The sequence below is a fragment of the Saccoglossus kowalevskii genome, chromosome 2, assembly GCF_978046115.1.
Source record: "Saccoglossus kowalevskii chromosome 2, keSacKowa6.1, whole genome shotgun sequence".
Lineage (NCBI taxonomy): Eukaryota > Metazoa > Hemichordata > Enteropneusta > Harrimaniidae > Saccoglossus > Saccoglossus kowalevskii.
Window position 1 is genome coordinate 33,085,360 of NC_140642.1, and position 261,898 is coordinate 33,347,257.

Below are 261,898 nucleotides of genomic sequence, written 5' to 3' on the forward strand. Positions count from 1 at the left end.
CTGCCTCTGTCATTTTAGCCATTTCTGGAGGCGCGGACTTGGGTTTCTGAGGAATACAACATGTTTGTGAAACAAAGAAAGTTGGGTTTGTGGTAATATGACAAAAACATAGAATTAAAGGAAGCTGACAACATATCACAACCAATATCTCACAGATCAATGTCGCAGTTTGTAAAAAGGGTTTCTTCCCCCCACTATTCAACAGTTGATGATACTGTAAGCATGATTAACCAATTTGGATATTATTCTTGTCAAAGTTGATATACAACATTTATTCCCTCTGTGTTCCGTTCAACATTAAGATTTGCACCCTATAGCATATAGAAGAAGTGGATACTACTTCTTTGATTATATCAGCATCCTTTTTTCTTTTCAATCAATTGCTGAGGCAAGTAACTGGATTGTATGAAGTCGCTCTAGCTATCATAGCATGATAGCTCTTGTATACGAATAGACCTAGCTCGAGCCATTCCATTAGAGCGCGCTCGTTCCATTACAGAGCGTTCCATTAGAGAGCGGTCTTAGCGATCACGTGACAATGTCGTGTGATCAATTCAGCGAGACGTGTGATCACCTGATACACGCTATAACGGCAAATAAGCTATAAAATATACAAAATACAATGCCTTGCTATCGTTTGAACATTTCAAATATTTAATTGGCCTAGCGTTTTGTTTTCATTCCATTGGAGACGAGTCGCTCTTCATTCCATTACAGGACGGTATGACCCAAACCGCTCTCTAACGTCGCTCTATTTACCTGAATTGATATTGGAGCTATTAAATATATTTAATAAAATATATTCAAACAGTTTTGAACATTTCAATTATTTAATTGGCCAAGCGATATTATCATTCCATTACAGACGAGTCGCTCTTTATTCCATTATAGGACGGTATGACCCAAACCACTCTCTAACGTCACTCTATTTACTTGAATTGATATGGGAGCTATTAAATATATTTAATAAAATATATTCAAACAGTTTTGAACATTTCAATTATTTAATTGGCCAAGCGATATTATCATTCCATTACAGACGAGTCGCTCTTCATTCCATTACAGGACGGTATGACCAAAACCACTCTCTAACGTCGCTCTATTTACTTGAATTGATATGGAAACTATTAAATATATTTAATAAAATATATTCAAACAGTTTTGAATATTTCAATTATATAATTGGCCAAGCGATATTGTCATTCCATTACAGACGAGTCGCTCTTCATTCCATTACAGGACGGTATGACCAAAACTATCCTCTAACGTCGCTCTATTTACTTGAATTGATATGGGAGCTATTAAATATATTTAATACAATATATTCAAACAGTTTTGAATGTTTCAATTATTTAATTGGCCAAGCAATATTGTCATTCCATTACAGACGAATCGCTCTTCATTCCATTACAGGACGGTATGACCAAAACCACGCTCTAACGTCGCTCTATTTACTTGAATTGATATGGGAGCTATTAAATATAATTAATACAATATATTCAAACCGTTTTGAATATTTCAATTATTTAATTGGCCAAGCAATATTGTCATTCCATTACAGACAAGTCGCTCTTCATTCCATTACAGGACGGTATGACCCAAACCACCCTCTAACCTCGCTCTATTTACTCGATTTGACATGGGAGCTATTAAATATAATTAATACAATATATTCAAACAGTTTTGAATGTTTCATTTATTTAATTGGCCAAGCTATCTTGTCATTCCATTAGAGAAAGGTCGCTCTTCATTCCATTACAGAACGGTATGACCCAAACCACCCATAACGCCATCCTATTTACTTGATTTGACATGGGAGCTATAAAATATATTTAATACAATGTATTCAACCAGTTTCCAACATTTCAATAATTTAATTAGCCATATTCACGTATTATGTGCTCATCCCGTTACCTATAGTTATTCCACAAACTATCGATTTAAATTGACAAGTATAAACAGAATATGGTAAACACATTGTTAATGCTTGAAGTAAACATGCCTGTTTATCAGGTAAAAAACATGTTATTTAATGAAGTCATGAAACACACAATGTCATAGTAATATTTCCTTTAATTCAATGTTAGTTAAAGCGGCGGATCGTCACCTGCGCACTTGCGGGAATTGAGTCCCAAGCGAGGATCATAACACACGCTAAAAACGCTAGATAACTGATTTCCGGAGGGTGTAAAAAGTATAGGGTCACCGAACTTTTCTAATAAAGGGCATCAAATATTGATGAAAAATGCATGTTAGAATATTTGTTTTTTGTTAGAGTTAGAATTGTTTACAATGTTGGAATGTTATAAGATGGCGGCTCTTTAGATACATTTAGTAGATAACTATGTAGCATGTTATTATATAGTGGTTAGGTAGCGAGAAATTTACTTCAAATGTGACTTTATGCAGCACTCTTACATTACTCTTAGTTGGCTTTATTTACTTAGAGGGCCAGTTATATAGTAGATATGATTTGTGTATGATATGTACTTTGAAGTCAATCCAAACAATATAATGCTCCCTAAAGAAAGACCTCTTCAACTGTAGCAAGCAAGTTACAGTTTTTTATATCACTTTTCATTCTCTATATATTCAACTTTTCATCACTATTATGTAGTCCGCCATACTGATTCTCCAGCAATAACCTATTCACATTGATAAATTGTATACAATATAAGGACATTTGAGCATTTGGTAGAAAAACACACAAATGAATACTAGTATTTACATTTCCGTCCTGACAACTATTTTTATATGCTTGTTTGGCGCCGGTACATGCATGCTACCACGTTCTACACTTTCAGCCAATTTGAAGTTCGAAGTTATAGATGAAATCATTTGTCAATTTCTGACAACAGAAAATATGATGTCATACTTTACCTATAATACTTTGCTGAAGAATCAAAATGGTGGACTACATAAATTATTAAAAAGTTAAATACATGTATTTAGAGAATGAAAAGTGTTATGAAAAAACTGTAAATTGTATGTTCTTATGTTGTCAGACTTTTCTTTTAATATATAACTTTCGAATTATTTGTGTATTTAGCTTGCTATTGGGTTTGACGTGTGAATGCATCTTTAACTACATCTTCCTAAAGGAACTTATTCAAGCAAAATATACTTCCCCATGTTTGACCGCATACATTGGTGTTGATGTGGTAGAATGAATTATATATCGTTGTTTCCTAAATTATTAAAAGTTAATGGTAATAAAGCTATATACTCATATAAACTAAATACATGTAAATATAAATCATGACAGCAACTTCAACTGCCATAAACGAAAACCACTCTGTGTATAACTCCCAGATAAAATATAATTACACGTTCATCTTTTCACTACGCGTAACTTCTACCAAAGATACGATACAACAGAGTAAGGGAAATTGTTGTACCATACATATATAGCAACTACTAATTGCTTATTAATATACGTAATTAAATTACTGACATACATTACTAATTAGTTAGTTTCGCATGGCATTTATTGACCAAAATTTCTTTGACAACCACCTAATAAACTTCGAATTAACTGTTAACTGAACTTCCAGTTATGGAAAACATAACACATTAAACAAAATAAAAAATCTATGTCACCCGTAACTCGAAGTTACAATGCCTGTGTGGCACCAGTAGTTACTAAATTATAATAATGGTTAGCATTATATCAGATATTGAATACTCTTCCTAATAATGCATGTAATACAAATAAATTGATGAAACCTATATATTGTTTTACTATTATACCTGTTCATGTTACTGATACATCTCTAATAATCAGTAGATACACGCACTGTAATTTACATATCAAGTATAGTTCTCTGCATCATATATCTCATATTGCTGTCATCTCATTTTTACAGGCGACTTGTGTGGCATCCAAATAATAACACACGGTAGTTTTGTATTTTCATGACTCGTTCATACAGGATCGCATTGAATACTTGGAGCAAGGGTAACACTATCGAGTATAGTATTTGCAACAGAGAAATAGTAATTGCATTACATAATCTAGTGTTGGTGTTTCATGTTTCCATACACGATCTTGCAATTCTGTTTTCAGGTAATATTTCTGTTTATAAGCTTTTGTAGCCTAGTATGTTGCTATGATAGGTTGGAATACATGGACATTGCTATGTTATGACATTGAATAGCATTCTTAAATGTGTTTTATGAAGAACTTTCTTTAATTATAAAATAACCACAGCCAAATATGTCAAAGAGCATACATGGACAACACTTAGGTATTGTGCTATGTTGTGTATTTCCGGTGTAAATTACCGTTTATACATTAAGATGTGGCTCTCAATAGTAAAGTAAGAGATGGATATATACAAGTACAGTTGATAAGTATCAACTACCGATACATTATACATAGACATCTATTTAGCTTTACATTCATCACTGCTTGTTGCGTAAAGATTTAATATTTCTTTACATGAGAAGTTGAGATATGCTGATGTTAGATCACTTCTCCTTCATTACTTATCTCTTCATGGGTGTACCTCCATCCAATAATAAACATTTTGTGGTTATGTGTCTAATATTGGAAGAATTTTCGATGAATCTACTGCGGAATATGTATAAATTACCTATCTTTAATTCACAAAAACTGATGCCCATATATGCTCCTTTAGGTTAGGTTAAGTTAAAGTTCGCAAACATAGCATGTCAACACAAAACGCTACTACCACCACAACTGAAAAAGAGAACGTTTTCACTTGCAAGCTTTGGTGATGAAACATGTATTTAAGTATGGTACACCGGCACTAGATACTATACTTCACTGTTGAATGTGTGATGAAATTACTAAGTCTTACTAATACTTGATGAGCGGTGCGTGTTCCAATATAGTATTTCATTTCATATAGCTATTCATGTGAGAGTATCCTGCACCGAAAATGCATGATTGTATAAAGTAAAATGACTATCATGTATTATATGTGAATGTCACATAGAAGATTGTTACAATAAGATCAGCTAGCTGTGCACTAGCATCTATTTAGTTTTTATTATTGGAACAAGTATATTTTGTTGTAGAATATGTTATTGATTGTTTATTATATATTTATGCTAATAGTCATGATTTCCACAAAGAAAATGAATGTGACTGTGAACTGCCAAACCACACATTTATCGCATTGTATTTGTGTTCCACTGAAATAGACAATTATTGATTTTTTGGTTGAAAATGATTATTCGTATCCGAGTAAATTTGAGATATTTCTCGTGTTGTAGCCACGCCCACTGATCCTGAAACAGTCGACCGTTTTCGGCTTTCCGACTCTAGCCGAATTAAAAGTGCTCCACCAAACGCCAAAATATGAGAGGAAGCCATGCTCTCGTACTATACTTTTACAATACTGCGTCATTTAACAATTATATTAACGATATATATTTTTCGGTCGTCGTTTTTTTAAACGTTATATATTTGGCGTAATGGTGTGAGAATTTACGCATTTTCAAACGATCCGAAGTGGTAACATCAGTATACGAAAGCCCTAAAATCAATGAGAAAAAGTTGGGATGGACATTCTCTTTATACCGTCATACCATAGACCCCCACGCGAAACAATTGCCCTCATTTATAAAAGAACAACTTGGGATTCTGGATAACATTTTGAAAAGACCATATAGTCTGGAAGCTAAGGCCAAGAATTTGGAGTTTAACTGCACCACAGGTCAAACATTGTGGAAACAGACTTTTCTTATGCAAGATATCCTGACTTTTTCCAAAATGCTTGTTTCCAGAACGGAAATGTCCTGAAAAGGCTGAAAATTGCTATGGCTACATGAAAATATCATGAAATCGTTAAAAGATCTATATTTTCAAATCATATGAAAATACGGATGTAAAGTTGGTACCAAAATGTTGATCGTGGATTGGCCCAATCATTTATGACATCATATATGCTAATTAGCTAATTTGCACATTCAGAAATTACCAACAAACCCATTTTTTCAAAGAAAATGGTATATATTGCGAGTTTTGTATTTTTCAGGAACATATAGTCTTCACAACACTATTTTTGCCCAATATTATTCTGAAGGTTATCATTTTATTTTCATGTTTCTTGGTTTCACATGAAAACAGTAATGACAACTCTGAAGAAAGTGTGCATCTGCACAGCAGCAAATTGTGCAAATACTTCAAATTTATGTTCTGTTACTTTACAAAACTAGTTTTGGGAAATCATACAAAACCTTCTTAGATTAATACGTGTCCAATGTTTTCAAGATTCAATTGTGTTTTTAAAGTGTTTTAAATCATCATTAGTCATAATCACTGTCAGCATCTGATTCAGGCTCAATGTATCAGCCAGTATATTCAGAGTTCGCGCAGTCGCTGAACATCCACATGCATCTGTGTAAGGAAATCCTGAATTCTTTAATGAGCAGCGCCGTGTGTCACAATTCTTGCAGATTTTGCAGCTAAGCAATGCTTTTGGTGCTGGATCCTGAGTCATCCACAAGATCTTTATTGTGTTTCCTTCTACCACCCAGCCATGTCAATTGGGGCTCACAGCTTGAAATGAGGAACTCGGTGAATTTTCCATATGTAACACTGATAGTTTGCTATGCGAGTCAGGGCATCTTGTGTTGGTGGTATATTTCATGAGCATCTGCCCCCTTTGACAACTTTCTGTACCTCACCTCATTCAGACTGGTTGCATTTGGCTCGTTATAAATGCAACACAGGCTCTTTTCACATTTGGTCAGTAGGTCTGCTGTAATGTTAAGCCTGTCACCCAGATCTGTCATGGCAGACATGAAATCTGCATCTTTCTTCATTAACTTGAAGAATGTCTTCTTACTTTGCTACAGAAACTGCTTGTTGTATCGCGTGTTGAGAATGCGTGCATACCAGGAAGTGCCTTGCAGACATCTTCTCAATGTTCCCTGCATATAGCTTGAATGTCAATGTATTTCTATCGTTTCTGAGTAGCCTGTCTGTTGATAATCAGTGGAATGCCAATTTCTGTTTGAAAATACACAGCAAGGACAATCACATCAGTGTCAGATGTTTTCAGGACAAATGCTCTGAAATCTCCAGTTTTCGCAATTTGCTCGCAGTGCAACAATGGTCTTGTGTCAGCCTCTCCAGCAAAGTATGTCAGAGAAGGGACAGCATCTTTGAGTATTGAGTGGCATTCTTTACCATGACAAACAAACAAAGATGTTTCTTCAATGATATCAGAATAACCTGCATCACCATCCTTCGACCATTCATCCACCAGGGATTCAGGAAGATTCTCTTTGTTCTCACTGTTTGACATAAAATTGCCCCAGTCATTGGGTGCCTTCTGAGATCCACAGGTGAATGTTGAAGGTTGATGGCTTCGTTTTGTTTGGTGTAGGTTTGAGCTTTTGGATAGTGGCAAAAGTGTCAATCACCAGGGCCACGTTGTCTGGGCATCTAATGACTGGGATACCTATCTCGAGATCCTCCAGCAGTTTAGACTTTTGTGATCTGTAGCGTGTGCCATGAGATTTTGCTATTTCCCATGGAATTTGACCTAACTTGTGAGAAAATAGGTAAAGCTCTCGTGACCTTGCAAAAAACACCAATTTGCAGAAAAATTAATGTTCTGCCTTGATGATTAAATTTTGTCCCGTAACTTTAAGTTTACGTTTGAAGCTTCTGTTTCAATAGTGTTTCAAAAATTGACGCTTCAGCAGACTCTGATGATTCAGCTTTGACCAGTCGACATTTCACAAACTCTTTACAAAGTTGATCACCATTCTGTTGAGGAGTAAAAACTTCTCTGTTTTATCTTCTGCTGCTACCCCTGTTGAAATTGAAGTTAACTTCTCTGATTTAGAAAATGGATTCAACATGCTGGCAAGGACCTTGACTACCTGTCTCACATCTTCCCTTTTTTTTATCCGGGAGGGTCCTGCCTCTTTGTAGAGCCACTTGCATTCATCTGATATACCAGCATATCTTCTGATGTTTTCAGTTATCTGTGAGCGGTCAGCTGTTCCTCCAATTCCTCCTGGTATTTTGCTCCTCTTGTTTATTGTTTCCTCAATAGATCCTCTGGAATCTTCGCAAATGGATTTTACTTTGATAGTTGAAAACCAAACTGACCATTTAGTTAGTATGCCCCACACCTCGCATAATGGTCTACAATAACTTTCAGCTTAGACTGTAATCATATGAATGGCACCTGGATCCCTGGTAACAAACATGATTTGATTTTATTATTTACCAGGGATGTAAATGTCATAATCGTGATCACACTCTAAGCTGAAAGTGACAATAGAATGTTTCTGAACCATTTTACGTAAGGAACAACTGTTTATGATATATTTAGTATCAATGAGACCAAGGGTAGATAATTAAGGGTTAGTATGTTGTAAGTCATGAAGCCAAGATCCCATGAAAACCGTGTCTCGTATTTTGACATGTAAAAGAACCGAATGATTTGGCGATTATCAATCCTGTTGGACATTAAATATCAAAATCTATGGTTTAAATATTTCACTGAAATATATACCTTGTTTGGTCAAAGAAACAACTTGTTGTTAAAGCGTCCCGGGTTCTTTCGCGTACTCATTGAAATACATTCCAAATAACGCAGTGTACGAGACGAGATTTCCATGGGATCTTAGCTTCATGACTACACAAAATCCTATGGATTTCGATAACCCCTAGTTATCTATTTCCGATAAGATAAATGCTTGTACATGGTTAACTTAATTCCAATGCTATTTAAGTAATATGCAAATTAGCTAATATGCAAATTAGCATATATGATGTCATAAATAATTGGGCAAATAGTGTTGTGAAGACTGTATCTTCCTAAAAAAATCTTCCTGTTGTTGCAAATTAGCTAATTAGCATATATGATGTCATAAATAATTGGGCCAATCCACGATCTACATTTTGGTACCAACTTTACTCCTATATCTTCATATGTATTGAAAATATAGATCTTTTAATGATTTCATAATACTTTCAGGTTGCCATAACAACATGTCAATTTTCACCACTTTTAGGGCATTTTCCGCCTTGGAAACAGGCATTTTTTAAAATGTCAGCTAATTTTGCGTAAGAAAAGTCTGTTTCCACAATGTTTGACGTGGAGTGCAGCTAAAACCGTTTATAGAAGGCTTTTGAAAAGTAGCTTCCAGACTAATATAGTTCGTGTTATGTAAGAGGTAGCAATGACGTGACGCGAAAACCGGTGCGTCAACAGGGAATCACGCAGCATTCACACGCAATTGTTTTTAATTATGCTGTCTAAAATTTTCTGAATTGTTTTGTGATTGGTGTTGATTTCACACTTCTGTGGTCTTGTCTTGCAATTTGATCTGCGTAATAAGTGGACTGTCAATAGTTTGCGTCCACGTATTCTTTAATGTGATATTGTAATTATGACAATCGCGATAACTCGAGTCGACATAGACATGGCGATCGTTGAGAGTTCTACGGCAATAGTAGTCAGCACTTCAATCGACTTCATCGACCACAATACAATTGATTGTAATTGTACAGTACACGGTTGATCGCGACAACCATGCGCGGCAGAAAGGATATATTTTGTATCTAACTCAACCCTGTACGATAAACTTATAACGATAATATGCGGTCTATATGGTCCACTCATCCTCGAGAAACAAATACCTGAGTAGCAATTTAGTCAAAGATGAGAAAATTGAATAAGAAATGCGTCTTACATACATTAACGGCAATGTACGCTGGTCAGCAAGTTCCCTTTCATACGTCACAAAAGGTATTTGAGTACTAGTATGCAAATGAGGAGTTAATGAAGAGCCTCGATTTAAAATACATTAAAATAACATTTGAAACTTACATTTGAAACCCAATTTTCACTTTGAAAATTTATTTTATACTTAATAACGTAACAAATACTGATAATGGTGCACCAATAAATGATTTTGACTAAAAAATAGCAGGCATTTCACAGGCACTTTAATGTTATTATATGCGTATATTATAGCCATTCAAATATATAAAAATCACGCAGGAATTAAACATACCAATGATACAGATTCTTTCCGTATCTGACAAATACTAGACTAATTTTTTAACTAAACAAAATTCTAATGGAGAAATCAATAGTATAATACTAAGGCGGTTATCTTGGAGTTATGCAAATAAGGAATGTTAAAATGATCACATGATTCGCTCAAGAAACATTCTAGTACCTTTTAACAAGAATGTCGCTTTTTAAATCATAAACAAATATTAATTGGAGGTGTTGATATGCCGTGTTATGGTATCGTGATGACCATTTCGAATTTATGCAAAATTAGAAAAAAATACCCAAGGATGACGTCATGTAACCATACCGTTTCATCAAGTCTATCGTCCCAGGAAACAAAATGCATCAAAATATTTTGTATTGACTCCAAATACAGGTCCAGCTCAAAAACCCATTTGTCTGCCGGGCGATATATGTCATTGAATAAATTAGACGACCACCGAAGGTGACGTATTTCAACGCCTAATGAGATGGATATAACGTCGCTATAATCAGGAAATAGTTTTATGTATATGATGTTCAGACATCATTCATTCAGTTAGCAACTGAATAGCAACTGACTCAGCAATAGCCTTTGTGCGTACTTCAAACAATACAAATCGTTTGGCGAATTAATAATTGAAATTTACTACATATATTCTTCATCTCCTATGTAAAATAAAATAAATACAGTGACGCAGAGAGTGGTTTCTGCCATAGTGGCCTCTAAATAATGAGGAGAGACTTGTCTATAATGGAATGACAAGATCACTCGGCCAATTAAATAATTAAAATGTTCAAAACTGTTTGAATATATTGTATTAAATATATTTAATAGCAACCATGTCAAATCAAGTAAATAGAGCAAGGTTAGAAGGTGGTTTGGGTCATACTGTCCTGTAATGGAATGAAGAGCGACTCGTCTGTAATGGAATGACACGATCGCTTGGCCAATTAAATAATTGAAATGTTCAAAACTGTTTGAATATATTGTATTAAATATATTTAATGGCTCCCATATCAATTCAAGTAAATAGAGCGACGTCAGAAGGTGGTTTGGGTCATACCGTCCTGTAATTGAATGAAGAGCGACTCGTCTGTAATGGAATGACAATATCGCTTGGCCAATTAAATAATTGAAATGTTCAAAACTGTTTGAATATATGTTATTAATTATATTTAATAGCTCCCATGTCAAATCAAGTAAATAGAGCGAGGTTAGAGGGTGGTTTGGGTCATACCATCCTGTAATGGAATGAAGAGCGACTCGTCTGTAATGGAATGACAATATCGCTTGGCCAATTAAATAATTGAAATGTTCAAAACTATTTGAATATATTGTATTAAATATATTTAATAGCTCCCATGACAATTCAAGTAAATAGAGTGACGTTAGAGAGTGGTTTTGGTCATACCGTCCTGTAATTGAATGAAGAGCGACTCGTCTGTAATGGAATGACAATATCGCTTGGCCAATTAAATAATTGAAATGTTCAAAACTGTTTGAATATATTATATTAAATATATTTAATAGCTCCCATATCCATTCAAGTAAATAGAGCGACGTTAGAGGGTGGTTTGGGTCATACCGTCCTGTAATGGAATAAAGAGCGACTCGTCTGTAATGGAATGACACGATCGCTTGGCCAAATAAATAATTGAAATGTTCAAAACTGTTTGAATATATTGTATTAAATATATTTAATAGCTCCCATATCAATTCAAGTAAATAGAGCGACGTCAGAGGGTGGTTTGGGTCATACCGTCCTGTAATGGAATGAAGAGCGACTCGTCTGTAATGGAATGACAATATCGCTTGGCCAATTAAATAATTGAAATGTTCAAAACTGTTTGAATATATTTTATTAATTATATTTAATAGCTCCCATGACAATTCAAGTAAATAGAGCGACGTTAGAGAGTGGTTTTGGTCATACCGTCCTGTAATGGAATGAAGAGCGACTCGTCTGTAATGGAATGACACGATCGCTTGGCCAATAAAATAATTGAAATGTTCAAAACTGTTTGAATATATTGTATTAATTATATTTAATAGCTCCCATGTCAAATCAAGTGAATAGAGCGAGGTTAGAGGGTGGTTTGGGTCATACCGTCCTGTAATGGAATGAAGAGCGACTCGTCTGTAATGGAATGACAATATCGTTTGGCCAATTAAATAATTGAAATGTTCAAAACTGTTTGAATATATTTTATTAATTATATTTAATAGCTCCCATATCAATTCAAGTAAATAGAGGGACGTTAGAGGGTGGTTTGGGTCATACCGTACTGTAATGCAATGAAGAGCGACTCGTCTCCAATGGAATGAAAAAAAAACACGCTAGGCCAATTAAATATTTAAAATGTTCAAACGATAGCAAGGCATTGTATTTTATATATTTTATAGATTTCATGAAATACATAGACGTCAGTAATCGGTTAATAGCATGGCATGGGCGCGTTTCACTCCGCCGCTAACAGTGTGAGTGCGTATGGTGCCAGGTAAGATTGTGTAAATGAACAGTGTATCGATCAAGGCTGTCGCTTTTACAAAAACGGCCTTCGAACGAGCAAACTCTTTCGTAACGGTTCGTAAATTCGCTAAACCTAACGGTATTTGCCGTTATAGCGTGTATAGTATAAGCTATTTTCTCCAAAGCTGCCGCATCACATTCCCTCATCATGGCTCATCATCAGTCGAATAACTTATAACATTGTAGACACTTTGTCTTTGCCCATGATTACAGGTATAGAAATTGTCATCAGATACATTAACGTTCACATTAAAGTGGTACATGAATGCCTTTCACATTCTGCACTTTCCACCAGAGAGAAATGAAGCCCTGCTTTGCAATTTACAAACGATGGTTATCTAACTCTTTAGAAACTCACACACGAGTTACGAATTCATCTTCACCACCAGTCATAGCTTCCGAATTGGAGTGCCACCATTGCCGCTAGGCTGGAATTTCAGACTGGCTAATCGAATCAGGGCAGGGCAATAGAGCAGTGATGTCTACCATGTGCATATTAAGACACAAACCATGACCCTTAACAAAATAACCGAAATTATGGTCCAACAACACTAGTACTTCTTTTATATTGAACAGATCATTGTGAACAGATCATTCACTACTTGCCTAAAACACATCATTTTGTTTATATATGAACAATTTGAGCACATTTTTACGTAATTTCAAAATAGTATCAATCGTTATTGTCCTATATTTATTTTAAACTTGCGGAGATATTGCTCATTGTTAGAGCTTTCGACTGCAGCTCGCGAGGTATCTGGTTCGAACCCGAGTGTCTCCTTCCATTTTAATGTTATACATTTGACCACATAAAACCCTGGTATCCATATCATTCACTCTATGCCTGACAACACTTCATTGTTTTTATCTATGAATAATTTAAGCACATTTTTTACGTAATTTCAAAATAGTATCAGTCGTTATTTTCCTATATTTATTTTAAACTTGTGGGGATATAGCTCAGTGGTAAAGCATTCCACTGCAGATCGAGAGGTCCTCGGTTTAAACCCGGGTGTCCCGTTCTATATTAATGTTATATATTAGCACACATGAAACCCCTTGTATTCATATCATTCACTCTATGCCTAAACACTTCATTTTGTTTATGTATGAACATTTTAAGCACATTATGACGTAATTTTGAAATTGTATCATTAGTTATTTTTCTATATTTATTTTAAACTTGTGGGGATATAGCTCAGTGGTAGAGCTCGACTGCAGATCGAGAGGTCCTCGGTTTAAACCTGGGTGTCCCCTTCTATTTTAATGTTATACATTAGCCAACATAAACCTCTTGTGTCCAGATCATTCACTCTATGCCTAAACACTTCATTTTGTTTATATATGAACAATTTAAGCACATTATGACGTAATTTTGAAATTGTATCATTAGTTATTTTTCTATATTTATTTTAAACTTGTGGGGATATAGCTCAGTGGTAGAGCTCGACTGCAGATCGAGAGGTCCTTGCTTCAAACTCGGGTGTCCCCTTCTATTTTAAGGTTATACATTAGCCAACATAAAACACTTGTATCCGTATCATTTACTCTATGCCTAAACACTACATTTTGTTTATATATGAACAATTTAAGCACATTTTTACGTAATTTCAAAATAGTATCAGTCGTTATTTTCCTATATTACCTTTCAACATGTGGGGATATAGCTCAGTGGTAGAGCATTCGACTACAGATCGAGATGTCCCTGGTTCGAACCCGGGTGTCCCCTTGTATTTTAATGTTATGCATTAGCCAACATAAAACACTTGTGTCCAGATCATTCACTCTATGCCTAAACACTTCATTTTGTTTATGTATTAAAAATTTAAGCACAATTTGACGTAATTTTAAAATTGTATCATTATTTATTTTTCTATATTTATTTTAAACTTGTGGGGATATTGCTCAGTGGTAGAGCATTCGACTGCAGATCGAGAGGTCCTCGGTTTAAACCAGGGTGTCCCCTTCTATTTTAATGTTATATATTAGCCAACATAAAACACTTGTGACCAGATCATTCACTCTATGCCTAAACGCTTCATTTTGTTTATGTATGAACAATTTTAGCACATTATGACGTAATTTTAAAATTGTATCAGTAGTTATTTTCCTATATTTATTTTAAAGATGTGGGGATATAGCTCAGTGGTAGAGCTCGACTGCAGATCGAGAGGTCCTCGGTTTAAACCCGGGTGTCCCCTTCTATTTTAATGTTATACATTAGCCAACATAAAACACTTGTATCCATATCATTCACTCTAAGCCTACCAACACTTCATTTTGTTCATGTATGAACAATTTAAGCACATTTTTACGTAATTTCAAAATAGTATTAGTCGTTGTTTACCTATATTTAGTTTAAACATGTGGGGATATAGCTCAGTGGTAGAGCATTCGACTGCAGATCGTGAGGTCCCAGATTTGAACCCGGGTGTCCCCTTTGATTTTAATGTTGTATATTAGCACAAATAAACCTCTTGTATTCATATCATTCACTCTATGCGTAACAACACTTCATTTTGTTTATGTATGAACAATTTAAGCACGTTTTTTACGTAGTTTCAAAATAGTATCAGTCGTTATTTTCCTATATTTATTTTAAACATGTGGGGATATAGCTCAAATAAACCCCTTGTATTCATATCATTCACTCTATGCCTAAACACTTCATTTTGTTTATGTATGAACAATTTAAGCACATTTTTACGTAATTTCAAAATAGTATCAGTCGTTATTTTCCTATATTTATTTTTAAACATGAGGGGATATAGCTCAGTGGTAGAGCATTCAACTGCAGATCGTGAGGTCCCTGGTTTGAACACGGGTGTCCCCTTTAATTTTAATGTTGTATATTAGCACAAATAAACCTCTTGTATTCATATCATTCACTCTATGCCGAACAACACTTCATTTTGTTTATGTATGCACAATTTAAGCACGTTTTTTACGTAGTTTCAAAATAGTATCAGTCGTTATTTTCCTCTATTTATTTTAAACATGTGGGGGATATAGCTCAGTGGTAGAGCATTCGACTGCAGATCGAGAGGTCTCTGGTTCGAACCCGGGTGTTCCCTTCTATTTTAATGTTATATATTAGCCAACGTAAAACACTTGTGTCCAGATCATTCACTCTATGCCTAAACGCTTCATTTTGTTTATGTATGAACAATTTAAGCAATTATGACGTAATTTTAAAATAGTATCAGTAGTTTTTTTTCTATATCTAATTTAAACATGTGGGGATTTAGCTCTGTGGTAGAGGATTCGACTGCAGATCGAGAGGTCCCTGGTTCGAACCCGGGTGTCCCCTTCTATTTTAATGTTATACATTAGCCAACATAAACCTCTTGTGTCCAGATCATTCTCTCTATGCCCATCAAAACTTCATTTTGTTTATGTATGAACAATTTAAGCACATTTTTACGTAATTTCAAAATAGTATCAGTCGTTATTTTCCTATATGTAGTTTAAACATGTGGGGGATATAGCTCAGTGGTAGAGCATTCGACTGCAGATCGAGAGGTCCCGGGTTTCCCCTTTAATTTTAATGTTGTATATTAGCACAAATAAACCCCTTGTATTCATATCATTCACTCTATGCCGAACAACACTTCATTTTGTTTATGTATGAACAATTTAAGCACATTTTTTACGTACTTTCAAAGTAGTATCAGTCGTTATTTTCCTATATTTATTTTAAACATGTGGGGATATAGCTCAAATAAACCCCTTGTATTCATATCATTCACTCTATGCCGAACAACACTTCATTTTGTTTATGTATGAACAATTTAAGCACATTTTTTACGTAATTTCAAAATAGTATCAGTCGTTATTTTCCGATATTTTTTTTAAACATGTGGGGATATAGCTCAGTAATAGAGCATTCGACTGCAGATCGAGAGGTCCCTGGTTTGATCCCGGGTGTCCCCTTCTATTTTAATGTTATATATTAGCCAACATAAAACACTTGTGTCCAGATCATTCACTCTATGCCTAAACGCTTCATTTTGTTTATGTATGAACAATTTTAGCACATTATGACGTAATTTTAAAATTGTATCAGTAGTTATTTTCCTATATTTATTTTAAAGATGTGGGGATATAGCTCAGTGGTAGAGCTCGACTGCAGATCGAGAGGTCCTCGGTTTAAACCCGGGTGTCCCCTTCTATTTTAATGTTATACATTAGCCAACATAAAACACTTGTATCCATATCATTCACTCTAAGCCTACCAACACTTCATTTTGTTCATGTATGAACAATTTAAGCACATTTTTACGTAATTTCAAAATAGTATTAGTCGTTGTTTACCTATATTTAGTTTAAACATGTGGGGATATAGCTCAGTGGTAGAGCATTCGACTGCAGATCGTGAGGTCCCAGATTTGAACCCGGGTGTCCCCTTTGATTTTAATGTTGTATATTAGCACAAATAAACCTCTTGTATTCATATCATTCACTCTATGCGTAACAACACTTCATTTTGTTTATGTATGAACAATTTAAGCACGTTTTTTACGTAGTTTCAAAATAGTATCAGTCGTTATTTTCCTATATTTATTTTAAACATGTGGGGATATAGCTCAAATAAACCCCTTGTATTCATATCATTCACTCTATGCCTAAACACTTCATTTTGTTTATGTATGAACAATTTAAGCACATTTTTACGTAATTTCAAAATAGTATCAGTCGTTATTTTCCTATATTTATTTTTAAACATGAGGGGATATAGCTCAGTGGTAGAGCATTCAACTGCAGATCGTGAGGTCCCTGGTTTGAACACGGGTGTCCCCTTTAATTTTAATGTTGTATATTAGCACAAATAAACCTCTTGTATTCATATCATTCACTCTATGCCGAACAACACTTCATTTTGTTTATGTATGCACAATTTAAGCACGTTTTTTACGTAGTTTCAAAATAGTATCAGTCGTTATTTTCCTCTATTTATTTTAAACATGTGGGGGATATAGCTCAGTGGTAGAGCATTCGACTGCAGATCGAGAGGTCTCTGGTTCGAACCCGGGTGTTCCCTTCTATTTTAATGTTATATATTAGCCAACGTAAAACACTTGTGTCCAGATCATTCACTCTATGCCTAAACGCTTCATTTTGTTTATGTATGAACAATTTAAGCAATTATGACGTAATTTTAAAATAGTATCAGTAGTATTTTTTCTATATCTAATTTAAACATGTGGGGATTTAGCTCTGTGGTAGAGCATTCGACTGCAGATCGAGAGGTCCCTGGTTCGAACCCGGGTGTCCCCTTCTATTTTAATGTTATACATTAGCCAACATAAACCTCTTGTGTCCAGATCATTCTCTCTATGCCCATCAAAACTTCATTTTGTTTATGTATGAACAATTTAAGCACATTTTTACGTAATTTCAAAATAGTATCAGTCGTTATTTTCTTATATGTAGTTTAAACATGTGGGGGATATAGCTCAGTGGTAGAGCATTCGACTGCAGATCGAGAGGTCCCGGGTTTCCCCTTTAATTTTAATGTTGTATATTAGCACAAATAAACCCCTTGTATTCATATCATTCACTCTATGCCGAACAACACTTCATTTTGTTTATGTATGAACAATTTAAGCACATTTTTTACGTACTTTCAAAGTAGTATCAGTCGTTATTTTCCTATATTTATTTTAAACATGTGGGGATATAGCTCAAATAAACCCCTTGTATTCATATCATTCACTCTATGCCGAACAACACTTCATTTTGTTTATGTATGAACAATTTAAGCACATTTTTTACGTAATTTCAAAATAGTATCAGTCGTTATTTTCCGATATTTTTTTTAAACATGTGGGGATATAGCTCAGTAATAGAGCATTCGACTGCAGATCGAGAGGTCCCTGGTTTGATCCCGGGTGTCCCCTTCTATTTTAATGTTATATATTAGCCAACATAAAACACTTGTGTCCAGATCATTCACTCTATGCCTAAACGCTTCATTTTGTTTATGTATGAACAATTTTAGCACATTATGACGTAATTTTAAAATTGTATCAGTAGTTATTTTCCTATATTTATTTTAAAGATGTGGGGATATAGCTCAGTGGTAGAGCTCGACTGCAGATCGAGAGGTCCTCGGTTTAAACCCGGGTGTCCCCTTCTATTTTAATGTTATACATTAGCCAACATAAAACACTTGTATCCATATCATTCACTCTAAGCCTACCAACACTTCATTTTGTTCATGTATGAACAATTTAAGCACATTTCTACGTAATTTCAAAATAGTATTAGTCGTTGTTTACCTGTATTTAGGTTAAACATGTGGGGATATAGCTCAGTGGTAGAGCATTCGACTGCAGATCGTAAGGTCCCAGATTTGAACCCGGGTGTCCCCTTTAATTTTAATGTTGTATATTAGCACAAATAAACCTCTTGTATTCATATCATTCACTCTATGCCGATCAACACTTCATTTTGTTTATGTATGAACAATTTAAGCACGTTTTTTACGTAGTTTCAAAATAGTATCAGTCGTTATTTTCCTATATTTATTTTAAACATGTGGGGATATAGCTCAAATAAACCCCTTGTATTCATATCATTCACTCTATGCCTAAACACTTCATTTTGTTTATGTATGAACAATTTAAGCACATTATGACGTAATTTTAAAATTGTATCAGTAGTTATTTTCTTATATTTATTTTAAAGATGTGGGGATATAGCTCAGTGGTAGAGCATTCGACTGCAGATCGAGAGGTCCCTGGTTCGAACCCGGGTGTTCCCTTCTATTTTAATGTTATATATTAGCCAACGTAAAACACTTGTGTCCAGATCATTCACTCTATGCCTAAACGCTTCATTTTGTTTATGTATGAACAATTTAAGCAATTATGACGTAATTTTAAAATTGTATCAGTAGTTTTTTTTCTATATTTAATTTAAACATGTGGGGATATAGCTCTGTGGTAGAGCATTCAACTGCAGATCGAGAGGTCCCTGGTTCGAACCCGGGTGTCCCCTTCTATTTTAATGTTATACATTAGCCAACATAAACCTCTTGTGTCCAGATCATTCTCTCTATGCCCATCAAAACTTCATTTTGTTTATGTATGAACAATTTAAGCACATTTTTACGTAATTTCAAAATAGTATCAGTCGTTATTTTCCTATATGTAGTTTAAACATGTGGGGGATATAGCTCAGTGGTAGAGCATTCGACTGCAGATCGAGAGGTCCCGGGTGTCCTCTTTAATTTTAATGTTGTATATTAGCACAAATAAACCCCTTGTATTCATATCATTCACTCTATGCCGAACAACACTTCATTTTGTTTATGTATGAACAATTTAAGCACATTTTTTACGTACTTTCAAAGTAGTATCAGTCGTTATTTTCCTATATTTATTTTAAACATGTGGGGATATAGCTCAAATAAACCCCTTGTATTCATATCATTCACTCTATGCCGAACAACACTACATTTTGTTTATGTATGAACAATTTAAGCACATTTTTTACGTAATTTCAAAATAGTATCAGTCGTTATTTTTCTACATTTATTTTAATCATGTGGGGATATAGCTCAGTGGTAGAGCATTCGACTGCAGATCGAGAGGTCCCTGGTTGGAACCCGGGTGTCCCCTTCTATTTTAATGTTGTATATTAGCCAACATAAAACACTTGTGTCCAGATCATTCACTCTATGCCTAAACGCTTCATTTTGTTTATGTATGAACAATTTAAGCACATTATGACGTAATTTTAAAATTGTATCAGTAGTTATTTTCCTATATTTATTTTAAAGATGTGGGGATATAGCTCAGTGGTAGAGCTCGACTGCAGATCGAGAGGTCCTCGGTTTAAACCCGGGTGTCCCCTTCTATTTTAATGTTTTACATTAGCCAACATAAAACACTTGTATTCATATCATTCACTCTAAGCCTACCAACACTTCATTTTGTTCATGTATGAACAATTTAAGCACATTTCTACGTAATTTCAAAATAGTATTAGTCGTTGTTTACCTGTATTTAGGTTAAACATGTGGGGATATAGCTCAGTGGTAGAGCATTCAACTGCAGATCGTGAGGTCCCTGGTTTGAACACGGGTGTCCCCTTTAATTTTAATGTTGTATATTAGCACAAATAAACCTCTTGTATTCATATCATTCACTCTATGCCGAACAACACTTCATTTTGTTTATGTATGAACAATTTAAGCACGTTTTTTACGTAGTTTCAAAATAGTATCAGTCGTTATTTTCCTCTATTTATTTTAAACATGTGGGGGATATAGCTCAGTTGTAGAGCATTCGACTGCAGATCGAGAGGTCTCTGGTTCGAACCCGGGTGTCCCCTTCTATTTTAATGTTATATATTAGCCAACGTAAAACACTTGTGTCCAGATCATTCACTCTATGCCTAAACGCTTCATTTTGTTTATGTATGAACAATTTAAGCAATTATGACGTAATTTTAAAATTGTATCAGTAGTTTTTTTCTCTATTTAATTTAAACATGTGGGGATATAGCTCAGTGGTAGAGCATTCGACTGCAGATCGCGAGGTCTCTGGTTCGAACCCGGGTGTCCCCTTCTATTTTAATGTTATACATTAGCCAACATAAACCTCTTGTGTCCAGATCATTCTCTCTATGCCCATCAAAACTTCATTTTGTTTATGTATGAACAATTTAAGCACATTTTTACGTAATTTCATAATAGTATCAGTCGTTATTTTCCTATATATAGTTTAAACATGTGGGGGATATAGCTCAGTGGTAGAGCATTCGACTGCAGATCGAGAGGTCCCGGGTGTCCCCTTTAATTTAAATGTTGTATATTAGCACAAATAAACCCCTTGTATTCATATCATTCACTCTATGCCGAACAACACTTCATTTTGTTTATGTATGAACAATTTAAGCACATTTTTTACGTAATTTCAAAATAGTATCAGTCGTTATTTTCCGATATTTTTTTTAAACATGTGGGGATATAGCTCAGTGGTAGAGCATTCGACTGCAGATCGAGAGGTCCCTGGTTCGAACCCGGGTGTCCCCTTCTATTTTAATGTTATATATTAGCCAACGTAAAACACTTGTGTCCAGATCATTCACTCTATGCCTAAACGCTTCATTTTGTTTATGTATGAACAATTTAAGCACATTATGACGTAATTTCAAAATAGTATCAGTCGTTATTTTTCTATATTTATTTTAAACATGTGGGGATATAGCTCAGTGGTAGAGCTCGACTGCAGATCGAGAGGTCCCTGGTTTGAACCCGGGTGTCCCCTTTAATTTTAATGTTGTATATTAGCACAAATAAACCTCTTGTATTCATATCATTCACTCTATGCCGAACAACACTTCATTTTGTTTATGTATGAACAATTTAAGCACATTTTTACGTAATTTCAAAATAGTATCAGTCGTTATTTTCCTATATATAGTTTAAACATGTGGGGGATATAGCTCAGTGGTAGAGCATTCGACTGCAGATCGAGAGGTCACGGGTGTCCCCTTTAATTTTAATGTTGTATATTAGCACAAATAAACCCCTTGTATTCATATCATTCACTCTATGCCGAACAACACTTCATTTTGTTTATGTATGAACAATTTAAGCACATTTTTTACGTACTTTCAAAATAGTATCAGTCGTTATTTTCCTATATTTATTTTAAACATGTGGGGATATATCTCAAATAAACCCCTTGTATTCATATCATTCACTCTATGCCGAACAACACTTCATTTTTTATGTATTAACAATTTAAGCACATTTTTTACGTAATTTCAAAATAGTATCAGTCGTTATTTTCCGATATTTATTTTAAACAAGTGGGGATATAGCTCAGTGGTAGAGCATTCGACTGCAGATCGAGAGGTCCCTGGTTCGAACCCGGGTGTACCCTTCTATTTTAATGTTATGCATTTGCCAACATAAAACACTTGTGTCCAGATCATTCACTCTATTCTAAACACTTCATTTTGTTTATGTATGAACAATTTAAGCACATTATGACGTAATTTCAAAATAGTATCAGTCGTTATTTTTCTACATTTTTTTTAATCATGTGGGGATATAGCTCAGTGGTAGAGCATTCGACTGCAGATCGAGAGGTCCCTGGTTCGAACCCGGGTGTCCCCTTCTATTTTAATGTTTTATATTAGCCAACATAAAACACTTGTGTCCAGATCATTCACTCTATGCCTAAACGCTTCATTTTGTTTATGTATGAAAAATTTAAGCACATTATGACGTAATTTTAAAATTGTATCAGTACTTATTTTCCTATATTTAGTGCCTGTGAAATGGCTGCTATTTTCACGTCTAAAATTATCAATTGATACATAAATATTATTAATTTTTATGTTTCTAAGCATAAATTATTTTTTTTAAGTGAAAAAATGTGTTTTAAACTTAGTCTACAGCAACTTTATTTTTTGTATTTGAAAACGAGGCTCCTCATTAGCTATTCATTGCCATACAGAAATTCTCCTTGTGACGTCAGAAAGGGAAGTTGCTGGGCAGCTCGCATTGCCGATACGTGTAAATAAGGCAAATTTCTTGTGCAGTTTTCTCGTCTTTGACTAAATTGTCACTTATGTACTTTTTCGTCGAGGAAGAACGGGCCATAATGAACACTTGGATATCAAATTTGTTGCATGGGGTTGAGTTAGATGCGAGATATGTCCGTTCTGGTGTGGCTGGTCGCAGTGATGTCACCGTCCCCGGCGCACGTTTGTAAACTATCGCTGAACCTCGGCACTGGACAACTTTCGAGTCGGTAAGAACATGGATGTACTTACATCCATGGTAAGAAGTTCTAGTTTTTTTTGTTCTAGTTGAGCTTACTACTCTTTATAAAATATCTTATCGATAATTTCAAAGAGGTATGTGTGAACTCTTTATTATGCTCGATAAACTTAGATCGCGAATTTCCTCAGAAATATTGCCTGCTTCGTTCAAACGTGCATTGGCATCCATATATTGGATTTTCGTTCATGGTCGAAGGCGTGAGTGTCTCGTGTGGCCCGAATGTCATCGGCGTTTTACTTTTTTTTTTTGCACAAATGAAACTCTTATTTTTTTCCACCATCAACAATTTCTGATATGGTTGTTGGGATCGGCCGACGTCTCTGTGGGCTGCTCTACACACGTAAAATGCCCAATGTTTTGACCTGGCTTCCCTTCACACGAAGCGCGGGTGTGCATTACATCCGCAAGTTTCAAAATTTTAAACGTAAATTTGAAAAATGTTTGGTGAAATAAAATTGACATATTATTATGAAAAGAAAATGAAGAAAAAAAATTTAATTATTTTTTGAATAATCGTTTGAGAGGATTGGGTGGCAATTGCTTATACTTATGTACTAATTGTAAATGTGTTCAATATTTTTTTCATCCATAATTCAAACACATATATAACATAATAATAGTTGCCTTTATTATAGTAAAAAAAGATGCATCATAAAACGAATGAATTACGTATAAACAAATGCCAAATAAAGATTGTGACCTTATTTATTTTCTAAACCTCCACAGGTTAACGAGGGGATACTTGAAGTTCCTTGAAAAAGACTACAGTACTACCAGAGTGAGCAGTAACAGATTTATCAATATTTATGTCAGAGAATTATTTAGGACTTAAATTACCAAATCTTGGTTTTTCATAGATTCCAAAATCTGAAGATGTGTTTCCTTTTTTTCATTGTCACACAGTGTCACTCAATTAAAACCATATACTATAGTAATAGTAATCCATGTACAAATTATATTTTATTCACATTATTTTCCTCACATACATGTACAGACAATCCAATGTTTACATTGTCATATTTCTTTGTTCATCACAAGTCTAAATAAAATTTGTGAACTGTGTAACGTAGCCCGTTTTTTATTAGCATAATTGTTGCAGCATCTGGAAATGTATTTACACTGTTATGTGAATCTTGTAGTGTGGCAATGAACTGCCGAGACTATGTCAGGGTGGGTATACTGGCTGTTGAGTGGCAGGGGTGCATCATCAAGTGTATGTAATACACAATCTCCTCCAACATACAAGTCTAGTGTATTGAAGAGCTCTTCTACGTAATCTGTAAATTATAATGAGAGCATTTTGATTCAACAATAGTAGATAGAAAACCATAAAGAATCATATCATACATGCTCTATTGAAGTACATTTCCAGTAGAAGCATCAAAATTAAAATAAAAAGAAAACATATTTTGACATTCTAGACATTAAACTATAGTGATCAATAAAATAGGGAAATAACTAAAAAAACGACAAATCACAGTTACTAAATAAATGACCGCCGCGTGGAAATAGATTCAGTTGAAATGGGTGAACGCGTCGGGTCACGACGAGGACAAGTGCCTGACTGGTGGCGTTTAATTGGATAACAAAAATAATTGAGAGTAACACACATACAGACAAATTCAGAGTGGACTCGAGTTAGCGTGATTGTCATACTTATTTACTTGGTGATAACGCATTGACAGCCAAAGCCCGGATTCTTATTTCATAAATGATTTCTAGACATCTCGACCCAAGACATTTCGACCCAAATTGAACATCTCGACCCACCGCATCGACGCGACCCTGTCTCAATGTGGCGACGCGAACCTCTATCTAGTTCAACGTTGATCGACATCTTTTGATTCGAAACATCGTGTACTATCTACTAGTATTTCCAACGCGTGTGGTCGGCGCCTTTGATTGCGTTAATTTTGTTTTTTATTCGCGAAATCTATCACTGGCAGCGTTTGTTTTGTCATGTCTCATAACTGAAAGTCCAAGCTGACTTTGTTTTGGCTGTAGGTATGAAAAACGGGTCGGGATTTTTTGGAGTTGAGATGTCCAGTACCCCCATAAATTATTTCGCAGATCAAGCTAGAAGGAAAGTAACAGAGGTGTGAATTCGACATTCAACACCAATCACCGAACAATTCAGAAACTTTTAGCCTGCGAAAATGAAAACAATTAGCAGTGTGTAAGGACTGCGTAATTTCCTGTTTGTCCGACGCGTCGTTTTCGTGTTACTATCAAAAATTATTGATACCTTTACATAAGGCAAACTTAATTGTCTCTATAAAGCGATAATCAGGATGGCAAAACAAGTCAAATGATTTGAAACACTTACCCGACGTCTCTCTCTCTTCTGAAATCCGCCTCGGTGATCATGGGCTGGTTCGGAATCTATTTCTTTCAAAATTGTTGGTATTGCGCCAGGTTAAAGTTGTCGGCGCTTCTCTTTAAAACCTAGTTGTTTCTTCACGGCCGAAGACAGTTTTTCGAAAAAAGAATCTGAGGTGAAGTGGACACTACATATGACGATGTAAGGAGAAGGTCCACCCCAACCTTTTCTCGTTGTTTTCACGGCTTTCGTTTACTGACGTCGCACCTTCGGATCGTTTGGAAAAGTGTGAATACTTACACTATGACTATACGTATTACTGCAACCGCCCACAACACAACGTTTAACCATCACAAACGTTTGTTCTGAAAACAACTTCTAAAAACTCTCTATCTCAAAAAAAAACAAAAAAAAAATGACAAAAAAAAGAAATGCCGACCGAAAAATGTATATCGTTTAAAAGTATGTTGAATCACGCAGTGTTATATAAGTACAGCTCAGGAGTATGGCTTCCTCTCATATTTTGGCATTTGGTGGCGCACTTTCGGCGAGAGTCGGAAATCCGGAAACAGTCGACCGTTTCAGGATAGGTGGGCGTGGCTACAGCATGAGATATATCTTAAATTTACTTGGATAGGAGTAACCATTTTGACAAAAAAAAATCAATAACTGCCCACTTCAGTAGGACACGGATCTAAAATAGTTAACGTGAGAGTGGGCATTGCACAGGCACTTTAAAGATGTGGGGATATAGCTCAGTGGTAGAGCTCGACTGCAGATTGAGAGGTCCTCGGTTTAAACCCGGGTGTCCCCTTCTATTTTAATGTTATACATTAGCCAACATAAAACACTTGTATCCATATCATTCACTCTATGCCTACCAACACTTCATTTTGTTCATGTATGAACAATTTAAGCACATTTTTACGTAATTTCAAAATAGTATTAGTCGTTATTTACCTATATTTAGTTTAAACATGTGGGGATATAGCTCAGTGATAGAGCATTCGACTGCAGATCGAGAGGTCCCTGGTTTGAACCCGGGTGTCCCCTTTAATTTTAATGTTATATATTAGCACAAATAAACCCCTTGTATCCACATCATTCACTGTATGCGTAACAACACTTCATTTTATTTATGTATGAACAATTTAAGCACATTATGACGTAATTTCAAAATAGTATCAGTCGTTATTTTTCTATATTTATTTTAAACATGTGGGGATATAGCTCAGTGGTAGAGCATTCTACTGCAGATCGAGAGGTCCCTGGTTCGAACCCGGGTGCCCTCTTCTATTTTAATGTTATATATTAGCCAACATAAAACACTTGTGTCCAGATCATTCACTCTATGCCTAAACGCTTCATTTTGTTTATGTATGAACAATTTAAGCACATTATGACGTAATTTTAAAATTGTATCAGTAGTTATTTTCTTATATTTATTTTAAAGATGTGGGGATATAGCTTAGTGGTAGAGCATTCGACTGCAGATCGAGAGGTCCCGGGTGTCCCCTTTAATTTTAATGTTGTATATTAGCACAAATAAACCCCTTGTATTCATATCATTCACTCTATGCCGAACAACACTTCATTTTGTTTATGTATGAACAATTTAAGCACATTTTTTACGTACTTTCAAAATAGTATCAGTGGTTATTTCCCTATATTTATTTTAAACATGTGGGGATATAGCTCAAATAAACCCCTTGTATTCATATCATTCACTCTATGCCGAACAACACTTCATTTTGTTTATGTATGAACAATTTAAGCACATTTTTTACGTAATTTCAAAACAGTATCAGTCGTTATTTTCCGATATTTATTTTAAACATGTGGGGATATAGCTCAGTGGTAGAGCATTCGACTGCAGATCGAGAGGTCCCTGGTTCGAACCCGGGTGTCCCCTTCTATTTTAATGTTATGCATTTGCCAACATAAAACACTTGTGTCCAGATCATTCACTCTATCCTAAACACTTTATTTTGTTAATGCATGAACAATTCAAGCACATTATGACGTAATTTCAAAATAGTATCAGTCGTTATTTTTCTACATTTATTTTAATCATGTGGGGATATAGCTCAGTAGTAGAGCATTCGACTGCAGATCGAGAGGTACCTGGTTCGAACCCGGGTGTCCCCTTCTATTTTAATGTTATATATTAGCCAACATAAAACACTTGTGTCCAGATCATTCACTCTATGCCTAAACGCTTCATTTTGTTTATGTATGAACAATTTAAGCACATTATGACGTAATTTTAAAATTGTATCAGTAGTTATTTTCCTATATTTATTTTAAAGATGTGGTGATATAGCTCAGTTGTAGAGCTCGACTGCAGATCGAGAGGTCCTCGGTTTAAACCCGGGTGTTCCCTTCTATTTTAATGTTATACATTAGCCAACATAAAACACTTGTATCCATATCATTCACTCTATGCCTACCAACACTTCAGTTTGTTCATGTATGAACAATTTAAGCACATTTTTACGTAATTTCAAAATAGTATTAGTCGCTATTTACCTATATTTAGTTTAAACATGTGGGGATATAGCTCAGTGATAGAGCATTCGACTGCAGATCGAGAGGTACCTGGTTTGAACCCGGGTGTCCCCTTTAATTTTAATGTTATATATTAGCACAAATAAACCCCTTGTATCCATATCATTCACTGTATGCGTAACAACACTTCATTTTATTTATGCATGAACAATTTAAGCACATTATGACGTAATTTCAAAATAATATCAGTCGTTATTTTTCTATAATTATTTTAAACATGTGGGGATATAGCTCAGTGGTAGAGTATTCGACTGCAGATCGAGAGGTCCCTGGTTCGAACCCGGGTGTCCCCTTCTATTTAAATGTTATATATTAGCCAACATAAAACACTTGTGTCCAGATCTTTCACTCTATGCCTAAACACTTCACTTTGTTTATGTATGAACAATTTAAGCACATTATGACGTAATTTCAAAATCGTATCAGTCGTTATTTTTCTATATTTATTTTAAACTTGTGGGGATATAGCTCAGTGGTAGAGCTCGACTGCAGATCGAGAGGTCCTCGGTTTAAACCCGGGTGTCCCCTTCAATTTTTATGTTATACATTAACCAACATAAAACACTTGTGTCCAGATCATTCACTCTATGCGTAACAACACTTCAGTATGTTTATGTATGAACAATTTAAGCACATTTTTACGTAATTTCAAAATAGTATCAGTCGTTATTTTCCTATATTTATTTTTAAACATGAGGGGATATAGCTCAGTGGTAGAGCATTCGACTGCAGATCGAGAGGTCCCTGGATTGAACCCGGGTGTCCCCTTTAATTTTAATGTAATATATTAGCACAGATAAAACCCTTGTATCTATATCATTCACTGTATGCGTAACAACACTTCATTTTATTTATGTATGAACAATTTAAGCACATTATGACGTAATTTTAAAATAGTATCAGTCGTTATTTTTCTATATTTATTTTAAACATGTGGGAATATACCTTAGTGGTAGAGCATTCGACTGCAGATCGAGAGGTCCCTGGTTCGAACCCGGGTGTCCTATTCTATTTTAATGTTATGCATTAGCGAACATAAAACACTTGTGTCCAGATCATTCACTCTATGTCAAAACACTTCATTTTGTTTATGTATTAAAAATGTAAGCACAATTTGACGTAATTTTAAAATTGTATCATTAGTTATTTTTCTATATTTATTTTAAACATGTGGGGATATAGCTCAGTGGTAGAGCTCGACTGCAGATCGAGAGGTCCGTGGTTCGAACCCGGGTGTCCCCTTCTATTTTAATGATATATATTAGCCAACATAAAACACTTGTGTCCAGATCATTCACTCTATGCCTAAACGCTTCATTTTGTTTATGTATGAACAATTTAAGCACATTATGACGTAATTTTAAAATTGTATCAGTAGTTATTTTCCTATATTTATTTTAAAGATGTGAGGATATAGCTCAGTGGTAGAGCATTCGACTGCAGATCGAGAGGTCCTCGGTTTAAACCCGGGTGTCCCCTTCTATTTTAATGTTATACATTAGCCAACATAAAACACTTGTATCCATATCATTCACTCTATGCCTACCAACACTTCAGTTTGTTCATGTATGAACAATTTAAGCACATTTTTACGTAATTTCAAAATAGTATTAGTCGTTATTTACCTATATTTAGTTTAAACATGTGGGGATATAGCTCAGTGATAGAGCATTCGACTGCAGATCGGGAGGTCCCTGGTTTGAACCCGGGTGTCCCCTTTAATTTTAATGTTATATATTAGCACAAATAAACCCCTTGTATCCATATCATTCACTGTATGCGTAACAACACTTCATTTTATTTATGCATGAACAATTTAAGCACATTATGACGTAATTTCAAAATAATATCAGTCGTTATTTTTCTATAATTATTTTAAACATGTGGGGATATAGCTCAGTGGTAGAGCATTCGACTGCAGATCGAGAGGTCCCTGGTTCGAACCCGGGTGTCCCCTTCTATTTTAATGTTATATATTAGCCAACATAAAACACTTGTGTCCAGATCTTTCACTCTATGCCTAAACACTTCATTTTGTTTATGTATGAATAATTTAAGCACATTATGACGTAATTTCAAAATTGTATCAGTAGTTATTTTCCTATATTTATTTTAAAGATGTGGGGATATAGCTCAGTGGTAGAGCTCGACTGCAGATCGAGAGGTCCTCGGTTTAAACCCGGGTGTCCCCTTCTATTTTAATGTTATACATTAGCCAACATAAAACACTTGTATCCATATCATTCACTCTATGCCTACCAACACTTCAGTTTGTTCATGTATGAACAATTTAAGCACATTATGACGTAATTTCAAAATCGTATCAGTCGTTATTTTTCTATATTTATTTTAAACTTGTGGGGATATAGCTCAGTGGTAGAGCTCGACTGCAGATCGAGAGGTCCTCGGTTTAAACCCGGGTGTCCCCTTCAATTTTTATGTTATACATTAGCCAACATAAAACACTTGTGTCCAGATCATTCACTCTATGCGTAACAACACTTCAGTATGTTTATGTATGAACAATTTAAGCACATTTTTACGTAATTTCAAAATAGTATCAGTCGTTATTTTCCTATATTTATTTTTAAACATGAGGGGATATAGCTCAGTGGTAGAGCATTCGACTGCAGATCGAGAGGTCCCTGGTTTAAACCCGGGTGTCCCCTTTAATTTTAATGTAATATATTAGCACAGATAAACCCCTTGTATCTATATCATTCACTGTATGCGTAACAACACTTCATTTTATTTATGTATGAACAATTTAAGCACATTATGACGTAATTTTAAAATACTATCAGTCGTTATTTTTCTATATTTATTTTAAACATGTGGGAATACACCTTAGTGGTAGAGCATTCGACTGCAGATCGAGAGGTCCCTGGTTCGAACCCGGGTGTCCTCTTCTATTTTAATGTTATGCATTAGCGAACATAAAACACTTGTGTCCAGATCATTCACTCTATGTCAAAACACTTCATTTTGTTTATGTATTAAAAATGTAAGCACAATTTGACGTAATTTTAAAATTGTATCATTAGTTATTTTTCTATATTTATTTTAAACTTGTGGGGATATAGCTCAGTGGTAGAGCTCGACTGCAAATCGAGAGGTCCTTGGTTCGAACCCGGGTGTCCCCTTCTATTTTAATGTTATATATTAGCCAACATAAAACACTTGTGTCCAGATCATTCACTCTATGCCTAAACGCTTCATTTTGTTTATGTATGAACAATTTAAGCACATTATGACGTAATATTAAAATTGTATCAGTAGTTATTTTCCTATATTTATTTTAAAGATGTGGGGATATAGCTCAGTGGTAGAGCATTCGACTGCAGATCGAGAGGTCCTCGGTTTAAACCCGGGTGTCCCCTTCTATTTTAATGTTATACATTAGCCAACATAAAACACTTGTATCCATATCATTCACTCTATGCCTACCAACACTTCAGTTTGTTCATGTATGAACAATTTAAGCACATTTTTACGTAATTTCAAAATAGTATTAGTCGTTATTTACCTATATTTAGTTTAAACATGTGGGGATATAGCTCAGTGATAGAGCATTCGACTGCAGATCGAGAGGTCCCTGGTTTGAACCCGGGTGTCCCCTTTAATTTTAATGTTATATATTAGCACAAATAAACCCCTTGTATCCATATCATTCACTGTATGCGTAACAACACTTCATTTTATTTATGCATGAACAATTTAAGCACATTATGACGTAATTTCAAAATCGTATCAGTCGTTATTTACCTATATTTAGTTTAAACATGTGGGGATATAGCTCAGTGGTAGAGCATTCGACTGCAGATCGAGAGGTACCTGGTTCGAACCCGGGTGTCCCCTTCTATTTTAATGTTATATATTAGCCAACATAAAACACTTGTGTCCATATCTTTCACTCTATGCCTAAACACTTCATTTTGTTTATGTATGAATAATTTAAGCACATTATGACGTAATTTCAAAATTGTATCAGTAGTTATTTTCCTATATTTATTTTAAAGATGTGGGGATATAGCTCAGTGGTAGAGCTCGACTTCAGATCGAGAGGTCCTCGGTTTAAACCCGGGTGTCCCCTTCTATTTTAATGTTATACATTAGCCAACATAAAACACTTGTATCCATATCATTCACTCTATGCCTACCAACACTTCAGTTTGTTCATGTATGAACAATTTAAGCACATTTTTACGTAATTTCAAAATAGTATTAGTCGTTATTTACCTATATTTAGTTTAAACATGTGGGGATATAGCTCAGTGATAGAGCATTCGACTGCAGATCGAGAGGTCCCTGGTTTGAACCCGGGTGTCCCCTTTAATTTTAATGTTATATATTAGCACAAATAAACCCCTTGTATCCATATCATTCACTGTATGCGTAACAACACTTCATTTTGTTTATGCATGAACAATTTAAGCACATTATGACGTAATTTCAAAATAATATCAGTCGTTATTTTTCTATAATTATTTTAAACATGTGGGGATATAGCTCAGTGGTAGAGCATTCGACTGCAGATCGAGAGGTCCCTGGTTCGAACCCGGGTGTCCCCTTCTATTTTAATGTTATATATTAGCCAACATAAAACACTTGTGTCCAGATCTTTCACTCTATGCGTAACAACACTTCAGTATGTTTATGTAGGAACAATTTAAGCACATTATGACGTAATTTCAAAATCGTATCAGTCGTTATATTTCTATATTTATTTTAAATTTGTGGGGATATAGCTCAGTGGTAGAGCATTCGACTGCAGATCGAGAGGTCCCTGGTTTGAACCCGGGTGTCCCCTTTAATTTTAATGTTATATATTAGCACAAATAAACCCCTTGTATCCATATCATTCACTGTATGCGTAACAACACTTCATTTTGTTTATGCATGAACAATTTAAGCACATTATGACGTAATTTCAAAATAATATCAGTCGTTATTTTTCTATAATTAATTTAAACATGTGGGGATATAGCTCAGTGGTAGAGCATTCTACTGCAGATTGAGAGGTCCCTGGTTCGAACCCGGGAGTACCCTTTTATTTTAATGTTATATATTAGCCAACAAAAAACACTTGTGTCCAGATCTTTCACTCTATGCGTAACAACACTTCAGTATGTTTATGTAGGAACAATTTAAGCACATTATGACGTAATTTCAAAATCGTATCAGTCGTTATATTGCTATATTTATTTTAAACTTGTGGGGATATAGCTCAGTGGTAGAGCTCGACTGCAGATCGAGAGGTCCTCGGTTTAAACCTGGGTGTCCCCTTCAATTTTTATGTTATACATTAGCCAACATAAAACACTTTTGTCCAGATCATTCACTCTATGCGTAACAACACTTCAGTATGTTTATGTATGAACAATTTAAGCACATTTTTACGTAATTTCAAAATAGTATCAGTCGTTATTTTCCTATATTTATTTTTAAACATGAGGGGATATAGCTCAGTGGTAGAGCATTCGACTGCAGATCGAGAGGTCCCTGGTTTGAACCCGGGTGTCCCCTTTAATTTTATTGTTATATATTAGCACAAAAAAACCCCTTGTATCCATATCATTCACTGTATGCGTAACAACACTTCAGTATGTTTATGTATGAACAATTTAAGCACATTTTACGTAATTTCAAAATAGTATCAGTCGTTATTTTCCTATATTAATTTTAGACATGTCGGGATATAGCTCAGTGGTAGAGCATTCGACTGCAGATCGAGAGGTCCCTGGTTCGAACCCGGGTGTCCCCTTCTATTTTAATGTTATGCATTAGCGAACATAAAACACTTGTGTCCAGATCATTCACTCTATGTCAAAACACTTCATTTTGTTTATGTATTAAAAATGTAAGCACAATTTGACGTAATTTTAAAATTGTATCATTAGTTATTTTTCTATATTTATTTTAAACTTGTGGGGATATAGCTCAGTGGTAGAGCTCGACTGCAGATCGAGAGGTCCTCGGTTTAAACCCGGGTGTCCCCTTCTATTTTTATGTTATACATTAGCCAACATAAACACTTGTGTCCGTATCATTCACTCTATGCCTAAACACTTCATTTTGTTTATGTATGAACAATTTAAGCACATTATGACGTAATTTTAAAATTGTATCAGTAGTTATTTTCTTATATTTATTTTAAAGATGTGGGGATATAGCTTAGTGGTAGAGCATTCGACTGCAGATCGAGAGGTCCCGGGTGTCCCCTTTAATTTTAATGTTGTATATTAGCACAAATAAACCCCTTGTATTCATATCATTCACTCTATGCCGAACAGCACTTCATTTTGTTTATGTATGAACAATTTAAGCACATTTTTTACGAAATTTCAAAATAGTATCAGTCGTTATTTTCCTATATTTATTTTAAACATGTGGGGATATAGCTCAGTGGTAGAGCATTCGACTGCAGATCGAGAGGTCCCTGGTTTGAACCCGGGTGTCCCCTGTTATTTTAATGTTATACATTAGCCAACATAAAACACTTGTGTCCAGATCATTCCCTCTATGCCCATCAAAACTTCATTTTGTTTATGTATGAACAATTTAAGCACATCTTTAGGTAATTTCAAAATAGTATCAGTCGTTATTTTCCTGTATATAGTTTAAATATCTGGGGGATATAGCTCAGTGGTAGAGCATTCGACTGCAGATCGAGAGGTCCCGGGTGTCCCCTTTAATTTTAATGTTGTATATTAGCACAAATAAACCCCTTGTATTCATATCATTCACTCTATGCCGAACAACACTTCATTTTGTTTATGTATGAACAATTTAAGCACATTTTTTACGTAATTTCAAAATCGTATCAGTCGTTATTTACCTATATTTAGTTTAAACATGTGGTGATATAGCTCAGTGGTAGAGCATTCGACTGCAGATCGAGAGGTACCTGGTTCGAACCCGGGTGTCCCCTTCTATTTTAATGTTATATATTAGCCAACATAAAACACTTGTGTCCAGATCTTTCACTCTATGCCTAAACACTTCATTTTGTTTATGTATGAATAATTTAAGCACATTATGACGTAATTTCAAAATTGTATCAGTAGTTATTTTCCTATATTTATTTTAAAGATGTGGGGATATAGCTCAGTGGTAGAGCTCGACTGCAGATCGAGAGGTCCTCGGTTTAAACCCGGGTGTCCCCTTCTATTTTAATGTTATACATTAGCCAACATAAAACACTTGTATCCATATCATTCACTCTATGCCTACCAACACTTCAGTTTGTTCATGTATGAACAATTTAAGCAAATTTTTACGTAATTTCAAAATAGTATTAGTCGTTATTTACCTATATTTAGTTTAAACATGTGGGGATATAGCTCAGTGATAGAGCATTCGACTGCAGATCGAGAGGTCCCTGGTTTGAACCCGGGTGTCCCCTTTAATTTTAATGTTATATATTAGCACAAATAAACCCCTTGTATCCATATCATTCACTGTATGCGTAACAACACTTCATTTTATTTATGCATGAACAATTTAAGCACATTATGACGTAATTTCAAAATCGTATCAGTCGTTATTTACCTATATTTAGTTTAAACATGTGGGGATATAGCTCAGTGGTAGAGCATTCGACTGCAGATCGAGAGGTCCCTGGTTCGAACCCGGGTGTCCCCTTCTATTTTAATGTTATGCATTTGCCAACATAAAACACTTGTGTCCAGATCATTCACTCTATCCTAAACACTTTATTTTGTTAATGCATGAACAATTCAAGCACATTATGACGTAATTTCAAAATAGTATCAGTCGTTATTTTTCTACATTTATTTTAATTATGTGGGGATATAGCTCAGTGGTAGAGCATTCGACTGCAGATCGAGAGGTCCCTGGTTCGAACCCGGGTGTCCCTTTCTATTTTAATGTTATATATTAGCCAACATAAAACACTTGTGTCCAGATCATTCACTCTATGCTTAAACGCTTCATTTTGTTTATGATGAACAATTTAAGCACATTATGACGTAATTTTAAAATTGTATCAGTAGTTATTTTTCTATATTTATTTTAAACATGTGGGGATATAGCTCAGTGGTAGAGCATTGGACTGCAGATCGAGAGGTCCCTGGTTTGAACCCGGGTGTCCCCTTTAATTTTAATGTTATATATTAGCAGAAATAAACCCCTTTTATCCATATCATTCACTGTATACGTAACAACACTTCGTTTTATTTATGTATGAACAATTTAAGCACATTATGACGTAATTTCAAAATAGTATTAGTCGTTATTTTTCTATATTTATTTTAAACATGTGGGGATATAGCTCAGTGGTAGAGCATTCGACTGCAGATCGAGAGGTCCCTGGTCCGAACCCGGGTGTCCCCTTCTATTATAATGTTATATATTAGCCAACATAAAACACTTGTATCCATATCATTCCCTCTATGCCCATCAAAACTTCATTTTGTTTATGTATGAACAATTTAAGCACATTTTTACGTAATTTCAAAATATTATCAGTCGTTATTTTCCTGTATATAGTTTAAATATCTGGGGGATATAGCTCAGTGGTAGAGCTTTCGACTGCTGATCGAGAGGTCCCGGGTGTCCCCTTTAATTTTAATGTTGTATATTAGCACAAATAAACCCCTTGTATTTATATCATTCACTCTATGCCGAACAACACTTCATTTTGTTTATGTATGAACTATTAAAGCACATTTTTTACGTACTTTCAAAATAGTATCAGTCGTTATTTTCCTATATTTATTTTAAACATGTGGGGATATAGCTCAAATAAACCCCTTGTATTCATATCATTTACTCTATGCCGAACAACACTTCATTTTGTTTATGTATGAACAATTTAAGCACATTTTTTATGTAATTTCAAAATAGTATCAGTCGTTATTTCCCGATATTTATTTTAAACATGTGGGGATATAGCTCAGTGGTAGAGCATTTGACTGCAGATCGAGAGGTCCCTGGTCCGAACCCGGGTGTCCCCTTCTATTATAATGTTATATATTAGCCAACATAAAACACTTGTATCCATATCATTCCCTCTATGCCCATCAAAACTTCATTTTGTTTATGTATGAACAATTTAAGCACATTTTTACGTAATTTCAAAATATTATCAGTCGTTATTTTCCTGTATATAGTTTAAATATCTGGGGGATATAGCTCAGTGGTAGAGCTTTCGACTGCTGATCGAGAGGTCCCGGGTGTCCCCTTTAATTTTAATGTTGTATATTAGCACAAATAAACCCCTTGTATTCATATCATTCACTCTATGCCGAACAACACTTCATTTTGTTTATGTATGAACAATTTAAGCACATTTTTTACGTACTTTCAAAATAGTATCAGTGGTTATTTCCCTATATTTATTTTAAACATGTGGGGATATAGCTCAAATAAACCCCTTGTATTCATATCATTCACTCTATGCCGAACAACACTTCATTTTGTTTATGTATGAACAATTTAAGCACATTTTTTACGTAATTTCAAAACAGTATCAGTCGTTATTTTCCGATATTTATTTTAAACATGTGGGGATATAGCTCAGTGGTAGAGCATTCGACTGCAGATCGAGAGGTACCTGGTTCAAACCCGGGTGTCCTCTTTAATTTTAATGTTGTATATTAGTACAAATAAACCCCATGGATTCATATCATTCACTCTATGCCGAACAACACTTCATTTTGTTTATGTATGAACAATTTAAGCACAGTTTATACGTAATTTCAATATAGTGTCAGTCGTTATTTTCCTATATTTATTTCAAACATGTGGGGTTATAGCTCAGTGGTAGAGCATTCGACTGCAGATCAAGAGGTCCATGGTTCGAACCCGGGTGTCCCCTTCTATTTTAATGTTATATATTAGCCAACATAAAACACTTGTGTCCAGATCTTTCACTCTATGCCTAAACACTTCATTTTGTTTATGCATGAACAATTCAAGCACATTATGACGTAATTTCAAAATAGTATCAGTCGTTATTTTTCTACATTTATTTTAATCATGTGGGGATATAGCTCAGTGGTAGAGCATTCGACTGCAGATCGAGAGGTCCCTGGTTCGAACCCGGGTGTCCCTTTCTATTTTAATGTTATATATTAGCCAACATAAAACACTTGTGTCCAGATCATTCACTCTATGCCTAAACGCTTCATTTTGTTTATGATGAACAATTTAAGCACATTTTTACGTAATTTTAAAATTGTATCAGTAGTTATTTTTCTATATTTATTTTAAACATGTGGGGATATAGCTCAGTGGTAGAGCATTCGACTGCAGATCGAGAGGTCCCTGGTTTGAACCCGGGTGTCCCCTTTAATTTTAATGTTATATATTAGCAGAAATAAACCCCTTGTATCCATATCATTCACTGTATGCGTAACAACACTTCATTTTATTTATGTATGAACAATTTAAGCACATTATGACGTAATTTCAAAATAGTATTAGTCGTTATTTTTCTATATTTATTTTAAACATGTGGTGTTATAGCTCAGTGGTAGAGCATTCGACTGCAGATCGAGAGGTCCCTGGTTCGAACCCGGCTGTCCCCTTCTATTTTAATGTTATGCATTTGCCAACATAAAACACTTGTGTCCAGATCATTCACTCTATCCTAAACGCTTCATTTTGTTTATGTATGAACAATTTAAGCACATTATGACGTAATTTCAAAATAGTATCAGTCGTTATTGTTCTATATTTATTTTATACATGTGGGGATATAGCTCAGTGGTAGAGCATTCGACTGCAGATCGAGAGGTCCCTGGTTCGAACCCGGGTGTCCCCTTCTATTTTAATGTTATATATTAGCCAACATAAAACACTTGTATCCATATCATTCACTCTATGCCTCCCAACACTTCATTTTGTTCATGTATGAGCAATTTAAGAACATTTTTACGTAATTTCAAAATAGTATTAGTCGTTATTTACCTATATTTAGTTTAAACATGTGGGGATATAGCTCAGTGGTAGAGCATTCGACTGCAGATCGACAGGTCCCTGTTTCAAACCCGGGTGTCCTCTTTAATTTTAATGTTGTATATTAGTACAAATAAACCCCATGTATTCATATCATTCACTCTATGCCGAACAACACTTCATTTTGTTTATGTATGAACAATTTAAGCACAGTTTATACGTAATTTCAATATAGTGTCAGTCGTTATTTTCCTATATTTATTTTAAACATGTGGGGATATAGCTCAGTGGTAGAGCATTCGACTGCAGATCGAGAGGTCCCTGGTTCGAACCCGGGTGTCCCCTTCTATTTAAATGTTATTCATTTGCCAACATAAAACACTTGTGTCCAGATCATTCACTCTATCCTAAACACTTTATTTTGTTAATGCATGAACAATTCAAGCACATTATGACGTAATTTCAAAATAGTATCAGTCGTTATTTTTCTACATTTATTTTAATCATGTGGGGATATAGCTCAGTGGTCGAGCATTCGACGGCAGATCGAGAGGTCCCTGGTTCGAACCCGGGTGTCCCTTTCTATTTTAATGTTATATATTAGCCAATATAAAACACTTGTGTCCAGATCATTCACTCTATGCCTAAACGCTTCATTTTGTTTATGATGAACAATTTAAGCACATTATGACGTAATTTTAAAATTGTATCAGTAGTTATTTTTCTATATTTATTTTAAACATGTGGAGATATAGCTCAGTAGTAGAGCTCGACTGCAGATCGAGAGGTCCTCGGTTTAAACCCGGGTGTCCCCTTCTATTTTAATGTTATACATTAGCCAACATAAAACACTTGTATCCATATCATTCACTCTATGCCTACCAACACTTCAGTTTGTTCATGTATGAACAATTTAAGCACATTTTTACGTAATTTCAAAATAGTATTAGTCGTTATTTACCTATATTTAGTTTAAACATGTGGGGATATAGCTCAGTGATAGAGCATTCGACTGCAGATTGAGAGGTCCCTGGTTTGAACCCGGGTGTCCCCTTTAATTTTAATGTTATATATTAGCACAAATAAACCCCTTGTATCCATATCATTCACTGTATGCGTTACAACACTTCATTTTATTTATGCATGAACAATTTAAGCACATTATGACGTAATTTCAAAATTATATCAGTCGTTATTTTTCTATAATTATTTTAAACATGTGGGGATATAGCTCAGTGGTAGAGCATTCGACTGCAGATCAAGAGGTCCCTGGTTCGAACCCGGGTGTCCCCTTCTATTTTAATGTTATATATTAGCCAACATAAAACACTTGTATCCATATCATTCACTCTATGCCTACCAACACTTCATTTTGTTCATGTATGAGCAATTTAAGAACATTTTTACGTAATTTCAAAATAGTATTAGTCGTTATTTACCTATATTTAGTTTAAACATGTGGGGTTATAGCTCAGTGGTAGAGCATTCGACTGCAGATCGACAGGTCCCTGGTTCAAACCCGGGTGTCCACTTTAATTTTAATGTTGTATATTAGTACAAATAAACCCCATGTATTCATATCATTCACTCTATGCCGAACAACACTTCATTTTGTTTATGTATGAACAATTTAAGCACAGTTTATACGTAATTTCAATATAGTGTCAGTCGTTATTTTCCTATATTTATTTTAAACATGTGGGGATATAGCTCAGTGGTAGAGCATTCGACTGCAGGTCGAGAGGTCCCTGGTTGGAACCCGGGTGTCCCCTTCTATTTTAATGTTATGCATTTGCCAACATAAAACACTTGTGTCCAGATAATTCACTCTATCCTAAACACTTTATTTTGTTAATGCATGAACAATTCAAGCACATTATGACGTAATTTCAAAATAGTATCAGTCGTTATTTTTCTACATTTATTTTAATCATGTGGGGATATTGCTCAGTGGTAGAGCATTCGACTGCAGATCGAGAGGTCCCTGGTTCGAACCCGGGTGTCCCTTTCTATTTTAATGTTATATATTAGCCAACATAAAACACTTGTGTCCAGATCATTCACTCTATGCCTAAACCCTTCATTTTGTTTATGATGAACAATTTAAGCACATTATGACGTAATTTTAAAATTGTATCAGTAGTTATTTTTCTATATTTATTTTAAACATGTGGGGATATAGCTCAGTGGTAGAGCATTGGACTGCAGATCGAGATGTCCCTGGTTCGAACGCCGGTGTCCCCTTCTATTTTAATGTTATGCATTTGCCAACATAAAACACTTGTGTCCAGATCATTCACTCTATCATAAACGCTTCATTTTGTTTATGTATGAACAATTTAAGCACATTATGACGTAATTTCATAATAGTATCAGTCGTTATTTTTCTACATTTTTTTAAATCATGTTGGGATATAGCTCAGTGGTAGAGCATTCGACTGCAGATCGAGAGGTCCCTGGTTCGAACCCGGGTGTCCCCTTCTACTTTAATGTTATATATTAGCCAACATAAAACACTTGTGTCCAGATCTTACACTCTATGCCTAAACACTTCATTTTGTTTATGTATGAACAATTAAGCACATTATGACGTAATTTCAAAATCGTATCAGTCGTTATTTATCTATATTTATTTTAAACTTGTGGGGATATAGCTCAGTGGTAGAGCTCGACTGCAGATCGAGAGGTCCTCGGTTTAAACCCGGGTGTCCCCTTCAATTTTTATGTTATACATTAGCCAACATTAAACACTTGTGTCCAGATCATTCACTCTATGCGTAACAACACTTCAGTATGTTTATGTATGAACAATTTAAGCACATTTTTACGTAATTTCAAAATAGTATCAGTCGTTATTTTCCTATATTTATTTTTAAACATGAGGGGATATAGCTCAGTGGTAGAGCATTCGACTGCAGATCGAGAGGTCCCTGGTTTGAACCCGGGCGTCCCCTTTAATTTTAATGTAATATATTAGCACAGATAAACCCCTTGTATCTATATCATTCACTGTATGCGTAACAACACTTCATTTTGTTTGTGTATGAATAATTTAAGCACATTATGACGTAATTTCAAAATCGTATCAGTCGTTATTTTTCTATATTTATTTTAAACTTGTGGGGATATAGCTCAGTGGTAGAGCATTCGACTGCAGATCGAGAGGTCCCTGGTTCGAACCCGGGTGTCCCCTTCTACTTTAATGTTATATATTAGCCAACATAAAACACTTGTGTCCAGATCTTTCACTCTATGCCTAAACACTTCATTTTGTTTATGTATGAACAATTTAAGCACATTATGACGTAATTTCAAAATCGTATCAGTCGTTATTTATCTATATTTATTTTAAACTTGTGGGGATATAGCTCAGTGGTAGAGCTCGACTGCAGATCGAGAGGTCCTCGGTTTAAACCCGGGTGTCCCCTTCAATTTTTATGTTATACATTAGCCAACATAAAACACTTGTGTCCAGATCATTCACTCTATGCGTAACAACACCTCAGTATGTTTATGTATGAACAATTTAAGCACATTTTTACGTAATTTCAAAATAGTATCAGTCGTTATTTTCCTATATTTATTTTTAAACATGAGGGGATGTAGCTCAGTGGCAGAGCATTCGACTGCAGATCGAGAGGTCCCTGGTTTGAACCCGGGCGTCCCCTTTAATTTTAATGTAATATATTAGCACAGATAAACCCCTTGTATCTATATCATTCACTGTATGCGTAACAACACTTCATTTTGTTTGTGTATGAATAATTTAAGCACATTATGACGTAATTTCAAAATCGTATCAGTCGTTATTTTTCTATATTTATTTTAAACTTGTGGGGATATAGCTCAGTGGTAGAGCTCGACTGCAGATCGAGAGGTCCTCGGTTTAAACCCGGGTGTCCCCTTCAATTTTTATGTTATACATTAGCCAACATAAAACACTTGTGTCCAGATCATTCACTCTATGCGTAACAACACTTCAGTATGTTTATGTATGAACAATTTAAGCACATTTTTACGTAATTTCAAAATAGTATCAGTCGTTATTTTCCTATATTTATTTTAAACATGAGGGGATATAGCTCAGTGGTAGAGCATTCGACTGCAGATCGAGAGGTCCCTGGTTTGAACCCGGGTGTCCCCTTTAATTTTAATGTTATATATTAGCTCAAATAAACGCCTTGTATCCATATCATTCACTGTATGCGTAACAACACTTCAGTATGTTTATGTATGAACAATTTAAGCACATTTTTACGTCATTTCAAAATAGTATCAGTCGTTATTTTCCTATGTTAATTTTCGACATGGGGGGATATAGCTCAGTGGTAGAGCATTCGACTGCAGATCGAGAGGTCCCTGGTTCGAACCCGGGTGTCCCCTTCTACTTTAATGTTATGCATTAGCGAACATAAAACACTTGTGTCCAGATCATTCACTCTATGTCAAAACACTTCATTTTGTTTATGTATTAAAAATGTAAGCACAATTTGACGTAATTTTAAAATTGTATCATTAGTTATTTTTCTATATTTATTTTAAACTTGTGGGGATATAGCTCAGTGGTAGAGCTCGACTTGAGATCGAGAGGTCCTCGCTTTAACCCGGGTGTCCCCTTCTATTTTAATGTTATACATTAGCTAACATAAAACACTTGTGTCCAGATCATTCACTCTATGCCTAAACGCTTCATTTTGTTTATGTATGAACAATTTAAGCACATTATGACGTAATTTTAAAATTGTATCAGTAGTTATTTTCTTATATTTATTTTAAAGATGTGGGGATATAGCTTAGTGGTAGAGCATTCGACTGCAGATCGAGAGGTCCCGGGTGTCCCCTTTAATTTTAATGTTGTATATTAGCACAAATAAACCCCTTGTATTCATATCATTCACTCTATGCCGAACAACACTTCATTTTGTTTATGTATGAACAATTTAAGCACATTTTTTACGTAATTTCAAAATAGTATCAGTCGTTATTTTCCGATATTTTTTTGAAACATGTGGGGATATAGCTCAGTGGCAGAGCATTCGACTGCAGATCGAGAGGTCCCTGGTTTGAACCCGGGTGTCCCCTTTAATTTTAATGTTATATATTAGCACAAATAAACCCCTTGTATCCATATCATTCACTGTATGCGTAAGAACACTTCATTTTATTTATGCATGAACAATTTAAGCACATTATGACGTAATTTCAAAATAATATCAGTCGTTATTTTTCTATAATTATTTTAAACATGTGGGGGATATAGCTCAGTGGTAGAGCATTCGACTGCAGATCGAGAGGTCCCTGGTTCGAACCCGGATGTTCTCTTCTATTTTAATGTTATATATTAGCCAACATAAAACACTTGTGTCCAGATCTTTCACTCTATGCCTAAACACTTCATTTTGTTTATGTATGAACAATTTAAGCACATTATGACGTAATTTCAAAATCGTATCAGTAGTTATTTTCTTATATTTATTTTAAAGATGTGGGGATATAGCTTAGTGGTAGAGCATTCGCCTGCAGATCGAGAGGTCCCGGGTGTCCCCTTTAATTTTAATGTTGTATATTAGCACAAATAAACCCCTTGTATTCATATCATTCACTCTATGCGTAACAACACTTCAGTATGTTTATGTATGAACAATTTAAGCACATTTTTACGTAATTTCAAAATAGTATCAGTCGTTATTTTCCTATATTTATTTTTAAACATGAGGTGATATAGCTCAGTGGTAGAGCATTCGACTGCAGATCGAGAGGTCCCTGGTTTGAACCCGGGCGTCCCCTTTAATTTTAATGTAATATATTAGCACAGATAAACCCCTTGTATCTATATCATTCACTGTATGCGTAACAACACTTCATTTTGTTTGTGTATGAATAATTTAAGCACATTATGACGTAATTTCAAAATCGTATCAGTCGTTATTTTTCTATATTTATTTTAAACTTGTGGGGATATAGCTCAGTGGTAGAGCATTCGACTGCAGATCGAGAGGTCCCTGGTTCGAACCCGGGTGTCCCCTTCTACTTTAATGTTATATATTAGCCAACATAAAACACTTGTGTCCAGATCTTTCACTCTATGCCTAAACACTTCATTTTGTTTATGTATGAACAATTTAAGCACATTAGGACGTAATTTCAAAATCGTATCAGTCGTTATTTATCTATATTTATTTTAAACTTGTGGGGATATAGCTCAGTGGTAGAGCTCGACTGCAGATCGAGAGGTCCTCGGTTTAAACCCGGGTGTCCCCTTCAATTTTTATGTTATACATTAGCCAACATAAAACAGTTGTGTCCAGATCATTCACTCTATGCGTAACAACACCTCAGTATGTTTATGTATGAACAATTTAAGCACATTTTTACGTAATTTCAAAATAGTATCAGTCGTTATTTTCCTATATTTATTTTTAAACATGAGGGGATATAGCTCAGTGGTAGAGCATTCGACTGCAGATCGAGAGGTCCCTGGTTTGAACCCGGGCGTCCCCTTTAATTTTAATGTAATATATTAGCACAGATAAACCCCTTGTATCTATATCATTCACTGTATGCGTAACAACACTTCATTTTGTTTGTGTATGAATAATTTAAGCACATTATGACGTAATTTCAAAATCGTATCAGTCGTTATTTTTCTATATTTATTTTAAACTTGTGGGGATATAGCTCAGTGGTAGAGCTCGACTGCAGATCGAGAGGTCCTCGGTTTAAACCCGGGTGTCCCCTTCAATTTTTATGTTATACATTAGCCAACATAAAACACTTGTGTCCAGATCATTCACTCTATGCGTAACAACACCTCAGTATGTTTATGTATGAACAATTTAAGCACATTTTTACGTAATTTCAAAATAGTATCAGTCGTTATTTTCCTATATTTATTTTTAAACATGAGGGGATATAGCTCAGTGGTAGAGCATTCGACTGCAGATCGAGAGGTCCCTGGTTTGAACCCGGGCGTCCCCTTTAATTTTAATGTAATATATTAGCACAGATAAACCCCTTGTATCTATATCATTCACTGTATGCGTAACAACACTTCATTTTGTTTGTGTATGAATAATTTAAGCACATTATGACGTAATTTCAAAATCGTATCAGTCGTTATTTTTCTATATTTATTTTAAACTTGTGGGGATATAGCTCAGTGGTAGAGCTCGACTGCAGATCGAGAGGTCCTCGGTTTAAACCCGGGTGTCCCCTTCAATTTTTATGTTATACATTAGCCAACATAAAACACTTGTGTCCAGATCATTCACTCTATGCGTAACAACACTTCAGTATGTTTATGTATGAACAATTTAAGCACATTTTTACGTAATTTCAAAATAGTATCAGTCGTTATTTTCCTATATTTATTTTAAACATGAGGGGATATAGCTCAGTGGTAGAGCATTCGACTGCAGATCGAGAGGTCCCTGGTTTGAACCCGGGTGTCCCCTTTAATTTTAATGTTATATATTAGCTCAAATAAACGCCTTGTATCCATATCATTCACTGTATGCGTAACAACACTTCATTTTATTTATGCATGAACAATTTAAGCACATTATGACGTAATTTCAAAATAATATCAGTCGTTATTTTTCTATAATTATTTTAAACATGTGGGGATATAGCTCAGTGGTAGAGCATTCGACTGCAGATCGAGAGGTCCCTGGTTCGAACCCGGGTGTCCTCTTCTATTTTAATGTTATATATTAGCCAACATAAAACACTTGTGTCCAGATCTTTCACTCTATGCCTAAACACTTCATTTTGTTTATGTATGAACAATTTAAGCACATTATGACGTAATTTCAAAATCGTATCAGTCGTTATTTATCTATATTTATTTTAAACTTGTGGGGATATAGCTCAGTGGTAGAGCTCGACTGCAGATCGAGAGGTCCTCGGTTTAAACCCGGGTGTCCCCTTCAATTTTTATGTTATACATTAGCCAACATAAAACACTTGTGTCCAGATCATTCACTCTATGCGTAACAACACTTCAGTATGTTTATGTATGAACAATTTAAGCACATTTTTACGTAATTTCAAAATAGTATCAGTCGTTATTTTCCTATATTTATTTTTAAACATGAGGGGATATAGCTCAGTGGTAGAGCATTCGACTGCAGATCGAGAGGTCCCTGGTTTGAACCCGGGCGTCCCCTTTAATTTTAATGTAATATATTAGCACAGATAAACCCCTTATATCTATATCATTCACTGTATGCGTAACAACACTTCATTTTGTTTGTGTATGAATAATTTAAGCACATTATGACGTAATTTCAAAATCGTATCAGTCGTTATTTTTCTATATTTATTTTAAACTTGTGGGGATATAGCTCAGTGGTAGAGCTCGACTGCAGATCGAGAGGTCCTCGGTTTAAACCCGGGTGTCCCCTTCAATTTTTATATTATACATTAGCCAACATAAAACACTTGTGTCCAGATCATTCACTCTATGCGTAACAACACTTCAGTATGTTTATGTATGAACACTTTAAGCACATTTTTACGTAATTTCAAAATTGTATCAGTAGTTATTTTCCTATATTTATTTTAAACATGTGGAGATATAGCTCAGTAGTGGAGCTCGACTGCAGATCGAGAGGTCCTCGGTTTAAACCCGGGTGTCCCCTTCTATTTTAATGTTATACATTAGCCAACATAAAACACTTGTATCCATATCATTCACTCTATGCCTACCAACACTTCAGTTTGTTCATGTATGAACAATTTAAGCACATTTTTACGTAATTTCAAAATAGTATCAGTCGTTATTTTCCTATATTAATTTTCGACATGGGGGGATATAGCTCAGTGGTAGAGCATTCGACTGCAGATCGAGAGGTCCCTGGTTCTAACCCGGGTGTCCCCTTCTATTTTAATGTTATGCATTAGCGAACATAAAACACTTGTGTCCAGATCATTCACTCTATGTCAAAACACTTCATTTTGTTTATGTATTAAAAATGTAAGCACAATTTGACGTAATTTTAAAATTGTATCATTAGTTATTTTTCTATATTTATTTTAAACTTGTGGGGATATAGCTCAGTGGTAGAGCTCGACTTGAGATCGAGAGATCCTCGCTTTAACCCGGGTGTCCCCTTCTACTTTAATGTTATACATTAGCCAACATAAAACACTTGTGTCCAGATCATTCACTCTATGCCTAAACGCTTCATTTTGTTTATGTATGAACAATTTAAGCACATTATGACGTAATTTTAAAATTGTATCAGTAGTTATTTTCTTATATTTATTTTAAAGATGTGGGGATATAGCTTAGTGGTAGAGCATTCGACTGCAGATCGAGAGGTCCCGGGTGTCCCCTTTAATTTTAATGTTGTATATTAGCACAAATAAACCCCTTGTATTCATATCATTCACTCTATGCCGAACAACACTTCATTTTGTTTATGTATGAACAATTTAAGCACATTTTTTACGTACTTTCAAAATAGTATCAGTTGTTATTTCCATATATTTATTTTAAACATGTGGGGATACAGCTCAAATAAACCCCTTCTATTCATATCATTCACTCTATGCCTAACAACACTTCATTTTGTTTATGTATGAACAATTTAAGCACATTTTTTACGTAATTTCAAAACAGTATCAGTCGTTATTTTCCGATATTTATTTTAAACATGTGGGGATATAGCTCAGTGGTAGAGCATTCGACTGCAGATCGAGAGGTCCCTGGTTTGAACCCGGGTGTCCCATTTAATTTTAATGTTATATATTAGCAGAAATAAACCCCTTGTATCCATGTCATTCACTGTATGCGCAACAACACTTCATTTTATTTATGTATGAACAATTTAAGCACATTATGACGTAATTTCAAAATAGTGTTAGTCGTTATTTTTCTATATTTATTTTAAACATGTGGGGATATAGCTCAGTGGTAGAGCATTCGACTGCAGATCGAGAGGTCCCTGGTTCGAACCCGGGTGTCCCCTTCTATATTAATGTTATATATTAGCCAACATAAAACACTTGTGTCCAGATCTTTCACTCTATGCCTAAACACTTCATTTTGTTTATGTATGAACAATTTAAGCACATTATGACGTAATTTCAAAATCGTATCAGTCGTTATTTTTCTATATGTATTTTAAACTTGTGGGGATATAGCTCAGTGGTAGAGCTCGACTGCAGATCGAGAGGTCCTCGGTTTAAACCCGGGTGTCCCCTTCAATTTTTATGTTATACATTAGCCAACATAAAACACTTGTGTCCAGATCATTCACTCTATGCGTAACAACACTTCAGTATGTTTATGTATGAACAATTTAAGCACATTTTTACGTAATTTCAAAATAGTATCAGTCGTTATTTTCCTATATTTATTTTTAAACATGAGGGGATATAGCTCAGTGGTAGAGCATTCGACTGCAGATCGAGAGGTCCCTGGTTCGAACCCGGGTGTCCCCTTCTGTTTTAATGTTATGCATTAGCGAACATAAAACACTTGTGTTCAGATCATTCACTCTATGTCAAAACACTTCATTTTGTTTATGTATTTAAAATGTAAGCACAATTTGACGTAATTTTAAAATTGTATCATTAGTTATTTTTCTATATTTATTTTAAACTTGTGGGGATATAGCTCAGTGGTAGAGCTCGACTGCAGATCGAGAGGTCCCTGGTTCGAACCCGGGTGTCCCCTTCTATTTTAATGTTATATATTAGCCAACATAAAACACTTGTGTCCAGATCATTCACTCTATGCCTAAACGCTTCATTTTGTTTATGTATGAACAATTTAAGCACATTATGACGTAATTTTAAAATTGTATCAGTAGTTATTTTCCTATATTTATTTTAAACATGTGGGGATATAGCTCAGTGATAGAGCTCGACTGAAGATCGAGAAGTCCTCGGTTTAAACCCGGGTGTCCCCTTCTATTTTAATGTTATACATTAGCCAACATAAAACGCTTGTATCCATATCATTCACTCTATGCCTACCAACACTTCAGTTTGTTCATGTATGAACAATTTAAGCACATTTTTACGTAATTTCAAAATAGTATTAGTCGTTATTTACCTATATTTAGTTTAAACATGTGGGGATATATCTCAGTGATAGAGCATTCGACTGCAGATCGAGAGGTCCCTGGTTTGAACCCGGGTGTCCCCTTTAATTTTAATGTTATATATTAGCACAAATAAACCCCTTGTATCCATATCATTCACTGTATGCGTAACAACACTTCATTTTATTTATGCATGAACAATTTAAGCACATTATGACGTAATTTCAAAATAATATCAGTCGTTATTTTTCTATAATTATTTTAAACATGTGGGGATATAGCTCAGTGGTAGAGCATTCGACTGCAGATCGAGAGGTCCCTGGTTCGAACACGGGTGTCCCCTTCTATTTTAATGTTATATATTAGCCAACATAAAACACTTGTGTCCAGATCTTTCACTCTATGCCTAAACACTTCATTTCGTTTATGTATGAATAATTTAAGCACATTATGACGTAATTTCAAAATTGTATCAGTAGTTATTTTCCTATATTTATTTTAAAGATGTGGGGATATAGCTCAGTGGTAGAGATCGACTGCAGATCGAGAGGTCCTCGGTTTAAACCCGGGTGTCCCCTTCTATTTTAATGTTATACATTAGCCAACATAAAACACTTGTATCCATATCATTCACTCTATGCCTACCAACACTTCAGTTTGTTCATGTATGAACAATTTAAGCACATTTTTACGTAATTTCAAAATAGTATTAGTCGTTATTTACCTATATATAGTTTAAACATGTGGGGATATAGCTCAGTGATAGAGCATTCGACTGCAGATCGAGAGGTCCCTGGTTTGAACCCGGGTGTCCCCTTTAATTTTAATGTTATATATTAGCACAAATAAACCCCTTGTATCCATATCATTCACTGTATGCGTAACAACACTTCATTTTGTTTGTGTATGAATAATTTAAGCACATTATGACGTAATTTCAAAATCGTATCAGTCGTTATTTTTCTATATTTATTTTAAACTTGTGGGGATATAGCTCAGTGGTAGAGCTCGACTGCAGATCGAGAGGTCCCTGGTTCGAACCCGGGTGTCCCCTTCTATTTTAATGTTATATATTAGCCAACATAAAACACTTGTGTCCAGATCATTCACTCTATGCCTAAACGCTTCATTTTGTTTATGTATGAACAATTTAAGCACATTATGACGTAATTTTAAAATTGTATCAGTAGTTATTTTCCTATATTTATTTTAAACATGTGGGGATATAGCTCAGTGATAGAGCTCGACTGAAGATCGAGAAGTCCTCGGTTTAAACCCGGGTGTCCCCTTCTATTTTAATGTTATACATTAGCCAACATAAAACGCTTGTATCCATATCATTCACTCTATGCCTACCAACACTTCAGTTTGTTCATGTATGAACAATTTAAGCACATTTTTACGTAATTTCAAAATAGTATTAGTCGTTATTTACCTATATTTAGTTTAAACATGTGGGGATATATCTCAGTGATAGAGCATTCGACTGCAGATCGAGAGGTCCCTGGTTTGAACCCGGGTGTCCCCTTTAATTTTAATGTTATATATTAGCACAAATAAACCCCTTGTATCCATATCATTCACTGTATGCGTAACAACACTTCATTTTATTTATGCATGAACAATTTAAGCACATTATGACGTAATTTCAAAATAATATCAGTCGTTATTTTTCTATAATTATTTTAAACATGTGGGGATATAGCTCAGTGGTAGAGCATTCGACTGCAGATCGAGAGGTCCCTGGTTCGAACACGGGTGTCCCCTTCTATTTTAATGTTATATATTAGCCAACATAAAACACTTGTGTCCAGATCTTTCACTCTATGCCTAAACACTTCATTTCGTTTATGTATGAATAATTTAAGCACATTATGACGTAATTTCAAAATTGTATCAGTAGTTATTTTCCTATATTTATTTTAAAGATGTGGGGATATAGCTCAGTGGTAGAGATCGACTGCAGATCGAGAGGTCCTCGGTTTAAACCCGGGTGTCCCCTTCTATTTTAATGTTATACATTAGCCAACATAAAACACTTGTATCCATATCATTCACTCTATGCCTACCAACACTTCAGTTTGTTCATGTATGAACAATTTAAGCACATTTTTACGTAATTTCAAAATAGTATTAGTCGTTATTTACCTATATATAGTTTAAACATGTGGGGATATAGCTCAGTAATAGAGCATTCGACTGCAGATCGAGAGGTCCCTGGTTTGAACCCGGGTGTCCCCTTTAATTTTAATGTTATATATTAGCACAAATAAAACCCTTGTATCCATATCATTCACTGTATGCGTAACAACACTTCATTTTATTTATGCATGAACAATTTAAGCACATTATGACGTAATTTCAAAATAATATCAGTCGTTATTTTTCTATAATTATTTTAAACATGTGGGGATATAGCTCAGTGGTAGAGCATTCGACTGCAGATCGCGAGGTCCCTGGTTCGAACCCGGGTGTCCCCTTCTATTTTAATGTTATATATTAGCCAACATAAAACACTTGTGTCCAGATCTTTCACTCTATGCCTAAACACTTCATTTTGTTTATGTATGAACAATTTAAGCACATTATGACGTAATTTCAAAATCGTATCAGTCGTTATTTTTCTATATGTATTTTAAACTTGTGGGGATATAGCTCAGTGGTAGAGCTCGACTGCAGATCGAGAGGTCCTCGGTTTAAACCCGGGTGTCCCCTTCAATTTTTATGTTATACATTAGCCAACATAAAACACTTGTGTCCAGATCATTCACTCTATGCGTAACAACACTTCAGTATGTTTATGTATGAACAATTTAAGCACATTTTTACGTAATTTCAAAATAGTATCAGTCGTTATTTTCCTATATTTATTTTTAAACATGAGGGGATATAGCTTAGTGGTAGAGCATTCGACTGCAGATCGAGAGGTCCCTGGTTTGAACCCGGGTGTCCTCTTTAATTTTAATGTAAAATATTAGCACAGATAAACCCCTTGTATCTATATCATTCACTGTATGCGTAACAACACTTCATTTTATTTATGCATGAACAATTTAAGCACATTATGACGTAATTTTAAAATAGTATCAGTCGTTATTTTTCTATATGTATTTATTTTAAATATGTGGGGATATACCTTAGTGGTAGAGCATACGACTGCAGATCGAGAGGTCCCTGGTTCGAACCCGGGTGTTCCCTTCTGTTTTAATGTTATGCATTAGCGAACAAAAAACACTTGTGTCCAGATCATTCACTCTATGCCTAAACGCTTCATTTTGTTTATGTATGAACAATTTAAGCACATTATGACGTAATATTAAAATTGTATCAGTAGTTATTTTCCTATATTTATTTTAAACATGTGGGGATATAGCTCAGTGATAGAGCTCGACTGCAGATCGAGAAGTCCTCGGTTTAAACCCGGGTGTCCCCTTCTATTTTAATGTTATACATTAGCCAACATAAAACACTTGTATCCATATCATTCACTCTATGCCTACCAACACTTCAGTTTGTTCATGTATGAACAATTTAAGCACATTTTTACGTAATTTCAAAATAGTATTAGTCGTTATTTACCTATATTTAGTTTAAACATGTGGGGATATAGCTCAGTGATAGAGCATTCGACTGCAGATCGAGAGGTCCCTGGTTTGAACCCGGGTGTCCCCTTTAATTTTAATGTTATATATTAGCACAAATAAACCCCTTGTATCCATATCATTCACTGTATGCGTAACAACACTTCATTTTATTTATGCATGAACAATTTAAGCACATTATGACGTAATTTCAAAATAATATCAGTCGTTATTTTTCTATAATTATTTTAAACATGTGGGGATATAGCTCAGTGGTAGAGCATTCGACTGCAGATCGAGAGGTCCCTGGTTCGAACCCGGGTGTCCCCTTCTATTTTAATGTTATATATTTGCCAACATAAAACACTTGTGTCCAGATCTTTCACTCTATACCTAAACACTTCATTTCGTTTATGTATGAATAATTTAAGCACATTATGACCTAATTTCAAAATTGTATCAGTAGTTATTTTCCTATATTTATTTTAAAGATGTGGGGATATAGCTCAGTGGTAGAGCTCGACTGCAGATCGAGAGGTCCTCGGTTTAAACCCGGGTGTCCCCTTCTATTTTAATGTTATACATTAGCCAACATAAAACACTTGTATCCATATCATTCACTCTATGCCTACCAACACTTCAGTTTGTTCATGTATGAACAATTTAAGCACATTTTTACGTAATTTCAAAATAGTATTAGTCGTTATTTACCTATATTTAGTTTAAACATGTGGGGATATAGCTCAGTGATAGAGCATTCGACTGCAGATCGAGAGGTCCCTGGTTTGAACCCGGGTGTCCCCTTTAATTTTAATGTTATATATTAGCACAAATAAACCCCTTGTATCCATATCATTCACTGTATGCGTAACAACACTTCATTTTATTTATGCATGAACAATTTAAGCACATTATGACGTAATTTCAAAATAATATCAGTCGTTATTTTTCTATAATTATTTTAAACATGTGGGGATATAGCTCAGTGGTAGAGCATTCGACTGCAGATCGAGAGGTCCCTGGTTCGAACCCGGGTATCCTCTTCTATTTTAATGTTATATATTAGCCAACATAAAACACTTGTGTCCAGATCTTTCACTCTATGCTTAAACACTTCATTTTGTTTATGTATGAACAATTTAAGCACATTATGACGTAATTTCAAAATCGTATCAGTCGTTATTTTTCTATATTTATTTTAAACTTGTGGGGATGTAGCTCAGTGGTAGAGCTCGACTGCAGATCGAGAGGTCCTCGGTTTAAACCCGGGTGTCCCCTTCAATTTTTATGTTATACATTAGCCAACATAAAACACTTGTGTCCAGATAATTCACTCTATGCGTAACAACACTTCAGTATGTTTATGTATGAACAATTTAAGCACATTTTTACGTAATTTCAAAATAGTATCAGTCGTTATTTACCTATATTTAGTTTAAACATGTGGGGATATAGCTCAGTGATAGAGCATTCGACTGCAGATCGAGAGGTCCCTGGTTTGAACCCGGGTGTCCCCTTTAATTTTAATGTTATATATTAGCACAAATAAACCCCTTGTATCCATATCATTCACTGTATGCGTAGCAACACTTCATTTTATTTATGCATGAACAATTTAAGCACATTATGACGTAATTTCAAAATAATATCAGTCGTTATTTTTCTGTAATTATTTTAAACATGTGGGGATATAGCTCAGTGGTAGAGCATTCGACTGCATTCGAGAGGTCCCTGGATCGAACCCGGGTGTCCCCTTCTATTTTAATGTTATATATTAGCCAACATAAAACACTTGTGTCCAGATCTTTCACTCTATGCTTAAACACTTCATTTTGTTTATGTATGAACAATTTAAGCACATTATGACGTAATTTCAAAATCGTATCAGTCGTTATTTTTCTATATTTATTTTAAACTTGTGGGGATGTAGCTCAGTGGTAGAGCTCGACTGCAGATCGAGAGGTCCTCGGTTTAAACCCGGGTGTCCCCTTCAATTTTTATGTTATACATTAGCCAACATAAAACACTTGTGTCCAGATCATTCACTCTATGCGTAACAACACTTCAGTATGTTTATGTATGAACAATTTAAGCACATTTTTACGTAATTTCAAAATAGTATCAGTCGTTATTTACCTATATTTAGTTTAAACATGTGGGGATATAGCTCAGTGATAGAGCATTCGACTGCAGATCGAGAGGTCCCTGGTTTGAACCCGGGTGTCCCCTTTAATTTTAATGTTATATATTAGCACAAATAAACCCCTTGTATCCATATCATTCACTGTATGCGTAACAACACTTCAGTATGTTTATGTATGAACAATTTAAGCACATTTTACGTAATTTCAAAATAGTATCAGTCGTTATTTTCCTATATTAAATTTAGACATGTGGGGATATAGCTCAGTGGTAGAGCATTCGACTGCAGATCGAGAGGTCCCTGGTTCGAACCCGGGTGTCCCCTTCTATTTTAATGTTATGCATTAGCGAACATAAAACACTTGTGTCCAGATCATTCACTCTATGTCAAAACACTTCATTTTGTTTATGTATTAAAAATGTAAGCACAATTTGACGTAATTTTAAAATTGTATCATTAGTTATTTTTCTATATTTATTTTAAACTTGTGGGGATATAGCTCAGTGGTAGAGCTCGACTGCAGATCGAGAGGTCCCTGGTTCGAACCCGGGTGTCCCTTTCTATTTTAATGTTATGCATTTGCCAACATAAAACACTTGTGTCCAGATCATTCACTCTATCCTAAACACTTTATTTTGTTAATGCATGAACAATTCAAGCACATTATGACGTAATTTCAAAATAGTATCAGTCGTTATTTTTCTACATTTATTTTAATCATGTGGGGATATAGCTCAGTGGTAGAGCATTCGACTGCAGATCGAGAGGTCCCTGGTTCGAACCCGGGTGTCCCCTTCTATTTTAATGTTATATATTAGCCAACATAAAACACTTGTGTCCAGATCATTCACTCTATGCCTAAACGCTTCATTTTGTTTATGTATGAACAATTTAAGCACATAATGACGTAATTTTAAAATTGTATCAGTAGTTATTTTCCTATATTTATTTTAAAGATATGGGGATATAGCTCAGTTGTAGAGCTCGACTGCAGATCGAGAGGTCCTCGGTTTAAACCCGGGTGTCCCCTTCTATTTTAATGTTATATATTAGCCAACATAAAACACTTGTGTCCAGATCTTTCACTCTATGCCTAAACACTTCATTTCGTTTATGTATGAATAATTTAAGCACATTATGACGTAATTTCAAAATTGTATCAGTAGTTATTTTCCTATATTTATTTTAAAGATGTGGGGATATAGCTCAGTGGTAGAGATCGACTGCAGATCGAGAGGTCCTCGGTTTAAACCCGGGTGTCCCCTTCTATTTTAATGTTATACATTAGCCAACATAAAACACTTGTATCCATATCATTCACTCTATGCCTACCAACACTTCAGTTTGTTCATGTATGAACAATTTAAGCACATTTTTACGTAATTTCAAAATAGTATTAGTCGTTATTTACCTATATATAGTTTAAACATGTGGGGATATAGCTCAGTAATAGAGCATTCGACTGCAGATCGAGAGGTCCCTGGTTTGAACCCGGGTGTCCCCTTTAATTTTAATGTTATATATTAGCACAAATAAAACCCTTGTATCCATATCATTCACTGTATGCGTAACAACACTTCATTTTATTTATGCATGAACAATTTAAGCACATTATGACGTAATTTCAAAATAATATCAGTCGTTATTTTTCTATAATTATTTTAAACATGTGGGGATATAGCTCAGTGGTAGAGCATTCGACTGCAGATCGCGAGGTCCCTGGTTCGAACCCGGGTGTCCCCTTCTATTTTAATGTTATATATTAGCCAACATAAAACACTTGTGTCCAGATCTTTCACTCTATGCCTAAACACTTCATTTTGTTTATGTATGAACAATTTAAGCACATTATGACGTAATTTCAAAATCGTATCAGTCGTTATTTTTCTATATGTATTTTAAACTTGTGGGGATATAGCTCAGTGGTAGAGCTCGACTGCAGATCGAGAGGTCCTCGGTTTAAACCCGGGTGTCCCCTTCAATTTTTATGTTATACATTAGCCAACATAAAACACTTGTGTCCAGATCATTCACTCTATGCGTAACAACACTTCAGTATGTTTATGTATGAACAATTTAAGCACATTTTTACGTAATTTCAAAATAGTATCAGTCGTTATTTTCCTATATTTATTTTTAAACATGAGGGGATATAGCTTAGTGGTAGAGCATTCGACTGCAGATCGAGAGGTCCCTGGTTTGAACCCGGGTGTCCTCTTTAATTTTAATGTAAAATATTAGCACAGATAAACCCCTTGTATCTATATCATTCACTGTATGCGTAACAACACTTCATTTTATTTATGCATGAACAATTTAAGCACATTATGACGTAATTTTAAAATAGTATCAGTCGTTATTTTTCTATATGTATTTATTTTAAATATGTGGGGATATACCTTAGTGGTAGAGCATACGACTGCAGATCGAGAGGTCCCTGGTTCGAACCCGGGTGTTCCCTTCTGTTTTAATGTTATGCATTAGCGAACAAAAAACACTTGTGTCCAGATCATTCACTCTATGCCTAAACGCTTCATTTTGTTTATGTATGAACAATTTAAGCACATTATGACGTAATATTAAAATTGTATCAGTAGTTATTTTCCTATATTTATTTTAAACATGTGGGGATATAGCTCAGTGATAGAGCTCGACTGCAGATCGAGAAGTCCTCGGTTTAAACCCGGGTGTCCCCTTCTATTTTAATGTTATACATTAGCCAACATAAAACACTTGTATCCATATCATTCACTCTATGCCTACCAACACTTCAGTTTGTTCATGTATGAACAATTTAAGCACATTTTTACGTAATTTCAAAATAGTATTAGTCGTTATTTACCTATATTTAGTTTAAACATGTGGGGATATAGCTCAGTGATAGAGCATTCGACTGCAGATCGAGAGGTCCCTGGTTTGAACCCGGGTGTCCCCTTTAATTTTAATGTTATATATTAGCACAAATAAACCCCTTGTATCCATATCATTCACTGTATGCGTAACAACACTTCATTTTATTTATGCATGAACAATTTAAGCACATTATGACGTAATTTCAAAATAATATCAGTCGTTATTTTTCTATAATTATTTTAAACATGTGGGGATATAGCTCAGTGGTAGAGCATTCGACTGCAGATCGAGAGGTCCCTGGTTCGAACCCGGGTGTCCCCTTCTATTTTAATGTTATATATTTGCCAACATAAAACACTTGTGTCCAGATCTTTCACTCTATACCTAAACACTTCATTTCGTTTATGTATGAATAATTTAAGCACATTATGACCTAATTTCAAAATTGTATCAGTAGTTATTTTCCTATATTTATTTTAAAGATGTGGGGATATAGCTCAGTGGTAGAGCTCGACTGCAGATCGAGAGGTCCTCGGTTTAAACCCGGGTGTCCCCTTCTATTTTAATGTTATACATTAGCCAACATAAAACACTTGTATCCATATCATTCACTCTATGCCTACCAACACTTCAGTTTGTTCATGTATGAACAATTTAAGCACATTTTTACGTAATTTCAAAATAGTATTAGTCGTTATTTACCTATATTTAGTTTAAACATGTGGGGATATAGCTCAGTGATAGAGCATTCGACTGCAGATCGAGAGGTCCCTGGTTTGAACCCGGGTGTCCCCTTTAATTTTAATGTTATATATTAGCACAAATAAACCCCTTGTATCCATATCATTCACTGTATGCGTAACAACACTTCATTTTATTTATGCATGAACAATTTAAGCACATTATGACGTAATTTCAAAATAATATCAGTCGTTATTTTTCTATAATTATTTTAAACATGTGGGGATATAGCTCAGTGGTAGAGCATTCGACTGCAGATCGAGAGGTCCCTGGTTCGAACCCGGGTATCCTCTTCTATTTTAATGTTATATATTAGCCAACATAAAACACTTGTGTCCAGATCTTTCACTCTATGCTTAAACACTTCATTTTGTTTATGTATGAACAATTTAAGCACATTATGACGTAATTTCAAAATCGTATCAGTCGTTATTTTTCTATATTTATTTTAAACTTGTGGGGATGTAGCTCAGTGGTAGAGCTCGACTGCAGATCGAGAGGTCCTCGGTTTAAACCCGGGTGTCCCCTTCAATTTTTATGTTATACATTAGCCAACATAAAACACTTGTGTCCAGATAATTCACTCTATGCGTAACAACACTTCAGTATGTTTATGTATGAACAATTTAAGCACATTTTTACGTAATTTCAAAATAGTATCAGTCGTTATTTACCTATATTTAGTTTAAACATGTGGGGATATAGCTCAGTGATAGAGCATTCGACTGCAGATCGAGAGGTCCCTGGTTTGAACCCGGGTGTCCCCTTTAATTTTAATGTTATATATTAGCACAAATAAACCCCTTGTATCCATATCATTCACTGTATGCGTAGCAACACTTCATTTTATTTATGCATGAACAATTTAAGCACATTATGACGTAATTTCAAAATAATATCAGTCGTTATTTTTCTGTAATTATTTTAAACATGTGGGGATATAGCTCAGTGGTAGAGCATTCGACTGCATTCGAGAGGTCCCTGGATCGAACCCGGGTGTCCCCTTCTATTTTAATGTTATATATTAGCCAACATAAAACACTTGTGTCCAGATCTTTCACTCTATGCTTAAACACTTCATTTTGTTTATGTATGAACAATTTAAGCACATTATGACGTAATTTCAAAATCGTATCAGTCGTTATTTTTCTATATTTATTTTAAACTTGTGGGGATGTAGCTCAGTGGTAGAGCTCGACTGCAGATCGAGAGGTCCTCGGTTTAAACCCGGGTGTCCCCTTCAATTTTTATGTTATACATTAGCCAACATAAAACACTTGTGTCCAGATCATTCACTCTATGCGTAACAACACTTCAGTATGTTTATGTATGAACAATTTAAGCACATTTTTACGTAATTTCAAAATAGTATCAGTCGTTATTTACCTATATTTAGTTTAAACATGTGGGGATATAGCTCAGTGATAGAGCATTCGACTGCAGATCGAGAGGTCCCTGGTTTGAACCCGGGTGTCCCCTTTAATTTTAATGTTATATATTAGCACAAATAAACCCCTTGTATCCATATCATTCACTGTATGCGTAACAACACTTCAGTATGTTTATGTATGAACAATTTAAGCACATTTTACGTAATTTCAAAATAGTATCAGTCGTTATTTTCCTATATTAAATTTAGACATGTGGGGATATAGCTCAGTGGTAGAGCATTCGACTGCAGATCGAGAGGTCCCTGGTTCGAACCCGGGTGTCCCCTTCTATTTTAATGTTATGCATTAGCGAACATAAAACACTTGTGTCCAGATCATTCACTCTATGTCAAAACACTTCATTTTGTTTATGTATTAAAAATGTAAGCACAATTTGACGTAATTTTAAAATTGTATCATTAGTTATTTTTCTATATTTATTTTAAACTTGTGGGGATATAGCTCAGTGGTAGAGCTCGACTGCAGATCGAGAGGTCCCTGGTTCGAACCCGGGTGTCCCTTTCTATTTTAATGTTATGCATTTGCCAACATAAAACACTTGTGTCCAGATCATTCACTCTATCCTAAACACTTTATTTTGTTAATGCATGAACAATTCAAGCACATTATGACGTAATTTCAAAATAGTATCAGTCGTTATTTTTCTACATTTATTTTAATCATGTGGGGATATAGCTCAGTGGTAGAGCATTCGACTGCAGATCGAGAGGTCCCTGGTTCGAACCCGGGTGTCCCCTTCTATTTTAATGTTATATATTAGCCAACATAAAACACTTGTGTCCAGATCATTCACTCTATGCCTAAACGCTTCATTTTGTTTATGTATGAACAATTTAAGCACATAATGACGTAATTTTAAAATTGTATCAGTAGTTATTTTCCTATATTTATTTTAAAGATATGGGGATATAGCTCAGTTGTAGAGCTCGACTGCAGATCGAGAGGTCCTCGGTTTAAACCCGGGTGTCCCCTTCTATTTTAATGTTATACATTAGCCAACATAAAACACTTGTATCCATATCATTCACTCTATGCCTACCAACACTTCAGTTTGTTCATGTATGAACAATTTAAGCACATTTTTACGTAATTTCAAAATAGTATTAGTCGTTATTTACCTATATTTAGTTTAAACATGTGGGGATATAGCTCAGTGATAGAGCATTCGACTGCAGATCGAGAGGTCCCTGGTTTGAACCCGGGTGTCCCCTTTAATTTTAATGTTATATATTAGCACAAATAAACCCCTTGTATCCATATCATTCACTGTATGCGTAACAACACTTCATTTTATTTATGCATGAACAATTTAAGCACATTATGACGTAATTTCAAAATAATATCAGTCGTTATTTTTCCATAATTATTTTAAACATGTGGGGATATAGCTCAGTGGTAGAGCATTCAACTGCAGATCGAGAGGTCCCTGGTTCGAACCCGGGTGTCCCCTTCTATTTTAATGTTATATATTAGCCAATATAAAACACTTGTGTCCAGATCTTTCACTCTATGCCTAAACACTTCATTTTGTTTATGTATGAATAATTTAAGCACATTATGACGTAATTTCAAAATCGTATCAGTCGTTATTTTTCTATATTTATTTTAAACTTGTGGGGATATAGCTCAGTGGTAGAGCTCGACTGCAGATCGAGAGGTCCTCGGTTTAAACCCGGGTGTCCCCTTCTATTTTAATGTTATACATTAGCCAACATAAAACACTTGTATCCATATCATTCACTCTATGCCTACCAACACTTCAGTTTGTTCATGTATGAACAATTTAAGCACATTTTTACGAAATTTCAAAATAGTATCAGTCGTTATTTTCCTATATTTATTTTAAACATTAGGGGATATAGCTCAGTGGTAGAGCATTCGACTGCAGATCGAGATGTCCCTGGTTTGAACCCGGGTGTCCCCTTTAATTTTAATGTTATATATTAGTTCAAATAAACCCCTTGTATCCATATCATTCACTGTATGCGTAACAACACTTCAGTATGTTTATGTATGAACAATTTAAGCACATTTTACGTAATTTCAAAATAGTATCAGTCGTTATTTTCCTATATTAATTTTAGACATGTGGGGATATAGCTCAGTGGTAGAGCATTTGACTGCAGATCGAGAGGTCCCTGGTTCGAACCCGGGTGTCCCCTTCTATTTTAATGTTATGCATTAGCGAACATAAAACACTTGTGTCCAGATCATTCACTCTATGTCAAAACACTTCATTTTGTTTATGTATTAAAAATGTAAGCACGATTTGATGTAATTTTAAAATTGTATCATTAGTTATTTTTCTATATTTATTTTAAACTTGTGGGGATATAGCTCAGTGGTAGAGCTCGACTTGAGATCGAGAGGTCCTCGCTTTAAACCCGGGTGTCCCCTTCTATTTTAATGTTATACATTAGCCAACATAAAACACTTGTGTCCAGATCATTCACTCTATGCCTAAACGCTTCATTTTGTTTATGTATGAACAATTTAAGCACATTATGACGTAATTTTAAAATTGTATCAGTAGTTATTTCCTTATATTTATTTTAAAGATGTGGGGATATAGCTTAGTGGTAGAGCATTCGACTGCAGATCGAGAGGTCCCGGGTGTACCCTTTAATTTTAATGTTGTATATTAGCACAAATAAACCTCTTGTATTCATATCATTCACTCTATGCCGAACAACACTTCATTTTGTTTATGTATGAACAATTTAAGCACATTTTTTACGTACTTTCAAAATAGTATCAGTGGTTATTTCCCTATATTTATTTTAAACATGTGGGGATATAGCTCAAATAAACCCCTTGTATTCATATCATTCACTCTATGCCGAACAACACTTCATTTTGTTTATGTATGAACAATTTAAGCACATTTTTTACGTAATTTCAAAACAGTGTCAGTCGTTATTTTCCGATATTTATTTTAAACATGTGGGGATATAGCTCAGTGGTAGAGCATTCGACTGCAGATCGAGAGGTCCCTGGTTCGAACCCGGGTGTCCCCTTCTATTTTAATGTTATATATTAGCCAACATAAAACACTTGTGTCCAGATCATTCACTCTATGCCTAAACGCTTCATTTTGTTTATGTATGAACAATTTTAGCACATTATGACGTAATTTTAAAATAGTATCAGTAGTTATTTTTCTATATTTATTTTAAACATGTGGGGATATAGCTCAGTGGTAGAGCATTCGACTGCAGATCGAGAGGTCCCTGGTTCGAACCTGGGTGTCCCCTTCTATTTTAATGTTATACATTAGCCAACATAAAACACTTGTGTCCAGATCGTTCACTCTATGCGTAACAACACTTCAGTATGTTTATGTATGAACAATTTAAGCACATTTTTACGTAATTTCAAAATAGTATCAGTCGTTATTTTCCTATATTTATTTTAAACATGAGGGGATATAGCTGAGTGGTAGAGCATTCGACTGCAGATCGAGAGGTCCCTGGTTTAAACCCGGGTGTCCCCTTTAATTTTAATGTTATACATTAGCACAAATAAACCCCTTGTATCCATATCATTCACTGTATGCGTAACAACACTTCATTTTATTTATGCATGAACAATTTAAGCACATTATGACGTAATTTCAAAATAATATCAGTCGTTATTTTTCTATAATTATTTTAAACATGTGGGGATATAGCTCAGTGGTAGAGCATTCGACTGCAGATCGAGAGGTCCCTGGTTCGAACCCGGGTGTCCCCTTCTATTTTAATGTTATATATTAGCCAACATAAAACACTTGTGTCCAGATCTTTCACTCTATGCCTAAACACTTCATTTTGTTTATGTATGAATAATTTAAGCACATTATGACGTAATTTCAAAATTGTATCAGTAGTTATTTTCCTATATTTATTTTAAAGATGTGGGGATATAGCTCAGTGGTAGAGCTCGACTGCAGATCGAGAGGTCCTCGGTTTAAACCCGGGTGTCCCCTTCTATTTTAATGTTATACATTAGCCAACATAAAACACTTGTATCCATATCATTCACTCTATGCCTACCAACACTTCAGTTTTTTCATGTATGAACAATTTAAGCACATTTTTACGTAATTTCAAAATAGTATTAGTCGTTATTTACCTATATTTAGTTTAAACATGTGGGGATATAGCTCAGTGATAGAGCATTCGACTGCAGATCGAGAGGTCCCTGGTTTGAACCCGGGTGTCCCCTTTAATTTTAATGTTATATATTAGCACAAATAAACCCCATGTATCCATATCATTCACTGTATGCGTAACAACACTTCATTTTATTTATGCATGAACAATTTAAGCACATTATGACGTAATTTCAAAATAATATCAGTCGTTATTTTTCTATAATTATTTTAAACATGTGGGGATATAGCTCAGTGGTAGAGCATTCGACTGCAGATCGAGAGGTCCCTGGTTCGAACCCGGGTGTCCCCTTCTATTTTAATGTTATGCATTAGCGAACATAAAACACTTGTGTCCAGATCATTCACTCTATGTCAAAACACTTCATTTTGTTTATGTATTAAAAATGTAAGCACAATTTGACGTAATTTTAAAATTGTATCATTAGTTATTTTTCTATATTTACTTTAAACTTGTGGGGATATAGCTCAGTGGTAGAGCTCGACTTGAGATCGAGAGGTCCTCGCTTTAAACCCGGGTGTCCCCTTCTATTTTAATGTTATACATTAGCCAACATAAAACACTTGTGTCCAGATCATTCACTCTATGCCTAAACGCTTCATTTTGTTTATGTATGAACAATTTAAGCACATTGTGACGTAATTTTAAAATTGTATCAGTAGTTATTTCCTTATATTTATTTTAAAGATGTGGGGATATAGCTTAGTGGTAGAGCATTCGACTGCAGATCGAGAGGTCCCGGGTGTCCCCTTTAATTTTAATGTTGTATATTAGCACAAATAAACCTCTTGTATTCATATCATTCACTCTATGCCGAACAACACTTCATTTTGTTTATGTATGAACAATTTAAGCATATTTTTACGTACTTTCAAAATAGTATCAGTGGTTATTTCCCTATATTTGTTTTAAACATGTGGGGATATAGCTCAAATAAACCCCTTGTATCCATATCATTCACTGTATGCGTAACAACACTTCATTTTATTTATGCATGAACAATTTAAGCACATTATGACGTAATTTAAAAATAATATCAGTCGTTATTTTTCTATAATTATTTTAAACATGTGGGGATATAGCTCAGTGGTAGAGCATTCGACTGCAGATCGAGAGGTCCCTGGTTCGAACCCGGGTGTCCCCTTCTATTTTAATGTTATATATTAGCCAACATAAAACACTTGTGTCCAGATCTTTCACTCTATGCCTAAACACTTCATTTTGTTTATGTATGAATAATTTAAGCACATTATGACGTAATTTCAAAATTGTATCAGTAGTTATTTTCCTATATTTATTTTAAAGATGTGGGGATATAGCTCAGTGGTAGAGCTCGACTGCAGATCGAGAGGTCTTCGGTTTAAACCCGGGTGTCCCCTTCTATTTTAATGTTATACATTAGCCAACATAAAACACTTGTATCCATATCATTCACTCTATGCCTACCAACACTTCAGTTTGTTCATGTATGAACAATTTAAGCACATTTTTATGTAATTTCAAAATAGTATTAGTCGTTATTTACCTATATTTAGTTTAAACATGTGGGGATACAGCTCAGTGATAGAGCATTCGACTGCAGATCGAGAGGTCCCTGGTTTGAACCCGGGTGTCCCCTTTAATTTTAATGTTATATATTAGTTCAAATAAACCCCTTGTATCCATATCATTCACTGTATGCGTAACAACACTTCAGTATGTTTATGTATGAACAATTTAAGCACATTTTACGTAATTTCAAAATAGTATCAGTCGTTATTTTCCTATATTAATTTTAGACATGTGGGGATATAGCTCAGTGGTAGAGCATTTGACTGCAGATCGAGAGGTCCCTGGTTCGAACCCGGGTGTCCCCTTCTATTTTAATGTTATGCATTAGCGAACATAAAACACTTGTGTCCAGATCATTCACTCTATGTCAAAACACTTCATTTTGTTTATGTATTAAAAATGTAAGCACAATTTGATGTAATTTTAAAATTGTATCATTAGTTATTTTTCTATATTTATTTTAAACTTGTGGGGATATAGCTCAGTGGTAGAGCTCGACTTGAGATCGAGAGGTCCTCGCTTTAAACCCGGGTGTCCCCTTCTATTTTAATGTTATACATTAGCCAACATAAAACACTTGTGTCCAGATCATTCACTCTATGCCTAAACGCTTCATTTTGTTTATGTATGAACAATTTAAGCACATTATGACGTAATTTTAAAATTGTATCAGTAGTTATTTCCTTATATTTATTTTAAAGATGTGGGGATATAGCTTAGTGGTAGAGCATTCGACTGCAGATCGAGAGGTCCCGGGTGTACCCTTTAATTTTAATGTTGTATATTAGCACAAATAAACCTCTTGTATTCATATCATTCACTCTATGCCGAACAACACTTCATTTTGTTTATGTATGAACAATTTAAGCACATTTTTTACGTACTTTCAAAATAGTATCAGTGGTTATTTCCCTATATTTATTTTAAACATGTGGGGATATAGCTCAAATAAACCCCTTGTATTCATATCATTCACTCTATGCCGAACAACACTTCATTTTGTTTATGTATGAACAATTTAAGCACATTTTTTACGTAATTTCAAAACAGTGTCAGTCGTTATTTTCCGATATTTATTTTAAACATGTGGGGATATAGCTCAGTGGTAGAGCATTCGACTGCAGATCGAGAGGTCCCTGGTTCGAACCCGGGTGTCCCCTTCTATTTTAATGTTATATATTAGCCAACATAAAACACTTGTGTCCAGATCATTCACTCTATGCCTAAACGCTTCATTTTGTTTATGTATGAACAATTTTAGCACATTATGACGTAATTTTAAAATAGTATCAGTAGTTATTTTTCTATATTTATTTTAAACATGTGGGGATATAGCTCAGTGGTAGAGCATTCGACTCCAGATCGAGAGGTCCCTGGTTCGAACCTGGGTGTCCCCTTCTATTTTAATGTTATACATTAGCCAACATAAAACACTTGTGTCCAGATCGTTCACTCTATGCGTAACAACACTTCAGTATGTTTATGTATGAACAATTTAAGCACATTTTTACGTAATTTCAAAATAGTATCAGTCGTTATTTTCCTATATTTATTTTAAACATGAGGGGATATAGCTGAGTGGTAGAGCATTCGACTGCAGATCGAGAGGTCCCTGGTTTAAACCCGGGTGTCCCCTTTAATTTTAATGTTATATATTAGCACAAATAAACCCCTTGTATCCATATCATTCACTGTATGCGTAACAACACTTCATTTTATTTATGCATGAACAATTTAAGCACATTATGACGTAATTTCAAAATAATATCAGTCGTTATTTTTCTATAATTATTTTAAACATGTGGGGATATAGCTCAGTGGTAGAGCATTCGACTGCAGATCGAGAGGTCCCTGGTTCGAACCCGGGTGTCCCCTTCTATTTTAATGTTATATATTAGCCAACATAAAACACTTGTGTCCAGATCTTTCACTCTATGCCTAAACACTTCATTTTGTTTATGTATGAATAATTTAAGCACATTATGACGTAATTTCAAAATTGTATCAGTAGTTATTTTCCTATATTTATTTTAAAGATGTGGGGATATAGCTCAGTGGTAGAGCTCGACTGCAGATCGAGAGGTCCTCGGTTTAAACCCGGGTGTCCCCTTCTATTTTAATGTTATACATTAGCCAACATAAAACACTTGTATCCATATCATTCACTCTATGCCTACCAACACTTCAGTTTTTTCATGTATGAACAATTTAAGCACATTTTTACGTAATTTCAAAATAGTATTAGTCGTTATTTACCTATATTTAGTTTAAACATGTGGGGATATAGCTCAGTGATAGAGCATTCGACTGCAGATCGAGAGGTCCCTGGTTTGAACCCGGGTGTCCCCTTTAATTTTAATGTTATATATTAGCACAAATAAACCCCATGTATCCATATCTTTCACTGTATGCGTAACAACACTTCATTTTATTTATGCATGAACAATTTAAGCACATTATGACGTAATTTCAAAATAATATCAGTCGTTATTTTTCTATAATTATTTTAAACATGTGGGGATATAGCTCAGTGGTAGAGCATTCGACTGCAGATCGAGAGGTCCCTGGTTCGAACCCGGGTGTCCCCTTCTATTTTAATGTTATGCATTAGCGAACATAAAACACTTGTGTCCAGATCATTCACTCTATGTCAAAACACTTCATTTTGTTTATGTATTAAAAATGTAAGCACAATTTGACGTAATTTTAAAATTGTATCATTAGTTATTTTTCTATATTTACTTTAAACTTGTGGGGATATAGCTCAGTGGTAGAGCTCGACTTGAGATCGAGAGGTCCTCGCTTTAAACCCGGGTGTCCCCTTCTATTTTAATGTTATACATTAGCCAACATAAAACACTTGTGTCCAGATCATTCACTCTATGCCTAAACGCTTCATTTTGTTTATGTATGAACAATTTAAGCACATTGTGACGTAATTTTAAAATTGTATCAGTAGTTATTTCCTTATATTTATTTTAAAGATGTGGGGATATAGCTTAGTGGTAGAGCATTCGACTGCAGATCGAGAGGTCCCGGGTGTCCCCTTTAATTTTAATGTTGTATATTAGCACAAATAAACCTCTTGTATTCATATCATTCACTCTATGCCGAACAACACTTCATTTTGTTTATGTATGAACAATTTAAGCATATTTTTACGTACTTTCAAAATAGTATCAGTGGTTATTTCCCTATATTTGTTTTAAACATGTGGGGATATAGCTCAAATAAACCCCTTGTATCCATATCATTCACTGTATGCGTAACAACACTTCATTTTATTTATGCATGAACAATTTAAGCACATTATGACGTAATTTAAAAATAATATCAGTCGTTATTTTTCTATAATTATTTTAAACATGTGGGGATATAGCTCAGTGGTAGAGCATTAGACTGCAGATCGAGAGGTCCCTGGTTCGAACCCGGGTGTCCCCTTCTATTTTAATGTTATATATTAGCCAACATAAAACACTTGTGTCCAGATCTTTCACTCTATGCCTAAACACTTCATTTTGTTTATGTATGAATAATTTAAGCACATTATGACGTAATTTCAAAATTGTATCAGTAGTTATTTTCCTATATTTATTTTAAAGATGTGGGGATATAGCTCAGTGGTAGAGCTCGACTGCAGATCGAGAGGTCTTCGGTTTAAACCCGGGTGTCCCCTTCTATTTTAATGTTATACATTAGCCAACATAAAACACTTGTATCCATATCATTCACTCTATGCCTACCAACACTTCAGTTTGTTCATGTATGAACAATTTAAGCACATTTTTATGTAATTTCAAAATAGTATTAGTCGTTATTTACCTATATTTAGTTTAAACATGTGGGGATACAGCTCAGTGATAGAGCATTCGACTGCAGATCGAGAGGTCCCTGGTTTGAACCCGGGTGTCCCCTTTAATTTTAATGTTATATATTAGCACAAATAAACCCCATGTATCCATATCATTCACTGTATGCGTAACAACACTTCATTTTATTTATGCATGAACAATTTAAGCACATTATGACGTAATTTCAAAATAATATCAGTCGTTATTTTTCTATAATTATTTTAAACATGTGGGGATATAGCTCAGTGGTAGAGCATTCGACTGCAGATCGAGAGGTCCCTGGTTCGAACCCGGGTGTCCCCTTCTAATTTAATGTTATGCATTAGCGAACATAAAACACTTGTGTCCAGATCATTCACTCTATGTCAAAACACTTCATTTTGTTTATGTATTAAAAATGTAAGCACAATTTGACGTAATTTTAAAATTGTATCATTAGTTATTTTTCTATATTTATTTTAAACTTGTGGGGATATAGCTCAGTGGTAGAGCTCGACTTGAGATCGAGAGGTCCTCGCTTTAAACCCGGGTGTCTCCTTCTATTTTAATGTTATACATTAGCCAACATAAAACACTTGTGTCCAGATCATTCACTCTATGCCTAAACGCTTCATTTTGTTTATGTATGAACAATTTAAGCACATTATGACGTAATTTTAAAATTGTATCAGTAGTTATTTCCTTATATTTATTTTAAAGATGTGGGGATATAGCTTAGTGGTAGAGCATTCGACTGCAGATCGAGAGGTCCCGGGTGTCCCCTTTAATTTTAATGTTGTATATTAGCACAAATAAACCTCTTGTATTCATATCATTCACTCTATGCCGAACAACACTTCATTTTGTTTATGTATGAACAATTTAAGCATATTTTTACGTACTTTCAAAATAGTATCAGTGGTTATTTCCCTATATTTGTTTTAAACATGTGGGGATATAGCTCAAATAAACCCCTTGTATCCATATCATTCACTGTATGCGTAACAACACTTCATTTTATTTATGCATGAACAATTTAAGCACATTATGACGTAATTTCAAAATAATATCAGTCGTTATTTTTCTATAATTATTTTAAACATGTGGGGATATAGCTCAGTGGTAGAGCATTCGACTGCAGATCGAGAGGTCCCTGGTTCGAACCCGGGTGTCCCCTTCTATTTTAATGTTATATATTAGCCAACATAAAACACTTGTGTCCAGATCATTCACTCTATGCCTAAACGCTTCATTTTGTTTATGTATGAACAATTTTAGCACATTATGACGTAATTTTAAAATAGTATCAGTAGTTATTTTTCTATATTTATTTTAAACATGTGGGGATATAGCTCAAATAAACCCCTTGTATTCATATCATTCACTCTATGCCGAACAACACTTCATTTTGTTTATGTATGAACAATTTAAGCACATTTTTTACGTAATTTCAAAACAGTGTCAGTCGTTATTTTCCGATATTTATTTTAACATGTGGGGATATAGCTCAGTGGTAGAGCATTCGACTGCAGATCGAGAGGTCCCTGGTTCGAACCCGGGTGTCCCCTTCTATTTTAATGTTATATATTAGCCAACATAAAACACTTGTGTCCAGATCATTCACTCTATGCCTAAACGCTTCATTTTGTTTATGTATGAACAATTTTAGCACATTATGACGTAATTTTAAAATAGTATCAGTAGTTATTTTCCTATATTTATTTTAAACATGAGGGGATATAGCTGAGTGGTAGAGCATTCGACTGCAGATCGAGAGGTCCCTGGTTTGAACCCGGGTGTCCCCTTTAATTTTAATGTTATATATTAGCACAAATAAACCCCTTGTATCCATATCATCATTCACTGTATGCGTAACAACACTTCATTTTATTTATGCATGAACAATTTAAGCACATTATGACGTAATTTCAAAATAATATCAGTTGTTATTTTTCTATAATTACTTTAAACATGTGGGGATATAGCTCAGTGGTAGAGCATTCGACTGCAGATCGAGAGGTCCCTGGTTCGAACCCGGGTGTCCCCTTCTAATTTAATGTTATGCATTAGCGAACATAAAACACTTGTGTCCAGATCATTCACTCTATGTCAAAACACTTCATTTTGTTTATGTATTAAAAATGTAAGCACAATTTGACGTAATTTTAAAATTGTATCATTAGTTATTTTTCTATATTTATTTTAAACTTGTGGGGATATAGCTCAGTGGTAGAGCTCGACTTGAGATCGAGAGGTCCTCGCTTTAAACCCGGGTGTCCCCTTCTATTTTAATGTTATACATTAGCCAACATAAAACACTTGTGTCCAGATCATTCACTCTATGCCTAAACGCTTCATTTTGTTTATGTATGAACAATTTAAGCACATTATGACGTAATTTTAAAATTGTATCAGTAGTTATTTCCTTATATTTATTTTAAAGATGTGGGGATATAGCTTAGTGGTAGAGCATTCGACTGCAGATCGAGAGGTCCCGGGTGTCCCCTTTAATTTTAATGTTGTATATTAGCACAAATAAACCTCTTGTATTCATATCATTCACTCTATGCCGAACAACACTTCATTTTGTTTATGTATGAACAATTTAAGCATATTTTTACGTACTTTCAAAATAGTATCAGTGGTTATTTCCCTATATTTGTTTTAAACATGTGGGGATATAGCTCAAATAAACCCCTTGTATCCATATCATTCACTGTATGCGTAACAACACTTCATTTTATTTATGCATGAACAATTTAAGCACATTATGACGTAATTTCAAAATAATATCAGTCGTTATTTTTCTATAATTATTTTAAACATGTGGGGATATAGCTCAGTGGTAGAGCATTCGACTGCAGATCGAGAGGTCCCTGGTTCGAGCCCGGGTGTCCCCTTCTATTTTAATGTTATATATTAGCCAACATAAAACACTTGTGTCCAGATCATTCACTCTATGCCTAAACGCTTCATTTTGTTTATGTATGAACAATTTTAGCACATTATGACGTAATTTTAAAATAGTATCAGTAGTTATTTTTCTATATTTATTTTAAACATGTGGGGATATAGCTCAAATAAACCCCTTGTATTCATATCATTCACTCTATGCCGAACAACACTTCATTTTGTTTATGTATGAACAATTTAAGCACATTTTTTACGTAATTTCAAAACAGTGTCAGTCGTTATTTTCCGATATTTATTTTAAACATGTGGGGATATAGCTCAGTGGTAGAGCATTCGACTGCAGATCGAGAGGTCCCTGGTTCGAACCCGGGTGTCCCCTTCTATTTTAATGTTATACATTAGCCAACATAAAACACTTGTGTCCAGATCGTTCACTCTATGCGTAACAACACTTCAGTATGTTTATGTATGAACAATTTAAGCACATTTTTACGTAATTTCAAAATAGTATCAGTCGTTATTTTCCTATATTTATTTTAAACATGAGGGGATATAGCTGAGTGGTAGAGCATTCGACTGCAGATCGAGAGGTCCCTGGTTTGAACCCGGGTGTCCCCTTTAATTTTAATGTTATATATTAGCACAAATAAACCCCTTGTATCCATATCATTCACTGTATGCGTAACAACACTTCATTTTATTTATGCATGAACAATTTAAGCACATTATGACGTAATTTCAAAATAATATCAGTCGTTATTTTTCTATAATTATTTTAAACATGTGGGGATATAGCTCAGTGGTAGAGCATTCGACTGCAGATCGAGAGGTCCCTGGTTCGAACCCGGGTGTCCCCTTCTATTTTAATGTTATACATTAGCCAACATAAAACACTTGTATCCATATCATTCACTCTATGCCTACCAACACTTCAGTTTGTTCATGTATGAACAATTTAAGCACATTTTTACGTAATTTCAAAATAGTATTAGTCGTTATTTACCTATATTTAGTTTAAACATGTGGGGATATAGCTCAGTGATAGAGCATTCGACTGCAGATCGAGAGGTCCCTGGTTTGAACCCGGGTGTCCCCTTTAATTTTAATGTTATATATTAGCACAAATAAACCCCATGTATCCATATCATTCACTGTATGCGTATCAACACTTCATTTTATTTATGCATGAACAATTTAAGCACATTATGACGTAATTTCAAAATAATATCAGTCGTTATTTTTCTATAATTATTTTAAACATGTGGGGATATAGCTCAGTGGTAGAGCATTCGACTGCAGATCGAGAGGTCCCTGGTTCGAACCCGGGTGTCCCCTTCTATTTTAATGTTATGCATTAGCGAACATAAAACACTTGTGTCCAGATCATTCACTCTATGTCAAAACACTTCATTTTGTTTATGTATTAAAAATGTAAGCACAATTTGACGTAATTTTAAAATTGTATCATTAGTTATTTTTCTATATTTATTTTAAACTTGTGGGGATATAGCTCAGTGGTAGAGCTCGACTTGAGATCGAGAGGTCCTCGCTTTAAACCCGGGTGTCCCCTTCTATTTTAATGTTATACATTAGCCAACATAAAACACTTGTGTCCAGATCATTCACTCTATGCCTAAACGCTTCATTTTGTTTATGTATGAACAATTTAAGCACATTATGACGTAATTTTAAAATTGTATCAGTAGTTATTTCCTTATATTTATTTTAAAGATGTGGGGATATAGCTTAGTGGTAGAGCATTCGACTGCAGATCGAGAGGTCCCGGGTGTCCCCTTTAATTTTAATGTTGTATATTAGCACAAATAAACCTCTTGTATTCATATCATTCACTCTATGCCGAACAACACTTCATTTTGTTTATGTATGAACAATTTAAGCATATTTTTACGTACTTTCAAAATAGTATCAGTGGTTATTTCCCTATATTTGTTTTAAACATGTGGGGATATAGCTCAAATAAACCCCTTGTATCCATATCATTCACTGTATGCGTAACAACACTTCATTTTATTTATGCATGAACAATTTAAGCACATTATGACGTAATTTCAAAATAATATCAGTCGTTATTTTTCTATAATTATTTTAAACATGTGGGGATATAGCTCAGTGGTAGAGCATTCGACTGCAGATCGAGAGGTCCCTGGTTCGAACCCGGGTGTCCCCTTCTATTTTAATGTTATATATTAGCCAACATAAAACACTTGTGTCCAGATCTTTCACTCTATGCCTAAACACTTCATTTTGTTTATGTATGAATAATTTAAGCACATTATGACGTAATTTCAAAATTGTATCAGTAGTTATTTTCCTATATTTATTTTAAAGATGTGGGGATATAGCTCAGTGGTAGAGCTCGACTGCAGATCGAGAGGTCCTCGGTTTAAACCCGGGTGTCCCCTTCTATTTTAATGTTATACATTAGCCAACATAAAACACTTGTATCCATATCATTCACTCTATGCCTACCAACACTTCAGTATGTTTATGTATGAACAATTTAAGCACATTTTTACGTAATTTCAAAATAGTATCAGTCGTTATTTACCTATATTTAGTTTAAACATGTGGGGATATAGCTCAGTGATAGAGCATTCGTTTGCAGATCGAGAGGTCCCTGGTTTGAACCCGGGTGTCCCCTTTAATTTTAATGTTATATATTAGCACAAATAAACCCCTTGTATCCATATCATTCACTGTATGCGTAACAACACTTCAGTATGTTTATGTATGAACAATTTAAGCACATTTTACGTAATTTCAAAATAGTATCAGTCGTTATTTTCCTATATTAAATTTAGACATGTGGGGATATAGCTCAGTGGTAGAGCATTCGACTGCAGATCGAGAGGTCCCTGGTTCGAACCCGGGTGTCCCCTTCTATTTTAATGTTATGCATTAGCGAACATAAAACACTTGTGTCCAGATCATTCACTCTATGTCAAAACACTTCATTTTGTTTATGTATTAAAAATGTAAGCACAATTTGACGTAATTTTAAAATTATATCATTAGTTATTTTTCTATATTTATTTTAAACTTGTGGGGATATAGCTCAGTGGTAGAGCTCGACTGCAGATCGAGAGGTCCCTGGTTCGAACCCGGGTGTCCCTTTCTATTTTAATGTTATGCATTTGCCAACATAAAACACTTGTGTCCAGATCATTCACTCTATCCTAAACACTTTATTTTGTTAATGCATGAACAATTCAAGCACATTATGACGTAATTTCAAAATAGTATCAGTCGTTATTTTTCTACATTTATTTTAATCATGTGGGGATATAGCTCAGTGGTAGAGCATTCGACTGCAGATCGAGAGGTCCCTGGTTCGAACCCGGGTGTCCCTTTCTATTTTAATGTTATATATTAGCCAACATAAAACACTTGTGTCCAGATCATTCACTCTATGCCTAAACGCTTCATTTTGTTTATGTATGAACAATTTAAGCACATAATGACGTAATTTTAAAATTGCATCAGTAGTTATTTTCCTATATTTATTTTAAAGATATGGGGATATAGCTCAGTTGTAGAGCTCGACTGCAGATCGAGAGGTCCTCGGTTTAAACCCGGGTGTCCCCTTCTATTTTAATGTTATACATTAGCCAACATAAAACACTTGTATCCATATCATTCACTCTATGCCTACCAACACTTCAGTTTGTTCATGTATGAACAATTTAAGCACATTTTTACGTAATTTCAAAATAGTATTAGTCGTTATTTACCTATATTTAGTTTAAACATGTGGGGATATAGCTCAGTGATAGAGCATTCGACTGCAGATCGAGAGGTCCCTGGTTTGAACCCGGGTGTCCCCTTTAATTTTAATGTTATATATTAGCACAAATAAACCCCTTGTATCCATATCATTCACTGTATGCGTAACAACACTTCATTTTATTTATGCATGAACAATTTAAGCACATTATGACGTAATTTCAAAATAATATCAGTCGTTATTTTTCTATAATTTTTTTAAACATGTGGGGATATAGCTCAGTGGTAGAGCATTCGACTGCAGATCGAGAGGTCCCTGGTTCGAACCCGGGTGTCCCCTTCTAATTTAATGTTATGCATTAGCGAACATAAAACACTTGTGTCCAGATCATTCACTCTATGTCAAAACACTTCATTTTGTTTATGTATTAAAAATGTAAGCACAATTTGACGTAATTTTAAAATTGTATCATTAGTTATTTTTCTATATTTATTTTAAACTTGTGGGGATATATCTCAGTGGTAGAGCTCGACTGCAGATCGAGAGGTCCTCGCTTTAAACCCGGGTGTCCCCTTCTATTTTAATGTTATACATTAGCCAACATAAAACACTTGTGTCCAGATCATTCACTCTATGCCTAAACGCTTCATTTTGTTTATATATGAACAATTTAAGCACATTATGACGTAATTTTAAAATTGTATCAGTAGTTATTTCCTTATATTTCTTTTAAAGATGTGGGGATATAGCTTAGTGGTAGAGCATTCGACTGCAGATCGAGAGGTCCCGGGTGTCCCCTTTAATTTTAATGTTGTATATTAGCACAAATAAACCTCTTGTATTCATATCATTCACTCTATGCCGAACAACACTTCATTTTGTTTATGTATGAACAATTTAAGCATATTTTTACGTACTTTCAAAATAGTATCAGTGGTTATTTCCCTATATTTGTTTTAAACATGTGGGGATATAGCTCAAATAAACCCCTTGTATCCATATCATTCACTGTATGCGTAACAACACTTCATTTTATTTATGCATGAACAATTTAAGCACATTATGACGTAATTTCAAAATAATATCAGTCGTTATTTTTCTATAATTATTTTAAACATGTGGGGATATAGCTCAGTGGTAGAGCATTCGACTGCAGATCGAGAGGTCCCTGGTTCGAACCCGGGTGTCCCCTTCTATTTTAATGTTATATATTAGCCAACATAAAACACTTGTGTCCAGATCTTTCACTCTATGCCTAAACACTTCATTTTGTTTATGTATGAATAATTTAAGCACATTATGACGTAATTTCAAAATTGTATCAGTAGTTATTTTCCTATATTTATTTTAAAGATGTGGGGATATAGCTCAGTGGTAGAGCTCGACTGCAGATCGAGAGGTCCTCGGTTTAAACCCGGGTGTCCCCTTCTATTTTAATGTTATACATTAGCCAACATAAAACACTTGTATCCATATCATTCACTCTATGCCTACCAACACTTCAGTTTGTTCATGTATGAACAATTTAAGCACATTTTTATGTAATTTCAAAATAGTATTAGTCGTTATTTACCTATATTTAGTTTAAACATGTGGGGATATAGCTCAGTGATAGAGCATTCGACTGCAGATCGAGAGGTCCCTGGTTTGAACCCGGGTGTCCCCTTTAATTTTAATGTTATATATTAGCACAAATAAACCCCTTGTATCTATATCATTCACTGTATGCGTAACAACACTTCATTTTATTTATGCATGAACAATTTAAGCACATTATGACGTAATTTTAAAATAGTATCAGTCGTTATTTTTCTATATGTATTTATTTTAAACATGTGGGGATATACCTAAGTGGTAGAGCATTCGACTGCAGATCGAGAGGTCCCTGGTTCGAACCCGGGTGTTCCCTTCTGTTTTAATGTTATGCATTAGCGAACAAAAAACACTTGTGTTCAGATCATTCACTCTATGTCAAAACACTTCATTTTGTTTATGTATTTAAAATGTAAGCACAATTTGACGTAATTTTAAAATTGTATCATTAGTTATTTTTCTATATTTATTTTAAACTTGTGGGGATATAGCTCAGTGGTAGAGCTCGACTGCAGATCGAGAGGTCCCTGGTTCGAACCCGGGTGTCCCCTTCTATTTTAATGTTATAAATTAGCCAACATAAAACACTTGTGTCCAGATCATTCACTCTATGCCTATACGCTTCATTTTGTTTATGTATGAACAATTTAAGCACATTATGACGTAATTTTAAAATTGTATCAGTAGTTATTTTCCTATATTTATTTTAAACATGTGGGGATATAGCTCAGTGATAGAGCTCGACTGCAGATCGAGAAGTCCTCGGTTTAAACCCGGGTGTCCCCTTCTATTTTAATGTTATACATTAGCCAACATAAAACACTTGTATCCATATCATTCACTCTATGCCTACCAACACTTCAGTTTGTTCATGTATGAACAATTTAAGCACATTTTTACGTAATTTCAAAATAGTATTAGTCGTTATTTACCTATATTTAGTTTAAACATGTGGGGATATAGCTCAGTGATAGAGCATTCGACTGCAGATCGAGAGGTCCCTGGTTTGAACCCGGGTGTCCCCTTTAAATTTAATGTTATATATTAGCACAAATAAACCCCTTGTATCCATATCATTCACTGTATGCGTAACAACACTTCATTTTATTTATGCATGAACAATTTAAGCACATTATGACGTAATTTCAAAATAATATCAGTCGTTATTTTTCTATGATTATTTTAAACATGTGGGGATATAGCTCAGTGGTAGAGCATTCGACTGCAGATCGAGAGGTCCCTGGTTCGAACCCGGGTGTCCCCTTCTATTTTAATGTTATATATTAGCCAACATAAAACACTTGTGTCCAGATCTTTCACTCTATACCTAAACACTTCATTTCGTTTATGTATGAATAATTTAAGCACATTATGACGTAATTTCAAAATTGTATCAGTAGTTATTTTCCTATATTTATTTTAAAGATGTGGGGATATAGCTCAGTGGTAGAGCTCGACTGCAGATCGAGAGGTCCTCGGTTTAAACCCGGGTGTCCCCTTCTATTTTAATGTTATACATTAGCCAACATAAAACACTTGTGTCCAGATCATTCACTCTATGCCTAAACGCTTCATTTTGTTTATGTATGAACAATTTAAGCACATTATGACGTAATTTTAAAATTGTATCAGTAGTTATTTCCTTATATTTATTTTAAAGATGTGGGGATATAGCTTAGTGGTAGAGCATTCGACTGCAGATCGAGAGGTCCCGGGTGTCCCCTTTAATTTTAATGTTGTATATTAGCACAAATAAACCTCTTGTATTCATATCATTCACTCTATGCCGAACAACACTTCATTTTGTTTATGTATGAACAATTTAAGCATATTTTTACGTACTTTCAAAATAGTATCAGTGGTTATTTCCCTATATTTGTTTTAAACATGTGGGGATATAGCTCAAATAAACCCCTTGTATCCATATCATTCACTGTATGCGTAACAACACTTCATTTTATTTATGCATGAACAATTTAAGCACATTATGACGTAATTTCAAAATAATATCAGTCGTTATTTTTCTATAATTATTTTAAACATGTGGGGATATAGCTCAGTGGTAGAGCATTCGACTGCAGATCGAGAGGTCCCTGGTTCGAACCCGGGTGTCCCCTTCTATTTTAATGTTATATATTAGCCAACATAAAACACTTGTGTCCAGATCTTTCACTCTATGCCTAAACACTTCATTTTGTTTATGTATGAATAATTTAAGCACATTATGACGTAATTTCAAAATTGTATCAGTAGTTATTTTCCTATATTTATTTTAAAGATGTGGGGATATAGCTCAGTGGTAGAGCTCGACTGCAGATCGAGAGGTCCTCGGTTTAAACCCGGGTGTCCCCTTCTATTTTAATGTTATACATTAGCCAACATAAAACACTTGTGTCCAGATCATTCACTCTATGCCTAAACGCTTCATTTTGTTTATGTATGAACAATTTAAGCACATTATGACGTAATTTTAAAATTGTATCAGTAGTTATTTCCTTATATTTATTTTAAAGATGTGGGGATATAGCTTAGTGGTAGAGCATTCGACTGCAGATCGAGAGGTCCCGGGTGTCCCCTTTAATTTTAATGTTGTATATTAGCACAAATAAACCTCTTGTATTCATATCATTCACTCTATGCCGAACAACACTTCATTTTGTTTATGTATGAACAATTTAAGCATATTTTTACGTACTTTCAAAATAGTATCAGTGGTTATTTCCCTATATTTGTTTTAAACATGTGGGGATATAGCTCAAATAAACCCCTTGTATCCATATCATTCACTGTATGCGTAACAACACTTCATTTTATTTATGCATGAACAATTTAAGCACATTATGACGTAATTTCAAAATAATATCAGTCGTTATTTTTCTATAATTATTTTAAACATGTGGGGATATAGCTCAGTGGTAGAGCATTCGACTGCAGATCGAGAGGTCCCTGGTTCGAACCCGGGTGTCCCCTTCTATTTTAATGTTATATATTAGCCAACATAAAACACTTGTGTCCAGATCTTTCACTCTATGCCTAAACACTTCATTTTGTTTATGTATGAATAATTTAAGCACATTATGACGTAATTTCAAAATTGTATCAGTAGTTATTTTCCTATATTTATTTTAAAGATATGGGGATATAGCTCAGTTGTAGAGCTCGACTGCAGATCGAGAGGTCCTCGGTTTAAACCCGGGTGTCCCCTTCTATTTTAATGTTATACATTAGCCAACATAAAACACTTGTATCCATATCATTCACTCTATGCCTACCAACACTTCAGTTTGTTCATGTATGAACAATTTAAGCACATTTTTACGTAATTTCAAAATAGTATTAGTCGTTATTTACCTATATTTAGTTTAAACATGTGGGGATATAGCTCAGTGATAGAGCATTCGACTGCAGATCGAGAGGTCCCTGGTTTGAACCCGGGTGTCCCCTTTAATTTTAATGTTATATATTAGCACAAATAAACCCCTTGTATCCATATCATTCACTGTATGCGTAACAACACTTCATTTTATTTATGCATGAACAATTTAAGCACATTATGACGTAATTTCAAAATAATATCAGTCGTTATTTTTCTATAATTTTTTTAAACATGTGGGGATATAGCTCAGTGGTAGAGCATTCGACTGCAGATCGAGAGGTCCCTGGTTCGAACCCGGGTGTCCCCTTCTAATTTAATGTTATGCATTAGCGAACATAAAACACTTGTGTCCAGATCATTCACTCTATGTCAAAACACTTCATTTTGTTTATGTATTAAAAATGTAAGCACAATTTGACGTAATTTTAAAATTGTATCATTAGTTATTTTTCTATATTTATTTTAAACTTGTGGGGATATATCTCAGTGGTAGAGCTCGACTGCAGATCGAGAGGTCCTCGCTTTAAACCCGGGTGTCCCCTTCTATTTTAATGTTATACATTAGCCAACATAAAACACTTGTGTCCAGATCATTCACTCTATGCCTAAACGCTTCATTTTGTTTATATATGAACAATTTAAGCACATTATGACGTAATTTTAAAATTGTATCAGTAGTTATTTCCTTATATTTCTTTTAAAGATGTGGGGATATAGCTTAGTGGTAGAGCATTCGACTGCAGATCGAGAGGTCCCGGGTGTCCCCTTTAATTTTAATGTTGTATATTAGCACAAATAAACCTCTTGTATTCATATCATTCACTCTATGCCGAACAACACTTCATTTTGTTTATGTATGAACAATTTAAGCATATTTTTACGTACTTTCAAAATAGTATCAGTGGTTATTTCCCTATATTTGTTTTAAACATGTGGGGATATAGCTCAAATAAACCCCTTGTATCCATATCATTCACTGTATGCGTAACAACACTTCATTTTATTTATGCATGAACAATTTAAGCACATTATGACGTAATTTCAAAATAATATCAGTCGTTATTTTTCTATAATTATTTTAAACATGTGGGGATATAGCTCAGTGGTAGAGCATTCGACTGCAGATCGAGAGGTCCCTGGTTCGAACCCGGGTGTCCCCTTCTATTTTAATGTTATATATTAGCCAACATAAAACACTTGTGTCCAGATCTTTCACTCTATGCCTAAACACTTCATTTTGTTTATGTATGAATAATTTAAGCACATTATGACGTAATTTCAAAATTGTATCAGTAGTTATTTTCCTATATTTATTTTAAAGATGTGGGGATATAGCTCAGTGGTAGAGCTCGACTGCAGATCGAGAGGTCCTCGGTTTAAACCCGGGTGTCCCCTTCTATTTTAATGTTATACATTAGCCAACATAAAACACTTGTATCCATATCATTCACTCTATGCCTACCAACACTTCAGTTTGTTCATGTATGAACAATTTAAGCACATTTTTATGTAATTTCAAAATAGTATTAGTCGTTATTTACCTATATTTAGTTTAAACATGTGGGGATATAGCTCAGTGATAGAGCATTCGACTGCAGATCGAGAGGTCCCTGGTTTGAACCCGGGTGTCCCCTTTAATTTTAATGTTATATATTAGCACAAATAAACCCCTTGTATCTATATCATTCACTGTATGCGTAACAACACTTCATTTTATTTATGCATGAACAATTTAAGCACATTATGACGTAATTTTAAAATAGTATCAGTCGTTATTTTTCTATATGTATTTATTTTAAACATGTGGGGATATACCTAAGTGGTAGAGCATTCGACTGCAGATCGAGAGGTCCCTGGTTCGAACCCGGGTGTTCCCTTCTGTTTTAATGTTATGCATTAGCGAACAAAAAACACTTGTGTTCAGATCATTCACTCTATGTCAAAACACTTCATTTTGTTTATGTATTTAAAATGTAAGCACAATTTGACGTAATTTTAAAATTGTATCATTAGTTATTTTTCTATATTTATTTTAAACTTGTGGGGATATAGCTCAGTGGTAGAGCTCGACTGCAGATCGAGAGGTCCCTGGTTCGAACCCGGGTGTCCCCTTCTATTTTAATGTTATATATTAGCCAACATAAAACACTTGTGTCCAGATCATTCACTCTATGCCTAAACGCTTCATTTTGTTTATGTATGAACAATTTAAGCACATTATGACGTAATTTTAAAATTGTATCAGTAGTTATTTTCCTATATTTATTTTAAACATGTGGGGATATAGCTCAGTGATAGAGCTCGACTGCAGATCGAGAAGTCCTCGGTTTAAACCCGGGTGTCCCCTTCTATTTTAATGTTATACATTAGCCAACATAAAACACTTGTATCCATATCATTCACTCTATGCCTACCAACACTTCAGTTTGTTCATGTATGAACAATTTAAGCACATTTTTACGTAATTTCAAAATAGTATTAGTCGTTATTTACCTATATTTAGTTTAAACATGTGGGGATATAGCTCAGTGATAGAGCATTCGACTGCAGATCGAGAGGTCCCTGGTTTGAACCCGGGTGTCCCCTTTAAATTTAATGTTATATATTAGCACAAATAAACCCCTTGTATCCATATCATTCACTGTATGCGTAACAACACTTCATTTTATTTATGCATGAACAATTTAAGCACATTATGACGTAATTTCAAAATAATATCAGTCGTTATTTTTCTATGATTATTTTAAACATGTGGGGATATAGCTCAGTGGTAGAGCATTCGACTGCAGATCGAGAGGTCCCTGGTTCGAACCCGGGTGTCCCCTTCTATTTTAATGTTATATATTAGCCAACATAAAACACTTGTGTCCAGATCTTTCACTCTATACCTAAACACTTCATTTCGTTTATGTATGAATAATTTAAGCACATTATGACGTAATTTCAAAATTGTATCAGTAGTTATTTTCCTATATTTATTTTAAAGATGTGGGGATATAGCTCAGTGGTAGAGCTCGACTGCAGATCGAGAGGTCCTCGGTTTAAACCCGGGTGTCCCCTTCTATTTTAATGTTATACATTAGCCAACATAAAACACTTGTGTCCAGATCATTCACTCTATGCCTAAACGCTTCATTTTGTTTATGTATGAACAATTTAAGCACATTATGACGTAATTTTAAAATTGTATCAGTAGTTATTTCCTTATATTTATTTTAAAGATGTGGGGATATAGCTTAGTGGTAGAGCATTCGACTGCAGATCGAGAGGTCCCGGGTGTCCCCTTTAATTTTAATGTTGTATATTAGCACAAATAAACCTCTTGTATTCATATCATTCACTCTATGCCGAACAACACTTCATTTTGTTTATGTATGAACAATTTAAGCATATTTTTACGTACTTTCAAAATAGTATCAGTGGTTATTTCCCTATATTTGTTTTAAACATGTGGGGATATAGCTCAAATAAACCCCTTGTATCCATATCATTCACTGTATGCGTAACAACACTTCATTTTATTTATGCATGAACAATTTAAGCACATTATGACGTAATTTCAAAATAATATCAGTCGTTATTTTTCTATAATTATTTTAAACATGTGGGGATATAGCTCAGTGGTAGAGCATTCGACTGCAGATCGAGAGGTCCCTGGTTCGAACCCGGGTGTCCCCTTCTATTTTAATGTTATATATTAGCCAACATAAAACACTTGTGTCCAGATCTTTCACTCTATGCCTAAACACTTCATTTTGTTTATGTATGAATAATTTAAGCACATTATGACGTAATTTCAAAATTGTATCAGTAGTTATTTTCCTATATTTATTTTAAAGATGTGGGGATATAGCTCAGTGGTAGAGCTCGACTGCAGATCGAGAGGTCCTCGGTTTAAACCCGGGTGTCCCCTTCTATTTTAATGTTATACATTAGCCAACATAAAACACTTGTGTCCAGATCATTCACTCTATGCCTAAACGCTTCATTTTGTTTATGTATGAACAATTTAAGCACATTATGACGTAATTTTAAAATTGTATCAGTAGTTATTTCCTTATATTTATTTTAAAGATGTGGGGATATAGCTTAGTGGTAGAGCATTCGACTGCAGATCGAGAGGTCCCGGGTGTCCCCTTTAATTTTAATGTTGTATATTAGCACAAATAAACCTCTTGTATTCATATCATTCACTCTATGCCGAACAACACTTCATTTTGTTTATGTATGAACAATTTAAGCATATTTTTACGTACTTTCAAAATAGTATCAGTGGTTATTTCCCTATATTTGTTTTAAACATGTGGGGATATAGCTCAAATAAACCCCTTGTATCCATATCATTCACTGTATGCGTAACAACACTTCATTTTATTTATGCATGAACAATTTAAGCACATTATGACGTAATTTCAAAATAATATCAGTCGTTATTTTTCTATAATTATTTTAAACATGTGGGGATATAGCTCAGTGGTAGAGCATTCGACTGCAGATCGAGAGGTCCCTGGTTCGAACCCGGGTGTCCCCTTCTATTTTAATGTTATATATTAGCCAACATAAAACACTTGTGTCCAGATCTTTCACTCTATGCCTAAACACTTCATTTTGTTTATGTATGAATAATTTAAGCACATTATGACGTAATTTCAAAATTGTATCAGTAGTTATTTTCCTATATTTATTTTAAAGATGTGGGGATATAGCTCAGTGGTAGAGCTCGACTGCAGATCGAGAGGTCCTCGGTTTAAACCCGGGTGTCCCCTTCTATTTTAATGTTATACATTAGCCAACATAAAACACTTGTATCCATATCATTCACTCTATGCCTACCAACACTTCAGTATGTTTATGTATGAACAATTTAAGCACATTTTTACGTAATTTCAAAATAGTATCAGTCGTTATTTACCTATATTTAGTTTAAACATGTGGGGATATAGCTCAGTGATAGAGCATTCGACTGCAGATCGAGAGGTCCCTGGTTTGAACCCGGGTGTCCCCTTTAATTTTAATGTTATATATTAGCACAAATAAACCCCTTGTATCCATATCATTCACTGTATGCGTAACAACACTTCAGTATGTTTATGTATGAACAATTTAAGCACATTTTACGTAATTTCAAAATAGTATCAGTCGTTATTTTCCTATATTAAATTTAGACATGTGGGGATATAGCTCAGTGGTAGAGCATTCGACTGCAGATCGAGAGGTCCCTGGTTCGAACCCGGGTGTCCCCTTCTATTTTAATGTTATGCATTAGCGAACATAAAACACTTGTGTCCAGATCATTCACTCTATGTCAAAACACTTCATTTTGTTTATGTATTAAAAATGTAAGCACAATTTGACGTAATTTTAAAATTGTATCATTAGTTATTTTTCTATATTTATTTTAAACTTGTGGGGATATAGCTCAGTGGTAGAGCTCGACTGCAGATCAAGAGGTCCCTGGTTCGAACCCGGGTGTCCCTTTCTATTTTAATGTTATGCATTTGCCAACATAAAACACTTGTGTCCAGATCATTCACTCTATCCTAAACACTTTATTTTGTTAATGCATGAACAATTCAAGCACATTATGACGTAATTTCAAAATAGTATCAGTCGTTATTTTTCTACATTTATTTTAATCATGTGGGGATATAGCTCAGTGGTAGAGCATTCGACTGCAGATCGAGAGGTCCCTGGTTCGAACCCGGGTGTCCCCTTCTATTTTAATGTTATATATTAGCCAACATAAAACACTTGTGTCCAGATCATTCACTCTATGCCTAAACGCTTCATTTTGTTTATGTATGAACAATTTAAGCACATAATGACGTAATTTTAAAATTGTATCAGTAGTTATTTTCCTATATTTATTTTAAAGATATGGGGATATAGCTCAGTTGTAGAGCTCGACTGCAGATCGAGAGGTCCTCGGTTTAAACCCGGGTGTCCCCTTCTATTTTAATGTTATACATTAGCCAACATAAAACACTTGTATCCATATCATTCACTCTATGCCTACCAACACTTCAGTTTGTTCATGTATGAACAATTTAAGCACATTTTTACGTAATTTCAAAATAGTATTAGTCGTTATTTACCTATATTTAGTTTAAACATGTGGGGATATAGCTCAGTGGTAGAGCTCGACTGCAGATCGAGAGGTCCTCGGTTTAAACCCGGGTGTCCCCTTCTATTTTAATGTTATACATTAGCCAACATAAAAAACTTGTATCCATATCATTCACTCTATGCCTACCAACACTTCAGTTTGTTCATGTATGAACAATTTAAGCACATTTTTATGTAATTTCAAAATAGTATTAGTCGTTATTTACCTATATTTAGTTTAAACATGTGGGGATATAGCTCAGTGATAGAGCATTCGACTGCAGATCGAGAGGTCCCTGGTTTGAACCCGGGTGTCCTCTTTAATTTTAATGTAAAATATTAGCACAGATAAACCCCTTGTATCTATATCATTCACTGTATGCGTAACAACACTTCATTTTATTTATGCATGAACAATTTAAGCACATTATGACGTAATTTTAAAATAGTATCAGTCGTTATTTTTCTATATGTATTTATTTTAAACATGTGGGGATATACCTAAGTGGTAGAGCATTCGACTGCAGATCGAGAGGTCCCTGGTTCGAACCCGGGTGTCCCCTTCTATTTTAATGTTATGCATTAGCGAACATAAAACACTTGTGTCCAGATCATTCACTCTATGTCAAAACACTTCATTTTGTTTATGTATTAAAAATGTAAGCACAATTTGACGTAATTTTAAAATTGTATCATTAGTTATTTTTCTATATTTATTTTAAACTTGTGGGGATATAGCTCAGTGGTAGAGCTCGACTGCAGATCAAGAGGTCCCTGGTTCGAACCCGGGTGTCCCTTTCTATTTTAATGTTATGCATTTGCCAACATAAAACACTTGTGTCCAGATCATTCACTCTATCCTAAACACTTTATTTTGTTAATGCATGAACAATTCAAGCACATTATGACGTAATTTCAAAATAGTATCAGTCGTTATTTTTCTACATTTATTTTAATCATGTGGGGATATAGCTCAGTGGTAGAGCATTCGACTGCAGATCGAGAGGTCCCTGGTTCGAACCCGGGTGTCCCCTTCTATTTTAATGTTATATATTAGCCAACATAAAACACTTGTGTCCAGATCATTCACTCTATGCCTAAACGCTTCATTTTGTTTATGTATGAACAATTTAAGCACATAATGACGTAATTTTAAAATTGTATCAGTAGTTATTTTCCTATATTTATTTTAAAGATATGGGGATATAGCTCAGTTGTAGAGCTCGACTGCAGATCGAGAGGTCCTCGGTTTAAACCCGGGTGTCCCCTTCTATTTTAATGTTATACATTAGCCAACATAAAACACTTGTATCCATATCATTCACTCTATGCCTACCAACACTTCAGTTTGTTCATGTATGAACAATTTAAGCACATTTTTACGTAATTTCAAAATAGTATTAGTCGTTATTTACCTATATTTAGTTTAAACATGTGGGGATATAGCTCAGTGGTAGAGCTCGACTGCAGATCGAGAGGTCCTCGGTTTAAACCCGGGTGTCCCCTTCTATTTTAATGTTATACATTAGCCAACATAAAAAACTTGTATCCATATCATTCACTCTATGCCTACCAACACTTCAGTTTGTTCATGTATGAACAATTTAAGCACATTTTTATGTAATTTCAAAATAGTATTAGTCGTTATTTACCTATATTTAGTTTAAACATGTGGGGATATAGCTCAGTGATAGAGCATTCGACTGCAGATCGAGAGGTCCCTGGTTTGAACCCGGGTGTCCTCTTTAATTTTAATGTAAAATATTAGCACAGATAAACCCCTTGTATCTATATCATTCACTGTATGCGTAACAACACTTCATTTTATTTATGCATGAACAATTTAAGCACATTATGACGTAATTTTAAAATAGTATCAGTCGTTATTTTTCTATATGTATTTATTTTAAACATGTGGGGATATACCTAAGTGGTAGAGCATTCGACTGCAGATCGAGAGGTCCCTGGTTCGAACCCGGGTGTTCCCTTCTGTTTTAATGTTATGCATTAGCGAACAAAAAACACTTGTGTTCAGATCATTCACTCTATGTCAAAACACTTCATTTTGTTTATGTATTTAAAATGTAAGCACAATTTGACATAATTTTAAAATTGTATCATTAGTTATTTTTCTATATTTATTTTAAACTTGTGGGGATATAGCTCAGTGGTAGAGCTCGACTGCAGATCGAGAGGTCCCTGGTTCGAACCCGGGTGTCCCCTTCTATTTTAATGTTATATATTAGCCAACATAAAACACTTGTGTCCAGATCATTCACTCTATGCCTAAACGCTTCATTTTGTTTATGTATGAACAATTTAAGCACATTATGACGTAATTTTAAAATTGTATCAGTAGTTATTTTCCTATATTTATTTTAAACATGTGGGGATATAGCTCAGTGATAGAGCTCGACTGCAGATCGAGAAGTCCTCGGTTTAAACCCGGGTGTCCCCTTCTATTTTAATGTTATACATTAGCCAACATAAAACACTTGTATCCATATCATTCACTCTATGCCTACCAACACTTCAGTTTGTTCATGTATGAACAATTTAAGCACATTTTTACGTAATTTCAAAATAGTATTAGTCGTTATTTACCTATATTTAGTTTAAACATGTGGGGATATAGCTCAGTGATAGAGCATTCGACTGCAGATCGAGAGGTCCCTGGTTTGAACCCGGGTGTCCCCTTTAAATTTAATGTTATATATTAGCACAAATAAACCCCTTGTATCCATATCATTCACTGTATGCGTAACAACACTTCATTTTATTTATGCATGAACAATTTAAGCACATTATGACGTAATTTCAAAATAATATCAGTCGTTATTTTTCTATAATTATTTTAAACATGTGGGGATATAGCTCAGTGGTAGAGCATTCGACTGCAGATCGAGAGGTCCCTGGTTCGAACCCGGGTGTCCCCTTCTATTTTAATGTTATATATTAGCCAACATAAAACACTTGTGTCCAGATCTTTCACTCTATACCTAAACACTTCATTTCGTTTATGTATGAATAATTTAAGCACATTATGACGTAATTTCAAAATTGTATCAGTAGTTATTTTCCTATATTTATTTTAAAGATGTGGGGATATAGCTCAGTGGTAGAGCTCGACTGCAGATCGAGAGGTCCTCGGTTTAAACCCGGGTGTCCCCTTCTATTTTAATGTTATACATTAGCCAAAATAAAACACTTGTATCCATATCATTCACTCTATGCCTACCAACACTTCAGTTTGTTCATGTATGAACAATTTAAGCACATTTTTACGTAATTTCAAAATAGTATTAGTCGTTATTTACCTATATTTAGTTTAAACATGTGGGGATATAGCTCAGTGATAGAGCATTCGACTGCAGATCGAGAGGTCCCTGGTTTGAACCCGGGTGTCCCCTTTAATTTTAATGTTATATATTAGCACAAATAAACCCCTTGTATCCATATCATTCACTGTATGCGTAACAACACTTCATTTTATTTATGCATGAACAATTTAAGCACATTATGACGTAATTTCAAAATAATATCAGTCGTTATTTTTCTGTAATTATTTTAAACATGTGGGGATATAGCTCAGTGGTAGAGCATTCGACTGCAGATCGAGAGGTCCCTGGTTCGAACCTGGGTATCCCATTCTATTTTAATGTTATATATTAGCCAACATAAAACACTTGTGTCCAGATCTTTCACTCTATGCTTAAACACTGCATTTTGTTTATGTATGAACAATTTAAGCACATTATGACGTAATTTCAAAATCGTATCAGTCGTTATTTTTCTATATTTATTTTAAACTTGTGGGGATGTAGCTCAGTGGTAGAGCTCGACTGCAGATCGAGAGGTCCTCGGTTTAAACCCGGGTGTCCCCTTCAATTTTTATGTTATACATTAGCCAACATAAAACACTTGTGTCCAGATCATTCACTCTATGCGTAACAACACTTCAGTATGTTTATGTATGAACAATTTAAGCACATTTTTACGTAATTTCAAAATAGTATCAGTCGTTATTTACCTATATTTAGTTTAAACATGTGGGGATATAGCTCAGTGATAGAGCATTCGACTGCAGATCGAGAGGTCCCTGGTTTGAACCCGGGTGTCCCCTTTAATTTTAATGTTATATATTAGCACAAATAAACCCCTTGTATCCATATCATTCACTGTATGCGTAACAACACTTCATTTTATTTATGCATGAACAATTTAAGCACATTATGACGTAATTTCAAAATAATATCAGTCGTTATTTTTCTGTAATTATTTTAAACATGTGGGGATATAGCTCAGTGGTAGAGCATTCGACTGCCTTTGAGAGGTCCCTGGTTCGAACCCGGGTGTCCCCTTCTATTTTAATGTTATATATTAGCCAACATAAAACACTTGTGTCCAGATCTTTCACTCTATGCTTAAACACTTCATTTTGTTTATGTATGAACAATTTAAGCACATTATGACGTAATTTCAAAATCGTATCAGTCGTTATTTTTCTATATTTATTTTAAACTTGTGGGGATGTAGCTCAGTGGTAGAGCTCGACTGCAGATCGAGAGGTCCTCGGTTTAAACCCGGGTGTCCCCTTCAATTTTTATGTTATACATTAGCCAACATAAAACACTTGTGTCCAGATCATTCACTCTATGCGTAACAACACTTCAGTATGTTTATGTATGAACAATTTAAGCACATTTTTACGTAATTTCAAAATAGTATTAGTCGTTATTTACCTATATTTAGTTTAAACATGTGGGGATATAGCTCAGTGATAGAGCATTCGACTGCAGATCGAGAGGTCCCTGGTTTGAACCCGGGTGTCCCCTTTAATTTTAATGTTATATATTAGCACAAATAAACCCCTTGTATCCATATCATTCACTGTATGCGTAACAACACTTCATTTTATTTATGCATGAACAATTTAAGCACATTATGACGTAATTTCAAAATAATATCAGTCGTTATTTTTCTGTAATTATTTTAAACATGTGGGGATATAGCTCAGTGGTAGAGCATTCGACTGCAGATCGAGAGGTCCCTGGTTCGAACCTGGGTATCCCATTCTATTTTAATGTTATATATTAGCCAACATAAAACACTTGTGTCCAGATCTTTCACTCTATGCTTAAACACTGCATTTTGTTTGTGTATGAACAATTTAAGCACATTATGACGTAATTTCAAAATCGTATCAGTCGTTATTTTTCTATATTTATTTTAAACTTGTGGGGATGTAGCTCAGTGGTAGAGCTCGACTGCAGATCGAGAGGTCCTCGGTTTAAACCCGGGTGTCCCCTTCAATTTTTATGTTATACATTAGCCAACATAAAACACTTGTGTCCAGATCATTCACTCTATGCGTAACAACACTTCAGTATGTTTATGTATGAACAATTTAAGCACATTTTTACGTAATTTCAAAATAGTATCAGTCGTTATTTACCTATATTTAGTTTAAACATGTGGGGATATAGCTCAGTGATAGAGCATTCGACTGCAGATCGAGAGGTCCCTGGTTTGAACCCGGGTGTCCCCTTTAATTTTAATGTTATATATTAGCACAAATAAACCCCTTGTATCCATATCATTCACTGTATGCGTAACAACACTTCATTTTATTTATGCATGAACAATTTAAGCACATTATGACGTAATTTCAAAATAATATCAGTCGTTATTTTTCTGTAATTATTTTAAACATGTGGGGATATAGCTCAGTGGTAGAGCATTCGACTGCCTTTGAGAGGTCCCTGGTTCGAACCCGGGTGTCCCCTTCTATTTTAATGTTATATATTAGCCAACATAAAACACTTGTGTCCAGATCTTTCACTCTATGCTTAAACACTTCATTTTGTTTATGTATGAACAATTTAAGCACATTATGACGTAATTTCAAAATCGTATCAGTCGTTATTTTTCTATATTTATTTTAAACTTGTGGGGATGTAGCTCAGTGGTAGAGCTCGACTGCAGATCGAGAGGTCCTCGGTTTAAACCCGGGTGTCCCCTTCAATTTTTATGTTATACATTAGCCAACATAAAACACTTGTGTCCAGATCATTCACTCTATGCGTAACAACACTTCAGTATGTTTATGTATGAACAATTTAAGCACATTTTTACGTAATTTCAAAATAGTATCAGTCGTTATTTACCTATATTTAGTTTAAACATGTGGGGATATAGCTCAGTGATAGAGCATTCGACTGCAGATCGAGAGGTCCCTGGTTTGAACCCGGGTGTCCCCTTTAATTTTAATGTTATATATTAGCACAAATAAACCCCTTGTATCCATATCATTCACTGTATGCGTAACAACACTTCAGTATGTTTATGTATGAACAATTTAAGCACATTTTACGTAATTTCAAAATAGTATCAGTCGTTATTTTCCTATATTAAATTTAGACATGTGGGGATATAGCTCAGTGGTAGAGCATTCGACTGCAGATCGAGAGGTCCCTGGTTCGAACCCAGGTGTCCCCTTCTATTTTAATGTTATGCATTAGCGAACATAAAACACTTGTGTCCAGATCATTCACTCTATGTCAAAACACTTCATTTTGTTTATGTATTAAAAATGTAAGCACAATTTGACGTAATTTTAAAATTGTATCATTAGTTATTTTTCTATATTTATTTTAAACTTGTGGGGATATAGCTCAGTGGTAGAGCTCGACTGCAGATCGAGAGGTCCCTGGTTCGAACCCGGGTGTCCCTTTCTATTTTAATGTTATGCATTTGCCAACATAAAACACTTGTGTCCAGATCATTCACTCTATCCTAAACACTTCATTTTGTTTATGTATGAATAATTTAAGCACATTATGACGTAATTTCAAAATTGTATCAGTGGTTATTTCCCTATATTTATTTTAAACATGTGGGGATATAGCTCAAATAAACCCCTTGTATTCATATCATTCACTCTATGCCGAACAACACTTCATTTTGTTTATGCGTGAACAATTTAAGCACATTATGACGTAATTTCAAAATAATATCAGTCGTTAGTTTTCTATAATTATTTTAAACATGTGGGGATATAGCTCAGTGGTAGAGCATTCGACTGCAGATCGAGAGGTCCCTGGTTCGAACCCGGGTGTCCCCTTCTATTTTAATGTTATATATTAGCCAACATAAAACACTTGTGTCCAGATCTTTCACTCTATGCCTAAACACTTCATTTTGTTTATGTATGAATAATTTAAGCACATTATGACGTAATTTCAAAATTGTATCAGTAGTTATTTTCCTATATTTATTTTAAAGATGTGGGGATATAGCTCAGTGGTAGAGCTCGACTGCAGATCGAGAGGTCCTCGGTTTAAACCCGGGTGTCCCCTTCTATTTTAATGTTATACATTAGCCAACATAAAACACTTGTATCCATATCATTCACTCTATGCCTACCAACACTTCAGTTTGTTCATGTATGAACAATTTAAGCACATTTTTACGTAATTTCAAAATAGTATTAGTCGTTATTTACCTATATTTAGTTTAAACATGTGGGGATATAGCTCAGTGATAGAGCATTCGACTGCAGATCGAGAGGTCCCTGGTTTGAACCCGGGTGTCCCCTTTAATTTTAATGTTATATATTAGCACAAATAAACCCCATGTATCCATATCATTCACTGTATGCGTAACAACACTTCATTTTATTTATGCATGAACAATTTAAGCACATTATGACGTAATTTCAAAATAATATCAGTCGTTATTTTTCTATAATTATTTTAAACATGTGGGGATATAGCTCAGTGGTAGAGCATTCGACTGCAGATCGAGAGGTCACTGGTTCGAACCCGGGTGTCCCCTTCTATTTTAATGTTATGCATTAGCGAACATAAAACACTTGTGTCCAGATCATTCACTCTATGTCAAAACACTTCATTTTGTTTATGTATTAAAAATGTAAGCACAATTTGACGTAATTTTAAAATTGTATCATTAGTTATTTTTCTATATTTATTTTAAACTTGTGGGGATATAGCTCAGTGGTAGAGCTCGACTTGAGATCGAGAGGTCCTCGCTTTAAACCCGGGTGTCCCCTTCTATTTTAATGTTATACATTAGCCAACATAAAACACTTGTGTCCAGATCATTCACTCTATGCCTAAACGCTTCATTTTGTTTATGTATGAACAATTTAAGCACATTATGACGTAATTTTAAAATTGTATCAGTAGTTATTTCCTTATATTTATTTTAAAGATGTGGGGATATAGCTTAGTGGTAGAGCATTCAACTGCAGATCGAGAGGTCCCGGGTGTCCCCTTTAATTTTAATGTTGTATATTAGCACAAATAAACCTCTTGTATTCATATCATTCACTCTATGCCGAACAACACTTCATTTTGTTTATGTATGAACAATTTAAGCATATTTTTACGTACTTTCAAAATAGTATCAGTGGTTATTTCCCTATATTTGTTTTAAACATGTGGGGATATAGCTCAAATAAACCCCTTGTATCCATATCATTCACTGTATGCGTAACAACACTTCATTTTATTTATGCATGAACAATTTAAGCACATTATGACGTAATTTCAAAATAATATCAGTCGTTATTTTTCTATAATTATTTTAAACATGTGGGGATATAGCTCAGTGGTAGAGCATTCGACTGCAGATCGAGAGGTCCCTGGCTCGAACCCGGGTGTCCCCTTCTATTTTAATGTTATATATTAGCCAACATAAAACACTTGTGTCCAGATCTTTCACTCTATGCCTAAACACTTCATTTTGTTTATGTATGAATAATTTAAGCACATTATGACCTAATTTCAAAATTGTATCAGTAGTTATTTTCCTATATTTATTTTAAAGATGTGGGGATATAGCTCAGTGGTAGAGCTCGACTGCAGATCGAGAGGTCCTCGGTTTAAACCCGGGTGTCCCCTTCTATTTTAATGTTATACATTAGCCAACATAAAACACTTGTATCCATATCATTCACTCTATGCCTACCAACACTTCAGTTTGTTCATGTATGAACAATTTAAGCACATTTTTATGTAATTTCAAAATAGTATTAGTCGTTATTTACCTATATTTAGTTTAAACATGTGGGGATATAGCTCAGTGATAGAGCATTCGACTGCAGATCGAGAAGTCCCTGGTTTGAACCCGGGTGTCCCCTTTAATTTTAATGTTATATATTAGCACAAATAAACCCCTTGTATCCATATCATTCACTGTATGCGTAACAACACTTCATTTTATTTATGCATGAACAATTTAAGCACATTATGACGTAATTTCAAAATAATATCAGTCGTTATTTTTCTATAATTATTTTAAACATGTGGGGATATAGCTCAGTGGTAGAGCATTCGACTGCAGATCGAGAGGTCCCTGGTTCGAACCCGGGTGTCCCCTTCTAATTTAATGTTATGCATTAGCGAACATAAAACACTTGTGTCCAGATCATTCACTCTATGTCAAAACACTTCATTTTGTTTATGTATTAAAAATGTAAGCACAATTTGACGTAATTTTAAAATTGTATCATTAGTTATTTTTCTATATTTATTTTAAACTTGTGGGGATATAGCTCAGTGGTAGAGCTCGACTTGAGATCGAGAGGTCCTCGCTTTAAACCCGGGTGTCCCCTTCTATTTTAATGTTATACATTAGCCAACATAAAACACTTGTGTCCAGATCATTCACTCTATGCCTAAACGCTTCATTTTGTTTATGTATGAACAATTTAAGCACATTATGACGTAATTTTAAAATTGTATCAGTAGTTATTTCCTTATATTTATTTTAAAGATGTGGGGATATAGCTTAGTGGTAGAGCATTCGACTGCAGATCGAGAGGTCCCGGGTGTCCCCTTTAATTTTAATGTTGTATATTAGCACAAATAAACCTCTTGTATTCATATCATTCACTCTATGCCGAACAACACTTCATTTTGTTTATGTATGAACAATTTAAGCATATTTTTACGTACTTTCAAAATAGTATCAGTGGTTATTTCCCTATATTTGTTTTAAACATGTGGGGATATAGCTCAAATAAACCCCTTGTATCCATATCATTCACTGTATGCGTAACAACACTTCATTTTATTTATGCATGAACAATTTAAGCACATTATGACGTAATTTCAAAATAATATCAGTCGTTATTTTTCTATAATTATTTTAAACATGTGGGGATATAGCTCAGTGGTAGAGCATTCGACTGCAGATCGAGAGGTCCCTGGTTCGAGCCCGGGTGTCCCCTTCTATTTTAATGTTATATATTAGCCAACATAAAACACTTGTGTCCAGATCTTTCACTCTATGCCTAAACACTTCATTTTGTTTATGTATGAATAATTTAAGCACATTATGACGTAATTTCAAAATTGTATCAGTAGTTATTTTCCTATATTTATTTTAAAGATGTGGGGATATAGCTCAGTGGTAGAGCTCGACTGCAGATCGAGAGGTCCTCGGTTTAAACCCGGGTGTCCCCTTCTATTTTAATGTTATACATTAGCCAACATAAAACACTTGTATCCATATCATTCACTCTATGCCTACCAACACTTCAGTTTGTTCATGTATGAACAATTTAAGCACATTTTTACGTAATTTCAAAATAGTATTAGTCGTTATTTACCTATATTTAGTTTAAACATGTGGGGATATAGCTCAGTGATAGAGCATTCGACTGCAGATCGAGAGGTCCCTGGTTTGAACCCGGGTGTCCCCTTTAATTTTAATGTTATATATTAGCACAAATAAACCCCTTGTATCCATATCATTCACTGTATGCGTAACAACACTTCATTTTATTTATGCATGAACAATTTAAGCACATTATGACGTAATTTCAAAATAATATCAGTCGTTATTTTTCAATAATTATTTTAAACATGTGGGGATATAGCTCAGTGGTAGAGCATTCGACTGCAGATCGAGAGGTCCTTGGTTCGAACCCGGGTGTCCCCTTCTATTTTAATGTTATGCATTAGCGAACATAAAACACTTGTGTCCAGATCATTCACTCTATGTCAAAACACTTCATTTTGTTTACGTATTAAAAATGTAAGCACAATTTGACGTAATTTTAAATTTGTATCATTAGTTATTTTTCTATATTTATTTTAAACTTGTGGGGATATAGCTCAGTGGTAGAGCTCGACTTGAGATCGAGAGGTCCTCGCTTTAAACCCGGGTGTCCCCTTCTATTTTAATGTTATACATTAGCCAACATAAAACACTTGTGTCCAGATCATTCACTCTATGCCTAAACGCTTCATTTTGTTTATGTATGAACAATTTAAGCACATTATGACGTAATTTTAAAATTGTATCAGTAGTTATTTCCTTATATTTATTTTAAAGATGTGGGGATATAGCTTAGTGGTAGAGCATTCGACTGCAGATCGAGAGGTCCCGGGTGTCCCCTTTAATTTTAATGTTGTATATTAGCACAAATAAACCTCTTGTATTCATATCATTCACTCTATGCCGAACAACACTTCAGTATGTTTATGTATGAACAATTTAAGCACATTTTTACGTAATTTCAAAATAGTATCAGTCGTTATTTTCCTATATTTATTTTAAACATGAGGGGATATAGCTCAGTGGTAGAGCATTCGACTGCAGATCGAGAGGTCCCTGGTTTGAACCCGGGTGTCCCCTTTAATTTTAATGTTATATACTAGCACAAATAAACCCCTTGTATCCATATCATTCACTGTATGCGTAACAACACTTCATTTTATTTATGCATGAACAATTTAAGCACATTATGACGTAATTTCAAAATAATATCAGTCGTTATTTTTCTATATTTATTTTAAACATGTGGGGATATAGCTCAGTGGTAGAGCATTCGACTGCAGATCGAGAGGTCCCTGGTTCGAACCCGGGTGTCCCTTTCTATTTTAATGTTATATATTAGCCAACATAAAACACTTGTGTCCAGATCTTTCACTCTATGCCTAAACACTTCATTTTGTTTATGTATGAATAATTTAAGCACATTATGACGTAATTTCAAAATTGTATCAGTAGTTATTTTCCTATATTTATTTTAAAGATGTGGGGATATAGCTCAGTGGTAGAGCTCGACTGCAGATCGAGAGGTCCTCGGTTTAAACCCGGGTGTCCCCTTCTATTTTAATGTTATACATTAGCCAACTTAAAACACTTGTATCCATATCATTCACTCTATGCCTACCAACACTTCAGTTTGTTCATGTATGAACAATTTAAGCACATTTTTATGTAATTTCAAAATAGTATTAGTCGTTATTTACCTATATTTAGTTTAAACATGTGGGGATATAGCTCAGTGATAGAGCATTCGACTGCAGATCGAGAGGTCCCTGGTTTGAACCCGGGTGTCCCCTTTAATTTTAATGTTATATATTAGCACAAATAAACCCCTTGTATCCATATCATTCACTGTATGCGTAACAACACTTCATTTTATTTATGCATGAACAATTTAAGCACATTATGACGTAATTTCAAAATAATATCAGTCGTTATTTTTCTATAATTATTTTAAACATGTGGGGATATAGCTCAGTGGTAGAGCATTCGACTGCAGATCGAGAGGTCCCTGGTTCGAACCCGGGTGTCCCCTTCTATTTTAATGTTATATATTAGCCAACATAAAACACTTGTGTCCAGATCTTTCACTCTATGCCTAAACACTTCATTTTGTTTATGTATGAATAATTTAAGCACATTATGACGTAATTTCAAAATCGTATCAGTCGTTATTTTTCTATATTTATTTTAAACTTGTGGGGATATAGCTCAGTGGTAGAGCTCGACTGTAGATCGAGAGGTCCTCGGTTTAAACCCGGGTGTCCCCTTCAATTTTTATGTTATACATTAGCCAAAATAAAACACTTGTGTCCAGATCGTTCACTCTATGCGTAACAACACTTCAGTATGTTTATGTATGAACAATTTAAGCACATTTTTACGTAATTTCAAAATAGTATCAGTCGTTATTTTCCTATATTTATTTTAAACATGAGGGGATATAGCTCAGTGGTAGAGCATTCGACTGCAGATCGAGAGGTCCCTGGTTTGAACCCGGGTGTCCCCTTTAATTTTAATGTTATATATTAGTTCAAATAAACCCCTTGTATCCATATCATTCACTGTATGCGTAACAACACTTCAGTATGTTTATGTATGAACAATTTAAGCACATTTTACGTAATTTCAAAGTAGTATCAGTCGTTATTTTCCTATATTAATTTTAGACATGTGGGGATATAGCTCAGTGGTAGAGCATTCGACTGCAGATCGAGAGGTCCCTGGTTCGAACCCGGGTGTCCCCTTCTATTTTAATGTTATGCATTAGCGAACAGAAAACACTTGTGTCCAGATCATTCACTCTATGTCAAAACACTTCATTTTGTTTATGTAATAAAAATGTAAGCACAATTTGACGTAATTTTAAAATTGTATCATTAGTTATTTTTCTATATTTATTTTAAACTTGTGGGGATATAGCTCAGTGGTAGAGCTCGACTTGAGATCGAGAGGTCCTCGCTTTAAACCCGGGTGTCCCCTTCTATTTTAATGTTATACATTAGCCAACATAAAACACTTGTGTCCAGATCATTCACTCTATGCCTAAACGCTTCATTTTGTTTATGTATGAACAATTTAAGCACATTATGACGTAATTTTAAAATTGTATCAGTAGTTTTTTCCTTATATTTATTTTAAAGATGTGGGGATATAGCTTAGTGGTAGAGCATTCGACTGCAGATCGAGAGGTCCCGGGTGTCCCCTTTAATTTTAATGTTGTATATTAGCACAAATAAACCCCTTGTATTCATATCATTCACTCTATGCCGAACAACACTTCATTTTGTTTATGTATGAACAATTTAAGCACATTTTTTACGTACTTTCAAAATAGTATCAGTGGTTATTTCCCTATATTTATTTTAAACATGTGGGGATATAGCTCAAATAAACCCCTTGTATTCATATCATTCACTCTATGCCGAACAACACTTCATTTTGTTTATGTATGAACAATTTAAGCACATTTTTTACGTAATTTCAAAACAGTATCAGTCGTTATTTTCCGATATTTATTTTAATCATGTGGGGATATAGCTCAGTGGTAGAGCATTCGACTGCAGATCGAGAGGTCCCTGGTTCGAACACGGGTGTCCCCTTCTATTTTAATGTTATACATTAGCCAACATAAAACACTTGTGTCCAGATCATTCACTCTATGCCTAAACACTTCATTTTGTTTATGTATGAACAATTTAAGCACATTATGACGTAATTTTAAAATAGTATCAGTAGTTATTTTTCTATATTTATTTTAAACATGTGGGGATATAGCTCAGTGGTAGAGCATTGGACTGCAGATCGAGAGGTCCCTGGTTTGAACCCGGGTGTCCCCTTTAATTTTAATGTTATATATTAGCAGAAATAAACCCCTTGTATCCATATAATTCACTGTATGCCGAACAACACTTCATTTTGTTTATGTATGAACAATTTAAGCACAGTTTATACGTAATTTCAATATAGTATCAGTCGTTATTTTCCTATATTTATTTTGAACATGTTGGGATATAGCTCAGTGGTAGAGCATTCGACTGCAGATCGAGAGGTACCTGGTTCGAACCCGGGTGTCCCCTTCTATTTTAATGTTATGCATTTGCCAACATAAAACACTTGTGTCCAGATCATTCACTCTATCCTAAACACTTTATTTTGTTAATGCATGAACAATTCAAGCACATTATGACGTAATTTCAAAATAGTATCAGTCGTTATTTTTCTACATTTATTTTAATCATGTGGGGATATAGCTCAGTGGTAGAGCATTCGACTGCAGATCGAGAGGTCCCTGGTTCGAACCCGGGTGTCCCTTTCTATTTTAATGTTATATATTAGCCAACATAAAACACTTGTGTCCAGATCATTCACTCTATGCCTAAACGCTTCATTTTGTTTATGATGAACAATTTAAGCACATTATGACGTAATTTTAAAATTGTATCAGTAGTTATTTTTCTATCTTTGTTTTAAACATGTGGGGATATAGCTCAGTGGTAGAGCATTCGACTGCAGATCGAGAGGTCCCTGGTTTGAACCCGGGTGTCTCCTTTAATTTTAATGTTATATATTAGCAGAAATAAACCCCTTGTATCCATATCATTCACTGTATGCGTAACAACACTTCATTTTATTTATGTATGAACAATTTAAGCACATTATGACGTAATTTCAAAATAGTATTAGTCGTTATTTTTCTATATTTATTTTAAACATGTGGGGATATAGCTCAGTGGTAGAGCATTCGACTGCAGATCGAGAGGTCCCTGGTTCGAACCCGGGTGTCCCCTTCTATTTTAATGTTATGCATTTGCCAACATAAAACACTTGTGTCCAGATCATTCACTCTATCCTAAACGCTTCATTTTGTTTCTGTATGAACAATTTAAGCACATAATGACGTAATTTCAAAATAGTATCAGTCGTTATTGTTCTATATTTATTTTATACATGTGGGAATATAGCTCAGTGGTAGAGCATTCGACTGCAGATCGAGAGGTCCCTGGTTTGAACCCGGGTGTCTCCTTTAATTTTAATGTTATATATTAGCAGAAATAAACCCCTTGTATCCATATCATTCACTGTATGCGTAACAACACATCATTTTATTTATGTATGAACAATTTAAGCACATTATGACGTAATTTCAAAATAGTATTAGTCGTTATTTTTCTATATTTATTTTAAACATGTGGGGATATAGCTCAGTGGTAGAGCATTCGACTGCAGATCGAGAGGTCCCTGGTTCGAACCCGGGTGTCCCCTTCTATTTTAATGTTATGCATTTGCCAACATAAAACACTTGTGTCCAGATCATTCACTCTATCCTAAACGCTTCATTTTGTTTCTGTATGAACAATTTAAGCACATAATGACGTAATTTCAAAATAGTATCAGTCGTTATTGTTCTATATTTATTATATACATGTGGGAATATAGCTCAGTGGTAGAGCATTCGACTGCAGATCGAGAGTTCCCTGGTTTGAACCCGGGTGTCTCCTTTAATTTTAATGTTATATATTAGCAGAAATAAACCCCTTGTATCCATATCATTCACTGTATGCGTAACAACACATCATTTTATTTATGTATGAACAATTTAAGCACATTATGACGTAATTTCAAAATAGTATTAGTCGTTATTTTTCTATATTTATTTTAAACATGTGGGGATATAGCTCAGTGGTAGAGCATTCGACTGCAGATCGAGAGGTCCCTGGTTCGAACCCGGGTGTCCCCTTCTATTTTAATGTTATACATTAGCCAACATAAAACACTTGTGTCCAGATCATTCACTCTATGCCTAAACACTTCATTTTGTTTATGTATGAACAATTTAAGCACATTATGACGTAATTTTAAAATAGTATCAGTAGTTATTTTTCTATATTTATTTTAAACATGTGGGGATATAGCTCAGTGGTAGAGCATTGGACTGCAGATCGAGAGGTCCCTGGTTTGAACCCGGGTGTCCCCTTTAATTTTAATGTTATATATTAGCAGAAATAAACCCCTTGTATCCATATAATTCACTGTATGCCGAACAACACTTCATTTTGTTTATGTATGAACAATTTAAGCACAGTTTATACGTAATTTCAATATAGTATCAGTCGTTATTTTCCTATATTTATTTTGAACATGTTGGGATATAGCTCAGTGGTAGAGCATTCGACTGCAGATCGAGAGGTACCTGGTTCGAACCCGGGTGTCCCCTTCTATTTTAATGTTATGCATTTGCCAACATAAAACACTTGTGTCCAGATCATTCACTCTATCCTAAACACTTTATTTTGTTAATGCATGAACAATTCAAGCACATTATGACGTAATTTCAAAATAGTATCAGTCGTTATTTTTCTACATTTATTTTAATCATGTGGGGATATAGCTCAGTGGTAGAGCATTCGACTGCAGATCGAGAGGTCCCTGGTTCGAACCCGGGTGTCCCTTTCTATTTTAATGTTATATATTAGCCAACATAAAACACTTGTGTCCAGATCATTCACTCTATGCCTAAACGCTTCATTTTGTTTATGATGAACAATTTAAGCACATTATGACGTAATTTTAAAATTGTATCAGTAGTTATTTTTCTATCTTTGTTTTAAACATGTGGGGATATAGCTCAGTGGTAGAGCATTCGACTGCAGATCGAGAGGTCCCTGGTTTGAACCCGGGTGTCTCCTTTAATTTTAATGTTATACATTAGCAGAAATAAACCCCTTGTATCCATATCATTCACTGTATGCGTAACAACACTTCATTTTATTTATGTATGAACAATTTAAGCACATTATGACGTAATTTCAAAATAGTATTAGTCGTTATTTTTCTATATTTATTTTAAACATGTGGGGATATAGCTCAGTGGTAGAGCATTCGACTGCAGATCGAGAGGTCCCTGGTTCGAACCCGGGTGTCCCCTTCTATTTTAATGTTATGCATTTGCCAACATAAAACACTTGTGTCCAGATCATTCACTCTATCCTAAACGCTTCATTTTGTTTCTGTATGAACAATTTAAGCACATAATGACGTAATTTCAAAATAGTATCAGTCGTTATTGTTCTATATTTATTTTATACATGTGGGAATATAGCTCAGTGGTAGAGCATTCGACTGCAGATCGAGAGGTCCCTGGTTTGAACCCGGGTGTCTCCTTTAATTTTAATGTTATATATTAGCAGAAATAAACCCCTTGTATCCATATCATTCACTGTATGCGTAACAACACATCATTTTATTTATGTATGAACAATTTAAGCACATTATGACGTAATTTCAAAATAGTATTAGTCGTTATTTTTCTATATTTATTTTAAACATGTGGGGATATAGCTCAGTGGTAGAGCATTCGACTGCAGATCGAGAGGTTCCTGGTTCGAACCCGGGTGTTCACTTCTATTTTAATGTTATGCATTTGCCAACATAAAACACTTGTGTCCAGATCATTCACTCTATCCTAAACGCTTCATTTTGTTTATGTATGAACAATTTAAGCACATTATGACGTAATTTCAAAATAGTATCAGTCGTTATTGTTCTATATTTATTTTATACATGTGGGGATATAGCTCAGTGGTAGAGCATTCGACTGCAGATCGAGAGGTCCCTGGTTCGAACCCGGGTGTTCCCTTCTATTTTAATGTTATATATTAGCCAACATAAAACACTTGTATCCATATCATTCACTCTATGCCTACCAACACTTCATTTTGTTCATGTATGAGCAATTTAAGAACATTTTTACGTAATTTCAAAATAGTATTAGTCGTTATTTACCTATATTTACTTTAAACATGTGGGGATATATCTCAGTGGTAGAGCCTTCGACTGCAGATCGACAGGTCCCTGGTTCAAACCCGGGTGTCCCCTTTAATTTTAATGTTGTATATTAGTACAAATAAACCCCATGTATTCATATCATTCACTCTATGCCGAACAACACTTCATTTTGTTTATGTATGAACAATTTAAGCACAGTTTATACGTAATTTCAATATAGTATCAGTCGTTATTTTCCTATATTTATTTTAAACATGTTGGGATATAGCTCAGTGGTAGAGCATTCGACTGCAGATCGAGAGGTACCTGGTTCGAACCCGGGTGTCCCCTTCTATTTTAATGTTATGCATTTGCCAACATAAAACACTTGTGTCCAGATCATTCACTCTATCCTAAACACTTTATTTTGTTAATGCATGAACAAATCAAGCACATTATGACGTAATTTCAAAATAGTATCAGTCGTTATTTTTCTACATTTATTTTAATCATGTGGGGATATAGCTCAGTGGTAGAGCTTTCGACTGCAGATCGAGAGGTCCCTGGTTCGAACCCGGGTGTCCCTTTCTATTTTAATGTTATATATTAGCCAACATAAAACACTTGTGTCCAGATCATTCACTCTATGCCTAAACGCTTCATTTTGTTTATGATGAACAATTTAAGCACATTATGACGTAATTTTAAAATTGTATCAGTAGTTATTTTTCTATATTTGTTTTAAACATGTGGGGATATAGCTCAGTGGTAGAGCATTCGACTGCAGATCGAGAGGTCCCTGGTTTGAACCCGGGTGTCTCCTTTAATTTTAATGTTATATATTAGCAGAAATAAACCCCTTGTATCCATATCATTCACTGTATGCGTAACAACACTTCATTTTATTTATGTATGAACAATTTAAGCACATTATCACGTAATTTCAAAATAGTATTAGTCGTTATTTTTCTATATTTATTTTAAACATGTGGGGATATAGCTGAGTGGTAGAGCATTCTACTGCAGATCGAGAGGTCCCTGGTTCGAACCCGGGTGTCCCCTTCTATTTTAATGTTATGCATTTGCCAACATAAAACACTTGTGTCCAGATCATTCACTCTATGCCTAAACGCTTCATTTTGTTTATGATGAACAATTTAAGCACATTATGACGTAATTTTAAAATTGTATCAGTAGTTATTTTTCTATATTTGTTTTAAACATGTGGGGATATAGCTCAGTGGTAGAGCATTCGACTGCAGATCGAGAGGTCCCTGGTTCGAACCCGGGTGTCCTCTTCTATTTTAATGTTATGCATTTGCCAACATAAAACACTTGTGTCCAGATCATTCACTCTATCCTAAACGCTTCATTTTGTTTATGTATGAACAATTTAAGCACATAATGACGTAATTTCAAAATAGTATCAGTCGTTATTGTTCTATATTTATTTTATACATGTGGGGATATAGCTCAGTGGTAGAGCATTCGACTGCAGATCGAGAGGTCCCTGGTTCGAACCCGGATGTCCTCTTCTATTTTAATGTTATATATTAGCCAACATAAAACACTTGTGTCCAGATCATTCACTCTATGCCTAAACGCTTCATTTTGTTTATGATGAACAATTTAAGCACATTATGACGTAATTTTAAAATTGTATCAGTAGTTATTTTTCTATATTTATTTTAAACATGTGGGGATATAGCTCAGTGGTAGAGCATTCGACAGCAGATCGAGAGGTCCCTGGTTTGAACCCGGGTGTCCCCTTTAATTTTAATGTTATATATTAGCAGAAATAAACCCCTTGTATCCATATCATTCACTGTATGCGTAACAACACTTCATTTTATTTATGTATGAACAATTTAAGCACATTATGACGTAATTTCAAAATAGTATTAGTCGTTATTGTTCTATATTTATTTTAAACATGTGGGGATATAGCTCAGTGGTAGAGCATTCGCCTGCAGATCGAGAGGTCCCTGGTTTGAACCCGGGTTTCCCTTTCTATTTTAATGTTATGCATTTGCCAACATAAAACACATGTGTCCAGATCATTCACTCTATCCTAAACGCTTCATTTTGTTTATGTATGAACAATTTAAGCACAATATGACGTAATTTCAAAATAGTATCAGTCGTTATTGTTCTATATTTATTTTATACATGTGGGGATATAGCTCAGTGGTAGAGCATTCGACTGCAGATCGAGAGGTCCCTGGTTCGAACCCGCGTGTCTCCTTCTATTTTAATGTTATATAGTAGCCAACATAAAACACTTGTATCCATATCATTCACTCTATGCCTACCAACACTTCATTTTGTTCACGTATGAGAAATTTAAGAACATTTTTACGTAATTTCAAAATAGTATTAGTCGTTATTTACCTATATTTAGTTTAAACATGTGGGGATATAGCTCAGTGGTGGAGCATTCGACTGCAGATCGACAGGTCCCTGGTTCAAACCCGGGTGTCCCCTTTAATTTTAATGTTGTATATTAGTACAAATAAACCCCATGTATTCATATCATTCACTCTATGCCTACCAACACTTCATTTTGTTCATGTATGAGCAATTTAAGAACATTTTTACGTAATTTCAAAATAGTATTAGTCGTTATTTACCTATATTTAGTTTAAACATGTGGGGATATAGCTCAGTGGTAGAGCATTCGACTGCAGATCTGGAGGTCCCTGGTTCGAACCCGGGTGTCCCCTTCTATTTTAATGTTATGCATTTGCCAACATAAAACACTTGTGTCCAGATCATTCACTCTATCCTAAACACTTTATTTTGTTTATGCATGAACAACTCAAGCACATTATGACGTAATTTCAAAATAGTATCAGTCGTTATTTTTCTACATTTATTTTAATCACGTGGGGATATAGCTCAGTGGTAGAGCATTCGACTGCAGATCGAGAGGTCCCTGGTTCGAACCCGGGTGTCCCTTTCTATTTTAATGTTATATATTAGCCAACATAAAACACTTGTGTCCAGATCATTCACTCTATCCTAAACGCTTCATTTTGTTTATGTATGAACAATTTAAGCACATTATGACGTAATTTCAAAATAGTATCAGTCGTTATTGTTCTATATTTATTTTATACATGTGGGGATATAGCTCAGTGTTAGAGCATTCGACTGCAGATCGAGAGGTCCCTGGTTCGAACCCGAATGTGCCCTTCTATTTTAATGTTATATATTAGCCAACATAAAACACTTGTGTCCAGATCATTCACTCTATGCCTAAACGCTTCATTTTGTTTATGATGAACAATTTAAGCACATTATGACGTAATTTTAAAATTGTATCAGTAGTTATTTTTCTATATTTATTTTAAACATGTGGGGATATAGCTCAGTGGTAGAGCATTCGACTGCAGATCGAGAGGCCCTGGTTTGAACCCGGGTGTCCCCTTTAATTTTAATGTTATATATTAGCAGAAATAAACCCCTTGTATCCATATCATTCACTGTATGCGTAACAACACATCATTTTATTTATGTATGAACAATTTAAGCACATTATGACGTAATTTCAAAATAGTATTAGTCGTTATTTTTCTATATTTATTTTAAACATGTGGGGATATAGCTCAGTGGTAGAGCATTCGACTGCAGATCGAGAGGTCCCTGGTTCGAACCCGGGTGTCCCCTTCTATTTTAATGTTATACATTAGCCAACATAAAACACTTGTGTCCAGATCATTCACTCTATGCCTAAACACTTCATTTTGTTTATGTATGAACAATTTAAGCACATTATGACGTAATTTTAAAATAGTATCAGTAGTTATTTTTCTATATTTATTTTAAACATGTGGGGATATAGCTCAGTGGTAGAGCATTGGACTGCAGATCGAGAGGTCCCTGGTTTGAACCCGGGTGTCCCCTTTAATTTTAATGTTATATATTAGCAGAAATAAACCCCTTGTATCCATATAATTCACTGTATGCCGAACAACACTTCATTTTGTTTATGTATGAACAATTTAAGCACAGTTTATACGTAATTTCAATATAGTATCAGTCGTTATTGTTCTATATTTATTTTATACATGTGGGGATATAGCTCAGTGTTAGAGCATTCGACTGCAGATCGAGAGGTCCCTGGTTCGAACCCGAATGTGCCCTTCTATTTTAATGTTATATATTAGCCAACATAAAACACTTGTGTCCAGATCATTCACTCTATGCCTAAACGCTTCATTTTGTTTATGATGAACAATTTAAGCACATTATGACGTAATTTTAAAATTGTATTAGTAGTTATTTTTCTATATTTATTTTAAACATGTGGGGATATAGCTCAGTGGTAGAGCATTCGACTGCAGATCGAGAGGCCCTGGTTTGAACCCGGGTGTCCCCTTTAATTTTAATGTTATATATTAGCAGAAATAAACCCCTTGTATCCATATCATTCACTGTATGCGTAACAACACATCATTTTATTTATGTATGAACAATTTAAGCACATTATGACGTAATTTCAAAATAGTATTAGTCGTTATTTTTCTATATTTATTTTAAACATGTGGGGATATAGCTCAGTGGTAGAGCATTCGACTGCAGATCGAGAGGTCCCTGGTTCGAACCCGGGTGTCCCCTTCTATTTTAATGTTATACATTAGCCAACATAAAACACTTGTGTCCAGATCATTCACTCTATGCCTAAACACTTCATTTTGTTTATGTATGAACAATTTAAGCACATTATGACGTAATTTTAAAATAGTATCAGTAGTTATTTTTCTATATTTATTTTAAACATGTGGGGATATAGCTCAGTGGTAGAGCATTGGACTGCAGATCGAGAGGTCCCTGGTTTGAACCCGGGTGTCCCCTTTAATTTTAATGTTATATATTAGCAGAAATAAACCCCTTGTATCCATATAATTCACTGTATGCCGAACAACACTTCATTTTGTTTATGTATGAACAATTTAAGCACAGTTTATACGTAATTTCAATATAGTATCAGTCGTTATTTTCCTATATTTATTTTGAACATGTTGGGATATAGCTCAGTGGTAGAGCATTCGACTGCAGATCGAGAGGTACCTGGTTCGAACCCGGGTGTCCCCTTCTATTTTAATGTTATGCATTTGCCAACATAAAACACTTGTGTCCAGATCATTCACTCTATCCTAAACACTTTATTTTGTTAATGCATGAACAATTCAAGCACATTATGACGTAATTTCAAAATAGTATCAGTCGTTATTTTTCTACATTTATTTTAATCATGTGGGGATATAGCTCAGTGGTAGAGCATTCGACTGCAGATCGAGAGGTCCCTGGTTCGAACCCGGGTGTCCCTTTCTATTTTAATGTTATATATTAGCCAACATAAAACACTTGTGTCCAGATCATTCACTCTATGCCTAAACGCTTCATTTTGTTTATGATGAACAATTTAAGCACATTATGACGTAATTTTAAAATTGTATCAGTAGTTATTTTTCTATCTTTGTTTTAAACATGTGGGGATATAGCTCAGTGGTAGAGCATTCGACTGCAGATCGAGAGGTCCCTGGTTTGAACCCGGGTGTCTCCTTTAATTTTAATGTTATACATTAGCAGAAATAAACCCCTTGTATCCATATCATTCACTGTATGCGTAACAACACTTCATTTTATTTATGTATGAACAATTTAAGCACATTATGACGTAATTTCAAAATAGTATTAGTCGTTATTTTTCTATATTTATTTTAAACATGTGGGGATATAGCTCAGTGGTAGAGCATTCGACTGCAGATCGAGAGGTCCCTGGTTCGAACCCGGGTGTCCCCTTCTATTTTAATGTTATGCATTTGCCAACATAAAACACTTGTGTCCAGATCATTCACTCTATCCTAAACGCTTCATTTTGTTTCTGTATGAACAATTTAAGCACATAATGACGTAATTTCAAAATAGTATCAGTCGTTATTGTTCTATATTTATTTTATACATGTGGGAATATAGCTCAGTGGTAGAGCATTCGACTGCAGATCGAGAGGTCCCTGGTTTGAACCCGGGTGTCTCCTTTAATTTTAATGTTATATATTAGCAGAAATAAACCCCTTGTATCCATATCATTCACTGTATGCGTAACAACACATCATTTTATTTATGTATGAACAATTTAAGCACATTATGACGTAATTTCAAAATAGTATTAGTCGTTATTTTTCTATATTTATTTTAAACATGTGGGGATATAGCTCAGTGGTAGAGCATTCGACTGCAGATCGAGAGGTTCCTGGTTCGAACCCGGGTGTTCACTTCTATTTTAATGTTATGCATTTGCCAACATAAAACACTTGTGTCCAGATCATTCACTCTATCCTAAACGCTTCATTTTGTTTATGTATGAACAATTTAAGCACATTATGACGTAATTTCAAAATAGTATCAGTCGTTATTGTTCTATATTTATTTTATACATGTGGGGATATAGCTCAGTGGTAGAGCATTCGACTGCAGATCGAGAGGTCCCTGGTTCGAACCCGGGTGTTCCCTTCTATTTTAATGTTATATATTAGCCAACATAAAACACTTGTATCCATATCATTCACTCTATGCCTACCAACACTTCATTTTGTTCATGTATGAGCAATTTAAGAACATTTTTACGTAATTTCAAAATAGTATTAGTCGTTATTTACCTATATTTAGTTTAAACATGTGGGGATATATCTCAGTGGTAGAGCCTTCGACTGCAGATCGACAGGTCCCTGGTTCAAACCCGGGTGTCCCCTTTAATTTTAATGTTGTATATTAGTACAAATAAACCCCATGTATTCATATCATTCACTCTATGCCGAACAACACTTCATTTTGTTTATGTATGAACAATTTAAGCACAGTTTATACGTAATTTCAATATAGTATCAGTCGTTATTTTCCTATATTTATTTTAAACATGTTGGGATATAGCTCAGTGGTAGAGCATTCGACTGCAGATCGAGAGGTACCTGGTTCGAACCCGGGTGTCCCCTTCTATTTTAATGTTATGCATTTGCCAACATAAAACACTTGTGTCCAGATCATTCACTCTATCCTAAACACTTTATTTTGTTAATGCATGAACAAATCAAGCACATTATGACGTAATTTCAAAATAGTATCAGTCGTTATTTTTCTACATTTATTTTAATCATGTGGGGATATAGCTCAGTGGTAGAGCTTTCGACTGCAGATCGAGAGGTCCCTGGTTCGAACCCGGGTGTCCCTTTCTATTTTAATGTTATATATTAGCCAACATAAAACACTTGTGTCCAGATCATTCACTCTATGCCTAAACGCTTCATTTTGTTTATGATGAACAATTTAAGCACATTATGACGTAATTTTAAAATTGTATCAGTAGTTATTTTTCTATATTTGTTTTAAACATGTGGGGATATAGCTCAGTGGTAGAGCATTCGACTGCAGATCGAGAGGTCCCTGGTTTGAACCCGGGTGTCTCCTTTAATTTTAATGTTATATATTAGCAGAAATAAACCCCTTGTATCCATATCATTCACTGTATGCGTAACAACACTTCATTTTATTTATGTATGAACAATTTAAGCACATTATCACGTAATTTCAAAATAGTATTAGTCGTTATTTTTCTATATTTATTTTAAACATGTGGGGATATAGCTGAGTGGTAGAGCATTCTACTGCAGATCGAGAGGTCCCTGGTTCGAACCCGGGTGTCCCCTTCTATTTTAATGTTATGCATTTGCCAACATAAAACACTTGTGTCCAGATCATTCACTCTATGCCTAAACGCTTCATTTTGTTTATGATGAACAATTTAAGCACATTATGACGTAATTTTAAAATTGTATCAGTAGTTATTTTTCTATATTTGTTTTAAACATGTGGGGATATAGCTCAGTGGTAGAGCATTCGACTGCAGATCGAGAGGTCCCTGGTTCGAACCCGGGTGTCCTCTTCTATTTTAATGTTATGCATTTGCCAACATAAAACACTTGTGTCCAGATCATTCACTCTATCCTAAACGCTTCATTTTGTTTATGTATGAACAATTTAAGCACATAATGACGTAATTTCAAAATAGTATCAGTCGTTATTGTTCTATATTTATTTTATACATGTGGGGATATAGCTCAGTGGTAGAGCATTCGACTGCAGATCGAGAGGTCCCTGGTTCGAACCCGGATGTCCTCTTCTATTTTAATGTTATATATTAGCCAACATAAAACACTTGTGTCCAGATCATTCACTCTATGCCTAAACGCTTCATTTTGTTTATGATGAACAATTTAAGCACATTATGACGTAATTTTAAAATTGTATCAGTAGTTATTTTTCTATATTTATTTTAAACATGTGGGGATATAGCTCAGTGGTAGAGCATTCGACAGCAGATCGAGAGGTCCCTGGTTTGAACCCGGGTGTCCCCTTTAATTTTAATGTTATATATTAGCAGAAATAAACCCCTTGTATCCATATCATTCACTGTATGCGTAACAACACTTCATTTTATTTATGTATGAACAATTTAAGCACATTATGACGTAATTTCAAAATAGTATTAGTCGTTATTGTTCTATATTTATTTTAAACATGTGGGGATATAGCTCAGTGGTAGAGCATTCGCCTGCAGATCGAGAGGTCCCTGGTTTGAACCCGGGTTTCCCTTTCTATTTTAATGTTATGCATTTGCCAACATAAAACACATGTGTCCAGATCATTCACTCTATCCTAAACGCTTCATTTTGTTTATGTATGAACAATTTAAGCACAATATGACGTAATTTCAAAATAGTATCAGTCGTTATTGTTCTATATTTATTTTATACATGTGGGGATATAGCTCAGTGGTAGAGCATTCGACTGCAGATCGAGAGGTCCCTGGTTCGAACCCGCGTGTCTCCTTCTATTTTAATGTTATATAGTAGCCAACATAAAACACTTGTATCCATATCATTCACTCTATGCCTACCAACACTTCATTTTGTTCACGTATGAGAAATTTAAGAACATTTTTACGTAATTTCAAAATAGTATTAGTCGTTATTTACCTATATTTAGTTTAAACATGTGGGGATATAGCTCAGTGGTGGAGCATTCGACTGCAGATCGACAGGTCCCTGGTTCAAACCCGGGTGTCCCCTTTAATTTTAATGTTGTATATTAGTACAAATAAACCCCATGTATTCATATCATTCACTCTATGCCTACCAACACTTCATTTTGTTCATGTATGAGCAATTTAAGAACATTTTTACGTAATTTCAAAATAGTATTAGTCGTTATTTACCTATATTTAGTTTAAACATGTGGGGATATAGCTCAGTGGTAGAGCATTCGACTGCAGATCTGGAGGTCCCTGGTTCGAACCCGGGTGTCCCCTTCTATTTTAATGTTATGCATTTGCCAACATAAAACACTTGTGTCCAGATCATTCACTCTATCCTAAACACTTTATTTTGTTTATGCATGAACAACTCAAGCACATTATGACGTAATTTCAAAATAGTATCAGTCGTTATTTTTCTACATTTATTTTAATCACGTGGGGATATAGCTCAGTGGTAGAGCATTCGACTGCAGATCGAGAGGTCCCTGGTTCGAACCCGGGTGTCCCTTTCTATTTTAATGTTATATATTAGCCAACATAAAACACTTGTGTCCAGATCATTCACTCTATCCTAAACGCTTCATTTTGTTTATGTATGAACAATTTAAGCACATTATGACGTAATTTCAAAATAGTATCAGTCGTTATTGTTCTATATTTATTTTATACATGTGGGGATATAGCTCAGTGTTAGAGCATTCGACTGCAGATCGAGAGGTCCCTGGTTCGAACCCGAATGTGCCCTTCTATTTTAATGTTATATATTAGCCAACATAAAACACTTGTGTCCAGATCATTCACTCTATGCCTAAACGCTTCATTTTGTTTATGATGAACAATTTAAGCACATTATGACGTAATTTTAAAATTGTATCAGTAGTTATTTTTCTATATTTATTTTAAACATGTGGGGATATAGCTCAGTGGTAGAGCATTCGACTGCAGATCGAGAGGCCCTGGTTTGAACCCGGGTGTCCCCTTTAATTTTAATGTTATATATTAGCAGAAATAAACCCCTTGTATCCATATCATTCACTATATGCGTAACAACACTTCATTTTATTTATGTATGAACAATTTAAGCACATTATGACGTAATTTCAAAATAGTATTAGTCGTTATTTTTCTATATTATTTTAAACATGTGGGGATATAGCTCAGTGGTAGAGCATTCGACTGCAGATCGAGAGGTCCCCGGTTCGAACTCGGGTGTCCCCTTCTATTCTACTGTTATATATTAGCCAACATAAAACACTTGTGTCCAGATCATTCACTCTATGCCTAAACGCTTTATTTTGTTTATGATGAACAATTTAAGCACATTATGACGTAATTTTAAAATTGTATCAGTAGTTATTTTTCTATATTTATTTTAAACATGTGGGGATATAGCTCAGTGGTAGAGCATTCGACTGCAGATCGAGAGGTCCCTGGTTTGAACCCGGGTGTCCCCTTTAATTTTAATGTTATATATTAGCAGAAATAAACCCCTTGTATCCATATCATTCACTGTATGCGTAACAACACTTCATTTTATTTATGTATGAACAATTTAAGCACATTATGACGTAATTTCAAAATAGTATTAGTCGTTATTTACCTATATTTAGTTTAAACATGTGGGGTTATAGCTCAGTGGTAGAGCATTCGACTGCAGATCGAGAGGTCCCTGGTTTGAACCCGGGTGTCCCCTTTAATTTTAATGTTATATATTAGCAGAAATAAACCCCTTGTATCCATATCATTCACTGTATGCGTAACAACACTTCATTTTATTTATGTATGAACAATTTAAGCACATTATGACGTAATTTCAAAATAGTATTAGTCGTTATTTTTCTATGTTTATTTTAAACATGTGGGAATATAGCTCAGTGGTAGAGCATTCGACTGCAGATCGAGAGGTACCTGGTTCGAACCCGGGTGTCCCATTCTATTTTAATGTTATGCATTTGCCAACATAAAACACTTGTGTCCAGATCATTCACTCTATCCTAAACGCTTCATTTTGTTCATGTATGAACAATTTAAGCACATTATGACGTAATTTCAAAATAGTATCAGTCGTTATTGTTCTATATTTATTTTATACATGTGGGGATATAGCTCAGTGGTAGAGCATTCGACTACAGATCGAGAGGTCCCTGGTTCGAACCCGGGTGTCCCCTTCTACTTTAATGTTATATATTAGCCAACATAAAACACTTGTGTCCAGATTATTCACTCTATGCCTAAACGCTTCATTTTGTTTATGGTGAACAATTTAAGCACATTATGACGTAATTTTAAAATTGTATCAGTAGTTATTTTTCTATATTTATTTTAAACATGTGGGGATATAGCTCAGTGGTAGAGCATTCGACTGCAGATCGAGAGGTCCCTGGTTTGAACCCGGGCGTCCCCTTTAATTTTAATGTTATATATTAGCAGAAATAAACCCCTTGTATCCATATCATTCACTGTATGCGTAACAACACTTCATTTTATTTATGTATGAACTATTTAAGCACATTATGACGTAATTTCGAAATAGTATTAGTCGTTATTTTTCTATATTTATTTTAAACGTGTTGAGATATAGCTCAGTGGTAGAGCATTCGACTGCAGATCGAGAGGTCCCTGGTTCGAACCCGGGTGTCCCCTTCTATTTTAATGTTATGCATTTGCCAACATAAAACACTTGTGTCCAGATCATTCACTCTATCCTAAACGCTTCATTTTGTTTATGTATGAACAATTTAAGCACATTATGACGTATTTCAAAATAGTATCAGTCGTTATTGTTCTATATTTATTTTATACATGTGGGGATATAGCTCAGTGGTAGCGCATTCGACTGCAGATCGAGAGGTCTCTGGTTCGAACCCGGGTGTCCCCTTCTATTTTAATGTTATATATTAGCCAACATAAAACACTTGTATTCATATCATTCACTGTATGCGTAACAACACTTCAGTATGTTTATGTATGAACAGTTTAAGCACATGTTTACGTAATTTCAAAATAGTATCAGTCGTTATTTTCCTATATTAATTTTAAACATGTGGGGATATAGCTCAGTGGTAGAGCATTCGCCTGCAGATCGAGAGGTCCCTGGTTAGAACCCGGGTGTCTCCTTTAATTTTAATGTTATATATTAGCAGAAATAAACCCCTTGTATCCATATCATTCACTGTATGCGTAACAACACTTCATTTTATTTATGTATGAACAATTTAAGCACATTATGACGTAATTTCAAAATAGTATCAGTCGTTATTGTTCTATATTTATTTTATACATGTGGGGATATAGCTCAGTGGTAGAGCATTCGACTGCAGATCGAGAGGTCCCTGGTTCGAACTCGGGTGTCTCATTCTATTTTAATGTTATATATTAGCCAACATAAAACACTTGTATCCATATCATTCACTCTATGCCTACCAACACTTCATTTTGTTCATGTATGAGCAATTTAAGAACATTTTTACGTAATTTCAAAATAGTATTAGTCGTTATTTACCTATATTTAGTTTAAACATGTGGGGATATAGCTCAGTGGTAGAGCATTCGACTGCAGATCGACAGGTCCCTGGTTCAAACCCGGGTGTCCCCTTTAATTTTAATGTTGTATATTAGTACAAATAAACCCCATGTATTCATATCATTCACTCTATGCCGAACAACACTTCATTTTGTTTATGTATGAACAATTTAAGCACAGTTTATACGTAATTTCAATATAGTATCAGTCGTTATTTTCCTATATTTATTTTAAACATGTGGGGATATAGCTGAGTGGTAGAGCATTCTACTGCAGATCGAGAGGTCCCTGGTTCGAACCCGGGTGTCCCCTTCTATTTTAATGTTATGCATTTGCCAACATAAAACACTTGTGTCCAGATCATTCACTCTATGCCTAAACGCTTCATTTTGTTTATGATGAACAATTTAAGCACATTATGACGTAATTTTAAAATTGTATCAGTAGTTATTTTTCTATATTTGTTTTAAACATGTGGGGATATAGCTCAGTGGTAGAGCATTCGACTGCAGATCGAGAGGTCCCTGGTTCGAACCCGGGTGTCCTCTTCTATTTTAATGTTATGCATTTGCCAACATAAAACACTTGTGTCCAGATCATTCACTCTATCCTAAACGCTTCATTTTGTTTATGTATGAACAATTTAAGCACATAATGACGTAATTTCAAAATAGTATCAGTCGTTATTGTTCTATATTTATTTTATACATGTGGGGATATAGCTCAGTGGTAGAACATTCGACTGCAGATCGAGAGGTCCCTGGTTCGAACCCGGATGTCCCCTTCTATTTTAATGTTATATATTAGCCAACATAAAACACTTGTGTCCAGATCATTCACTCTATGCCTAAACGCTTCATTTTGTTTATGATGAACAATTTAAGCACATTATGACGTAATTTTAAAATTGTATCAGTAGTTATTTTTCTATATTTATTTTAAACATGTGGGGATATAGCTCAGTGGTAGAGCATTCGACAGCAGATCGAGAGGTCCCTGGTTTGAACCCGGGTGTCCCCTTTAATTTTAATGTTATATATTAGCAGAAATAAACCCCTTGTATCCATATCATTCACTGTATGCGTAACAACACTTCATTTTATTTATGTATGAACAATTTAAGCACATTATGACGTAATTTCAAAATAGTATTAGTCGTTATTGTTCTATATTTATTTTAAACATGTGGGGATATAGCTCAGTGGTAGAGCATTCGCCTGCAGATCGAGAGGTCCCTGGTTTGAACCCGGGTTTCCCTTTCTATTTTAATGTTATGCATTTGCCAACATAAAACACATGTGTCCAGATCATTCACTCTATCCTAAACGCTTCATTTTGTTTATGTATGAACAATTTAAGCACAATATGACGTAATTTCAAAATAGTATCAGTCGTTATTGTTCTATATTTATTTTATACATGTGGGGATATAGCTCAGTGGTAGAGCATTCGACTGCAGATCGAGAGGTCCCTGGTTCGAACCCGCGTGTCCCCTTCTATTTTAATGTTATATATTAGCCAACATAAAACACTTGTATCCATATCATTCACTCTATGCCTACCAACACTTCATTTTGTTCACGTATGAGAAATTTAAGAACATTTTTACGTAATTTCAAAATAGTATTAGTCGTTATTTACCTATATTTAGTTTAAACATGTGGGGATATAGCTCAGTGGTGGAGCATTCGACTGCAGATCGACAGGTCCCTGGTTCAAACCCGGGTGTCCCCTTTAATTTTAATGTTGTATATTAGTACAAATAAACCCCATGTATTCATATCATTCACTCTATGCCTACCAACACTTCATTTTGTTCATGTATGAGCAATTTAAGAACATTTTTACGTAATTTCAAAATAGTATTAGTCGTTATTTACCTATATTTAGTTTAAACATGTGGGGATATAGCTCAGTGGTAGAGCATTCGACTGCATATCTGGAGGTCCCTGGTTCGAACCCGGGTGTCCCCTTCTATTTTAATGTTATGCATTTGCCAACATAAAACACTTGTGTCCAGATCATTCACTCTATCCTAAACACTTTATTTTGTTTATGCATGAACAACTCAAGCACATTATGACGTAATTTCAAAATAGTATCAGTCGTTATTTTTCTACATTTATTTTAATCACGTGGGGATATAGCTCAGTGGTAGAGCATTCGACTGCAGATCGAGAGGTCCCTGGTTCGAACCCGGGTGTCCCTTTCTATTTTAATGTTATATATTAGCCAACATAAAACACTTGTGTCCAGATCATTCACTCTATGCCTAAACGCTTCATTTTGTTTATGATGAACAATTTAAGCACATTATGACGTAATTTTAAAATTGTATCAGTAGTTATTTTTCTATATTTATTTTAAACATGTGGGGATATAGCTCAGTGGTAGAGCATTCGACAGCAGATCGAGAGGTCCCTGGTTTGAACCCGGGTGTCCCCTTTAATTTTAATGTTATATATTAGCAGAAATAAACCCCTTGTATCCATATCATTCACTGTATGCGTAACAACACTTCATTTTATTTATGTATGAACAATTTAAGCACATTATGACGTAATTTCAAAATAGTATTAGTCGTTATTGTTCTATATTTATTTTAAACATGTGGGGATATAGCTCAGTGGTAGAGCATTCGCCTGCAGATCGAGAGGTCCCTGGTTTGAACCCGGGTTTCCCTTTCTATTTTAATGTTATGCATTTGCCAACATAAAACACATGTGTCCAGATCATTCACTCTATCCTAAACGCTTCATTTTGTTTATGTATGAACAATTTAAGCACAATATGACGTAATTTCAAAATAGTATCAGTCGTTATTGTTCTATATTTATTTTATACATGTGGGGATATAGCTCAGTGGTAGAGCATTCGACTGCAGATCGAGAGGTCCCTGGTTCGAACCCGCGTGTCCCCTTCTATTTTAATGTTATATATTAGCCAACATAAAACACTTGTATCCATATCATTCACTCTATGCCTACCAACACTTCATTTTGTTCACGTATGAGAAATTTAAGAACATTTTTACGTAATTTCAAAATAGTATTAGTCGTTATTTACCTATATTTAGTTTAAACATGTGGGGATATAGCTCAGTGGTGGAGCATTCGACTGCAGATCGACAGGTCCCTGGTTCAAACCCGGGTGTCCCCTTTAATTTTAATGTTGTATATTAGTACAAATAAACCCCATGTATTCATATCATTCACTCTATGCCTACCAACACTTCATTTTGTTCATGTATGAGCAATTTAAGAACATTTTTACGTAATTTCAAAATAGTATTAGTCGTTATTTACCTATATTTAGTTTAAACATGTGGGGATATAGCTCAGTGGTAGAGCATTCGACTGCAGATCTGGAGGTCCCTGGTTCGAACCCGGGTGTCCCCTTCTATTTTAATGTTATGCATTTGCCAACATAAAACACTTGTGTCCAGATCATTCACTCTATCCTAAACACTTTATTTTGTTTATGCATGAACAACTCAAGCACATTATGACGTAATTTCAAAATAGTATCAGTCGTTATTTTTCTACATTTATTTTAATCACGTGGGGATATAGCTCAGTGGTAGAGCATTCGACTGCAGATCGAGAGGTCCCTGGTTCGAACCCGGGTGTCCCTTTCTATTTTAATGTTATATATTAGCCAACATAAAACACTTGTGTCCAGATCATTCACTCTATCCTAAACGCTTCATTTTGTTTATGTATGAACAATTTAAGCACATTATGACGTAATTTCAAAATAGTATCAGTCGTTATTGTTCTATATTTATTTTATACATGTGGGGATATAGCTCAGTGTTAGAGCATTCGACTGCAGATCGAGAGGTCCCTGGTTCGAACCCGAATGTGCCCTTCTATTTTAATGTTATATATTAGCCAACATAAAACACTTGTGTCCAGATCATTCACTCTATGCCTAAACGCTTCATTTTGTTTATGATGAACAATTTAAGCACATTATGACGTAATTTTAAAATTGTATCAGTAGTTATTTTTCTATATTTATTTTAAACATGTGGGGATATAGCTCAGTGGTAGAGCATTCGACTGCAGATCGAGAGGCCCTGGTTTGAACCCGGGTGTCCCCTTTAATTTTAATGTTATATATTAGCAGAAATAAACCCCTTGTATCCATATCATTCACTATATGCGTAACAACACTTCATTTTATTTATGTATGAACAATTTAAGCACATTATGACGTAATTTCAAAATAGTATTAGTCGTTATTTTTCTATATTATTTTAAACATGTGGGGATATAGCTCAGTGGTAGAGCATTCGACTGCAGATCGAGAGGTCCCCGGTTCGAACTCGGGTGTCCCCTTCTATTTTAATGTTATGCATTTGCCAACATAAAACACTTGTGTCCAGATCATTCACTCTATCCTAAACGCTTCATTTTGTTTATGTATGAACAATTTAAGCACATTATGACATAATTTCAAAATAGTATCAGTCGTTATTGTTCTATATTTATTTTATACATGTGGGGATATAGCTCAGTGGTAGAGCATTCGACTGCAGATCGAGAGGTCCCTGGTTCGAACCCGGGTGTCCCCTTCTATTCTACTGTTATATATTAGCCAACATAAAACACTTGTGTCCAGATCATTCACTCTATGCCTAAACGCTTTATTTTGTTTATGATGAACAATTTAAGCACATTATGACGTAATTTTAAAATTGTATCAGTAGTTATTTTTCTATATTTATTTTAAACATGTGGGGATATAGCTCAGTGGTAGAGCATTCGACTGCAGATCGAGAGGTCCCTGGTTTGAACCCGGGTGTCCCCTTTAATTTTAATGTTATATATTAGCAGAAATAAACCCCTTGTATCCATATCATTCACTGTATGCGTAACAACACTTCATTTTATTTATGTATGAACAATTTAAGCACATTATGACGTAATTTCAAAATAGTATTAGTCGTTATTTACCTATATTTAGTTTAAACATGTGGGGTTATAGCTCAGTGGTAGAGCATTCGACTGCAGATCGAGAGGTCCCCGGTTTGAACCCGGGTGTCCCCTTTAATTTTAATGTTATATATTAGCAGAAATAAACCCCATGTATCCATATCATTCACTGTATGCGTAACAACACTTCATTTTATTTATGTATGAACAATTTAAGCACATTATGACGTAATTTCAAAATAGTATTAGTCGTTATTTTTCTATGTTTATTTTAAACATGTGGGAATATAGCTCAGTGGTAGAGCATTCGACTGCAGATCGAGAGGTACCTGGTTCGAACCCGGGTGTCCCATTCTATTTTAATGTTATGCATTTGCCAACATAAAACACTTGTGTCCAGATCATTCACTCTATCCTAAACGCTTCATTTTGTTCATGTATGAACAATTTAAGCAATTATGACGTAATTTCAAAATAGTATCAGTCGTTATTGTTCTATATTTATTTTATACATGTGGGGATATAGCTCAGTGGTAGAGCATTCGACTGCAGATCGAGAGGTCCCTGGTTCGAACCCGGGTGTCCCCTTCTACTTTAATGTTATATATTAGCCAACATAAAACACTTGTGTCCAGATTATTCACTCTATGCCTAAACGCTTCATTTTGTTTATGGTGAACAATTTAAGCACATTATGACGTAATTTTAAAATTGTATCAGTAGTTATTTTTCTATATTTTTTTTAAACATGTGGGGATATAGCTCAGTGGTAGAGCATTCGACTGCAGATCGAGAGGTCCCTGGTTTGAACCCGGGCGTCCCCTTTAATTTTAATGTTATATATTAGCAGAAATAAACCCCTTGTATCCATATCATTCACTGTATGCGTAACAACACTTCATTTTATTTATGTATGAACTATTTAAGCACATTATGACGTAATTTCGAAATAGTATTAGTCGTTATTTTTCTATATTTATTTTAAACGTGTTGAGATATAGCTCAGTGGTAGAGCATTCGACTGCAGATCGAGAGGTCCCTGGTTCGAACCCGGGTGTCCCCTTCTATTTTAATGTTATGCATTTGCCAACATAAAACACTTGTGTCCAGATCATTCACTCTATCCTAAACGCTTCATTTTGTTTATGTATGAACAATTTAAGCACATTATGACGTAATTTCAAAATAGTATCAGTCGTTATTGTTCTATATTTATTTTATACATGTGGGGATATAGCTCAGTGGTAGCGCATTCGACTGCAGATCGAGAGGTCTCTGGTTCGAACCCGGGTGTCCCCTTCTATTTTAATGTTATATATTAGCCAACATAAAACACTTGTATTCATATCATTCACTGTATGCGTAACAACACTTCAGTATGTTTATGTATGAACAGTTTAAGCACATGTTTACGTAATTTCAAAATAGTATCAGTCGTTATTTTCCTATATTAATTTTAAACATGTGGGGATATAGCTCAGTGGTAGAGCATTCGCCTGCAGATCGAGAGGTCCCTGGTTTGAACCCGGGTGTCTCCTTTAATTTTAATGTTATATATTAGCAGAAATAAACCCCTTGTATCCATATCATTCACTGTATGCGTAACAACACTTCATTTTATTTATGTATGAACAATTTAAGCACATTATGACGTAATTTCAAAATAGTATCAGTCGTTATTGTTCTATATTTATTTTATACATGTGGGGATATAGCTCAGTGGTAGAGCATTCGACTGCAGATCGAGAGGTCCCTGGTTCGAACTCGGGTATCTCATCCTATTTTAATGTTATATATTAGCCAACATAAAACACTTGTATCCATATCATTCACTCTATGCCTACCAACACTTCATTTTGTTCATGTATGAGCAATTTAAGAACATTTTTACGTAATTTCAAAATAGTATTAGTCGTTATTTACCTATATTTAGTTTAAACATGTGGGGATATAGCTCAGTGGTAGAGCATTCGACTGCAGATCGACAGGTCCCTGGTTCAAACCCGGGTGTCCCCTTTAATTTTAATGTTGTATATTAGTACAAATAAACCCCATGTATTCATATCATTCACTCTATGCCGAACAACACTTCATTTTGTTTATGTATGAACAATTTAAGCACAGTTTATACGTAATTTCAATATAGTATCAGTCGTTATTTTCCTATATTTATTTTAAACATGTGGGGATATAGCTCAGTGGTAGAGCATTCGACTGCAGATCAAGAGGTCCCTGGTTTGAACCCGGGTGTCCCCTTCTATTTTAATGTTATGCATTTGCCAACATAAAACTCTTGTGTCCAGATCATTCACTCTATCCTAAACGCTTCATTTTGTTTATGTATGAACAATTTAAGCACATTATGACGTAATTTCAAAATAGTATCAGTCGTTATTGTTCTATATTTATTTTATACATGTGGGGATATAGCTCAGTGGTAGAGCATTCGACTGCAGATCGAGAGGTCCCTGGTTCGAACCCGGGTGTCCCCTTCAATTCTACTGTTATATATTAGCCAACATAAAACACTTGTGTCCAGATCATTCACTCTATGCCTAAACGCTTATTTTGTTTATGATGAACAATTTAAGCACATTATGACGTAATTTTAAAATTGTATCAGTAGTTATTTTTCTATATTTATTTTAAACATGTGGGGATATAGCTCAGTGGTAGAGCATTCGACTGCAGATCGAGAGGTCCCTGGTTTGAACCCGGGTGTCTCCTTGTGTCCAGATCATTCACTCTATCCTAAACGCTTCATTTTGTTCATGTATGAACAATTTAAGCACATTATGACGTAATTTCAAAATAGTATCAGTCGTTATTGTTCTATATTTATTTTATACATGTGGGGATATAGCTCAGTGGTAGAGCATTCGACTGCAGATCGAGAGGTCCCTGGTTCGAACCCGGGTGTCCCCTTCTACTTTAATGTTATATATTAGCCAACATAAAACACTTGTGTCCAGATTATTCACTCTATGCCTAAACGCTTCATTTTGTTTATGGTGAACAATTTAAGCACATTATGACGTAATTTTAAAATTGTATCAGTAGTTATTTTTCTATATTTATTTTAAACATGTGGGGATATAGCTCAGTGGTAGAGCATTCGCCTGCAGATCGAGAGGTCCCTGGTTTGAACCCGGGTGTCTCCTTTAATTTTAATGTTATATATTAGCAGAAATAAACCCCTTGTATCCATATCATTCACTGTATGCGTAACAACACTTCATTTTATTTATGTATGAACAATTTAAGCACATTATGACGTAATTTCTAAATAGTATCAGTCGTTATTTTCCTATATTTATTTTAAACATGAGGGGATATAGCTCAGTGGTAGTGCATTCAACTGCAGATCGAGAGGTCCCTGGTTCGAACCCGGGTGTCCCCTTTAATTTTAATGTTGTATATTAGTACAAATAAACCCCATGTATTCATATCATTCACTGTATGCGTAACAACACTTCAGTATGTTTATGTATGAACAGTTTAAGCACATGTTTACGTAATTTCAAAATAGTATCAGTCGTTATTTTCCTATATTAATTTTAAACATGTGGGGATATAGCTCAGTGGTAGAGCATTCGCCTGCAGATCGAGAGGTCCCTGGTTTGAACCCGGGTGTCTCCTTTAATTTTAATGTTATATATTAGCAGAAATAAACCCCTTGTATCCATATCATTCACTGTATGCGTAACAACACTTCATTTTATTTATGTATGAACAATTTAAGCACATTATGACGTAATTTCTAAATAGTATCAGTCGTTATTGTTCTATATTTATTTTATACATGTGGGGATATAGCTCAGTGGTAGAGCATTCGACTGCAGATCGAGAGGTCCCTGGTTCGAACCCGGGTGTCCCCTTCTACTTTAATGTTATATATTAGCCAACATAAAACACTTGTGTCCAGATCTTTCACTCTATGCCTAAACACTTCATTTTGTTTATGTATGAACAATTTAAGCACATTATGACGTAATTTCAAAATCGTATCAGTCGTTATTTATCTATATTTATTTTAAACTTGTGGGGATATAGCTCAGTGGTAGAGCTCGACTGCAGATCGAGAGGTCCTCGGTTTAAACCCGGGTGTCCCCTTCAATTTTTATGTTATACATTAGCCAACATAAAACACTTGTGTCCAGATCATTCACTCTATGCGTAACAACACCTCAGTATGTTTATGTATGAACAATTTAAGCACATTTTTACGTAATTTCAAAATAGTATCAGTCGTTATTTTCCTATATTTATTTTTAAACATGAGGGGATGTAGCTCAGTGGCAGAGCATTCGACTGCAGATCGAGAGGTCCCTGGTTTGAACCCGGGCGTCCCCTTTAATTTTAATGTAATATATTAGCACAGATAAACCCCTTGTATCTATATCATTCACTGTATGCGTAACAACACTTCATTTTGTTTGTGTATGAATAATTTAAGCACATTATGACGTAATTTCAAAATCGTATCAGTCGTTATTTTTCTATATTTATTTTAAACTTGTGGGGATATAGCTCAGTGGTAGAGCTCGACTGCAGATCGAGAGGTCCTCGGTTTAAACCCGGGTGTCCCCTTCAATTTTTATGTTATACATTAGCCAACATAAAACACTTGTGTCCAGATCGTTCACTCTATGCGTAACAACACTTCAGTATGTTTATGTATGAACAATTTAAGCACATTTTTACGTAATTTCAAAATAGTATCAGTCGTTATTTTCCTATATTTATTTTAAACATGAGGGGATATAGCTCAGTGGTAGAGCATTCGACTGCAGATCGAGAGGTCCCTGGTTTGAACCCGGGTGTCCCCTTTAATTTTAATGTTATATACTAGCACAAATAAACCCCTTGTATCCATATCATTCACTGTATGCGTAACAACACTTCATTTTATTTATGTATGAACAATTTAAGCACATTATGACGTAATTTCAAAATAGTATTAGTCGTTATTTTTCTATATTTATTTTAAACATGTGGGGATATAGCTCAGTGGTAGAGCATTCGACTGCAGATCGAGAGGTCCCTGGTTCGAACCCGGGTGTCCCCTTCTATTTTAATGTTATGCATTTGCCAACATAAAACACTTGTGTCCAGATCATTCACTCTATCCTAAACGCTTCATATTGTTTATGTATGAACAATTTAAGCACATTATGACGTAATTTCAAAATAGTATCAGTCGTTATTGTTCTATATTTATTTTATTCATGTGGGGATATAGCTCAGTGGTAGAGCATTCCACTGTAGATCGAGAGGTCCCTGGTTCGAACCCGGGTGTCCCCTTCTATTTTAATGTTATATATTAGCCAACATAAAACACTTGTGTCCAGATCATTCACTCTATGCCTAAACGCTTCATTTTGTTTATGATGAATATTTTAAGCACATTATGACGTAATTTTAAAATTGTATCAGTAGTTATTTTTCTATATTTATTTTAAACATGTGGGGATATAGCTCAGTGGTAGAGCATTCGACTGCAGATCGAGAGGTCCCTGGTTTGAACCCGGGTGTCCCCTTTAATTTTAATGTTATATATTAGCCAACATAAAACACTTGTGTGCAGATCATTCACTCTGTGCCTAAACACTTCATTTTGTTTATGTATGAACAATTTAAGCACATTATGACGTAATTTCAAAATAGTATTAGTCGTTATTTTTCTATATTATTTTAAACATGTGGGGATATAGCTCAGTGGTAGTGCATTCAACTGCAGATCGAGAGGTCCCTGGTTCGAACCCGGGTGTCCCCTTTAATTTTAATGTTGTATATTAGTACAAATAAACCCCATGTATTCATATCATTCACTGTATGCGTAACAACACTTCAGTATGTTTATGTATGAACAGTTTAAGCACATGTTTACGTAATTTTAAAATTGTATCAGTCGTTATTTTTCTACATTTATTTTAAACTTGTGGGGATATAGCTCAGTGGTAGAGCATTCGACTGCAGATCGAGAGGTCCCTGGTTTGAACCCGGGTGTTCCCTCTATTTTAATGTTATATATTAGCCAACATAAAACACTTGTGTGCAGATCATTCACTCTGTGCCTAAACACTTCATTTTGTTTATGTATGAACAATTTAAGCACATTATGACGTAATTTCAAAATAGTATCAGTCGTTATTTTTCTATATTTTTTATACATGTGGGGATATAGCTCAGTGGTAGAGCATTCGACTGCAGATTGAGAAGTCTCTCGTTTGAACCCGGGTGTCCCCTTTAATTTTAATGTTATATATTAGCACAAATAAACCCCTTGTATCCATATCATTCACTGTATGCGTAGCAACACTTCATTTTATTTATGTTTGAACAATTTAAGCACATTATGACGTAATTTCAAAATAGTATTAGTCGTTATTTTTCTATATTTATTTTAAACATGTGGGGATATAGCTCAGTGGTAGAGCATTCGACTGCAGATCGAGAGGTCCCTGGTTCGAACACGGGTGTCCCCTTCTATTTTAATGTTATACATTAGCCAACATAAAACACTTGTGTCCAGATCATTCACTCTATGCCTAAACACTTCATTTTGTTTATGTATGAACAATTTAAGCACATTATGATGTAATATTAAAATTGTATCAGTAGTTATTTTTCTATATTTATTCAAAACTTGTGGGGCTATAGCTCAGTGGTAAAGCCTGACTGCAGATCGAGAGGTCCTCGGTTTAAACTCGGGTGTCCTCTTCTATTTTAATGTTATATATTAGCACAGATGCAATCTCTTGTGTCCATATTGTAATGGAAACCTGTGCTTTATTACATTATTAAACTACGATATTTGTTAACCTAGGTAGACCTTTCGTGTCGCCAGGTTGTGGTGGAATACTCCACTCCATATATGTATTAGATGTACGCCCATTACAGATATTAGCCTATCGGATTGAGTATATAATATCACATGACTATTTTTGATTGACATGTACACACTCTGTAATTCTGTTCGAGCAGCATGGCGTTGATGTGATGGTTCATGGAGAATATAACTACTCAATTTTCATCCAGAATCCGTGTGTGAATTGTTTTATTTAGATAACATCGTGAAGTGGTTGAACCGATGCGATATCAGGATCCGCCTGAGAAGAAAGTGCGTGCTGTGTGTCCGCTAAAACACCGTGCGACACGGTAGAAAGTGTCGTCGTTTATCGCCCCTAAATTACTAGGCCGGGTAACGTTCTTTTTGTAGTGGAGCCCCGAATAAATTCCATTACATTTGGTGGGCAGCGGTGGCATGACTGTTGAGTTGTCAAGTTTTCCGATTCTCAGCCCAAAGCAGATTTTGTGTTTGGGTATTTAATTTGGCCGCTTGTAAGTACCACGTTACCATTTCAGTACATGTTGGTCGGCCATATTTGTGTTGACTCATCAGCTTGCCAGTGGATACGAACGTTGTAATTTGGCGATTGAACGTCGGTGATTTTTTGCACACTCGATGTGGTTTCCGACAGAGAGAAAAACGAATTGTCTTCTTTTTTTCAATGTTCTGGGTATTTGAACTACAGGGTCTGCTATCACGTTGTTTATTAGCTAGGGAAATTCTATCGAGTCGGTACGGTCACGCGTCACACCTCCTTCTTGTCTAAAAATACAATAATTCTTTTTCTTCATTCTTTCTTTCATAACCGTGAGGTGATACGATTGGTCCGATCGATGTAGTATGGAGGGTTCTGATAGCGAGATTGTATTTAATGTTGACTCTGGGTTTTCTGCATCGTCACAGAAAAAGTGAGCAGTACCCCTTTGGCGGAAGCGATAAAGTACAAGAAAGTGATAAAATGAAAAGCTGGAAAAAAACTTTAGCCGATGAACAAGAACGCCTTGAAAAGGAAAATAATGAATTAAGGAAGGCGTGGCAATCTTTCTATTTGTCTGAGTCCGTATTGAAGGTAGCAGACAGAGAAAATCAACCTGTAGAGACAAGGCAGGAAAAGCATAGTGACGTGTTATTTTCACCACAAACCCCGATCATGCATAATGCTGTTTTTAAACGTGAATTTGACAAGTCTGTGAACTTTTCCCCAGAATCGACTTGTAATAAAGTGAAGGAAAATACTAGTGATGTTTCTGTGCATGCGACTAATGTTGGTGTCCCGATGTACCCTGAACAGAAACCGCCTGTTGCTATGGGAACCAAATCCAGTCATCCTATGGTTAACAGTCCCAGTCAAACGGAGCATGTTACGAGTACCTGGGCTGACAATAAATTTAGGCACACTTCATATCGTTATAAGCTGACCCCTGAACGATATTCAGGAAATGTATCATGGGATATATATCGAATCCATTTCAAGATTTACTGTGATATGCACAAACTTGAAGAAATGGAACGCAAAGAGTATTTGTTGGCATTGTTGACTGGCCCTGCACTGCAATTGTTGAATTCTCTGGATATTGAAAGTCTGACATATTCCCAACTTTGCCAAAAACTTGCTGATCGGTTTGGTTCCATAGGTAGAAGGTATATCTGTAGGTTGCGACTAAAACAGTGTGTGAGAAAAGATGGTGATTCTTTACAAGGTTTGTCACAAGAAATCAGAGAACTAGTTTTGATTGACATGTACACACTCTGTAATTCTGTTCGAGCAGCATGGCGTTGATGTGATGGTTCATGGAGAATATTAACTACTCAATTTTCATCCAGAATCCGTGTGTGAATTGTTTTATTTAGATAACATCGTGAAGTGGTTGAACCGATGCGATACCAGGATCCGCCTGAGAAGAAAGTGCGTGCTGTGTGTCCGCTAAAACACCGTGCGACACGGTAGAAAGTGTCGTCGTTTATCGCCCCTAAATTACTAGGCCGGGTAACGTTCTTTTTGTAGTGGAGACCCGAATAAATTCCATTACATTTGGTGGGCAGCGGTGGCATGACTGTTGAGTTGTCAAGTTTTCCGATTCTCAGCCCAAAGCAGATTTTGTGTTTGGGTATTTAATTTGGCCGCTTGTAAGTACCACGTTACCATTTCAGTACATGTTGGTCGGCCATATTTGTGTTGACTCATCAGCTTGCCAGTGGATACGAACGTTGTAATTTGGCGATTGAACGTCGGTGATTTTTTGCACACTCGATGTGGTTTCCGACAGAGAGAAAAACGAATTGTCTTCTTTTTTTCAATGTTCTGGGTATTTGAACTACAGGGTCTGCTATCACGTTGTTTATTAGCTAGGGAAATTCTATCGAGTCGGTACGGTCACGCGTCACACCTCCTTCTTGTCTAAAAATACAATAATTCTTTTTCTTCATTCCTTCTTTCATAACCGTGAGGTGATACGATTGGTCCGATCGATGTAGTATGGAGGGTTCTGATAGCGAGATTGTATTTAATGTTGACTCTGGGTTTTCTGCATCGTCACAGAAAAAGTGAGCAGTACCCCTTTGGCGGGAAGCGATAAAGTACAAGAAAGTGATAAAATGAAAAGCTGGAAAAAAACTTTAGCCGATGAACAAGAACGCCTTGAAAAAGAAAATAATGAATTAAGGAAGGCGTGGCAATCTTTCTATTTGTCTGAGTCCGTATTGAAGGTAGCAGACAGAGAAAATCAACCTGCAGAGACAAGGCAGGAAAAGCATAGTGACGTGTTATTTTCACCACAAACCCCGATCATGCATAATGCTGTTTTTAAACGTGAATTTGACAAGTCTGTGAACTTTTCCCCAGAATCGACTTGTAATAAAGTGAAGGAAAATACTAGTGATGTTTCTGTGCATGCGACTAATGTTGGTGTCCCGATGTACCCTGAACAGAAACCGCCTGTTGCTATGGGAACCAAATCCAGTCATCCTATGGTTAACAGTCCCAGTCAAACGGAGCATGTTACGAGTACCTGGGCTGACAATAAATTTAGGCACACTTCATATCGTTATAAGCTGACCCCTGAACGATATTCAGGAAATGTATCATGGGATATATATCGAATCCATTTCAAGATTTACTGTGATATGCACAAACTTGAAGAAATGGAACGCAAAGAGTATTTGTTGGCATTGTTGACTGGCCCTGCACTGCAATTGTTGAATTCTCTGGATATTGAAAGTCTGACATATTCCCAACTTTGCCAAAAACTTGCTGATCGGTTTGGTTCCATAGGTAGAAGGTATATCTGTAGGTTGCTACTAAAACAGTGGGTGAGAAAAGATGGTGATTCTTTACAAGGTTTGTCACAAGAAATCAGAGAACTAGTTTCTGTTGGTTATCCCGATACCAAGGGAGACATGTTTGAGCAGTTATGTATCGATGCCTACTTCAATGCAATAGATATTCCAGAAGTTCGTAGAAAAGTTAATGAAACTGCACGTAAACCAGGGTGTATGTTTGATGAAGTAGTGCATGAGAGCATATTGGAGGAGAATTATTTGACACTAACAGGTCCCAGAAAACGACCTGTTGTACGAGTTGATGGTGTTAGAGAGGACTCCTCTGACAAAATAAATGAGTTGACTGGTGTTGTGAAACAGTTGCTGCAGAGTGTTGATAAAATACAGGGTGAAATTACTACTCTGAAAAATTCAACTTCGACTCGAGATCAAGGTCAGGGGAAAGGTCAAAGATATTCCAAGGGTAAAGTCAAAAACTTGGAGTGTTGGAATTGTCACCAACCTGGACACAAACGTTATGAATGTCCTGTATTAGAAGTAAAAGAGCAAAGTTTAAACACCAGCGGACTGGGTGTACGGGTCAACCCCCCAAGTCCAAATAGGTAATAAGAGTAATGTCAGGTTGGCCCAAGGTGTTAAAAATGAAGCTACAAAGAATGATTTAAAACATGGTGGAACTACTTGGTGTGGTAAAACTAAACTATTCACTGAAGTAACAATTCAGGGTGTCAAAGGTCATATACAAGTTGACACAGGTGCCACAGATACCTTTCTTGCAGAACATTGGTTCCTCAAAATTCCAGAAAAAGATAGACCTCAGTTGAAGGTCATTCACGAGTCAGTTATTCTTGTTGGGGACAGTAAACAGGAAATTCTTGGAATGTGCCATTTAGACATTGCTTTAAATGGAAAGCATGTATTGGTACCAGTGTATATAGTAGAGTTGGAACCTTGGGACATAGGTGTCTTGGGTCTTTCTTCTATTGGGCCATTGAATTGTAAAATTGATGCTTTTAATGGAGTGTTGGAGATGGATGGACAAATTATTACATGTTCTGATAAACTTGATAATAATGTTGAGTTTAAACCTTATGTCTCGAGGATAAGTGTCACCAAAGTCACATATATCCCTGCATTGAGCGAATCTTTGGTGATTGGTAGAAAGATTAAACCACCAAGGGTTGGTGAGGTTGGGTACTACTTGAAACCATGTTATAAAACTAATGGTGGGAAAGCTACAGATATAGTCACTGCTTGTATGAAATGTGACACAGAGTGCACTGCACTGTTGGGTCTTACGGTTTCAACTAAATCCTTTGAAAATGGGATTGGTGTGTGTAACGCTATTGTGAATCCCTGGAGTACCAGAATACCTGTCCGTGTGCTCAATGTGAATGAGACTGATCAGTTCTTAAAAGCAGGTACAGTTATAGCACTTTTGCGAGTTGGGACAGGAGAAGTTGAACAGTTTGATCTGCCTGAGGGCAATGTTAATAATAGTGGTGATTGTGAAGAGATAAACACTGCTAGTTGTGAACCCTCTGTTAACAATATTTCGGAATCTTATGAGTCAATAGTTCCTAGTCATCTTCTTGAGTTGTTTAATACGGGTAGCACAGAACTGAATCTTCAGCAGAAACATGAGTTTGCTGAATTGTTGAAAAAATCCAGTGACGTATTCAGTTGTGATGATAGAGACCTTGGTAGGACAGATTTGATAAAACATAAAATCATAGTATAGGGAAATCCTGTGAGACAGGTGCCTTATCGTACACCTAGATGGAAGCAAGAGGAGATAGACAGGCAAACAAGCGATTTGCTAAAAAGAGGTTTAATAGAGGACTCTGTCAGTCCATGGTCTTCTCCTGTGGTGTTGGTAAAAAAAAAGAGATGGATCTCAACGATTGTGCGTTGACTACAGAAGATTGAATGCTGTAACAGTCAGAGACAGTTTTTCCCTCCCACGAATTGATGACATTCTAGAGTCTCTTCATGGTTCACAGTGGTTTTACATGCTGGATTTGCAATCAGGTTATTGGCAAGTGGAGGTGAAACCGAAGTCCAAGCCTTACACTGCATTTTGTACTAAAACAGGATTGTATCAGTGGAATGTTTGTCCTTTTGGTCTTGCTAATGCTCCAAGCACATTCGAACGAATAATGGAACGTTGTTTCAGTGGTCTATCATGGAAGATACTACTCTTATATCTAGATGACATAATAGTCTTTGCTAGGACCTTTGGTGATGCATTGCTTCGGCTGGAGACGGTTTTTACTCGATTAAGGCAAACAGGGTTGAAGCTAAAGCCTAACAAATGCATTCTGTTTGGTAAGATTGTAGAATTTCTTGGTCACAGGATTTCAGCAAAGGGGGTTGAAACCGATCCTAGTAAAGTAGAGGTTCTGCAAAATTGGCCACTCCTCAATCTGTATCCGAGGTACGTGCATTTATAGGTTTAGCGTCTTATTATCGGCGTTTTGTTGAAGGCTTTGCAGAGTTGTCTCGCCCATTACATGACCTGACAAAGAAGAATGTTGTTTTTAACTGGAACGAAAGATGCCAGAGTGCATTTGATAGTCTAAAGAAAGCTTTGACTACAGCCCCAATTCTAGGTTTTCCTTCTCAACATGGTACTTTTGTCCTGGACACTGATGCCAATACTGGCATAGGTGCTGTCCTCTCTCAAGTCCAGGACAACAAAGAAATTACAATTGGTTATGCTGGTCGTGTCCTGTCTGCTGCTGAACGTCGGTACTGTGTAACTAGGAGGGAGTTGTTAGCTGTAGTTAACTATGTAAAGTACTACCGGCATTATTTGTCTGGGAGACATTTCATATTGTGTACAGACCATGCATCTCTAATTTGGTTGATGCGTTTCCGTAATCCTGAAAGACAATTAGCCCGTTGGTTAGAAATGTTACAACAATTTGATTTTAAAATCATTCATAGACCAGGTGTGAAACATTCTATTGCAGATGCCCTCAGTCGACTGCCATCATATCAGTGCAAAAAATGTGGACAGATGCACCCCAGTAGCTATATTTCTGAATGTCAGCAAACGTTAGAGGAAACAAATGTGAGAACTTGTGCGTTAGATCCTAAAGCTCCAGAGTATGTACTTGTAGCAGATACAGAGCATAAGAAAGTTGTAGAAGTTGGTGATGCTGTTCAATCTCTATCTGTGAGGATGGGGACTGCAGGGAAGCCTTTGGTGGCCACGAGCATGGATTCCCCTTCTGATACTAATAAAGACCTTGATATTGGTCAGAAAAGCGAGCAGCATGATGTTGGAATACTGGTAGCAAAACCACTATGGACCAACATGGAACTTCGTGTAAAACAACTTCAGGTGGATGGTATGAAAATTTTGATTTCTGCTGTGGAAACCGGTGCAGAGAGACCTGCTTGGAAGGACATTTCATTGTTCTCACATGAGGTTAAGATGTGCTGGGCTGCATATGATCATCTGCGAGTAAATAATGTAGTTTTGTATCGCCTGTTTGAAACACCTGATGGTCTCAGGGTGAGGTGGCAAATGTTCCTTCCATTTGATTGTCGAGAACGTGTACTGCAAGAATTACATACTGCTAAATCTGGAGGTCACTTAGGAATGGAAAAATCCCTTTCTAGACTGAAAATGAGATATTTCTGGTATGGCATGGCTTCAGATGTGCGGGCATATGTGAGGTCTTGCAATGTTTGTGCTCAACGTCAATCTGCACGAAAACCAAGAAAGGCACCACTACAAACAATTGACATATTGGGGCCTTTTACTGAAAGTTCTGAGGGAAACAAAAAGGTCTTGGTCTTTGCTGACTATTTTACAAAGTGGCTAGAATGTATACCCTTGAAAGATGAAAAAGCAACAGTTGCCAAAGCTTTGGTTAGTGTTGTCATCAGTCGTTTTGGTGTGCCAGGTGAAATTCATTCAGACAGAGAACGAGATTTTATCTCATCTACCTTTCGGGAAGTGTGTTCATTGTTGGGAATTTCCAAAACTTACACCACTCCACGATACCCTCAAAGTGATGGAATGGTAGAAAGGCATATGAAGGTCGTAGTGGGAGTAATTAAGTCTTATCTAGACCCATTGGCCCACCAGCGTGATTGGGATCAGTACTTGCCATATGTGTCCATGGCCTATCGCTCATCCGTACATGCATCTACAGGGGAAAGCCCAAACTTTTTGATGTTGGGACGAGAAGTAACATTACCGGTAGATTTAATGTTTGAAGTCAACAACGATGAGTGTGACAGTGGTAAATCTGACTATGTTTTGGATCTAAAGGCCAAAATGCAGAGTGCACATGCATTGGCACGAGAACGATTAGGTGCAAGTGCTCGTCATCAAAAGAGACATTATGACCGTTACCTCGATAAGAAAGGGTATCTAGTCTGAGAGTTTGTGTGGCTAAAGGAAGAACGGAGGAGGAAAGGTCTCAGCCCCAAACTACAAATGAACTTTGAAGGCCCATATATGGTTGTCAGTAGAATATCTGATGTGGTTTACCACATCCAGTGTAGTCTCCGCAGCAAGTTTAAAGTTGTTCATTATGAGAAACTGAAAAGATACCAAGGAAAACCAATCACCCCTTGGCTAGACCGTGTACCATTAGCAGTCTTGGAACAGAGAATACAAGATGGTCACCCAGAAGAACTCCAAACTACGAAGGTGACGGACCAGATTTCTGCTGACCAATCATTAAGTCCTGTCATGTTGCCAGATGCACAAGTGGAAGATTGTTCAACAACTTTATTGAAGCCCAATGTGAACACAGATGCTACCTGTGATCACCAACTGGATGTGACTGGTAGCACAGGGCAAGAAGCTGTTGAAACTCCACCTTTAGACCCACCTGGAGGACCAGAAGAGTCAGCGAACACTGAAACTGAGACCATGACGGTGCCTTGTGAAGATAATAATTGTGAGAAGCACAATCATAGTGACAGACAGTCTAAGTACCCAAGACGAGATCGGAAACCAACACATTATTATGGGTTCGGATGGATTAGACGTGTAAACCTGGATGATGAAGATGTTCATCAAGTTTGAGAATGTATTTGGACATTTTATGTGAACACTGATCTGTAGAAAACTACTTTTGGTTTAGATGCATGAACTCTTTGTGTGTGAAAATATTGATGTTATATAGACCAGCAGACTGCATGCATGCAAGTCTATTTAGAGTTATGTGTTTGTGATTTATTGTTAACTATTTCTTTTACAGGTATATACAGGTAGGATTGACAATGTTTATTGTAGCTAACCTATGTGAATCTAGACTTGTTGTAACTACTGTTGAGATTACGACTCAAACACAGGATGTAGTTTGGTCTGGGGAGGGGGAGTGTAATGGAAACCTGTGCTTTATTACATTATTAAACTACGATATTTGTTAACCTAGGTAGACCTTTCGGGTCGCCAGGTAGTCGTGGAATACTAAACTCCATATATGTATTAGATGTACGCCTATTACAAATATTAGCCTATCGGGTTGAGTATATAATATCACATGACTATTTTTGATTGACATGTACACACTCTGTAATTCTGTTCGAGCAGCATGGCGTTGATGTTATGGTTCATGGAGAATATAACTACTCAATTTTCATCCACAATCCGTGTGTGAATTGTTTTATTTAGATAACATCGTGAAGTGGTTGAACCGAGGCGGTACCAGGATCCCCTGAGAAGAAAGTGCGTGCTGTGTGTCCGCTAAAACAACGTGCGACACGGTAGAAAGTGTCGTCGTTTATCGCCCCTAAATTACTAGGCCGGGTAACGTTCTTTTTGTAGTGGAGCCCCAAATAAATTCCATTACAATATCATTAACTCTATGTCTATAACACTTCATTTGGTTTATGTATGAACAATTTAAGCACATTTTTAAGTAATTTCAAAATAGTATCTGTCGTTATTTTCCTATATTTATTTTAAACATGTGGGGATATAGCTCAGTGGTTGAGCATTCGACTACAGATCGAGAGGTCCTCGGTTTAAACCCGGGTGTCCCCTTCTATTTTAATGTTATATATCAGCACACATGCAATCTCTTGTTTCCATATCATTCACTCTATGCCTAACAACACTTCATTTTGTTTATGTATGAACAATTTAAGCACATTTCTACGTAATATCAAAATAGTATCAGTCGTTATTTTCCTATATTTATTTTAAATGTGTGGGGATATACCTCAGTGGTAGAGCATTCGACTGCAGATCGAGAGGTCCCTGTTTCGACCCTGGGTGTCCGCTTCTATTTTAATGTTATACATTAGCCAACATAAAACACTTGTGTCCAGATCATTCACTCTATGCCAAAAACACTTCATTTTGTTTATGTATGAACAATTTAAGCACATTATGATGTAATATTAAAATTGTATCAGTAGTTATTTTTCTATATTTATTCAAAACTTGTGGGGCTATAGCTCAGTGGTAAAGCTCGACTGCAGATCGAGAGGTCCCTGGTTGGAACCCGGGTGTCCCCTTCTATTTTAATGTTATACATTAGCACACATGCAATCTCTTGTGTCCATATCATTCACTCCATGCCAAAAACACTTCATTTTGTTTATGTATTAACCAATTAAGAACATTTCTACGTATTTTCAAAATAGTATCAGACGTTATTTTCCTATATTTATTTTAAACATGTGGGGATATTATAGCTCAGTGGTAGAGCTTTCGACTGCAGATCGAGAGGACCCTGGTTCGAAGCCGGGTGTCCCCTTCAATTTTAAAAGGAAGATCAATGCAAACAACATAATGACCCCTACAGAAAAAGCTCCACGAATGTAGGAGAATGCAATTTACAGTTTTTTTATATCACTTTTAATTCTCTAGAAATTCAACTCTTTTCATCAGTATAATGTAGTCAGCCATCTTGATTCTCAAGCAAAGGATTATGGGTTAAGTATGACATCATAGAATCTGTTGTCAGAAATTGAGAAAATTATTTCATACCCTGTACTGATAGAATATCATTAATGTATCAACACGCCGATGATACAACACTCACTCTCTCCGATGACCAATCAATTTTAGCATCATTAGAAACATTCAACAATTATGGGGCTATCTCAGGGGCAATAATTAATGAAAATAAAACTGAAATTCTTTGGTGTGGTTCAAACAAAGGTCGAACTGACGTGCCTATTGCCTGTACAATCCAAAAAGACACGATTTTTATACTAGGTGTTTATATGGGCCATTCGAATATTAATTTAATAAATAGTAACTGGAATAATAAAATGTCATAATGCGAAACCATACTAAATCATTGGAAACGACGAAAGCTTTCCCTAAAAGGAAAAACTTTAATTGTTAACACTCTGGTATCGTCCATGTTGTATTATCCCTTATCCGTTACCACAATATCTGAGGAAATCCTTTCCAAATACAAAAAATCAATAACTGCATTCATCTGGGATAATCGGAAACACTTAATCAAGTATGACGTCATTACAAGTCCAATATCTTCGGGGGGGGGGGGTAATCTGTCTGACATGCAATCCAGACGTGCATCATTTCGGTTAAAATGGATAAAGAAATATTTGAAACCCGATTATAACCATAAATTTAAATATTTAATGACCTATAACATAAACAAATACTGCAACCTCAATCTCGGACCCGATCTCTTTAAAATTAAATTAGACCCACAAAAATTCACCAATTTACTTCCATTTTATGCCGAAATGCTGCACGCCTGGAATAAAATTTCCCAACAAATAGATGCCAGCCCACATTCTCTTATAGACATATATTACCAGCCAATCTTTTACAACAAACTCATTTTAAATGATGATAACCAGCTATTTTTTGAGAATTTTGTTAATGCTGGAGTTATTATGGTGAGGGATTTATTATACGAGGTAGTTCCCGTTTTTTGTACAACCAAATGCAATCTGTGAACTCGTGCAAGGCGACTCAACTCCCAATAAAAGTAAATCTCCGGACAAAATATTAAAACAATACCATATCATAATTAATGCATTTCCCGTCAATTGGTAAAAACATTGTATGAAATATTGTTGTACCAATAAAGATAAAGACCCCGAAATAACGGAAATCCATATTGACTTTAAATCTCAAGAGGTACCCATAAGTCAATTTACTACAAAAAAATTTACTCAACTAATTAACATGACAAAGGACGTTGAGCCACCTTGCATTGCCCATTGGTCCCAACTATACGATAATATAAACTTCAAAAATATATGGCCTCATATATATGGGGGTATCAAACCAAACTTACTTGGTGATAATGACTATAAAATCATTCACAACTCAATTTTTACAAATACTTTCCTTTATAAAATGAATTTGTCTGATAGTCCTTTATGCCAATTTTGCAACAATTGTAATGAAGATATTCTACATATGCTAGTGAAATGCAACACTATACAACCCTTCTGGCAATATATCTTCAATCTCCTCCAAAAAATACCCAATATCGCCGTTGATTCAAATACAGACACCATTATACTATTCAGCCAATTAACCTCTAATGACAAGTTTAACACTGCCCTCATAAACTACCTTGTCTCTTACCCGCTATACCATTACAATTAGACGCCAAATATTTAACAATTCTCAGCACAAAATATCTTATTGATATCTTCAAAAATAAATTAATTCATAGAATGACACTAGACCACAGAATGTTTGCATACCGCAATGAAGTTATACTGTTCAAATGTAGATATGAAACCTTAATGGAAACAGACACAAATGATAATTTCACTGTCACTTTCTAAATAAAAATTTGCCTGATCATCTTTTACACAATAGCTTGAAATTATTTCAATTATGAGACTTACGAGTATTATGAGTTATGGTAATATTATTTGATGAAAGTTTATGTATTGTATTCTTTTTAATTTTGTACATATATTTTTAACAAGGGAGACCAGTGGGTCTGTCTTTTAATAAAAAAAAAACAGTTCTCGTCCGATCACTGAAATTAAGCTGCATCGGGCGTGGTTAGTACTTGCATGGGAGACTGGAAGGGAATACCACGTGCAGTTGGCTCATCAACATTTTTATTCCACCGTACATACTAACTTTTTCACGGGATTTTTTGCCTAGCCGAAGCTTTAAATGACATCCAATTCCGACAAATATTCAGCCTACTGACAAACCATTGCAGAATACACCAGTTCTCGTCCGAGTAGGACGTGTTCAACTGGTGCTCCAGCATATGCTAATCAACGTGCTACGTGATAGACATCCTGTGTTAATCACAGTGATTTGTAGTGTTGTTTTACCACCATAAGACGTTTTTCACTTTTATTTTGTGATACTTAGGAAAGGCCTTCTGTGACCAGTGTTTTCTTCCAGCGCTGCACGAGAGATTAGGCCATTATGGCCACCCCTCGTGCTCAAGGCACTCGGCGACCACCTGCCACAAAGGACAACAAGGTAACCATTGTTGATTGTAATTTTAAAGCTTTAGATGTTATTGAGGCTGTACAAGGAACATGTGGAACTGAATCTGTATTAGCATGTATAAATATTAATGGTATTTGGCAAATAACTCAATACCAAACACAAACTATATCGATATACGATATACGATATATAGTATATCGTCGACGTCAATTCAAACAATCAAAACATCACGTGAACCTTTCGGAAACATATAAATACAAACTAAAATTTAAAATGAATACATATTTCAAAATTTGTAAATACAGATTTAACATCACCGCCTTCAAACAAAGATTTATGAATCTTATGAAACTTTTTCCTGGGATTGTTTGCGTAGCTGAAGCATTAAATGACATCCAAATCCGACGAACATTCAGCCTATTGCCAAACCATTGCAGAATACACCTGTTCTCGTCCGATCGCTGAAGTTAAGCTGCACCGGGCGTGGTTAGTACTTGCATCACAGACCGGCTGGGAATACCACGTGCAGTAGGCTCATCAACATTTTTATTCCACTGTACATACTAACATTTTCCCGGGATTTTTCGCCTAGCCGAAACATTGAACGACATCCAATTCTGACGAATATTCAGCCTACTGCCAAACCATTGCAGAATACACCAGTTCTCGTCCCATCACTGAAGTTAATCTGCATCGGGCGTGGTTATTACTTGCATGGGAGACAGGCTGGGAATACCACGTACAGGTGGCTCATCAACTATTTTATTCCACCATACATATTAACATTTTCCTGGGATTTTTTGCCTAGCCGAAGCATTAAATGACATCCAAATCCGACGAACATTTAGCCTATTGCCAAACCATTGCAGAATACACCAATTCTCGTCCAAGATGGACGTGCCTGACTGGTGCTCCTGAAATCGATTTGAATCCACTGCATCCTGTGTCACAGAACTGTCAAGTCCTCACATCTGCTTGATTTCTGGTTAACTGACAAACCTTGCCTATTATTTTTAAATTTGAGCTGACAAATTCGCGTTTCTGAGCTGTCTTCGCGAGTTGACTCCGCCCAGCTGGGTGGGGCCAATATGGCCGCCGCCTTTGAAAGCAACCCCAGACGTGCTGCATTGAAAAACCACACGGTATGTATTGCGGACAATGAATACAAGGCAATCGATGTTATCGCGGCGCTGCAGAGAATTTTGGGAAATGATTCACTTGTTGCATGTGTGAAAATGAACGGATATTGGCAAGTGACCTTGTCTAATTTTGATGATGTGGAGATCTTACTTGAACAGGGGCTGTCTATCGTTCCGGCTTACCTTGACGACGATGTCATTATTAAAATGCTTGAATCATACGGATGTATTATTCGAAGTAAAATGGTCAGGAAACATTACAAAGATGCCCCTGAAATTGAAAACGGCACGCGTTTTATTCGTGTTGAAATGCCTGCACATGTAAAATCGCTGCCGTACGCAGTAAAATTGGAAGACAATGGTCAATACGTAAGACTATTACACAGTAATCAACAAAAAGTGTGCAACAAATGCCTGAGCGATGATCATTTAATTTACGAGTGCCCCAAATACAGGTGCAAAAAATGTCAAGAACTCGGGCACACGGAACGGTATTGTCCACAGTCGCGCTGCTTCAAATGTAAAAAAAACAGGTCATTATGCTCAACAATGCGAGAGTGTGGGTGCTGACTCCATTGAAAACAATGACAGTGATAGAAATGAATCAGTGCATGAGACAAACATTAACACTAGCTCACCACCTAATCATGATACAACTGAAATTGAATGCGAAACTACAACATCTCGGGATACAAGTGACGAACCTCGCGACGAACATATCACACCTGCACAGAAATCGAAGGAAGAGATTATAGAAGAAAGTACCGAAAAAATGGAAACTACAGATACACATAACAATCTTGATCGCGCCTCCACCAATGAATCCGGCAACAGACAGAAACGGCATCTTTCAAGCGAGGAAGCGAATCTCGACAGCGAAAGAAACAACCACGGAAGCCCAACTTAAAGAACACTGCAGTAAGACAAGCGTTTACTCCAAAAAAAGGTGATAAAAAGGCGGAAAATGAAGGCGGACAGAGTAACAAATGTAAACAATAAGAACAATGTTTGTGAGTATATCGTTATTTATGGTGATTTTAGTATCACTTAATGTCAACGGTTTTGTAAATAGTGAAAAGATATTGCAAACAATTAATTTGTTTAAAGCAAATCATTATGACATAATTTGTTTACAAGAAATATTTTGGTCAAATTGTAATGTAAACGATATCACAAAAAAATTAGAAAATGACTTTGAAATATTGTTTTGTCTGTCGTCAGATACAGCTTCAAGGCGAGGTGTTTGTTGTCTTGTTAGGAAAAAATCGGGAATTGAGGTCATAAATACAACTTGTTGTAATAATGGAAGAATCGTTCAGCTCACATGTGACATTGATGACCAACAAGTTAATATAATCAATGTGTACGCTCCCACTGTAGTTAAGGACAGGTGTGATTTTTTCGATGGCCTGGGGCAATATCTTTTACCCGATTGCGCTAATCTGGTGATAGGCGATTTTAATTGTAAACAGAACTTTGAAATGGACAGTGGAGGTATTGCAACAGCGGGCGACAGATCACGTGCCAATCTTTTAAATTTAATGAACCAAAATTCCCTCATTGATGTTTGGCGACGACAACATAAACACGCAAAACAGTTCACTTGGCGTAGATATGATAACGTAAACAATGTTTTACGACAGAGCCGTATTGATTACCTGTTAATGCAATCCTCTCACATACATTACTGTGTATCATCAGAAATTGTAAAATATCCATTTAGTGACCATGATCTACTAAAGTATAATATAAAATTTGATAGGGTCAATAGAGGCCCGGGAATATGGAAGTTTAACAACGAATTATTACAAGATGAAGAATACACCAATAAAATCCAAGAAATAATAGAAATGTCCAAAACCGCAAGTGCATACTTTGAAAATAAACTTGTCTGGTGGGATGCTCTAAAAGAGCAAATTCGGCTTTTTTCCATAAGCTACAGTATTAAGAAAAAGAAAACCCTGATACAATTTAAAAATTCATTAGAAAAATGTATCGCCCATGAATACCACAAAGCAGCGAAATATGTCGACTATAATTTAACTAAAGTATTTGAACTCGAGAAAGAACTTGAATCAATTACTAAAAGTGAGATCAATGGTGCAATTATAAGAAGTAAAATTAAAAATTTTGAAGAAGGCGAAACTAGCTCAAAATATTTTTTTAATCTAGAAAAATCTCATCAAAACTCAAAATTAATTACGAATATAATAAGAGATGACGGAAGTACGATAAATACAAGCGATGATATACTTGCTGACGGCGTTTTGTTTTACTCCGACTTGTATAAGAAAGAATATCACGATCAAACAAATATTGATAACTTCCTAAAATTTGTAAATGCTAGACTTGATGACGATGACAAAAATAATTGCGAAAGTCAATTGACAATTGATGAGCTTCATTGTGCACTCCAAAACATGACAAATGATAAAAGTCCCGGATGTGATGGGCTCACCGCTGCTTGGTATAAACGGTTTTGGGACGATGTTTCGCATGACCTGCTCGACTGTTATAATTTGGCACTTGAAACTGGTTCCCTCTCATGTAGTATGCAGCGGGCCTTTATTACGCTCATACCGAAATCAAACTGTGATAAACGTATGTGGAAAAACTGGAGACCTATTAGCCTTTTGAACGTGGATTATACAATTCTGTCCAAAACACTGGCAAATCGCCTTCGTAGCGTTATTGGAACCATTATATCCACTGATCAGACTTGCTGCATACCCGGTCGCGATATTGTTGACAATGTTGTATGCATGAGCAATCTCATCGACTACGTCAATGAAACGAACCAGTCAGGTATTTTTTTAAAACTCGATCAAATGAAAGCATTTGATTGAGTCGATCACCAATATTTAATGAGTACCTTGAAGACCTTTAATTTCGGACACGATTTCATGAATTGGATAAATGTATTATACAATGGCGCGAATAGCAGCATTAAGTGTAATGGCTACCTGTCAAAACCATTCACTGTAACTTGCGGCATAAGACAAGGGTGCCCAATTTCTGCAATTTTGTATGTATTGTCCGCCGAACCCCTTAATGCTGCTATCAAAGCTAACTCTGGAATCACAGGCATTGGTATGCCTGGCTGCCGAGATATTTCTCTTGTTTACCAACATGCTGATGTCACAACGCTTAGTCTCCGGGATGACAAATCAGCGCACAGGTCTTTCGAAATTCTAAGTGACTATGAGGGCGCATCAGGTGCAAAATTAAACTATGATAAAACGCAGTTGTTATAACTCGGAACAATGCGAGGGCGCACTGACAATCCTTTCCCCATAAAACACTGTGTAAATAAGATTCACTTGCTAGGGATTACTGTTGGAAATGAAAACTGTAATTATTTGGAAGACAATTGGGAAAAAAGAATTAACAAGTGTACCACAATTATGAAACAGTGGTCCCACCGAAAACTGACATACAGTGGTAAAATCTTAATTATCAATAGCCTAGCATCATCAACTCTATGGTACACTCTCTCTGTGTTAAGTATTCCTGATGTGTATGTAAACAAACTGAAAACAAATATTACAAACTTTTTCTGGAGCGGTAAAAAGCACCTTATTAAATATGACGTTCTAACTAGGCCAGTAAGTCACGGAGGGTTGAACCTGGTTGATATTGGTACGAAAAAGACTGCATTTCGTTTAAAATGGGTAAAGAAAATGATGGACCCCGAATGTACTCATAAGTTTAAATATTTTATGTGGTATTGTTTAAACAAGTATAGAAATATAAAATTAGACTCCAGTATTTTCAAAATAAATATTGACATTTCAAAATGTGGGGATGTCCCCCCTTTTTATCAAGAGATACTAAAAGCTTGGAGACTGGTTGTAAATAACAGATGGCGCCCTCTACAGTCAAATAATGAAATTTGGCATGAACCATTGTTTTTTAATTCATACATAACCAACAATGGCGTACCTCTTTTTTTTCAAAGATTATATTAATGCTGATATTGTGAAGGTTAAAGACCTCTTCTATGAAGTCGTGCCTGGTATTTTAACATGTGCGGCTATTGTAGAAATAGTTTGTGGTGCGTCCCAATCTGAACTGAGTGAACGAATGATTGCCAATCAATATCAACAACTACTTAATTCGATACCTTCGGAATGGCTTCAATTTTGTGCATCAAACACCCACTCTGCCACGTGTAACGCAGTAGTTGCGTTCGAAATTGATGACACTCGAAATATCTGCAAACTTTCGATAAAAGAATTAACACAATTGGTTCACTCATGCCAGGTGGATATACACCCACAACAGTTTAATCCTGTCTGTACAGAATATTGGTGTAACAAATTTAATAATTTACAGTTTAGACAAATATGGAATAATATTCGTACGGATACCAAAGAAAAATACCTCAGGGATCTAGATTATCTGATTGTTTCACAATGCTGTTATTACAAATGTATCGTTATATAAGATGGAGAAAATTGATTCTCCATTGTGTAATTTCTGTAAATGTGAAAACGAAAATACACTTCATTTATTCACAGAGTGTACTACAATACAGCAACTATGGAAATACGTTTTTGACATAATTTTTAAAATGTGTCCATCTTTTAGTGGTGACAAACAACAAAGTATAATTTTTGGGTTTTTAGACAAACATGATAAATATTTTTGGAATACAATCAATTTGCTTTTATCGCTGACAAAGTATTGTATATATATTCGAAGAAAATATTATATCAACAAAGGAGATCACATTCCCCTCAAACATTATTTTAAATATCAATTAAAAAACAAAATAAAATTTGAATATGATCGCTTCCTGCGAAGGGATGACTTAGCCCACTTTGAATGTTTGTATGCTTATAATAATTCCATAGTTACAATGGTCAATGGGATAAATTATAGATTAACTATTCCTTGAAGACTTATATTATGCTACTATGTATCCATATTCCCATCGCAATTAGAAATTGCACCACAGTACCTAACTGTGATTCTAGAAACGTTTATACATTATAATCCGGAGAATTTTTAACCGGATACTTGTAAATGATGAGCAATTTGAAACGTGATATTAAGTCTTTTATTTTATTAGTTTACGCTTTTGATGCAATTTATGTAATGTAAATGATCCTTTGACATGTAAATTCTTTATAATGAGGCAGACCAGTGGGTCTGTCTTTAATAAAAAAGAAAAAAAAACACCAGTTCTCGTCCGATCACTTAAGTTAACCTGCATCGGGCGTGGTTAGTACTTGCATGGGAGACCGCCTGGGAATACCACGTGCAGTAGGCTCATCAACATTTTTATTCCACCAGACATAGTAACTTTTTTCCGGAATTTTTTGCCTATCCGAAGCATTAAATGACATCCAATTCCGACGAATATGCAGCCTACTGCCAATCCATTGCAGAATACACCAGTTCTCGTCCAATCACTGAAGTTAAGCTGCATCGGGCGTGATTAGTACTTGCATGGGAGACCGCCTTTGAATACCACGTGCACTAGGCTCATCAACATTTTTATTCCACCGTACATACTAAATTTCTCCTGGGATTGTTTGCCTAGCCGAAGCATTAAATGACATCCAAATCCGACGAACATTCAGCCTATTGCCAAACCATTGTAGAATACACCATTTATCGTCCGATCGCTGAAGTTATGCTGCACCGGGTGTGATTAGTACTTGCATCACAGACCGACTGGGAATACCACGTGCAGTAGGCTCATCAACATTTTGATTCCACCGTACATCCTAACCTTTTTCCGGGATTTTTTGCCTAGCCGAAGCATTAAATGGCATCCAATTCCGACGAATATTCAGCCTACTGCCAAACCATTGCAGAATACACCAGTTCTCGTCCGAACACTGAAGTAAAGCTGCATCGGGCGAGGTTAGTACTTGCATGAGAGACCGGCTGGGAATACCATGGGCAGTAGGCTCATCAACATTTTTATTCCACCGTACATACTAACATTTTTCCGTGATTTTTTGCCTCGCCGAAGCATTAAATGACATCCAATTCCGACGAATATTCTACCTACTGCCAATCCATTGCAGAATACACTAGTTCTTGTCCGATCACTGAAGTTAAGCTGATCGGGCGTGGTTAGTACTTGCATGAGAGACCGGCTGGGAATACCACGTGCAGTAGGCTTATTATCATTTTTATTCCAGCGTACATACTAACTTTTTCCCGAGATTTTTTGCCTAGCCGAAGCATTAAATTATATTCAAATCCGACGAATATTCAGCCTACTGCCAAACCATTGCAGAATACACCAGTTCTCATCCGAACACTGAAGTTAAGCTGCATCGGGCGAGGTTAGTACTTGCATGGCAGACCGGCTGGGAATACACCAGTTCTCGTCCGATTGCTGAAGTTAAGCTGCACTGGGCGTGATTAGTACTTGCATCACAGACTGGCTGGGAATACCAAGTGCAGTAGGCTCATCAACATCACTGAAGTTAAGCTGCATTGGGCGTGGTTAGTACTTGCATGAGAGACCGGCTGGGAATACCACGTGCAGTATGCTTATTATCATTTTTATTCCACCGTACATACTAACTTTTTCCCGAGATTTCTTGCCTAGCTGAAGCATTAAATGCCATCCAATTCTGACAAATGTTCAGCTTACTGCCAAACCATTGCAGAATACACCAGTTCTCGTCCGATCACTGTAGTAAAGCTCACCAGACGTGGTTAGTACTTGCATGGGAGACAGGCTGGGAATACTACGTGCAGTTGGCTCATCAACATTTTTATTCCACCGTACATACTAACATTTTCCCATTATTTTTTGCCTAGTTGAAGCATTAAATGACATTCAAATCCGACGAATATTCAGCCTACTGCCAATCCATTGCAGAATACACTAGTTCTCGTCTGATCACTGTAGTAAAGCTCACCAGACGTGGTTAGTACTTGCTTGGGAGACAGGCTGGGAATACTACGTGCAGTTGGCTCATCAACATTTTTATTCCACTGTACATACTAACTTTTTCCCATTATTTTTTGCCTAGTTGAAGCATTAAATGACATTCAAATCCGACGAATATTCAGCCTACTGCCAAACCATTGCAGAATACACCACTTCTCATCCGAACACTGAAGTTAAGCTGCATCGGGCGAGGTTAGTACTTGCATGGCAGACCGGCTGGGAATACCATGTGCAGTATGCTCATCAACATTTTTATTCCACCGTACATACTAACTTTTTTCCCGGATTTTTTGCCTAGCCGAAGCATTAAATGACATCCAATTCCGACGAATATTCAGTCTACTGCCAAACCATCGCAGAATACACCAGATCTCCTCCCATCACTTAAGTTAAGCTGCGTCGCGCGTTGTTAGTACTTGCATGGGAGTCCACCTGGGAATACCACGTGCAGTAGGCTCATCAATATTTTTATTCCACCGTTCATACTAACTTTTTCCTGGGATTTTTTGCATATCAGAAGCATTAAATGACATCCAAATCTGACGAACATTCAGCCTATTGCCAAATCATTGCAGAATACACCAGTTCTTATCCTATCGCTGAAGTTAAGCTGCACCGGGCGTGGTTAGTACTTGCATTGGAGACCGGCTTTGAATACTACGTGCAGTAGGTTCATCAACATTTTTATTCCACCGTACATACTAACTTTTTCCCATTATTTTTTGCCTAGCCGAAGCATTAAATGACATTCAAATCCGACGAATATTCAGCCTACTGCCAAAACCATTGCAGAATACACCAGTTCTCGTCCGAACACTGAAGTTAAGCTGCATCGGGCGTGATTAGTACTTGCATGGGAGACCGCCTTTGAATACCACGTGCACTAGGCTCATCAACATTTTTATTCCACCATACATACTAACTTTCTCCTGGGATTGTTTGCCTAGCCGAAGCATTAAATGACATCCAAATCCGACGAACATTCAGCCTATTGCCAAACCATTGCAGAATACACCATTTCTCGTCCGGTAGCTGAAGTTAAGCTGCACCGGGCGTGATTAGTACTTGCATCACAGACCGGCTGGGAATACTACGTGCAGTAGGCTCATCAACATTTTGATTCCACCGTACATCCTAACCTTTTTCCGGGATTTTTTGCCTAGCCGAAGCGTTAAATGTCATCCAATTCCGACGAATATTCAGCCTACTGCCAAACCATTGCAGAATACACCAGTTCTCGTCCGAACACTGAAGTAAAGCTGCATCGGGCGAGGTTAGTACTTGCATGGGAGACCAGCTCGAAATAGAACGGGCAGTAGGCTCATCAACATTTTTATTCCACTGTACATACCAACTTTTTCCCCGGATTTTGACATGCAATTCCGCCGAATATTCAGCCTACTGCCAAGCCATTGCAGAATAAACCAGTTCTCGTCCGATCACTAAAGTTAAGCTGCATCGGCGTGGTTAGTACTTGCATGGGAGACCGGCTGGGAATACCACGTGCGTATGCTCATCAACATTTTTATTCCACCGTACATACTAACTTTTTTCCCGGATTTTTTGCCTAGCCGAAGCATTAAATGACATCCAATTCCGACGAATATTCAGTCTACTGCCAAACCATCGCAGAATACACCAGATCTCCTCCCATCACTTAAGTTAAGCTGGGTCGCGCGTTGTTAGTACTTGCATGGGAGTCCACCTGGGAATACCACGTGCAGTAGGCTCATCAATATTTTTATTCCACCGTTCATACTAACTTTTTCCTGGGATTTTTTGCATATCAGAAGCATTAAATGACATCCAAATCTGACGAACATTCAGCCTATTGCCAAATCATTGCAGAATACACCAGTTCTCATCCTATTGCTGAAGTTAAGCTGCACCGGGCGTGGTTAGTACTTGCATTGGAGACCGGCTTTGAATACTACATGCAGTAGGTTCATCAACATTTTTATTCCACCGTACATACTAACTTTTTCCCATTATTTTTTGCCTAGCCGAAGCATTAAATGACATTCAAATCTGACGAATATTCAGCCTATTGCCAAACCATTGCAGAATACACCATTTCTCGTCCGATAGCTGAAGTTAAGCTGCACTGGGCGTGATTAGTACTTGCATCACAGACCGGCTGGGAATACCACGTGCAGTAGGCTCATCAACATTTTGATTCCACCGTACATCCTAACCTTTTTCCGGGATTTTTTGCCTAGCCGAAGCGTTAAATGTCATCCAATTCCGACGAATATTTAGCCTACTGCCAAACCATTGCAGAATACACCAGTTCTCGTCCGAACACTGAAGTAAAGCTGCATCGGGCGAGGTTAGTACTTGCATGGGAGACCAGCTCGAAATAGCACGGGCAGTAGGCTCATCAACATTTTTATTCCACTGTACATACCAACTTTTTCCCGGGATTTTTTGCCTAGCCGAAGCATTAAATGACATGCAATTCCGCCGAATATTCAGCCTACTGCCAAGCCATTGCAGAATAAACCAGTTCTCGTCCGATCACTGAAGTTAAGCTGCATCGGCGTGGTTAGTACTTGCATGGGAGACCGGCTGGGAATACCACGTGCGTATGCTCATCAACATTTTTATTCCACCGTACATACTAACTTTTTTCCCGGATTTTTTACCTAGCCGAAGCATTAAATGACATCCAATTCCGACGAATATTCAGTCTACTGCCAAACCATCGCAGAACACACCAGATCTCCTCCCATCACTTAAGTTAAGCTGCGTCGCGCGTTGTTAGTACTTGCATGGGAGTCCACCTGGGAATACCACGTGCAGTAGGCTCATCAATATTTTTATTCCACCGTTCATACTAACTTTTTCCTGGGATTTTTTGCATATCAGAAGCATTAAATGACATCCAAATCTGACGAACATTCAGCATATTGCCAAATCATTGCAGAATACACCAGTTCTCATCCTATCGCTGAAGTTAAGCTGCACCGGGCGTGGTTAGTACTTGCATTGGAGACCGGCTTTGAATACTACGTGCAGTAGGTTCATCAACATTTTTATTCCACCGTACATACTAACTTTTTCCCATTATTTTTTGCCTAGCCGAAGCATTAAATGACATTCAAATCCGACGAATATTCAGCCTACTGCCAAAACCATTGCAGAATACACCAGTTCTCATCTGAACACTGAAGTTAAGCTGCATCGGGCGAGGTTAGTACTTGCATGGGAGAACGGCTGGGAATACCACGGGCTCATCAACATTTTTATTCCACCGTACATACCAACTTTTTCCCGGGATTTTTTACCTAGCCAAAGCATTAAATGACATGCAATTCCGATGAATATGCAGCCTACTGCCAAGCTATTGCAGAATAAACCAGTTCTCATCCGATCACTGAAGTTAAGCTGCATCGGGTGTGATTAGTACTTGCATGGGAGACCGCCTTTGAATACCACGTGCACTAGGCTCATCAACATTTTTATTCCACCATACATACTAACTTTCTCCTGGGATTGTTTGCCTAGCCGAAGCATTAAATGACATCCAAATCCGACGAACATTCAGCCTATTGCCAAACCATTGCAGAATACACCATTTCTCGTCCGATAGCTGAAGTTAAGCTGCACCGGGCGTGATTAGTACTTGCATCACAGACCGGCTGGGAATACCACGTGCAGTAGACTCATCAACATTTTGATTCCACCGTACATCCTAACCTTTTTCCGGGATTTTTTACCTAGCCGAAGCGTTAAATGTCATCCAATTCCGACGAATATTCAGCCTACTGCCAAACCATTGCAGAATACACCAGTTCTCGTCCGAACACTGAAGTAAAGCTGCATCGGGCGAGGTTAGTACTTGCATGGGAGACCAGCTCGAAATAGCACGGGCAGTAGGCTCATCAACATTTTTATTCCACTGTACATACCAACTTTTTCCCGGGATTTTTTGCCTAGCCGAAGCATTAAATGACATGCAATTCCGCTGAATATTCAGCCTACTGCCAAGCCATTGCAGAATAAACCAGTTCTTGTCCGATCACTGAAGTTAAGCTGCATCGGCGTGGTTAGTACTTGCATGGGAGACCGGCTGGGAATACCACGTGCTGTATGCTCATCAACATATTTATTCCACCGTACATACTAAATTTTTTCTGTGATTTTTTGCCTAGCCGAAGCATTAAATGACATCCAATTCCGACGAATATTCAGCCGACTGCCAATCCATTGCAGAATACACCAGTTCTCATCCGATTACTGAAGTTAAGCTGCATGGGGCGTGGTTAGTACTTGCATGAGAGACGGGCTGGGAATACCACGTGCAGTACGCTCATTAACATTTTTATTCCACCGTACATACTAACTTTTTCCCGGGATTTTTTGCCTAGCTGAAGCATTAAATGTCATCCAATTCCAACGAATATTCAGCCTACTGCCAAACCATTGCAAAATACACCAGTTCTCGTCCGAACACTGAAGTTAAGCTGCATCGGGCGTGGTTAGTACTTTCATGGAAGACCGGCTGGGAATACCATGTGCAGTAGGCTCATCAACATTTATATTCCACTGTACATACTAACTTTCTTCCGGGATTTTTTGCATAGCCAAAGCATTACATGACATTTAATGTCGACGAATATTCAGCCTACAGCCAAACCATTGCAGAAAACACCAGTTCTCGTCCAATCACAGAAGTTAAGTTGCATCGGGCGTGGTTAGTACGTTCATGGGAGACCGGCTGGGAATACCACGTGCAGTCGAATATAAGAGGCTTTTCCAACACATTTGCTCATTTTGTCTATATCCATTATAGCCGACCGCAAAAGGTCGTTGTGCATTGAAACTACGTGCAAACTTTAAAACATTCTATAAACTCGAAATAACCTGGACGACTTCTTACTGCAAAGGTGTTACTTTACAAAAATTAAATTATAAAAATTGCTTTATGCCTTTTCCATGTTTGTGTCGGAACCCAAAAAAAGTATTTCACCAGCTTGTTTGCTCAAGTAGTCTCACATGCAATTACTAGGCACGCGCGATTGATCGTAACTTTTGTGACAGGACCATCACATTACCCCTCGATTATTGGGATCATTTGTATTTATTCGAATTGGCGGCCATTTAATGTTCGGAAATGTTTCGAAATTGCATTTGTTTACACGTATGTCTTTCGTAAGTTGACCTATGACTTATCCATGCTTCGACATTCAGTACGACAATAAACGGTCATTTACGACATATTTATTCATCTTTTCGAACTTTTAACGACGGGTCTCTCCACAATACAACAACATAAGTCACATTTCCATGTAAATTTGCAACCACTTTTCACTACTTTGTAAGCAGTTTGTTTATCATTTCACGCTTTCATAGCGGTATAATCTGCTAATATAAAAGGTTTTTCCAAATTTTTACCAACTTTGCACAGCTTTGCATGCCATTTTAATAGCTTACATCCATCATAGCCGACCGCAAAATGTAGTTGTGCATTGAAAATACGTGCAAATTTTAAAACATTCTATAAACACAAAATATCAAAATAACCAGCACGAATTCCTACTGCAAAGATATTACGTTACAATAACAAAAATACAAAAATCGCTTGATGTCCTTTATAGTTTTGTCTCGGAACCAAAAAAAAATATATTTCACTAGCGTGTTTGCTCAAGTAGTCTCCCATGCAATTACTAGGCACGCCCGATTGATCGTAACTTTTGTGACAGGTGCATCACATGACCACTCGACTATTGGGATCATTTACATTGTATTCGAATTGGCGACTATTTAATGTTTGGAAGTGTTTCGAAATTGCATTCGTTTGCACGTGTGTCTTCAGTAAGTCGACCTATGACCTATCCATGCTTCGACATTCAGTACGATAATAAACGGCCATTTACGACATATTTATTCATTTTTTCTAACTTTTAACGACGGGTCTTTCCACAATATAACAACATGAATCACATTTCCATGTAATTTTGCTAACTTTACAACCATTTTTCACTACTTTGTAAGCAGTTTGTTTATCATTTCACGCTTTCATAGTGGTATAATCTGCTAATATAAGGTTTTTTCCAACAAATTTGCTCATTTGTTCTATATTTGTAACTGCGGGGTCGATATTACAATGACTAAAGTAAAATATATTAGCAAACGCACCTACTTTTCTAATGCTTTTCCTATCATTTTTGGCTGTTTTAGAACATGTTGCGGTCAGCTCATAAGGCACTATTCTAATATACGAGACTCATTTTATTCACTTTTCGTACTTTAAAATTTCACGGTTAGATATGACAACAACTAAGTTCAAACATACACGCAAATCTACCAAGTTTGCCCTCACTTTGCACAGCTTTGCACAGCTTTGCATGTAAGTTGACCTGTGACCTATCCATGTGTGAAACAGGCCTTTGATGTACTGACTCTTTTAGTTTAAGTTACATTCTATCACTCTTGGGCCCAACTTTAGCCGTGGGAACTGTCAAGTACTAAGGTAACAACTGTGATTCTATATCACAAGATGATGACAAGTTTCAAGGGCGGTTCCCCTATAAAGTAATTAAAACTGCCAATCTTCCGTAAACAGATACACATGAGAAACTATGTGTTTATTGTTGCATTACCAATGACATTGACCAACAGCTGCTAAACTAACATTTAGTCAGTCCTCGGTGAAACTTTTAGCAGTCAACAGCTCAAGTATGAGGCTCCTGCAAGATGACACTGTACGTTGTACTGTTACATACAGTCAATGATAGCTGGAAAGACCACAGACTATAGGGGTTACAAATGACTCTGTATCCAATGATGGAACCTACTCTATGGAGGCTACCTATTCCTGATCTTTGCCAGTACCATTGTGTCACTGCTTGTCAGCTCATAAGGTACTATTCTAATATACGTGACTTTCACTTGCATTTTATTCACTTTTCGTACTTTATAATTAGACGGTTAGATATGACAACAACTTAGTTCAAACATACACGCAAATCTACCAACTCTGCACTCACTTTTCACAGCTTTAAATGCCATTTTAATAGCTTACATCCATCATAGCCGCCCGCAAAAGGTAGTTGTGCATTGAAAATACGTGCAAATTTTAAAACATTCTATAAACTCAAAATATCAAAATAACCAGCACGACTTTCTACTCTGAAGGTGTTATGTTACAATAATAAAAATACAAAAAACGCTTCATGTCTTTTCCATATTTCTGTCGGAACAAAAAAAAATATTGCTCAAGTAGTTTTGCCACGCCCGATTGATCTTAAATTTTGTGACAGGTACATCACATGACCACTCGACTATTAGGATCATTTGTATTTTATTCGAATTGGCGGCCATTTAATGTTTGAAAGTGTTTCGAAATTGCATTCGTTTGCACGTGTGTCTTTCGTTAGTTGACCTATGACCTATCCATGCTTCGACAGTCAGTACGATAATAAACGGCCATTTACGGCATGTTGTTCGCTTTTTCTAACTTTTAACGATGGGTCCCGATAATATCACAACATAGGTCATATTTCTATGTGAATTTGCTAACTTTGCAACCATTTTTCACTACTTTGTAAGCAGTTTTTTTATCATTTCACGCTTTCACAGTGATATAATCTGCTAATATAAGAGATTTTTCCAACAAATTTGCTCATTTTTGTGAGGATAAAGGTCAAATGTTCTTTGAACTAAAAATTTTTAAATATTTCTACGGCTTTCTACTATAATTGTTTTAAATCAGAGTAACAAAGAATACGAAAAAAGTGCTTTATGTCTTTTCTATGTGATTGACGAAACCAAAAAAGGCTTACCAGCTGGTTTACTCAGCTTGTCTCCCATGCAAGTACTATCCATGGCCGATTGAGCTTAACTTATATTGTTGCACGATCGCCTACCCAGTCTGCTAAGAGAGTCATTGGCATTTCACGCGAATTGGTGGCCATTCAATTGAAAGTTGATATCGTTTGCACTTGTATCTTTCGTGAATTGACCTGTGACCTCTACATTTTCGGAGGAGAGTTCGGTAATACGAGGACAATTTATGAGATAGGTATTAACTGTTTCGGGCTATTAACTATGGGTCCCGACAATATGACAACATAATTCGCATTTCAGAGTAAATTTGCTAACTTTGCAATCACTTTTCATAACTTTGTAAGCAGTTTGTTTATTAATATATGGATTGCGAATGAGATATTCTGCTAATATAAGTTTTTTTCTAGACTTGTAGATATTTTTATCTTAATTTAACTGCGGGCTCGTTGCGACAATGACTTAGGGAAAATATGCAAGCAATTCGACTAACTTTTCAATCGCTTTTCACAACTTTGCAGTCTTTTTATTTCAATATACGGTCAGTTCATATGTCAATCTTAAAATATACATGGCATTCATCCGGTTTTTATTCACTTTTTCTGCTGCTTTTTCTACGGGGTTCTATATGACAACAACTTAGGCCAAATATACAAGTTATTCTACCAACTTTGCAATCGCTTTGCACAACTTTGCACGCTTGTTATTAATGATGCTATTTTTGCTTTTGCCCTTGAAAACATTGAATAAATTGCGTCCATATTTGAGCAAATCAGATTAGAGGATGCTTGAAATGTATCACCATCGAGTTCTTTGACCTTGAAAACATGGTTGTAAACACCATGGTGTGCCTTTCAAAAGGATTTATGGTGGTCATTTTGAATTTATGCAAATTGACCCTTATCCACCACTCACTTTTTTCCACATTTAGGGTGTTGTTTTAGTGACTATTCCACTTTAGATAAAGTGGAATCGTATATGTAGCAATTAGTGGTGGATTATTACATATTTTGATTGTAAGTTATTCTAAACATGTTGCTACATTTAGGCCTTAGTTCACTGATGCAGATGTCAAACCCAAATCTCGGAACCACCCCAAAATGAATGTTAGTAGACTCGCATACACTCTCTTGTTTATTTTTCAATGAAATAAAATATCACGGGAGTTTATAAATGTCGAAAGCCAGGTTTATTTATTTTATCATTAGAAACAAAGTGCTTGTTTAGAACCTCATCTTCTAAAATTTTATTTTTATTATGCTTACTGAAACTTGGTTACACGCACTTATTGACTGTACTGTATTTCGTCGTAACTGATTTAATAAACAAGTCGATGGATTACTGAAAGCTATTTATAATATCAAGAAGCCACGTTGACTTGAAAACTTACTGTGAACGCGTCTATATTAACTCTCTATCTGCCAACATACCCTCAATCGCTGTTGGACATCATTTCAATCTCGTGTTTGTATTCCATGGTATCCCTTGGCGATGACCAGTTTTAACAACACTGAGGTTAGTTCTATCTATGAGAAGGCTATACTTTTTCAACACATTTTAGCTCTGTATTTTCTGACTGTACATTCTGGCGTACTCAAAGCTCGCACCTTGATTCACTTGTATTTCTACTTTTCAATAATGTTGTTCTCTGATGATATAAAGATTGAATTTTTGTGATCCTGTGAGAGGTATTCTCTGGACAGTCTTGGTATTTAACATGAGATACACCGTTGAGAATGAGAAAGTCGTTAAATTATTAACTTTTATCCAGTTCTAAAACTGAATATGCATCCATTATTTGGAATAGCGTTAGCCAGAATTGATCAACCTTTCAGTAGAAATGGCAAACTTTTGCAAAATATTGTTTAACATCTTATAATGATAATTATATTTTTCTTAACAATTTATATAATCTGCAAACTTTAAAACGTTGAAAGGATAATTTCTGATAAAGTACTTTTATATAAATGAGTAAATTCCAAATTTTCGCAGTTTGCATGTTCTTAAATTGTTTGATTGTCACCTTGTTAGTGTGACAGTTTATTTATTAGAATTCCAAGGAATTTTATTATTTTAGTCAATGCCAACGAGTACTCAAGTGTAAGTATTAGGTACTTCTCCAGTTTGTAGACAGACATTAAGAGTCATGATAATGAAAGACAGAAGTGCCTCAATGAATTGTTTCTGTAGTGATGAATGTTTTGTTTGCTGAATAACGTGTATTGAATTGTCTTCTGCGCTTGTTCTGACAGATTAATGTGTTGACATAACGGTTTCTTTTGTAGATTTGAAAATTAATTTCCAATTTAGTGCTCCGCCATGCTCGTTCTGCTGATTTACGTTATTGTTGGGTTTGTTTCAGCTCGAACCAATTCAGCTGTATACCACTTAGTGTTTCGGCTAATGGTGATGATATGCTTTTTGAGAGGTGCATGAATTCGATTTTTTATGGCAGTCTGCACATTGTTAAACGAATTCTGTTGAAAGTCTGGAATAGTGGCAACATCTTTGGAGACATTAGTAGAAATTGCAGATATGCAGCGATACATCTATAGGCGTCTTAAAAGTGGTGCTCAATGTATGTACTGATTCTATAAGTTAATCCGAGTTTGTGATCAATTAATCAACCAAGCTTCCTCAATATGTTTCTCGCTGCTGAACATATACTCCAGTACAAACGACTTTTGTTCCGGCCACTATAAATTTGCATATCTCGCCTTTGAAAAACAACCGATCATGTAAGATATGGTCACTTGAATAATTAATAAATTACATGCTCATATTTGTCAACTGACGTTTGATTCCAAAGTCACAGAATCATGTAGGCGTTTGTTGTTGATGTATTTCTTGATGTCACATAATCATACGTATCAAACCACTTTCCGCTTTGTCTGTTACTGTGGACAGAAAAACAAAACTAGTCGACACGGCTTTGCCGATTTTGCAAGGGATAACCTGACAGTTTTGATAAAATGATGTAGTTATTCCGACTCAAAGAGTTAAACGAGGTGCCAGCCCGGTCACAAACTTTCACCAAGCATAGATTTCTTGAATTCTCGACATTCAAAATAAAAACGAACTTTCTACCCTGCCAATTTTCAACTTTCCGCTCATTGTGTTGTATAGTCAAGCGAAATATAGAACGGGTTTGACTTTCTGAAAACAGGATTTTTGAGACTCGATTGATTATGGCGCTGATTGAAATTCTGTTTACTGTCATGAATTTATTTTCGCGTATCTGTTGACCGACTTAATTAGTTGATTACGAGCGAATTGCTGCGTTATGTCTGTCATCGTTTAGACCTATTTGAAGTTTTGGACGGAACTTGGCTCAGTGATTTGGAACTAATTACCAGATAACCGCCGCTATTCAGACTATTCATTCTGACAGTTTATATTCATAGTTATTAATGTAGTGAACGATTAATCAAAAGATATGACGTATTCAGTACTTAGTGTGATTGGCTTTATGATTGAAGGTTACGCCCTCGAGTCTTTTTACTGTTTTGTAATTGGTTAGAGTTTTGAAAATGAATAAAGAAAGTTTTGAGTTGGTCTTGGGGAGCACAGCACGATAGACGCAGTCGAGGGCAGTCCTGGAGAGTCTTGGGGCGAGCCTTGACGCAGTCTAAGAGTCTTGGTTCAGCCTTGCGATAGTCTTGGGGATTTTTTCCCCAGGGCGCTGTGTCTTATAGAGTGCTCGATTGACCGACTAAGACGAGAGTTGAAACGTATTTCGTTGTGTGTGTCTTATTTGACTGTAAAGTATAAGTGACTTTCCCGATCCCGCACCTCAAGGGGACGAGATATAGAGACGAGACGAGATCCCCCCTGACAAGTGTGGAGAACCCGAGAGTAGAAGATTTTACCCCTGATATTACTCCCAGAAATCTATGCAAATAAGGGCATTTGAATGACGTAAATACATAATTTACTCATTAAAAATGTGACCAATCAATGTGTCACGTCAAATTTTGGAAAAAACGTATAGCCAGGCTCGGACTGATCATCTGTCCATTCTTGAAAAGTCCACAACGGCCGTCTGGTCTACGGCCATCGGGCCATAGAACTAATTGTTTCAACCTTTAATAACCAACATTCAGAATGTTTGTTCAGCGTATTCTTGGAAAAGTCAGTTTCAAATAACAGTAGTATAGATGTTTTTGTCTTAAAATACAAGCATAGAAATGATTGTAATATGGCTGTAAAAAAACGATGTCTAGATGTTTATTTGTTAGGAGATGCATGTGATGTTTAGTTGTTCTTGAATATTAGTGTTATTGAATTTGTGAATAAACAATCAATAGTTCATCTGTGTGGGTTCTAGTATGACACACCACTATAGCACTATTGCCCCCGCCTCGGTTTTTTGTGGGCCTATTGGCGGGAAAGTACAGAGCCGTTTTGTTGTTTCAATCTCACCCTGCGTATAGCAAATGTACTGGATTGCATAACTACGAATGGAAAAAGAACTAGCAACTGTGCAGTGAAAGATGTGAATCAAAATTGAACCACAGTGGTTTTCCCACTACCGTGACAATACGGCAAAATATGCACTCTTTGAAGAGACTGATATGATAAATATCATTCCCAGATGATCATAGAAGATAGATGATATGTTCAAATCCGTTTTCAATCAGAATCTTGAGAAAAAACACCCCGGATTGAAGAGCTTGGCACACAGCCATCTTAATCCGAAGACAATTTTCGACATTGACCCGAATGTTACAGAATGCGAGACCTACATGTTAGGATCAAATCTATCAATCGAATAGGGACCACACATGTTATCCATTACATTAATTATACTACCATTGATGTTCCATCCATCATTATAAACAATTTTAGTACATGTCCTCTTTCTTATTCTGTTTTCTTGGCACCCACTCTGGGACTACCACAGATATTCACAAGCACCAGCAATATACCCAACGCTACCTTCTGTAACTCGATTTAATTGCTCATAAATAAGGATTAAACTTGGAATCCAGTATATTAGTTATATTACATTGAAGCTCAATTCATCACTATAGTTAGTTTAGCTGAGTATATTTGTTTTCTCATTCTTCACTCCCGGTACTCACTGTTGGACTAGAGGCGACCCCGGACGTTCATAAGCAACTTGCAATACTCAATGTAGCTCAGGTACCTTACTGCCATCCTGCCTTATTCTAGCCACATTCTGGTTATCTGTGTACATTAAGCTCGACGATGCTTGCACTGTTACCAAGTAACATGCAGCAAACTTCTCAAGTTGTCTCCACGTCAGACACTTTAATTTCTTGATGCTTTCAGCATTCAACCATCTATCCATGGTTTCATGTTCTACCAGACCAATAATCATCAGTTAACACAATTCTTTGACATTATCTAACACCAACTTTCAACGTGTCGTCAATCTATATTGTTTAACCAGAACCACAACTCCTAGTCATAATTGTCGATTTCAATAACAGTCAAACTAGTACTGCTGCTGGCGCCCTAGCTTTTCGTGTATACATATATACCCATAATAAACATATATCATTATTCTCATGCAATGCACATTTTACCCACTTTGTCACGGGTACAAAACACTTACTTTTTTAATTATAAAATAGATGACCCAACCAATCTACAATCTAATTTCGCCAAAGCCTTACCTACATTTTACCGATATCTGCAGAATAAATCAAGAAAACTACACAAATTGACTCCATTTAGGAATTCCTAACGGTTTGCCCGAACGCACGGAACAGTTGGAGGCGTGGCCTATTCAGCATTTTGCCAACGAACCAGTTGAGCGGCACAGTTGGAGGCGTGGCCTATTCAGCATTTTGCCAACGAACCAGTTGAGCAGGGCTAACCAAGTCGTGACCTCGATGTGGTTCGTAACCAGTCTTGTGATTGGTTGTTGACAAAATGCTGAACAGGTCACGCCTCCAACTGTGCCGTGCGTTCGGGTAAACTGTTAGGAATTTACTCCGTCCCCGTCTCACAGTCCCGTCTCACGACCTGCCCCCATATACGCCCTCTACGTCTCCCGACCACAACACCTACACATACTCTAATCACACTGTGTAGACCTTCCAAAAAAAATTTTCGATATTGCAATATCAATAAAATTAACCAAGCCAAACCCCCGCCAGTCCTCTCATGCGCCCCCGGCCCCCTAAACTTGTCACAGCCTCAAAAAATAATAAATATAAAAAAAATCGCCTTATGCACACTGGCTCCCCCGCTCTTCCCTTGTTGTTACTACCAACTACAACAACACCGCTGTCTCACACCCCTCACCCACCTCTTCTATCCTTCCTCACGCCAGTCTCTGATATTTCCTACCCATTAATTCGACATTTTACACCTAATAACAAAAAAACAATGTTTCACCACTCTTTTCAATCACCCCCATTATCCTCCGGTTCAATTCTACCAAACTTCCTGCCAATTCTCAGCGACCCTTAACCCCCCCCCTTACTCTTAATTCTACGTTCTACATTTTTTTACATTAAATGGAAAGCTCACGTGTAAGCAAGTCGACGGGACAGTGTATGGGGATTGTTTTAGATGTTAATTACAAGTACGGGAAGTATTTCAGGAAGATGCATCATGAAAGAGCACCGTGACATAGATACTGGGACTAATCCACTAAACAATGAAAATCAATCAGTGTTGCTGGGATACCTGAAATAGAGACAACCAGATGTGAATGATGAGCAAGATAATAAACTAGTGAGGCACATAGACACAGTTCCCCTTCTCCAAAGCAGACAATGCGACATTGGCTACCTTAGAAAAGTAAGAATTGGTAATGATACCTGGGAAGAATAATGCCCGCCCGATAGAGAGGTGACCAGAGGTGTGTTTGCATTGGGGTGAATGGTAAATTTCTCATCTTCCTTTAACTATCTTGTCCACATAATCTTACAAGTTAACAACTAAGACATGTTTTAAATTAGAACTAATTCCAGAGTGCATAACGCCAACTGATGGTTTACCAATGACTCGTCGTGAACATGGTGCTGAATTGCATTGATATACATGGTTTGGAGATAGCCGGCCTATGTCACCATTGGTATGTATGCTTTGATTGTGCTGGGGAGTGTTGAAATTTTAAGATCAAGCGGTAGCATTGCGTTACTTGACATTATAGCTCAAGATAGTTAGATTGTGAAATGGGAAGTGCCATCAATTAGGGTATTGTAGTGGGTGTCAACGCACTTATAGAACTATTCTAGTCTGGTTAATTATTTCAGACCATGGGGGTTATATAGTATTTGTGCTGGTAATACTCACAATTATTGACGGGTTACGCTTTTCCAGTCTCATGTTTAAGGTCATGTCGATGTCATCACGTCATTCACTATACTTTCAAAAAAATGTGAATTATTAATTATTAGTTCTATCATTTGATGATTGATATGTATAGCATATTTTCTTTAGTGTGACATTTTATATGTACTGCTTGGCGCTTCTTTTTTGTATTTTTATGTTAGTCTTGCTGCCTGTAGTTTTTCTTTATGAGCATAACCATTGAGCATTATTATTCACTGTCTCCAAATCTCTTGGATCACTTTTTATTTCACTCATCATCTGAGTTCATCCTGACATGTCAACACCTACGAGTTCCTAATGCTTATCGTGTTTCATTCAAAATTGTTACACTTGTATTTCCAATAGTCTCACGTCCTCATATATAACTGATACATTGCATATTTATAAACACTATAAAACAATGAACATTCGATCAAGGCATTAGTTTAACAGTAAGGTTTGGTAGTTTAAAATGAAATGACCTTATTTGATGATTTACCAGTTGCCATATGAAGCAGCTCTTCACTGTCACCCAGGGTATTATAGAAGATTGTTTGAATAATATTTCCTACTAGCTTTATTATGATTTTGGTGTTAAATGAAAGAAATGCTAAACTATGTGGATTGTTATACACAAAAGGATACAACATCATCTCACTCACGAATCCAGTTTTGGTTTTGTCTATGGGAAATTATATTCAGATCCGACCAAACAATCCAGTCATTGCCTCCTGTCTCTGTCTGGTTCTGTTTCTAAACAACTGGCCCTTCTCCCATTCACTTGAATCTATGGTTTTTGGTTGGCTATGTACCTTATCCTAATAGTTTTAGCCGATAATTTCAATATAAGTAAGCAGTGCATACACTATTTAAAAAAGCGTAAATTGATTTTGGCGTAGTACTAATTTCAAGGTTCCTGACTTTCTACTTTAACTTGAACGGTACAGTGGGGTCAATCCAATGGTAGTGGATCCCCCGATCTAATTAAGTATAAAAAGTACAATGTTATGATAAAACAATTGATAACTGGCAGTTCTATTTCAAATATTTTGCATTGACATTGACGACTTGAGGACAATAAATAACATAGTAGTAAAAAACATCCAACAGTAGCATTTCTATCACATTTTATTTTACGAAATTCAACGAATTTATGTTTGACGTAAACAAATAATACGGTTTTCGTACAAAACAAGAAATATATTGATATTTTCAAAAATATTAGTTATTTTTATTTTAAACTTTTCGTCATTGAAAAAATACAATATATTGGTAAGGTTCGTCAGTGTAGTTATCAGGTTATTGCTTACGTTATTACTGAATTGATAAGATTATATATTATTAGATATTACGCTTACTAAAATGAAATTTGGTTTCAATTCACGAAGTCCAAGAACACAAGCCAACAATAACAAAGATATATACACATATAAAAATCTATTTGGTAAGGATTTTAAAACAATCATATCTGTGACTGGATAACCTTTTCACTACTAGTTCCCTCTTTTTATCACAAATTCAAATAATAGTCCCGTTTATAGTCTGCAATTTCCTTCAGATGATTGGGGCAAAAATAGCCAAATCTTTTAAGTAAAAACTGAAAATTGACTCTAATTTTTTCTGTTGGCCCCAAAGTTACGCTTCATTTCCAGAAATATTGAAGAGCATAAAACAAAAATGCAGACAAAATTGGACGAGAAAATCTGGTTCACCTTATATGATGTAAAGTAAGGCGCAGGTATATTATTGTACTGTATTATTGTATAAAAATGGCTGAATCGAAGAGTGACAATTTTAAAGGGATGATACATTATTTTCCCATACCTTATGTTGTATTGATCTGTTGATTAGTGTAATTATTCGATTGATAATAAAATTATCATTCCATTAAAATGACGATGGTAATAAACCATAATTGTTTTGGAAAATATTGAAACCAATTATTGTAAATATTTAACAACTCTCGCAAATTTACTGAAAACGTTGATATATGAATAAAACAAATCTGATAAACCCAGATAATACTACGTCATTACCACATCGACGACTGTGTTAATTATGTAACTTAAATGACATGACATTATGAACTACAGTAAAGCAAAAAATCTGAATAAAAAAGCTGTATTTAGTTTCCAGTGAACTAGTTTCACTATAAGATCGTACATTTGCGGGCATTGGTGCTTGTGGGCGAGTACGTGACATGAAGTTATTGTGTCAATCCATGCCGATGATCAATTCTCGCACTTCGCGAGTATTCAAGTTGATACCAACACATGTGTCGCTTTTCAATACATACAAATATCACTCGCAGTGCAACTTTAAAACATTAGCAGGGGAAGGAATAAGAGTATTATAATATATTAGTATATGTGTCGTTTCATTTGGTTTGTTCTTTCAGGGGTTCGACATTTACATATTCATTGGGTATGTTTCCGTCTGCGACCGTATACTTCACACAGTTTCCATTTGACGTTTCATTATTTATGATGCCAAATTTTATATCATTTTTATTTGGTGTATCTGTATTTATGATGGCGTGCTTTACATCATTATCTTGGATTTCCAATTGAATGAAGCCTTCATCTTGAACATCATGGCACTGAGAAGATTTGATGTCGTCACTGACTTGTTTCTCAGTTTCTTTCTTTGATCTTCTTCGAATGTATCTCCTGTATGAAAGTCACGGGATTGTGTGTTAAACATTGAAAATGGTACTTAAAGGGCGGTAGTCGTCCGGCAGCGCGTGTTCGAATTTCATGTAAATGACAATGTATTTTACACGAGTTGTGGACGTCGGTATGAGTCCCATGTCGAACAGGACGAGGCGTGACGACCTCCGCCCTTTAAAGTGTTTCAGTTGTTTATGATAAATTTACAAACTGGGCAAATACTGCCTTTTGGTAGATAAAATATTGACTAAAAATAATTTTACATAATTCTTGTTCTATTTTTTCACGTACCTGTATAACAGGACTCCGGTCACCACCAGTGCAACGACAACGATGGCGATAATGATAACTATTATGAGCACGCACTCTAATAAATTATAAATTAAATATTTTTTGTTATTATATGATGTAATGCAACAGGATAGCTTAAATTTAAAGTTGTATTTAATAAAAATGTGACTCGTTTAAAACACGTCCGGATATGCAAATGGGCATCATGTGTCAGTTTCATGTGTATTCAATTCAATGGGACAAATAAAAAAAATGTATTTTAATCGCTGCCCGCGCAATAAAGCAAACAAAACTGTCTGTTTGTTCTGCTGGTGTAGGGAGTTCTGGTGGAAAAAGTGAGAAAAGCTGTTTTAATCCAATTATTGAGCTGATGCACATTTGTCACGCAATGTTAAATACTACGACAATTTAATTAGCAACACGGAAGTAGTTGTGAGAGTTAATATATTAGTTGGGTGTATTCGCTGTTCGTACAGTAAAGCAAAAAAACTCACCGTCTGTTGGCTCTGTTGGTGTAGGGATAGGGAATTCTGGTGGAAAAACTGAGAAAAACTATTAATCCAATTATTGAGTTGATGCACGATTGTCGCGCAAAGTTAAATACTACGAAAATTTAATTAGCAACACGGAAGTAGTTGTGAGAGTTAATATATTAGTTGGGTGTAATCGCTGTTCGTACAGTAAAGCAAAAAAACTCACCGTCTGTTGGCTCTGTTGGTGTAGGGAGTTCTGGTGGAAAAACGGAGAAAAACTATTAATCCAATTATTGAGCTGATGCACGTTTGTCACACAATCTTAAATACTGCACCAATTTAATTAGCAACACGGAAGTTGCAGTGAAGGCAGTAATATACGCCGTGATTATTATTGTACGAACTGAACACAAACAGCAATTTAAAGTTGTATTTAACATCATCATATGTGCTTTTTCACAATTTAAATATCATTTGAAAAAAAAAAAAAAATTGAGATGGCGACATACACAATGTTGAATACATTGCTTGTTTGAAATACAATGACCGTATATTTCCTGGTATCTCTTACTCATTTAAAACACGCCCGGATATACAAATGAGACATTGTGCGTCAGTTTCCTGTGTATTCAATTCAATCATAGACAGTATAGTAGTCCTACTATACTGTCTATGATTCAATGGGACAAATACGTACAGAATAAAGCAAATAATAATGAAAAAACTCGTCGTCTGTTGGTTCTGAGGGTGTGGGGCAAACTGATTAAAGAGAAAAACTGTATTATTGCAGTGAAGCACCTTTGTGTCACTAATTTACATTCTGTTACAATTCAATTAGCAACACGGAAGTAGTTGTGGGAGTTACCATATTAGTTGGGTGATCACCATTAATTTATTCATCCATTCATACACACCAAAAGACAGATATAAGTGACAGTAGAGGGCACTGGCATACACGGTATTAATACGCACTATAATTGTATTAACCACTAACACGAACAGAATAGTTTAATAAATGCGCCATCGAATGTATATTTCATTGTGTCACACTAGAGCAAAAGCTTTTAATTTGTTCATGATAAATAATAAGAATATTTTTCATCAATATACAATTTAAAACACCAAATATTATCGTCTATTTTGTATCTATATGTAAAATCGCAGTTTACTAACCCGTGTTGCGACAGTTGAAAAGCGGTGGCGGTGAAAGCAATGACTTGTAAGGTGGCGGGCAGGGACAGTTTCCAGCAATATTGTGTGTATCCATACTTGTTCTACCCGAGTAGCAGAAATGAGTATGACCGAACGTTGACATATTTGCCAAGTGTTGGATCTGCAAAAAAAGTGTACACAAATAACCGAATATTATGGTAAGTGTGTCTTTGAATCAGTAACGATGTCTAAATGACTGAGAACGTGGTTTATAGGTGGAAAAAAGGGCGGTGGTCAACACGCAGCGCGCGTTCGAATTTGGTTTTTAAATTACAGGGTTTACGTCGTATTGGACCAACATAGAACACGACACATCGTGATAACCATGGTATTTTAAAAATATATTCAACTACAAACCTGTGTCTCAGCGCTCATGAACGAAATGACAACAACTGGCACTATGGCATAATCGTGTTCCTCAATGCCGGAGATTTTACTTCCTCAAAATGTCATTTAAGGTTGTAGGTCCATTGTGTACGTCTATTCGAGCATTACCGTAAGGTTGCCGAGTGTTGATTGGAGAACTGACATTTCTCCTAAGCGTACACTGTGTCGCTAGACACGATTCGTATGCCCCTCCCCCCAATAAATCAAAACATACGCGTCAATAGATCAAAAAAGAATTCAAATTGTTTAGTTCGAAATTAATCTTGATTATATGACAGGTGGATTGCCATGAAAGTGGAGCATTCTCTTGGTTCATACACAGTGTTGAGGGACTGTGGTTCACATTTTAAAGCGGGGAGTCGTCACCTGCGCATGCGTCAGGTGGCCATAGCGTGTCATTGCTTACAAACAAGCGTCTACCCATAAGCCTTAGCGTGTGTTGTTATCATCGCTTGGGACTCAATTCCCGTGCGTGCGCAGGTGACAACTCTCCTGCTTTAATTTGAATGAAAGCTGATTATCCGTATTTACAAATTGAAATATATATATTTATAAGCTAAGGGACAGTTTTCTGTCTTTCACTGTATTATCATTAATGATCTCTAGTAAATAGAGTAACTATGATGCCATATATAATTGTTAATGATACATTTTTGTGAAATGTGTGAATCTAGTAAACAAAAGTTAGTGGAAGTATTTAATTAAAGTGCATGTGCAATGCCCACCCTCACATTCCCCATTTTAGATCTGTGTCCCACTGAAAAGGGTAGTTATTGATTTTTTTGCTGAAAATGATTACTCGTACCCAAGTAAATTTAGGATATTTCTCGTGTTGTAGCCACGCCCACCTATCGTGAAACGGTCGACTGTTTCCGGATTTCCGACTCTCGCCGAAAGTGCGCCACCAAATGACAAAATGTGAGAGGAAGTCATACCCCTGAGCCGTAATAACACTAGTCGTTCAGTATACTTTTAAACGATATACATTTTTCGGTCGGCGTTTTTTGTTTTGTTTTTTTTTGGTCTATTTTATTTTTTTTGAGAGAGAGAGTTTTTAGATGTTGTGTTGTGGGCAGTTGCAGTGAAACGTATAGCCATAGTGTATGTATTCACACGTTTCTAATCGATCCAAAGGTGCAACATCACTTAACCTTAGATTCATTCAACTGTCCTCGTCCATAAAAAAACGACTAGGTTTAAAGAGAAACGTAAACCTGACGCAACACTTTTAAAAGAAATAGATTCCGGACCAGCCCATGATCACCGAGGCGGATTTCAGAAGAGAGAGAGACGTCCGGCAAGTGTTTCAAATCAGTTGACTTTTTTTTTTGCGATCCTGATTATCGTTTTATAGAGACCATTTAGTCCCTGTTAAGTAAAAGGTAGCAATAATTTTGACAGTGACACGAAAACGAAGCGTCGGACAAACAGGAAATTACACAGCCTTTACACACTGCTAACTGTTTTCATTTTCGAAGGCTAAAAGTTTCTGAATTGTTTGGTGATTGGTGTTGAATGTCGAATTCACACCTCTGTTCTTTTTTACCTCCAAGCTTGCAGCTTGATCTGCGTAATAATTTATGAAATAAGAATCCGGGCTTGGTCAATGTGTTTCCCCCAAATAAAGTTTTAATACGATGTTATAATTATGACAATCACGCCATGGATCAAGCTAACTTGAATCCACTCTGAATTTATCTGTATGTGTGTCGATCTCGATTATTTTTGTTATCCAATTAAACGCCGCTTTTAACGCACTTGCCCTCGCCGTGACCCGACGCGTTCACCTATTTCAACAAAATGTCAATTTATTTCCACGCGGCTGTCATTTATTTAGTAACTGTGATTTGTCGTTTTTTTAATTATTTTATAGTGATCACTATAGTCTAATGTTTAGAATGTTAAAATATGTTCTCTTTTATTTTAATTTTGAAAGTTTTACTCAGACGATCGATGAAATAAAACAGTATAGTGACGTGCCTAGTAATCTGCTAAATAACGTCAAAATCTAGTTTGTCCAGCAACAGTGTACAAACGTGCGCCGGTGTCGGTGACGATCACGGTGACCAGCTACACCAGAACGGACATATTTCGCATCTAACTCAACCCCATGCAACAAAAATTGATAATATGTGTTCATTATGGTCCATTCTTCCTCGACAAACAAGTACATAAGTGACAATTCAGACAAAGATGAGAAAACAGCACAAGAAATTTGCCTTATTTACACGTATCGGCAATGCAAGCTGCCATGCGACTTCCCCTTCTGACGTCACAAGGGGAATTTCTGTATGCAAATGAGAAGCTAATGAGGAGCCTCGTTTTAAAATACACAAAAATAAAGTTGCCATAGACTAAGTTTAAAACACATTTTTTCACTTAAAAAAAATAATTCATGCTTAGAAACATAAAAATTAATAATATTTATGTATCAATTGATAATTTTAGGCGTGAAAATAGCAGCCATTTCACAGGCACTTTAATGCTCTCTATTTATTAATAGGTTGAAATACCTCTGAACAATTTTAACCCTAAGTGTACTGTCCCTATAATATTGGATTTAATAACGATTGAGATTAATATTCTCATGCCTCGTGTTTTCGCGTAATTGTTATAATATTTTTTGAAAGACGGGCAATATTATTATTGTAACAATTTGCCACGGCTATATTACCTACAAATAACTAGTTAATGGTTTTAATGCCAAATATGTTTTTTAGGCTAAATTGTACACTTCGGGCACACAGGTGATAGCAATTGGCAATGTTTCCTATTTTGATTGTGTTCAAGGTAATGCATCTGTTGAAGTCTTGACGTTGAAAATTAGGAAATTCGAATTTTCTAATCCTACTTTCACATGTACTTTCGTCTATTTCTGCATCATGATATTGTAACTTCAACTTAGTGATAACCAAATACTAGTATTCCTTTTTTTCTGTCAATGACATGATCCAATAATTTAATTCCACTTCGCATTGGTTGTCTGCTAATTCTATTGTTTACACTTCTACAATCATTGATTATCGTGCTAACCAGATAATTGAACTGTTCTTCGTGGTTGGTGTCACCTCTGTGGGTTGTTTATTTCAAGACATATTAGTCATTTTTTTAACCTAATGACAATGAGAGAATAATTGATTTGTGATCAAAGCCGGGGATCAAAGACGTTATCTAAAGATTATCTCAACGTGATCACATGGATTGTTACATTGTAACATTGTCATACGCTTATCAACGATTTGACCTGTTATTCACTGCCTCTGGCAAAGACTGGTGCGATTAGATGTGATATATTCAACCTCGTTTGTTTCCTTTCTTACACTGTCACGCACTTCTTCATATACAAGTAAATTATACATGTACAGAACAACAAAAACAAAATAAGATATCAAAGAAAAAAATCGTGCTCTGTGTGACTTTACTTTAGAAAGGAAAATATTACAAATTTTCGAGAAAAACAAAGGTTTCATTCACTTTAATTCGACTAGAACTCTTAAATAAGTTTCAAATTCATAAAAGAATTTACTATCCAAAACGAAAGTTAATCGTTTAATTACAATATCCGTATTCAGAAATGAATAGTGTATTCAAGATACAATGAATTGTTATTTTACGATCAGCTATAACAATACAAGCCGTTGGTAACTCGTCAGTTATCTAAGGACAGATTGATAGAATCTAGCGATTCACTACGTAAGAAGCAGGGGACACACAATAGAACATATGTAGTGGCCATGTCAACTTCTACTGCTTCCAATAATTCAAATACTGTTAATGACTAGGAATTTGGCAATGGCCTTTAATATCATAGGGAGTGATACTGAACTAAAGTTTTTAGTATGGAATGTAAATAGCTTAATAGCTTAATAGGAAAGTTGGCTGATCATGATTTTTTTGATTATTTAAAATCATTTGACTGTGTTTGTTTGGTAGAAACTTGGGTGAGTACCATATTTGATTTTAAGATTGAAGGGTATGAGGAACTACATGTTAGTGGTCTAAAAATGAAACGAAATATGGAAGAGCCTCTGGTGGAATTTCTGTGTGTGTGGTTTTTTTTTCGTAAAAAGAACATAAAATATGACTTTCAGTTGTGCATTTGTAGACTATAAGAAGGCCTTCGATAGGGTACATCATTGCTCAAATTATCGAAGACCGGTCTCAAAGGCAAATTGTATCTTTATATTCAATGTACCAGTATGTGAAAGGCAGCAGTGGAAACTCCCTAGGGATAATTAACTACTTTAATATTACCGGTAGTATGGGGTTGCAACAGGGCTCTGTGATTTCATCTCTTTTATTTTGTTTCTATATTAATGACCTTCATATAACTTTTCGACAAGGTCATGAAACTGTAGTTTACCTGTGTGCTTTGTGTTATCTATTGTATGCTGATGACATGGCTCTGTTTAGTAGTACACCTGCTCGTTTACAACGATTATTGAATAATATATAGACTATTGTTCAAAGTGTGGACTTACAGTGAACCTTAAGAAACTAAAATTATTGTTTTTCGGAAAGGGGTCGCTTAAAAAACAGTAAAAATGTTTTTGGAAGGTAAAAGCATTGAAATTGTTTCAAAATACAATTCTTGGAGGTTACGTTCCAGTTCTGGAAAATGGTATCAGGCACAAAAATATGTTTCTGAACAGGATAGTAAAGCACTTTTTGAAGAAAAAAGTTACAGAATCTGGGTGGTGTGCCACCTAATGTTGCTTTCCGTATATTTGATTGTAAAATCCTCTCAGTTCTTCTCCACGGTAGTGCTTTTTTGGGGGGTACACATTCTGATATGAATGATGTTGAAATTTTGTAAATATCTACTAAGCGTTAGTTTTGTTGCCACTAATTCCGCTGTTAGGAAAGAATTGGGACGACATTAACTTAGAGTGTATGTAAATGTTGAAATTATTTGTTTTTGGTTAAAATTGATAAGTGATAAGTGTTTCTCCACATATTTTAAAAGAATCGTATAAATTTCAACTTAGTATCCGCTCCTGCCATATTATCTGCTGGGCATTGACAGGTAAAAATCTTCTCTATAAATATAGTTTAGGACATATTTGGATTGACCAATATGTAAGTAAAAACAAAATATGTAAGTAATTCTGGTGTATTCTTGGAACTGTTTAAACAAAGGTATTTTGATATTTTGGGCAGGATTTGAGTTCTGAAATTAATAGAAGTCCTAAACTTATTGTAAGGTGAAACGTGAATTAACGTATCTCACAAAAATTGGTCAATATACAGAAATGCTTTATGTAGATTAAGGATCTCGTCCCATGCACTTCAAACTGAAAAGGGTAGGGCCAGTGGTACTTTTGGCTGTAATGTAATTGAGGACGAATACCACTTTACATTAGTATTGTCCCAACTATAACTCCCTAAGGTTGAAGTTTATTGCACAGTATTATTAATTCACACCTACAGAGATAAAGTTTATTTCATTATTTCAGAATCAACCCCCATATATACAATTAAACCTTGGTAAATGTATATTTTATAGCTTTTAAGTACCACAACTTATACTTGGAGGGAACACTTAATTATTCCCATTTTATGTATTATTATTTTATAGTTGTTTTCTTTACTCATTAATTTATTATGTATTTATTTGTATCTGTACATATGGCCAATGGTCACAGTACGAAATATTATTATTACTACAATACAATTCAGATACATAGTAAAAATGGTTGGAATAAGTAACGTTAATGTCATTGCAGTCAATAAGATAATTAATAATGTGCTAGGGTGCTTGATTAGCTTATATAATAAATAGGCCGTGCATTTACTACACACTCCAGCATTGTAATATTTAGCCACTTAGCCAAAGACACATGGACTCGTTATATGTTAGTATAGTCGAAAGTGGTAACTCACTAGCTTTAAAGTCTCCAACGTGCGATGCTTTATTATTCCCAATGTGCAGTCAATTAAATAATTGTCACCAGTGGTATACCCGGGGTCACTTAATGCAAACCACATTATACGTGCCGCCCTATGCGGTCGTAATTTTTAGCTGTTTGATCTAGAATAGGGGTATAGATTTGCGACATGTTATGTATAGTTAGCAATAATAACACTAACAACAATAACATATCACAAAAGTAATGGGTGTCGGTTCCCAATGTCGGAGTAAATTGATAATTATATTTAGATATGCATACTACATATGTATCTTATCAATTTGTTTCCATGGCAATTGATGGATTACAGCGACCTATGCTGAGTTAAAACACAACTCACTTATAATAGTCGATGAAAAAACCAGTAAACAATATGCTTATTTTAATTGTTTGTACAATCTCATTTTAATAATCCTTCTTCTTAGTGGTCCATTTTTGAAAATTAAATATTCGTAGTTGTATTTTTTCAGCAGATCGGATTGCAAAATTGCATACAATTAGTGGATTTGTTTTCACAAACAGACAACATACATCGTAACAACTTTAGCTCCCATCTCTGCAGCCCAGCATGTAGCGCTGTACTCTAACCCAACAAGTGTAGGGGTAAATAATGCTCATCGACTGTTAATTATCTCCAATCACGTGATTTATCTTTCAGGAATAAAATACCAGCATTTTTACTTGAGCACACTTAAAACTCACTGATGTTTTCATTCATTTTTTTGTGTGTTTTGCAACATGTAATCAAGGTCACCCCAAAGTCTAGTGAATACAATTTATAGAGGTGCTAAATGATGTGAATTTGGGGGGAATATAATCACAGACAGGTTCTGGGGATTTCTTCACTTAAAGCACGGTGGTCGTCGCGCTACGCATGTGCGACATATGTGTTGATAAACATTGATTTTCCCACAATCCAGTGCGCTCTTCAAATGAAAATCTCAAGTATGAGGGTTGACCTTGGCGTGACTTGCACTGAATATCACCAGTGACTCCTTCGATACCTTCCAATCACCTAAAAATTACCCAATTAAAGCTTGGAAACGTCTCAGTTTGTACTTTTGATCTGAGCGACAGTCAAAGTCGCCATCTTGTATATATAAGATAAGATAAGATAACTTTATTGACATTATTCTTTCTATAGAAGATGAACATAGTCAAGTAAAATAAAAAAAGTAAAGAGGTTAATCAAAAAATTAAAATAACAGATTAATTAAAAGGCAATTACAAGGTAGTACAGAATCAGGTGTTTTATTAATACACACCTGTTTGCATTATAAACACATCAAGCTTAATGTGGCAGTTTGTCATAATGTAAATAAATTTATCGGGATGATCCATTGAAGTAAAATTAGTATTATCCTTATGTAAGTCTGTAAACAGTATCTGCCTCATTTTATTGTGCTGTGGACAGTCCATAATGTAATGGTACTCATCCTCGACTGAGTTATTGTCACATCTTGTGCAGATTCTGTGTTCCAGTTTTGTTTTTGGTCTAGTATACCTCCCTTTCTCAATCATAAGCTGATGGTCACTAATTCTTAATTTACAAATATATTTTCCATATTTTGAATTATTCACATCCATCAAATACATTTTGGAGTTTGTTTTATATATGAGACCCATATATCTCGCGCATGCGTGGCGCGACGACCACTGCCTATTAAACTAGTATTCAGCAATTTAGAGAAAAGAAGAATAAGAAAAAACATTTTGAAAATAATGTACGTTTTCAGAATGCAGGAAACATATTCCACACATGGTCGTGTACTGGTGGGATTAACGATTTTTTGCCAACCAATATATACCAGTACATGTAGGATAGTATGAAATCGCAGCAATCTCCTTCCCATAGGCCTTTGCGCTTTACGCAATAGTGCCTCTGCCACAGGCAGCCTTCAATTTTGTGGTCAATCACCTCACTACGCACGGCCATTTTTCCGCAGTTGTTTCATTTGAAACCGAACTAAAAAAAAAGTGGAAAAAAAACGTATGTGATATCCGAACTATTCATTAATGTCAGACTTCAGTAAAAACGTAAATACGAACCATTTTATCGCGAACTATATTATGCAAGGTAATGTTATAGTAGTGAAACGGCGCACGTGATACACTAAAACTTGGAGGAAAAAACGTTCTGTTAACGAATATAGTTGGGAAAGAAACATTAAATACTAATTTCACTGAAAAGGGTTTCCTAACATTTCCGTTCATCTTGTATTCTGCTGAATATTTCAATACTATTTCTGGCTTGAACGGGTTCGATTTTCCGCGTCTAACTGCCATGGAACACAAAGGTTCTTGTAAATTTATAAAGTTATTTATTTATTGTGCAATCTAATGCTTTCTCATCGGGAAAGGATTGTACGTTTTTAACGCAAGTCATGTATATTTTAATCCCATTAACTGAACATTTTATTCAAAGTCGGGGCGTGAAACGTCTTATTAAAGTGACTAAAGTAACCAAGTAACTTACGCATAACTTTGTTAACCGACAGGGTCTAGTAGTTCGAACATATTCGAATATGCAAATGAGTTCTATGCAAAGCTGCTTTGTGCAGTGATGATAAGTAACGCGCATCGAACTGTGCGGAGTTCGAAATCGCAGGTGACTGTGCAGTCACGGTGGTGCCTAGTACTTGCGCCCTCTATCACTCGGCTAAAACCTACCTAACCTTGAAAATGTTTACTAGTAACCTCTATACACATTTGGTGAAAGCACCGTTCCCCTGTCACACTAAAGGAATTGTGGAGGAAAATAAATTACAGCGCTGAATTAAAGTGTTTCCCGTACAAACTAGACTGGTCAAGTGCGCCCTCGTACATGACTGAAAGAGAAACTACAACCAACAAACAAACAATAACATCAAAGGGCTTTCCCGGCGACTGCTGCAGGTATTCATTACATTCCAATATCTGACGTCTATTAGTGTCGATTTCCAGGAACTCCCTCGACCAGTGAATAAACCATGGGGATCTTATCGGTCTTACGCCACCCTACTGCCGATAAGCGCCTGACTTTGTTAGCGCTAATGAGCATCGGAGCAGTTATTTATTTCAATTTCGTGACGTTATTCGCCATGAGTTTAGCAACACTGGTCACCATACCACATCTATTCAAGTATACTATGCAAAAACACTACATATTCGCTGTGTTCATGTTCGTAAATACATACTGGAACTACTTGATGGCGTATTTCACCGATACAACGGCACGAAGACTCCCGAAAGACGTCTGGGAGTTCCACCAACAGCAGAAGACCAAGCCGGTGCGCTGTTACTCGTGTAAGCTGTGTGGTGACTGCATCGTGAAACGCGATCACCACTGTTTTTTCATGAACACGTGTATTGGATACTACAATCAAAAATACTTCATGTGGTATTGCCTGTATATGAGCGTTGGGACGTTCTATTCGTTAATTACAACAGCCATGTACAACAACGCCGTGTTCGGTACTCAGTTCAACGGCAGCACAACGTTTTTCACTCTGGGACCTAAAACTGTTTACTTGTGGCTTGTAGGAAGGGCGCCGCTTGGTGAAATGATTCTTGTCACGTACCTGTATGTGTGTCTGGCTGGTGGCACTGTGTGCCTCGGTTTCTTCTGTTGGCAGTTATGGATTTCCTTCATGGGCCTTACCACATTCGAAGCCATGCATGACATGCCAGGGATTAATAATGGCTTTTATAACAATATGACTGATGTTTTGGGGAAATTCTGGATTCTCGGGGCAGTGTTCCCAATATGCTTACCCCAGCATGGGAATGGTATCTATGGCGATAAATTTGGTGTTATGGATGGTGCGAATGAAGTTACCAAGAAGAATGCATTGAAAGTAAAGAAGAAAGTTGAAAACAATAAACGAAACAATAAAACTAAGAAGAACAACTGATGACGACCACAGAAAAAAAAATGATTAAACCCAGGCTGCAGTTGTGTAGAATAAACAATGCATTTTGCCTACACATCATCTACAACAAACGTGAACAAAGTAAAGTAGATCTAATTTCACTCTGACAAGATCAGCATGTGTTATTACTGTGAACTCACACGAGGATGTTACGTTCAGGTGAATCTACCGAGGTAACAGCAGCTGAACTAAGATGTGGAAAATAACAAATTCATTGCAAATGGTCGTAGTTTGAAAAGTAAATTATAATTATAAGCATAAATACAAGGGCAATTCTAATCTGTTAAAGTATAACATTTTTGCTTTTCTGTTACAAGTAACATATCTGAAAGTCTTTCAAGTTTATGTAAACATTTTTTCCCACAAATGAGAGTTTAAACTGTTTAATTTTGAAAAATGTGTACACTGCTGATGCGAAAGTATATTGTGTTTGTTTTAACTTTACTTTCACCATATTTGCTTTGTCAGAAATGGACAAACACATGTAAAAAACAATAGTGAACATTGTACGTTGAAATATTATTACCAGGGTACCATAGATATCAGTGAAATAGGTAAGCGTGTGCACTACTGATGAAGTATTAGAGGCATACGAGAGAAAATACAGGGGAATTTTGTTTTATAAATTCAGTACTCAAGAACAACTTTTGCTTGCAGAAAGCAATTTATTTATTACTTAACAGTTTCACATCAGTCACACAAAGACCACCATGAACCTATGTCATAAAAAAGGCTTGTTTCCTCAAACTTTCAAAGCAAGGGTACAAGCGAATCTGATTAAAATCCGATGTAGCTATGAGACTCCAATTTTTGTTATTTATGACCCTTTATAAAATATTTATTTGTATCGTGTACCAGTCGCCTCTAACTAGTTTGAGGCGACTGGGACAAAATTTTCTAAGAACTGATTAACGGCAAGAAAAACAAAAAAAATCGATATATTCAAACTAAAATACAAATAAATATTATATAAAGGGTCATAAAAAATAATAATAATAAAAAACAAGCAGCCTCTCGGCTGAGATAGCTCCGCTGTTTTTACCAAAAATATTCATCAAAATTAGATAATTAAAGATATCATCACAAAATGAACAAATCTGAGAGAGGTCCACATGTAGTACCTATATATGTATTATCAAAGCAATCAGACCTGCCGTTTTCACCAAGAAGTCGAAAATATCACTTTTTACCAAAAATTACAAAAATATTCACCAAAATTGGAGAATTAAAGATATCACCACAAAATGAACAAATCTGAGAGGTCCACATGTAGTACCTATATATGTAATATCAAAGCAATCAGACTTGTGGTTTTTAACAAGAAGTCAAAAATATCACTTTTTACCAAGAATTTTCATCAAAATTAGAGAATTGAAGATATCATCATGAAATGAACAAATCTAAAAGAGGCCTACCCAAGGTACATATACACCAAGTATAAAAGCATTCAGGCTTGTAGTTTTCAAGAAGTCAACAAAGTAAAACATTGACACAGACGACGAACAATCACTCATATGATAAGCTCTGCTCGAAAAAGTCGACAGCGAAGCTAAAAATGGAGCCTCATACCTACATTGGATTTTAATCAGATTGAGGTACAAGCATTAGACGTACTGTTAAAGCATTATTTATTCACTAGGTTCAAAATTAGCTGTTTTCACTAATAAGTGAAATATCAGTAAAAATTAATACTTTCACATTTTACATTTTCCGATACAATGACATGTGACAGTTTAATTCTTAATAACGTGAATTGTTTTTTATTTAGACAAGGACTATTGATTGACATTTATAGTTTTATAAAGTCCGAACAATGTGTTGTATAGGTAGTATGGGACCCATATCAAACATGACAGTGTGATGATTGTTGAAGCTTTAACAGAGTAGGTTTTTAGTCAGTGGTAACCTAACTGTAGAATAAATGATGACAAGTCTTAGAATAAAATGCATAGTAAGACTGAAGTCAGAAACTATTAGCCTCTGAATGTAACGTTATTAGGTATACATTTACTGTAAGAATTACAATATTTGCCAACTTGAAGGACAACAGTGCACTACCAATAAATTTGTTCATGCTACATTAATTTAATTTTAATAACAGATTGTAATTTTACATCAGAAATAACATTTTGTTTGTTATAAAAAAAAGTACCTGTAATGGGCAGTGTGTTAAAAAAACTTTTAAAATTTCATATGCATATTTTATACATGTATTCAAAACAAAAAGTACAGTCAAATTTTGAATTTTTATCTTGTTAAAGAGATCTTTGTGTTGTAAATTAATAATAAAAATACTTTGCATCATAACCTAGTTTGCATTTCATTTTTGGTATATACTACACACATGCTCAACCTGCAAGGGAGTAAAACTATAAGGGACTGCATTGTTTCCACCTTGTCAAGGCAGACCCTGAGGCAGACCATAGACCCATGAATAGAGATAATTTATTGCAAAGATTCATGTTTTGCAATTCTTTTGATGGTTGCCAGCAGTTTCCTATGCAAACATCTGCATAGCAACTATCTATATAGCGTGCTTTACCAATGTGACCAAGCTATACATGTGTGATAATCAGACTTTGAATATACTATCAACATCGTGCATGCATACATTTTTTTTACCATTAATAAATTGGCAAGAATCTCACAGCACAACTGGCACCATACTAAATTGTAGAGGAAAGCAAACTTGCCAAACTGGATACATTGCAAGCATTATAAATAAAATATATTTCATCTACAGAATTTAGTAAACCAAGTCACCAGCCAAATATATATATATATATATGCATACAACTGTCTTTACATAATTTTAAATAGAATGGATAACAAGTTTGGTGATCACATACAGTGGTGGCATTCAAAAAAAAAATTTGCAATATCACTAGTCGTAGAAAAATTTAGTTTCACAGCAAATTGCACTCAAAAGATGGATGGAAAATGATAATAAAAAACTGTTTCAATGTAAAAAGCTATTCTCTAATCAATATCTTCATAGTTGGGAGAGAAGGCTTTGAATCACCTGTAAGAAAGAGTGAGAGTTATCAACTACAGCAACATATAGCAGTTCAATGTGTAGTCATAGAAAATATGAATATGTACCTCTTAGTATCAAGTACGTTAACGTGTAATTGTATAATTACCTGAGCTTTGTTGCCTAGGTTACCAGGTCGTCTTGACAACTCATCAATTTTATCAGTAAGTGTAACTAGAACAATGTATATCCCTTGAACACTCCTAGTAAGAGTCAAATAAAAGAAGATTTATCTATTTTGCAATGCAGTCAGACAAGATATAAATGCAATTTGTATGCATCTTTGTATGTTTCCTTAAAAGAAACTTGCATATATTGCACACAATTTTCTACAGAAATACACAACATATATATGCAATACACACATTTATATCATGCAATGCAGATCAAACAAGTCATTGAAAATGACACAGTCCCCGTTAAATTTTTGAAAGTTCTCTTTGTGCTTGTCATATTAAAGTGGAGGGGTTGGCGCGAGCGTGTCCTTGAAACTTGAGTCCAAAGTGGCGAATACAACAGATTGCTTATTTACATCAAATTCGAACATGTGTTGCATGACGACCCCTCCGGTTTAAGACATAGCAAAGAAAAACATAGATCACAAGTGAAAGCATGTCCAAGTTATCACATTTTAAACAAACAAGATGGCCATATTTGATCAAATTGCAAATTGAATTGACATGTACATGTATCCATTTATGACATGCTAAATATCAATGAAAATGATACATTGTGACAGAGTTATAGTAATATGGTCAAAAATAAAAACAGCTGTTATTCGGCTATCTTTGATCTGATTATGAAACAAAGTGACATGCATGATGTATGTGCAAAATACGAATGAAAATGTTACATAAATCTTGGAAATATAGTAGTAAGGCCAAAAAGTCAGATGGCTGTCAATCGGCCATCCTTGATCCGATTTCGAAACAAATTGTCATGAACATGTATCCTAACATGTATAAAGTATGTGCCAAATTTGAATGAAAACTGACGAAGCATGTCCAAGATACCACATTTAAAATAACAAACCAGACGGCTGCCAGTCGGCCATTTTGAATCAAATCGCTAAACCACTGCATGTGCATATGTCCCACATAAAGTACTAGGCACATGCAAAGAATGAATGAAATTGGTCCAAAAGATTCTGAAATATGACTCCGCACGGATGCATGGATGGACGCATACACAGACAGTCAGAGGACATGTATCCTAACATGTATAATCTATGTACCAAATTTGAATGTAAACTGACAAAGCATGTCAAAAATAGAATGTACGAAATCGGTCTGATGAATTCTGAAATATGACTCCGGATGGCTGCACTGACGGACGGAGACCGAAATATAAGTCCCTGTTTTCGGACTTTGTCCGAATGGGGACTAATAAATTCAATATTTTGACAAATTGTCACTAAATAGATAATGCAGCAGAATATAACAGAATAATAAATATTCTAGAATTTCTACTTACTGGCTTCTTAGAAAATCAGACGCAACTCTTTCGGTTGATACCTTTGAGTTAAATGCTTTGAATTCCTTCCACCAGGTTTGAATGATTGTCCTTACCATGTCAAGTGCTACTTTTATATAACTGAAAGAATATATTAAAACGAAGCAATGAATTTACTAACAAGATGGTACTTATTGTATAAAAAAATAGCTCTATTAGAATTACATGTATATTAAATTATTAAAATATGACTTATTTTCATCAAATTATTGAAATATGACTTATTTTGATCAAATTAATGAAATATGACTTATTTTGATCACAGATACATAAGCACAAGAGTTAATAATAGGTGAATACAGTAAAGTGACTACCGGTAATCTTTATGATGCAGGTTTGATAATATGAGGTTATTACGAGAATACCTCAAAGTCTGCACGAAGACAGTACAGCTGGAGTATCAACCGACGCGCAGCCAAACTCTGGTGGCAGCCATGTTTGTTTTTATTATTAAAGGATGCTTACGCGCGTAATCATTCCATATTTGGAATTCGCATTTCCTAATATGGTAGGATGAAAATACCCTGTAAAATACCGCAAAATTACGGCACGCTGTAACTTATGGCGTTACGGTGGGAGATGTATAATAATACAAAATATTATTTGCAATCATGATCGAGACATCTCATGTAAAAAAATATGCAGGATAAAGTTTGATAGCTTGCATTATTAATATTACACTATAGCTCAGAAAAAAATTTTTGACATAAAATAAAAAGTCTACTTACTCTTCAAATTGACTGTCTAGTAAATGTCGTAACGTTGGCAGGAGATCGTAACATGCACCCATGGATAGTGTATGACCACTAATAGATTTCTCTTTGATACTACAAAATAAACAACAGGAATGTATGTAATAAAGGTAGGCATGTAACTTTCATAACCATGCATGGTGGCATTTGTGTTTTTGCTTATTTATATATTTAGATGATTCTAGTTTTGCAGCCATATTGAGCTATTTTGCATGCATATTGAGGTTTTACATTCATATCAGTGGAACACATATGTGCATATACAAATATGCAAATGACTACAGAATTCCACATTCAGGATCTTCCCATTTGAATAAAATTTACATTGCCAACACTAATAGGTTCAGAAAAATTTGCTGTCAATCCAGGCCACAATAACCTTAAACATGGCAGAATTCAGGTGAATTCTTCATTTTTCCCGACAATGCATTCAGACCATCAAATATTTGACAGGTGATAGTCCAAAAACCAGTACATGTATTAGAAAGGTACTGGTTGTGTTAGCAATGGCAGTAAATCTACTGTGATGAAATCTTCATTGAGTCTTACCTTTGTGTTAGCAATGGCAGTAAATCTACTGTGATGAAATCTTCATTGAGTCTTACCTTTGTGTTAGCAATGGCAGTAAATCCACTGTAATGAAATCTTTATTGAGTCTTACCTTTGTGTTAGCAATGCCAGTAAATCCATTGTAATGAAATCTTCATTGAGTCTTACCTTTGTGTTAGCAATGGCAGTAAATCTACTGTGATGAAATCTTTATTGAATCTTACCATTGTGTTAGCAATGGCAGTAAATCCACTGTAATGAAATCTTCATTGAATCTTACCTTTGTGTTAGCAATGGCAGTAAATCCACTGTAATGAAATCTTCATTGAATCTTACCTTTGTGTTAGCAATGGCAGTAAATCCACTGTAATGAAATCTTCATAGAATCTTACCTATGTGTTAGCAATGGCAGTAAATCCACTGTAATGAAATCTTCATTGAATCTTACTTTTGTTTTAGCAATGGCAGTAAATCCACTGTAATGAAATCTTCATAGAATCTTACCTTTGTGTTAGCAATGGCAGTAAATCCACTGTAATGAAATCTTCATTGAGTCTTACCTTTGTGTTAGCAATGCCAGTAAATCCATTGTGATGAAATCTTCATTGAATCTTACCTTTGTGTTAGCAATGGCAGTAAATCCACTGTAATGAAATCTTCATTGAGTCTTACCTTTGTGTTAGCAATGGCAGTAAATCCGCTGTGATGAAATCTTCATACAATCTTACCTTTGTGTTAGCAATGGCAGTAAATCCACTGTAATGAAATCTTCATTGAATCTTACCTTTGTGTTAGCAATGGCAGTAAATCCACTGTGATGAAATCTTCATTGAATCTTACCTTTGTGTTAGCAATGGCAGTAAATCCACTGTAACGAAATCTTCATTGAATCTTACCTTTGTGTTAGCAATGGCAGTAAATCCACTGTAATGAAATCTTCATTGAATCTTACCTTTGTGTTAGCAATGGCAGTAAATCCACTGTAATGAAATCTTCATAGAATCTTACCTTTGTGTTAGCAATGGCAGTAAATCCACTGTAATGAAATCTTCATTGAATCTTACTTTTTTGTTAGCAATGGCAGTAAATCCACTGTAATGAAATCTTCATAGAATCTTACCTTTGTGTTAGCAATGGCAGTAAATCCACTGTAATGAAATCTTCATTGAATCTTACCTTTGTGTTAGCAATGGCAGTAAATCCACTGTAATGAAATCTTCATTGAATCTTACTTTTGTGTTAGCAATGGCAGTAAATCCACTGTGATGAAATCTTCATTGAATCTTACCTTTGTGTTAGCAATGGCAGTAAATCCATTGTGATGAAATCTTCATTGAATCTTACCTTTGTGTTTGCAATGGCAGTAAATCCACTGTGATGAAATCTTCATTGAATCTTACCTTTGTGTTAGCAATGGCAGTAAATCTATTGTGATGAAATCTTCATTGAATCTTACCTTTGTGTTTGCAATGGCAGTAAATCTACTGTGATGAAACTCTCATTGAATCTTACCTTTGTGTTAGCAATGGCAGTATATTCATTGTGATGAAATCTTCATTGAATCTTACCTTTGTGTTAGCAATGGCAGTAAATCCACTGTGATGAAATCTTCATTGAATCTTACCTTTGTGTTAGCAATGGGAGTAAATCCACTGTGATGGGATCTTCATTGAGCCTAAGTATATAAGTAACTAGTGCACTTGGACTTCGTCTCCAGAATGTGTAACCTGCTTGTAAGCGTAAATTTCTAGCTGATAATATAGATACCATAGTTTCACTATTTTGTAACATCTAAAAAAAAGAGAATGCAATAAGTAAACTGCACTATACTAGATGCCAGCTGATTAGAATCCCAACAGCGATATTTCATTTCAAAAACACCTAACAGCAATATGTATGCCAGCTTTAACAACATACTTTGTTGACGTTATATTGGGTGGCAATTTTTCAACAGGTTTGTTACATAAACTTATGCGCTGCTTATAGAGTAAATATGGTACTGTATTTGCTCTAATAAAATAGCATCTGTAATTCAAGAAGTGATTAAACAACAAATTTCATTTATTGCATAATGTATACTGAACCACTAAAATATGATTTATGTTGGTCATAGCTATATGTGATCAGTCATTTGTAATAATATTGTGAACGCAGTAAATTATTCACTGTGTTTGAATTTTAATTTTAATAGAAAACCACCTTAAATGTGCTCAAAATCGTAAAAATTAAATACATATGAAAAATTAATGCTTTCTCAGTACTTATACAGGATTATCTGTAATTTACAAGGTTCTAGTAGATATGGTGTCACAATTACATACTGGGTAGTATGAATAGAGGAGGTTACAAAAGAGTAATATCATCATAAGCTGCAAGCAGTCCATACCTCATTTAAAATTGAATCAGACTGGAGTCCCATGTCAAAGGTTCTGAGTAGAGCACTAGGTTTGTGAACATAAATCTTCCCGTCATGTTGTACTTCGGATTCGTCACTTTGTGAAGAATATTCATCGGATGATGTATCATCACCTGATTTCCTGCGAGACTTCACTGCTGCTGCTTTCCTTTTCCGCGGTGTCTGTTTCATTAGAAGGAAGACAGGTATTAAAATATTGGGAATATTTAATACAATTTTCCAACAAGTTGTGGACTCAATTGACAAAGCATTTTTATGACATGAAATGGGTGACATATCACTTTCTTTGAACTGTATATAGTCTTTATGAATGAATATGTTTTTGAGACATATTTTACTAATTCAACATAGTTGTTGACTTGAGCAACATTGCTTTCACCTACAGTACACACAGTATCATGTCACAGAAGCACACTGTCACTAGAGGGCGCTACTCAATGAATGAATGAATGGATATAAAGTTGCACTATGAGATCATTCATAAAACTCTATCCTCGGGGGCGGAGCTACGTCACAGACGTTCCACGTTGCTAAGACGCGCACCACTGTACCATGCATTTCTATGGGCTCTGTGCGCGCTGCTGTGGAACGCTGGTCGAGCTGGTGAAAATTCGAGAAAACAATACAAACTCAACTTTGAAGTACCGGTAATCCTGAACAACCAAGTTTATATATGTTGCACACGTAGGGCTAATCTTGTTGCACTGTTCAGAGGAGTCTCAACAATCACCCCAAAGTACCGTTTTCTGCGAGTTTTGGGCCTTTGTTTTCACCGCGAGGGTTGCCAGGCGGTGAAAATGCCCGGATGTCCGCTCCCGAGGATAGAGGTCTTTGGACTTTTATGTAAAATACTGAACAATTTGAATATGCACAAATTGTTGGAAATATTTGAGAATTAAACAGATTTACTGAATTACTGCAGGCCATAGTAATCATAGACAAAAATGAGTTTTTGTGAATTCTTATGCATTGGAACACTATAAAAAAAGTAATAGCAAAAGAAATTTTAACACACAGTCTAATGAGAAGCTGAAATCACTAACATTCAGACACTCTGAATTTTATTGAAAATGTAATGTCCTGTACATAATTCCCACAATCAAATATTTCATACAAATGATGTCAGAGTGCAACTTCAAGGTGTTAACATACATGCATGGCCAGTACAGACAAGGTGTTACCAAGTGAAATACTGAACTCACCCTGTTATGACTTCGAAGTGGCTGAACACATGCCTTCTTACCAGGTATTTTAAATGAGGGGTTGGTCCTAAAAGTGAAATAGATGAAGATATAATTCATCAGAATTGCGTGTTCACACAGTACAAGGTTGTTCACAGTACCAAAGTCACAAATATATACAAAGCATGAATATAAAGATCATGTAGGGTTAGTATTAAAGTTACAAACTATCACAATCATATTGTATGCACATAAATAAAAAACAAAGTACCTTTTACCATGTTCTTCATTTGCTGTTTGTTTGATGGGTCCTTTCTTAATGGCCTAGGAATGAAACAAATATAATACGAGTCTCTGATGCTCTAAACTCATGTTATCTGTCAGCTACTAAGGTCTACGCTTTAAAATTCTGATAAACAAATCTGAGTTCCAGGTATTGTATATAAAAATTGCAGGTACTTGAAAGTCACAGTACAAAGAAATACTGTGAAAAACTGCAATTAACATATACCATACAACTATTAATAGACACGATAGACTGTACATACCTTTTCTTTCTGAGCTTTCAAAAGGGGAAGTCGGTCCTTGTTAGCCCATTCCCATTTACGGTTTTTATCATTCCACACAAAAACACCTGCTCCAGCTTGTATGAAACCCTTCCCGTTTCCTCCTTCTGGTTGATTTGCCATGTGTGTTTTTTAAGTAAAACACTCCCTTAAAAAAGAAATAATAAAGATTATAAATTACAGATAGATTCTCAACAGAATTATTAAATAATGTTTATGAATATAACACTGTGTATTGTATTGTGTGTTAATTTTGAGTGTCGGTCGAGGCTGACCACCGTCACCCAGAGTGGCAAGATACCTGCATATATCCCCATAATGCAAAATCTGCCAAAAAATTACTAGCCTTGCATTTCAAAATGATTATTTTATCACAAGCTTTTTCAATTCAACTAAAATTTACAAAGATGAATGTTTTGTGTTGGACATTATTGGTGTGAATACCATATTTGCTCTATTAGCAGCGTATACATTCATCATACGTAAATGACAGCTGTATCTAAGGTTAATACAGGTGGTATCTAAGTCATAATTGAAAGATCCAGCATACAGTGAGTGCAAGTTGTGCATTTTTTGCACATTTAATAGAGTGAATACTGTAAACTGCTTAATTATTGAAGCTTCGTATTTTAATAATTTTATGATTTAAGTGTGTTCTGGAGAAATAAAATGTAATGAAAGTTACTGTGACTCTGTGTCTTTAGGACCCCAGTGATGACTTTTTCATTGCTATGAAATTTTTCTCGTGAAATTAAAGCAATTCAAAAATGACACAATTATTTACAATTCATCACTAATTAAGGTAGACAGATGATTTTTCTATAGCAACTTTTAGCTAAATTAGAAATAATCACTAAAATTCATTTGCCAAATTAAATTCATGTGAGCTAATACATTCATAACCATAGAACACTTGTTTCTTTCACTATTACATGTAATTTAGAAAAAGGAAAATGCCAAGACGCAATCTTAAATCGAAATTAATGTATGGTAATAATAACTATCGAATTAGGCATTAATTTCGAAACCATTGTTTAGTGCAAACCCAGTCATTGACAGCTTCCATGAACTATCCAAGCATGGAAGTAAGACATGTGAAAACAAGAATCACGGTGACACCTATAAGTCCGAAAAAAAAAACAAAAAAAACACTATAACAGAATATATGCAAGCACTGAACTTGAAGTATTGTCCATAATTTAGCTTTCAGTGACAAAAAAAAACATCAATAAGCTTGGTAAGAGTATGTCCTTATAATCTTATACCCCCCCCCCCTCCAAAAAAATATAGGCACTGCAGAAAATGAGAGATCTTTGGTACACGCAAGACGAAAATATGTCGTTTTGGCCAGCCTGCATGTTTTACAGTGTCATATTACAGTCCCTCTATGAAAGAGCATAGAGGTAAAAAACACTGATCATAGACAAAATTTCAGAAAAACCCGGAAAAGACTATGTCTAGAATTTGTAATTTGACACTTTTTCTTTGGCACATTTATTTTACATATTATTATATAGCGTTACTTACTAATTTCAGTCTTCAGCAGATCTCTATCTACCTGCCAACGTTCTTCGGATGTTATGGTTTTAGTAAAGACCGATCGTAGGTACCACTTTAGTCAGCTCAGCTGTCTTTTCGATTTGTTAGTGTTTGGATCATCGCCCTTGTTCGAAATAATGTAACCGTTTCTCTGATTTGTCCATTATTAAAATCAGTAGCCAATTGAATCGCATGACACATAAATTTTTACAGAGGGCGCCATTTCCGGTTTGGGATCCACAACAAAATCAAAAATCAGGCAGTCTTCTTGAGACTCAAGGTACCGGGGTATGTTATGTGTGTAGAAGCAATGATGGTTTGTTTTCACGGGTTTATTTTTCACTCTTTCTCACATTGTACATTAGAATAACACATTTATGAAGTTGACCATATTTATAGATGTGTCAAGTTTACTTGACTTGTTGCTGGGGCTTTCAAATCAATGACATGATACTAAAAAAGACCATGATCAGACCACAGAACTGCATGGAGACGAACTGTCGAGTACTAGATCACAGTCCCTCAAAAGTGTGACCAGATTAATGTATGGCCAATTCGGCCACTGTCACTAAGTTTAGTTATGAACCTACTATTAGATCCATGGTTTAATAAGGCTGGCACCCGGAAATTCGAAAGCCACCATCCTATTGGATATGGGTGGTTTATGTAAAGTGACCCATTACATGTACATGGAACTGTGTTTTTAGTTCCAGAGGCCAGGAATAATTAACTGACATTTTGCCGCTGATGACTTTAATTTTTTTTTATATGACTCATTTTATTATTACCTTTTTTCAGTGATTTTAATCCTTCCTTGAATTTTCCATTTTGAGTTACATTTCGGCCAAGATTGCATGGGTAAAAAATGAGTATTCAGTTACAATTGTCATTGTTTTACAAACTCTTTCAACCAATCATTCTATGGCTGTGATGTATGTATGTAGTGATGAAAGTTCCATTGATTCCTCCATCAAAGATGTACGCCTCACATTCCTTCGCTTTTTTCTGAATATCTCTAAAAGTACATCTAAATGGCTATTTACAGCAAATTTGGTAGATATCCAATTCATTGCTTCATTCAACAACAGATTGTATCGATTATCATCCATTCCAATGGATATTAAGGTAGCGAGACTATTATTTGTGTTGAAAATTACGATTTTCACATTTATTTATTAATTGATGAAATGCACTATAAACTTTCATCTGATAAAGTCAACGTAACCTAGAATGTCATGTAAGTTGGTTAAAATGTTGATTTTCTGAAGGGAAGCAAGGCAGCTTCAGTAGTGTTTTCCAAAATCAACAACACAGGTTTAATTTGTGTGCCTATAAGTTTCAAAGATTAACTCAAGACAAAGCAATGTTAAGATGTGTTATCAGTAGCTATCTGACACACAATTAGTGTTTCCAAACATTTGAGTTGTTTGTCTTCGCCCCTGTTTATTTCACAGATTAGTCATTTGCATATGAATGTGTCAGACACAAGGTCACACAGCCACTGAAAAAAATCATTGATTTTAGTGTTTTCATCTGCCGATTTTATCCCATTCGTTTATTTTTTGGTTTCCAATAGCCTTACACATTTGGATGCCCCTACACATGTTAAAACAGACCTTGATGGGAAAACAAATCGCTTGTGCAGATAAACAAGCTTGAAAATCTTTGCTGTGACTTCATCGACGTTTTCTAGGAGTTTATGTTTTTCAAAATACAAGGTCTTTAACAAAAAATAACGTATACTTATTGTCGTCGGATAAACACCAAATTTTCACAGCTTCAAGGTGACAATGAGAGGAACTTGAATGTGTCCAGACAAACTATTTCATGGATTAATTACCAATGTGTTGCGGTTTGAGTTGGGGGCAATGCGACTAAAACAGAAATTAAAATTCAGGACACTACTTTTCAAAATGCGTTGCTTGAATAAAACTGACCAGACACATTCAATTTACCAAACTATTGAACAACTAGGAAAAGTGAAAAAAAAACTTATTATCACCAGCATAAATGCGTAATTATTTTTTTTACAAAAAAAGTTATTTTTCACTTTTGATTGAGTAACGCATCGTAGAATGGAGATACGGGCATGGCAAACACACCTTTGAAAAGCTTGAAGTCTGGCGATTCCAAAAATATATGCTTTCTAGGGTCTACCGTATTTGTAGTCATTTGATCACAATTAGAATATGAAAACAAGTATGCAAAAAATAGTCCCGCTACCTTAAGTGATTAAATAAATAAAATCATTACATGAATCACAGTCCCTCAACCGGTTTCCCAACCGGGTGTTGAGGGACTGTGCATGAATGATAGATTGAATGTAGAAAAATTCACTTCTTTCTGCATCATTTGTCATGTATGTATCTACTGGATTTAGTTAAGTTTCTAAAATTCCATGCAGGAATTTTATATCTAAGCAAGCCACTAAGAACATACACTCTATAAATAATATTAATTAACTGTTTTTCAATTTACCTTGTCATATTGCTCCTGAAAAAATAACACACTATAAATGTTTGTGTTTCTATGAGGTCTAACATACATTATGCTAGAGATATTATTATCCATGAATTTATTTATTATTAACAGTTGTTGCCCAATTTTTTTTTTAATTAAATTAATATTTAGATAATGGAAGGTTTCGTAGAGAATACTTGAAATATAAGATGACAACTATATACTAGAATGGCAGCTATTCATGAGCACACTATTCGTACACCATTCCCTCCATCACATTTACAAATCGCGTGTAACAGTACTTACCTGGCATTACCGTATACCAAGTCTACTGTCGGAATATGGAGTCTATCAAGTTTATCCTCTTCTGTGAGTATTGCATTGAAGAAGTTACTTTGTTTCAAATTTTTGTGATTGTATCAACTTTGCTGTTTATGTTGCATTCACTCACTATTATTTCAACAAGGAAGCGCTGATTCCTTAACTCTTTCGTACCATTGTATTTGTGTTGTTTACTATGCATATATTTTTCACTATAGCCTCTTCAACTGGAAGGTCATAGAAGAAAAATAAGTTGTTTGTGTTTTGGCAACAGAGGAAACCCAACATCGCTATGCAGTGCCGCTGATGATTTTATCATTACATGGAATGTTGAAAAAGCCAGGAATTCACTTGATTCTGGTAAAATATTTGTTGCTTGATTACCGGTAGTTCAGTTAGCAATATAGCATGCTGCAACTCACAGTATACAAGAACATGTGCTGTATTCAAAGAAATTCTCTTATTTTTTTCATCACAAATATTTTAAATAAGAATACAGTAAATTTCATAAACGCATAATTTTTTTTATATATATAAAACATTTATAGATGTTTGAAAGCTTGCATAGATACTAAACTAATAATCACTCTTCTCCGAGGAACCGTATTAAAGAGAACATACATGTATTAAGGTATTATACATGTATGTTATTGTAGTACTTGCCAACTAGTGCAATTTTTCTGAATGATAGGTCAGCAGATCAGAGGTCAAGTTATAAGTAAAGGTCAAGGCCTTGTGCAATATGTCAGTTTCAGTCCAGATGATGTTCTGCTGGCAGCATGTATTGATAAAGAAGTTGTCATTTTAGATACAAAAGTAAGTACTACAATTACTGTCAAATTTTGTTGACTCAATTCACATGTTTCTATTATTCTGCATTTCTTTGATGCTTTCTGTGTGGCATTGTTTATTGGTCTTCCCAACCAGAATTGTGACATTGAATTAGTTATTGAAATTCAGTTTTACTAGAAAATTGTTGTAAATGGAAAATTACAAGTAGGCTAAAAAAAAAAAGGGGGGGGGGGTATTGAGATGTTAAAAATAAAAAAACAGTGTAGTGAGTACCTTTTTTTTTGCTTTTTTTAAAACTGTTTTTATTGGATACATTTACATACATTTGTAGTTCCTGATTATAAGTACATTATAGACTGTCTGGGAAATTACAAGTTCTGTATAGTCCATCAAATATAGAAACTGTAATGACCATGTAATTACCATATATTCCTGTTTCCTGACCAGCTGACAAATAAAGTTCATCAGCAGTGATTCTTCTGTAGCAGAAATAATCATTCAGAACTTGCTGAGGGTGTGAACTTAACTTAAAGGATTCACCCCAGCTAAATATCTTGGTTTTTCAAAACAATACTGTGTATCGGCACTCATAAAAAAAAGTTGCTCATAGCTCACTTTTGCAGAAAGTACACAGTGGAGTAGGATACCTTTAATGGGTTAATTTTATGTTGCGTATAATATATTGTGAATAATTTTAAATTTGGAATTCTTTTGATTTAGTGTCTGTTATCATTATGATGAGACTGTACAGTTGTTACATTTATACTAGATGATTCAATTTTAATTCTTCACATTTTTTATCTAGTAGTTGTTTAGGATTTGTAGATAAATGTCCTGGTTCATTTTTCTTATTTTTAAATAGCTGACACCTGTTTTTGCAACAAGGAGAGATTAGCTTGACCCATAGGTTGCCATAGTATCAGATCATGTTTTTCCTGTTTTTCTTTCTTTATTCAGGAACAAATTATGTTATTTTTAAACTTTGTTGTGTACATGTTAGCATAGATATTCGTTTTGTACGTTATTAGACTGAAAGACTAGACACTACATTAGAAGGCCATACAGCCAGAGTAAACTGTGCTGAATTCTGTCCACATTATTCATCCACTGTTGTGTCTATATCTGATGATAGGACATTTAAGGTAAGTATTCTCAGTATATTGTGCCAATAATCTTTTGTCACATGTCCATCTCCCCATTAGTCCCACAGACTTTTCATCAGCAGCTAATATACTGTAAAGGGGTTAATTATTCACTGGGTTTTAATTTTGCCAATTTCGCTGACTGGAAAATGCGCTAAATTAAAACAATTTTGAATAGAACACATTATCTAAATGATAAAACCGTGAATTTAAAACCCACTGAATATACCTGAAATGGTAAATCAGCGAAATTTAAACCTAGTGAAAATTAGTCATTTTACAGTAACCAGCCATTTTACTTTGCAACTGAAAGCATTTTATTTTTTTCCATACATTATACAATGTACATCATAACACACTAATTACAAGTAACATGTGTAAGTTTCAAGTTCTGATTCAGAATGGCAGATTTATTTTAGTTTTGCTTACTGCTAAACCACTGAGGGATCTGTCATATGACATTTTGTTCACTATGTCTTTATGTATGAACTTCTGGGTCAAAATTACAATCTGAACCTTTACTTTTATCCTGACCAGTAATTTCAGTGAATTATTATGTTATCAAGACACTACATGTATGTCATGTGCAATTTATTGTATTTATTTGGTAATGTATGTCATGTGCAATTTATTGTATTTATTTGGTATCTGGCTAAATCCATCTTTTTGTTTAATCATACAAGTTTTACTATCAACTACTTTTGTTGTTTTTCTCCTTCAGATATGGGATATTGCAAATTCCTGTTTGATTTACCAATCAACTATTATTTCAGGTAAGGTAAGAGTTTTTTTCTCTCAAACTTTTGTTGAAAAAATCATGATCCTGTCATCCCTGAAACATACATTCCTCTTTTCCAGTTTAAATTGGTCACCCTGTGTGCCAGTGTAAAAAGCTGGAAGTGTTCATGTGGGCTCAATGTTTTGTATTGCAAATAGTCTACAAAACTGAAATTTTCAGAGCTATTTATCATGTCGTACTGCACCAATTGTATCATTGAATTTTTCATCCATATACAGTTATTACTGATTAATTCAACACTGATACCATGATCTGTTTTTAGCATCACCGTTCATCAGTTTATCAATGGATGCAACAAATCCACAGTTTGCAGTTGGGTCATCTGATGGACAGGTAAGTAATTAAGTGACAGGCTTAATGCAGTATTTATAATAAGTAGATTATGAATATTAATGAGCTCAGGAATACTAATTAGTGATGACACTGAAAACAAGCTTAATAGAAACGTACTTACTTACATGTATACTGGTATTACGGTAGTAGATGTTTAAAATCTAGGGTCTATGATACCATCGATTTAATATGACATGTATTTAGCTACACACCACACACTTGGTCATTGTTCATTACATTCTAGGTGCGTGTGTATGATTTGAGAGATGGCAACGGGTTTAGATGTTTACATCACTTGAATGTCTCCAAGTTATTGAGAAAACGCAGAGAAGCTGCAGAGCAAGCAGCATGTGTGACAAGCAAGACAAGTAAGTGTATTCAGTATCGCCCGTTGATGGTTTCTGGTTTCGTTGATGCTTACTATTGATTGAATTTGTCCTCAGTTTGAAGCAGAAAAAACAGAGCATGGAATGTATTATGAAAAAAGCAGATTTGGGATTTCCCAACAGTCGCCGCTACCATGCAACCTCCAGTGAAATTTTTAGTAACCAAAAATAATACTGAATCTCTTTAATAAAAAATTAAAACACAATTCAAAATTGTTAATTGATCTTTTCATTCCAAGGTCCAACAACCATCAGTAGTCGTCCATCATGGCAAATTGAACAACCATCACAAGAAGAACCATCAATATCATTACCATACGATGATACATCAGAAACTGAGGCTATATCAGGACTGTATTACGCACTTAGACCCAGTAGTGGAAAATCAGGCAGTGCCAACAGGAAACCAGCTTTTCTAAACACTGATGATACAATTGTAAGGTAAGATATTATAAATATTGTAAATTCTGTTAAAAAATAAACAGAAACATTTTGCGTTAATTACATGGCATTGATGTCTGTACGTCCAAAGGTGTAATGAAGGTGAGATTGAAATTTTGTGGCATCTATGGATGGATTGTTGGGTGTGTACATACAATGAAATACATTTCCAGTACATTCAAACTTGGTGTAAAAACAAGTAACTTACAATGCTCATCATTTTGTGTGGTGATTCATGAAAGTTGACTCATGAGTTAGAGACATTTTGTTTATCCATTGCTGTCATCACCAGCCTTACATAGTATTGAAATGAATAGCTTATTTGATAACGTGTGTAAAGACAAATCAAGGGCAAGGCAGAAATCATTACACTATGTTTTATTTCTAGGGATTTGTTAGAAAAAGCTCCCATGTTATTGGTTGCCACGCCAGGTGCTTTATTTCAAGTCAATGCTCATAGTTATGAAGCTGCATCCTATGTCCATTTCCAAGGTATTTTGTATGTATTATATATTAAATAATAATTAACATAAATCTCTAAAAGAATTTTTTGTGGTATATCATAGTTAAAGGCTTGATGAAGAATTATTTGATGTGATCGTGAACCAAATTCATTACTTAATAACATGTTGCATTTCATAATTGAAATAATTTATAATCAATCACATACACTGTATACGACAATCATGATCTTTTCAGCCTCGTATGCACTACTTTATTGTGGCTTCTTGATCATTTGACATGAATTGTAGCTAAGAATGTAGACAGTTATTTAATTTCATCGTTAACCTAGTGATTGACTGCTGGTTTATTTGTCTTGAATTGAACAACTTCATACATATTCATGATAATAACGTAACTCAAATCAACGCTAATACTTGACATCCAGATCCGTTACCAACCGAGAGTCTTATACAAGAGGAGACTGATAAATGTATTTCACTGTCAGGTTCATTTGCATTTGCACAGACTAGCGATATACGACAAGTAAGTATGAAATGTATTGCACTTTGTGGTTTTTTGTCATACTGTAAAATACTTTATTTAAGCTGGAAGTAATTTTTGCTGAAACGACTTTTTGGGTGTATTGTATCAAATATATTTTCACAGATTTTTGTAAAATATAGGAAAAAAGTTATATTCATTCCTTCAGTGAAAATTAATTATAAGCGAAAATAAAGTATTTTACAGTAAGCACTTTAAATCTGGAAATCAATTTTAGAAAATTTCATCAAGAACTCTAGGTGATGGAATGAACATGCTTTCCTATGATATCCAAAATTAACTAAAATGAACATTTCATAAAAATGTGTTCAATGTTGCATGCAAATTTTGCTGGTAAGAAGGTGAAATAGAATTGAGGGAATTCATGCAAATGTGTCATCCCTTGCATGACAAAGTTTATGTTTTGTGGGAACTGGCTCTGATCCATTCATACAACTATACATTCTTCCTGAATAATGTATACAGCTCTGTAAGGATGATTCTGTATGGACACACATTTAAGATCAAATCTGCATTGCACTATAAATATTTTACAGGTATGGTGTCTTGCTGGTAGTCTATTTGAAAAAGTAGTAAACGTTTTAAAAATTCAACATCCCAGCTGTATACCAAGTAGTGAAACCAACCTGGCTCGTGATTTGTCTGACAGATTATTGATAGGGAATCATGGCGGTGATGGCACTGTGGGTGAAAATCTTACAGATGATGGTGCATCTGTTGATGGTGAAATTACTGTCTTGTCAAGGTACATCATTTGGATTATTGATACTTTAAATATGATTTATCTATAACTTGTGATTGTCATAATTTTTTATTAGGCTTTTTTCCATCGAGTGTGGTGGTACCACAACAGTGTTTTGTTATCTGACACTGCTACAGTTATTATCCTGGCCACCATGGTGATTTAGCTCTGTTCGTTGTATGCATGTGGTATTTTATTGAGTATACAGAAATCATTACACCTTCTCTTTGAAATAATTATGCAAATGATATGTTTATCAGTATGCGAATTGATATCACAACAGTGGTGTCAATTTCTGGAAGGACACTGTATTCATTGAACTGCATCAGTCAAATTGGCAAGTTTCTTGCTTTGGTCCTCTGACATGTTTATATTTAACCCTATTTTATAAAATTCAGACAATGCTAAATACCTATATGATATGATATACTGCTGTAAGTCATTCTCATGAGATGTTTTCAAAAGAATTTTCACCATTTCTCTTTCTCATCACTAGTCAAGTTCATATTCAAGAAACTCAGTTTATATTTGATGATGCCTGCATGTTATTGGTTGTTAATTTTATCAATATTTTATTGGAACACTTAAAATTCCTCAGAATGAAATAAAATGGTTACACTAACTACTTGAAAACATATTTAAAGCATACAAAATTAATCTAAAGCATGACGATGTTTTGAAAAAAAAAAATACAAAAACTACTGGTGATAATAATAATAATAAAAAAAAGCAATATACAGTAAATCAATGAAACATGGAAAAATACTAAATGAAAAAAAAAAACTTATTAAAGGAGAAAAATATTTATATTAATTTGCCAGAAGATCTCATTTTTATTATCACATGTTGAATCAATGTGTTTCTGACACTTGTCGATGGCCGCCATTCATGGTTGTTGATGAACTAAAATAAGTTTGTAACAGATTTTTGTTTTAAAAAACATAGTTCAAGAAATCATCAACCTTTTTCAAAGTGGGTGCAATGAATTTTGGAAACAAACCACATCACAACCATGCATTGCTCAAAAGTCTTTTAATATTATCATTCATTTTATTATCACATTATTTATTAGTACTCCTCTGTGTGTGAACTCGCCTCTGAAATCTGAATTGGTACCAAAAACTAAAGAAGCAACACCAGTTAAAAGAGGTTCCAAACTGTGGCCTCCAGCTGGTATGAGGAAAGTTACAAGCCCTGACAATCAACCATTGACCTTTAAAACAAAAATCAAATCTTCAGGTTATACAGAGAAACCAAGGTTAGTGTAATCAAATACCTTGTGATTGACACAGTGCTGTTTTCTCAACTACATTACCATTTATATTTAGTATATCATATATTACATTCACTGTTTTCATTTAAAAGAAAAATATTAATTCCAGTACCCAAATTTTACATTAATTACCATTTGTTTGCAGAATGAATATGTTTTCACCACAAACAAATAAATCCAAGGCAACCACAAGCTCAAAATTCAAGTTATCCTCTGGATGCAGGTAATATATTTCTCTATGCTGAATTTAGAATTCTGTGTTTGTTTATATTCTATCTTGTAGCTTTCAGCTATCTTTGTTACAATGTCTCTGGTGTTTTTCTTGTTTTTCAGACCTGGCACCAAGGAGTACCCTATGGATGCTAACTATCCTGAAACAATGAAGATGAAACTGAGCATTGCTGAGCAACCAACGCCCATTAATTGCATTCGTTTCTCAGGTGAGAAAGGAGATATTCATCATCATAGCAAATTAGCGTGTTTTACCCACGACGTTCACCACTCTTTCATCAGTGTGTAAACTTGTACTTGTAGGCAATGTTTGTAAAAGTGTGATGTCAGTTTGCAGTCAGGAATAGATTTTTACATAAGAATGTGAGTTGGCAGTAATATACAGGAATATCATTTGTACTGTAATTTGATTGTTGAATATTTCTACTGTTAAATTAAACTGCCCCTGAGTGTTGCAAATCCAAATAGCTACAATCCTTGGGGGCGGAGCTACGTCACGGATGTTCTACGTTGCTAAGACGCGCACCACTGTACTACGTATTTCTATGGGCTCTGTGTGCGCTGCTGTGGAACGCCGGAGGAGCACGTGAAAACTTGAGAAAACAACACAAACTCAACTTTGAAGTAATCCTGAACAACCAAATCCATATATGTTACACACATAGGGCTAATCTTGTTACACTGTTCAGGGGACTCTCAACAACCATCGCAAAGTGCCGTTTTCTGCGAGTTTTTGGTCTTTGTTTTCACTGCGAGGGTTGCCAGGCGATAGAAACTGCCCGGATGTCCGCCCCCGAGGATAGCAAATGGAAAGAAGATCATTTGTAGTATAGCGCCCTCAGTGGTGATACAGGAGAATTTTCTTGCTGATTTTGATCATTATTTTGGCCAATAAGTTTAATAAGGACAGTCTCACTTGTGTGATTAATGATAAAAAAAAAAAATCACTTCTAATAGTTTCCAAACACATTAGTACCGGTATTTATATGATTACCGGTATTTTGACATGATTATAACAGTGGGCGCAAACATAATTTGTACAAGGAGTTAGCAAACTCTCTAGGAAAGTCCCTATGAACATTGCAATATAGTGAGGAACTTACTTTCTTATTGGTGCTATCTAATGTTATGAACAATTTGCTACATTTTGTGGCAATCTCATTTCCCCTGGCGCCACTTGATTTTGGACTTAATTTTTGACTAGGTAGTACTATGGCCAAGTTGTTGTCATACAACAACCTTGTTGTCACTATACAAAGGAAGCTGCAATTTATTGTACGAATATTATTTGCGGCAACTTCAACCGTGTGGGGGAGGTTTACAGGATTATTGGAACATTGATAAGGACTTTTCCAAGTAATTTGCAAGTTACCTGTACAAATCTCATTTGCGTACACTGTAAATCAAGGTTTAATGATATGACATAATGAGTCAAATATTTATCAAGTTGTCTATCATTTATTGCTTTCTAGATGATGGTCAAAATTTAGCTGTAGCGTTGTCTAACAAGTCATCTCTAGTATTCAAGATGCCACTGAGTGGAAAAGGCTCTGCATTCACAGGTGAGTTGCATTCAAATCTTTTTTCTAGGAGATGAGGTCAGTTTTATTTTTTTGTAATGACACTGTGAAATACTTTATTTTAGCTGGAGTTAATTTTCATTGAAAAGACTTTTGGGGTGTTTTTTATGGAATTTATTTTCACTGATTTTTGATGAGTTGAATGTAAAATATAGGAAAAAAAGTTATATTCGCTGGATTTTATTTTCACTGAATCATTCCTTCAGCGAAAATAGCAAAAATTAATTCCAAGCAAAAAAAAAGTATTTTATTTGCAAGAGGGTTGAATGACCTTAGATTTTACTATGTGAATGTGTAAAAAGTTATATTTGTGAAATTAACTACAGTAACAAATTCACCCAGCCTTCTCTCTCCTAAATAACAAAATGGTTCACCCGTCTGACTTTTTGACCTGAAGTCCACATTCACCTTTAGAATACTAATACTGTACAATCTTTATTAGAAGCCGTGGTTTCTATTACAGTGGAACAATGCAACAGAGGAGATGCGGCTTCTATTAGAGCATCTACACATATGAGAAATTGTGATTTTTTTGGTTTTCAGTTGTTCAAAAAGAATGGGTGCGACTTCTATTAGGAACAGTATACAGTAGTAAAAACTCGTTTTGTTGCTCGACCTTAAATGACCTATGACCTTTGTGTTATCTACATGTAGGGCATAATGCATGTGTCAATAGTGTAGATTGGAGTCACGATAACAAATGGTTATTGACCTCGTCGGATGACAAGACAGCTAGACTATGGTGTAAGGGACAAGCTGAACCAATACTAACAATAGACAATGTAAACCATAATTTGACTGTTGATAAAGAAGGACTAAAACCCATTGATAAGGTAGGAAGGTCAGGTTGACATCTCAACTCAAGTGTACCAGTTTCTAAAAATTGTGTATAACTATTCACAGGGTCATTTAATTTGAATAAACAGAAATTATAAAAAAATAAAAGATAAAGCAAAAATTAATACTTTTGATAATAGTAAATATTGATTATATGCATTAATAGTGAATCAACACAAGCATGCTATTGAATTCCTGCATGTACGATACTATAAAGCAGTTGTTGGTCAATGTGTTGCTGTACTTTTTGCATGCGTCACCAAACTCATCATTTCTTTTTCCACATATTTTTAAATGTAGATTACTGAAGTATTCAACATTGGATTGTGCTATGAATAAATTTAATAATTTCTCTACGTTTTTCCCCACCAGCGTGATGGAAATTTCCTTTAATTTAAAACATTAGTTTTGCACCAAACCGACAGAATATGTTACTGCTCACTGATTCCGACTTCAGTTCATCATCTTTTATAGTAAGGGGCAGATTTTCACTCTCTGAATGTCAAAATCAATACTTGTCATCTTTCTTAAAGTCTAGAAAACCTGATAACCATAGAATATGTTATACAGTGTAATCAAATAAAACGTATGAAAAAGAAAGAGAGTATGTGTAAACGATCGTACAAAGCAAAGATGAATATAACCATCTCAGAATCACTATTTTGTCACTTTGACGTAAATTATAATTTTCATGTCTCATTTCAGAACAACCCAGTTTTCCAGAAAGAAATTAAGCATGCCCAGTTTTATTATGTTGACAAGTTTATTCTGTTGACATCGGGAAATTCTTTTTATATGTATAAATACTACCTTGATGAGAAACCCAAAGATGACATCAAAAGGTGAATTTTGATTAGGGCGATAAATTTCATTTTTTAAATAAATTTTATTTTCTGTGTCACCATTAGTGTGAACTGATCTGTGAATTGTTAATTTCATCTTTTTTCACTTTTTTTTTAACTTTGATTAAGGTAGAAGCCAACTTTTTGAGAAAGTTGGTCATAAATCACATGTCAATGTTATTGCTTTATTATGTAAAATCATGAAGTTATTGTTCTATTTGAGAAACTTGTCCTAATATTCTTCAAAACTCGCTATTTTTCGAACAATTCCAACACAACACAAATTACTGTCAAAATTACCACTAGCCACTAAATTACAACCATCATTTCTTAAAAATTAGGCTGGTAACCTGGGAGTACAATTTATTGCAAAACGAATATATATTCTGGGTATTTGCATTTATGAATAGGCTTCTATCTTAAGACAGGGAAAAATTACATCCATTTGGTCGAACATTCTTAAAGAAACTATACATATTATTTCAGAGAATCAAGTAAATAAAAGAACAACATGAGCTCTGACAAAGCAGTCTCATTTTAAATCTTCAAACTTTAGTCGTTGAATAACTTACTATCATACATATTAATCCAATATGCATTTATTCATTTCCATTTCTTATTTAATCTGTAGCCCAACATACACAGTGCATTCTGGGATACATCATTCCACCTTATTTGCATATGATATTTATCATTGCGTTATTCACCTTTCAGGTATCAATCCAAGAATCGTTATAAATTGGTAAAATCATTTCAATTGGATAGAACCCAACAGATTACCTCCCTGTCCTCAGTCAATGGATTCCATTCATGTATCCTTTTTATCCATCTTAATATAGACCACTGTATGTTTTCTGAGTTGTATCTGTCCCACAAGTAATTGCCTCTGTTAGCTTCAGTAATGGTGTTACTTTAATTTTTATTATTACATTACCAATGTTCAATTTAGATAACTGAAAAGATTATGACATGTCATGTGATGTTTTTTCCACCAATCAGTAGCCATTAGACACACCTATATTCATTTAAGCTGAGAATGTTTTTATATTGAACTGACATGTTTCATTATTAGATGTTTTATTTTATTTTATTTGAAATTAATATAACTGCAGTGTATATGTAGTTATGCAAGGTAAGTCCAACCTGCATATAGCAACCACTAAAAGTACTTAAAATAATTCCTGTTTGTAGACAGGTGGTCTTTATATGGAGGATTCTTGATTAATTTGAGAATAGAATTATGTCAATTTCTCAGTTTAACATGCAGTTTGCGTATAAATTTTCGGATAAAAAATAAATAAATATGTGCTTATTTTTTGGTTAAATTGAAAGAGTCGATGTTTAATCACTAAACATGCAATCATTGTCTCAGTGCCATTTATATACAGGTCATTTTACATGTAAATTGCATTGGGACTGCCTAATGGTGGTCACTATGGGCAGGTGGTCTTTATACACAGGTGATCACTAACACAAGTTTGACTGTATATCTGTCTTTGACTTTGAACTGTTCAGATATTACACTCTGCGGTGGTTCTAATAAATCTATTGAAGTGTTTGACATGAACGTATCACAGAGCATACGTGTGATGCAAGATGTACACACAAGACCTGTGCACAATATTTGTCAGAATGAGGTAAATGTATTTTTATTATTATGTGTAGATTTATTATGAGTATATCGTTAAATATTCACCACTATATGCTTTGATAATTTAAGAGAGTTTCGAAAAGATGGAATTTCCTGACAGTCACTGTGAATATTTGTTCTACAGATCCTGGTGAAGTTCTCACTACCGTAAAACCTGTTTTAGAAGCTGCATCCTTGATAGAAGTCGCACCCATTCTTTTTGACAACCAGATATTCATAATTCCTCATATGTGTAGATGCTCTAATAGAAACCGCATCCCCTCTGCTGCATTGTACCTTGATTTCTAATACAGAATTTTCACTACTGCTAAATGTTGTGATTCTCTCTAATTTACAAAGTTTATGAATAGAAAAGGTTCATGGAATATCCAGAGTCAGAATTTGGGATATAGTACACAGGTCTTACTGTACACATGAAATGCAATGACAGATGCTGTCAGTATTTGACTCAACTACGTGTTGTTTTGGGTGGTTAAATCACCTTCTGTGATTTTTTTTCTGTGAAGATTTACAGATTGATAATCTTGATTGTCTACTGATCAGCAATAAATTTTTACATTTCAGGGTTCGTCCTACGTGTCCCATCCACCTAATGCATATGATCTATTTCTAACTGCTGCCACAACAGATGGTATAAAGCTATGGGATTTGAGAACTGATCGGTACGTACAAACTTAATGTAAACACCTCTTTTAATTGTTACACATAGAAGTACATGTATGTGTCATAATTCAAGAAATCATAACTTAATTAATATGCCATAAAGTATTCGGAATATACATGTAGTTATTTGAAATTTGACACAGCATATCATGTTGAGTATAACATTACATCCATTCAATAGTTGTGTTCACGTTACATGAAGTACGGGCTAAGATTTAAGCTGATTTAGGCTTATCTAGCATATTTGCATTTCTGCTAGACCCAATTGCGTCCACGCACAGGGAAGGCCAGTTGTTAGCACGGGCTAAGGGGCACTATCAGTCGGTGACCTTTGGCAAGCCACTATTTACGAACGAAAAATGGATGACACGCGCGAGGTACTATTTCTGCTGCTGACATGTTTCGTTCTAATTTTGAAGCGACGTGCACAGGAACGCGAGAAAAGACGGACCCAACTTATTTGGATGCACAGAAACAGTATAAAACGGCGTAACAGAATACATAGTTTTATTAATGCATGTTGTAGACAGTGAACCAAATTTATTTTGTCTACATTTGGAGCTGCTGTACGCTCTACTACAGCGACCCGATCAGTGTGGAAGCGAGCGCGAAGTAATGACTGGTGGAATAGAGTCGTTATACGAACATGGGACAATGCAGAGGAAAGGGCGCTTAGTCCTGGGCTAAGTGTTCGCGCACACTTAGTTAGCCCGTGCTAAGGGTCTAGACCGCGTCTTAAATTTAGATCAGATTTAACCCGTACTTAGCATTCCTTAGCCTGTGCTAAGCGTTCACGCACGTTTTCTTAGCATGGGCTAAGGAATTTGACCTCTTAGCCCGTGCTAAGGAGCTGTGCGTGAACGCAACTATTATGAAGTTCATTACACAAACACACGTGTCCATGTGATATATAGCATACATCTCAAACGTGGATTGATTGACCTTGTATATTATATATGTAAACTAATTATTAAAACTATTGTGTGCAGGTTTCAACCATACTGGCTTTACTCCAAGAAGACCACTTGCAATTTTTTAAAGTCGCGTCTGTTCTGTTACTAGTAAATTGCTGCAATGACAACAATTTATTATGCGATTTATTGCGCTCATGTTTATTCATTTGTCTTTGGCAGATGTGATAACATAAAGTAGTTTTGCTGAAATTACCTGTGAACTAGGTCATGTGACTGGATTTATATTCTTCTCAATATTTATTAATACTCATTGAATTTTAGGGTTCTTGGGTTTTTTAATAAAAAAAACAACATCTAGACATCTAAAATTATTATTATACATGCGTGTTTACAAAGTGTGGCGAAGCATATTAAAGCAAATCTATCTCTCAGGACGCTGATCAACTTTTTGACTCCCGTGTGCGAAGCACAAAAGGGAGTCTTTGCAGTTACCCTGTCTGTATGTTATGTATGTATGTATGTATGTCACTTTTTTTGTTCCACCGTTATCTCAAGAATCACTAATCACATTTTGGTGAAACTTGATACATAGATGCTCTGGGATAATGCGCAGAGTTGATTAGGTTTTGGTAAAAATCTATGAATATTAATTACCTAATTTGCATGATAATTAGCTGATTTTTAGCTGTTCCAAGACTGTTTCACTGATATCTGAAGAACCACTCATTGGATTTTGATGAAATTTGACACATGGATGCTCTGAACTAGTGCGCAGATTTGATTAGTTTTGGGTAAAAATCTATGAATATTAATTACCTAATTTGCATGATAATTAACTGATTTTAAGCTGTTCTATGACTGTTCCACTGATTTTTGAAGAACCACTCATTGGATTTCAATGAAACTTGGCACATAGATGCTCTGAACTAATGCGCTGATTTGATTAGTTTTGGGTAAAAATCTGTTAATATTATTAATTACCTAATTTACATAATGATTAATCAATTTTCGGCTTTTCCACTGATATCTCAAGTACTAATCATAACATTTCAATAAAACTTGGTACATAGGTGTCATATGACACTGCACAGACCTGATAGTTTTTAGGGTAATATCAATACATATTAATTTTCAGCTTTTGATATTTCGAGTAGTAATGATCACGTTTCAATGAAACTTGGTACATAGTTACTTGAGGACTGTGCAGAGACCTAATTAGTTTTTGGGTAAATATTTGTGCATATTAATCACCTTATTAGCATAATTAGTTAATTTTCAGCTTTTCACCTGATATCTCAAGTACTAATCATCACATTTCAATGAGACTTGCGACATAGATATTCTAGGACTATGCAGAGACCTGATTAATTTTGGAATAAATAATTGTGCCTATTAATTACCTAATTTGCATAATTAGTTAATTTTTTGCTGTTCTATGGCTGTTGCACTGATGTCTAAAGACCACTCATTGGATTTCAATGAAACTTTTAAAGAGTACTCATCACATTTCAATGAACCTAAGACTATGCACCATATTAGTTTTTGGTAAATATTTATGCTTCTTAATCACCTAATTAACATAATTAATTAATACTGATATCTCAAGTATTGATCATCACATTTGAATAAAACTTGGTACATAAATGCTCTAGGACAATAAACAGCCTGATTAATTTTGGGTTAAAATCTGTTCATATTAATTCTCTAATTAGCATAATAATTAATATTTTTTTGGTTCTAATCACGTTTCAATGAAACTTGGTACATTGTGCAGACCTTATTAGTTTCACACTTAAATCTGTTCATAATAGTTACCTTATTTGCATAATTAGTTTTCAGCTTTTCCACCAATATCTCAAGTATAAATAATTTTGAATTAATTTTTAATGTGTCTCCAAAATCTCAGCACACGGGAGTTCTTTCTAAGCTTTCTTTGATTTAAACTTAATTTCAGTTATGTAATTGTTTTTTTCTGATCTGTAGATGTGTAAGAAGATACGATGGTCATTTGAACCGTGTGCATAGCTGTGGATTGACCTTTAGTCCGTGTGCTAAGTACATCGTAACTGGTTCTGAGGACCGGTCGGTAAGTACACCCGACTCACAAACCTTGTTTTGGATGTATTCCATAATGTGAACACCTGCCCCAACTAGAATGCGCTGTAATAGACAAGGTACAATGGCGCATAACTATATATGATACCAGCTGACAAATCAGAAATGAACGGCTAGCGGCAAGAAACGCAATATGCAATAGGGGCTTAGCTTATAGCCTCGGGTAATGTGCGTTATTTTGCCTTTTGTAATGTACGTTACGCTTTCGTGTCTATAGATTTGAGCCATGTTATAATGACAAGGATGTATTTTCCACTCAACACAATAGGGAAAATGTTTTCATGAAGTGCGCCACCATTAGGTAGAAATGTGATACTTGACCTAATTTGACCTGCAGGTGGCAGTGTTTACACTTGTCCTGTATGTTTCACAATATCTATCTATTTCAGTGTACTAGTTTTCAAATACCAATGCCATGATGTATACAGGCTATATATATATATATATGTATCAGTGTTAAAAAATAGCTGTCTGGATAAGAATAGAATTCAGTCATATCTCGTAACTTGAAACCAAATAATATTACCGCAGATACACTCCTAAAATATCTGACATACTTGGCACTCTAGTCAGTTCGTGATCCAATGATTAACCTGACGCTTAGCGCTTATTATCTCAACTATTGATATCAGCCTATAGAGGTAATTAACGATGATTGAAAGCAATTACACCTTGAGGTTATCTGAGGTCATTTCCATTCTATCAAACTTCTTTCTTTACATAGAAATGACAATCAGATATTGGTTTAGGTAAATTTCAAAAGTCACTAATGGGTTCAATTATAAGTATATTTGTGTTTTCACCCCCCCCCCCCTCAGTTCTCCTTCTCCTTTTGTCAGTGCTGTTGACTCAAAGCATTAGACAGTCAGACAGTTGTGTAATGGAGGTCACATGTTGATTCATGATTTTATTGTTATTTATTTATTGACTTAAGAGGCACATTGCCTTCAGTTTCTTCGGGAAGGGGGGGGGGGTCATGCCTTCAAAAAATTCAAAAACTGTTTTAAATGTATTTGAGTCGCTATGCCATGGTGGGAATTGTTAAAGGGAGGATGTTTTTTTGGAAATAAATTAAAAATGTGTGGTAAATTACCAGTAGGTTAGTAATTCACATTTACTGCTCGTATAGCATATAATTTTATTTTTTTTTCAAAAGTAGTTTGTTTTTTCTAAATGTTAGTATTTTCTGTCGTACAGAACTAGCCTAGTGCTAGAGTAAACCATTCTGTCTACTGCCCTCAATATATGAACATTCAAAAGACAGTTTTTATAATAAACTGTTCTAGATTTGTACAAAAATGCATATACCATATACATAGGCAGCATGTAAATGTTTTCCTGATTATATTCGTTCAAAATAATTTTCTCTCCAATGTTTGTGTTAATTGTCGGCCAATATGTAATTGAACAATCAGCATACAGGGAATATTGAATAAAATCCATGAGAAAGTAATAATTTCATCATGAAAGATAAATTAGACAATAATCTCAATTTTAGACTTTATGATTCTAAGGTGTGATTAATTTGATTTTGTAATTAGTTAATAATTTCAACTAAAATTGAGTTTCTTTTGTGTTGAAACATAATCTTTCTTGTCAATAAACAAGCCTATTATAAAAATGCCATTGTCTGTTTCTCTTAGTAATAATGGAATATTAAGAAACTACTTTACCTGGTAGTATGAATTATAAGATGCAATCATAACCGGTGGGAAAAACAAATAAATTTTGATATTATAATTGTTAATACCATTTTATCAAAATTAAGAGAAATTTTGCCACTCAATTTTTAATTATTAAAACTCATTATTAGAAATTGAAATTCCTGGACGGAAAATTATTATTCCCATTTGACTAGTAATATATACTTCCGTAATTATAGCACATTGGATTTTTTTTTTTAGCATTTTGATTGACACTCGATAAATTCTTTTCACAGATGCCCTTCACACTTAGCAGTGCAATTTAATTACAGCCTAATTCTGTACATGCCCGTTTAGGTGATTGTCACATTGGCTGCTGCGTTAGTTATTACTGTGCACACAGGCACAAAAGACTGTGCAGGAAATGGGCTAGTCAACTTTAAATGGTCTATTGTTAGTGTGGTCGCCTGTGAAATCATCAGGTGGTCATGGTCTCTTTTTTTATGTAGCTTTTACCGCAGCTACTTCAGAAAGTTTTCATTCTAGTTCAGGTTGTATCCTTAATAGTAATAGATTAATTAAAAAAAAATGTTAATGCCCCTGTAGTGTAGGGATATTTAAATGTTTTTGTTTATAATCCTGTACAAAGTGTAGGCTATCCAAATGATGTTTCAATAATTATGTCAGTTGCAATTCCGTGAACAGATTCCTAATATGTTTGTTAGGTCGAGCGTAGTGAGTCGCTTTATTTACATATTAACGGTCGACTTGATTCTTCCCAGGCACTTCCTCAAATGAGATTTTTTTTTATCTTAATTTCATTATATTTTACACTTTTATCCGTTGGTTAAAATACATTACAAATATATGCCATATCTTATCATTTTTTATTCTTAAAACTTTTTTTTATTTTGTTTAATTCTTATCTATTTGACAAATAAATTGAAGTGAATGTATATTTATTAGTCTTAACATTACTGCATGTAGTATTGCACATAATTCAGCTATTTTGTTGAACATGCCTATTAATGTCAAAATACATAAATTCTGATTTTTTTTTTGTTTAGTATTTTTCGCCTTTAATTCTTCAAACTTAATATACTAAATTGGTACTTCAATGTTTTGCAATGTATAACACATGTAATACGCAAACTGTGTTGTATTCATGGTTTCGCAGTGTTGTGTTAGACGCAAGGATATTGAGTGTGGTAATGGTAAGAATACTGCCTGTGGCTAAAACCAGGAGAGAGTCAGGAAACCAAAAGGGGAAGCCGGAAATTTCATATCCAATGTGTATTTATTTAATATCTCGAATTACTTGTACATTATCAAACTAAATTTAAAAAATATGTTTAAACTTTGCTTTATCCACTCTTGGTTATATAGTTATAGACTGACTGTTGAAATGGTGACAGATTCCAGGTTGTGAGGTTCTGCTTACCCAACCCTACCTTACCTTTCTCTACCCTACCGTACCCGACCCTACCGTACCCGACCCGACCCGACCCGACCCGACCCGACCCGACCCGACCCGACCCGACCCGACCCTACCCTACACGACCCTACCCTACACTACATTACACTACCCTACATACTTATGGTGTTGTGTCAATTACGTAAGATTGATGCAAGTCAGTTCTTTTTTCTTATCTGCTTGAATGTCTGGGATTCTATTTATTGTTTACATTACCTCCGCTGATTTCTCGCTTTACAACCCCAAGGAGGTAAGAACAGGAAGTATCGCCAAGCAATATAACTATCCAAAGACATCCCCAGAGACGGTGTTAAATGGATGCTAAAGTTTCTTTGAGGTTTCACTATTTTGTCAGAAGGTTGAAAAACCCTTCTTTGATAGAAGTGCATCACCAGTAGAATACACCACCAATAGAAGCACATCACTACTAGAATACACCACCAATAGAAGCACATCACTACTAGAATACACCACCAATAGAAGCACATCACTACTAGAATACACCACCAATAGAAGCACATCACTACTAGAATACACCACCAATAGAAGCACATCACTACTAGAATACACCACCAATAGAAGCACATCACTACTAGAATACACCACCAATAGAAGCACATCACCACTAGAATACACCACCAATAGAAGCACATCACCACTAGAATACACCACCAATAGAAGCACATCACTACTAGAATACACCACCAATAGAAGCACATCACTACTAGAATACACCACCAATAGAAGCACATCACTACTAGAATACACCACCAATAGAAGCACATCACTATTAGAATACACCACCAATAGAAGCACATCACTACTAGAATACACCACCAATAGAAGCACATCACTACTAGAATACACCCCAATAGAAGCACATCACTACTAGAATACACCACCAATAGAAGCACATCACTACTAGAATACACCACCAATAGAAGCACATCACCACTAGAATACACCACCAATAGAAGCACATCACTACTAGAATACACCACCAATAGAAGCACATCACTACTAGAATACACCACCAATAGAAGCACATCACTACTAGAATACACCACCAATAGAAGCACATCACTACTAGAATACACCACCAATAGAAGCACATCACTACTAGAATACACCACCAATAGAAGCACATCACCACTAGAATACACCACCAATAGAAGCACATCACTACTAGAATACACCACCAATAGAAGCACATCACTACTAGAATACACCACCAATAGAAGCACATCACTACTAGAATACACCACCAATAGAAGCACATCACTACTAGAATACACCACCAATAGAAGCACATCACTACTAGAATACACCACCAATAGAAGCACATCACCACTAGAATACACCACCAATAGAAGCACATCACTTACTAGAATACACCACCAATAGAAGCACATCACTACTAGAATACACCACCAATAGAAGCACATCACTACTAGAATACACCACCAATAGAAGCACATCACTACTAGAATACACCACCAATAGAAGCACATGACCACTAGAATACACCACCAATAGAAACACATCACTACTAGAATACACCACCAATAGAAGCACATCACTACTAGAATACACCACCAATAGAAGCACATCACTACTAGAATACACCACCAATAGAAGCACATCACCACTAGAATACACCACCAATAGAAGCACATCACCACTAGAATACACCACCAATAGAAGCACATCACTACTAGAATACACCACCAATAGAAGCACATCACTACTAGAATACACCACCAATAGAAGCACATCACTACTAGAATACACCACCAATAGAAGCACATCACTACTAGAATACACCACCAATAGAAGCACATCACTACTAGAATACACCACCAATAGAAGCACATCACTACTAGAATACACCCCAATAGAAGCACATCACCACTAGAATACACCCCAATAGAAGCACATCACCATTAGAATACACCACCAATAGAAGCACATCACTACTAGAATACACCACCAATAGAAGCACATCACTACTAGAATACACCCCAATAGAAGCACATCAACACTAGAATACACCACCAATAGAAGCACATCACTACTAGAATACACCCCAATAGAAGCACATCACCACGAGAATACACCACCAATACAAGCACATCACCACGAGAATACACCACCAATAGAAGCACATCGCTACTAGAATACACCACTAATAGAAGCGCATCACCACTGAAATACACCATTAATAGAAGCGCATCACCACTATAATACACCACCAATAGAAGCGCATCACCACTAGAATACACCACTAATAGAAGCGCATCACCACTAGAATACACCACCAATAGAAGCACATCACCACTAGAATACACCACTAATAGAAGCACATCACCACTAGAATACACCACCAATAGAAGCACATCACCACTAGAATACACCACTAATAGAAGCGCATCACCAGTATAATACACCACCAATAGAAGCACATCACTACTAGAATACACCACCAATATAAGCGCATCACCAGTATAATACACCACCAATAGAAGCACATCACCACTAGAATACACCACCAATAGAATACACATCACCAATAGAATACACCACCAATAGAAGCACATCACTACTAGAATACACCACCTTTAAAAGCACATCACCATTAGAATACACCACCAATGGAAGCACATCACCACTAGAATACACCACTAATAGAAGCACATCACCACTAGAATACACCACTAATAGAAGCACATCACTACTAGATTACACCACCAATAGAAGCACAACTCCACTAGAATACACCACCAATAGAAGCACATCACCACTAGAATACACCACCAATAGAAGCACATCACCACTAGAATACACCACTAATAGAAGCGCATCAACATTTGAAGGACATTATCGATATGAAGTAAAGCCATCTATTTAGGCGTATGTCACATGAAATGCCTCAACAAAGTGAAATTTTAGAACATATTCTTGTTTTGACTTAGTCCTGTACCGCACAAGGTTCTGTTACAGTTATTCGAGTTCGATATGAGTTGATATATGCATACATTACAAGCACACCGCAATCATCACTCACATAAACACTTGTACTTGTAATAAATTATTACTTGAAACAAGATCTGCTTGGGGAGTAGGCATGGCCCCCTCTGTGTTTGCATACCAACATGTTTTGGCCTGTTTTTCCATTTATTTCTGGGGGAGCATGCCATTCAGTTATGTTGAAGCCAACGCTTGAAGGCAGTTAAACTAGACAGCATACATATTAAATAAAACTATCTAAAATATTATCATTAAAGTGTTTTTACTTTTGTTTCTTATAGGGGTTTCTGCATGCAATTATAAAATTGTATTGTGATGTATTAATGCATCTGTCATTGTTGTTAGTATATTTGTGTACTGGCAGTAGTACCCTAATTTCTCTGCTAGCAGTGATCTCCAATAGAAGTGCACATAAACCAAAAATTGACGGATAGATTTAGCTAAATTACCATAGATACATCTGTTGTTATTTGCGTAAGTGCTACTAATAGAGGAAATATGACACTTGTTGAATGAAAGAAATTTGCTAAAGCATCTTTTTTCACATGCATAAGTTAATTGTCCTATTTTACTTCAATAATTTGCTTTTGCTGTGTTTGGTACAATAGATGTACAAACTTGCAACTGTCATTTGAAATTATTTGTAACCCTATTTACCAAATGGAATGATTGATTGTGGTGTACATATTAAACGTGATTGAGTCTATAAGGTTGCCTGCAACATGACGAAACCATGGAAATTTCAAATCATAAAATGCAGTGATTTGAATTAAGACATTTATGATGGAAATGCTTCTCTGGAAATATACTCTTTTTTTTGCCACAATTGGTACTTTTTGAAGTTATTATAGACTACCGCAGCTATGGTAAATATGTGCAATCAGGCGTGATTCTTAAAAGTCTCACAGACTTTCTGTCATCATGCAGTGTGTCCATTCAAATTTCATGTCAACACACAATGCATTATTTACATGAGTTGCCACGTGGGAGACAATATTGAATGCAATGCAATGGGGTGAGACGATGATCCCTGTCAAATGTTGACCGTTACAAAATTACCCATATGAAGATAATCAACATTATCAAAGTGAAAATTCTAACTGAGATCGACACACAAAATTCTCAATATCATGAAATTAAGCCAATTTAGTTTAATGTCCTGCATGTACTATGGACTTGTTTCGTATGTAATTAACATTTCCAAATTTCAAAGTACAGGAATTCTTGTTAGTTTATGCGTACCATGACACAGTTTATAGTGAAAGTACAATCACCACTATCATTATCACCACTATATATTTGTAGTTATTTAATTAAAAATAAACTAAAGATTATAAATCTTTAGTAAAATTTATAACCATGTGCTACATGGGTGTAATGTACACTAACAGTGGTACAGTTGATTATATAAGGGGTGCATGGGAGGGGAGGGAAGGGGAATTTCCAGTTGTGTAGTCACTATTACAGTCCATATCCTTGTTCCATATCCTTGTGCATGTTATGCAGGTGTTTCTCAGAATATGTTGCATCATGGATTTTTGTTCTTTTGCTGACTAAACTTGTCGGTTCATTTTCACTTTCTGATTCTTCATATTTATATTAATCTTGATTTCTAGACAAATTCAGATAAAACTGTTTTAAGCTCCAAAATGAGTCAAACATTTTGTGAAATGTTGATTTTTGAAATGTGCATTTCACCATTACTATCTTATAATAAAAAAGTCTCATCACATCTCAACTTTTTGTTCAGTAACATACGATAAAAAAATCATCATCACTAGTAGGAAATTTATTTTGAAGGAAATGGTACTTTAACATTGATTCCTATAAAAAAAATAGTTCATAAATCTTGCATTTTTTTAAGTTTTTCTTCAAAACAATATTTCATAGTTATGGCCAAATAAACAAATTATATAAATTACCCAAACTTATGAGTAACATAAATAAAATGTGATTAAAATTAAAGTAGGAAATTACATCCAATAAAAAATAAATCACTTTTTAATTTATTTTTTATGTATAAAATTATTTACAGTGTAGGTATTGAAATGTGATTTACTTCTGCATTATGTACATTTTATATAATGTACATGCTATTAAAATGTATGAAAGCCTGTGACTGCAATACAACATACTGCCTAAGTACCTCGGTAGTATAAGAAACAAAAGTTCATATTCAGGTCACCAATGTCTGACACTACTGTCTGAAAATGAAATATCACCAGTTTCCTGTTTGTTGTTACCGATAGTTTTGAAAAGGCTGCACCTCTTGTGCATGTTTATTTTTTACTGGTGCATCATGGGACTGGCTGACCGCAGAAAATGTGCTACTTCATGGGTGACCTCTCTTTATGAATGAATCTGCGTAAACCTTGCCTGGCCTTTCTTAGATTTTAATATCACTAGGGCATGTTTTTTACAGAGACCGATGAGCATTTGAGATAGCAGTTAGGTTTTTCCCAGTGATAACTCAATAAATCAACAGCTTTGTGATTTGATAAAAAGTTAACAGCCCACTGCTTTGTGATATACATATCACTCAGTAGTGTATTGTAACTATATTTAAAATAGCAATGTTCTGTATTTGTTTTATTCCTAGTGCATTTCTCTAATGTGAACTTAAAATGGCAGAGGTGTGTCTATTATAAAAAATATATTTTAATGTTTTCACATACAATATTTGTGAAATGCAACTACTTATGATATATGTTATATTACGTGTATATCAACATCTTGAAAACGTTGTGATTGGCTGAAAGACCCCTTGTGACCAATACTAACTGTGCATAAATATTCATGATGTACCATGGTTATGGCATTTTTATTCTGAACAATAAATGGAAAAATATTAGTGACACACCTGTAACATTTGAAGTGGGGGCAACCATATCGATAGTGTTAGGGCCTCTTTACCATTGCTGCATATAGAATGCAGATTGTTGTTTCGCTGATTTTGGAATTTTTTTGCATTGTTTTTGTTTCTAAAATGTACACCAAAGTTCTAATTTTGCAATAAACTGGCAGTCTGCGTGGTACACTACAAGATTTTGCACAGATCGAAGTACAGATCAACGTGTTCGTATATGGAACGCTTTTGTGTAAACTCTTGTAGTATACTACACCGTGCAATCGTTTATTTATTAAATATACTGTAATGTGTGTGAAGCCAATTTCAATGTTGCTGATATCGACGCTATAATCTGCCGAATTAGTTTCCTGAAAGCCCTATAGAACTGCAGTTAGAACCAGATCAGATAAGGTCAATTAATTGACTCGTTATTAGACGATTAATTACAACAGCGACTCGCAAGATAACCAATTAAATAATTAAAAAAAACATTATATCCCGCAAAGTAAAATCAGATAAATGTACTTGACAGTTAATCATGTACATTTCAGTCATATATGCGTATCAACTAATAGGTCGTGACCTCTGAGAGTAAGAATGTGATTTCCTGATCTGAGTTAACCCTTTTTGTACTGTATCTTTATAGTGCTTTGTGAAAATAACAGAGTAGAACAGGAAAAGATGTTCACGATCCATACTTCCTGATCCTTATTTTGTTAATATACAGCATTTTTTTTTTTTGTAATGTAATATTTTTTGTGCTAGGCAAAATTCAATGTGCTAATATATAGTTTATCATGCCACAGACTGGAAAATTATATTCATTTCATATGGAATTGAGTTCACAGGTGGAATCCCATTTTAGGTGGCATGTTGTGCCAGTATATAATTGCATGAAGTCCTTTTAAGTCCTATTAATACATACAATATGTACAGCAGCAAATAAATTTAATATTACTTGTGTTTTACTTCAGCAATAGACAATTGTTGTGAGGAAGTTGGGCAATTCAATATGATATAACAACTACCGCATAACGCATTCTACGTGCGTGTCATTTATTTTGAATACTCAAAGTTGAGAATAGATACCATATTCTATGACAGGGCAGTGTTTCACAATAACATTATGGCAATTTAATTAGCTATTCAGGCCCGGTCGTACACAAACACCTGCAGACTTTAAAAAAAGGAAAAAAGTCCAAGAAGCTGCATCTGATAATGAATGAATCTCGGCCAGTGGATTTGATCTTCCCATTGAATCTGTTGCACACTTTTCCAAGGTTGGATGATCAAATCTTTTTTGGCGTTCGCCAAAAATAAAATTTGAACTCAGGAGTTCTAAAGCAAGAACTATTACTGTATATAACATTATACATTTTAAGATACATATATCAGTACTTTTGTTTAGCAAACCCATTTAAGATGATCAATAGGTGGCTATTTTTGTGGTAAAAATGCACCAAAAATAAAGCATTAATGCTGCCATTCCATAACCAGATGATGTATACTAAAACATCATATGGAACCTTGGTGCATATCATTTCATTTTATGAATCAGATTCTAATTGGCTGATTTGTGGCCATTTTGCAAAAAATGCAGATTCAAATATTTTCAAAATTTACTCGAGGGAAAACATGCATGTGCATTTATTTCGTTATTCAATAGAGGATGCCTGACTTTCTTGTCTTGTAATTCTACCAACAGTTATAGCTTTGAAATATCTGATTACCTTTCATAAGCAATATGTGTTTGATTCAAAATAACATTGAATTTAGAAAACATCAAAGTTTTATCAGGAGAACAATCTAGTTTTGATCGGGATCATGTAAATGTCTGGGCATTGATATTAAATAAATAAAAAAGCACATACATGCAAATAGATTTATTTGTGTTATTGTCAATTTCTTAATAGACTTCCGAACAATTACATGTAGTCATAGATTCTTCCTATAGTATATTCCATCATTCTGACTAAACCATAATATATTGTGTATTGAACAAGTAAAGCATTTTATTTCTCTTCCTTGTAAAGTTGGTATGTGCCTCACACGTTGATGTTGTAGTTGACTGTGAATGAAAACACATTTAACACGTACAGTCCTGAGTTAATTCACATCCCTCACGGAATGGGTATTGCGTTGAAACTCCACATATTGAACGAATCAAGCGTTGTTATTGCCATAAATTCTGTGAAAACTGACTTGGTCTTGTTGGTGTATGGGGATATTGTTGTAACAGCGTTCACTGTGCACTATGGTATTTCCTGCATTCTGAGATATTACTTTGATAATGCATTGCAAATACAGATATGCGCCACAATTCTGTGAATTTGTTTGCAAGTATTTCATCAGAAGCATCACAATGCGAGGGTGTTGATTTTTGCTCAACACCCTCCACACCCCCCTCTCCCGTGATGCACTCGCCAGTAATTCACAAAATTGTCAGCATGTCTGTATTGGGGCTGACCTCTATTACAAACTCTAAAGGGATGATCATAGAAATTCTATACAAATTATTGTTTTCTTTTTCACTTAAAGAAAATAGTTCTGTGATATACAGGGGGATTGTTTGTTGCTTTCCTTTGTTTAATGTGTTTTTTCAAAATTTTCTGTTTTTTTTTACTTTCCTTGCAGAATATATTTTTCAGTTTTATCTAGGTGCAGATGTTATTTAAATCATACAAGTGGATTAATAGTGTCAATTAATAGCGACCAACATGACCATTCCTTGCCAGGTGGCTGAGTTTCTTGAGGGGAAAAAAGCCAAATTATAATTTCAAATAATGAAGGGGTCCAACTAGTACCACATTTGTTCATTAGAAGTACATCCTAAACCAAAAGTGGTTAAATTCCACTGATTATAACTGTAAAAATGAGAAAAACTTGTTTTTTTTTTAATGTTAATGCTCTGTGTTGGTGGTAAAACTTTGGATTTATCGATAAGATAAATAAATAAGATTTATTAAATAAGATTTATTAATTCAACTTTGGATTTATCGATAAGATCTGAGAAAGCCCACTTGTGGTCTGGTTGAGAGATGTGTTTAAGGAGTCACTTGCCCATGGCCCCTCACATTATGTCCAGTTAAATCAATATTCTGGGAATTATTCCAACATTTTGCAATATTTATTATTGCTCAAATATGGTAGTATGGGATATGGGTATGCGTCTTAAATCTGGATTAGTTTAGATCATGGATATACCGCTGTGATTTACATGAGTACTATATATAAAATGGTGTTTACACATGTACCAGAAAGTTAGTTGTAACACAGTCCCTCAACACCGTGTTGAGGGACTGTGGTTGTAATAATACAATGTCAGGAAAATATAGGTACCAGGGTATGTTAATATTAACCCTGGTGTCAACCTGATACAGTTTAGCTCATTATGAAAGGGTTGGTCCCTGCCCTGAGTACAGCATTGAATTATTTGCTCAATTAGTAGAGGAAACGAGGTAATATTTGACACCAGAAATGGTTTATGCTGGATACAATGAATCTACAAAAAAAGATGCCAACAGCATGATGATTTGATCCGCCATTTTGTAAACACAAAAAAGGGGTGCATTGTATGGGAACGGCATGTTAAAATATGTAATGTGTGAACAGGTGCTCTGAATAGTTTACTGATGTAAAATAGCTACCTTGTCAGTTTAATCCACCATATAAATTTGTCTCAATTCAATTGAAGGATTGCATGTTTGATCATTTAAGGCTATTTTTCAAACAATGATAACAATTGTGTATTATGATTTACAGTGAAAATAATAATAAGAAGTGTTTGTATCCTGCCTGTTCTCATAAATAAAGCTCTAGGCACATAACATAATGAAAGTAAATAACTAAATTTGGATAAAGTATGAAAATTAATATTCACATACAACAATTGGTTAAAAAGTATTAATCATAACTGACTTGCTATAGATGTTTTAAAATTTAGTGAAGGACATTCATTTTTTAATGTGAAAAGATAACTAATTCCAAGTATTCGAATCGTAGTGAGTAAACGATCGGTTACCGAATTTCTTTATCATAACATGTGTTTTAACAAGAATACGATTGTCTGACGAAGAACGTAAACAGCTCTCTGGATTGTATCGATGTAGTGAGTTGGCTAGATAATGTGGCACCGTGTCCATTACTGATAAATAACACATGCCTGCAATTGTGTACTTAATTCGAGCATTGACTGGGAGCCGATGTAACGGTATCCAATAGATGTGCGATGTTGAATAATTTACGAATGAAACAAAGTTATGAATTTTGAACTTGCTGTAGTCGTGTTAGTTAGTGATATGTTTGCGTAGATATGTGATGTTACCGGGAGATGTATTAAAAAAATAAAAAGTAGTTAATCATTATAATTCTGATAATGTTCATGACATATTAATAAACATAGCAGGTGCTTGGTAGTGTGTAGGTTACAGGTGTCAAACAACAATGCTCTATTCACTTACATCTTGGCTGTTGTCATGGTTTGAGCTTGTTCATATCTATTTTTGTTTTTCCATGTCAGGACCCTTTTAACCTTTCATTCAACTCTAACAGTGACTTGTATAACTTGTTTTATGTGAGTAGACAGGAGTTTGATTGTATGGGATGGTTGGCATGAAAATCTAGATGGCTCTTGTCTTGTGTTGAATCAAAAGAAACGTTGTGAATGCACAAACTTCATGAGACATATTACACAGTATCAAAGGCAGGTAAATATAAGGGTATGTAATTTGGGTGAGATGATGAAAATTTCATTGAAATCACACAATGAAATCATGCACTTCTTGAGACATAGTATCAAAGGTGGATAAAGATAAGGGTATGCAATTTGGGTGAGATGATGAAAATTTCATTGAAAACACAATGAAATCACACATCATGAGACATGATATCAAAGGTGGATAAAGATAAAGGTATGCAAGGTATGTATGACCTATGACAATCTCATTGAGATCGTGCAATGAAATCACATACTTCATGAGAGATAGTATCAAGGGTAGATAAATATAAGGGTATGCAATTAAGATGACTTGGTGAAGATCTTGTTTAAATCACACAATTTTATAATTCCTTTGCATCATTAGTGGATGAGATTAGTTGACTACAGATCTTAGTAAAATCGTTTTATATATTTGGTAGTGAATATTTAAATGTATAATTTGCAGTTTTGCCATTATTTATTCCTGGTATTCTTTGAAAAGTTCTCAAAATTGTATCCTGGATCAACACACAAAATATGCCTTATAATTTTTTTTTTTGCGATGACAATTAGGTATTTTGCTTTTTGATTTGCATATTCTTTTCTGAAGGCTTCTGTTGAATCTTCATTCTGTAATGAAAGTCATACATTTTCTGCATTCAGTTACAATTTGAAAGTCATGCTACCCGACAGTGCTTCACCCCCTACCTTGAAATAGTTTGTTCCTAATGTAATACAAAGTGTCAATTTCAAAATGAGATGAGTGATGAGTAGAAATGTATTTCTTGAAGAACCACATAACTCTCAGTTAAAAGTGGAAATTGTAGAATAATATAAGTACTTTTTCTTGCATATAAATCATTTCTCGGAACCATTAGTAGCATGGATATCATTAACACGTGTAATGACTACCGGTAACCTTCCCAGCTCTGCTGCAAATTACTGGAACTAATTACTACCATGTAAAAAGGATATGTCCTTCAAAACTATTGTATATTTTGAAATCTACTGTGTTTTTGTTTATGCCATTCCCACATTCTTTGCATTACTGCTAACCGTAACTATTCTAGCGCTTTCCAGTTTTCGAAATATAGTTTAATTTGACAAAACAATAAACTTTGAAAGCTTCATATTAATTTACGTTTACATCTGTCATAGTAAATCGTTTGGAACCGTCATATTAAACAAGTAATTCAACCTGTCATTATGTAATAATGGCTTCCGGCTATTTTTTTTTCTTTTTTTAATGGTAAAATGGATATAAAATTGTAGCAATTATGATGATCAAATCTCCATGTATGGTGAACTGATTAATTCTTGCACTAATCAAGGTTCGTCATATGACAATTTGGCTGGATTCCTTAAGGAGATATTTTGCTACAGTCATTGACATCATGTCGTAAAGGTCCCAATGAAATGTGAACACTAGGAAAGTAACACTATGAAAGTAACAGGAAAGTAACGCTGTGACTCACAAAAATAAAAACCCAGTATATCTGTCAGTTAATCTATTGATTTACAAGCCATATAATTACTCCTTTGATGTATATTGGAATATGATCATAGATCATTCTACTAAAGCCCTTCATCATATGTCCTTGATCTGAACTGCCAAAGTTGAAATAGGTCTTTTGGACTATATTGACTATATTCTTGGTGGTAAATCTTGCGGCTTGAGTCATAAACTGCATTAACTGTGAACCAAGACATGGAATGGAGCTAAACTGTATTTGCTGTTTGTTAATCTGAATGTAAAAATTGATAACTTTCTTGTGATTTTCTGATTAGTGATTTATTAATCAATTTAAAATGTTAATTTTACCAGATTGAATTTCAGAATTAAAGGAACTTGCATATGCACTTCAATGTCATTATGATTCTTGCTTCCTTAAAGTATTCACCATAATGTGAAGCTTTCTTTTAAAGTCGTGTCAATTTTTAACTCTACTGGCTAGTCAGGTATACTGGTATAGTAGTAAAATGAAATGTATATTACACAAACTTAAATCATTGAGATAGAACAAAGAAAAAAACAAATTGTACAGATTATTTTCCATTGTACTCAACTAAAATAACTTAATAAATCTCTGTATAAATATTATTATTGGTAACCCAAGGGAAATGATCACAGTCGATCATGTTTCACATTTCTTACCGAAAGTATTTATCTAGATATTTTTTCTATTAAAATAGTTGTTTGACTCATTAGCATACTGGCAACACCCATATAATGATGTCTTTAAAATACCTCATTGATTGCTCTCTTCTGTGACTCCAATAACTGATGAGATTTTTTGTGACAGTGTATGGAGGAATAATAGCTCGGGTAATATTGTTCATTCGGTGGTTGAAATGGTTTAAGCAAGATTTCACAAATTTAAGTTTAAAACTGATAACTGTTAATTGATTAAAATAATGTATAACTGCTGTGCTGCCCATTAGTATGGTAGTTTAAAATTGATAATAAATTCCCAAAGATTGAATTAATTATGTTTCATTAACAACATGCATGTGTACATTTTTCCATGTAAAATTGTGATCTTTATGATTGATTTGAGCAGCATGTTCACTCATTGTCAGATATAAACCTGTCTGCTAAACATAGATCTTCTAGAAGTTAAGTAGATATCGCTTTCATTTTGTGTGCCATATGGGATGAGTGGAATTTGTCTACAGGAAGTTGTTGAGATTTGGACATCTCCTTTATGTTGTATCTTTGCATCGCTTACAAATAGTTTGAGTGTGCTAGCAATCTTAGTCTTTTCAACGCGACCAGGATGGCAATGTGTAAAAAACGGTTTGTCTATGTGTCCTATTGTTAGCAAATAGTTGTGGAGTTTTTTTTTGTTTCGTACAGGAAGTCAACACTTTTGATTTAGCCGTGTTTATAGATGTCTGTGCAAACCAGACAGAGAGCCAGACAGCATAGAAAATTGTGTATTGAAAATATTATGTCTTGCCCCAGCAGCTGAGAGTTTGTTAATTTAACTGACTGTGGTATTTGACAAGAGTGTTCATTTGATCTGACTGACAATAAGCTTTTATTTGAGTATCAGTATTCTTGGCTCATGATACGCAATTCAGCGTGTGGTTAAGTATGCTTATTTCAATGTATGTTTCGGACAGTTGTCATTACTGTTATAGTAATTAGTTTATTGTTTCAAGCATTTGTGGGAGCTAGGGGCTGCGCAGTATCTGTCCATAGTGCATATTGCTTTCTTTATGAGTAGCAGATTTTAGTTGATTGATTTACTATTATCTCAATGCCCCCAAGGGACAAGCATTACTACCAACTGGGCTCCAGATCTCCGAATGCAGTTTTTACTTGTTGTTCTGAAGAATAGATGAATTCCTAATATATGTCACTTGGTATTAATTAATGTGAAATTAATATGGCCTGCACTGTTGCTATGACAGTGTGAAGTTGTCAATCTCAGCAATGTTTAGAATGAGATAAACTAAGTTGTACAGTGTTGTGACTGAAGTATTTTGACACATTTCATTGTGTGCATGCTTGCAAGTATGGTACTTGGTAGCTAAAACTGACGGGTAGTTGACACTTCTAATAAAATTGTGTTGTATTTGATATCATAAAATACTCTCACATGGAAATAAATAAACATTTTACACCTGTGCGTTTCGTTTTTTACTACTCGTATAATTAACAATAAATCTGATTTGATAATAGATTATTCAACTTTAGACTTTGTGTCGTTGTCTCTGTCTGTGTTTGTATTTAGATTATAGTTTATGTCCAAGCTTCCTGACCCTCCAGTCAGCTTGTGATTGGATGTTCAAATCATGTGACCAAGGGCTTGCTTAATTGTCAACAAGTTTGGTGCTTTTTTGTGTTCTATTTGACCTAATTCTGTGTGTAGTTCCTTTGAGTAGCTGTATATCAGACTTGATATTGTGATATTGATATACCAAATCTATAGAATGAGCATGTGTGTACCAGAGTTATTCAGTGAGCATGTGTACTAGATCTATCCAATGATCATGCGTGTACCAGATCTATCCAATGATCATGCGTGTACCAGATCTATCTAATGAGTATGCGTGTACCAGATCTATCTAATGAGTATGCGTGTACCAGATCTATCCAAGGATCATGCGTGAACCAGATCTATCTAATGAGCATGTGTGTACCAGATCTATACTATGGAGATGTGTGTACCAGATCTATCTAGTGATCATGCATGTACCAGATCTATCCACTGGACAAGTGTGTACCAGATCTATCCACTGGACAAGTGTGTACCAGATCTATCCACTGGACAAGTGTGTACCAGATCTATCCAATGGACAAGTGTGTACCAGATCTATCCAATGGACAAGTGTGTACCAGATTTATCCAATGAGCATGTGTGTACCAGATCTATCCAATGAGCATGTGTGTACCAGATCTATTCATTGAGTATGTGTGTGCCAGAGTTATTCATTGAGCATATGTGGACCAGAGTTATCCATTGAGCATGTGTGTACCAGAGTTATTCAGTGAGCATGTGTACCAGATCTATCCAATGATCATGAATGTACCAGATCTATCTAGTGATCATGCATCTACCAGATCTATCCAATGGACAAGTGTGTACCAGATCTATCTAGTGATCATGCATGTACCAGATCTATCCAATGGACAAGTGTGTACCAGATCTATCCAATGGACAAGTGTGTACCTGATTTATCCAATGAGCATGCATGTACCCGATCTATCCAATGAGCATGTGTGTACCAGATCTATCCAATGGAAAATGTGTACCAGATCTATCCAATGGGCATGCGTGTACCAGATCTATCCAATGAAAAATGTGTACTAGATCTATCCAATGGACAAGTGTGTACCAGATCTATCCAATGAGCTTGTGTGTACCAGATCTATCCAATGAGCATGCATGTACCAGATCTATCCAATGAGCATGTGTGTACCTGATCTATCCAATGAGCTTGTGTGTAGCAGATCTATCCAATGAGCATGCATATACCAGATCTATCCAATGAGCATGTGTGTACCAGATCTATTGAATGAGATTGTGTGTAGCAGATCTATTAAATGAGCATGCGTGTACCAGATCTATTCAATGGAAAATGTGTACCAGATCTATCCAATGAGCATGTGTGTACCAGATCTATCCAATGAGGATGTGTGTACCAGACCTATTAAATGAGCTTGTGTGTACCAGATCTATTAAATGAGCATGTGTGTACCAGATCTATTCAATGAGGATGTGTGTACCAGATCTATTAAATGAGCTTGTGTGTACTAGATCTATTAAATGAGCATGTGTGTACCAGATCTATTCAATGACCACATGTGTACCAGATCTATCCAATGAGCATGTGTGTACCAGATCTATCTAATAAACATGTGCATGCAAGGAGCAAGAAATTTAATTTTATTGACAAGATGATTACAATTCCATAATGGTTTTGGAAAGTGTCAAAATTATCTGATACAATAACTGTGTCTGTACTTCAATTGCATTTTTTATATAGCTACACATTCAATGAAATTTCTCAGTGATACACAGTTATAAACTAATATTTTCCGAGTTATCAAATATCAAATTTTTACTGTAGATTAACGGAAGATGTACGTTTATAGGTAATTAGGTTTCATTGTTCAATATGTCCAAAATAATATTGAGCATAAACCTGATTTTGATGTGTTACAATCAACCCTGGCATTAGCGTGTTAAGCATCGGTAGAGTCTCCACACAAAAATCCAAGTTGCCATCATTGTTATTATTGGAGCCATAACTCACACATGACCACTGCCCTTTAAGTTATTTGACAAATTTTACAGTTTACCAAATCACATATTTACCTCTTAGATTTGATATAAAGAAATGACTCACCTGGTTTCACATATGGTGGTGTAGCCTGTGTTGACTTGAAACAAACATGTGACAATTTGTGTAATCAATTTCAAACCTGTGTACTGTACACTTATTGTCCCTCTTGCGTTGTTTGTTGGCATCAACTTTACATTTTCAACTTCTTCTTGAAAATGTCAAGTTCGCTTGCTTGTTTACTTGGTATATATGTATCTAGCTTGGACCTCATTCAGCTTGTTCATTTCTTGATGATATCTTCAAATCTCTATTTTGATGAAATATTGTCATTTTGGTAAAAAATTCTTTTTTTGACTTCTTTTAAACAGCAAGCCCCATTGCTTTGATTATCTATATGTAAACAGCTTGAGTAGCCCTTAGTCAGGTTTGTTCATTTTGTGAGAATATTTTCAGTTCTCTAATTTTTGTGAATATTTTTGTCAATTTTGTTTAAAAAAACTATATCAGTCAACAGGCTGCTTGTTAATATACGTCAGCTATATCAGATAATTCACTGAAATAACCGGAATAGCATAATTGTCATTGGCATTGTTTCCATGGCTACCATGCTGTGTGTGTGTTGTTTCATTCCTCAGGATGTTGTTGTGTATGTCACTGTGTCTATTTATAGCTAGACTCTAGTCATACAATTTACATCTGTGTATGCAACACCAATTGTAATCTAACCTTTCATAAAATTGTTTGATTTGATGTTAGGTAGACATTCACTATTTTTCAACTTTACTGGTATGTGAAGGAATAAAATTTACTCTCAGGGTTCAGCTATTAACTTGCATGTAGCTAATATTTATCTTTCTGTATTCCAGTATTTCTGTAATATTGTCATTTTTATTGCTTACAGGCATACATATATGATATCAGAGCAGGTACCTATGTACACAGACTGACTGGCCATACTGATGTTGTTTCTGATGTCCAATTCCATCCCTTATATCCAGAGGTTTGTATAATTATTGTATGTACTATTTTAAGTAAGATCCCGCTCACCCTCTCATACTCCCTTCACACATAACGTAAACTGTTCCACACTTCTACACTCTCTTCTCACCCTTTCATATGGCCTATTCACTCTTGTTTATTCTCACTCACCCCCATATATATCGTTACTCATTTCCACCCCTCCTAACACCCTGTGCCACCCTTCTTATATTCTCTCTGTACTTTTCCTCTCATCTTGGATATACATGTATGTACCCTCCTATAGTTTTCCTTCCACCCCTCCTCTACCACCTCCCTTCTCTTCTATGCTCTTCTTTTCAACCCTCCTATACCCTTTCTCAACCCTTCTAAACTCATTTTCATCTCTCCTATACCCATTTAACCCCTCCTATACCCCTCTCTCCCCTCTTATACCCGCTCAACCCACTTATATTTTTTCAATGCCCCTCCTATACAACCCTTTCACCTCTCATATATGTGCTGTCTTATTCTCCCTTTTCTTTCATTTATGCTCCTGTTTAATTTCTACCCCTCTTCTTCAATTACTTTTCCTGTCAACTCCACTTTTCCCTAAACCCTCATTCACCTAATCATTTTATCACTTTCCTTCCATCTGTTCTTTGACTGGCAATTGTATAAAACACTTGTCTCATCTCATTAGCTGTCTTCCATAACTCATCACCCCCATCTCACCTGCAGGAAATTGATGCTAAGTCACGATTGCCTTCTAAAACTGACCTCATCAGCCTTGAAAACTGTTACTATCCTCCTAAATTATTGCCAGACATTTTCACCATTTTTCATTCTATGCTGCATGGGTTCAAACAGTTGATCTGTCTGACTTTTTGACATGAATACACATGGTATACATGTTTGTCCTTTACTGCTGTAAAGTCAGCTTGTTGAAAGCTGAGCATAACCCTCTTGTGTTATTACTCAAAGCATCATTAACTTTATAAAGTGGTTAAGAGTTCTTGCATCAAAGACTTTATACCAACCGTATGTGAAAACGTGCACTTAGCTTGATGTGTACCCACTCTCTCTGGAGTTGCGTAATGATAGCACCACTTGCTTTTCACAATTTTTCAGCCTAATTATTTGATTGTTAATGGTTTAAAAAGGATATAGGTCAGTAACATTGTGAAATTATCAAATAAGAGGAATGAAAAACAAGTAAGCAAACAAACAAACAAACAAACAAACAGAAAGTATAAATATTAAACTCTGTCGGAGCAGTCATTTGGAAGATACATACAAAAGATATAGGCCTATGTGAAAAAGATAATCTTGAAGGGAGGAAAACTAAGAGAAAGTGAGGTGGAAGTCACTGATAGATACCATATTTGTTCTATTAGAAGTGTATCTCGAATAAAAGTGCACAGAATCTAAAAATGCTATGATTGTGTACCAGATCATTAAAACACAACTTATTTTGACCATAGTCACATCACTGTCTTTTACATAAGTCCATTGCAGTTCTCGTAAAATACCTACAGATTTATCTATCTGTTTATTCCAAATAATTGTGCACTAAAAAACCAAATCAAGAATGCAGACTTAGTTGACAGTGGTCGCATACTATTAATCTACCAAGAGACTATAAATACCTCCTTGAGGCGGAAGCTTAGAGCACATTGTACTCTGATTGTTTATCACCTGCACCTACCATATGTCAGACAATAAAACATTAAATCTGGAATTTAACAGAGACGCTCCTCTTTTTATTCCCATCCCAGTGTAATAATTCGTTATTATCGCTTTAGGCAAGCGTAATATTAACGACAATATCATTTCTGGACGACTGGCGACCAGGTGAGGTCAAGTTGTTTGTGTTGATTGAAACTGGAATAGTTGCACGTACTGGCTATTTATCTCCTCTGACATATTGCGTCTCTGCTCAATTGTCAAATTATGGGTGTTCCTCACACTCATTTTAATAGGCTGAATCAAGGTTTCCAAAACAATAGAATCTGTCACTGTTATGTTTAACAGCCTTAACAACAGGCTGGCACGTGTGTGACATGCATTTCATCTCTCGTAATTCCCTTCATATATTTTCATACATGGCATTACTCGTACCATGGTGTGTACTAGTTTTGGTACTTGGAGACTGCTTGCTACTCTATGGAAGGGGGAGGGGGCGGCAAATAAACTTTAACTCACAGACACTCATGTGCATGCATGTCAGTATCATGTAGCCACGATTCTCGAATTTATGTTTATCTGTTAAATATCTCGGTCCTAAACATGCAATTTGGCTGTACTTGTCCTGCTTTATTCGCCTGGTTAATTAATTGCCACCAATGCAGGTTGTGTGCAGGCTTCGTGATTGTCTGTTCAGTCTGTATGGGTGAAAAAAAAAATCCTAATTAGCCAAAGCTTTCATGCATGTAATGTCCCTTATACTGAAATTTTCTGTTATGATAAAACCCATAGCACATTTGATTCAATTATGTGAATATACCGGTGCAACTTATTCTTCAATTGCAGCCACCAGTTAGTCAGTATATTTTCAATCCATTCCCAAATGGTCTAATTAACTATATTGCTATACACTAGATCTGCTACTTTAGACATTCTTGTTAAATTTGTCGGCATTATTTATAGCCTTATCACCAGGAACCCATTAATTATACAATTTGACCTTTTCAACCTAGAGTAAATTTGTCCACATAATAATTGTGACCATGCGAAGATAGAAATCTGTAATACAATTAATAGCGACTCGTTACATGTAGACCTTTCTCAGATTTGTTCATTTTGTGATGATATCTTAAATTCTCTAATTTTGGTGAATATTTTTGTCATTTTTGGTGGAAAGTGATATTTTCGACTTCTTGTTAAAAACCAAAATTCCAATTGCTTTTATATTCCATATATAGGTACTACATGTGGACCTTTCTCAGATTTGTTCATTTTGTGATGATATCCTCAATTCTCTAATTTTGGTGAATTTTTTTGTCATTTTTGTAAAAAGTGATATTTTTGACTTCTTGTTAAAAACTGCAAGTCTGATTGCTTTGATATTACATATATAGGTACTACATGTGGACCTCTCTCAGATTCGTTCATTTCGTGATGATATCCTCAATTCTCTAATTTTGGTGAGTATTTTTGTCATTTTTGGTAAAAAGTGATATTTTCGACATCTTGTTAAAAACCAAAAGTCCAATTGCTTTGATATTACATATATAGGTACTACATGTGGACCTTTCTCAGATTTGTTCATTTTGGGATGATATCTTAAATTCTCTAATTTTGGTGAATATTTTTGTCATTTTTGGTGGAAAGTGATATTTTCGACTTCTTGTTAAAAACCAAAATTCCAATTGCTTTTATATTCCATATATAGGTACTACATGTGGACCTTTCTCAGATTTGTTCATTTTGTGATGATATCCTCAATTCTCTAATTTTGGTGAATTTTTTTGTAATTTTTAGTAAAAAGTGATATTTTTGACTTCTTGTTAAAAACCGCAAGTCTGATTGCTTTGATATTACATATATAGGTACTACATGTGAACCTCTCTCAGATTTGTTCATTTCGTGATGATATCCTCAATTCTCTAATTTTGGTGAGTATTTTTGTCATTTTTGGTAAAAAGTGATATTTTCGACTTCTTGTTAAAAACCAAAAGTCCAATTGCTTTGATATTACATATATAGGTACTACATGTGGACCTTTCTCAGATTTGTTCATTTTGGGATGATATCCTCAATTCTCTAATTTTGGTGAATGTATTTGTCAATTTTGGTAAAAAATGATATTTTCGACTTCTTGTTAAAAACCAAAATTCCAATTGCTTTTATATTCCATATATAGGTACTACATGTGGACCTCTCTCAGATTTGTTCATCTTGTGATGATATCTTCAATTATCTAATTTTGATGAATATTTAAGTCATTTTTGGTAAAATATATGATTTATATATTTATAGTTGCAGAATAAGCCCACTGAGTTGACCAGTTTAAGTCTTTTCGATTTTTAAAAAATGTTTGGTATGTGTTCAATTTTCTTCATTCATAAGAACGTGGAAATTAAAAAGAAAAATTAAATTAAAAACTCTTTAGATTTGGGTAATGTTGTTTTTTGTACAACACTAAAAAAATCCAGAACTCAGAATGACTTGTGTAATAGAAATGATGTATGAGATGGAAGGGGTAACAAACAGACAGTTACGGTAAAAGCAATTTGCACCACTGATGTCTTCCGTTTAGGGGACAGAATTGTCATCGTCAAAATCTTAGTGATTGTAGTAAACATTGCACCAAGCAACTATAAGATAATTACTGACATCAGCTAGAGTGTGATTTGTAGTGACAGGCAGCGTACAGATCACTGTCATTAACTATTACAATGTTCACTTTGGATTTTGAATGAAGGGATTAAATGCTTTTACTATGCATGGTTTTCTAGTGAAATTCTCCTTACATACCTACACTTTATGTGATGTTTGTTTCCCATTTGGCAATCGACATTACAAGAGCTAATACCAGGTACATGTGAAAGAGCTATACTGGTGTAATGTTTTATCACAGTAACCATGGTAATACTGGTTGCTAGGGCCTGCAGCATTCTCAATTTTTGGACACATGGATCATGTATTTTTTGCCTTGCGCAGAAAATGATAACCTTGGTAATGACTGTTCCTAGGGTCTGTAATTCATGAATCGGAAAAATATGTTTTTGCCTTGCCCAGAATGATGACCTTGGTAATGACTGTTGCTAAGGGCAGTAATTCAGTGCTCTTGATGTAGATTCTTTTATCAGGCTCTTTACGTAATCACCATATAATAATGGTGACAGTGGTTTGTTTGTTCTAATGCCACTTTTACTCACATGCAATACAACTATACACTGTTGCAAGTACAGTAAATGATCTTTTGATTAGTCAGTGTATACACAGTACATCTACTCACAAACATTCCTTCATGTACACAAGACACACGCTAAAATCATAAATTACATCATTTTGTGTATACTTTATACAATTGCATAGCACGTCCATTCCCCATCTGTTGAAATTTGTCTTTCCCAAGTATTAGGTATCCATGTATAGTCCCGAACTACATGGATCTTGTTTCTTATTGGAGACCGACATTATTTTAAAATGTTCATAATTGATAACATATCAGGTGATGAATGGAATTGAAGGCGTCCCACTCCCTCCTCAGCTGGTTCTGTCAGGGAGTGTGTAGATATCATCTTTGGTGTTGCTAGCCAATCAATCCATCCTTACATAATTTCACTGGGGAACCAGACCATCGATACACCCACTGTCTGAACTATTTAAGACCTGTTAGGAATACTTTCAAATGTTATGACTGCTACTATCTTAGTGAGATCTTTCCAGTGATATAAATGGCTGGTCTTTATGTTATAACTTGTGTATTTTAACTTGTCATGTCTTGTTTAACCTACAATACACAATGAATTTTTATAAACATAATTGCACTTTAGTCCAGGTGAGTATCAGGCACATTTGGCATTACACTAGACAAGTCTTCATATTACGTCAAAGTCAAAAATGCACTAACTGTATGTTGGGATTCATAGTCTTGTGTTGTTTGCAGAAACTCCTCACCTGCCCCCCCCCCCTCTCTCCCTTATACATGTACCGTAGTTGTCTGAACATAAAGAATAAAACCAGTGTGTAAACGGTGTCACTTGAAGAGACATGTGGTTAACAGATGTTAATAATTCACTGTAACGCATGCGCTGATATGTATACATATGTATTTCTCTCTGTCTTATGTTGGGAATTGTATCAAAGCATACAGTGCCCCTCCCACAATTTAAAATATGTGAATGATTTGTGGCCAACCATCGTTAGCATCCACTTTGGCTCGATGGGAATGCTCTTTTCACATTTTGACTAATCAAGGAGTAATGTGAAACTGGGGAAGGACAGATTCCAATCTTCTTTCTAGTCACTCAAGCATGGAAAAAGTGAATGGGAAAAGTTTAGGTTTAGATCATTAAAACTAAAGTAGTTCAGTGATAATCTTTTAATCATCCTGAGACCACATAATTATAAACACCAACGCTGGATTTATAATTAACGGTACACACCTATTTTTGTCATCTGATTAATCACTGATACGACTCCACCCTAAAATACAAAAAAATGTTTATCCATACTGATTTTTCACCTCGCGCGATGTTTGTCAGCCACTTTCCACAAGTCTTTTTTTACCAATAATAACACAGCCTAAGACACAGCTTTTTACAATGATTCAGACAAATCTTTAAATAAAGTAAATTAAACCAAATGATATCCATGTAGCTTTTTACTATGGGAAAATAGTTTTGTCTTATCTTTATGGGCTGACTAATAAAGATATGACATTCTATAAAGTGTAATGTTGAAGTGAGGATTATGTATCATGTGATCTTGTCTTTTAATTGGTGTTATATCACCATCCTAATTTTAACGTGCTGTAAACTTAGTGTTTTTCATCACTATTGATTTTAGTGATACGATACTTTGACCAGATTGGCTGGAAAAATTTTGCAATTGTCAATGTATTAAAGATTAAGTGAAATGTACAGTGGTACAAAAACTTGTCTCTTGAATTTGTCTCTCATGACTATTTTACATAATCACTGGTATTGTTTATTTCAGTTGGTGACGTCATCCATGGACGGTAAAATTCGACTGTACAGTGATAGATGAAATCAAAGATGGTGATGGATATGATAATTAGATATTGGCTATAGATAGACTTTAGTCCCAGTACAAATGTACTTGTATAAAGTTCCAAGCAATATTTTTTTTTTTTTTTAGTTTTGAAACTCATTTGCATATAAATTACAGGTGCTTGCCGTCATAGCTACATGTGTAATGTATTGTTCAATTGACCCTGTATATAACCTTTAACCCTGTATATAACCTTTAACCTGTATTTGATTCGCTGGAAATTTCTTATTCTATTTTAATGTATGTACTTAGAGCAATTGACAGTTAGTTCATTCATGTATTTATAAAATATAACATTACCATATTAACAGATTTATCATTATATCTATATAAGTTTGTTTTGTGTAAGACAAATGTCAATATTTTTTTATTTTAATTACTGCTCTCAACAAGTTTAATGCTGCAGTTTTACAATTGTTTGTATATACTTCATTGAAAGTAGTTTGTACAGTGAAAATAAATGTTCTACTTATTTCTATGAAACTTTAGTTTGTATAGCATTTCTGTTTTCATGTTTTGTGGTGTTTTTGAGGTGAAATAATTGCACCACTAATCACTATTAGTATTTTCAACTCTGAATAACTAAAGTAATTGAATCCCTGCAAAATCAAAGAAAACAACTTTTTAAAAAATGTACCCTCAAGTTTTTTTTGTTTCTCTCTCGGCTTTATTGCAGATCAACACAAACCATTGCAGGTGTTCTTTGCACCCTACTTGAGATGTTTTCTGAAAGAAATACTACATGTAATGGCTAAAATACAAACTCCTTGACATTGAAAGGAGCCCTGCATAGATAAACTTGTCTCATCCGCTGCTGTCATCGCGTTTGATGCACTTGATATTGAACATGACCAGCAGCCCAGACACTTGAGTATACACTTGAAATGTTGCACACAGCCTTCGGTATCACAATACTGATTAGCTTCAAATACACTTGTTGGATTTAGCAACAATCATTCCCAATAGATGTTTAACAAATAAACAATTCTTTTAATTATAGGAGACCTGTTTTTAATTATATCAACAGTCCTGTCCATGTCAATGGTGTGTATATGTGTCCTGAGACATGGATGCTAGAGGCAGTATTATTTTTTAACAGTGTGGTGGTTGGAAATGTTCCGCAAATTAGTATCACAGGCTTAGATTACATTGAATATAGTGGCTGCTTTTTAAGTTCAATGTTAAATCCCCTATTACTAAACATAACACCCATTGGTATGTGTACCTTGCAGACAGTCTCAGTATTGGTTTTCCAGACGGCTAATTATTTGCTTTATCTTGAAAACAACCTGATATATACTCTGTGTAGGCTGAAAGTCGATAGTCATAAGTGGGCGTGCACATTCAGTGGGCGTTGGATACAAGGTCAGTAATTTTCTGGTATGTATACTACTGCAGAACATTCCATTCAAATCAGCCACGAACTTGAAAAAATGTACAACAAATGCAAAAAAAAGGAATTAGAATTTACGACGTATATTTGTCAAAATAAAGAGAGTCGCTCGGTATAAACTTTTATGTGCTATTACACGTGCGTGCGTGTTATTGATGCACTTATCCACGTGTAAGAAAGTGTATTAGATGCATATTCAGGTTTTGATGGCTAATCTACCTGCATTCTAAATAAACAGTTTCAACGTATTTGCGTATTAAAAGGTTGGGACGATTTTTCAATGTTCTGCACATTTTTATAATGGCAAAAATGAATATCTTTCTTTAATTGGATAAATATCTTGACGATCGGGTTCAATGTTGTTTTGTTAACCATGATTGTCATCTTAAAGTTGGTAATGGCTGGAAATTTTAATCTGATATTAACTGTGTTCAGCACTTCAATTCCACTTAGCTGCTACAACGCTAATCTGATCAAAACACTGTAATTGAAAAAAAAACTAGACACGTCAAGTAAACCAGGTTTAGACTGCATTTGACTGTGGACGGGAAATTTGGTAAGTTATCAGAACAATTAAGTTAGAATTTTAAATGTAAAAACTCTAGTAGGAAGGACCAATGGACGATATCGGATAGTTGTTTTTGTTGTCAAATTACTTGTTGGTAACACTTGAGTATCGGGTAGCAGACTGCTTTGCCGTACTTTGTATTGTAAACCATATCTCTCCGTAAGAACAAATTGCCTTTGTAGGTACACCCCGTGGTGATTGCCCTTTTGGATGGAAGATGGAATTCCCGTTGAGTTGTGGAAGAAAACGTTCAATGGTGCGAATACCTTTGAGTGTGTCGTAATATGAAGTATGAAACGAATAGTATAGTCGTAACGAGTTTTTTTTAAAGAAAAAGATTGTTTGGTTGTATTTATGTTCCAGCTACCCGTGGTTTTTAGGGGGTCATGTCTGGTTTATAAGTGGTATGTTATTGTGTGTGACTGCCTGTTGAATGATTCGGGTCATTCCGTTTGGAAAGAATGTTGCTACATACCGTATTTCATAAACTTACCGCTGTATTTGCCAGATATATAGTGTTTTAATTCGCTCAGTTTATATGTTACATGTAAATGCGAACGAACAGACGGGGTCGTGACAATTCCAATGCCGATGATATAGGTGTCTGTGTTGACTTTTATTTTCCTGGATACGACGGGACCTGGGGTAGATTGTTTGGGTTGGGACAGTTAACAGTACGATAGTTTAATGAGCAACATGTGTAGAGCTGTCCAACCTGCTTAACATTAAGAAATACGAAAGCAGCACATTGAGCTCTAACTTTATTTATGAGACAAGTTTGCTAAATAAAGTCAAACCACCAAGTGACTTGGGTTTGACAATCCGTTTCAATTGGTGGGAATTTCGATTGTAGGGGATATGAAAATGATGATTTCACCTTTTTTTTTTAATATATGTCATCGGAAGTCATTGAGTACTTGACTTTTTCAAATCGAGAAACCGAAAATAAACCAATAAATGTATAGTATGTAGTTTGTTGCGTATCAATTTTATTTTCCAGGTTAGTCTTAGTCAAACATCCCCTAATTTAATGCATATGGTATGTACCGCCCCCTCCCCGGAGACTGCGATGCAGACGTTGACGCAAGAGACTAAAATATACACTTTGGTCGAATTTACATTTGTGTAGTTAATTGTACAATATACATGTAGGCATAGAAAATCGTCATCATCGAATATTACCAAATATAGGCATAGTCATGTGTGGTCGGAAGGACGTTATATGATACACGTCGAACGTCCGTGGCACTGGTTACTAACTCGATCGCAGTTTACATGTTACGTAGTACATGCAAACATCTCTATTTCGAAACGATCCAATAAAATTAAACACCACAGGTGGCCACTGCCTCTAATGAGAAAAAAACAAATGTTATGTATTTCGTCTTTACCTATTTCGACACATTAGACAAGTAGCAGAAGCTTTGCTAAGAATGCAGTGCAGTGAACCTGTACTGTATCGTTCTTTTTATATCGACAAATACAACAGGAGAACCATCCGTATTACAAAGTTCGCGTAAATAGCAATCGAGCTGCGAATAGGAAATTAACGCTAAGAAATCGTGAAATGTTTACAATCGGCAATCTATTAGCCTTTTCACCACCAATTCACTCTTTTTGTCACAAATTCACAAAATAGTCTCGTTTATAGTCTGCACTTTCCTTCGGGAGATTAGGCGAGTATTTTGAGTGAAAACTGACTCAAATTTTGTCTGTTAACTCAAAAATTAGGGTTCATTTCCGAAAATATTGAAGAATATTAAAAAATGTCTCGTGGTGAAAAAGGTGAAAATAACAGTTTGGACAATATATTGACATAAATGGGCTTCATTTCATCATAAGTATAAACTGTCATCGCTGTATAAACACAAATATTTGTTTGTGCAATAACAGACTGCCGGGGTTAGTAATTCATGTTAGTTATTTACACAACTCTTATGTCATATTAGATACACCATAGACGTGTTAGTAAAACATATAAATTACCTGTAAATTATGTAAAATGTTATTTTAATATGCACGGCATATGTTAATAAACTCCACTGCAGCAATGAGGCCAAAACTTCAAGTAAATGTACAATTATATTGGCTACGCCTAAGGTCAGAGTAAATTCCACCTCCTCATAAAACGATGTGGATTGTCATTTCTTATTAAAGCGTGTTGCTTTGTAGAAAAGATTCCCAAGTCCATTAACTTTTTAAGTAGTATGCTGTTGGCAAGGTTACCGTGGTACGAATGGATATGGTGTGCAGCATTAAAATTGAGAGTCAATACGGAATATCAGCTTCTGGATCGAAGTTGATAGCCATCTAGTAATTGAAGTGCATATAACAGTCACTCTCCAATAATAGTATCGCAAGTGACTGTCACAGACCCACGTCTTTGTGGGAATTATTTCCCGCGATATGTCATCATCATGGTCTGGGAGTATAGAAGATTATTTCAATTACATCAGTTAACCTTGACTTCGGGATATTCTTGTTTGAACTTTGACATTGACTCTGGGTTACAATATTTTCTTTAATTTTCTTTAGTTTCAATCATAAGCATATATTGATATCTATTGTACTGGAAGTACTGTTCACAATTTAGGTTGGAAACAATTTGACGTGATGAAGGACTCCTTTGAGTGCTGAAATTCGCCGCGGTGTCGTACAATGCTGATGAAAGAGTTAAATGGTGCGAAATATTGTATAATTGTCTGTTATCTGCCATGATCATGCTCAGTGGGGACAGGACGATACTTACTGCTACTGCACTACGTCCTTGTGTATTGATTCTATGTGCCATATTTGAAATTAATACTAACCCCGAATATCATTGGTGTACAAGCATTCCAGCAGTTAAATTAAACAACACATTTTGCAGGTGGATGTCGTGCTGTGAGTCGTACAAACGACATTCCTCCGTAGTACACTCTTTCAATATTAATAGTTTGCGTTTGTTTTTTAGTATCGAAAAGAATATTTATACACGAAAATATAGAAATAAAAAAAAAGTTTGAAAACATTAAGCGGTTGGTCACATGACTTGGCAATGAAAATGATACATTTGAACTATATCTGTATTCATCAGTGTACACATGCGTGACAATGAACACTGCCAGGCATGTATTATAAACGCCTCCTTCAATTTGTTTCCACTGCGTATATAATTAGCCGCATGCCTTTGACTTTAACACATACCATACACTGGATTGACATGTTTTTTAACAATTTTGGCAATTTTGTGGTTTACATACGAGTTAAGTATAACTTGAATGACGCAGTTAAAATTGGATCGCCGATGCATGTTGTTTTTATTGTTTATTTGGCGGGATTTCAACTTGTCGATGCAGAAAGGCGATTGAATAACACGGATATCACTTGGATCTTGAGGTGATTGGATGCCATTCAGTTAAGCATAGGTCTCCTATAATGCAACCCCGGGATATAAAGGTAGAAAATTCCGCTGTCAACCAATCATTTTGTGCTCAATTGTTCATCGCATCGTCGTATCATTTGAGTGGCCAGACAAATTACAGCGATAAATTGTTACCTACGGCTGTGATTTGAGTAGATGCCCACTTGGAACTCAAGTGTACACCGCCATTGCCAGTATTGAGAAAAACTAATCGAATTGCACCCACGCCTGCGGCTATTCTTGTCTACATTTGTATGTGGCTGTTTTTTTCTATCAACTATTTTCCTGCCCGAAGAATCGGAACCGAGCTTGTTTTCGAAGCGTAAAAACGGAAGCTGATTCACGAGGTAAAAGGTTTATCCCACTTTCTTTAATCGAGATATGTAAATCCCCCGGGGGTTTCTTTCTCCAGTATTTCGATACTAGTTGCAAGTATGTGGTTTTGGTGAAGAAAGCTGTCTTAGTTCTTCGGTGACATTACTGTTTATTTCTTTTGGAGAGCAGGCATTTCCTGTCCCCACGTGGGTATCTTTATCAAACAGTATTCATCATATAGTTCGTGAAGTATTAATATGTCAAACATTGTCAAACTACCGCACAATCGTTTTTCATTCGTTTCATTCCACCCGCAACCATCACTTATCCAATCAGATGCGACTCGCTTCTTCTCCAAGTTGGTCATACCACGTGACTGACGATAAATGATGTTTTGGAGTGTGACTGTATTTATGCTACAATATGATCCTGATCCACATTCAACCATAATCCAGTACAATCTCTAAAAAAATAGCTAATGATTCCAATCTGTCAATCATTTTGCACAGAAATACTGAGTGACATGTTCTTATTTACGCCGTTTAATCTCTCTATCATCTTTGAGCAACACATTTTTTGCAAAAAAACTATGTATTTTATTTGTAGATGTAGATGCGAATGATTTCAATTTATTATTACGGTTAAGCTTTTGTCACAGTCTGACCAAATAAGTTTAAAGAATCTTAGTAATGATCGCGCCGTATGAAAGGAGTCGTTGGAATGACCCGAGCGTAGCCGACATGACCCGAGCGCTACCGACTTTCTTCGTTAATCACAGTAAACGTGAAATCGACGAGTCGTATGCGAAGTTGAACACTGATATTATGCAAAATGAAAAACTGGGCTTCATGCAAATTTTTGGGAAGGATTTCGATTTTTTCAGACTAATTCGGATAATATCATTTCTTTACACATTACCTACCACGTTACATTTTTCTCTGGCAGCCATATTTTCTGACGTCAAGTCTCCCAGGTCACGTGACTTTGATGTCAGCATTCGTCGGCACAGATTTACATCGTGATAGGAATCCGAGATTTGCATTGATCAAATGATATCCGACATTTTCATTTGTTGTCGTTGTCGTAACTTCCGCGGTCACAAATATTTTGGCTGGAACTTTAGTCAAGCAAGTTCTCTTAACGGGTAGTGGTCGTCACGGTCGCACTGCGCATGTGTGACATTTGTGTTGTTAAACATTGATTTTCCCATAATCCCATAGTATGATATTTGACTAATTTGCACTAATTACCGCCGATGACTCCTTCTATACCTTCCAATCTCCTAAAAAATACCAAATTAAAGTTTGGTAATGCCAAAGCCACCATCTTTGTTTATATGAGACCCATATATCGCAAATGCGTGGCGCGACGACTATACTACCGCCCTTAAAAGATGCAATATGAAAAACAATATGTAATTTTTAATATTGTTTGTTTTTAATACTGTATATTGCCGACCACAATTGACAATCTTTTATCATGACACTGTTCTTGTAGTACACAACTGCTCGTTCGATGAAATTCTCTAATACGCATGTGTACTGGTTGTTATGGTTACAATAACAATCACCTACACCTATGTATTTGTGTTTTTATTTTTCAATTTACGAATACTGTTGTGTGTTCTGCAGACTCAACATTTTTAGTTCATGATTATAAATAATATATAGTTTCGTTGCAAATTCTAGTCTCGATTAACTAAACATCCTTGATGTTATTATGCAGCTTTAATGGAAGCTCACGTGATTCTCAAATACCTTTCTCGTAAATAAGCGCATGCGCTTCTTATGTAAAGTTACGGCGTATTATGGGATATTAAAAGAGCATGCGGGTTATTTTTAAAAGAGCTTTTTTGGATAGTCTTCAAAAATTCGAAATATTCGGATGAAGGATTAAAAGAGTGACCCGAGGCCTAAATCGAACTTTCAGACGAGTGAGGTCATGCACTCGACACAGTTCCGAATGACACGTTTGACATTTTCGAATCTGAGGGGAAAAAAATAAAAATAAACAAATATTGGCGAGCATAGTCGTCTGTTGAAACTTCACGCGGTCTTTGACTGTGTGCTTCTGTGGCGACTTGTGGGGAAACATAAGAATGCCGATTTGCGCCGCAATGTTTGTTTTTATGTTATTGGAATCCCACAGTGCGCGGAGTTACTGGTGCATGTGTTGGTAAGAGCGCACTAGTGTTTGGTTTCTAACTATTGCATAATACACAAGCACATCAGTCTCTTGGTAATGTAATTCGTGGACATGTGTTTAGACAATCCAGTTATTATTCTGTCGTATGGAGTTATGTGTCATATCGTTACAGGGACATTGGGTATCGATGACAGTGCACCAGTTCCCATACTAGTACCACTTAAAAGTCTCCATTTCTCACTCACCAACTCTGGCACAATAGAAGTGCAGCGAGGAAAACATAGTGCCTGACTTGTTTTGACCACAAAATCCCACAGGGCATTACACTTACTTAACCCAGGTGCTGTTTACAATTTTTTTAATTTTATTTTCGAGAAAGAACAAACACACTTATTTAAGTAAAATATCATTCTCCATGTGTACTTAGGATAGCATGTTCCTAAGCTTCCCAAGATAGACGTTTGCAGCATGTGCCCAATGGCAAGGTCCATCAAGTGAGCTCTCGCGCGTGAGAACTTTAGATAATGTATGAGGTCACCTAGGGACACTTGTCAGACTTCTTGCATAACATATCAATTCCGAGTTGTGTAAGCCGTCATATAAAGAGAAGATCATTACAAGGTCGTTCTTTGTTTTTTCTCCCATGATGCACCATACATCGCATATTGCTATCTGCTCGATTGGTAACTGATTAAAAATACTAATACTATATTATAATCAAGTTGAAATGTATTTATGCGAAAACTAATCATAGACGAGTTACTGGCATTTTGAAATACATATTATAGTAGTTTTCGTTTGCGCCGGGGGCTTGTGTTTCTGGGTAACTACCATAAAACAACGAAAATCTTCGAGCACAGAGACGACTGGAATCGTTGGTCACATATCGTTTTATTCCAGTCATACATGTATTATTCAGTACAGGGAGAAAGCGGCCCTTCTTAGACAGACGCAAAATGATGAGAAAGAGATCGTTATACTTAAACCGGATACTATTGAGCAAGCACGTACCATCCAGGAGCGCTCTGTAAAGGGACGAGTGTTCCTTTAATTTCACTTCTTACGAGGCAAACATCGGAGATCGTCAAATTACGGTTATTGTATTGTGACAAATATATATTACTCAGGGGACCCATGAATACATTGGATTTGAGGGGAATAGGGAATGCTATTTGAGGAGAATAGGGAATGCTATTTTGAGGGGAATAGGGAATGCTATTTTGCAGACAGAGGAGCCTATGACCATTGTATTAGTTACTTACTCATTACGTGTGGGTATTTCTATTATCACGATTCTTTTTTTTTTTCCAAGCAGGTCCTAGTAATCACCTCAAAGTATTTCTATAGTATGTGTGCAAATGTTATACAAAATAATAATAGAATTTTATAAATATAAATAAACAGAAAGGTATGCAAAGATTGCATGTCGGAAAATTTGCTTTTAAATACCGAGAGAGAAAAAATACATTTAAATTAATGTTCAAACTACATGTTTAACTATCGTGTCTGTATTTCTGACGTCACTTGACGCCCTGGACACCGTGTGACTGTTATGTTGTGCACGGGGCATGCAAGCGATGGAAGTTTCAAAGAGTGTGGCTCCATACATGTTGTGGAAAACAAATCGATCTTCTTCAGAGTCGTGGGATAAATGAATCCCAAACGTTCCGGCAGATAAAAAAAAATGCATTACCAATTGTACAAGACAGCTTGACTTGAGACAGACAGTCTTTTTTGGAGGTGGGGCAATTTAAATGAGGAAAATGTAATTGCCATGCGTATGAGTTGTCCTTCAATAATAACTGAATCTAATATACCTACATCCGGGTCCCTTATATGTTACTTTCCTTTGTATCTTAGAATCTGCTTCATTCTCATGTCACACGGTATTCGTATACCCTGAATATCGACTCGTCGTAGAGACAATTTATTGTTTTCAAAATTATAGTAAAACATTACCAACTTAGTACTTACAGTTTTAAAAAATGTAGCCGACTTACAGAATTTGCGTGGCAACATTCTTGAACAATCAGCATTAGAACTTCGGGTTGTTCAAATTTATTTAAGCAGCTTTAAACATACCTTCCCTTAAAAAAAATGATTTTAAAATAAGGCAAAATACACATGTTTGTTGTTTTGTCCTGTAACACCGTCGGTGAATACAATTATAGTGTGAAATTTGTACAAAACCTGAATTGGTGTTGTTGGACTGGCGCCATCTTGAAACGTCGTGAATAGAAAATTGGAACTCTGGGAATTTTAACATTACGGCACGAGAAAGGAGTTACGTTCACATCGAACCTAGTACATGTATGCTTTTAATACATACACGATTTATGTGTTGTAATTACATACAGGTTAGCTCCACAAACAGCACGTGTATACAAGTAGTTAACACTATATAGAAGAGATCTGATTTTAAATGTCGCTTAAGTTAGAATATGCTATCCCATATCACATTGCATGTGTAAAACCGGGGATATTTTACACATAGCGTCAACGAGGCGAATACCCACAATTTTCAAAGAGTTGTTTGTGAAATGAAATGGTAAACCGTATCATAACAGACTGAACGCTCCAAATGAAACCAATTTAACCACACTGTTACTGGCAAAATGTGTCGAAAACTAGATGATTTTCGATAAAATCCTCCTAAAAAATCTGAGGCTGTGAATATCCAAAAACCATGACATTCCAAGAATGCCATTCCTTGCAAGTTTGTATTTTTTTTTCAAAAGAGAAGGACTATATTAACATGTCCCGCGCATGTATACGAATTATAATTGCAGTGTTAACGGTGGATAGACGCTGTTAACTATAGAGGCCATGAGCCTGTTCCCAGACGTATTGTAAATAAAATGCCTCTAATAACTACAATAAACATCTACAAAACGTGTTGCTAAGTTTTAAATTAAATGCTCATTTCCAATCACCCGGCACGCCGAAAGAGCGATGCATACATAGTTTGAAAAGTCTGCTGTTCCAGACATCTTAACGACAACAACACCGTGTATTACATTACAGAATGCCCGATTCAGTTATTAAATGTGTCCTACGTGCACGTGCATCTCCATGGCAACTACAGTTCGACACATACAAGGCATTCCGCGGGGAAACGAATTTACTGGGTACTGACCATTATGTCTCGAGAACAAGAAAATCTACTTTATCTGAAATAAAGTAATTGCTCGTTTAGCAACACTTATACACCAATTACGAGTGAGCGCAGGTGTCCATGTCCTACGTCAACTGCGAGCACTATGAATGCCAGTCGATTGTTGTAATGAGGCCCTCTATAGCTAAAGTGACCTAGCCCATGACCTAAACCGTTCTCTGTTCCGTTCAATGTGCTCGACAATTTGTTGCAGTATAATTATAGTGTGGTGTTACTGTGTGGTAAAAGCCGTAATTACAGTGTCATTCAGCGGTCATTCAAACGATGTTCAGGGCATTTTGTTGCAAGGCGGATTTCTTTGCAGTTAAAGGGTCGTGGTCGTCACGCAGCGAGCATTCGAATTTCGCGTAAAAAACAATGTATTTTACACGCGTCGTGTACGTCGCATGAGACCCATATCGAATACAGCGCGATGTGACGACCCCACCCTTTAAATATCATACAACTTCTAGATTTCCAGTATGTGTTTTCTAGACACACATTCGTGAAAGGTGGGATATATACACTTCATCTTGATTCGTGATGCATTTATACATGAGACTTGAAAGTTGTTTATTATCGTATGAAATCACTTGGGGCTTATTTGAATGTTGTAAAGCATCCTAAGTCCTATATTATACTTCATATCAAAAGAAAAACAGATATTTGTGAACATGAGTCTTCTGTGTGCTGTCTTTATAAAGCAACAGTTAGATTTCCACGACATCTTGGTATCACCATGAAATCCACGAAATATACTACCTTACACAAACCGTTAAGCATAAATTATAGTTATCATAATTTGCTCAACTAGTGGTTAACATTTTCGATTAGGGCTAACAGGTAGTTCTCAGAGACGTGTCTATTATAAGGGATTTAAACAATGATTGCAGCCAAGGTCAATATTACGCCGTTATAGCCAGAGACATTTTGAGAAATCGTATGAAAGTTTACAACGGCGTGGGGCTGTTTAAGTTTATCCTATCCGCTGTATGTAGAGGTACACGCTAGACTGCGCAGCTGAATGTAAATAGTTGTCACATACTTCTAAAGAATTGAAGGAAAAGAGCATTTCAGGTTGATATGCTTCGTTTTTTCCTTCTATTTGCCTTAATTGAGTGATCTCGTTTGTCTGACCCCCCTTCCCCTCTTTATTCCAGACCAATTCCTGGACATTTCATCTGATCGGTCATCCGTGACGTGACAAGGGTTGAAGTCTGGGAATTCCGGCGCTGTTTTTAAACGTTTCTCCATGGTTTCTCCCAGAGTTCACCGAGGGTTATGAAAGTAGTGCCGGTTTTCATTTATGCTCAACAAAGGATAAATCTGTGATAAATGTCATAAAAGCAGGCCCGGTTTAGTGATTTTGGATGATGTTAACAAAAGGCTTGATGTGGTTACGTGGTTATTGTAAACAACAAAACAAATGTATCTTGGTTAACTATAGCAATAGATTTACGCAATGTGTTAAATCGTCTGAATATCTGCATGTTCGAACACAGGTGTCACGTAGGTGGGCCTACCAAACTGTTCGTGCTTATTTTCGATGAAGAATGGTTGCATGGGACTCAGAGATCTCATTTTGCAATTAATCTTCAACACCAAAAATATGTCGAGGGGTGGAGAATGTTGACTTCAAAATTGAATAAATCATACCACAATTTGACGTGGTGCTATTGGCAACACCATCACGTAAAATACATAAGAAGAGTGGTCTAAGACACTTGACCGTGGAACAAGATGATAATATTCATAGGGGGGTCGCCCGACCAGGCCGCCCAAACTCTGAAGAGACATCGTGGCTGGTGATAAACTAGAAACTCGTCTGGGGATACAGTTAATAACAGAATACAAAGCCTAATATGTCTGACGTAGCGGGTGCTACAAGGACAGGGGCATGTTGAAGTAATTGGCACTCTTGCATTTGTGAATGAGAAAATCTAAATGGCTTGCATTGAATTCAACTGAATCGTGTCTACTATTAAAACGTGTACGCTGGTCAATATGGTTGATTAGTATGACCCTGACCACAGGTTACTGAATAAAAAAAAATCGGTGCCCTTGCACGGTTAAACGGAGATGTTTCGATATTAGGAGCGAAAATTACATATGTCGCTGTATTTCAGCATAAACAACCTTCGGTTGGAATTCATCTTGCTGTTGAGACTTTTTTACGCGACTCTCAAATACTTGTAAATAAACAAAAAAACAAAACAAGGGTCGTCAGTAAACAGTGGGTATAGGTGTCTACATAGCGACACCGGGCCATTTATTGTGACTTTTTACAATACGATGTGTGACCATTTCAATTGGCGGACACTACACTCCAGTACTCATTGTTGCGGACATTCCTGTTAAACGTCTTAAAGTTTTTGCCAGTTATTACAGACAATTATCTAAAGCACAAATGCCTTCTAAGTCTGGTATTTCGCTGCATTTTTTTTTGTTTCGCTACTAGTACTGGCATTTCTTTGGCATTCTCAAGTTCTTAAAACGCCTATACCCTTTTCATACGAGTACTACGCTACTTGGGGTGGGTTGTTCGAGTACGGCGGAAAGAACGATGAAATGGCAAAGTCGATTGTAGCGCATATTTGGTTCTATCCGTTGAATAGTTGCAGAGACTGGATTAGAACAACTTAAAGATTTCGCTTAGCTATGCAGGTGCTTATTATATATTAGTAATAAACGAACTTTGTATCGAGTTCCATGCGTCTGTAACTCTGTACGCCAGGACTTTCCGCCGAGAATACTATTCAAGCGAGCTTTTAAAATATTGTTCAGTCTTGTATTGACAACAGAAAACGTATCGTCGCCGATTTTTATTAACAGTCTTCTAGCTGCACCCCCATGTTGGCGCCTAATGAGCCCGTTGCGTTTTTATGGAAACTATTATCCAAGGGTAGTTGTCATTTCGTAGCTGATTACACAGCTGATATGTCAGGCAGTGCGCAGACTGTCTTCGAATCTTGGTGGAGTGTTTTAAACTGCCAGTAATCCTATACTAATTCGCCACAGAACAAAAATGCTGTCCGTTTGTGCATTGCATTGGATTTCATGTAATGAGTGCCGCGGTTGTCTACCGCCAATTGAGAATACATACACACGCATTCCAGAATCGCACACCTTTTACCGTGAGATAGCCCATCGGTCTATTGTGATGTCGGAACGTGCCACCATATCGTGGTTTCCGCGCAGGAATGGAATTTCCACCTACATTTTGATGAGTTCTGTCATTTGTTGATCTATTGGAAAACGATTAAATGCACAAATACCAAATTTAGTATCCGCACCTGTGACAATGGGCATCGAATGCCTGGACTCACTGAAGATGATAATGACATATTTAGCATACATAGATTCAATATGTCCCAACTCTAAGTGCTCATTCCAAGTTCACGTAGATACTCAAATACAATTATCATATACCTTAAAAAAAGAAACACCAACCACTGACTCAAATTTCTAACGTAGTACGTTCTACTAGATATACTATTTATGGGTGATATTTCAATTCTTCATTACCGGTGATGTGCAGAACCACACGTGTTTATGTATTAAAACCATCGCACGGTTCATAGTTTAGAATTTATCATATAGTTCAGAATTTCACGACTTCCAAAAGTCCAATAGGTCAATGACCTTAACTGGCCTCTAACGTGGCGAGACACATGCAGACGAATGAAATGTACAGTACTAGTGGACGAAGGCCATGTAGTTAGTCTGCCGCCGTTTTAAAAAAGCATCTGCAACACCAGGCGCCGTTTGCATAGTTTATATGAGAAAAGTGGGTACCGATTTCCCGTTAACATCGTGGACGCCGTAACAGGTTTTATTTTCAGCGTTTTGCTATTAAACCTATACCTTCAACATTTAATACAACAAATATGAACTTCTTCGGCCTGGCCCGACGTGAAGTACTTACGTGGCGATGTATTGCTCATTTCGTTAATAAGGTGTATTCAAATCGTTCACAAAATTTTCAACAGTTGGTGTAAAACTAACTTAAAAAAGAAATTTACGAAACTGACGCGCAAAACAGGTGTCACCATGACAATGTCGGATGTACTCAATCTCCTGGCTACGACCTTCCTAATTTTTAATTATTAATGGACTGAAGGCACAATTTATCATAATTGGCCATTTATGAAGTCATTGTCCCGTTAATTTACATTCATTTTATAAAACAGACTGTTCATGTCCAGTCTTGTTCCGTATGTTGTCAGATCTGCTCTTGGTTGGCCAAAATACACGATGAATACATATCAAATACAATTGCAATGTGTGTCTAGACCCATTGTACTGCAAATAAAACAAATACCCGAACCCAGACTCCAAAATGACCACTAAGTAGAATTTAACTGTATATGGAAATAGTAGGAATTTTTATTTGCTTCTTTCGCTCAGAAAAATACCCAATTTTTTTAATGTTTTTAAAATGTCCACATTTGTTTTTCTAATTAGCCACTCCCATGGCCCGAACACCTCGGCAACAACAACCCCCCCCCCCCACATAATTTACAGTGTAGACATGCTTGAATATCAATAACTCGCGCTGTTGTAGTTGTGCTGCCGAATACCCATGTGCATACCCCGTGGCAGTATGCACACTCCCAGTCGTTGGAGAATCATGAAAGTTATATCACACACCGTGAAAGCAGGCTTAACACTACTCGGAAGCTTATTTTGATCTCCACGTAACACTCTTCACATTCCTTGCTGTTGATTTGGGTTGTTTACTACTACCTTGACAGACACTCGTTCGTAAACACTTTTTTAACTAACTTCTGAAAAAAAATCGACAGCCTAGTTCAGCGTATAATCATCGCGTAACCTTTTTCCTGCATATTACCGTCAAAGATGCGAAACGTTTTATACTAAATTCAGAACCTTTTCCTGATATTTTTTTTTTTTTTTTGAAAACGTATTTCTTTCATTATGTCGTCTCTGAAAGGGACAGTACTAAGTATGTGCATGTAACTTGTATATAATACAGCTTCTTTACCATAGCAACGTAACATTAGTATGACTATATCATTAGTTGCAATGTGTTTGTTTCTACCGTAACCATAGAAACTGTAACCATGGACAGGAAGCCACACTTTTTAAACGTCAGAATGTCATTACAAAAATCGTTTTCGTTTGAGATAATGATAAGTTGACCTAATTTGAGTGATATCCTGCAAAAAAACGTTCCCTTAAATTGACCATCTCACGACTACTTTGCACGTTTTCATTCATACATATACTTGTGTCGTTTTCACATCGTAACTGACAATCGCGAATAATTTCGTTATGTGTTCTTGATTCCTGAGTAATAAACGATCCCCGTGCAACTAAAAAATACTCAATCAAACCCGTACTTTCAATATTGCCCCAATTTATCATATAAATGAATTATTTCACTTCAGCTTTGCTTTCACGTGTGAAAGAAACCCTGGGGAATCACTCTGATAACTCGAAACGTCATCGTAAGTGTCCGGTTACGCGATGAACTTCCGGGTTAAACTTCAAGCGCGGACCGCAGCGGCTGTGTTGTGATCGGCAAACCAACCTAACGGGAAAGCCGAAACTCGACGCGTGTATTCTCCCTTTTTCGTGTCATACGAGTGGGGGAAACAAACAAAACGGCATCCAAGCAAAACAGCGAGTTGTTTGTTGGTCTCACGACAAGCACGAAACTTGAAAAGAGTGATAAGAGAGATACAGTTACACTAATCCTAACCAGTGATAGGAAATATTTTTAAAAATCAACAAGGACAGTTATTGTTCCGTTTTCACCATAACGTCATTGGAAAGGTGGTTGGACCGCGTGTTTCAGCTTACTAAATAGTACTTTGGACTTTTAACTCGTTATTTTACGTATCCATCCTCTATTTACCTGAGTAAATAACATATTGAACTTCTAATGTGATTAATTTCTGCTTAAAACTGTCCTTTGTAACGTGGGTATTTTGTTTTTACTTCGCGCACCTATATTCATTGCTGTTGACAGTTTTGAGAGCAGTATATAGTATGGCCTTTCAACGTAATTACTTCTTTTAAACTCAGGACTATGTTTGTTTCTTTTTACTGACTGTTTGAAACGTTCTTGCCATTATGAAAGTTGGCATGTTTACAAGAAGTGCATTACTACGTTCTCATATTAATAGAATCCTTGTTTGGTTTTCGCGGCTTTCTCGGTCGTAAAATCTACACACTTTTTTATTTTCAGGGGTGAAGGAGCACTGCGACCCCGTGAAATATATACAGTGGAACTTCCGTTGAAATTTACCAGTTAAAACTAATACTGATTACCTTATATGTCAGGGGACTTTCTATTATTGTTTAACAATGCATGGACGAAGTTTTATCAGCAATAATTATATCAAATATCTCTTTTTTGTCATGCGGTTGATGCTACTGCATCTCTGTCGATTTCAGACTCGCGTTATGTATACGCTAGGTTCTTACAAGGGTAAATCATTATTAATTAAAGTATACAAAGATCACGCTATTGGTGTCGTCCTGTCCAGTACACGATTAATTGATGTCAAAATAAGTGACATTGCATGGATCTAGAAGATTATCTTCTAACAGATGAGATAATGTTGTCACGTCGTGCAGTCAAGTGACCGTGTTACAGTGCGGTACGTGAAAATATGCGACCCGTTCTTTCTCTGGGTTCATGTCAGAGACGGAATAGCCGACCTTTCTCTGGGCTGAGTACGAGCTCTCGGCATAGTAACTCATTTGATTTTTGGTTGCGGTGTTACTATCGACACAAAACAAAACAATTCCATGTATTTGTATATATATTTATAAATGTCATTAGCGATTGAATCCAATGGCTATCTGTGCTAGGAGCGCAGTGCGCAATGATGATGTCATTTGAAAGTGTTCCTTTCGGTTATTCAACCGGACAACTTAGCAACCTCTCGTTTTTGTTTGAACTGTGAAATTTATAAATATTTATATAATAAAATAAGAGAATGGGTTTGTTGTGCCGATAGTATCTTTGGGACCAAATTGAGGTGCAACACTCGTCGGGCAGCGCGCTTTCGTGTTTCATGTAAATGAACAAATGAATGAATGAAGACGACGCGGCGACAGTGACACGTTAAACTACATTCGTGGCCATACACTGATACTTTCCAACACTAGTAGGGAATAAAAGGTGCATGACGGTGTGCGTGGTGGCACGCGAGTTTGTCGCGATGTCACACTCCCAGTGCCGCGGGGATGAATTAACACTCAATAAACATGTTTTAAAGTGTTTAATATTTAATGGTGTCACATGTCGGAGAAAAGGAAGTTGTGTTTTGCAGTATTTGACGGAGAAAAAATGATAGGAAGCTGGGTGTTTGGAATTATCCAAATGAATGCCAACTTTGTTTTGAACAGTGAATGTGTTCATTAACACGCCACTCACTGTGCGCCACTGACTCGAGATAATTATATTTCCATGTATCGCTTTACACGGAACCGTGCCGAATATAGGGTTTATTTAGGTTAATGCGAAACTCGACTCTTCTATGGGATTGAATTAGTTGCCTAATGAAGACTTATCGCTATGCTGATAGGCGTTACGTCACACTACTGGAAACAGTTTTAGAAAATAGCGATCCACGGAAATGTTTAAAATGGCGGAAATGGAAGGCGAATGAAACCACGATTCGCTACCAAATTTGGGTTTCTGTTCCACCGGATATTACTGGATTGTAAAAAAAAAAATATTTTAAAAATTGCGTTAGTAATAATTTCAGGAACACAAAAGTATAATTCTTCGAAGCTTGAAGCAACCATAATTGTATTATACACGTAATATTGTGCAAGTTATTCCATTAACAGAATAATTGCGACTGGCATTGTGTCAACATCATAGCTGTTGTATTAATTTGTTATATAAAGTCAAAATAAATTAATACAAGCGGTAGAGCTTTTATGTAATATATTAATTGTAAATGTTCACAGGTGGTTGCTTTGTCGGGGAAAGTTCAACTGATTGTTAAAAAACTGAACCTGTTAAATAACAAAACCAGTGGAAACAGTCAAATAATCTTGTCATTAAACTCACGCGCGATGGTTAGAGATTGCGAGAGTAGACTGTCGTTTTCTGTGTTATCTCGAAGTTCCAGGTTGTTGCCACCTGTAGATTTCAGCCCTTCCAGACTCACAGATCTGACACACAAATCACGCCCAACTGTACACAAACATAAGTAAACAACGACTTACAGTCTTCCAAGTCATGTACAATAGAAACAAACACAGTACTGTGTTGTTGTTGGTTATTCAACACGTACAAATACACTAAAATTGCTTTAATAAGAGGATCTTTTTGTGATCTATCAAAAAATATCAAGCCGGCCATTGTTAGTTCTTGCATAAGCAGAACGATGGTGTGATTCAGCCATGAGGAAACAATCGTATAGGTGATCGGACATATATCGGTGCGTGACGGTGGATGTCCTCAATGAATTATCAGTTCATTTATAAACACCTCGTCGAGCGCATGTGAATCAGCAACGAAAAAGCCATTGTGTGTGAGCGGACATGCTAACAACCCATCGACGCGTGATGGTGGATGTCCTTATTAATTATTACTTCATTTTTAAATATCTAAACCGCGCGTGGTATCCTTCAGTACCTCAAGGTACTCGAGGCTTCCGTTTTCAATTATATACATAAAAGTTACGTTGATATTACGGTCTGGGCTGGAACTCTGGCCATGATATTTCCTCCCGACCGCACCCGATAGTCGATCAGTTCCGAATTCCTCCCGAAGTAAGCGGCACAAAGGTCGCCCATGGTGCACTGCGCCAACCTAGTCGGGAATATCGAATGGTCATACCCGGCCGTTATTAAAAAATAGATATAAATATAAAAATATAATGTTAACTAGGTAACAACAGGGAATAAAAAACAAGTCAAAATCGATCTGTGATTCAGACATTCCCTAGACGTTAACAAGCTTACTACTAAAATAATAAACTATGTATCATCTGAAAGCTTGTATAGACGAATACGGTATTGCATATGCCGTACCAATGTAAACCATTTAGCCAGGCGAATGACATGTCAATTTCACGGCACGGTCGTAAAAATTTAGGCTGGACGACAGCGTCTTGTTTTTTAGCCTTTGTTTTTAGATATTACACGCTGGAATGAATGTTGAGCCGGAAACCCCGGAAGCATAAAACCATTTTTCGATTTTTTTTGACTACGAAATTGAACGTCAGATAATCCCTTAGACGGACATTAGTACTACCATATTAGCCAATATCTAAACTTCCAGATAACCTGTTGTCACCATAATTACATCCATTTTCTTAAAATGTGAAAATATCATAACGAGAGAGAAGCATGTGATCGCCATAATAACCAACCAATATAGTGAGTTTCTTTGGATGACACGTGCTGTTCCATCAAGTCTATATGAAATGCCATCGTCTTTGTGCTGTGAATAGTGATTGGGTGCGGTGACTTTCACCATGCGTATGACGTCACAAAGTGAACCAACACTACAGCGGTATCGCTGATAGTAGAAGTCATTTCTAAAACAAGCAGCACACCTCCAGTTGTTTACCGTTCACTATTCAGTAAATCGTTTTTCTTTCTTCTGTGCCTTGTTTTTTCTTTCTTTTAAATCCGTCAAATCTCAAATATGCACAGCGTCCATGCAGTGATGATTCAGTACAGTACAGTTGTTTAAAATCGAATGCTATGTACCGATATTGGGTGATCTACTCCAGTTTGTAGTTGAACAAATACCACCTACTCGCAAGTTGTCTAGGCGGTGTTTCGTTCATTTTCTGTCAGACCAAGTTATATATATATATATATATATCAATCGTTCAATCTATTTATTTCCCCGCCCAAAAAAGACTAATTTTATTCTGGCCTATTAATCTCTGAAATAGTTGTCCAATTTCTGCGGACTAACTGCAAACAATAAATGAATGCTTCAACTGGCTCGGTTCACGTTCGGTTTCTCACAGGTGGTCAAAGTCTTCTGATCTGATATCGGGTTGTAGCGAGGTTCACGGGGAGAGCCGTCTATCACCATGCATTCGGTCATTGCACCGTCTTAGTTGCAGACAACTTCTGAATATACTATTCCGACAGTTATTGATTTGTGTCACTCACGCGTGGTATTATTTCTTTCTCGAATAACAACGGTGATCAACAAACTAACGACCCCCCTTCTTCAAAAAAATAACATATATACTGAGTTTTTATTATTTTCAACCGTATACCGTCTAACAGTCTCAAAGTTAAGGCGTTCCGTCACCCGTGACCCACTTTACCAGTTGAATAGATCAACGCGATGCGAATATGCCTCCACAGCCACGCTCGTTCCAGCTACTGGTCTTACGCATGTGTACTTACTTTATTCAAGTTCGGCGTGTCGTTGTTTTTATTGGTTGATTTTAAGCGATATATAATTGTTATCGTGTTATCGTTACTGTCCAACAAGGCCGTAAAACAAACTTCAGTCAATATATTTTCTTGGCGTACAACTTTATGTTATACTCTCATTTCACTTACGGTGCGTCGGCGTCGATAAGCGGCGTTAAGTCGAAACAGGAAACTAATCGCTTCGATAAAATAATAATTTTAAATTTATACACAATTTCAATAATTCGGCAACGGTTAATAGACGTTTTTGAGATACCGTGAAACTATTAAATCGCTGGCATTTAATTTGACTATTTTGATATTTGGTATATATTCACGGATTTTCCATGAAAACAATGAGTTCTATTGTTATTTCACGCGTTGGTTTAGTTTTACTTAGATTTTACTTATTACTGAAACGAAGCTAAATCATAACCCATTATTTACAGTAGGTTTCAGTGGAATTTCAACACGCCTCCAATAATGCACTAACTGCCTAAGGCACAGAGCTGCAGTCGACGACTTGTCCGACATAGTTAATATTCAAATAGATTATTGTCGATAATACTGCATGTCCTTAAAGTCAGTCATGGCAAAGTCTGGCGTTGGTCCGGACCAATAATTGTCTGTCAATGAATCACGTCACCACAAGGTTTTATTACCTCAAATTACCTGTTTTATGTTGACGCTTCTCATGATTAATAAATGCTTCTCTAATCAATCTAAAGACATATCTTTCACGTTTGTACTCGTGCCAACCGCCCACGGGTCGCTGAAGGAGAAGGTCCTGAACCCGGAATTTCCGTTGTCTCCGAATCTGACAAATGTCTGTTTCTATATACATGTATTTGTAACTAAGTTTTTTTTAATAACGTATTTGAACTACTATGTACTATTATCCGGTCAAACGTTTGGTCACGATATGCCGAGTCCCCGGCGAATATAATGCTCAGACACAATGTTTACATAAATGTTCACACATATTCAATTGACAACTGAATTAACATTAATTTGGTGATGAAACATAGATGTTTAGACATTCAGACCACCTATCAATTCTCACGTGACAACGCTTGTGTACATTGTGGCTGTGGACCGACACTCTAGACATGTTTTGATTTATGGTTTGAGTATTATGTACCAGTTGCGGAAAGATCCATGTTTTATGGTTTCCGTGGAAACCACTACCTGGCCATTGTAGTATAATTGTCGAGTTATGGTTTAAGTTCACTGCGACCCATTACTACACACACTAAAGATAGTAAGTGACGTGTACTGGGTGGAGTGTTACGGCAGCCCGTGCTCGCGACGGAGATGAAATTCTTTATATAAATTATGCTAAAAGTTGGGTGTGTGTGAAACAATGGAGGCCCAATTAAGGCAAACTATATAGGCTTGTTTTAGCCCGGCGGTAATTCCACACACGTTATAGAAATAAACACGTTGTGTGACTGGGTTATTCATGAATGCAACCGTGGGTGGATAACATGGATCGACGGAACACTTCACGATTGCTATTGGCTCAGACCTGTGAAAAAGTCCCTCCTACTCGAACCGCCCACTTCCTGCGACTGAAGCCGCGGTTAGTAAGCCATGTTTGGAATGTCTGGT

General features: G+C 35.5%; 4 protein-coding genes, 1 long non-coding RNA gene, 270 other non-coding genes and 11 pseudogenes across 278 annotated transcripts; 284 read left to right on the plus strand and 2 right to left on the minus strand.

Annotated features, from left to right (window-relative positions):
- The first annotated feature begins 14,186 nt into the window (after positions 1 to 14,186).
- TRNAC-ACA (transfer RNA cysteine (anticodon ACA)) lies at positions 14,187 to 14,258 on the plus strand. The gene has a single exon. It is a non-coding gene; the product is annotated as a tRNA-Cys (tRNA).
- Positions 14,259 to 15,531: 1,273 nt separating this feature from the next.
- TRNAC-GCA (transfer RNA cysteine (anticodon GCA)) lies at positions 15,532 to 15,603 on the plus strand. The gene has a single exon. It is a non-coding gene; the product is annotated as a tRNA-Cys (tRNA).
- A 1,895-nt stretch (positions 15,604 to 17,498) lies between these two features.
- On the plus strand, positions 17,499 to 17,570 carry TRNAC-GCA (transfer RNA cysteine (anticodon GCA)). The gene has a single exon. It is a non-coding gene; the product is annotated as a tRNA-Cys (tRNA).
- Positions 17,571 to 19,223: 1,653 nt separating this feature from the next.
- Positions 19,224 to 19,295, plus strand: TRNAC-GCA (transfer RNA cysteine (anticodon GCA)). The gene has a single exon. It is a non-coding gene; the product is annotated as a tRNA-Cys (tRNA).
- A 164-nt stretch (positions 19,296 to 19,459) lies between these two features.
- TRNAC-GCA (transfer RNA cysteine (anticodon GCA)) lies at positions 19,460 to 19,531 on the plus strand. The gene has a single exon. It is a non-coding gene; the product is annotated as a tRNA-Cys (tRNA).
- A 551-nt stretch (positions 19,532 to 20,082) lies between these two features.
- TRNAC-GCA (transfer RNA cysteine (anticodon GCA)) lies at positions 20,083 to 20,154 on the plus strand. The gene has a single exon. It is a non-coding gene; the product is annotated as a tRNA-Cys (tRNA).
- Positions 20,155 to 20,797: 643 nt separating this feature from the next.
- On the plus strand, positions 20,798 to 20,869 carry TRNAC-GCA (transfer RNA cysteine (anticodon GCA)). The gene has a single exon. It is a non-coding gene; the product is annotated as a tRNA-Cys (tRNA).
- Positions 20,870 to 21,032: 163 nt separating this feature from the next.
- TRNAC-GCA (transfer RNA cysteine (anticodon GCA)) lies at positions 21,033 to 21,104 on the plus strand. The gene has a single exon. It is a non-coding gene; the product is annotated as a tRNA-Cys (tRNA).
- A 396-nt stretch (positions 21,105 to 21,500) lies between these two features.
- On the plus strand, positions 21,501 to 21,572 carry TRNAC-GCA (transfer RNA cysteine (anticodon GCA)). Its single transcript has one exon. It is a non-coding gene; the product is annotated as a tRNA-Cys (tRNA).
- A 784-nt stretch (positions 21,573 to 22,356) lies between these two features.
- Positions 22,357 to 22,428, plus strand: TRNAC-GCA (transfer RNA cysteine (anticodon GCA)). Its single transcript has one exon. It is a non-coding gene; the product is annotated as a tRNA-Cys (tRNA).
- A 164-nt stretch (positions 22,429 to 22,592) lies between these two features.
- On the plus strand, positions 22,593 to 22,664 carry TRNAC-GCA (transfer RNA cysteine (anticodon GCA)). The gene has a single exon. It is a non-coding gene; the product is annotated as a tRNA-Cys (tRNA).
- A 360-nt stretch (positions 22,665 to 23,024) lies between these two features.
- Positions 23,025 to 24,401, plus strand: LOC144357180 (uncharacterized). Its single transcript, XR_013421636.2, has 2 exons — positions 23,025 to 23,304; positions 24,063 to 24,401. It is a non-coding gene; the product is annotated as an uncharacterized LOC144357180 (long non-coding RNA).
- A 2,236-nt stretch (positions 24,402 to 26,637) lies between these two features.
- TRNAC-GCA (transfer RNA cysteine (anticodon GCA)) lies at positions 26,638 to 26,709 on the plus strand. The gene has a single exon. It is a non-coding gene; the product is annotated as a tRNA-Cys (tRNA).
- A 167-nt stretch (positions 26,710 to 26,876) lies between these two features.
- Positions 26,877 to 26,948, plus strand: TRNAC-GCA (transfer RNA cysteine (anticodon GCA)). The gene has a single exon. It is a non-coding gene; the product is annotated as a tRNA-Cys (tRNA).
- A 548-nt stretch (positions 26,949 to 27,496) lies between these two features.
- TRNAC-GCA (transfer RNA cysteine (anticodon GCA)) lies at positions 27,497 to 27,568 on the plus strand. Its single transcript has one exon. It is a non-coding gene; the product is annotated as a tRNA-Cys (tRNA).
- Positions 27,569 to 27,732: 164 nt separating this feature from the next.
- TRNAC-GCA (transfer RNA cysteine (anticodon GCA)) lies at positions 27,733 to 27,804 on the plus strand. The gene has a single exon. It is a non-coding gene; the product is annotated as a tRNA-Cys (tRNA).
- A 641-nt stretch (positions 27,805 to 28,445) lies between these two features.
- Positions 28,446 to 28,517, plus strand: TRNAC-GCA (transfer RNA cysteine (anticodon GCA)). Its single transcript has one exon. It is a non-coding gene; the product is annotated as a tRNA-Cys (tRNA).
- Positions 28,518 to 28,920: 403 nt separating this feature from the next.
- On the plus strand, positions 28,921 to 28,992 carry TRNAC-GCA (transfer RNA cysteine (anticodon GCA)). The gene has a single exon. It is a non-coding gene; the product is annotated as a tRNA-Cys (tRNA).
- Positions 28,993 to 29,870: 878 nt separating this feature from the next.
- TRNAC-GCA (transfer RNA cysteine (anticodon GCA)) lies at positions 29,871 to 29,942 on the plus strand. The gene has a single exon. It is a non-coding gene; the product is annotated as a tRNA-Cys (tRNA).
- A 167-nt stretch (positions 29,943 to 30,109) lies between these two features.
- TRNAC-GCA (transfer RNA cysteine (anticodon GCA)) lies at positions 30,110 to 30,181 on the plus strand. The gene has a single exon. It is a non-coding gene; the product is annotated as a tRNA-Cys (tRNA).
- Positions 30,182 to 30,821: 640 nt separating this feature from the next.
- Positions 30,822 to 30,893, plus strand: TRNAC-GCA (transfer RNA cysteine (anticodon GCA)). The gene has a single exon. It is a non-coding gene; the product is annotated as a tRNA-Cys (tRNA).
- A 639-nt stretch (positions 30,894 to 31,532) lies between these two features.
- Positions 31,533 to 31,604, plus strand: TRNAC-GCA (transfer RNA cysteine (anticodon GCA)). The gene has a single exon. It is a non-coding gene; the product is annotated as a tRNA-Cys (tRNA).
- Positions 31,605 to 31,771: 167 nt separating this feature from the next.
- Positions 31,772 to 31,843, plus strand: TRNAC-GCA (transfer RNA cysteine (anticodon GCA)). Its single transcript has one exon. It is a non-coding gene; the product is annotated as a tRNA-Cys (tRNA).
- Positions 31,844 to 32,010: 167 nt separating this feature from the next.
- TRNAC-GCA (transfer RNA cysteine (anticodon GCA)) lies at positions 32,011 to 32,082 on the plus strand. Its single transcript has one exon. It is a non-coding gene; the product is annotated as a tRNA-Cys (tRNA).
- Positions 32,083 to 32,484: 402 nt separating this feature from the next.
- On the plus strand, positions 32,485 to 32,556 carry TRNAC-GCA (transfer RNA cysteine (anticodon GCA)). Its single transcript has one exon. It is a non-coding gene; the product is annotated as a tRNA-Cys (tRNA).
- A 167-nt stretch (positions 32,557 to 32,723) lies between these two features.
- On the plus strand, positions 32,724 to 32,795 carry TRNAC-GCA (transfer RNA cysteine (anticodon GCA)). Its single transcript has one exon. It is a non-coding gene; the product is annotated as a tRNA-Cys (tRNA).
- A 167-nt stretch (positions 32,796 to 32,962) lies between these two features.
- On the plus strand, positions 32,963 to 33,034 carry TRNAC-GCA (transfer RNA cysteine (anticodon GCA)). Its single transcript has one exon. It is a non-coding gene; the product is annotated as a tRNA-Cys (tRNA).
- Positions 33,035 to 33,678: 644 nt separating this feature from the next.
- Positions 33,679 to 33,750, plus strand: TRNAC-GCA (transfer RNA cysteine (anticodon GCA)). The gene has a single exon. It is a non-coding gene; the product is annotated as a tRNA-Cys (tRNA).
- A 166-nt stretch (positions 33,751 to 33,916) lies between these two features.
- TRNAC-GCA (transfer RNA cysteine (anticodon GCA)) lies at positions 33,917 to 33,988 on the plus strand. Its single transcript has one exon. It is a non-coding gene; the product is annotated as a tRNA-Cys (tRNA).
- Positions 33,989 to 34,615: 627 nt separating this feature from the next.
- On the plus strand, positions 34,616 to 34,687 carry TRNAC-GCA (transfer RNA cysteine (anticodon GCA)). The gene has a single exon. It is a non-coding gene; the product is annotated as a tRNA-Cys (tRNA).
- Positions 34,688 to 35,083: 396 nt separating this feature from the next.
- On the plus strand, positions 35,084 to 35,155 carry TRNAC-GCA (transfer RNA cysteine (anticodon GCA)). Its single transcript has one exon. It is a non-coding gene; the product is annotated as a tRNA-Cys (tRNA).
- Positions 35,156 to 35,557: 402 nt separating this feature from the next.
- TRNAC-GCA (transfer RNA cysteine (anticodon GCA)) lies at positions 35,558 to 35,629 on the plus strand. The gene has a single exon. It is a non-coding gene; the product is annotated as a tRNA-Cys (tRNA).
- Positions 35,630 to 35,796: 167 nt separating this feature from the next.
- Positions 35,797 to 35,868, plus strand: TRNAC-GCA (transfer RNA cysteine (anticodon GCA)). Its single transcript has one exon. It is a non-coding gene; the product is annotated as a tRNA-Cys (tRNA).
- Positions 35,869 to 36,032: 164 nt separating this feature from the next.
- TRNAC-GCA (transfer RNA cysteine (anticodon GCA)) lies at positions 36,033 to 36,104 on the plus strand. Its single transcript has one exon. It is a non-coding gene; the product is annotated as a tRNA-Cys (tRNA).
- A 164-nt stretch (positions 36,105 to 36,268) lies between these two features.
- TRNAC-GCA (transfer RNA cysteine (anticodon GCA)) lies at positions 36,269 to 36,340 on the plus strand. Its single transcript has one exon. It is a non-coding gene; the product is annotated as a tRNA-Cys (tRNA).
- A 167-nt stretch (positions 36,341 to 36,507) lies between these two features.
- Positions 36,508 to 36,579, plus strand: TRNAC-GCA (transfer RNA cysteine (anticodon GCA)). Its single transcript has one exon. It is a non-coding gene; the product is annotated as a tRNA-Cys (tRNA).
- Positions 36,580 to 37,130: 551 nt separating this feature from the next.
- Positions 37,131 to 37,202, plus strand: TRNAC-GCA (transfer RNA cysteine (anticodon GCA)). Its single transcript has one exon. It is a non-coding gene; the product is annotated as a tRNA-Cys (tRNA).
- A 551-nt stretch (positions 37,203 to 37,753) lies between these two features.
- Positions 37,754 to 37,825, plus strand: TRNAC-GCA (transfer RNA cysteine (anticodon GCA)). Its single transcript has one exon. It is a non-coding gene; the product is annotated as a tRNA-Cys (tRNA).
- A 168-nt stretch (positions 37,826 to 37,993) lies between these two features.
- On the plus strand, positions 37,994 to 38,065 carry TRNAC-GCA (transfer RNA cysteine (anticodon GCA)). The gene has a single exon. It is a non-coding gene; the product is annotated as a tRNA-Cys (tRNA).
- Positions 38,066 to 38,230: 165 nt separating this feature from the next.
- Positions 38,231 to 38,302, plus strand: TRNAC-GCA (transfer RNA cysteine (anticodon GCA)). The gene has a single exon. It is a non-coding gene; the product is annotated as a tRNA-Cys (tRNA).
- A 164-nt stretch (positions 38,303 to 38,466) lies between these two features.
- On the plus strand, positions 38,467 to 38,538 carry TRNAC-GCA (transfer RNA cysteine (anticodon GCA)). Its single transcript has one exon. It is a non-coding gene; the product is annotated as a tRNA-Cys (tRNA).
- A 403-nt stretch (positions 38,539 to 38,941) lies between these two features.
- On the plus strand, positions 38,942 to 39,013 carry TRNAC-GCA (transfer RNA cysteine (anticodon GCA)). The gene has a single exon. It is a non-coding gene; the product is annotated as a tRNA-Cys (tRNA).
- A 407-nt stretch (positions 39,014 to 39,420) lies between these two features.
- Positions 39,421 to 39,492, plus strand: TRNAC-GCA (transfer RNA cysteine (anticodon GCA)). The gene has a single exon. It is a non-coding gene; the product is annotated as a tRNA-Cys (tRNA).
- Positions 39,493 to 40,129: 637 nt separating this feature from the next.
- On the plus strand, positions 40,130 to 40,201 carry TRNAC-GCA (transfer RNA cysteine (anticodon GCA)). The gene has a single exon. It is a non-coding gene; the product is annotated as a tRNA-Cys (tRNA).
- Positions 40,202 to 40,368: 167 nt separating this feature from the next.
- Positions 40,369 to 40,440, plus strand: TRNAC-GCA (transfer RNA cysteine (anticodon GCA)). The gene has a single exon. It is a non-coding gene; the product is annotated as a tRNA-Cys (tRNA).
- Positions 40,441 to 40,847: 407 nt separating this feature from the next.
- Positions 40,848 to 40,919, plus strand: TRNAC-GCA (transfer RNA cysteine (anticodon GCA)). Its single transcript has one exon. It is a non-coding gene; the product is annotated as a tRNA-Cys (tRNA).
- A 164-nt stretch (positions 40,920 to 41,083) lies between these two features.
- TRNAC-GCA (transfer RNA cysteine (anticodon GCA)) lies at positions 41,084 to 41,155 on the plus strand. The gene has a single exon. It is a non-coding gene; the product is annotated as a tRNA-Cys (tRNA).
- A 400-nt stretch (positions 41,156 to 41,555) lies between these two features.
- Positions 41,556 to 41,627, plus strand: TRNAC-GCA (transfer RNA cysteine (anticodon GCA)). The gene has a single exon. It is a non-coding gene; the product is annotated as a tRNA-Cys (tRNA).
- Positions 41,628 to 42,029: 402 nt separating this feature from the next.
- Positions 42,030 to 42,101, plus strand: TRNAC-GCA (transfer RNA cysteine (anticodon GCA)). The gene has a single exon. It is a non-coding gene; the product is annotated as a tRNA-Cys (tRNA).
- A 167-nt stretch (positions 42,102 to 42,268) lies between these two features.
- TRNAC-GCA (transfer RNA cysteine (anticodon GCA)) lies at positions 42,269 to 42,340 on the plus strand. The gene has a single exon. It is a non-coding gene; the product is annotated as a tRNA-Cys (tRNA).
- Positions 42,341 to 42,743: 403 nt separating this feature from the next.
- On the plus strand, positions 42,744 to 42,815 carry TRNAC-GCA (transfer RNA cysteine (anticodon GCA)). Its single transcript has one exon. It is a non-coding gene; the product is annotated as a tRNA-Cys (tRNA).
- A 404-nt stretch (positions 42,816 to 43,219) lies between these two features.
- Positions 43,220 to 43,291, plus strand: TRNAC-GCA (transfer RNA cysteine (anticodon GCA)). The gene has a single exon. It is a non-coding gene; the product is annotated as a tRNA-Cys (tRNA).
- A 167-nt stretch (positions 43,292 to 43,458) lies between these two features.
- TRNAC-GCA (transfer RNA cysteine (anticodon GCA)) lies at positions 43,459 to 43,530 on the plus strand. The gene has a single exon. It is a non-coding gene; the product is annotated as a tRNA-Cys (tRNA).
- Positions 43,531 to 44,157: 627 nt separating this feature from the next.
- TRNAC-GCA (transfer RNA cysteine (anticodon GCA)) lies at positions 44,158 to 44,229 on the plus strand. The gene has a single exon. It is a non-coding gene; the product is annotated as a tRNA-Cys (tRNA).
- A 168-nt stretch (positions 44,230 to 44,397) lies between these two features.
- On the plus strand, positions 44,398 to 44,469 carry TRNAC-GCA (transfer RNA cysteine (anticodon GCA)). The gene has a single exon. It is a non-coding gene; the product is annotated as a tRNA-Cys (tRNA).
- A 632-nt stretch (positions 44,470 to 45,101) lies between these two features.
- TRNAC-GCA (transfer RNA cysteine (anticodon GCA)) lies at positions 45,102 to 45,173 on the plus strand. The gene has a single exon. It is a non-coding gene; the product is annotated as a tRNA-Cys (tRNA).
- Positions 45,174 to 45,576: 403 nt separating this feature from the next.
- On the plus strand, positions 45,577 to 45,648 carry TRNAC-GCA (transfer RNA cysteine (anticodon GCA)). Its single transcript has one exon. It is a non-coding gene; the product is annotated as a tRNA-Cys (tRNA).
- A 405-nt stretch (positions 45,649 to 46,053) lies between these two features.
- TRNAC-GCA (transfer RNA cysteine (anticodon GCA)) lies at positions 46,054 to 46,125 on the plus strand. The gene has a single exon. It is a non-coding gene; the product is annotated as a tRNA-Cys (tRNA).
- A 404-nt stretch (positions 46,126 to 46,529) lies between these two features.
- TRNAC-GCA (transfer RNA cysteine (anticodon GCA)) lies at positions 46,530 to 46,601 on the plus strand. The gene has a single exon. It is a non-coding gene; the product is annotated as a tRNA-Cys (tRNA).
- A 167-nt stretch (positions 46,602 to 46,768) lies between these two features.
- Positions 46,769 to 46,840, plus strand: TRNAC-GCA (transfer RNA cysteine (anticodon GCA)). The gene has a single exon. It is a non-coding gene; the product is annotated as a tRNA-Cys (tRNA).
- A 403-nt stretch (positions 46,841 to 47,243) lies between these two features.
- On the plus strand, positions 47,244 to 47,315 carry TRNAC-GCA (transfer RNA cysteine (anticodon GCA)). The gene has a single exon. It is a non-coding gene; the product is annotated as a tRNA-Cys (tRNA).
- Positions 47,316 to 47,956: 641 nt separating this feature from the next.
- TRNAC-GCA (transfer RNA cysteine (anticodon GCA)) lies at positions 47,957 to 48,028 on the plus strand. The gene has a single exon. It is a non-coding gene; the product is annotated as a tRNA-Cys (tRNA).
- Positions 48,029 to 48,809: 781 nt separating this feature from the next.
- Positions 48,810 to 48,882, plus strand: TRNAC-GCA (transfer RNA cysteine (anticodon GCA)). The gene has a single exon. It is a non-coding gene; the product is annotated as a tRNA-Cys (tRNA).
- Positions 48,883 to 49,049: 167 nt separating this feature from the next.
- Positions 49,050 to 49,121, plus strand: TRNAC-GCA (transfer RNA cysteine (anticodon GCA)). The gene has a single exon. It is a non-coding gene; the product is annotated as a tRNA-Cys (tRNA).
- Positions 49,122 to 49,524: 403 nt separating this feature from the next.
- Positions 49,525 to 49,596, plus strand: TRNAC-GCA (transfer RNA cysteine (anticodon GCA)). Its single transcript has one exon. It is a non-coding gene; the product is annotated as a tRNA-Cys (tRNA).
- An 876-nt stretch (positions 49,597 to 50,472) lies between these two features.
- TRNAC-GCA (transfer RNA cysteine (anticodon GCA)) lies at positions 50,473 to 50,544 on the plus strand. Its single transcript has one exon. It is a non-coding gene; the product is annotated as a tRNA-Cys (tRNA).
- Positions 50,545 to 50,946: 402 nt separating this feature from the next.
- TRNAC-GCA (transfer RNA cysteine (anticodon GCA)) lies at positions 50,947 to 51,018 on the plus strand. Its single transcript has one exon. It is a non-coding gene; the product is annotated as a tRNA-Cys (tRNA).
- An 878-nt stretch (positions 51,019 to 51,896) lies between these two features.
- On the plus strand, positions 51,897 to 51,968 carry TRNAC-GCA (transfer RNA cysteine (anticodon GCA)). Its single transcript has one exon. It is a non-coding gene; the product is annotated as a tRNA-Cys (tRNA).
- A 641-nt stretch (positions 51,969 to 52,609) lies between these two features.
- On the plus strand, positions 52,610 to 52,681 carry TRNAC-GCA (transfer RNA cysteine (anticodon GCA)). Its single transcript has one exon. It is a non-coding gene; the product is annotated as a tRNA-Cys (tRNA).
- Positions 52,682 to 53,084: 403 nt separating this feature from the next.
- TRNAC-GCA (transfer RNA cysteine (anticodon GCA)) lies at positions 53,085 to 53,156 on the plus strand. The gene has a single exon. It is a non-coding gene; the product is annotated as a tRNA-Cys (tRNA).
- Positions 53,157 to 53,801: 645 nt separating this feature from the next.
- TRNAC-GCA (transfer RNA cysteine (anticodon GCA)) lies at positions 53,802 to 53,873 on the plus strand. The gene has a single exon. It is a non-coding gene; the product is annotated as a tRNA-Cys (tRNA).
- Positions 53,874 to 54,040: 167 nt separating this feature from the next.
- Positions 54,041 to 54,112, plus strand: TRNAC-GCA (transfer RNA cysteine (anticodon GCA)). The gene has a single exon. It is a non-coding gene; the product is annotated as a tRNA-Cys (tRNA).
- Positions 54,113 to 54,514: 402 nt separating this feature from the next.
- On the plus strand, positions 54,515 to 54,586 carry TRNAC-GCA (transfer RNA cysteine (anticodon GCA)). The gene has a single exon. It is a non-coding gene; the product is annotated as a tRNA-Cys (tRNA).
- A 167-nt stretch (positions 54,587 to 54,753) lies between these two features.
- On the plus strand, positions 54,754 to 54,825 carry TRNAC-GCA (transfer RNA cysteine (anticodon GCA)). Its single transcript has one exon. It is a non-coding gene; the product is annotated as a tRNA-Cys (tRNA).
- Positions 54,826 to 55,227: 402 nt separating this feature from the next.
- TRNAC-GCA (transfer RNA cysteine (anticodon GCA)) lies at positions 55,228 to 55,299 on the plus strand. The gene has a single exon. It is a non-coding gene; the product is annotated as a tRNA-Cys (tRNA).
- A 640-nt stretch (positions 55,300 to 55,939) lies between these two features.
- On the plus strand, positions 55,940 to 56,011 carry TRNAC-GCA (transfer RNA cysteine (anticodon GCA)). The gene has a single exon. It is a non-coding gene; the product is annotated as a tRNA-Cys (tRNA).
- A 166-nt stretch (positions 56,012 to 56,177) lies between these two features.
- TRNAC-GCA (transfer RNA cysteine (anticodon GCA)) lies at positions 56,178 to 56,249 on the plus strand. Its single transcript has one exon. It is a non-coding gene; the product is annotated as a tRNA-Cys (tRNA).
- A 399-nt stretch (positions 56,250 to 56,648) lies between these two features.
- TRNAC-GCA (transfer RNA cysteine (anticodon GCA)) lies at positions 56,649 to 56,720 on the plus strand. The gene has a single exon. It is a non-coding gene; the product is annotated as a tRNA-Cys (tRNA).
- Positions 56,721 to 57,596: 876 nt separating this feature from the next.
- TRNAC-GCA (transfer RNA cysteine (anticodon GCA)) lies at positions 57,597 to 57,668 on the plus strand. The gene has a single exon. It is a non-coding gene; the product is annotated as a tRNA-Cys (tRNA).
- Positions 57,669 to 58,071: 403 nt separating this feature from the next.
- On the plus strand, positions 58,072 to 58,143 carry TRNAC-GCA (transfer RNA cysteine (anticodon GCA)). Its single transcript has one exon. It is a non-coding gene; the product is annotated as a tRNA-Cys (tRNA).
- Positions 58,144 to 58,788: 645 nt separating this feature from the next.
- TRNAC-GCA (transfer RNA cysteine (anticodon GCA)) lies at positions 58,789 to 58,860 on the plus strand. Its single transcript has one exon. It is a non-coding gene; the product is annotated as a tRNA-Cys (tRNA).
- Positions 58,861 to 59,027: 167 nt separating this feature from the next.
- TRNAC-GCA (transfer RNA cysteine (anticodon GCA)) lies at positions 59,028 to 59,099 on the plus strand. The gene has a single exon. It is a non-coding gene; the product is annotated as a tRNA-Cys (tRNA).
- A 402-nt stretch (positions 59,100 to 59,501) lies between these two features.
- Positions 59,502 to 59,573, plus strand: TRNAC-GCA (transfer RNA cysteine (anticodon GCA)). Its single transcript has one exon. It is a non-coding gene; the product is annotated as a tRNA-Cys (tRNA).
- Positions 59,574 to 59,740: 167 nt separating this feature from the next.
- On the plus strand, positions 59,741 to 59,812 carry TRNAC-GCA (transfer RNA cysteine (anticodon GCA)). Its single transcript has one exon. It is a non-coding gene; the product is annotated as a tRNA-Cys (tRNA).
- Positions 59,813 to 60,214: 402 nt separating this feature from the next.
- TRNAC-GCA (transfer RNA cysteine (anticodon GCA)) lies at positions 60,215 to 60,286 on the plus strand. The gene has a single exon. It is a non-coding gene; the product is annotated as a tRNA-Cys (tRNA).
- Positions 60,287 to 60,926: 640 nt separating this feature from the next.
- TRNAC-GCA (transfer RNA cysteine (anticodon GCA)) lies at positions 60,927 to 60,998 on the plus strand. The gene has a single exon. It is a non-coding gene; the product is annotated as a tRNA-Cys (tRNA).
- A 166-nt stretch (positions 60,999 to 61,164) lies between these two features.
- TRNAC-GCA (transfer RNA cysteine (anticodon GCA)) lies at positions 61,165 to 61,236 on the plus strand. Its single transcript has one exon. It is a non-coding gene; the product is annotated as a tRNA-Cys (tRNA).
- A 399-nt stretch (positions 61,237 to 61,635) lies between these two features.
- TRNAC-GCA (transfer RNA cysteine (anticodon GCA)) lies at positions 61,636 to 61,707 on the plus strand. The gene has a single exon. It is a non-coding gene; the product is annotated as a tRNA-Cys (tRNA).
- A 402-nt stretch (positions 61,708 to 62,109) lies between these two features.
- On the plus strand, positions 62,110 to 62,181 carry TRNAC-GCA (transfer RNA cysteine (anticodon GCA)). Its single transcript has one exon. It is a non-coding gene; the product is annotated as a tRNA-Cys (tRNA).
- Positions 62,182 to 62,348: 167 nt separating this feature from the next.
- Positions 62,349 to 62,420, plus strand: TRNAC-GCA (transfer RNA cysteine (anticodon GCA)). The gene has a single exon. It is a non-coding gene; the product is annotated as a tRNA-Cys (tRNA).
- A 402-nt stretch (positions 62,421 to 62,822) lies between these two features.
- TRNAC-GCA (transfer RNA cysteine (anticodon GCA)) lies at positions 62,823 to 62,894 on the plus strand. The gene has a single exon. It is a non-coding gene; the product is annotated as a tRNA-Cys (tRNA).
- Positions 62,895 to 63,060: 166 nt separating this feature from the next.
- Positions 63,061 to 63,132, plus strand: TRNAC-GCA (transfer RNA cysteine (anticodon GCA)). The gene has a single exon. It is a non-coding gene; the product is annotated as a tRNA-Cys (tRNA).
- A 783-nt stretch (positions 63,133 to 63,915) lies between these two features.
- Positions 63,916 to 63,987, plus strand: TRNAC-GCA (transfer RNA cysteine (anticodon GCA)). Its single transcript has one exon. It is a non-coding gene; the product is annotated as a tRNA-Cys (tRNA).
- A 165-nt stretch (positions 63,988 to 64,152) lies between these two features.
- TRNAC-GCA (transfer RNA cysteine (anticodon GCA)) lies at positions 64,153 to 64,224 on the plus strand. Its single transcript has one exon. It is a non-coding gene; the product is annotated as a tRNA-Cys (tRNA).
- A 167-nt stretch (positions 64,225 to 64,391) lies between these two features.
- On the plus strand, positions 64,392 to 64,463 carry TRNAC-GCA (transfer RNA cysteine (anticodon GCA)). The gene has a single exon. It is a non-coding gene; the product is annotated as a tRNA-Cys (tRNA).
- A 167-nt stretch (positions 64,464 to 64,630) lies between these two features.
- On the plus strand, positions 64,631 to 64,702 carry TRNAC-GCA (transfer RNA cysteine (anticodon GCA)). Its single transcript has one exon. It is a non-coding gene; the product is annotated as a tRNA-Cys (tRNA).
- A 402-nt stretch (positions 64,703 to 65,104) lies between these two features.
- Positions 65,105 to 65,176, plus strand: TRNAC-GCA (transfer RNA cysteine (anticodon GCA)). The gene has a single exon. It is a non-coding gene; the product is annotated as a tRNA-Cys (tRNA).
- Positions 65,177 to 65,343: 167 nt separating this feature from the next.
- TRNAC-GCA (transfer RNA cysteine (anticodon GCA)) lies at positions 65,344 to 65,415 on the plus strand. Its single transcript has one exon. It is a non-coding gene; the product is annotated as a tRNA-Cys (tRNA).
- Positions 65,416 to 66,196: 781 nt separating this feature from the next.
- Positions 66,197 to 66,268, plus strand: TRNAC-GCA (transfer RNA cysteine (anticodon GCA)). Its single transcript has one exon. It is a non-coding gene; the product is annotated as a tRNA-Cys (tRNA).
- Positions 66,269 to 66,908: 640 nt separating this feature from the next.
- Positions 66,909 to 66,980, plus strand: TRNAC-GCA (transfer RNA cysteine (anticodon GCA)). Its single transcript has one exon. It is a non-coding gene; the product is annotated as a tRNA-Cys (tRNA).
- Positions 66,981 to 67,763: 783 nt separating this feature from the next.
- TRNAC-GCA (transfer RNA cysteine (anticodon GCA)) lies at positions 67,764 to 67,835 on the plus strand. The gene has a single exon. It is a non-coding gene; the product is annotated as a tRNA-Cys (tRNA).
- A 165-nt stretch (positions 67,836 to 68,000) lies between these two features.
- On the plus strand, positions 68,001 to 68,072 carry TRNAW-CCA (transfer RNA tryptophan (anticodon CCA)). The gene has a single exon. It is a non-coding gene; the product is annotated as a tRNA-Trp (tRNA).
- A 167-nt stretch (positions 68,073 to 68,239) lies between these two features.
- Positions 68,240 to 68,311, plus strand: TRNAC-GCA (transfer RNA cysteine (anticodon GCA)). Its single transcript has one exon. It is a non-coding gene; the product is annotated as a tRNA-Cys (tRNA).
- A 167-nt stretch (positions 68,312 to 68,478) lies between these two features.
- Positions 68,479 to 68,550, plus strand: TRNAC-GCA (transfer RNA cysteine (anticodon GCA)). The gene has a single exon. It is a non-coding gene; the product is annotated as a tRNA-Cys (tRNA).
- Positions 68,551 to 68,952: 402 nt separating this feature from the next.
- TRNAC-GCA (transfer RNA cysteine (anticodon GCA)) lies at positions 68,953 to 69,024 on the plus strand. Its single transcript has one exon. It is a non-coding gene; the product is annotated as a tRNA-Cys (tRNA).
- Positions 69,025 to 69,191: 167 nt separating this feature from the next.
- Positions 69,192 to 69,263, plus strand: TRNAC-GCA (transfer RNA cysteine (anticodon GCA)). Its single transcript has one exon. It is a non-coding gene; the product is annotated as a tRNA-Cys (tRNA).
- A 781-nt stretch (positions 69,264 to 70,044) lies between these two features.
- Positions 70,045 to 70,116, plus strand: TRNAC-GCA (transfer RNA cysteine (anticodon GCA)). Its single transcript has one exon. It is a non-coding gene; the product is annotated as a tRNA-Cys (tRNA).
- Positions 70,117 to 70,757: 641 nt separating this feature from the next.
- On the plus strand, positions 70,758 to 70,829 carry TRNAC-GCA (transfer RNA cysteine (anticodon GCA)). The gene has a single exon. It is a non-coding gene; the product is annotated as a tRNA-Cys (tRNA).
- Positions 70,830 to 71,610: 781 nt separating this feature from the next.
- On the plus strand, positions 71,611 to 71,682 carry TRNAC-GCA (transfer RNA cysteine (anticodon GCA)). The gene has a single exon. It is a non-coding gene; the product is annotated as a tRNA-Cys (tRNA).
- A 319-nt stretch (positions 71,683 to 72,001) lies between these two features.
- On the plus strand, positions 72,002 to 72,073 carry TRNAC-GCA (transfer RNA cysteine (anticodon GCA)). The gene has a single exon. It is a non-coding gene; the product is annotated as a tRNA-Cys (tRNA).
- Positions 72,074 to 72,238: 165 nt separating this feature from the next.
- On the plus strand, positions 72,239 to 72,310 carry TRNAC-GCA (transfer RNA cysteine (anticodon GCA)). Its single transcript has one exon. It is a non-coding gene; the product is annotated as a tRNA-Cys (tRNA).
- Positions 72,311 to 72,480: 170 nt separating this feature from the next.
- On the plus strand, positions 72,481 to 72,552 carry TRNAC-GCA (transfer RNA cysteine (anticodon GCA)). The gene has a single exon. It is a non-coding gene; the product is annotated as a tRNA-Cys (tRNA).
- A 781-nt stretch (positions 72,553 to 73,333) lies between these two features.
- Positions 73,334 to 73,405, plus strand: TRNAC-GCA (transfer RNA cysteine (anticodon GCA)). Its single transcript has one exon. It is a non-coding gene; the product is annotated as a tRNA-Cys (tRNA).
- Positions 73,406 to 73,725: 320 nt separating this feature from the next.
- Positions 73,726 to 73,797, plus strand: TRNAC-GCA (transfer RNA cysteine (anticodon GCA)). The gene has a single exon. It is a non-coding gene; the product is annotated as a tRNA-Cys (tRNA).
- Positions 73,798 to 73,964: 167 nt separating this feature from the next.
- TRNAC-GCA (transfer RNA cysteine (anticodon GCA)) lies at positions 73,965 to 74,036 on the plus strand. The gene has a single exon. It is a non-coding gene; the product is annotated as a tRNA-Cys (tRNA).
- A 167-nt stretch (positions 74,037 to 74,203) lies between these two features.
- TRNAC-GCA (transfer RNA cysteine (anticodon GCA)) lies at positions 74,204 to 74,275 on the plus strand. The gene has a single exon. It is a non-coding gene; the product is annotated as a tRNA-Cys (tRNA).
- A 167-nt stretch (positions 74,276 to 74,442) lies between these two features.
- On the plus strand, positions 74,443 to 74,514 carry TRNAC-GCA (transfer RNA cysteine (anticodon GCA)). Its single transcript has one exon. It is a non-coding gene; the product is annotated as a tRNA-Cys (tRNA).
- Positions 74,515 to 74,681: 167 nt separating this feature from the next.
- On the plus strand, positions 74,682 to 74,753 carry TRNAC-GCA (transfer RNA cysteine (anticodon GCA)). Its single transcript has one exon. It is a non-coding gene; the product is annotated as a tRNA-Cys (tRNA).
- A 781-nt stretch (positions 74,754 to 75,534) lies between these two features.
- Positions 75,535 to 75,606, plus strand: TRNAC-GCA (transfer RNA cysteine (anticodon GCA)). The gene has a single exon. It is a non-coding gene; the product is annotated as a tRNA-Cys (tRNA).
- Positions 75,607 to 76,246: 640 nt separating this feature from the next.
- On the plus strand, positions 76,247 to 76,318 carry TRNAC-GCA (transfer RNA cysteine (anticodon GCA)). Its single transcript has one exon. It is a non-coding gene; the product is annotated as a tRNA-Cys (tRNA).
- Positions 76,319 to 76,717: 399 nt separating this feature from the next.
- Positions 76,718 to 76,789, plus strand: TRNAC-GCA (transfer RNA cysteine (anticodon GCA)). Its single transcript has one exon. It is a non-coding gene; the product is annotated as a tRNA-Cys (tRNA).
- A 402-nt stretch (positions 76,790 to 77,191) lies between these two features.
- Positions 77,192 to 77,263, plus strand: TRNAC-GCA (transfer RNA cysteine (anticodon GCA)). The gene has a single exon. It is a non-coding gene; the product is annotated as a tRNA-Cys (tRNA).
- A 167-nt stretch (positions 77,264 to 77,430) lies between these two features.
- Positions 77,431 to 77,502, plus strand: TRNAC-GCA (transfer RNA cysteine (anticodon GCA)). Its single transcript has one exon. It is a non-coding gene; the product is annotated as a tRNA-Cys (tRNA).
- A 781-nt stretch (positions 77,503 to 78,283) lies between these two features.
- Positions 78,284 to 78,355, plus strand: TRNAC-GCA (transfer RNA cysteine (anticodon GCA)). The gene has a single exon. It is a non-coding gene; the product is annotated as a tRNA-Cys (tRNA).
- A 402-nt stretch (positions 78,356 to 78,757) lies between these two features.
- Positions 78,758 to 78,829, plus strand: TRNAC-GCA (transfer RNA cysteine (anticodon GCA)). The gene has a single exon. It is a non-coding gene; the product is annotated as a tRNA-Cys (tRNA).
- Positions 78,830 to 79,709: 880 nt separating this feature from the next.
- TRNAC-GCA (transfer RNA cysteine (anticodon GCA)) lies at positions 79,710 to 79,781 on the plus strand. Its single transcript has one exon. It is a non-coding gene; the product is annotated as a tRNA-Cys (tRNA).
- A 167-nt stretch (positions 79,782 to 79,948) lies between these two features.
- Positions 79,949 to 80,020, plus strand: TRNAC-GCA (transfer RNA cysteine (anticodon GCA)). The gene has a single exon. It is a non-coding gene; the product is annotated as a tRNA-Cys (tRNA).
- A 781-nt stretch (positions 80,021 to 80,801) lies between these two features.
- Positions 80,802 to 80,873, plus strand: TRNAC-GCA (transfer RNA cysteine (anticodon GCA)). Its single transcript has one exon. It is a non-coding gene; the product is annotated as a tRNA-Cys (tRNA).
- Positions 80,874 to 81,654: 781 nt separating this feature from the next.
- Positions 81,655 to 81,726, plus strand: TRNAC-GCA (transfer RNA cysteine (anticodon GCA)). The gene has a single exon. It is a non-coding gene; the product is annotated as a tRNA-Cys (tRNA).
- A 402-nt stretch (positions 81,727 to 82,128) lies between these two features.
- Positions 82,129 to 82,200, plus strand: TRNAC-GCA (transfer RNA cysteine (anticodon GCA)). The gene has a single exon. It is a non-coding gene; the product is annotated as a tRNA-Cys (tRNA).
- Positions 82,201 to 82,367: 167 nt separating this feature from the next.
- On the plus strand, positions 82,368 to 82,439 carry TRNAC-GCA (transfer RNA cysteine (anticodon GCA)). Its single transcript has one exon. It is a non-coding gene; the product is annotated as a tRNA-Cys (tRNA).
- Positions 82,440 to 83,220: 781 nt separating this feature from the next.
- On the plus strand, positions 83,221 to 83,292 carry TRNAC-GCA (transfer RNA cysteine (anticodon GCA)). Its single transcript has one exon. It is a non-coding gene; the product is annotated as a tRNA-Cys (tRNA).
- A 402-nt stretch (positions 83,293 to 83,694) lies between these two features.
- Positions 83,695 to 83,766, plus strand: TRNAC-GCA (transfer RNA cysteine (anticodon GCA)). The gene has a single exon. It is a non-coding gene; the product is annotated as a tRNA-Cys (tRNA).
- Positions 83,767 to 84,646: 880 nt separating this feature from the next.
- TRNAC-GCA (transfer RNA cysteine (anticodon GCA)) lies at positions 84,647 to 84,718 on the plus strand. The gene has a single exon. It is a non-coding gene; the product is annotated as a tRNA-Cys (tRNA).
- A 167-nt stretch (positions 84,719 to 84,885) lies between these two features.
- Positions 84,886 to 84,957, plus strand: TRNAC-GCA (transfer RNA cysteine (anticodon GCA)). Its single transcript has one exon. It is a non-coding gene; the product is annotated as a tRNA-Cys (tRNA).
- Positions 84,958 to 85,738: 781 nt separating this feature from the next.
- Positions 85,739 to 85,810, plus strand: TRNAC-GCA (transfer RNA cysteine (anticodon GCA)). Its single transcript has one exon. It is a non-coding gene; the product is annotated as a tRNA-Cys (tRNA).
- Positions 85,811 to 86,591: 781 nt separating this feature from the next.
- On the plus strand, positions 86,592 to 86,663 carry TRNAC-GCA (transfer RNA cysteine (anticodon GCA)). Its single transcript has one exon. It is a non-coding gene; the product is annotated as a tRNA-Cys (tRNA).
- Positions 86,664 to 87,065: 402 nt separating this feature from the next.
- Positions 87,066 to 87,137, plus strand: TRNAC-GCA (transfer RNA cysteine (anticodon GCA)). Its single transcript has one exon. It is a non-coding gene; the product is annotated as a tRNA-Cys (tRNA).
- A 166-nt stretch (positions 87,138 to 87,303) lies between these two features.
- TRNAC-GCA (transfer RNA cysteine (anticodon GCA)) lies at positions 87,304 to 87,375 on the plus strand. Its single transcript has one exon. It is a non-coding gene; the product is annotated as a tRNA-Cys (tRNA).
- A 399-nt stretch (positions 87,376 to 87,774) lies between these two features.
- Positions 87,775 to 87,846, plus strand: TRNAC-GCA (transfer RNA cysteine (anticodon GCA)). Its single transcript has one exon. It is a non-coding gene; the product is annotated as a tRNA-Cys (tRNA).
- A 639-nt stretch (positions 87,847 to 88,485) lies between these two features.
- On the plus strand, positions 88,486 to 88,557 carry TRNAC-GCA (transfer RNA cysteine (anticodon GCA)). The gene has a single exon. It is a non-coding gene; the product is annotated as a tRNA-Cys (tRNA).
- Positions 88,558 to 89,199: 642 nt separating this feature from the next.
- Positions 89,200 to 89,271, plus strand: TRNAC-GCA (transfer RNA cysteine (anticodon GCA)). The gene has a single exon. It is a non-coding gene; the product is annotated as a tRNA-Cys (tRNA).
- Positions 89,272 to 89,910: 639 nt separating this feature from the next.
- TRNAC-GCA (transfer RNA cysteine (anticodon GCA)) lies at positions 89,911 to 89,982 on the plus strand. The gene has a single exon. It is a non-coding gene; the product is annotated as a tRNA-Cys (tRNA).
- An 880-nt stretch (positions 89,983 to 90,862) lies between these two features.
- TRNAC-GCA (transfer RNA cysteine (anticodon GCA)) lies at positions 90,863 to 90,934 on the plus strand. The gene has a single exon. It is a non-coding gene; the product is annotated as a tRNA-Cys (tRNA).
- Positions 90,935 to 91,101: 167 nt separating this feature from the next.
- TRNAC-GCA (transfer RNA cysteine (anticodon GCA)) lies at positions 91,102 to 91,173 on the plus strand. The gene has a single exon. It is a non-coding gene; the product is annotated as a tRNA-Cys (tRNA).
- Positions 91,174 to 91,575: 402 nt separating this feature from the next.
- TRNAC-GCA (transfer RNA cysteine (anticodon GCA)) lies at positions 91,576 to 91,647 on the plus strand. Its single transcript has one exon. It is a non-coding gene; the product is annotated as a tRNA-Cys (tRNA).
- A 166-nt stretch (positions 91,648 to 91,813) lies between these two features.
- Positions 91,814 to 91,886, plus strand: TRNAC-GCA (transfer RNA cysteine (anticodon GCA)). Its single transcript has one exon. It is a non-coding gene; the product is annotated as a tRNA-Cys (tRNA).
- Positions 91,887 to 92,288: 402 nt separating this feature from the next.
- TRNAC-GCA (transfer RNA cysteine (anticodon GCA)) lies at positions 92,289 to 92,360 on the plus strand. Its single transcript has one exon. It is a non-coding gene; the product is annotated as a tRNA-Cys (tRNA).
- Positions 92,361 to 93,000: 640 nt separating this feature from the next.
- On the plus strand, positions 93,001 to 93,072 carry TRNAC-GCA (transfer RNA cysteine (anticodon GCA)). The gene has a single exon. It is a non-coding gene; the product is annotated as a tRNA-Cys (tRNA).
- A 166-nt stretch (positions 93,073 to 93,238) lies between these two features.
- TRNAC-GCA (transfer RNA cysteine (anticodon GCA)) lies at positions 93,239 to 93,311 on the plus strand. The gene has a single exon. It is a non-coding gene; the product is annotated as a tRNA-Cys (tRNA).
- Positions 93,312 to 93,713: 402 nt separating this feature from the next.
- TRNAC-GCA (transfer RNA cysteine (anticodon GCA)) lies at positions 93,714 to 93,785 on the plus strand. Its single transcript has one exon. It is a non-coding gene; the product is annotated as a tRNA-Cys (tRNA).
- Positions 93,786 to 94,425: 640 nt separating this feature from the next.
- TRNAC-GCA (transfer RNA cysteine (anticodon GCA)) lies at positions 94,426 to 94,497 on the plus strand. The gene has a single exon. It is a non-coding gene; the product is annotated as a tRNA-Cys (tRNA).
- Positions 94,498 to 94,663: 166 nt separating this feature from the next.
- Positions 94,664 to 94,735, plus strand: TRNAC-GCA (transfer RNA cysteine (anticodon GCA)). The gene has a single exon. It is a non-coding gene; the product is annotated as a tRNA-Cys (tRNA).
- Positions 94,736 to 95,288: 553 nt separating this feature from the next.
- On the plus strand, positions 95,289 to 95,360 carry TRNAC-GCA (transfer RNA cysteine (anticodon GCA)). Its single transcript has one exon. It is a non-coding gene; the product is annotated as a tRNA-Cys (tRNA).
- A 402-nt stretch (positions 95,361 to 95,762) lies between these two features.
- Positions 95,763 to 95,834, plus strand: TRNAC-GCA (transfer RNA cysteine (anticodon GCA)). The gene has a single exon. It is a non-coding gene; the product is annotated as a tRNA-Cys (tRNA).
- Positions 95,835 to 96,001: 167 nt separating this feature from the next.
- TRNAC-GCA (transfer RNA cysteine (anticodon GCA)) lies at positions 96,002 to 96,073 on the plus strand. The gene has a single exon. It is a non-coding gene; the product is annotated as a tRNA-Cys (tRNA).
- Positions 96,074 to 96,854: 781 nt separating this feature from the next.
- Positions 96,855 to 96,926, plus strand: TRNAC-GCA (transfer RNA cysteine (anticodon GCA)). Its single transcript has one exon. It is a non-coding gene; the product is annotated as a tRNA-Cys (tRNA).
- A 641-nt stretch (positions 96,927 to 97,567) lies between these two features.
- TRNAC-GCA (transfer RNA cysteine (anticodon GCA)) lies at positions 97,568 to 97,639 on the plus strand. Its single transcript has one exon. It is a non-coding gene; the product is annotated as a tRNA-Cys (tRNA).
- A 781-nt stretch (positions 97,640 to 98,420) lies between these two features.
- Positions 98,421 to 98,492, plus strand: TRNAC-GCA (transfer RNA cysteine (anticodon GCA)). Its single transcript has one exon. It is a non-coding gene; the product is annotated as a tRNA-Cys (tRNA).
- A 402-nt stretch (positions 98,493 to 98,894) lies between these two features.
- Positions 98,895 to 98,966, plus strand: TRNAC-GCA (transfer RNA cysteine (anticodon GCA)). The gene has a single exon. It is a non-coding gene; the product is annotated as a tRNA-Cys (tRNA).
- Positions 98,967 to 99,133: 167 nt separating this feature from the next.
- Positions 99,134 to 99,205, plus strand: TRNAC-GCA (transfer RNA cysteine (anticodon GCA)). Its single transcript has one exon. It is a non-coding gene; the product is annotated as a tRNA-Cys (tRNA).
- A 627-nt stretch (positions 99,206 to 99,832) lies between these two features.
- On the plus strand, positions 99,833 to 99,904 carry TRNAC-GCA (transfer RNA cysteine (anticodon GCA)). Its single transcript has one exon. It is a non-coding gene; the product is annotated as a tRNA-Cys (tRNA).
- A 167-nt stretch (positions 99,905 to 100,071) lies between these two features.
- Positions 100,072 to 100,143, plus strand: TRNAC-GCA (transfer RNA cysteine (anticodon GCA)). The gene has a single exon. It is a non-coding gene; the product is annotated as a tRNA-Cys (tRNA).
- Positions 100,144 to 100,545: 402 nt separating this feature from the next.
- On the plus strand, positions 100,546 to 100,617 carry TRNAC-GCA (transfer RNA cysteine (anticodon GCA)). The gene has a single exon. It is a non-coding gene; the product is annotated as a tRNA-Cys (tRNA).
- Positions 100,618 to 100,784: 167 nt separating this feature from the next.
- Positions 100,785 to 100,856, plus strand: TRNAC-GCA (transfer RNA cysteine (anticodon GCA)). The gene has a single exon. It is a non-coding gene; the product is annotated as a tRNA-Cys (tRNA).
- Positions 100,857 to 101,258: 402 nt separating this feature from the next.
- Positions 101,259 to 101,330, plus strand: TRNAC-GCA (transfer RNA cysteine (anticodon GCA)). Its single transcript has one exon. It is a non-coding gene; the product is annotated as a tRNA-Cys (tRNA).
- Positions 101,331 to 101,496: 166 nt separating this feature from the next.
- TRNAC-GCA (transfer RNA cysteine (anticodon GCA)) lies at positions 101,497 to 101,568 on the plus strand. The gene has a single exon. It is a non-coding gene; the product is annotated as a tRNA-Cys (tRNA).
- A 783-nt stretch (positions 101,569 to 102,351) lies between these two features.
- On the plus strand, positions 102,352 to 102,423 carry TRNAC-GCA (transfer RNA cysteine (anticodon GCA)). Its single transcript has one exon. It is a non-coding gene; the product is annotated as a tRNA-Cys (tRNA).
- Positions 102,424 to 102,588: 165 nt separating this feature from the next.
- On the plus strand, positions 102,589 to 102,660 carry TRNAC-GCA (transfer RNA cysteine (anticodon GCA)). Its single transcript has one exon. It is a non-coding gene; the product is annotated as a tRNA-Cys (tRNA).
- Positions 102,661 to 102,828: 168 nt separating this feature from the next.
- TRNAC-GCA (transfer RNA cysteine (anticodon GCA)) lies at positions 102,829 to 102,900 on the plus strand. Its single transcript has one exon. It is a non-coding gene; the product is annotated as a tRNA-Cys (tRNA).
- Positions 102,901 to 103,064: 164 nt separating this feature from the next.
- On the plus strand, positions 103,065 to 103,136 carry TRNAC-GCA (transfer RNA cysteine (anticodon GCA)). The gene has a single exon. It is a non-coding gene; the product is annotated as a tRNA-Cys (tRNA).
- A 164-nt stretch (positions 103,137 to 103,300) lies between these two features.
- On the plus strand, positions 103,301 to 103,372 carry TRNAC-GCA (transfer RNA cysteine (anticodon GCA)). Its single transcript has one exon. It is a non-coding gene; the product is annotated as a tRNA-Cys (tRNA).
- Positions 103,373 to 103,539: 167 nt separating this feature from the next.
- TRNAC-GCA (transfer RNA cysteine (anticodon GCA)) lies at positions 103,540 to 103,611 on the plus strand. Its single transcript has one exon. It is a non-coding gene; the product is annotated as a tRNA-Cys (tRNA).
- A 164-nt stretch (positions 103,612 to 103,775) lies between these two features.
- On the plus strand, positions 103,776 to 103,847 carry TRNAC-GCA (transfer RNA cysteine (anticodon GCA)). The gene has a single exon. It is a non-coding gene; the product is annotated as a tRNA-Cys (tRNA).
- A 167-nt stretch (positions 103,848 to 104,014) lies between these two features.
- On the plus strand, positions 104,015 to 104,086 carry TRNAC-GCA (transfer RNA cysteine (anticodon GCA)). The gene has a single exon. It is a non-coding gene; the product is annotated as a tRNA-Cys (tRNA).
- Positions 104,087 to 104,250: 164 nt separating this feature from the next.
- TRNAC-GCA (transfer RNA cysteine (anticodon GCA)) lies at positions 104,251 to 104,322 on the plus strand. Its single transcript has one exon. It is a non-coding gene; the product is annotated as a tRNA-Cys (tRNA).
- Positions 104,323 to 104,489: 167 nt separating this feature from the next.
- On the plus strand, positions 104,490 to 104,561 carry TRNAC-GCA (transfer RNA cysteine (anticodon GCA)). The gene has a single exon. It is a non-coding gene; the product is annotated as a tRNA-Cys (tRNA).
- A 165-nt stretch (positions 104,562 to 104,726) lies between these two features.
- TRNAC-GCA (transfer RNA cysteine (anticodon GCA)) lies at positions 104,727 to 104,798 on the plus strand. Its single transcript has one exon. It is a non-coding gene; the product is annotated as a tRNA-Cys (tRNA).
- Positions 104,799 to 104,966: 168 nt separating this feature from the next.
- On the plus strand, positions 104,967 to 105,038 carry TRNAC-GCA (transfer RNA cysteine (anticodon GCA)). The gene has a single exon. It is a non-coding gene; the product is annotated as a tRNA-Cys (tRNA).
- Positions 105,039 to 105,202: 164 nt separating this feature from the next.
- Positions 105,203 to 105,274, plus strand: TRNAC-GCA (transfer RNA cysteine (anticodon GCA)). The gene has a single exon. It is a non-coding gene; the product is annotated as a tRNA-Cys (tRNA).
- A 164-nt stretch (positions 105,275 to 105,438) lies between these two features.
- On the plus strand, positions 105,439 to 105,510 carry TRNAC-GCA (transfer RNA cysteine (anticodon GCA)). Its single transcript has one exon. It is a non-coding gene; the product is annotated as a tRNA-Cys (tRNA).
- Positions 105,511 to 105,677: 167 nt separating this feature from the next.
- TRNAC-GCA (transfer RNA cysteine (anticodon GCA)) lies at positions 105,678 to 105,749 on the plus strand. The gene has a single exon. It is a non-coding gene; the product is annotated as a tRNA-Cys (tRNA).
- A 164-nt stretch (positions 105,750 to 105,913) lies between these two features.
- TRNAC-GCA (transfer RNA cysteine (anticodon GCA)) lies at positions 105,914 to 105,985 on the plus strand. Its single transcript has one exon. It is a non-coding gene; the product is annotated as a tRNA-Cys (tRNA).
- Positions 105,986 to 106,152: 167 nt separating this feature from the next.
- TRNAC-GCA (transfer RNA cysteine (anticodon GCA)) lies at positions 106,153 to 106,224 on the plus strand. Its single transcript has one exon. It is a non-coding gene; the product is annotated as a tRNA-Cys (tRNA).
- Positions 106,225 to 106,388: 164 nt separating this feature from the next.
- TRNAC-GCA (transfer RNA cysteine (anticodon GCA)) lies at positions 106,389 to 106,460 on the plus strand. The gene has a single exon. It is a non-coding gene; the product is annotated as a tRNA-Cys (tRNA).
- Positions 106,461 to 106,867: 407 nt separating this feature from the next.
- On the plus strand, positions 106,868 to 106,939 carry TRNAC-GCA (transfer RNA cysteine (anticodon GCA)). Its single transcript has one exon. It is a non-coding gene; the product is annotated as a tRNA-Cys (tRNA).
- Positions 106,940 to 107,103: 164 nt separating this feature from the next.
- Positions 107,104 to 107,175, plus strand: TRNAC-GCA (transfer RNA cysteine (anticodon GCA)). Its single transcript has one exon. It is a non-coding gene; the product is annotated as a tRNA-Cys (tRNA).
- A 164-nt stretch (positions 107,176 to 107,339) lies between these two features.
- Positions 107,340 to 107,411, plus strand: TRNAC-GCA (transfer RNA cysteine (anticodon GCA)). The gene has a single exon. It is a non-coding gene; the product is annotated as a tRNA-Cys (tRNA).
- A 403-nt stretch (positions 107,412 to 107,814) lies between these two features.
- TRNAC-GCA (transfer RNA cysteine (anticodon GCA)) lies at positions 107,815 to 107,886 on the plus strand. The gene has a single exon. It is a non-coding gene; the product is annotated as a tRNA-Cys (tRNA).
- Positions 107,887 to 108,050: 164 nt separating this feature from the next.
- Positions 108,051 to 108,122, plus strand: TRNAC-GCA (transfer RNA cysteine (anticodon GCA)). The gene has a single exon. It is a non-coding gene; the product is annotated as a tRNA-Cys (tRNA).
- Positions 108,123 to 108,286: 164 nt separating this feature from the next.
- Positions 108,287 to 108,358, plus strand: TRNAC-GCA (transfer RNA cysteine (anticodon GCA)). The gene has a single exon. It is a non-coding gene; the product is annotated as a tRNA-Cys (tRNA).
- A 403-nt stretch (positions 108,359 to 108,761) lies between these two features.
- TRNAC-GCA (transfer RNA cysteine (anticodon GCA)) lies at positions 108,762 to 108,833 on the plus strand. Its single transcript has one exon. It is a non-coding gene; the product is annotated as a tRNA-Cys (tRNA).
- A 167-nt stretch (positions 108,834 to 109,000) lies between these two features.
- Positions 109,001 to 109,072, plus strand: TRNAC-GCA (transfer RNA cysteine (anticodon GCA)). The gene has a single exon. It is a non-coding gene; the product is annotated as a tRNA-Cys (tRNA).
- A 167-nt stretch (positions 109,073 to 109,239) lies between these two features.
- TRNAC-GCA (transfer RNA cysteine (anticodon GCA)) lies at positions 109,240 to 109,311 on the plus strand. The gene has a single exon. It is a non-coding gene; the product is annotated as a tRNA-Cys (tRNA).
- Positions 109,312 to 109,475: 164 nt separating this feature from the next.
- TRNAC-GCA (transfer RNA cysteine (anticodon GCA)) lies at positions 109,476 to 109,547 on the plus strand. Its single transcript has one exon. It is a non-coding gene; the product is annotated as a tRNA-Cys (tRNA).
- A 400-nt stretch (positions 109,548 to 109,947) lies between these two features.
- Positions 109,948 to 110,018, plus strand: TRNAC-GCA (transfer RNA cysteine (anticodon GCA)). Its single transcript has one exon. It is a non-coding gene; the product is annotated as a tRNA-Cys (tRNA).
- A 167-nt stretch (positions 110,019 to 110,185) lies between these two features.
- TRNAC-GCA (transfer RNA cysteine (anticodon GCA)) lies at positions 110,186 to 110,257 on the plus strand. Its single transcript has one exon. It is a non-coding gene; the product is annotated as a tRNA-Cys (tRNA).
- A 165-nt stretch (positions 110,258 to 110,422) lies between these two features.
- On the plus strand, positions 110,423 to 110,494 carry TRNAC-GCA (transfer RNA cysteine (anticodon GCA)). The gene has a single exon. It is a non-coding gene; the product is annotated as a tRNA-Cys (tRNA).
- A 404-nt stretch (positions 110,495 to 110,898) lies between these two features.
- Positions 110,899 to 110,969, plus strand: TRNAC-GCA (transfer RNA cysteine (anticodon GCA)). Its single transcript has one exon. It is a non-coding gene; the product is annotated as a tRNA-Cys (tRNA).
- A 167-nt stretch (positions 110,970 to 111,136) lies between these two features.
- TRNAC-GCA (transfer RNA cysteine (anticodon GCA)) lies at positions 111,137 to 111,208 on the plus strand. Its single transcript has one exon. It is a non-coding gene; the product is annotated as a tRNA-Cys (tRNA).
- Positions 111,209 to 111,373: 165 nt separating this feature from the next.
- Positions 111,374 to 111,445, plus strand: TRNAC-GCA (transfer RNA cysteine (anticodon GCA)). The gene has a single exon. It is a non-coding gene; the product is annotated as a tRNA-Cys (tRNA).
- A 168-nt stretch (positions 111,446 to 111,613) lies between these two features.
- Positions 111,614 to 111,685, plus strand: TRNAC-GCA (transfer RNA cysteine (anticodon GCA)). Its single transcript has one exon. It is a non-coding gene; the product is annotated as a tRNA-Cys (tRNA).
- A 164-nt stretch (positions 111,686 to 111,849) lies between these two features.
- On the plus strand, positions 111,850 to 111,921 carry TRNAC-GCA (transfer RNA cysteine (anticodon GCA)). Its single transcript has one exon. It is a non-coding gene; the product is annotated as a tRNA-Cys (tRNA).
- Positions 111,922 to 112,085: 164 nt separating this feature from the next.
- On the plus strand, positions 112,086 to 112,157 carry TRNAC-GCA (transfer RNA cysteine (anticodon GCA)). Its single transcript has one exon. It is a non-coding gene; the product is annotated as a tRNA-Cys (tRNA).
- Positions 112,158 to 112,324: 167 nt separating this feature from the next.
- Positions 112,325 to 112,396, plus strand: TRNAC-GCA (transfer RNA cysteine (anticodon GCA)). Its single transcript has one exon. It is a non-coding gene; the product is annotated as a tRNA-Cys (tRNA).
- A 164-nt stretch (positions 112,397 to 112,560) lies between these two features.
- On the plus strand, positions 112,561 to 112,632 carry TRNAC-GCA (transfer RNA cysteine (anticodon GCA)). Its single transcript has one exon. It is a non-coding gene; the product is annotated as a tRNA-Cys (tRNA).
- Positions 112,633 to 112,799: 167 nt separating this feature from the next.
- TRNAC-GCA (transfer RNA cysteine (anticodon GCA)) lies at positions 112,800 to 112,871 on the plus strand. Its single transcript has one exon. It is a non-coding gene; the product is annotated as a tRNA-Cys (tRNA).
- Positions 112,872 to 113,035: 164 nt separating this feature from the next.
- TRNAC-GCA (transfer RNA cysteine (anticodon GCA)) lies at positions 113,036 to 113,107 on the plus strand. Its single transcript has one exon. It is a non-coding gene; the product is annotated as a tRNA-Cys (tRNA).
- A 407-nt stretch (positions 113,108 to 113,514) lies between these two features.
- TRNAC-GCA (transfer RNA cysteine (anticodon GCA)) lies at positions 113,515 to 113,586 on the plus strand. The gene has a single exon. It is a non-coding gene; the product is annotated as a tRNA-Cys (tRNA).
- A 164-nt stretch (positions 113,587 to 113,750) lies between these two features.
- TRNAC-GCA (transfer RNA cysteine (anticodon GCA)) lies at positions 113,751 to 113,822 on the plus strand. Its single transcript has one exon. It is a non-coding gene; the product is annotated as a tRNA-Cys (tRNA).
- A 164-nt stretch (positions 113,823 to 113,986) lies between these two features.
- TRNAC-GCA (transfer RNA cysteine (anticodon GCA)) lies at positions 113,987 to 114,058 on the plus strand. Its single transcript has one exon. It is a non-coding gene; the product is annotated as a tRNA-Cys (tRNA).
- A 403-nt stretch (positions 114,059 to 114,461) lies between these two features.
- TRNAC-GCA (transfer RNA cysteine (anticodon GCA)) lies at positions 114,462 to 114,533 on the plus strand. The gene has a single exon. It is a non-coding gene; the product is annotated as a tRNA-Cys (tRNA).
- A 164-nt stretch (positions 114,534 to 114,697) lies between these two features.
- Positions 114,698 to 114,769, plus strand: TRNAC-GCA (transfer RNA cysteine (anticodon GCA)). Its single transcript has one exon. It is a non-coding gene; the product is annotated as a tRNA-Cys (tRNA).
- A 164-nt stretch (positions 114,770 to 114,933) lies between these two features.
- TRNAC-GCA (transfer RNA cysteine (anticodon GCA)) lies at positions 114,934 to 115,005 on the plus strand. Its single transcript has one exon. It is a non-coding gene; the product is annotated as a tRNA-Cys (tRNA).
- A 403-nt stretch (positions 115,006 to 115,408) lies between these two features.
- On the plus strand, positions 115,409 to 115,480 carry TRNAC-GCA (transfer RNA cysteine (anticodon GCA)). Its single transcript has one exon. It is a non-coding gene; the product is annotated as a tRNA-Cys (tRNA).
- Positions 115,481 to 115,647: 167 nt separating this feature from the next.
- Positions 115,648 to 115,719, plus strand: TRNAC-GCA (transfer RNA cysteine (anticodon GCA)). The gene has a single exon. It is a non-coding gene; the product is annotated as a tRNA-Cys (tRNA).
- A 167-nt stretch (positions 115,720 to 115,886) lies between these two features.
- Positions 115,887 to 115,958, plus strand: TRNAC-GCA (transfer RNA cysteine (anticodon GCA)). The gene has a single exon. It is a non-coding gene; the product is annotated as a tRNA-Cys (tRNA).
- Positions 115,959 to 116,122: 164 nt separating this feature from the next.
- Positions 116,123 to 116,194, plus strand: TRNAC-GCA (transfer RNA cysteine (anticodon GCA)). The gene has a single exon. It is a non-coding gene; the product is annotated as a tRNA-Cys (tRNA).
- A 400-nt stretch (positions 116,195 to 116,594) lies between these two features.
- Positions 116,595 to 116,665, plus strand: TRNAC-GCA (transfer RNA cysteine (anticodon GCA)). The gene has a single exon. It is a non-coding gene; the product is annotated as a tRNA-Cys (tRNA).
- A 166-nt stretch (positions 116,666 to 116,831) lies between these two features.
- Positions 116,832 to 116,903, plus strand: TRNAC-GCA (transfer RNA cysteine (anticodon GCA)). The gene has a single exon. It is a non-coding gene; the product is annotated as a tRNA-Cys (tRNA).
- Positions 116,904 to 117,067: 164 nt separating this feature from the next.
- On the plus strand, positions 117,068 to 117,139 carry TRNAC-GCA (transfer RNA cysteine (anticodon GCA)). The gene has a single exon. It is a non-coding gene; the product is annotated as a tRNA-Cys (tRNA).
- Positions 117,140 to 117,306: 167 nt separating this feature from the next.
- On the plus strand, positions 117,307 to 117,378 carry TRNAC-GCA (transfer RNA cysteine (anticodon GCA)). The gene has a single exon. It is a non-coding gene; the product is annotated as a tRNA-Cys (tRNA).
- Positions 117,379 to 117,544: 166 nt separating this feature from the next.
- Positions 117,545 to 117,617, plus strand: TRNAC-GCA (transfer RNA cysteine (anticodon GCA)). The gene has a single exon. It is a non-coding gene; the product is annotated as a tRNA-Cys (tRNA).
- Positions 117,618 to 117,781: 164 nt separating this feature from the next.
- On the plus strand, positions 117,782 to 117,853 carry TRNAC-ACA (transfer RNA cysteine (anticodon ACA)). The gene has a single exon. It is a non-coding gene; the product is annotated as a tRNA-Cys (tRNA).
- Positions 117,854 to 118,017: 164 nt separating this feature from the next.
- TRNAC-GCA (transfer RNA cysteine (anticodon GCA)) lies at positions 118,018 to 118,089 on the plus strand. Its single transcript has one exon. It is a non-coding gene; the product is annotated as a tRNA-Cys (tRNA).
- Positions 118,090 to 118,256: 167 nt separating this feature from the next.
- On the plus strand, positions 118,257 to 118,338 carry TRNAC-GCA (transfer RNA cysteine (anticodon GCA)). Its single transcript has one exon. It is a non-coding gene; the product is annotated as a tRNA-Cys (tRNA).
- A 153-nt stretch (positions 118,339 to 118,491) lies between these two features.
- Positions 118,492 to 118,563, plus strand: TRNAC-GCA (transfer RNA cysteine (anticodon GCA)). The gene has a single exon. It is a non-coding gene; the product is annotated as a tRNA-Cys (tRNA).
- Positions 118,564 to 118,730: 167 nt separating this feature from the next.
- Positions 118,731 to 118,802, plus strand: TRNAC-GCA (transfer RNA cysteine (anticodon GCA)). The gene has a single exon. It is a non-coding gene; the product is annotated as a tRNA-Cys (tRNA).
- A 406-nt stretch (positions 118,803 to 119,208) lies between these two features.
- Positions 119,209 to 119,280, plus strand: TRNAC-GCA (transfer RNA cysteine (anticodon GCA)). The gene has a single exon. It is a non-coding gene; the product is annotated as a tRNA-Cys (tRNA).
- A 404-nt stretch (positions 119,281 to 119,684) lies between these two features.
- On the plus strand, positions 119,685 to 119,756 carry TRNAC-GCA (transfer RNA cysteine (anticodon GCA)). The gene has a single exon. It is a non-coding gene; the product is annotated as a tRNA-Cys (tRNA).
- A 164-nt stretch (positions 119,757 to 119,920) lies between these two features.
- Positions 119,921 to 119,992, plus strand: TRNAC-GCA (transfer RNA cysteine (anticodon GCA)). The gene has a single exon. It is a non-coding gene; the product is annotated as a tRNA-Cys (tRNA).
- A 164-nt stretch (positions 119,993 to 120,156) lies between these two features.
- Positions 120,157 to 120,228, plus strand: TRNAC-GCA (transfer RNA cysteine (anticodon GCA)). Its single transcript has one exon. It is a non-coding gene; the product is annotated as a tRNA-Cys (tRNA).
- A 403-nt stretch (positions 120,229 to 120,631) lies between these two features.
- Positions 120,632 to 120,703, plus strand: TRNAC-GCA (transfer RNA cysteine (anticodon GCA)). The gene has a single exon. It is a non-coding gene; the product is annotated as a tRNA-Cys (tRNA).
- A 167-nt stretch (positions 120,704 to 120,870) lies between these two features.
- Positions 120,871 to 120,942, plus strand: TRNAC-GCA (transfer RNA cysteine (anticodon GCA)). Its single transcript has one exon. It is a non-coding gene; the product is annotated as a tRNA-Cys (tRNA).
- Positions 120,943 to 121,109: 167 nt separating this feature from the next.
- Positions 121,110 to 121,181, plus strand: TRNAC-GCA (transfer RNA cysteine (anticodon GCA)). Its single transcript has one exon. It is a non-coding gene; the product is annotated as a tRNA-Cys (tRNA).
- Positions 121,182 to 121,345: 164 nt separating this feature from the next.
- Positions 121,346 to 121,417, plus strand: TRNAC-GCA (transfer RNA cysteine (anticodon GCA)). The gene has a single exon. It is a non-coding gene; the product is annotated as a tRNA-Cys (tRNA).
- A 164-nt stretch (positions 121,418 to 121,581) lies between these two features.
- On the plus strand, positions 121,582 to 121,653 carry TRNAC-GCA (transfer RNA cysteine (anticodon GCA)). Its single transcript has one exon. It is a non-coding gene; the product is annotated as a tRNA-Cys (tRNA).
- A 403-nt stretch (positions 121,654 to 122,056) lies between these two features.
- TRNAC-GCA (transfer RNA cysteine (anticodon GCA)) lies at positions 122,057 to 122,128 on the plus strand. The gene has a single exon. It is a non-coding gene; the product is annotated as a tRNA-Cys (tRNA).
- A 167-nt stretch (positions 122,129 to 122,295) lies between these two features.
- TRNAC-GCA (transfer RNA cysteine (anticodon GCA)) lies at positions 122,296 to 122,367 on the plus strand. The gene has a single exon. It is a non-coding gene; the product is annotated as a tRNA-Cys (tRNA).
- Positions 122,368 to 122,534: 167 nt separating this feature from the next.
- Positions 122,535 to 122,606, plus strand: TRNAC-GCA (transfer RNA cysteine (anticodon GCA)). Its single transcript has one exon. It is a non-coding gene; the product is annotated as a tRNA-Cys (tRNA).
- A 164-nt stretch (positions 122,607 to 122,770) lies between these two features.
- TRNAC-GCA (transfer RNA cysteine (anticodon GCA)) lies at positions 122,771 to 122,842 on the plus strand. Its single transcript has one exon. It is a non-coding gene; the product is annotated as a tRNA-Cys (tRNA).
- Positions 122,843 to 123,242: 400 nt separating this feature from the next.
- On the plus strand, positions 123,243 to 123,313 carry TRNAC-GCA (transfer RNA cysteine (anticodon GCA)). Its single transcript has one exon. It is a non-coding gene; the product is annotated as a tRNA-Cys (tRNA).
- A 166-nt stretch (positions 123,314 to 123,479) lies between these two features.
- On the plus strand, positions 123,480 to 123,551 carry TRNAC-GCA (transfer RNA cysteine (anticodon GCA)). Its single transcript has one exon. It is a non-coding gene; the product is annotated as a tRNA-Cys (tRNA).
- A 164-nt stretch (positions 123,552 to 123,715) lies between these two features.
- Positions 123,716 to 123,787, plus strand: TRNAC-GCA (transfer RNA cysteine (anticodon GCA)). Its single transcript has one exon. It is a non-coding gene; the product is annotated as a tRNA-Cys (tRNA).
- Positions 123,788 to 123,951: 164 nt separating this feature from the next.
- TRNAC-GCA (transfer RNA cysteine (anticodon GCA)) lies at positions 123,952 to 124,023 on the plus strand. Its single transcript has one exon. It is a non-coding gene; the product is annotated as a tRNA-Cys (tRNA).
- A 167-nt stretch (positions 124,024 to 124,190) lies between these two features.
- TRNAC-GCA (transfer RNA cysteine (anticodon GCA)) lies at positions 124,191 to 124,262 on the plus strand. The gene has a single exon. It is a non-coding gene; the product is annotated as a tRNA-Cys (tRNA).
- Positions 124,263 to 124,428: 166 nt separating this feature from the next.
- On the plus strand, positions 124,429 to 124,501 carry TRNAC-GCA (transfer RNA cysteine (anticodon GCA)). The gene has a single exon. It is a non-coding gene; the product is annotated as a tRNA-Cys (tRNA).
- Positions 124,502 to 124,664: 163 nt separating this feature from the next.
- Positions 124,665 to 124,736, plus strand: TRNAC-GCA (transfer RNA cysteine (anticodon GCA)). The gene has a single exon. It is a non-coding gene; the product is annotated as a tRNA-Cys (tRNA).
- A 164-nt stretch (positions 124,737 to 124,900) lies between these two features.
- Positions 124,901 to 124,972, plus strand: TRNAC-GCA (transfer RNA cysteine (anticodon GCA)). Its single transcript has one exon. It is a non-coding gene; the product is annotated as a tRNA-Cys (tRNA).
- Positions 124,973 to 125,139: 167 nt separating this feature from the next.
- Positions 125,140 to 125,221, plus strand: TRNAC-GCA (transfer RNA cysteine (anticodon GCA)). Its single transcript has one exon. It is a non-coding gene; the product is annotated as a tRNA-Cys (tRNA).
- A 154-nt stretch (positions 125,222 to 125,375) lies between these two features.
- On the plus strand, positions 125,376 to 125,447 carry TRNAC-GCA (transfer RNA cysteine (anticodon GCA)). Its single transcript has one exon. It is a non-coding gene; the product is annotated as a tRNA-Cys (tRNA).
- Positions 125,448 to 125,614: 167 nt separating this feature from the next.
- On the plus strand, positions 125,615 to 125,686 carry TRNAC-GCA (transfer RNA cysteine (anticodon GCA)). The gene has a single exon. It is a non-coding gene; the product is annotated as a tRNA-Cys (tRNA).
- Positions 125,687 to 125,852: 166 nt separating this feature from the next.
- On the plus strand, positions 125,853 to 125,925 carry TRNAC-GCA (transfer RNA cysteine (anticodon GCA)). The gene has a single exon. It is a non-coding gene; the product is annotated as a tRNA-Cys (tRNA).
- Positions 125,926 to 126,092: 167 nt separating this feature from the next.
- On the plus strand, positions 126,093 to 126,164 carry TRNAC-GCA (transfer RNA cysteine (anticodon GCA)). Its single transcript has one exon. It is a non-coding gene; the product is annotated as a tRNA-Cys (tRNA).
- A 168-nt stretch (positions 126,165 to 126,332) lies between these two features.
- Positions 126,333 to 126,404, plus strand: TRNAC-GCA (transfer RNA cysteine (anticodon GCA)). The gene has a single exon. It is a non-coding gene; the product is annotated as a tRNA-Cys (tRNA).
- A 164-nt stretch (positions 126,405 to 126,568) lies between these two features.
- TRNAC-GCA (transfer RNA cysteine (anticodon GCA)) lies at positions 126,569 to 126,640 on the plus strand. Its single transcript has one exon. It is a non-coding gene; the product is annotated as a tRNA-Cys (tRNA).
- A 163-nt stretch (positions 126,641 to 126,803) lies between these two features.
- Positions 126,804 to 126,875, plus strand: TRNAC-GCA (transfer RNA cysteine (anticodon GCA)). Its single transcript has one exon. It is a non-coding gene; the product is annotated as a tRNA-Cys (tRNA).
- Positions 126,876 to 127,001: 126 nt separating this feature from the next.
- TRNAC-GCA (transfer RNA cysteine (anticodon GCA)) lies at positions 127,002 to 127,073 on the plus strand. The gene has a single exon. It is a non-coding gene; the product is annotated as a tRNA-Cys (tRNA).
- Positions 127,074 to 127,237: 164 nt separating this feature from the next.
- On the plus strand, positions 127,238 to 127,309 carry TRNAC-GCA (transfer RNA cysteine (anticodon GCA)). The gene has a single exon. It is a non-coding gene; the product is annotated as a tRNA-Cys (tRNA).
- A 406-nt stretch (positions 127,310 to 127,715) lies between these two features.
- On the plus strand, positions 127,716 to 127,787 carry TRNAC-GCA (transfer RNA cysteine (anticodon GCA)). The gene has a single exon. It is a non-coding gene; the product is annotated as a tRNA-Cys (tRNA).
- A 167-nt stretch (positions 127,788 to 127,954) lies between these two features.
- TRNAC-GCA (transfer RNA cysteine (anticodon GCA)) lies at positions 127,955 to 128,026 on the plus strand. The gene has a single exon. It is a non-coding gene; the product is annotated as a tRNA-Cys (tRNA).
- Positions 128,027 to 128,429: 403 nt separating this feature from the next.
- Positions 128,430 to 128,501, plus strand: TRNAC-GCA (transfer RNA cysteine (anticodon GCA)). The gene has a single exon. It is a non-coding gene; the product is annotated as a tRNA-Cys (tRNA).
- Positions 128,502 to 128,905: 404 nt separating this feature from the next.
- On the plus strand, positions 128,906 to 128,977 carry TRNAC-GCA (transfer RNA cysteine (anticodon GCA)). Its single transcript has one exon. It is a non-coding gene; the product is annotated as a tRNA-Cys (tRNA).
- A 167-nt stretch (positions 128,978 to 129,144) lies between these two features.
- TRNAC-GCA (transfer RNA cysteine (anticodon GCA)) lies at positions 129,145 to 129,216 on the plus strand. The gene has a single exon. It is a non-coding gene; the product is annotated as a tRNA-Cys (tRNA).
- A 164-nt stretch (positions 129,217 to 129,380) lies between these two features.
- On the plus strand, positions 129,381 to 129,452 carry TRNAY-GUA (transfer RNA tyrosine (anticodon GUA)). The gene has a single exon. It is a non-coding gene; the product is annotated as a tRNA-Tyr (tRNA).
- Positions 129,453 to 129,616: 164 nt separating this feature from the next.
- Positions 129,617 to 129,688, plus strand: TRNAC-GCA (transfer RNA cysteine (anticodon GCA)). Its single transcript has one exon. It is a non-coding gene; the product is annotated as a tRNA-Cys (tRNA).
- Positions 129,689 to 129,852: 164 nt separating this feature from the next.
- Positions 129,853 to 129,924, plus strand: TRNAC-GCA (transfer RNA cysteine (anticodon GCA)). Its single transcript has one exon. It is a non-coding gene; the product is annotated as a tRNA-Cys (tRNA).
- Positions 129,925 to 130,091: 167 nt separating this feature from the next.
- On the plus strand, positions 130,092 to 130,163 carry TRNAC-GCA (transfer RNA cysteine (anticodon GCA)). Its single transcript has one exon. It is a non-coding gene; the product is annotated as a tRNA-Cys (tRNA).
- A 401-nt stretch (positions 130,164 to 130,564) lies between these two features.
- Positions 130,565 to 130,636, plus strand: TRNAC-GCA (transfer RNA cysteine (anticodon GCA)). Its single transcript has one exon. It is a non-coding gene; the product is annotated as a tRNA-Cys (tRNA).
- Positions 130,637 to 140,224: 9,588 nt separating this feature from the next.
- On the plus strand, positions 140,225 to 140,296 carry TRNAC-ACA (transfer RNA cysteine (anticodon ACA)). Its single transcript has one exon. It is a non-coding gene; the product is annotated as a tRNA-Cys (tRNA).
- A 643-nt stretch (positions 140,297 to 140,939) lies between these two features.
- Positions 140,940 to 141,014, plus strand: TRNAC-GCA (transfer RNA cysteine (anticodon GCA)). Its single transcript has one exon. It is a non-coding gene; the product is annotated as a tRNA-Cys (tRNA).
- A 3,078-nt stretch (positions 141,015 to 144,092) lies between these two features.
- Positions 144,093 to 144,212, plus strand: LOC144362692 (5S ribosomal RNA; annotated as a pseudogene).
- A 5,975-nt stretch (positions 144,213 to 150,187) lies between these two features.
- On the plus strand, positions 150,188 to 150,307 carry LOC146748933 (5S ribosomal RNA; annotated as a pseudogene).
- Positions 150,308 to 150,619: 312 nt separating this feature from the next.
- LOC146748934 (5S ribosomal RNA) lies at positions 150,620 to 150,739 on the plus strand (annotated as a pseudogene).
- A 1,120-nt stretch (positions 150,740 to 151,859) lies between these two features.
- Positions 151,860 to 151,979, plus strand: LOC146748935 (5S ribosomal RNA; annotated as a pseudogene).
- A 528-nt stretch (positions 151,980 to 152,507) lies between these two features.
- On the plus strand, positions 152,508 to 152,628 carry LOC146748936 (5S ribosomal RNA; annotated as a pseudogene).
- Positions 152,629 to 152,940: 312 nt separating this feature from the next.
- On the plus strand, positions 152,941 to 153,060 carry LOC146748937 (5S ribosomal RNA; annotated as a pseudogene).
- Positions 153,061 to 153,996: 936 nt separating this feature from the next.
- On the plus strand, positions 153,997 to 154,116 carry LOC146748938 (5S ribosomal RNA; annotated as a pseudogene).
- Positions 154,117 to 155,068: 952 nt separating this feature from the next.
- LOC146748939 (5S ribosomal RNA) lies at positions 155,069 to 155,188 on the plus strand (annotated as a pseudogene).
- A 312-nt stretch (positions 155,189 to 155,500) lies between these two features.
- LOC144362698 (5S ribosomal RNA) lies at positions 155,501 to 155,620 on the plus strand (annotated as a pseudogene).
- A 96-nt stretch (positions 155,621 to 155,716) lies between these two features.
- Positions 155,717 to 155,835, plus strand: LOC146748940 (5S ribosomal RNA; annotated as a pseudogene).
- A 312-nt stretch (positions 155,836 to 156,147) lies between these two features.
- LOC144362695 (5S ribosomal RNA) lies at positions 156,148 to 156,267 on the plus strand (annotated as a pseudogene).
- An 11,755-nt stretch (positions 156,268 to 168,022) lies between these two features.
- LOC102810289 (uncharacterized) lies at positions 168,023 to 172,207 on the minus strand. Of its 3 annotated transcripts, none has more exons than XM_078013833.2 (6): positions 171,822 to 172,207; positions 171,426 to 171,585; positions 170,479 to 170,508; positions 170,274 to 170,309; positions 169,780 to 169,855; positions 168,023 to 169,488 (listed from the first exon to the last, which is right to left on the minus strand). In XM_078013833.2, the coding sequence occupies exons 1-6, from the start codon at positions 171,837 to 171,839 to the stop codon at positions 169,197 to 169,199; spliced, it is 612 nt and encodes a 203-aa protein (XP_077869959.1). In that variant the 5' UTR covers positions 171,840 to 172,207; the 3' UTR covers positions 168,023 to 169,196. The 3 variants fall into 3 exon arrangements, with proteins under 3 accessions (XP_077869959.1, XP_006823340.1, XP_077869960.1); XM_006823277.3 differs by having other exon boundaries at positions 170,274 to 170,321; XM_078013834.2 differs by lacking the exon at positions 170,274 to 170,309.
- An 8,522-nt stretch (positions 172,208 to 180,729) lies between these two features.
- LOC102800645 (palmitoyltransferase ZDHHC22-like) lies at positions 180,730 to 183,978 on the plus strand. Its single transcript, XM_006823279.2, has one exon. It carries the CDS (start codon positions 180,730 to 180,732, stop codon positions 181,651 to 181,653), a length of 924 nt encoding a protein of 307 aa, XP_006823342.1. The 3' UTR covers positions 181,654 to 183,978.
- LOC100368691 (KATNB1-like protein 1) lies at positions 182,317 to 193,346 on the minus strand. The gene is made up of 10 exons (XM_002740107.3): positions 193,209 to 193,346; positions 191,664 to 191,829; positions 191,387 to 191,439; positions 191,137 to 191,203; positions 189,905 to 190,096; positions 189,143 to 189,309; positions 186,946 to 187,044; positions 186,179 to 186,298; positions 184,815 to 184,908; positions 182,317 to 184,693 (listed from the first exon to the last, which is right to left on the minus strand). Exons 2-10 carry the CDS (start codon positions 191,802 to 191,804, stop codon positions 184,664 to 184,666), a joined length of 963 nt encoding a protein of 320 aa, XP_002740153.1. The 5' UTR covers positions 191,805 to 191,829; positions 193,209 to 193,346; the 3' UTR covers positions 182,317 to 184,663.
- A 103-nt stretch (positions 193,347 to 193,449) lies between these two features.
- LOC102810405 (WD repeat-containing protein 27-like) lies at positions 193,450 to 239,415 on the plus strand. 2 transcript variants are annotated; one of them, XM_085507438.1, is made up of 24 exons: positions 193,450 to 193,508; positions 195,852 to 196,049; positions 196,220 to 196,361; positions 196,693 to 196,817; positions 197,822 to 197,935; positions 198,657 to 198,708; positions 198,997 to 199,067; positions 199,312 to 199,435; positions 199,693 to 199,894; positions 200,283 to 200,386; positions 200,784 to 200,881; positions 201,436 to 201,644; positions 202,714 to 202,899; positions 203,060 to 203,137; positions 203,248 to 203,354; positions 204,618 to 204,707; positions 205,380 to 205,558; positions 206,268 to 206,404; positions 207,119 to 207,216; positions 207,920 to 208,041; positions 208,620 to 208,717; positions 211,616 to 211,718; positions 232,133 to 232,231; positions 238,858 to 239,415. In XM_085507438.1, exons 2-24 carry the CDS (start codon positions 195,909 to 195,911, stop codon positions 238,906 to 238,908), a joined length of 2,730 nt encoding a protein of 909 aa, XP_085363564.1. In that variant the 5' UTR covers positions 193,450 to 193,508; positions 195,852 to 195,908; the 3' UTR covers positions 238,909 to 239,415. The 2 variants fall into 2 exon arrangements, with proteins under 2 accessions (XP_085363564.1, XP_085363563.1); XM_085507437.1 differs by having other exon boundaries at positions 193,473 to 193,536.
- The last annotated feature ends 22,483 nt before the right edge of the window (positions 239,416 to 261,898 follow it).

Excerpts from the sequence above, each read along its gene's own strand:
- LOC102810289 (XM_006823277.3), bottom strand. Across the intron at positions 170,322-170,478 it reads ACCAACAGAGCCAACAGACG|TTTTTCCACCAGAATTCCCT; the intron begins GTGAGTTTTTTT and ends AGTTTTTCTCAG. Across the intron at positions 169,489-169,779 it reads ACCGGAGTCCTGTTATACAG|GAGATACATTCGAAGAAGAT; the intron begins GTACGTGAAAAA and ends ACTTTCATACAG.
- LOC100368691 (XM_002740107.3), bottom strand. The coding sequence starts at position 191,804 with ATGGCAAATCAACCAGAAGGAGGAAACGGGAAGGGTTTCATACAAGCT. Across the intron at positions 191,440-191,663 it reads TGAAAGCTCAGAAAGAAAAG|GCCATTAAGAAAGGACCCAT; the intron begins GTATGTACAGTC and ends TTTCATTCCTAG. Across the intron at positions 187,045-189,142 it reads CTCCCATTGCTAACACAAAG|TATCAAAGAGAAATCTATTA; the intron begins GTAAGATTCAAT and ends TTTATTTTGTAG.
- LOC102800645 (XM_006823279.2), top strand. The coding sequence starts at position 180,730 with ATGGGGATCTTATCGGTCTTACGCCACCCTACTGCCGATAAGCGCCTG.
- LOC102810405 (XM_085507438.1), top strand. The coding sequence starts at position 195,909 with ATGGCAGCTATTCATGAGCACACTATTCGTACACCATTCCCTCCATCA. Across the intron at positions 197,936-198,656 it reads CTGATGATAGGACATTTAAG|ATATGGGATATTGCAAATTC; the intron begins GTAAGTATTCTC and ends TTTCTCCTTCAG. Across the intron at positions 208,042-208,619 it reads ACAATATTTGTCAGAATGAG|GGTTCGTCCTACGTGTCCCA; the intron begins GTAAATGTATTT and ends TTTACATTTCAG.